This window comes from Typopeltis vanoorti, chromosome 5, assembly GCF_054136105.1.
Source record: "Typopeltis vanoorti isolate ZY-2024b chromosome 5, IOZ_Tvanoo_1.0, whole genome shotgun sequence".
Classification (NCBI taxonomy): domain Eukaryota; kingdom Metazoa; phylum Arthropoda; class Arachnida; order Uropygi; family Thelyphonidae; genus Typopeltis; species Typopeltis vanoorti.
The window spans coordinates 76,226,490-76,514,847 of record NC_143553.1 but is presented as its reverse complement, the minus strand read 5'-3'; the positions used below and the strand labels follow the sequence as shown (position 1 = coordinate 76,514,847).

The following is a 288,358-nucleotide window of genomic DNA, read 5'->3' as shown; positions in this document are numbered from 1 at the left end:
GTTATTGATAATGTTCAGCTTTATTGATATCTTATCATTCCTAGTTTGAAATTCAACAGATTGCACTTTGTGCATGTTTTAATTTAGCCAGGACATCTCTTTTGAAACCAATTGCATACAACTGATTCATGTCTGCTCCATGAAACTTCACCTTTTTACAGTTTCTTTGTTACAAAATCTTTCGGATTCCCTTTCCTGTTGGATCTTAGGGTCCCGCAGACATGCTTTCCTAGTAGTGTGTCCCTTCATTAGCGAGATAGAATTATAAAAGTTATCTGTGAATAGCATGTAGACTTTGTCCAAGTAGTCTTCCATCAATTCAAAGACTACATACATCTGAGGCATGGCCCATTTCAGTTGATATTTCGGTCTTGCCGCAATATATTTTGATTCTCAGCACCATTCCATCTGACTCGTACAATCTGACACCATACTTGTGTTTTTTGTTTTCATATACTGCTGGAAAAACAGTCTTCCATGCCAAAGTACCAACTCGTCCACAAACTTCTGTCTGGAACATATTTATCACACATTGTTTTATTGAAATGATTCAACACTGGTCTTATTTTCTAGTCTGTCATTGCTGTCTGGAAAATTATCAGCAAAATGTAGGAAAAGTAAAATCAGTTGAAATCGGTTATGGCTCATAATTGAACTCCAAAATAATTTTGTATAGAATATCGGTATTCCAATAATGTTCATTACTTGGAAGTGTGCAAGACCCCATATGTAGTAGTAGCAAACCAAGAAGAACCTTCATTTCTGCAGTGTCAACATCTTTCCAATGCGTTAATCGCGAGGTCCTTTGTCAGTGACCCCTGCTTTCCTATTTCTTGATTAGCATACAAGTTAGCCTGCATAACAAGGAGATTCAAAAATTCTTCTGTGAAGAAAAGATCCACAAGATTTTCAATGGTCAAATTTTGGGAGTCAAATTGCAAGCCACAATCCTCTAGAACAGTGTTTCTCAAACTTCAGATATCCGTGTACCCATTCTTAATTTTCATTATTACCAAGTACCCCATTATCAAAATAACAATAAATAATTAAAAAAAAATAAAATGTATTTCATCGAAAATGCCTATTTTATTTGAATTTAGATGTACATGTAAACAAAAAAATGATTTATTTTTAATAGAATAAAAGATACTATAAATCTGCATTTCCCAGATTTTTCCTACGAAGGAACACTTCACAAATCCTGAAATTTTCACAGAACACCTTGGTTATTTTGTAATGTATTAATAATGAATTAATTAATAATTATTGATACATTACAATATTAATAATTAATTATGGCATAATCATAAGGAGTATTAGTACACTTATGTATATGGTGTGACATTTTGACAAATATAAAATTACATTTCAATCATTTATCAATCACTGGACTAATGAAATTGTGTAGCGTATTGTAGTTTCCTCAGGACAACATCATTAAATTAATTTGTAGTGATCTTCATTGACATATCCCATTCTGATCACCAAAAATTTATAATATAAGTACGAGTGAATGCAGACTTTTTCTCCTGTGTGCTTGTAGTTTTCCCCTCCTTTTGTACATCCTAGAGATCTCTTTGTAGGCTAGAGATGGATGAATCACTGTCTGTTGCGTCACAAACACCTTCAATAAGAGATTTCTTAACACCAAAATTAAACAAAGTCCCTTGTCTCTTATTCATATTAAAATTTAAATCTGTAGGCCTATTATTTTAAAAAATCACGACACTACCGTTTTGAAACAAGCACTTTCATCCTACAATACGAACTTGCGAAGAAATTATTCTGTATTACTAGATTTGAGAACCGGATACAGACTATTTTATCTTTAATTACAGCGGAAAATTTTTTTTTATACTTCCTTGCTGATTGGTCACTAACATATGCAACACAGATTTTGGCTTAGATTTCGTTCAGTTTTGAGAACAGAGGATACACCCCCCATTGTTGTAATTGGTGCCTGCAATGATGTAATTGGATTTACATCATTGCAGGCAGTTTTTATGACCAGTCATAAACAGCGGGAATCCATTTCCCAAATTACTTCCGTGTTTAAAAATACACGGCTTGATCACTGACATCACGGAACACTTATTCACTTTCCACTGAACACAATTTGGGAAACCCTGCTATAAATAATAGCATATAAAGATAAAATTTATGATCATCATCATCAAATTCCTGCCATGTATCCTCAAAGGATATGATATGTACAGGATATGATAGTACTACATGAAAAATTTACATCATTACTAACTTCCATCATTACAATTTTCCTCCAAATCAGTCTGTTACTTGTCAAGACTCCAACATTACCAGATCTTATATTTCTATCGTCTAAGGCACTTTGTATTGTATCAATCCACCTATATCTTGGTCTTCCTCTGGGTCATTTTTCCAACCTGACAAAGAACACTTGTTTTGCTAATCTTTCCTCGCCCATTCTGTTTAAGTGACCATATCGCCTGAGATTAACTCTACTAACGCATTCCTGGATGCTGACAATGTCCAGTTCTTTCCTAATATCCTCATTTTTAATATGATATTGCCATTGATGGCATCTTTCTGAGGACTCTCATATCTGCAGTCTCTAGTCTTTGGTCAAGTGTTTAACTTCTGACCCAGCTCTCAGATCCATAAGTTAAAACTGGTTTGAACACTGTCTTGTATACAGCTAATTTAGTGTTCCGACTAATTTCTCTTATTCCATATGAATTTATTCAATTGACTGCCTACCATACCAGCTTTGTTGATTCAGTTGTCTATTTCCATATTTAATTTACCATCTTCACTAAAAATCATGCCTAAGTAACTGAAATGTTTTAATTGTTCCACAGGTTCTCCGTTCACAGCACAGTTGACATTTTCAACGATTTTACCTATTTTCATTGTCTTTGTCTTTTTATTGCTGACCTTCATGCCATATTTATATTACAACAGTTATTCAATTTAGTCAGGGAATCTTGCAAACTTGTAGCAGATTTATTTAGAAGTATAACATCGTTCACATAAAGCAAAGAGCTGACATTAATATCTTTAATTCTGATATCATGTTTAATACCACTTTCCTTCATAATGTGATCCATATAGATAATGAATAACAGAGGGGATAATGTACATCCTTGTATTGCTTGATATAATGCCCCATTGACACCATATAACTGTAGCGTATTGAATAGCTTCTCTCTTGGAACCTTGTCATAAGCCTTTTCCAGATCAACAAAACTAAAATACAGATCTTTGTTATATTCCCATGCTTTCTCAACTATTTGTTGTAAAGTGAAGATCTGATCCTGACAGCCTCTATTTGGCCTGAATCCAGCTTGTTCTTCACCAAGCTTTTCTTCCACAATTCTTCTCAACCGTTTCTCAAGTATACTGGCATAAATCTTGCCAGGAACACTCAGTAGGGAAATACCTCTGGAATTCTGACATTCATTTATATTTCTCTTTTTATATATGGGTACTATCAGAGCTCTACTCCAATGATCAGGAATTCGTCCCTCTGTCCAGGACTTCTGAACTATGCAGTACAGCCACTGTAAGACTTTTATACCACCATACTTCAGCATTTCTGGTCGAATATTATCTACTCCTGCAGCCTTTCCACATTTCAAGCCTTTGATGGCTTTTTCTACTTCAAGTATATATATGTATTCCTGACTGTATACCTGTTGAGTGTTTTTTACCACTGTAATAATAATAATTACTTCAAGGATATCTTTTTCTCCCGTTTTCATCTCAGCTTTATCATCTCTAACTCCTTTTACAGCACTCTTTCCTCCATTTCTAAGCTTTTTCAACAACCTCCAGAATGTCTTACCACCTTCTTGATATTTACTTTCTATGTTCTTGCGAAAGTCTTCCCATGTCTTTTGTTTAGCTTGTTTTACACAGTGTTTAGCTTTCTTACATTTGTCTCTGTATTCTCTAAGAGCACAAGCTGACTTATTTGGTTTGGAACTTTTGATATGCTTTCTTCTTTTCCTTCACTGCAAATTTAACTTCCTGTGTCCACCATGGAGATCTGATTTTTCTATCCTTGCACACAACCTCACCACATGCCTCTCTGGCTGAATCAATCAGGGTTTTCTTCAAGGCTTGCCACTAAATCTGCAAGGTTTGGTTCCTGTTCTCAAACTCTCGTTTTTTCTTCAATAATCTTTATGTATTTTTGTCTACAGTTCACATCTGAGAGCTGCTCAACTTTTATTCGCTTTAAAACTTTCTTACATATTTTTCTTTTCAATAAGAAATTCAATTTTATCCTGCTCAAGACTAAATAGTGATCACTTCCAATTTCAAATCCTTACACTCTGGTGTCCTGCATCAGGGAGAAGACATCACTATCGACAATAACATAGTCAATGAGACTTTTCTTATTCCTTGTCTCTTCTCTCCATGTGAATTTGTGCACATTTTTATGTTGGAACATGGTGTTAGTAATAACCAGTCCATGTCCTGAGCAGAAATTCAACAGGTATTTGCCATTATTATTAGCTTTGCTCTTTTCTGCAAATTTACCCAAACTATTTTTGTATGTCTGACAATCATTTCCTACTCTGCTATTTAGATCCCCAACAAGGACCAACTTTTCCTTTTTCACTGTGTCAGTTACTTTCTCTAAAGCATCAAAAAATTCCTCCACTTCCTTAGTAGAACCTTATGTGGGACCACAGGCACAAATAAGTCTCATTGTCCAATTCCCCATTCTGATATTTGCCACATCACTCTACTTGAGACTTCCTGCTATTCAAGGATTAGCCTCGTATTTTGTGTTGAATACTATGGCTACTCCTTCTTTTCCTTGATTGTCGTTGCCTGAATATAACATTTTGTATTTATTGCTCAGAAAGATCTCACCAGTTTTTGTCTTTTTTGTTTCAGTCACGCCTATTATGTCAATCTGGTACTTATCTAATTCCTCAGCTAGCTCCATTTCTTTGCCATTCAGGCTTCTGATGTTGATAGTACCGATCTTTAACTCTGGTGATATTGAATTGGGGTGTGCTTTCAGATTTGTTCCAGTAGCTGACTTTTCGCTGTTCGCCCTGGTTCCCTGGCGAAAAAACGTGGACCTTGTTTAATCGGGCGACGCCCCAGCCAGCATAAAATTTTGTCATGCTGTACCATCATTTTGTATGTTGGTTTAAGCCAATAAGAATACAATTTGGTCGGCTAAATCCCAAATTGCCAGCCCATCCTCGTTCATTCAGTAACCAGGTAGATACCCAACAGGGTGCACCACGAGAAGGTGAGGATTGGACATTAGGTCAGAAGCCCTGGTCAGTTCTCCGCATTCCTTTAAAGCTATCTGGAGGTCTCCTCTCAGTTATACAGCTTTGACCCTTAAGCACCTCTAAAAAATTATATAAAATTTATGAAGATACTATAAATTTTTACTTAATTTAAATAATTTATTATCAATGAGGGGAGGGAAATTTCTTATGGTTGGATAAAATTTTAGCAAATTTTGGCTCTGTAGTTGTTAATTTCAATTTCAGCTGCAGTTCAAGATCTATAATGTGGTTCCTCATCTTCGTCTCAATATCTACAAGGGCCAAAAATCCAACTGTGCACAGATATGAACTTGGAAATGGAAAAATGAACCTTAGAGCTTTATTTGTTAATTCAGAAAATTCATTCTTTATTTGTGGCCAAAATGATGAAAACATATTATTGTTGTATTTAATTTTTAGGAAACCATCAGAAGTTAGTTCTAAAAGTTGTTCTTCTATTGGTAACAGATCCTTTGGCATAGATTTGTTGATGTTGAAAGGGTATCTTATCCACTCAATATTGATGTCCAGTTCTGGGAAATAGTTTTTTAGATTCATTTGTAAGCTTTGTAAATGCTGCATGATAGTAATTTTCATATCATCATCAATCTGTTCATTTAAACTTATGAGCAATTCATGAAGTGATGGAAATGCATTAAATTCTCCATTACGAACCTGCTTTTGCCATAACTTCATCTTTACCAATGTGGCGTTCACTTTATCTTGGACATGAAATATAGAAATTTCTTTGTCTTGTAAAGACAAATTAAATTTATTTAATATAGTAAATATAGCTACCAGGTATGCTAATTGACTGGGCCATTTCTAATTATGTAAATGTTTTTTTTTTTTTCAATTCAAAATTTTCATCAAGAAAAACTTGTAGTTCATTCTAAAGTTCAAGAAGTTGTGTATGATTACTCCCATTTCTTTGCAAAGTTGAGAAAAAAGTCTGGCATTTAGAGGACTGCCTTAATATAATTTGATTTTTACAGCTTCATCCAGAACATTTTTTGGTTGTGTAGCCAAAGCCTCCATGTGTATGCAGCAGTGTGTTGACTTTGCATCTGGTGCAACAGCTCGAATTCTTGATGTAAACTTTTTTAGATCTGATCATGGATTTCACTCCGTCCATGCTTATACCAACATAATTTTTCCAATCAAGCCTGTTTTGATGCATAAATGTATTTATATTGTTGAATATTTCTTCTCCTGTTTCATGTTCTGGCAAGGATTGGCAAAATAAAAGGTCGTCATGAAGTTTTTGATTTTTTTCGTACCTAACGAACACTAGAAGATTTGCAAAATTTGTAATGTTGGTGGATTCATTGACCTGCAATGCATAATAATGACTCTTACGTGTATTGAATAACAATGTTTGTTTTATATTTTCAGTTATTTCAGTGATTCTTCGAAGAACAGTAAGATTTGAAAGGCAAATCTGATCAAAAGACCTTTTTGCATTATCTCTGATCATAATTTCTGCTATTATTTTTGCTGCAGGCTTGACCAGTTTCACCAATTGTTTCCGCCGCACCACTTTTTTCTATTAATAGTAACACAATATGAAGCTTCTAAAGCCTTCTTATTTTCACCTCCTGACACGATCAACATCATTTTTTGAGATTCTTTTAAATTTTTTAAAAGAATTTTCAAAATTTTATTTTGAAAATATTCTACGGGTTTGTCCTTGCATTCATTATGTTTCAATTCAAAATGGTGATTTAAATTAGATGGTTTCATGCATTCATTTTTTAAAGTTTCACTACAAATGACACAATGGAATAGGTTCCTCTTCATTTCCCACCCATGAAATCCACATTTCAAGTAATTCATATCCACTTACGAAGGTATTTCATCATCTTCCTAGTTGGTTCTTTAGAGATGTCAGGCGACACACTTAGCAATTTCATTTGATCCAGATGCAATATCAACGTTTTCTTGTTGCTTACTTGTATCTGCTATATTGCTCTCTTTTATGCTTTTTATAAATCCAGTCTTTAATTAATGATCCATACTTAAGAATTTGAAAGCTAAAAAAATTATATTTATTATAGATAGCTTCTGTACATTAAAGCAATTATATCACTGTAACAGTAGTACGAACCTATTAATCATTATTTTAGCTAACAACAAATTTGTAATATCATCAAATAATGAAGCATTGATTAATATTTGTTTAACTGTCTTAATGATTCATATAATTGCTTTTTTTTTTTTTTTATCAGTTACTATCATACTCTGTTCGCGTTGTTGCAGGCTTGCAATGTATATTCACATACGAAGCTGAACGAAGATTCACAAGTGATCGCCCGTGAATTTGCAAACTATTCAAATGAAGCAGTTATCGCAATTTGAGTAGGAGAATTCATACATAATATATGACTAATTGAGAAATATATATGCTTAAAATATTTTTTTAAAAAATAATGATTCCATGTGGTAATGATGTATAGCCGAAAATTGCCACGTACTCCCTGAAGACCTTTCACATTGGGGGGGGGGGGTACGCATACCACACTTTGAGAAACACTGCTCTAGAAAATCTTAATTGGGGTGGATCTTGCTCAGTTTGACACCAAGAAATAATTTCGTTAGTAGTTGTAGGTTGCTGCTGAATATCTTCATTTTCTTCGGATTCACTTTCAGTAGTATATTCGTCATTTCCATGTACTTGTATCAGATGGCTGATAATTTTCATTGACATCTGAAACATCCTGTAGGAAGTCCTCCCAATCTGATTTGCTCACATTTGCATAAATTTCTGATTCTCTTTCTGTTAGCTTTCTTTTTTCGTGACATGATGTGCATGCTGTCGTGCATGCATCTTGCATAAAACTGAATGATATCTAGACTGAATCTACGCTCTGCAAGAATCAACTGGTACGCACAAGCGGCCACATTGAAACAGTATGCAGTGATTAAGTAGAACCGGTAGAAGGAGCGATACAAGATAATTTGTAGTTGGTGTACAGAAGTACCACTTTCAGGACGGCAACTACGAGATAACTTGAGTGATCTTTTTTTTTTTTATTTAAAAAAAAAACTCATTTTGTCACAAAAAGCATCAAAAAATCAAAATTCCAAATTTTTCTATTGAATAAAGTAAAAGTAGTTTATAGACTGGCATCCAGGGTTGGAATTGATGCCCCCCCCCCCTCCCGTGGCAGTCAACGTGCTAAAGTGGTGCTTATCCTGGAATAAGACAACCTAAACTTATGGGCAGGTTCCATTGCTTTCATTCCAGATTTATGAAGGCTTAAAATTTCATGTTTCTCTTCTAATGTTATTGCTTTCCACTTTGGAATTCCACAAAGCATTTGTATTCTCAAATTCACTTTTCCTCATTTCAGACATTCTTCAGGGCACAATTATATACTTTAATTTAAATAATTTTAAATTAAACTCACAATGAATGAAGAGTGGGACAAACTACAACAGTTTCCTTCAACTGCAATCTGTAATAATTCCCTCTGCATTTCTGAAGTAATCCAGGCATGCAGCAGTTTTTTAAAGTCAGATATGCATCAAGTATTTTATGATGTAAAAATTTAGTTATTGGATATTAAAAAAAAATAACATGCCGATTCAGTAATGAAAAATTGCTCATGCTAGTTAATGTTTAATTCTGGATTGTATGATGTGGCCTGTCATTTGACAACCTGCAGTTGAGGTATACACATTCCAATTGCCTCATTTCTCCAGATATGCATTTCATACAGTAATAATCTATTTGTAAAGCAAGGATGTCTGTATACTGTCTCTCTACACGCGCACACACACACATATATCATCATCATCTTCCTTATACCCTCTTTTACCTTGCGGTGTCGAGGGTACATTGATCATCGGACCTCACTCCATTTACAGGATAAGGTGGTCAGCCTTATGCCCCGGTGTATCCTATGGCCTGTAGTGTTGAGTTCTCAAGGCCAGTTTGCCTGCTTTGTGGGATGAAAAACCCCAGAATAAATTGGGAAAAAAACCCTGCTGTCCACGCCGAAGACTGGCTAACTTGGCTATGGCTGAGGAAGATCCTTCAGCTCCTCACGTCACCGACGGGAATCGAACCTAGGACACTCCTTCCCCAGGCATATGGTTGCGAAGCACATAGCCACTAGGCTAACCGTGCGGACTTAACACACACACACACACACACACACACATATATATATATAGTTAATAACTTTACACCTGTTATATGTTTTCTTGTCATCGTGCCATTTTTAAAGATCTCTGATTATAGATGACAACTACCAAATTTCTCTCTAAAATATCAAGTATAAGTTTGAATAGAAGTAAACTTGAACAATTAGAGAAAATTATCATTAGTGTAGCCATTTATTTGTTTACACTAATTTCACATGTTTAGCAACCTTTCAGTTTTCAAGACTTCACGATCATTCTTCCCAATCAGAAGCAAAATGGCTGCCTGATTATCAGTGCATCTTATGCTATCACCAGATCCAGCACTTGCAAACCAACCCCAGGTCCTATCCATCACATGCTGATTCAGGTTATGATATCTTAGCTGCATCAATTCCATTTCCATCATCTGCACTCACTATGGTATTTGAAAGTACAATACCCTTTGCATTTTATTCCTGTAACTATATCATGTTCCATCAACCAAGTCCTTGCTATGTCATTGCAGAAAACTCCTCGCCTTATTCTTAATGCTTCTGGTATTGTAGGATCTCAGGTCTTGAATCTTAATGGAATGGTTGTTGCAATATTCCTTGGTCTGCAACTACCCAAGTATTTTTTTAATTGCCATCCCATTCAGATTTTGAGACACGAGAAAATTCATTTAGCATTCCTTGATCATTCACATTTCTTACGCTCGCTTGCATAAAGGGTGTCTGTCTGCACATGCATACACACACAAACATGCTCATCTACACCCTCTCCTAATTCCTGTTTTTGCACTTCATTTTCTCGGTGTGTGTAGTATCAGACATTTAACTTCAAAACCACTCAGGTGTAATCCTTAAGTCATAAGTTCAAAATTTTATCCAAAAAATTTACTCCTCACCATCCATTGTACACAATCTAAATGTTGATTCATTTGCAAATGAGAAAATTCAGTTTGCTCTTAGCAAACATTTATCAATTTTTAATTGGATGAACAGGGGCTTGAAACTGGTTTCATGTTTGTAAAAAATATTTGAAGATTATCAAAATTATAGATGTTGGTTGAGATTCACGTTTCTTTTTTAATCAAATGAAAGCACAGATTTTAAATCTGTGCATCAAGGGGTGAATTAAGGCTTTCGAAAAATTTTTTCTCCTCATTATATCTCGGTGTTAAGATTTTTAATCTCAGTCATGTGCATACTAAGCATATATTATTTTTTATGCGTGCTTAACAAGAAATGCAGAAAATGCTAGTTAGGATAATTGATTAATTTCTGAAACATCTAAAGCAAACGTTAAATATTGCTGCAGTATCAGTTGTTTAATTTTTGTCTTGCTGTTGATATCATATTAATGGTTTACTTCTTTTTGCTCATTTACCTGAAACTATTACCTTAGATGATTTTATTTCTTCATTAGTTGTCATTATTTTTTCAGGTGATGTATTACTCTAGCATATGTAGTTCAACAATCATAAGCATATTAATTTTTATTTTATTTTTTTATTATTATTATTATTGAACTTATATGTTACTGTCTTGGTGGCAAAAAGGCAGGACACTGATAATTACTGGATTTTTTATTTACTTAAATGGGAACTACAGGGGGATGCTGAAAATTTTATGCCTAAATGTAGCATACAGTCATTATCTAGTCAACAAGGAAGATCTTATCAGATTTGATGGCTGTAGGTTTAGTGGTGCAAATTTGTATGGTGGACAAACAAAGATTCATTATGTATATGTGTGTGTGTACACACACACACACACACACACGAGGGGATCTGGAAAGTTTTGATAAATACCTAGAACAAAAATGATATTAATGCAACTGATATAACCACAAGAAAGAACATATTTTATATATATATATAAGAAGACAAAAATGATTAATTTTTGTTCTAGGTGTTTATTAGAACTTTCCAGACCCCTCGTGTGTGCGTGTGCATGCGTGCACATATATATATATGATATAATGGATTTACTCAGCTGAGAGACATATTTTTTTAAAAAGATTAAATGACAAATGCCAGAGATAAAAGTAAAAATACTATTTTAATTAAGTAGATTGCACGACTAGATTAACATTTGAAGCTGTTCTGTATATCTCTTCATTGTTGGGCGTGCACAATGATGGTCTGAGGGATTATAGCTGAGGTTAGTGTTGAGATGTACTTGATTGAGGACGATTTCTTTGGATTCTATAATTCTTCTTTCCAGTTCATCATAGCATCGAAAGATATTTTCAGATTTCTCCCCTAAGACTGAATGAATGAAGTTTTCCCCATTAGCATCAGCAGAATTCAGGATATGGTTCCACAAAGCACTAGCTCTGGTTCTGCTGTATGTGACGTCTCTTTTATGTTCCTCGATGTAATTTGATGGATTTTTCCATCTCTCTGAAATAAGGCTTATTGCAGTTGCACCAAATTGGTAAATGCCTGGACATTTCAGTATGTTTTTGTTTAGGCCTACTGAGCAATGAATGAAGTTTCAGAAGAGGAGTGAAAGAAGTCCAGATGTTGTATTTTTTAAGAACTTAGGCTAATTTTGGTGAAATGGAACTGATATATGGTAGGGATATGTAGCCTTTTTCACTACTTCAGTATGGCGAGGAGGTGAATTAAAAAGTAACTTATTAAATGTTTGTTTTGAATAACTATTTTGCTGAAAGGTTGTAAGAAGAAATTGAAGTTCTTTGTTAATATCTTTACTGATAAGTGAGCAAGCATGTTTGCTTAGGGTAGAGATACTACCGAGTTTTTGTGCTGGATAGTGATGGGACTGTGCATGGAGATATTGGTGTGAGTTGGTTTCCTGTAAATAGAGATTTTTAATCTCTCAGAAATACGAGTATGTTTGACATCCAGGAATGGAAGAAAGCCATCAATCTCTAATTCTGCAGTAAAAGTAAATTGGATTTTTGGGTGTTGACTGTTGATATATGGTAGGGATATATCAACCGTATATTTAGAGATTCTGAACCATGACTCCAGATTAAGATGATGTCATCGATATATCTTTTCCACAATCTTGATTTTCAACAAAAAAGAGGAGATAGCTTTTTTCTTCAAAAGATTCCAAATATAAATTCGCCAGTATGGGCAATAACGGATTACCCATGGCTAAACCAAAGTTTTGTTTGTAAATAATGTCTTTAAACTGGAACTAGCCAGAATTAACATAATGGGTTAATAAAGACATAACTTTTTTTTTTTTTTTGATAATTTATCTTTTAACAGAATAAGAACTATTTCTGTGTGCACATTTGTGAACAGGGAAACATCCAAATTCATCATGATTTCGTCTTTTTGAATATTTGTTTTCTACACGTGAAACAAAATTAACAGAATTTATGATAAAGGTTGAGCCGAATAAGCACTTTAGGGATTTTGTTAAATACTTTGAGAGTTTATAAGTAGGTGAATCGTTGCCTTCTACAATTGGTTTCAGTGGAGTATTATCTTTATGGATTTTTGGTAATCCATATAATCTAGGGATTGACCCATTTATGCCGGAGGTTGAAATTTTTGAATTTGTGCATGAAATTCATATGTTATCTAGAAAAATTCAAGAAACAAGAATTTGAAGGAAAAAAATTATTTCATTCCATTTTTGAGTTATGTGGCGTTCCAAAAATGGAACACTAGGCAAAAACATTGCTATATTGTACACAATGTATAAAATCCTGTTTCTTGTCTCAGAAGGTGGTGATACTTGCTATTGAGTGTGATATTCAACTGAACACTTCACATGTAAGGCAACATCACATTTTTCATATTGAAAAGTGTTTTTATGACATTCAGCACAGCGTGTTTGCTTTCCCTGCTTGACTATCACATGATTCATGCCATCATAATGTGAGTCAATGTTACACCTCTGAGAATGTCTTCCTCTTTGGCCAGGTTCTGTAGGATGACCATGGCTCTCCAAATAATGACATGCCACACGTCGACGAAACTCCAGAAAATCCATTGGCTTCTCATCATATGCTTTATGCAGTTGCCAAGCATTTTGTAAGACCAATTTGAAGGGGAAAAAAAGAGGGCTTGAATACGATTTCTTTCCACGGATTGATGCATGACTTATCAATGTTTTCATCAGCTCTATCTACGCCTCCCATAAACTGGTTATACACTTTGATCATTTGGCTGCTGAACTTGGATCTTCTTTTTTGTTTCTGGGAATAACGATTGACAAGACACAAAGAATTGATACCAGCAACAGTGACAACACTGTTATCGTGCCATTTGCTGACAATATTGCCTTTGCCATCAATTCGATAATTGAATGTGCCTCTTTCTTTTTTCTTTAGATCATTATCTGATTCCAATGGAGCTTTGTCAACGTGATCTTTTCTCACTGTACCTGTTGCCTGATGTCCCATTGAACTGAGCTTATCAAGAAGTGCAATACTGGTTAAAAAAGTTGTCGAATACAAAATAGTATTGTCCAGGGTGTGCCTCAATAAACTGAAGGACAACTGATCTATCGGCACCGTATTCCTCATGTTTAGTATTTGGATTTTTACCCTGATACGGCTGAAATCAACAAATGTAGCCTAGACTGTTGCACCACACCAAAACTTATAGCCGAACCAAATAGGCTTCCCCCAAATAAGTTTGTTTGCACCCGTGATGACCAAAGTAAGGAACCATGGATTTATCAAAGCTGAAACATGTTTCATTTGGAACAAATTTCATACAACTCTCATTTAGTTTGCTTATGAGAGGTCGCAACTTGGAAAACTTGTCTATTGGGTCTAAATTTGCATTGTCAGCAACATGCAAATGAGAAAATATAGTTTCAAAATGGTTATGTCTCATGGCAGCACTAACGAGTACATTATGCACATCTGTTCTTTGCTCCCACTTAACCACTCAGAAAAATAATTCCCAGAAAACATTTGAATTTGGAATTAGTCAAGCCAAGATTTACACCCTTACTTACAGTGTATAAGTTGGAATACTTGACGATAAGTTCGACGACCTCGTCATCAAGAAAAAGTTCCACAATTTCAGTGAAGAAATTGTTTGGTAGTTGTGTAACTCTACCTGCTATGGGCTGTGCATTTAGACCAGCTTTTTTCCATTTGCGGACAATTTTTGTGAGTTTCTTTCTCTTTGATACAGGAGGTTGCTGCGTAGTAGAGGTAGATGCAACTTCATTGACAGGCGAGTCATCTTCAGGTATGTATGATGGATCATCTGGGTCAGACTCAGCATCAGAGCCATCTTGAATAAGATAAGCAAGTGCTCGCAGCAAAGAACCTGGCAGATTACTTATTGTTCCACCTTCATCTGAGTCCTCATCAGAACAGGTGCTGTAGCATTTTCAGGTGGTATCACTATGGCACTTGCTTCTATGCTATCATCTGTCTCTAACAGGTCAGTTATTTCATGTAAACTTACAGTTTGGGGGGCATCTTGAGACTTGTAAAATGGTTTCAACTAAAAAAGACAAAGGAAAAGTTAGTCCTAGTGGTACTGGTGTTCCAAAAATGAAACACAGAACATGTCAAACCTATAACTAATACAAGAATAATAACTTCTGTATTTTCTTTTTATAGCACAATAGCATAACTTGTAGAAAAGTAATAGAAAAAAAAATACAATTATAGGGTGTAATGCACTAAAGTTGTATTTACCTGTCTTCGGATGGTTCTTCAAAAACCTTTTTCAAAAATCAGATCACTTTTTGACAACATCCCTATATCTCAGTATCTGCAGCAGTGACTAACTCTGTGCAGTACGTGATAACATCTGCCCTTAGGAAGCAGACAGATGTGAAAAATCAGACCTCATTGACGACCTTGAGCAGTAGGATATAAATAACTCCCACATGACTACCATTCCAATAATGTAGCATGAGGCATAAATGGGTTAAAGGATGAGGTGAATGAAGAGAGAGTCAGATATTTCTAGGAAACTGTAGTTGTTCTAAGAAGGTTGTTTATATGGTTATGGAGTTCAAGTTGGATCTCTTTCAAGTATCTGTAATAATTGAATCATTTTGTTATTATAATCTTCAGCATTCAGGGTGATAATGGTGTTACCTTTATCTGCAGGAAGAATTGTTATATTTTTGTTTTGTTGCTTAATGTTCTACTGGAGAGATGTCTTCATGGGGGGTTTCGTATTGTTGATAATAAAAATAGATTCCATACAGAGTAAATTAGCTTCTTGAGTAGGAACGAAAGAGGTAGCCTTTTCAATTTTAGTAAGTAACAGCTCCTTTGGGATGGATTTTGGTGATATCACGAAATTAAAGCCTTTATTAAGAATATTCTTTTCTAGTTGTGCAATCTACTTAATAAAATAAAATAGTATTTTTACTTTTATCTCTCGGCTTTCAGTCATTTAATTAAAAAAAATATATATATATATATATTCATAGATATATATATTCATTTTTAATAATAAAGTGTTTTCATGTAAATATGTGACCATTTGTTTGAACATATAGATATAACTTCAAAAATACTTTGCATTTTTGAAAAATGTGTGGGGAATGTTTTTATGGCATTAGTTTTATTGGTAAGTTGAAAAATGCAATTGTATGGACTACTAGTAAACATTTCAGTGATATAACTGGCATATGTTCTGGTGTATACATTCTCATTCTAAAAAAAAAGTGATGTACTTAATAAGATCATTGATGACCTATCGATAGGACAATTAAGTGATTCTTAGCACTGTAACCTTTTGATATTTTTCTATGTATGGAATGAATTTGAAGCATTAAACAGATATACACACACTAATCAACTCTAGTATGGTGTACATTGCTAGGTATGACCTCACTATTAAAGACAGATGCTTAGTGCTTGATTGACTGTTATACATAGAAATCCTTACTTATCATTATCATCTTTTAATGTGTTGAGATGGATGCTACTTGTATGTGAAGCATATTTCATGCTTGATAATCATTATTCTAAGAAAGTTTTTTTGAAATTTCTTGTCATGAGGAAATAACACATTTAAACTATAAAGTTATTTTATTTACTTATAAGTTATAAAATTAAGTAATTTTATTCTACAAGGTGTTATTTAATATTTTTGACCAGATTAAAAAGTTTAAATATGTATTAGCCTGTACAGTTACTTTACTAGCCTGGTTGACCAAGTGGATAGTTTTTAATTTTCCAACCAATAGGCCATAGGTACGAATCTCATTGCCGGCACTGATGTTTGTAAATAAACATCATCTGTTGTGAGACCATCTTGCTATTGGAAGTCTGAAGTGATTTGAAAAGGTTCTATATTTGGTCTGTAAAGCAGAGTTTCTGGATTATATAATCCTTGGTCCACTTGCAGTGCTAATAGTTCAATAACTTTTCATGGGTGAGATACCCAGTCCCACTCAAAAAAAAAATCATATTACTTAGGCTTTATTTACTTATATCAAAACTGATATCCTCAACTAACAATGATATAATATTAAATAAAATATTTCAAAAGTATTCAGAAGCATCATCACTATTTCACTCTGTGCCTTTTTTTTTTTAAAGAGAAGTATGTACCTTGAAATAGCTGTCAACTTATGCATTTTTTTTTTTTTTTTTTTTCAAGTGTCAGTGTCTATTTAAGGCACTAATGTGTTAAAGATTCCCATCTTGCTCTGAGTAGAGCTGATAATTTACTCAAGGCCAGAAAGTCTGGGTATGTGTACTCCGAAAACCAGAAATGGGGTTTTATGTCACTTCAAACCCCTCAGTTACATAGTATTACATCAGGCAGTGAACTTTTTTTAGCACAAATTTTGTAATACTGCTACACACTTTTCACATTGTATATGTACTCAAAATGGGATAGGAAAAGAAATTATCTCCTTTCTTTTCTCTTGTTCTGAATCCAGAAGTTGTAGTAAAATGGTTGAAGTTTTTCTCTTTCATATAATAACATGAATGCATTCTAATACTCTATGTTCTGTTTCAGTCATTGACTGAAACTGTGATGTGATGGAAACATCTGAAAGTGGCAGGCCAAAATCTACAGAGGATCAGATGAATATGAATAATAAAATTTGATTGATAATAATTAAGCAGGGAGAAACATCTAGTGTTAATATATATGGTTAAAACCTTGTTATTTATTAAGTTAATGTAAATTGCTTGTAGTGAATTAAGTAAAAAAAAATTTGACTGTTGAAGAAAAGGGATCTTGGAAAATGCAAAATGTTTGAGCATAAAAATAAAACAAAGTGAACAACTTACAGTTAAATTATAGGTGGACTCTACGTCCACTTATAATTTTTGTCCAAATGATGTATTCAGCCTGTAGGCTAGAAAATATAAACCTTAGTCAAGTAGCAGCATAAAAATTCATAGAATAACTTTGAAGTTCTTTGTTAATATCTTTACTGAGAAGTGAGCGAGCATGTTTGCTTAGGGTAGTGATACATTAGTGTAATTGATATCCTGTGTATTCTCAGTAATTTCCCCTCCCTATTATCTGTGAAGGGGACAAAAATAGCACTTTATATTTATCCCAGAATCAGCAGATAACAGGTCCTTTGCTTTGTGTTGGAAAAATTTTAGCAGTACATATCTTCATTGTGATCCTGATGCATTGGCATTTACAGAATGTTCTTAAAGGGAGGGCTATTTTTTTTTTTTTTCCATTTCTGCTTTTAGTTGTCAGTATATGGAAATTCAGTATATAATGGCAAAATCCACAAATGTAATAATGATGTACGTGGGTGGTCTGAAAAGTTCTCGGCCTAACAATGAAAAAACGAATTTATAATTTCAAAATTATTTTTATTTTTATTTCATACCCCTCTACAGCTGCCATCACCACTTCATTGGAAGAGAAATGCTGACAACCTAGGAACAGCTTTAGTTTTGGGAAGAGAGAAGTCAGAGGGAGAAAAATCTGGGGAATAGGGTGGATGTTCCAACAATTAATAGTGCAGATCCCTTAATTTTCCCATTGCCAAAACACCTTTGTGGGCAGGTGCATTGTTCTGATGAAAGATGATTTTTTTCTTCTGCAAACCGGGTCTTTTCTCGCGAATTTTTCTGTCTAGTAAAAAGTTCCATCAGGTTAAAAGATCGGAATAATATTCCCTGGTTATTGTTTTATTTTCAAGATAATAAACAAAATGCCTTTAGCATCCCAAATAATGATGCCATGACCTTTCCTGCTGATGGAACCGACTTTGTCTTCTTTGGCACCAAACAACTGGCTTTTGTCCACCGTTTTTACTGCTGTTTGGATTCTGGTGTGTAATGGTGAATCCAAGTTTCATCCATAGTAATAAATCAACGCACAAAATCAGTTTTATTCTTGTTAAAACGCTCCAAGCACTGTTCAGAGATTTTCATGTGAGTGCGTTTTTGATCTGCTGTGAGTAAGCATGGCACCAATCTTGCGCAAAGCTTTTTCATTTGCCATTCTTCATGCAAAATACATCCTACACATTCTTTTGAAATGCCTATAGTCTCAGCAATTTCACGGACTTTGACCCCTCCAGTCATCCAATACCATATCGTGCACTTGATCAATGATTTCTGGTGTTGCACTTTTTGGATGTTCTTCACGTGGATCAACTTCAAGGCTGGTATGGCCATGTTTAAACTCTACAGCCCGTTTTTTAATTGTCGAAAATGAAGAAGTGTGTCCAAACTTTTATGAATTTCTTTTGACATTAAACCTTTTACAAAGAATTTTATAACTGCACGATACTCAGTTTTATCAATTTCAAGGGATACACACTTGTTTCAGACAGCTGTATATATAAAAAAAAAATACTTAATAGAATGACTTGCAATTTCACATGGATGCATATGACATGTACCAACTTAGAAAAAAAAAAAAATCTTGCCAATAGTGTTGCCATCTACGGGCAAGGCTGAGAACTTTTCAGACCACCCTTGTATATTGCTGTATTTGAGTTGGTAATCTTTCAGTAGAGAAATACATAAATTTGTGAGTGAGGTTCCATGAACCTCTGGGCTGTTGTCTTTTACTTGCTTAATGTAAACATAACTGCTAGTTGGAAGGAGCTTTTCAATAATAATTAGGAAGGTCAACACAGCCTTGTTTATTTTTATATTTCTATTGCATACAGAGAAGAAATGTTTATATATAAAATAAAATTGCGATTTTTTTTTTCTGATGAAAAAGTACAAAAATATTCATCAGAAATTCAAAAGTTTAATAGTAAACTGCAGCTGGAACATTGTTCATGAAGAAAAAAATATAGGAGGGTTGACCTAAAATCATCTAATGCCTTTTATTCCCTTATAGGAAGTAGGCGAGGCCTTTTAACCCTATCTAGCTTTTGGAGACTGAGTGGGCAGTTTGGTCTCCACTGGTAGCCAATCAAAGATATGCCAAGAAATTATATACTTTGTTTAATCCTTTATCCAAGTGTAAACAAACAAAGTTTGCGCGTGAAGTATTTTCACGATTGAACTACTTATATATAGAGGCTAATGACCACATCAGTTGCCTTAGTATTCCATAATGCAAAGCATCCTATTGCACATGTATAATACTGCATTATAGGAAGAGCCAGACTGGTTTTTGACCTTTATTGATGTCTCATCAGTGGAAGCCAGATCCAGAAGAGATACCAAGGTTGAAGTAACCAAGTGAAAAAACTCATCAAATATGGACGAATAGAAATGGCAAGCTTTGATCTGCCTGACTTGACAGTTTCTGTTGGAATGATTGATAATGTGATGTTCGAAAGTCGAACTAGAACTATAAAAATGTTTTCATTTTTTTAAAAAAAATTCTGTGTACAAACAGTTGTCATGTGTTTGTACAAAATGATACAGGAATATGATCCACTTCAGCTAAAAGCAAATAAACATGCTTGGAGCCTGTGTAGCTCAGTGGATGTGACGTTTGCATACCATGACACTTAACTGCACAAAGGAAGACTTTCGAATCTAATCGATTAGAGGAAATTTTTCTAAGCCTTTTTTCGACCGGTTCCCGAGTTAGTCGATCTCTAGCATGGGAAGTGGGTTTTTTCACCCGTAAACTCAAGAAAATCGAGTGTAGAACCCACATTATTTCAGACATTAAGGTTAGGGACCAAGATGGCAGCACTTGTTGAGCCATCTCTCTTCACTGTGTGTCGCTTAATTATTGATAGCCTTGGGCCAGCTATCTCTGATTGGCTGCTAGTGGAGATTGAACTGCCCATCAGTCTCCAAAAGTTAGATTGAGTGGGCAGTTCAATCTCCAAAAGTTAGGGCTAAACGGCCTCGCCTATTCCCTATATAGGAATAAGGTGTTAACTGATTTGATTTGTACTGCACTTGCCTTTTGTATAGTGAGCTGAATGAAGGTCACATAATGATGAAAATTACATGCATATTATCTTTTGATTGGACAAATCCCAAGGAAGAGAAGGCATTAATTGAATTCTGATGAAGGCTAAAGCTTACAGATATGGATTCTAAGTAAGTACTTTCATGATATGTGAGTTTTCATATGGTATAGGTATGCCACATTGTGTAAGTGTATGTGCCAAAATTAAGCAAATTAGCATCATTGGGAGAATATGCTATAACATATTGCAAGTGGGAAACTCAAATGATCCTTTCCAAGGTATTACAGTATATGCCACTTCTTCAAAGTACACACATGCATATGTTATTCATTTTGATACATATGATACTCATTTTGATAGAATTATATATGGAGACAATTACAATCTTAAGAATAATTACTTGAAATTCCTGATGTTTTATTAACTCGCTTATTTTGCTGAATTTTAAATTAGCATCATCAGAGCACAACACATCATGTATGAGTGATAGTGAGTAAATGAAACAATACAGTTGTAATGGACCAAAGATCAAAAGTCCCATTTTGGTGCCCTCTAATGTAAAAAAAATACAGCTAGGTGGGAGTTGCTCTTAAGATAACTACCAAATTTTAAGCAAATTAATGCAACCACATTTGTTCAGATTAGAATTCTTCATAGCCATGACTGACAAAAAAAAAAAAAATCTTTCAGATCAGTAATGACTTCTAAATAGCACATTAATTTTCTTCCATCTAATTCTGTGTGAAGGTGTGTCCAAAGCGTGGTTGACCAATTCGGACTTGCCATAATAAGGATAGCGATTGTATTTTTTATGTTCTTCCAGATGGATGTTAAGATCTTCCTGTCTGCCCATAGGCCAAGGTGCGTATATATACATGCTGTGTTGTGCTTTAATGATGCTGATTTGAAATTCAGCGAAATATAAGAATATCTTGTATAAAATAGTTTGTTTGGTGTTGCTAATACTGTTAAAAATAAGTCATGAATAACTGTCAACACCTAACATGCTCTTAGATTCCAGATCTTTCAACCTTCACATTGTTATAAGGTTATCATCTTGAGCACACACATATACAGAGAGGAATAACATTAGGTTCAGTGTCTGAATCATAATTATAACGAGGGATATTAACCTCCCTATCTTTACCTGTCAGTGTATTCAACATCCAAGTAATCATCTCAGCTATTTTGCCAACTTTGCAATATATCCTCTGAATTTCGAATCTCTCATCATCATCCTCAGATCCTAGCCTCATCGATTTCCTGTAAACTAGTATCATACGAAGCATGTAATATTTTCATCCCGAAGTATATATTTTACATTAAATTGCCAACCATTGTCCTTTTCCCACACTGCAAATTTCTTTAAATCATCCTGTAAGATATCTGTACCTTTATCAACTATTCCCCTCCCCAGTTTTTGCATCATCAGCAAAAGCTGAATAATTCCCCCTCAAATCTGCCGTACAAATTAAAGAGCAATGGAGCAAGTTACAGAGTTGGCACTCCGATAGTCAGCTTCATTTGCCTTTATTCCACTCCACCATACACCACCCTCTGATGTCTATCAACCACCCCCATTTGTTCCATCTTATATGTTTTCCATATGGTATTCTGCAAAATGCTTTTGCAAAGTCCAGCAGTATATCATGAATGGAGCCAGTTCCTTGATCCAATTCTGCTGTTACCTTGTGAATAAATGACTAATGTAGGACTTAACTTTTACCAAACCATGCTGTTTCTATACATATAGAGAATCATTCCTACATTCCTGCCCACCTCTGAATTATACTTTTAACCAACTTTTCCAATATTTTAACCACTCCAGAGATACTAATTGGTCTGAAGCTTTCAACTTGTATTTTGGAACCAACTTTATGTAGTTTGACGATCTTATTCTCTTTTCACTTGGTACTTGCAAGAGCTGAGACTTAGAATGTCAGAGGCCCTTCCAGTTCACTCATACATACATTTTTGTAGCATACGACCAGACACCTTCTACACTTATATTCACATTGATATTTTTGATTATACTGAGTACCTCCAGTTCTCATCAGTAAACAGAGATTCGCCACCTAGGTGATATACCCTTGCAAAAATAATCACTTACTAACCTCAACTATTGCTGTCACTTTCCTACCATCAGCCCTGAGCAAAGTTGTCTTTCCATAATCATTCTTTTATCTTCTATGTGGCAAAAAAACTTTTTTCGATTTACTTTGAATCTAATTTAGTCTTCCTTACTCTACTTGTCACCCTTCTTGCTTGTGCTTATATTGCTAATGAGCATGCTTACACTTTGTTTATATTCCTTCCATAATGCTTGTTTTATATTGCTATTCATCGATTTAATCTACTCAGTTTATCCTGATCCTAGGTATGCCTAATGACATGCATTCTTATGCCATGGCACTGCTCCATGTTCCATATCTTTTAATTTTAATATCATTTTTGTTCTAGGTGTTTATCAGAACGTTAGCTCCCCCGTTATAACCCTTCTGATCTATTTCCTCTATCTTCTCTGAAAATACAGTATCCGTTACATTCTATCCCCTTAACTACATTCCCTGACAGCCGGGTCTCGCTGATGCCAATAATGTTGAGCCAAGTTGAACTGACCAATGCCAAAAACTTTCTCGTTCTTCAAGCATTAATAATGTACCTACATTTTAACATTCCTTTGGGCCCACAATTAACCTTACATAATGTTTCCTGCCCAATTATATCAAAACCTGGGAAGTTGCACTCTCATACTTATCTATCCCTAAGGGTGGCTATTCAACACGGATATTTCTGCACTTACATTCTTTTTACGGGGGGTCTAGACACGTGCTTGATTGCTTCCCCTAAATATCTCATTTTCCCCGGTTTTACACTTCTCACTAAATAATTTATCCAAACATCTAACTCCAAAACCATTTAAGTGCTGTCCATCAGGCATATACAGGTCCTTACGTCTATCAAATTCACTCCACACATCTATGAACTGAACACCATTCCCCTTGTAAAATCTTATCATTGACTCATGGGTAATCATGGTCCTTGTTCTCAATTCCGTCCTGTCATACCTTCATTTTTGCTTCTAACTACTCTCATATCCTCTATTTCTCACCTTTCAAATTACTTGTGCTTGTCAAAACAATTCTTTCTTCTGCGAACTTCACTAACATCCATCTTCGCACCTGGGAAACGCTTTCGTCAATTTCTCATTAAGTATACTTATCATTGAATCCACATACTACCTCTTTTCTCCCAGTTTCTCGGTTGTTATGCTTTTCCCATTCACTCTTTCTTCCACTCCCTTCTACTGCATCACATGCCAATCGTTTTTCCACTCGCTAGAGCTCACGTTTTCTCCTTTAAAGGAATCCGCCCGCGTAAGCGTGCAATTTCCTTCTGCACCGTCATCTCATCAAATGATTACTTTTAGCCACTTCCTTCACACTTATTCGTATTTCGTGCGCTATCAATCGCTGCTTCAATCCAGACGTATATATCCTTAATATCGTTAGCAATAATGAAATATTTCCCAGAAACCTCGTACTACAAACCATTCTTGGTGATGATACATAAACACGCTACAACGCATTAAATCCTGCACATTAATATTCAACATCAATGTCTTGGTAGCCATTTTTTTTCTGTAGTTATTGGTGCCGTAAAGTAGAATCGATACCAGTTAGTACGTCTGCTTCACATAAATACTGTTACTGTTTGCACTCGATATCAGTTGGTACGTCTGCTTCACACGAAGTTTCAATATATATTAACCAAGGAAACAAACTACCGCTTTGTTTCTGATACTCCTAACATTCGTTTACAGACATAAATTATCTGCATGCTGTTTTGAATACACTTCTCTGTGGTCTACATGCCAGTTCAACAAATTGCATCTCTGTTCTTTTCATGTTCCTTACTTATGCAAACTTCGTTACACATGCTTGATAGATCCGAACTGCACGAACACAATAAAAAAAACCGGGTCCGGTTTCATTTAGCTATCATGCAACACCTGTTCATAGACGCGATCCCATTACTGTATGACACAAAAGCTTTGTCTACCTTTCCGTCCTGGAACTGTTTTCTTCTTTTAGACAACCTATTAATTCTGGCTCCCTCCAGGGCGCCATATTGACGCCATGCTTAGTGCAGATACCCGATCGACACAGATTCGTTGCAAACCAGGACCTTCAGTCCTCAAACCGTCCATCAATTCAAGCCTCCAAGCAACTGTATTACAGAGGACAGCAACAACTCCTGACAAATATTCAAACAATTGATGAATTTCAATACTGCTTCCATAAATTAAGGAACAAGAAAAAATAGCGATTATTCAAAGCCAGGCACATTGTGTAAAATTTAACGCTGTCAGCGTTATATCCGAATAGGCCAAGGAATAAAAGGAAGGCGCGAATATTGTTCTCAATAGCAGTGTTACTCAGATAAGTCAATTTTTGATAGTATTGGTGATATTCTTAAATGCTCAGATAAGTCATTTTTTGAAAGTATTGGCGATATTCTTAAATATAATTGGTTGTATTTTCTTTATATTTGACTGTTTAGTCGTGACCATTATCACGCGATATTTCAATGATTGCAATATCAATAATCAATAACAATTTTTCATGTGGCAGCGAGTTTGAAAACCATCTGGTGTGAGGTGGAGTATGACAAGATTAATACACGTTGGGGTGTTTTTATAGACCTGTTGGATCGGTTGCTGGTGACGAAGAAATGCATCACCAAATAAATACAATGGGTGTGAAAAGAATAGCCATAATGATGCACTTTAATTATCCAACCATTGAATAGATAGCTATGAAATCGTATGTGAAGAAAGAAACTGAATTTATTGAGCAGTTGCGAGTCAACTTCCACAAGCAGCATGTGACGGAAGGAACTCGAGGACAAAGGGTGTTAGATCTGATTAGATTGTATAGTGTAAGAAAAAAGGTTTCGGTTAAAGACGTAACTATTCTGCCTCCAGTTGGTGACAGTAATCATGTGGTACTCATTTGAAAAGTGGCTAAGTTTATGAATGTTCCATTCAGGAAAGACTGCATGCTGAACTACAAAGGAAATTATGACCACTTGAGGGGTATGCTGGGTTCTGTGCTATGATATCAGTTATTAGATGGGAAGTGTTTTAAAAAAAATACGTAAATGATGCGATATCAGAATGTGGCCATAGAGTTCGAAGAATAAACAGAGTAAGAAATAGATGTGTACTCTAATTAAGCAAGAGAATCGTTAGAAAATGAAGATATGGAAGGAATATTGCATGCATAAAGATGATGTCAGTTATGATAATTATATAAGCAGCAAACCAGAAGAGTCACAAGTGTACGAAAGCTAAGTCCGAGTATGAAAAGAGACTGGCTCTGCAAGTTAAAGACAATCCAAAAGAATTCTATCGTTATGCTGCAAGTGAAAGAAAAGAATGAATTTTAAAAAAATAACTACCGAATGCAGATGGTACGTGGGTGACTGATGCAGAAGTGATTGTTCAATTAATGAGCAACCATTTTGCTAAAAGCTATCAACGTGGTATATATATATATATATATATATATATATATATATATGCAACATTGAACTTACCGCTACCTCTTCACCATATGAGGAAACTCATGAATGAGAAGGAAGTACTAGCACTGTTGCACAAACTGAATAAAAATTCTGCAATACGAACTGATGGGATATCCGCATGAATGGTAAAAGTGTGTTCAATTGAACTGTCTATTCCCTTGACTAGGCTATATAATTTGGGTCTCAGAACAGGGAAGATTCCACAGGAGTGGAAAGAATGTATGATAATCCCATTTTGCAAGGGTTGGGCAAAGACTGACGTATCTAACTATCGACCAATTAGTATTTCAGGAGTTATGAAGATTTTGGAAAAGTTAATTAGGGCTCGCATTCACAAATGAGTTGACAGAAAATCTCTACTTTGCAATGAACAGCATGGGTTTACTAAAGGTCATGTTTTAGCAAAAGGGGAAATGATACAGCATGATGATTTTGGATTTTGTAAACCTTTTGACAGATTACAGCATGGAATACTGTTGCATAAATTGGAGAATATGGGTTTGGATTATAAAATATTGGCATGGATAAGAGGATGGCTGACTGACTGACATCAAAAAGTCGTATATGGGAGGTGTGAATCTGCAAGATTCGAGGTAACCAGTAGTGTGCCTCAAGGATCAGTCCTTTGTCCATTGTTATTCAATCTGTGTATTAATGATATTGGGAAGGATCTGACATGCGACATACAGCTATTTACCGATTATACAAAGATGGGAATGCTGATGAACTTGCAGAATGATTTGATTAGACTGGAATTGTGGGCATGTGAAAATGGCTGTCATTTCAATGTTAATAAATGTAAGGTAATTGTAATTCAGACATTAGATATCTATTTACTTAGGTGTAAATAGATATCTAATGTCATATATTATATTGGTGGGGTTATGCTAGAAGAAACTGATCTTGGAGTTTTGCTAGACAAGAAGTTGAAGTTCTATGGTCATAGCAAAAGCTGTAAATGCAACTCTGAGAATAAATAACTCAGAGAATGCTGAAACGAACCTTGACATGTAAAAATAAGGAAGTCATTTTGCCTCTTTATAAAGCCTTGATAAGACCTCACTTGGGCTATTTCGTTTAGTCCTGGTTTTCGTAGTGATTCTGATACAGTGGAGAAATGCCAAAGGAGAGTGTTAGAAATGATATCAGGATTGTGGAATACAGATTGAGAATTTGTAACCTGCAGACACTAGCAAACGTTCTGTTAAGGATGGATGAAGGTTAGGTTTTCTCTCATAGGGTAGTGCGTGATTGGATTGGATTTCCACTGGATGTATGTGCAAGCAGTGTGAATGAATTGAAGAATAAGTATGTTGCTGGTGTGTGTAATATGTGGCCTCCCTCGACGAGTCTGTCTCCCTGAAGGTCTCAGTGATAATCTCTCTGATTGTCACTGCTCTGCTATCCACCTCTGGTGTTCATGAGACCATGACCATGTGTACTGGCCCAACAATGCAGTGGTATCTGGAACGTCTTCAAATGTAATATGTTGATAATCTATAGCTCTTCTCTTGCAATTTTTTTGTATTTCTCTTTTCATGTAATGCACCCGATAATCTTCTAAATCCTAGAAATGAAATATTCTAAGATGAAACTAATCGTACTCTTTAATTAAATAAAAAAATAGTATTTCTATTTTTATTTCTCGACTTCCAGTCATATACATATATATATATATTTATATATATATATATTAAAGAATAAATTTTAAATGACTTTAAACCGAGATAAGATATTAAATTTAATGATAATGATACTAGTTTCAGCCTTCTTCAGGTATCCACTAAAGGTAGAACACAGTAAGAAATATTGAAAATACAATAAACTGAGAATTACAGGCAAAAAATGCAATACATAATTGACGCCAAAACGGTATACTTTTCAAGTAGTTCTATTTAACGCGCTATTGTTTGTGCTTGCAGTTTCTCGCGAACGCCAGTATTGAACAACTGCAGTATGATTATCAGGGATGTTATAACTAAAATTGCTGTTCAAATGTTCAGGATTTAGGAGGATTTCCCTTGACTCCATGATTTTTCTTTCAAACTCATCACTACAGCGAAAAATGTTTTCGGATTTATCCCAGCACACTGAATGACTCTGTAGCTTATCATGAGGATTGTTAGAGAAAAAACATGACTGGATGGCGCAGATGCATGTGACCTTTTGTAGGAGATGTCTCTCTTATGCTCCTCAATACGCAGTTCAACAGATTTGTTAGTTTGTCCAAAATAAGGAATATTACAATCGCACCATAACTAGTAAACACCTGGATATTTCAGGCTATGATGAGAAAGCTTCGGATGGCTTATAAGAGAACGGACTTTAGGGAGTGTAGTGAAAAACGTCCTGATGTTGTATTTTTTTAAGGACTTGAGCCAATTTATTGGAGACTGAACTAATGTAAGGTATTGAGATGCTACCTTTAAAAACAGCAGTTTCCGTAGTACGCTGCATAGGAGGATCCAGAAGAAATTTCTTAATTGTTTTTTCAGAATATCCATTTTGTTTAAAGATAAGAGAAAGTTGTTCAATTTCTTTTTGCAGTTCATCTGGTTCATTTAAAAGAGATCGTGCTCTGTGCCCTAAAGTAGAAATTGTTCCGAGCTTTTGTGGTGGAAAGTGATGAGATTGACAGTGCAGATATCTGTTAGTATGAGTTGGTTTTCGGTATATAGAGACTTTAAATCTATCAGAGCATCGAATAAGAATTACATCCAGGAAAGGAAGGCAGTTATTTCGTTCAATACTGTCGTTCACGAGAAACTGCAAGCACGCATGCAACACACAATAGTGCGTTAAATAGAACGACTTGAAAAGTACGTTTTTGCGTCAATTATGTATTGCATTTTTTGCCTGTAATTCTCAGTTTTTTGTATCTTCAATTTTTATTAGTGTTCTACCTTTAGTGGATACCTGAAGAAGGCTGTAAAAGGCTGAAACTAGTTGTATCATTATAATTAAATTTAATATCTTATCTCGGTTTAAAGTCATTTAAAATTTATTCTTTAAAATGTATCATTACAACCGAGTAGAAGCTCAGGAATACACAAACACACACACACACACACACACACACACATATATATATATATATACACACAAGGATCAACTGTGTGTGTGTATACACACACAGATACACAGTTGATTCTTGAACTGCGCGGATCCACTTATACGCGATTTGAATAAATATATTGGAAAAATATTTGGAGATTTGCCAAATTTGAAAACACTCGCAAGGTGAACTGCACAGCCTAGAAATATTATTATTATCCAGGCCTCCATGGAGTCAAAAGACTCATCGTGGGAGGTCCTTCCTAAGAACATAAAGTCTGTCAAGACTCATTGAGGGGAGGTTCCCCCTAAGAAACACAAAGTCTATCACACCACTCCTTAAACTCATTGACCGATCTCGCCCTCACCACTCTGTCACGCAATGCATTCCACGGCTCAACCACCCTCCATGCAAAGAAACCACTTCTCACCCTCTTGCTCACAGTTTCCTTTCGTAACTTCCAGGGATGGCCTCTTGTCATCACTCCTTCCCGCTGTTCAACCAAGTGAAAGAACTTCCCAGTGTCAACCCTGTAACCACCTCTCAACAGTTTAAAAGTTTCAATCATATCACCTCTCCTTCTTCTATCCGCCAAACTCTGCAGTCCACATTCCCTCAGCCGATTCTCATAACTATCCTTGTATAGTCCTGAGACCATCTTTGTAAGCCTAGAAATATCGAAAAAAAAATTTTTAAAGTTAGATATGCCATTAATACCTAAATATATACATGTAGATACTAGTCTATTTTATTATTTATTACCATAAAGTATACACAAATCTATTATAAAAAGTTAAAATGTATAACTTACGCACACAAACACTTACAGACCGTACATGGCCATTTGCAGTCGAGAGAAATCGCAACAAACGTAAAGATGCAGTGTTAAATTATAACTGCATAAAATCAACTGTTAATTAGCTAAATTAATTACTTAGCAGCATAAAATACGAATTTTATAACGATTCATCCATTAGTGTGTAGCAGTGTTTCTCAACCATCTTTCACGTGTGTCCCATTTTTTAATATTAGTTTTTATGGCCCCTCCCACCTTCCTCCTCGCAATTCTTGTGTTGAGAAACTGACAAAACCAGTGGCGGCTCGTGGGGTTGCTGCAACTTTCGAAATATACATACTTAGTGTATACGTGATTTATCCAAACACGTATACACTAAGTACAGTGTATACGTGTTTGGATAAAATATCAAAATTATGGTAAAAATTAAAAAAAAAAATTAAACATGAAAAAATATTGTTTATTATCGATAAAATTATACAGTTTGGTATGATTCAAAATTACTTAAAAATAAATAATTTTGTTTAGTATAATTCAAAATTACTTCAAAATAAAATCTATTCCTTTAATTGTAATTAAAGGAATGGATTTACAATTGAATCCGTTAATTGTAATGTCCAAATATTTAAAGAGACGGAGTAAACACAATAAGCACTACGAACACTCTACTACTGGTGCAAATTGTATATAAAACAATGGAACTGCGCGACGGACAGTGCCGCATTACGCTAGCAGCTCACTATGACGTGCATATGTTTACGCGCGTAGCAATATGACACTGTGGTAAATACAGTACTGCTAGCGTCCTTCGCCCGTCCCACGTGCTACAAGATGGATTTTTATTATTTTATACAAAATAAGAGAATTGTATAGGATTGTTGATAAAATTAAATATTACAAGCAAATATAAATAAATATATTTATTATATATTTATTAATATATAGCCAGCAAAGGTTGGTCGATTGGTAAAGCCTCTGCTACTAATGGCTCGCAAAAAAGTTAAGCAAGTTTGAGCGCGGGTAGTAGTTGGAAGGGTTCAATCGTTCGATGCTGTTGGCACACTCTCCCTCGACAAGTCTTTGGCCTCCCTGGAGGTGTCACATAATAATAATAATACATAGAGAAAAATTGGGGGTGATGCAGTTCCGCAGTGCCTATGCACGAGCCTACCCTGGTAACAGGTTTGCGATTTTGTAACAACTTGAAAGACCAATGAACAAACTTTGATTGCTAATTTAAAGTAGAAACACTTTTGCTGGTGCAGCTGATTTAGAGCGTTCAGGGCTCTGGTGATAATAATAAGGTTAAATTAATATGTTGATAGGTTTTTTTAAGTGTCAGTATAATTTAAGATCAAATGAAAACATTGGGAGGGGGAAATTTATGTCTGGCCTTGGTGAGTTTGCCAATAAGAAACAGTTTTTGTTGATTTATTATTATTTAATTGTCCTTACTCGTGTAAGGAAATATATTGACGCTTTCAAGTGGGTACATTGTTTTCAGTCTACTAAATAATTCTGAAGATATTACAAGGCCGTCATCTTACACCTTTTCGTAAATGATGTGCTAGTATTATATTTGACAAGAAATTATATACTTGTTTTTGAACATTCGAGATCAACTCTGACCAACATGATTAATTTGTTTCCACCTTAATCATGAAAATGATTAAGGTGGAAACATGATCATGAAAAGAAATAGCCAGGTGACCACATTGAACTGAGAGAAAGGGATAGGAAACTGCTGGGGAAAAAAAAAAAGAAAAAGGTTTTTTGAAAGAAAAAGGTTGTAGACTCAGAATTCACAGCTGTAAAGGTTTCTGTTGGATCCTTTCTTTTAGTGTTACATGGTGATCAGCATTCATTTTAGAAATTATGGACTTTACAATTGTGTTATAAATAACTCTTTTAATATCAAGATGTTTCGATCTTCATATTAAGATCATCTTCTGGAGCATATACAAATATACAGGACAAGCTAAGTTACATTACATACAGTAAGCTAGAGAAACAATGAATTGATCACAAGTTATTCCACTCGCATGACCTCTAGTGGGGAAAAAAATTAATTATTTATAAACTACATCAAGCTAAAGTCTATTTATGATAACATGAATAAACATTCTTCCTTACAGATAGTTTTCTTTCAGTAACAATGATGTCCTATTTTTAGCATTACAATTGTTATTTTTGATTTAGGATCCTGGATTTTCTACAGTTCTGTTTATAGTTGCTCTTAGAAAGGAAGGTTCAGTGGGTCGAATATATGCCTTCCATATGTTTGGATATTTTAGACCATCATTATTGTTCGGATTGGGGTGGTTGGTAATAATCTCACAGGCTTCCTTAAATATGCGTTCATACCATGTTTCAGTGTGGTGTAGACAACTAGTGCTTTTCCAGTCAATTCTATGTAAGGTGCTTAGGGCATGATCAGAAAGGCCAGCTTCACCATAATTATTATATTTAATGTGTCATTTATGTTCTTTTTGTCTGATAGGAACTGTGTGTCCTGTTTATCCTGTATATGGTATGTTACAGTTGCAATAAATACGGTATACTCCAGAGTGGGCCAGCAGAGGGAGTGGGTCTTCGGATGAGTTGAGTAAGCTTTTTAATTTTGCAGGAGGTTTAAAGGTGGCTTTGAGGTTGTATTTTTGTAGTATTCTGTTTATTTTATCTGGTGTCCCTTTATTGTAAGGAATGGTTGTAGTCTGGTTTGTCTTTGTTTTTTATTGAGGTCTTGTAGAGAATTTTGTTAATAGTGTTTTGGCTGTACCCATTTTTTTGAAAAGTATTGCTGATAACTTTAAATTCGTCTTTCAGTGCCTGTTCATTGGAGCAGATCTTCAGAGCCCTGTTTTTAAGAGTATTAATGACACCTAGTTTTTGTGTTGGGTGGTGGTAGGAGTTTCTGTGTATATATTGGCCAGTATGTGTCGGTTTCCGGTAAACAGTGAAGGAAAGATTGCCAGAAGGAAGATGTGTGACAAGTGTATCTAGAAATGGAAGTATGTTCTGTTTTTCAATCTCAATTGTGAACTGTTTGCGTTTGTGTTGTTTGTTTAGGTGGCTAAAGAATGTGTCTAGTGTCTGGCGGCCATGGGACCAGATCGCAAAAACATAGTCAATGTATCTAAGCCAGACTTTGGGTTTTAAAGGAGAGGAACCTAAAGCAAGTTGCTCAAATGTTCCATATAAAAGTTAGTGGGGGGGGGGGGAATAATGGCGAGCCCATGGCTGTGCCTTCTTTTTGTAGGTAGAAATCATTTTGCCATACAAAATAGCCAGAATGCAATACATGTGCAAAGAGCGGCACGATATTTGGAGGGAATTTGTTATGTAAAAGAAGGATTGTGTCATTGATTGGGACATTCGTAAACAGAGCAGACGTCAAAACTGACTAATAAATCATCTTTTTCTAATGTAATGTCTTTGATATGTTTATGAAGGGTTGTGTGTTTTTGATATAGGAGGGGAATGACCTACTAACTCCTTGAGTGTTGCCGCTAATTTCTTGGCTAAGTGATAATGTGTTTTCTTTGTGTATTTGTGTAGTTTATGTTGGACAATGAAACAGGGAAGGCTATATCCAACATTACAATGTTTGGGTTTGATTTTCATAGTGTAGGCTTCTTATGACAGAATAGTAGGCCATTAGAAAGTTGTAGTTTTCCAATTGGAGTGACAAATCATGATACACACTCTTCAAATCATATGAATCATGGTTGGATATGACAGCATTCAGAAAAACATTATTTGTGAGGATGCTTGGAAAAAAAGAATGCCAAACATTCGTCTTGATGTCCTAACTATTCTGTGTCGCCTTCTGTGGAAATACCCAGTTGGGTAGTAATGTGATAATGCATCATATCATATCATCTTGCAAGTGGTAACTTAGTTTCATGAAATGTGAAGAGTTAGAATGGCATTCGAGGACAACAACATTACCCAACCTTCCTATCCCAGGGTGCTTGTACATTCAGTAGAAAGTCTAACCAGGAGTTATATCTGTAAATGCAGTTAAAGATTGATTATCTAGGTTTATGGAATACTCATGTTTGTGTTTTGCAACATAGTGGCTCAGAAACCTTTTGAATCAACTTTTATTCTTATAACTTATTGAGAAACATTTCCACATTATCTGTCTGGGATAAATTTTGCCTGTTGCATTGTTTTGACATGATATATTTGGACAGTATTATTTCCTCATGGATCTTCATAGAGTCAGACTTGCAGGAAGCCCATATTAATCATTATCCACACAAAATCTACCACACTTCGCCTTGAATTCATTCGCTGATGAAGCACTGACAGCTACCTCTGGCAGTCCATCCCACCCAATAACCATCCTTCAAACAAAAAAGTCCAGTCCTTCTGCTCTTGCTAACCACTCTGTTACACAATTTCTAGAGTTCGTGATCCCTTGTTCTCTTGCTTCCTGCAATGTATTGAAGAAAAGTCATCTTTGTCAATTCTATGAAACCTTTAATAAATTATGTTTTTGTCATATTCTCACTTTTGCACACATCAGCTAGCCTTTCTATCTCTTCTCATAGGGAACAGTCCATAGATCTGTCACAATCTTAGGCATTATTCATTCTGGATCCATCGTTATACAGCCATTTAATCAAGGAATCCAGGCAACTAAATCTGTGCACTTTAATCCAGATGTGCCTTAAGATGAATTTAGCATCCCTGTTCGTAATTGTCAGTGAACTGTTTTGGTTTCCTTTGCTATATATCTTGTAAACTTCAGCTCCCTTCTACAGTCATTCCAAAATCCCTGGTCTAATCAGTTACCCACAATCAAGTTCTACCAGTCTGGTAAGCAGTTTGTGAAAAGTGAATTACCTTACACTTTTCCAGATGAAACTGGTAGTCATTTATTTATGAAAGTCAGTTTGGGGAGGAGAGATTTCAAAGTAGAAGGCAAATGATAATGAAATCGCTTTGTTAACTATTCCTTCTCACAGACTCCAGTCGTTGAACAGATCTCTCTCTCTTCTTTTCATTTAAGAATGTTTTTAATAAAGCAGCAGATTAGATTTTATATAAAATCCTACATCACTCAATCAATGAAGAATACTAAGTACCACTTTAGCATTGCATACAGAAATTCTCATTGTATTGTTCTTCCTAAGGTATTTCTTTCCCCTCCCCCTTCTCTTAAAAAAAGCTACAACTTCTTTTTGAACAGATGCACCATAAAAACTAAATGGAAGCAGAATGTTTTGTTTTGTCAACGAAGCAAGTATCGAATTGTTGCAAAAATTTTTTTTTTTTCATTATTTAAAAAAACAGAACAGATTGCTTCAATGAGGAGAGCCCTACTGAAGAATACATTTCTTCAAGTGATTGAAGATAAGATTTAATCATGGCCATCTGAAGATGAAAATGATCACAACATTGTGCTGTAATCATTTTAATTTTACTAAGTTTTCTACCAGAAATAGAATGTAGATTATTATTATTATTATGTGACACCTCCAGGGAGTCCAAAGACTCATTGAGGGAGGGCACCCACTCTACAAATCTTGGTCTCCACCACCAATTCTGTCTCAATCCACCAACTACAACAAACCACAACTACACTAACGCCATCTACTGCACACTACAACCACTAGTAATTTCACAAACAGTCACAAACATCCATGCCAAGGCAGGATTTGAACCTGCAGCTCTTTGGTTGGAGAGAAGATAGGTTAACCAAATATCCTATTTATTATGTCGGTTGTGTTTGTAAAAATTTTAGATACCATTGAATATTGTGTTAATTGTTTTTTATTTATTTATTTTTATATCCACCCACCCTACACATATGGGAGGTTGCAGAACACATAGCAGATTGATGCCATGTATCAACAGGAGTTAAGAGAGAGGGTACTATTGAGGTTTCTTTTTTTGAAGACATGGAGATGGTAGTCTTTGGGGTCTTAGTCTTAGATGGAATAAGCAATGAATGAGAGCAAGGTTTGGCGACTTTAGCAATTGAACCATACGTAGATGTTGGATAGGTGTTGCACATGCTATTGTTGGTTTAGCAGAAATTAGGGCAATGATAGATGTCATTTCTGCTGAACAGCACCCATGGAGGCATCTTTAAAAGATTGAAAATTGAACTGTTTACAAGACAACAACTGGAGAAGAATCTTTGAGAGAGGGATTATCATTTAGCCAAACTCATGCATCAAGAATTTTTAGAGAGGTATTTGGTATGCATACTCAGTGTTAGTGGCTGGACAGATAAAAGCAGCATCATCAATTTCCTGAATGTACCTCTAAGGAGTGTCCAGGTTACTATGACAGCACTACACAATTAAGTTTACATTATTATTAATCTCCTATCAACAATTTTTTTCCAAATCAATGTATTACTTGTGAGCACTTCAACATTGTCATATCTAACATTTCATGCTTCTAAGGCATTTCTGACTGAATTGATCCACATAGACCTTGGTCTTCATCTGAGTTTCTTTCCTACCATCTTGGCACCAAACACCTGTTTTGGTAACCTTTCCTCATCCACTCTATTTCAGTGGGCATACCACCTTAGATTAGCTATTCTGACAATTCGTGAATGTTAATAATGTCAAATTCCTTTCTACTATCTTCATGTTTAATATGATTCTGCCATTGATGCTATCAGTTCACTCCCCTAATTTTCTCAGAACCCTCATATCTGTGGTCTCTAGTCTTTGATCGAGTGCTTTATTTCTAACCCAACTCTCAGATCCATAACTTAAAACTGATTTGAACACTGTCTTATATACTGCTAGTTTTGTGTTTTGGTTCATTTCTCTCTTATTCCATATAATTTATTCAGCTGGCTACCCATCACATCACATCAGCTTTGCTTCTTCTGTTGTCTATTTCCGGATTTAACTTGCCATCTATGCTTTTGCTTATTTTCAATGTTTTGGTCTTTTTATTGCTGATTTTCATGCCAAATCTGTTACAGCTGTTATTCAATTTAGAAAATCCAGAAGACTTGTGCTAGATGCATTTAGGAGTACAACATCATTTGCATAAAGCAAAGAGCTAAGTTTGACCTCTCCAATTCTAATAGCAGGCCTAATACCACTTTCTTTCATAATGTGATCCATCTAGATGATGAATAAGAGTGGAGATAATGTGCATCTTCGTCTTACCCCTGATTGTACATCAAACCATCTTTCTGTATTTCCTTCAATTCTAATTGCTGACTGACAACTTAAATATAGACTATGTATTGCTCTGTATAATGTTCCATTCACACACTATATAATTGTAGTGTTTTGAAAACCTTTTTTCTGGGCACCTTGTCATATTCCCAAGATTTCTCAACTATTTGTCTTAAGCTGAAAATCTGATCTTCTTGTTCTTCTCCAAGTTTCTCTTTCACAATCTTTCTCAACTTCTTTTCAAGTATGCTTGCATAAATCTTGCCTGGAACAATTTAGTAGTGAAATTTCTTTGTAATTCTCACATTCAGCTTTATTCCCTTTTTTATAGATGGGTACTATGAGAGCTATACTCCAATCGTCAGGAATTCAACCTTCTGACCAGTCCCTCTGAATTATGTAGTGTAGCCACTGCAAAACATTTATACCTTCATACTTGAGCATTTCTGATCAAATATCTACTCCATCTGCCTTCCACATTTCAAGTTTTTTGACAGCTTTTTTTTACCTCAAGTATTGATATGCACTCCTCTTTGCATTCTTCTTGAAAATTTCCTAGTATGGTTCTGTCACTATTTGGTTCATTCAACAGTCCCTTTAACAATCATTAATTAAAAGTAACATCTTGAGCAAAAAAAAGTTAATTTTTTAAGGGGGGAGGGGAAGAATTGTATTTGGAGTGATGTATTTATGCCCAAAAAGGTAAGAATTAAGTATCAGTCCAAGATGTGAGACCATCTTGACTGCTTAGCTGGGTATTACCAAAGATATCTTTTACACCAGTGTTTAGGGCACTAGTGTAGAGGATCTTAAAGCTTGGGATGTTTGAGCCCTACATGGATTGTCTTATGAGTGGCCAAAATGGAAAGTGCTATTTCATCAAAACTGTGGATAGGGTATGAAATCAGTAAGAGAAAATCACTTATGTATATGAGAAAGAGGGTGGAGGGGATATGACAGACTCCTGAGGAATGCTTGCAGTAGAAATTTTTGAAGTGAAAAATTATCTACTGTTGTGTCGGAAAAAGAGCTGACTCACTATTTGTAAGCCATCTTGTTTCTGACCCAACACACAGTGACGATTAGACCTAAGGATAAGGACATGCTTATGCTTTCAGAGAAAGGGCTAAGAGAGTATTGTATATATGTTCACTCAGAAGTATATCAACCCGACTGAGATTGTTAATATTAAGTAAACTTAGGAAATCTGTATTTAGAATTGATAATGTCTGTGTAAAATAAGCAAAGGGAAATTGTGTCTCAGGACCGAAATTGCTATTATTAAATGTGCATAAGAGATCTATGTATTAGAACTATGTCAAAACAGTTCGGAGTTGGGGTGACCAATCGGCCGTGGCTAAGAGTATGACGTAGTCACCGAGAAAGGGCACTCGCATTTGTAATATAAGGTGCGGCGCGAGACTCAAACTCTCTCTCTCTTGTTTTCTGTTCCTGTGTTCCCGTCCAATCCTGGATAGCTATGGAAGCTTGTCGCCGGTGCCCAGCAACAATCTCCCGGTTGCTGTTGTACCGAGTCGAACAAAGCCACCAAAGGAATGAAGTCAGAATTCCAGTAAAGAGTTGTTGGTAAGCTATACCAACGTGAAGTCAGCGAAGGGCAACCTTTGAAGATAGTGGAAGTAAGTCGCTGATGCCACAGAAACACATGGTGAGAAAATACGGAATTCTTGCATATCGAAAGTGAAAGCGTGGAGGGAAGTCACGGAAACCGCATGAAAAGAACAAGATGGTAATGTACAATTTTTCATATTCATTATAATCGTAAAAGGAATAGGAACCAAGGATTTAAGGAGCTCCATACATTAACTTACCCATAGTGCCTAAAAGACTGCTTGGACTGATTTGTCTGTGTCAAATAAGCTGGTGCCACTCTAAGCTTGTGCTGAGAAAGGAACCTAACCCTGAACTATTTGTCAGGAAGAAGCTATATGATATAATGTTAGATATTAGCCTGAATTGTTTCATTATTCAGATATAGGATTGTTTCATTTAAACATAAGAATTGAAATTTTGGATATCTTAACCTAAAGATGGGGGGGAGTTCAGACTCTCTAGCATTGAAATTACTACTTAAAGTGTATCTATGCAAGTGTATATAATAAATGTATTTCTTTATATCAAAGTTCATGAGTCTGTTGTCTCTGAGATTGAATTACCACTTATAAAACTTTCAGACTTGTATGAGTGAAGGGGGAAGCAATTTATGTAAGAAAGAAAAAGGGGGGAGCCACGACTGCACATCACGTGATCCCTTTGTTGCTTAGCGTTATATATTTGTGTATCAGAATTTAGTTGCCGGCTGGTGCAGTCGTTCTAAACAAAATACAAATTTGTCGGCAATGAAATAATTGATATGCATGAGAGATAAATAATACATAGAATAATTTAACATAAGAAAAAAAAAGTAAAAGTGACATGAGGCAGGACATAACACTACCATTACATGCAGCTAATGACCTGAGAAAGATTAGTGAGCCAGTTATGAAGGATGGAAAGTGAACCATAAACTGGCAGTTTGCTGGACAGCCTATGCCAGATGCTATCAAATGCCTTAAAATTGCTCTCACCTTGGTACTCTCTGAAGTAATGAAGAATGTCATCAACAGTCAACTTCTTCATCACTTTGAAAACTGCCAGCATGGATTTTGGTACTCAAGATCCACAGCAAAACCTCACATATATCACTCATTTGGACATATTATTATTATTATTACTGACACCTCCAGGGAGTTCAAAGACTCATCAAGGGAGGACACCTACTGTACATCTGTTTCCACCACTCAATCCACCAACGACAACTCACCGCAACTACATGAACGCCATCTACCACCTGTTCCTACCACAAGTACTTCCACAGACAATCACAAACGTCCATACCCACGGTGGGATTCGAACCCCCAGCCTTTTGGTTGGAGAGCAGATACACTAACCGCTCAGCCAACCAGGCTGGCTATGCCAAGCCAAGTGAACAGCACAGGTATCTCTAAACCTTTCCTTGGCATATGTCCAAAGATGAGAAATATATGTGAGGTTTGCTGTGGATCTTGAATGCCAAAATCCATGCTGTCAGTTTTCCAAGTGATGAAGTTGAGTGTTGATGACATTCTTCATTACTTCAGAGAGTACCAAGGTGAGAGCAATTTTTCAATAGTTAGATGCAGACATTTATCTCTTTTTCTTTTGAAATAGGCTAAATATAATCTTACATGCTTTGGGATGGATGATATGCTGAGTATAATATGACATAATGAGGATAAAGGATAGGTGTTAGTTCAGAAGCACATTCTTAAGTACATTTACGGTGATAACATTAGGACCAGGAGCCTTTTTTGGTATCTATGTTTATTCAGTATTCTTCTGATGGCTTTCTGGCCATCAGTTGGATGTGATTTCCTTAGTCATTATTGCACTAGTTGGAAGAGTGATGCCACGAGGTCAGCATTGTCATTAGGTGTTATTGCAATTGCAAGGAATCAGAAAGCACAATTGCCATTTGGGCATGAGGATGAATTTCCTGCATTTAATTCTCTTAGTCTTGCACTACAATCAAGAAATAAGTTTACATCATTCTCTAAATTCTTCCCAAATATAAAAGTTGGTAGCTTGAAAGCCACAGCAAATGATAATGAAGTTTTTTCAGACAATCAAAAGACAAAGGAGGCTCTGTGTGTTCCATCATTATCTTTTGAGAAATAGATCATTTAGTAAACTTTCATGATGAATTTGTTTGTTTGTTTGTAATATAACTTTAAGAAAAAACATTTCTTTGTAGCATCAAACCCACTAAGGGTTAATAACCTATAGCATTTAGTACAGTGGTTAGACTGAGGGTATTTTACTCAAGAGAGCAAATATTGAACTTCTTATTTTTCAAACCATTTCTGGCATTCATTAATGGGTGTAGTAGCAGTCTCAACCTATGCAATAAAGATATAGCATAGCTTTCATATATACACATTTTTATGTTTTAGATTATATTACCGTCTTGATTGGATAATAAAAACATTACTGTAATACTTAAGTCTTTCTATACTTGGGGTTTTTGTATAACATATCTTTTTCTGTGTCATAGAAAACAGAAAAAAAGCCATTCAAAAGAATTGAGACTGATGTTGTATTCATGTGGCACATATTAAAATTTTAAATTATTATTTATGATAATCCTATCTAGAAAAGGTAAGAAACTTATGGTACATTATTATTTTGGATGAGGTAAGCATTTGATAAGTGCTTCTGTAGCTCATTTGGTATAGACAAGCCCTTTAGTTGGAAAGTTCTGGGTTTGAATCCTGTCTATGATGTGAGGAACCTTTATCAGGTCTTTTTAATCAAATGCTTAGTTAGCTAATCTCATACTGTTGTAGAGATTTTTTTTTCTTCCAGAAACTGAGGTTTTTCATTCCTCAGAACATAAATATCAGCCCCATGAACACACAGTTCTACAGCCACAAAATACTTACTCTTACGGGATGCAGAAGAGGAGTGTTGCAGCAACTGCATTAATTCATCGTGACACCCCTAATCAGGTGTCCCATCCTGTTCTAAGGGATGAATGTGTTGAAGAACAAGCATTTGATAGAGAGTCCTGTACTAGAGACTAGACAATCTTTTTCAGGTTATTCCAAGTCTAGTAAATAAATCGTTGTCTTATCCTATACCATGAAAACAATCTACTCCCACTAAAGACATCAGTAAATGTACATATACCACAGTGGGATTTAAGCTTCCTAGCCTTCTTGCACTTTATTGTAAACCCTTCTGTTACAATAAAGCACAAGAGAATTGGCAGGGCCACCAATGAAAGAGGGGGGGGTAGAAAGAGGGTCAGATAGTTTCATTGCATAAAAGAAGTGCCAATATACACTTAGCAGTTATAGACTTGGTATTATCTCAGGCATATTGGTTATGGTAGTAAAAAAGTTGGTTAAACCCAGCATGAATTCAGGAATGGATGGATAAACATGGCAGGGATGTACTACCCAGTGGGAGGGGGGGGGGGCAGAATGGCTTTCTGAAGGAAGAGCCTTGCCTTAGTAATTTAGTCACTTTCTGTAATCATGTATTACTGGACTTTATAAAGTAATTTGATGGGATGCTGTATGGAAATCCATTATATAAACTAGAACCAATGAGAATGCATATGATATGACCTGGATAAGACAAGTGGCTGACAGATATGAATTGCAGGAATAGTATATGGTGAAGCAGAATCAAGGAGAAGGCAAGTGACCAATAGTATATTTTATAGGACTCTGTGGTTGAGTACCCTGCTATTGCTACTGTTATACTTAATTGTCACTGATATTAGGAACGATTTGAAGAGGAATATCCAGTTTGCTGATAATGTTAAGTTGGGGAAGGCATACAAGATGATTAGATTTTTTTTTTTTTTTAATATTAGTACCACACATGATAGATTCGCAAAACCATATCAGTTCCATGCATGAACAACTGGTTAAGAAGAAAGAAAGAAATTACTGATTTATTTTTTTAAATTCTGGAAATTGTCCTTGAAGAAAATAGTGAAGACGAGTGTGCTGGAGAATAGAGGTAGATGGAATGAAAGATGAGGATAAGGCATTGGTTCAGTAGGTTTGAAGCTGGACTGTGAAATAGTTGTTGATCAGCAACTGCATGTGGAGAAATAATGAAAGTCATTTCAATAGAACATTTCTGAATATCTGTGGCAAAGGCGTAATGCAGAAATAAAACATCTGTAAGAAACTGATTAGAATGAGTCCATAAGAAAGAGAGAGAGGGGGGGAAGGAAGTGGGGAAGGTATCTGGATGACCTTTTTATACATAGCAACAACCATTTTTAAGTTTTTTGATGTACCACTATAACCCCAGCCTGATTAGCTAAGTGCTTGATGTATCCACTCTCTAGCTGACAGGTTTCAGTTCTGAATCAAAAACATGGATGTTTTTTTGAGACTCGAAATTGCTTACAAAGTTCCATGTTTGATCCCTAGAGTAGGGTTTCTGGATTATGTAAAAAATAAATACATTTTTTAAAAAATAATAACAAAAATCCTTAGCCTACCCACAGTACTAATGCAATATAGCTTTATAACCTTTTGTGAGTGAGAGTCACATAAAAAAAAAAAAATACTGTCTTGCAAGGGAAAAGATACCAAGTTTTGTGGAGATTGAGGAGGCAATGTATATGATGTGTTTGTACCAGGAAAGTGTAGAGGTTACTAGTCCAAGAAGAGAAATCTGATTTTGTCTGTTAATTTGGGCATCATCACAGTGTGTGTGTGTGTGGGGGGGGGAATTGAAGTGAGATCTTTCTTGGTAGAAGTGTTTTGGCATCACTGAAGTTGACAAACTGAGTTAGCTGATTAATATAGATGTGAAAGAGCGAGCCCTTTAAAATAGAATTGACATTGTGGACAAAAGATAACGGTTACCAGTTTAATGTGGCAAAGTGTAAGCATGCATGCTTTGATTACACTGCAAGAAATTGATAAGACAAGGGATTTGATGACAGACAGGGAGCTGAAATTCAGGATAGGGAGACATATTGCAAACATGGGCAAAATAGTTGACACTTCATGCAAAATGCACTGGTGAGTACAGACCAATCAATCTAAGAAGGGACTAGAAGTTTATAAAATCTATTGTAACTGTGGTGTTAGGTTGGACAAACGAGACATTCTAGAGAAATCCATCAAAAAGAACGTGAGAGATGTGGAGAAAAATGGAGCATATAAATCTGGATCAGCCTTTCACATCACTAATGAAAACCATTAAGTCCATTGGGAAATCACCAAAATACCGTACATAGAATTTAACAGTTATGTACACAGATTTAAAGAGGCTAGTTTATTCGTATTGGGTTCTCCCCATTCCTCGACCGTCTCTTAGGACTGGTTGAGCCCTCCTAGTGAGGGATGAAGTATATATGTATGACTGTAGATCTTGTGTGTTATTGGGCTGGTTTGCCTGTTCTGAGGGATGAAAAACTCGAGTTTCTGGGTGAAAAAAAACCCTCTACCTCCGTATGAGACCAGCTAACTCACCTTTAGTCAAAAGAGAATCAGATAAAGGTTCCTCACGTCACGGACGAAATCAAAACCAGATCTTTCCACCAAAGAGCTTTGTCTATACCGACTGAGCTATGGAGGCTAGTGAGATGATACAATGTCTGACCAGTGTAATAAAAAACCGATGCCTGATATTAAATCAACTCTGGGCAGCTTACATAGCAAATCTACTTATTGATGAATTAGGCTATGACACAAAATATGTTATAACCTGTAACAATGACCCAAGCTCATGATATCTCATTCCTACATTCACCATTTGTTGAATAAAAAAAGTGTGTTTGTTATTTATGAGGGGAGGCTGAAAAAGTTCTGATAAACACTTAGAACAAAAATGATATTAAAGCAACTGATATAATCACAAGAAAGAACATATCTTAAAACCCTTTAACCCCCATGTTTCATCAAATTGTAATAATTGTTCTTTTTCTTTTAGGATTATATAAGAAGACATGTCAGAGGGGCCATCATCAAGTTTTTCTTGCTGCAAGAAAAGCCCACAACTGAGATTCACCAAACTTCATGTGAGACTTTAGGAGACTGTGCCCCAGCATATGCAACAGTTGCCAGATGGGCGGCCAAGTTTTAAACTGGGCATCCTGAGACAATAGATGCTCTCAGCAAAGTGGGTTGTATGTTTGAATGTCAATCAAAAAAGAGAATGCATGCTCGTCTCAAGGGATTTGGGTTATTTTAAGAAATCAGGTGCAAATGTTTTGGCTCATATTGTGACTGCTGATGAAACATGGATTCATCACTACAACCCAGAGACCAAATAACAGTCAATGATGTGGAGACACAAGGGTTCTCCACAGCCAAAGAGGTTCCAAACCCAAAAGTTAGCAGGAAAGGTTCTTGCCATTGTCTGTTGGGATTATGGATGGTGTAATCCTTACCAAAAATAAAAATAAGGTGAAACTGTTACAACAGCTGTTTATTCAACATTTCTGAAGAAATTGAAGGAGGCTGAAGGAAAAATCCCACAGGAAACTGAGTAGAGGCATGATGTTTTTGCAGGATAATGCACCTTCTCACACTGCTCATGAAACCCAACTTGGGTTTTCATTATCTGCTTCACCTACCCTATTCACCAGACATGGCCCCATCTGACTATTTCCTATTCCTGAATTTAAAGAAACACTTCAGAGGAACAAACTTTACCACAGATGATGAAGTCATATCTGCAGCTGAGGACTGGTTTGTGCAAAGCAATCTCAGCAAGACAATTTCCTGGTTAAAAATTAAAATAAATGAAAAGAAGGAAGTTTTTCTAAATATGCGTGTATTGAAGACTGTATTATTACACTTACTATCAAATTTCAAGGACAATAAATTTTACACACGGTTTTATATAGAAATCTTTTAAGCTCTATCAGAAAAAAATATTTTTAGAAGAAATTATATAATCTGTCACAACTTGCAATATTTTACATCCAATTTTTGTCAAAAGATGCTTTGGTTTCTTTGCTGACAATTTGTCCAAGTTTTAGATGCAGTGCATTCCTCAGCTTAATTTCTTTATTCATCTGCCAGAGAGCAATTGTTTTTGATCTGTAAAGTAATAGCTTATCTGATATTCAAAATTCATGTTCATCAGCAGCTTTTTGACTAAGAGATTGTATTCCCTGTGCTAAATGTAACAGCTGCTTCCAACGATGACCCTGCAGTCGACTTGCAGCTTGAGAGCTGTGTATAAATTCTTCAACAGATATTTGCATTTCTTGAACTTTCTGCTTAAGTGTATCCATTTGTTCATCTTTTTCAACCAACTACAAATAAGTTGAAAAAATTCATTAAATATAGGTATTTATAGGTAAGTCATATACAAATATAAAACTCAATTTTATTATGGTAAAGAACCAAAAGTAAATATACTTAAATTTATTAATATAACAGATAGCATATGCTCATCTTGCATTGTTAAACCAATACAATTAAAATGTACTAATCACTAAATTATACACATATGATTTAAATGATAACTGTTACATTATTTTAATCTGCATTATGGATGTTTTATTTATTAATTTATTTTTAAGGAACTATAGATGGATTGAAAAAGTTGAAATGCAGTAAAATGTCTGCACTTCAATGTTATAAAAATATATCTTAAACTGAAACAACTTACAGAGTGAGTGTATAAAATTAATTTAATAATTGATTAAATCAAAATATACAACACTTGATATTTTACAAGATTTTACACTTCTGAACCTATGCTTTCAGATGGTCAAAACTATTAAGCTGTGATTGGCTTCTTTGTCAAGATGAATGTCAGCACTAATTCCCATATTCATGGTAATTTCATATCATCATCTTTATTTACAGTGTCTGGATGTTTCAGCACCTCAGCTGCTTTAAGAAAGAGTCTTTCAGATTGGAATTTCGATTTTTTTCTCTCCATATGTGTTAGGCTTAATGGCCAATTAATAGCATCATAAAAGCTTATGCTATGAGAAGGTGAGTATTATTATTATATGGGTCCCTCTATGGAGTCCATAGCCTTATCGCAAAAAAGCCATAAGCCACATTTCACCAAACACTAACCATAATTTTCTCTCCTTGGAACTCATTCACCAACAGAGCATTCACCACTCATCAAGCAAAAAATCTAATCTCATGCCAACAACACTCTTACTGAATTTCCAGGGATGATCTCTAGTTCTCTTCATACTAATCATGTGCTGAAAAATTTCTTCCATGTTATTACATGACACCTCCAGGGAGTCCAAGGACTCATCATGGGAGGGCACTCTATTCTACTCTAATAATAAAATAATAATAATAAGTTAATGCCTTTCTATTCACAATATAGGGAGTAGGCGAGGCCTTTAAACCCTATCTAGCTTTTGGAGACTGATTGGGCAGTTCAATCTCCACCGGTAGCAATCAAAGATAGCTGGCCCATGTCTATCATTAATTATACACAGCTACTGACAAAGAGACATGGAAAACAAGTGCTGCCATCTCTTGGTACCTAATCCTAACAGGATATGTTACTGTCTAAAATAATGTGGGTTCTACGATTGATTTTCTTGAGTTTATGGGATGAAAAAACCCTAGTTTCTGGAAGAAAAATCCGCTTGCCCGTGCCAGAGATCAACTAACTCAGGAACCAGTCGAAAAAAGGCTAAGAAAAAATTCCTCCAGTTGGCGACTGGACACGAACTCTAGGTCTAACTTAACTTTGTGCAGCCAAGCGCAGAGGATGCAAGCACCACTTGCATCCACTGAGCTACACAGTATTTTCTCTATTCTACTCTACTTTGCTAAATACATCTTTCATATTATTCCTATAAAATCCATTAAGTAATTTATATGTCCCATTCATATTTTCTCCTCTGTTTTGTTTACAGCCAATTTCTGTAAAACACATCTTCAATCTATCTTCATAAGGACATTCCATAGATCTACCATCTTGGTCACCAGCCTTTAGATCCTCTTCATCTCTTTCACATCCCAAAGAAACCCAGGTGGCTAGATTTGCAAATAATAATCCAGATAGAGCCTTATAAAGAGGTAGTTTATGTTCTTCAATAATCAGGTAATCTACGACTATTTTATTTTAGCCACTTTTTTTGCAATATGCCCTCTGAACTTTAACATAGTCCACCAGCAGCACTCAAAATTCCTAGCTTCATTAATTTCTTGCAGTCCAATTCAATCGCTGTAGTAGCACATAGTTGGGAATCTTTTCATCCCAAAATGCACAACCTTACACTTCACCACATTAGATTGAACAACTATTTTCCTTTTCCTATACTATCAGATCTCTGCATAATCTTTATTAACTATTGCTCTGTCCAGTTTTGCATCAGCAAACAACCTGAATATTTCCTCACAGATCATTTCCTACATCATTATCATTAATGAACAAATTAAACAGCAGTGATGGTGCAGTATCTTGTGGCACCACTGTTAGTCACACCTGCTGGACTCTGTTGTGCCGTAAACTACACTCTGTCTGTTCATTAGCTATCTTCTTTCCACATCACCAACTTCATATTCAAACTAATTTGCTCCAATTTATGAAATAGAGTTCCATGCAATATCTTGTAAAATGCCTTTACAAAGTCAAGCAGTATAATTGTGTAGCTATTCTCCTTTCCAACTCACCTGTTACTTTATTATAAAAAGCGAGTAAATTACTGATGCATGATCTATCCTTTCACAAAACTGCTGTTTCTCCATACACTATCCTATTACTATCTCTTCCTGAATGTTGTCCTTATCTTCTCCTTGGTCATCACTTCAGATATGCTGATTGGTGTCTAATTTGCTACTTCTGTCCTGTAGCCTCCTTTATCCAACAGAATTATTTTCCTCTCTTCCCACTCTCAAGAACTGTTGAAGTGCAAATTTACTAGCCAAAAAATTTATAATTCCCTAGCACATTCTCATAATACACAAGCTAATATTAATATCCTATGTAACTTTCCTTCATTTACCTCTGTTTACACATTAGTCTTTGTCATATCTGTTACTGCAAGTCCACCTGGTTGATAGTAGGTGGAGTTGCAGTTATTTTCCTTTCACTTGTTACATGCCAAAAGAACTCTTTGGGATTACCTTTAGCTTTCTCAGCCAATTTCTTATTTTGCTTTCTTTACCATACTAGTTACCTTTCTAGAATTCTTTATACTGTTCATGAGCTTTTCTTTCTTTTTTTTTCAACTCCTGTTTAATGATGCTGTTCAACCATTTAATTCTGATATGATCTCTCCTCCTGATTCTAGTCTGATACTACTTCCTTCACTTGCTCCCCCTTGACTATTTTTCCAATCTACTAATATCATTCCCCTGCAGCCATAGCACCTCCTGGGTCAAAAATGTATGATCACTCTGACCAACTGGTGGCAACCTTGGTTGCAGACAGATCCTCTGATGCAATTCAGATTCAGCACACACAATCTCCTAGCACCTTCCATCACATGCTGCCTTTTATTTTATCAGGTAATTATTCCTTGGTAGCTGGACAAATCCCATTTCTTTTTTTATCCTTCTAGTATGTGCCCTCATAGCTAAAGACTCCATAATAATTACTTGCTCTCTACTCTAACTAATTTGCCAGGGCAATACCATATCCATCCATTTTATCCCATTGGCTTCTATCTCACACTAGATAGCTGGTGTGGATAGAGGAGAGCTTATCCTATTTGTCTTTTATCTATCTCAGATGTTTAGAAATTCCCTCTGTAGGTTTTAAAATGGCACCTTTTACATAGGGCAGCCACAGTATCAGAAGACTCAAGGTTTTGTGGAAAGATGTTGGAGAGAGTGACCATATGGTTTTGACTTGGAAAATGAATAGACATGCAGGAGTATCAAAGAAATGGGAACGTATGTGGAATTATAAAGCAGGTGATTATAATAGTCTTAGACGTCAACTTGGGGAAGTTTTGTGGAGGGAGGAATTGGACGGCCGGGATATCATTAATGCTTGGGAAATTGTGAAGGAATATTTGTTGGCAGCAATGGTAAGCTGTATTCCACGAGTGAAGAAGAAGACACAATTTGGAGTAAAGTGGATGACAAACAATATTAAACAGGAAGAGATATAAGGAGATAGGTGAAGAGAAGATGCATGAAGAATATAAGACACAGGCCAAAAGAGTGACTAGTATGGTAAGGAAGGTGAAACTGGAATATGAGAAAAGCTATGTGGCCAGTAGGAGGAGAAATGACTGTGGAAGAATGACATTGTGGGATAAAAATGGGAATAGAGTGACTGATGCAGAGGACATAGTGGAATTGTTCAATGAACACTTTATTGGAGTATTTCATCCTGAAGGAGTCAATTTGAATACTAGAGGGATAGAGCAGGTTTGAGGTTTAGAGGTGCAGGAGGAGAGTGTGTTCCACATACTGAGTACTCTGGATGTCAGTAAAGCTGCAGGACTGGATGGTATTTCACCAAGAGTTTTGAGAGAATGTGCTAAGGAACTGATAGTGCCCTTGACCTGGCTTTTCAATGAAAGTCTGGCTGCGAGAAAGGTGCCCATGGAATGGAAGGAAGGTAAGATAGTGCCATTGCATAAATGTGGTAGTAGACTGGAAGTGTCTAATTATAGGCCAGTTTGTGTGTCATCAGTAGTTAGTAAGATCTTGGAAAAAGTAGTGAAGGACCATATACAGCATTGGGCAGATGAGGGTAATGTTATCAGTGAGAATCAACATGGATTTGTGAAGGGGCACTCTTGTTTAAGCAATATGCTAGCCTTTTATGATAAAGTTACAAGAACATTAGATGAGGGAAAGGCATATACTGCCATTTTCCTAGACTTAGCAAAGGCATTTGACAGGGTGCCACATGATAAGCTGATATTCAAGTTGCCGCACATGGGTCTGGATGTCAGATTGGTCAACAGAATTCAGGATTGGCTATCCGATAGTATTAGAGAGTTGTGTATGGTGGAGCAATATCAAAGAGGCAGAAGGTTACAAGTGGGGTTCCACAGGGCTCAGTACTGGGACCTATATTGTTTAACCTTTATATCAATGACATTGCCTATGGATTGCAAGGGAATATTCAGTTGTTTGTGGATGATGCGAAGCTGGGAAGGGTTATTAGTAATAGTGCAGATGTGGTAGCCCTGCAAGAGGATTTGTATAAGTTAGATAGATGGGCAAATGAATGGGGGTATCAGTTTAATGCAGCAAAATGTAAGGTCTTGAGGGTTGGGACACATCGATGGGACACTGCATACTCTATGGGAGGAGTTAAACTGGAGGAAGTAGGAGAGACAAGAGATCTGGGTTTGATGATTGATAGAAACCTGAAATTTAGAGGACATATTGCAAAGGTAGTGAAGGTAACGCAGAGGATTGCTGCAATAATGAGAAGGACACTGACCTGCAGAGATAAAATGGTTATCATTCCATTGTATAAGACTCTGATCAGACCACACTTAGACTATTGTTCTCAGATCTAGTCCCCAGGATTTGAAGGAAATAAATTAAGGGTACAAAGGCGGATAACAAAGATGTGTCGGGACTGTACAATGTTAGTTATGAGGATCGGCTGAGGGAGTGTGGACTGCAGAGTTTGGTGGATAGAAGAAGGAGAGGTGATATCTCTTTCTTTTAAGGTTACACGGTGATCAGCATTCATATTAATTAAATTAGGGAAACAAAACACACGTGTTAAAAAGATTATTTTACTGATTACAAATAAAATATTTTATTTTATTTTATTTTATTTATAATCAGTAAAATAATCTTTTTAACACGTGTGTTTTGTTTCCCTAATTTAATTAATATGAAGGAGAGGTGATATGATTGAGACTTTTAAACTGTTGAGAGGTGGTTACAGGATTGACACTGGGGAGTTTTTTCGCTTGGTTGAACAGCGGGAAGGAGTCATGACAAGGGGCCATCCCTGGAAGTTTCGAAAGGAAACTGTGAGAAAGAGGGTGAGGAGTGATTTCTTTGCATGGAGTTTAGCAGGTGGTTGAACCATGGAATGCAATGCCTGATGGAGTGGTGAGAGCGAGGACGGTCAATGCTTTTAAGGAGTGGTATGACAGACTGTGTTTCCTAGGAGGGACCTCCCTCGATGAGGCTTGATAGACTTGTGTTTCTTAGGGAGGACCTCCCATGATGAGTCTTTTGACTCCATGGAGGCCTGAATAATAATAATAATAATTCATTGTATAAGAGGTTTTTTTTTTTTTTTTTTTTTCTTTGTTGTTGTTAAAACTATTTTATTCAAAGATAGTGTGCTTAATTCTTAAATTGCTGTACTGGAGGTAGCAATTTCTTTGGTACTGTTTGCAAGTGTCATAATAATAATACCTGATTTTTTGTAAACTGTGTATGTGAGCAAGTTATTTGAGTTTAATTTTTGTAATAACCAACATAGCTATGGGATGGAAAATGTTAATTTGACAAGATATTTAAAGTGTCCATAAAACTATGTGGCCAGATGGTGTGGTCTTCCTGTAACATGTATATTTTAATTCTACAATAAAACTTATTTTATTATGAAGAGTCTATCTATAGTATTTATCAAATCATGAAACTAATTATATGGAAGTGAAATAAGGACAATGAAGAATAAACTTCAGAAATGTAACGTGCCATTTCTCAGAATGAAATTTTTGAGAACAGCAGGCCACATTAAACAAGATACAGAAATTTTACACACAGTAATTAATTATAGTTAAACCCATTATAAATAATGGGTTTAACATGTGGACAGAATATCCATTTGGAATCAGAGAAAAAAATCCTCAAAGAGATGGCATTGAGGCCACTGGGCCTAATATTATTAAAGGATGATGGCAACAAATAGCATAATTGTGTAGCCACAACAAATTTCTGCATCACTATGACTTCAACAGTAGTATCATTTTCTTTCCAAAGGATATGGATCTGGTATGCAAACGAAGGTCCACACAGACCACTAAAATAGATACGTGTTAGATCTGAAATAGGCGACTTCAAACTTTACTTGACGTCACCATTCCAGAATCTAACAATTAACATAAAAACATACTTGCATACTTATCTTTTAATGCAGCATAAATGTGTTTTTGCTTATAACAACTTCCTATATGATGAACTGTGAATTTTGTGAATTTTAAAGTTTTATATCTAAGTGTCTAACATGAACGTAAGTCAGAAAAAGGGGCAAAATAAGAGAGGAATTATTAATGAAATATTGTAGGTGAAAGAATGTGTACTATTCAATAACATAGGGCAAAGATCACCCTAAATACTGTAAGATCAGGGTAAGCACCTGCTGGCATCACATCTTAGAAGGCATCATGACGCATACGTTCCCCGAAACAAGAAGTCCTGTATGTTAATCGGTGAAGTCACCCAAACGGAGACCAATGGGTGAGACGATAAGATATCTCAAACTCGGAAAGGTGGTGCTCTAGGAGAGCGAATAAAACCCGCGACACGGAAGTAAATGACCCCTTTTTTTTCTTGTTCCTGAGTTTCTCTCCATGTGCTCTGAGAGTTCTTCGCGGTTCAGCTCTCATTTTTGAGGGCTGACTTACGATAGAGTTCGGTATGACACTGCAGTAGAGTTTTGACAAGACTAACCGCAGGCCGTGGTGAGAAGATCATCGACATAAAAATCTAAGCAGAAGGGTAGCGTCCAGCCCAGGCGAGCATGTGTAACCCACGTGGCGATAAGGTCGAGACAACCAGATTCAAAACAAAGAACGGCAGAAAACCGAAGAAAGAGAATAGATAAGTACTCTCACTTGTTCTAGCTCCTTTTTGAGAATTGACTAACATTTAAGAGAACGCAATCTGAAATTTGTATTAAAAGAAAGAGTGAAGAATTAAGATCTGTGTAAATGACTATGTTTTCTTGAAGCGAAAACTTTAAAGACTTTCAACCAGATAGAGATTCTGTCATGTTTATTCCGAGAGAGGTTATAAAATGTGTTAAAGTACCTTAATGTCCAAAATGAGTTGTAATCATAAATGTCATATGTATTGAGTTATTGAACTTACTGATATTTTGAAGTAAAGTACTAAAATGCTTTAGGACTGAGAGAGTGAATGAAAGGTAGGGGTTTAACATTAGATTTGATGATCAATTTAACTTGTATGGCATTACTAATTGAATTTAATAAATGTTCTGATTCTTTACTTATATGTGTTTCTGATCATGATGACTGACTCTGACCCTTCATAAAACATCGAACCTAAGAACGAGTGTGTGTGCAGGAATACCCCAATTGAAAGTAAGGGCACGACTGCAAATAAGAATAAAATTATGTCAGAGAGCCCAAGTTTCTGGAAATTAGATTTATATTGTTAGTAGCACCTGATATTCTATAATTAACCTAAAGGCAGAGTCTATCTCTAACTTTAAGGCTCAGGCTGGCGCAGTACAAAAATAAATTTGCCTGAGTGATCAGGATAATTTATAGAATTCAGGGAATGGGTAAACTTCTGGTGGCCCTTAAAGGTTAAGCTACGTAAGAAGGAGCATAAGAGAAGTGAGACATAAGGCTAAGCTTATTATTAATGTGGATCGCATAACAATGACGCAACCTACTTAACGTGGAGACACATAGAATTTGATATTGCGACTGTAATAATAAAGGCTAAAATTGAATGAGTTGTCCCGATATATCAATGAAAGATACAAGATACACATTATAGGAAAGAAGGGACGATGCAACACATGTATATATAATAATAATAAAATTTGGAAAATCAAAAATAGGAAAACTAAAACCAAACTATGACCATCTTAGTTTGATGATAATAAAAGGAAAGGGGGAGATGGTCAAAAACATAACACACTGTGATAAAATGAATTAATGGAATAAATCAAACAAAACAAACTTTTCATAAAAAAAAAATTATATATATTTTTCATTACCAGCTAATAAGCATCCAGTAAACAGGGTAGTGGTCTTACATTGGGCAATGAAAATTGTTTACCATCTAAGGAGTTTAAGAGATAATTATGAAAATCAAGTTATGAAAATTATGAAAATCTACGTTTGTTGGCTTAGTATGGTGTCTATTCTCTGACAAACATGCTGTAGATTCATGTCCTATTGTGACATAATTATCTCTTAAACTCCTTAGATGGTAAACAATTTTCATTGCCCAATGTAAGACCACTACCCTGTTTACTGGATGCTTGTAAAAAGAACATGTTTTGACCTCTACAGCAGGAGAAGTGAATTATCCAATCATTAGCTCACTCATGGTAATAAATGACAGGTTTACCTTTTGTAGATGATATTCACATTAAAACAAAAATATGGAGCAATATTATGGATGTAAAGCATGGATAATAGGAACAGCAGATAAAAGAAAACTAGAGGCACTAAAGATAAAGGGCTACAGACCTAAGGAGGAATGATCACTTTTGCAAAATTATTAATGAAAGAAAGGATAAACTAATTGGACATATTCTGAAACATAAAATTATAATAAAATCCATCACAGAGAGGAAATAAGGAAAAATATGATAGAGAAAGGCTCGTATATCAACCAGACCAAGAAAGATGTGAATGCAAATTCCTATAAGGAAATGAAAAGACCAGCTAGATTAGTCTATGATATGATCTGCATCACTACTAATCATAATATACATTATTTGATTCTGTATTTCTTAATTCAAACCAAGGTTCTAAGTAATGAATAAAAAAATATTATAGCAGTATATCTACAATTCTTTAGCTATAGTTCTACTTATGCCTACAACGATTCATAAATCTCAGAGAAAAAAATCCTAAAAGAGATGGCATTGAGGCCACTGGGCCTATTATTATTAAAGGATGATGCCAACAAATAGCATAATTGTGTAGCCACAACAAATCTCTGCATCACTATGACTTCAACAGTGGTATCATTTTCTTTCCAAAGGATATGGATCTGGTATGCAAACGGAAGTCCACACAGACCACTGAAATAGATAAAAGAAAACTAGAGGTACTAAAGATGGAGGGCTACAGACCTAAGGAGGAAATAAGGAAAAATCTGATAGAGAAAGGCTCGTATATCACCAGAACAAGAAAGATGTGAATGCAAATTCCTATAAGGAAATGAAAAGACCAGCTAGATTAGTCTATGATATGATCTGCATCACTACTAATCATAATATACATTATTTGATTCTGTATTTCTTAATTCAAACCAACGTTTTAAGTAACGAGTAAAAAATATTATAGCAGTATATCTACATTGCTTTAGCTATAGTTCTACTTATGACTACAATGATTCATAAATCTCAGAGAAAAAAAAATCCTCAAAGAGATGGCACTGAGGCCACTGGGCCACTGCCAGCCTGGCTGGCCGAGTGGTTAGCAAATCCCACCTTAGGCATGGATGTTTGATTGTCTGTGGAAATGCTAGTGGTGATGGTCAGCAGTAGATGACGTTCGTGTAATTGCAGTCGGTGGGTTGATTGAGTGGTGGAGACAGAGTAGGTACCCTCCCTCGATGAGTCTTTGGACTCCCTGGAGGTGTCAAATAATAATAATAAATAGGATGCTTCAAAAGAAAAAAAATCTAAAACATGCATCCAAAAGATTAGATGCATGTTTGGATGGCATTAGTCTAATATACTTATGATAAAAATGCATGTATATTCATTATTATTACTTCTGAACCTCCATGGAGTAAAGTGCATCACAGCCAAACTAAACAGACCACAATAAACCTTCCTTTGAAAAATTTAGCAATGGGTATTTTGCTGAATTTTCCGATTTAATTTGAGCATAGCATTCTTTAAACTCTAAAAAAGAAGCAGAATCCCTTAATATTATTCTTTATAAGAATGATAACAGACCTGCAAACAAAGCAGAATAAGTAATAATAATAATAATAATATATCATTCTCCTTACTTATTCTGCTTTGTTTGCAGGTCTGTTATCATTCTTATAGGGCACCTACTCTACAACTCTCTGTCTCCACCAACTACAACGAACTACATCATTGCCTCCACCAATGCCATCTACTGCCCATCATAATCACTAGTATTTTCACAGATAATCACAAATAATGTTCATTTGTGTTCGAATCTCCATGCCCACAGCGGGATTCGAACATTTAGTTTTTGTTGCTGCATATGTGAGAATTCAGTTACACAAGTATATGCTGAACAGTAACAACTTGAAAAATGCTCTGCTTTCTTGATAAATGTGGCTATTCGTCATACAAGTTGCTCCAATTCACTTACTGTTTCCATAAATGTGGTAACAGAAGGCTGTAATTCCTCATACCTGCCTTCTTCAATTGCTTTGGCATGGTTATCTTCCTTGCTGGTTTTCATAACAACATAGCTCTTTGAAATACAGAGCTATGTGAAATATTTTTGGTTCCTTTTATTTAATCCAATGATTCATAGTGAATTGCACTACTTTAAATGTAAATTAGTATTGGTGAAAATGAATATAAACAATGACAATAATGTCTAACAAGTGCATATACATACAGTTTCACTAATTCAGATATAAATTTCATCTGTAAGTGTGAAAATAAATGTTGACAATGACATCTAATAGGAATCAAAAAAGAACAGGAGACTGTATGAAAGCAAAGCTTTTTTTTTTTTTTTGTGACTCCCACCCATGCAAGGCTTATTTGAGAGTGGATTAGACAAGAAACACCGAAATTAGTACAAGAGAAGAGAATGTTGAAGATAAGAAGGGATACATCAGAAAAATTAGAGGAGCAATGCAGAAGTGTAATGAGGTGAAAAAAGCAGTCAGAATAGATAAGATGAAATGGTTAGAAGCCCAATGCAATAATATAGAACAGCGCTATGGAGAGCATAAAACTAGGGAGGTGTACAAAATGATTAGAACCATTAATAAAAGGTGGCAACCAAAATAGACCAAAATTAAAGATGAAAAAGGCAAAGTATTGATGAATAAAGATAAAACTGTACAGCGGTGGACAAGATACTGCAGTGAGTTATATGAAGAAAAACTAGATTTAGATAGTGTTGGGAAACTGATTGAAGAATTGAAGCAGATACCACCACCAGGTAATGAATATAATATGGACGTTTTAAGATGAGAGGAAGAAAGGAATTACAAGAGTCCTGGTAATGATAACATACTAGAGAAATGATTAAATATGGTGGCAAAAGTATGGTTACAGACAGTGGCGCACCCAGGGAGGGAGCCAAGGGGGGCCCCTGCCCCCACTCCCCAAAAAAAAGAAAGAAAAAGGAAATAAACACTAGAAAAATTTCCAAAAATCTTTTCCTAATTAAAATAAATTTTTTTATTTATGTTATGTCTTCTATTTCTATACTACTTATCATGTATTGGCGATCACTGCAGATGCTCAGTCATAGGTCGTATGCAATGCGTAGTGTGTATTCGTAAATCGTCTACGCAACTCGGTCCCCCCACTCCAAGATTAAATCTTGAGTGCTCCCCCCCCCCAAGATTAAATCCTGAGTGCACCACTGGTTACAGAAATGCACCAACTATGTAATATGGTATGGAAAGAAGGGAAAATGCCAGAGGAGTGGGTGAAATCAATATTAGTGACATTTATACAAGAAAGGAAATAAGCTAGAATGTAAAAATTATAGAACAATTGCTTTGACATGTCACCTTGGTAAGATGATGATGATGATATTGACAGAAAGATTGAGAACACAATTGGAAGCATACCTTGCAAACAAGCAAGCAGGGCTAAAGAAAGAAAGAACTACAATTCAATGGATTTTGACAATGCGGTTAATAGCAGAGAAAGATAGGAAAAAAACAAAAACATACATACAATAAAACCCCTTTTTTACACTTTCAGGGCACACTGATGGAAAAAAAGTATAAATAGCAAGAAAGTGTAAATAGCAGAAAATGTAAAAAAACATTAAAAAAAGGCTAAAAGATGACTTACTGCTAGTATGTGAGTCTACATACTAGATTACAAAATTAATAACTGAAAATAAATGAATTTACAATTACTTACATTTATCTATTTAAAAAAATCTTTAATTGTTGATTGTTTTTGCTTTTCGTTTTTTTTTTGACATAGCACCAGATTGCTTGACCTGTTTTTTACTATCGTGTTCAAAGTGGACACAGAGAGTCCGTCCAAGATCTTTTGCTAAATGCACACGTGTTCCGGCATGCCAATCTACACATTGCAGAATTGCCATCTTTTCTTCTCCATGGATTAGTAACATGGAAAGTCCACCACCGCAACTTGAAAGCATCTTTCACATGCTAAATTACGTAGCAGAAATTCTGCAATATCAATTCGTACTGTGATTGAAAAATCACGGTATCGCTCATCACTACATTACTGCTGCAAGCATGCAAGTCACCGTGATGACGGAAACGAAACTACAGCCGAAAGCAATGTCATCTGGGAACAGAAATGCACAGATTTCCACATAAATTGATTCGAAAATCAGTACTGCCACCTGAGAAAAAAACACAAATCATGGAAAATAATGTCCACATCAAGTTGTTAATAGCGGGAAAACAATATATCATAATAATAAGCCTTAAGACGGGACCAACAGAAAATGACGTAAATGGCAGGAAAACGTAAATTGCGGGAACGTAAAAATGGGGTTTTATATTAATAGCTATATTAAAATATGTGTATAAGAATGCAGTTGCAGCAGTTAGAATAGGTGATGATATGGGGTAATGGTTTAAAACAAGCAGAGGTACTAGACATGGAGACCCAATATCATGAAACATTTTCATTGCACATTTAGAAAGCGCAATGGATAAAATGAAGGAAGAGGTAGAACGAATATCAGTACCATGGGATAAGAATTAACAATCTACGATTTGCAGACGACATTGTCATTATTGAAGAAGACAAAAGAGAACTACAAAAAACATTGAATCTGTTAAATGAGGAAGGGAAGAGATTTGGGGTTTAATGGAAAAACAAAGACAATGATATTTGGTGAGAAGAACATGAAACAAAAGATACAAGTGGATGGAATTGATATAGAAAATGTAGAACAATTCACATATTTGGGAAGTAAAATGACACATGATTTGGACTGCAAAAAATAAATAAAGATCAGGATTGCAAAGGGAAGAACAAATCTGAAGGCCATGGATAACATCTGGAAAAGTAAAGTGATCAGCCTGCAAACAAAACTAAGAGTATTGGAAACATGCATCTTCAGGAGTGTACTGTATGGATGGCGAAACGTTGGCAATAAATAAGGAATCAAGAAAAAGAATTTTGGCATTTGAAAGAACTTGTTACAGAAGGATTCTAAGAATAGGATGGGTCCAAAAAAATCACAAATGAAGAACTGTATCGGAATATACAACTAAAGGAGAATCTAATGCAGAAGATTATACATTGGAAGCTGCAATTATTTGGACACATCTGCAGAATGAGTGAGGACTGGAAGATAAAGACGTTCATGTTTGGTATCATGGATGGTGTAAACAGAAGAGGCAGACCATACAGAGAATGGATAGATGACATAAAAGACTTGTGTGGAATGGGTTTACAGAAACTGTGACACTGTGCACTGGACAAAAAAAGGTGGAAGAGGATAGTGAAGGAGGCATCAGACACCAATGGGCAGTGAACCCATGGTTCATGATGATGATAATGATAATGATAGTATATTCGTACCATGGGCAGACTAAGGATTTTTTTTCCCCATTTCACTGATTTTATATCTGTATTTTTTTACTTATTTCTTGCATAGTTCCTGAAACCTTGCTCTAGAGACCAAATATGGAACTTTTTCAAGTCACTTCAGGCCCCCAGTAAGCATGGTAGTGGTCTCACACCTAGCAGTGTAATTCAACTCCCACCTGAAAACAATCATGACTAAAATTGAACTTTATAGAGGCATGTATATAATACTTCACTGTTATCCTCCTCATCAAATTTCTGAGATATACCTTTTTTTTGGGGGGGAGGGTACAGGACACTACGATACCACTACATAAAAAGTTTACATTTAAACTAGCTTCCTATTGACAACTTCCCTCCAAATTATTATTTAATGACACCTCCAAGGAGTCCAAAGACTCCTCGAGGGATGGCACCTACTCAATAACTCTGTCTCCATCACATAAATCATCCACATCTATTAGGACTGTAATACTGTCAGATCTTATATTTAATCTTCTAAGGTTCTTTTTTCTGTATCAATCCACCTATATATTGTTCTTCCTCTGGATCTTTTTTTTTTTTTTTATCATCCTGGTAACAAATACTTGTTTCATTAACCTCTGCTCTCACTCTGTTTAAGAGTCCATGCTTACTCTTACAACTCTCATATAGAAGCAGGCTTTCAAAAATGCTTGAAAACATATACAGCATTTATTGACCTCACAGCTGCATATGACACTGTGGAGGCAAGGCTTGCTTCATATAATACAATGCAAAAAGTTGTACTGTCTTCTTAACAACTGCCTCACCACTTGCACCTGCCAAGTTTTCACAAAGGATGTAGCAAGCCAGCCCAACAGATTGAATAATGGTCTCCCCCAAGCTCTGTTCTGGCCCTGCTCTTCAATATGTACATTACTCTACTGTCTCCAGAAAGTTCACCTATGCCAATGACTTGGCAACAGCAACTCAAGATCGATTATTAAAAGTGACAGAGGATATATTAACAAGAGATCTAGGTATGCGAATTACCTTTTTAGGAACTGGAGATTATGGCCAAACCTAAATAAAACAGAGGTGTCTAGTTTTCACCTCTATCATAAACAGGCCCATGAGAAACTCAGAATTGAGTTGAATGGTCAAATACTAAAGTACAACCCAAACCCTAAATAATCATATGTAAAAATAAGTCTCATTGTCAAATTCTTCATTTTGATGTTGCCCGCATCACTTCATATCAAGAACGTTATCTTTGTGTTTAGTTTTGAATACTAAAGCTTCTACTATAAATTCAAGATGCCAAGAAATTATTTTCTTGGTTTAATCCTGTATCCAAGTGTAAGCAAACAAAGTTTGAACATGAAGCAATTTCACAACTGGGCAACTTGTATAACCAAGTGGACAAACTTTCAACATCTATCTCTAATCCACAGTATTTTAGTAATAAGGTGTGACACCTTTTAGCTACTTGTATATGAAAATATGACTTCTGCATCACTATATCACTTCAATTTTGGTATCACTTCTGGGTCTGGCTCCCAATGATGAGACCTCAATAAAGGTCGAAACTGGTCTGGATAGTGACCCTTCCCATAATGCATAGCATTATACATGTCTCTAAGGATATGTGCTTTGCATTGTGGGATACTAAGGCAAGCAATATAAAGTCATTAGCCTCTATATATGAGTTGCCGAGTTATGAAGTTCATGCTCAAACAAGCTTTGCTTGCATATACTTGGATAAAGGATTAAACCAAGAATATAATTTCTTGGCATCTTTAATTTATAGTATAACCAGGCAGAAAAATTTTCAACATATAGCTTCTACTGCCTTTCCCTGATAATCATTGCCTGAATAATTTGTTACACAGAAGAATCTCAGCTTTGTAGTCTTTGTTTTGGTAAGATAACACCAATTGTATCAACCTGGTAGTTCCACTCCCTTTCTATTGATACTTCTTAAATTGATGGTGCCTGTCTTGAATTCTGCTGATGATGGGTTGGAGTTTATTATCTGACAGAACCTTCATTCTCATGTCATGGAAACCCAAATGTTTCAAAATGTTATTCCATGGAACAACATTTAGAAAACACTGTCCTATGCAATATTTCCTCTATATACCTGACAGGTTCCTTTAATCAATTTATGTCTCATTCATATTGCTTCTTCTATTCCTGTTTGCTAAGCTCTGCACAACACATTCCCTTAATGTGCCATCAAATTCAACAGTGTTTTTAGTTTGTATGATTTAAGAACCATAAATAATTCCAAAAAACATTAACTGTAACATCATGAAATCTGCAAGGCTTAATTATTAATTATTTATTAAAGGAAATCCAAAAGTGACCTGTTTTTTAAGAGTAGTCACTTGATCCTTTAAAATAATGCTGTCTCTTTGAAATTCTGTATTTTCTTGATCTCTTATCCTAAGCTTTTCTTCTTTTTGTTCCAATCTCTTTTCTAAAAGTACCAACCTTTGTTGTTCACGAGATTTTTGCCGCTGTTCTTCAGATACCTTTAAAAAAAGAAAATTGCCTTTATTCTCATAGGAACATGTATTTGTGCATATATCGTAAAATATATACTTTATTATTTAATAACAAGGCATTTTCTGGTAATGAATTTTCCAGAAGATAATTTAAAATTCCAATGCACATGTTACCAGAGGTCAGTTACATTTGATGCTGTAAACATATATGTTATACTTACAAGTTCAAAGCAACACAGAGTAACATAATAATAAAACACAATCAGATATGCTTCTCTTCATGCAGTTTGCATCATAATACTGTGAAGTGCTTCATGAATTGACTCTGTATAACCAAATTACATGTTTGTCAATTTCAGATTGTGTTAGTCATGTTATTTCACATGTACCAATTTTCATAGTTACTGCATTATATCTAAATGGCACTGAAAAGTCTGGTTGGTTGTATATGTCATGAAAAGATGAAAGAAGATATTTGAGTTTCAAGGTGTGACACCAAGTGGAAATCCATATATTATGTATAAAATACACAGACACACACACACACAGGAATAATAATTGCCATTTGAATTTTTCAAAACTAGTTTTCAACATGGATAATTTGTATGAAACTATTACAAGCTTAGGAAAAGAAGGAGTAGCCATAGCATTCAACACAAAATACGACGCTAATCTTCTTGAATGGCAGTCAGTCTCAAGTAGGGTAATGTGGGCAAATATAAGAATGGGGAACTGGACAATGAGACTTATTTGTGCCTATGGTCCCACAGAAGGTTCTACTAAGGTAGAAGTGGAGGAATTTTTTGAGGCTTTAGAAAAAGCAACTGACACAATGAAAAAAGAAAAGTTGGTCCTTGTTGGGGATCTAAATAGCAGAGTAGGAAATGATTGTGAGACATACAAAAATATTTTGGGAAAATTTGGAGAAAAGAGCAAAGTTAATAATAATGGCAAATATCTGTTGGATTTCTGCTCAGGACATGGACTGGTTATTACTAACACCATGTTCCAACATAAAAATGTGCACAAATTCACATTGAGAGAAGAGGCTAGGAATAAGAAAAGTCTCATTGACTATGTTATTGTTGATAATGATATTTTCTCCCTGGTGCAGGACACCAGAGTGTACAGAGGATTTGAAATTGGAAGTGATCACTATTTAGTCTTGAGCAGGATAAAACTGAATTTCATATTGAAAAGAATAACATGTAAGAAAGTTTTAAAGCGAATAAAAGTTGAGCAGCTCTCAGATGTGAACTGTAGACTAAAATACAGAAAGATTATTGAAGGGAAAATGAAAGAGTTTGAGAACAGGAATCAAACCTTGGAGATTCAGTGGCAAACTCTGAAGAAAACATTGATTGATTCTGCCAGAGAGGCATGTGGTGAGGTTATCTGTAAGGATAAAAAAATCAGAACTCCCTGGTGGACACAGGAAGTTAAAGTGGCAGTGAAGGAAAAGAAGAAAGCATACCAAAAATTCCTGTCAAATAAGTCAGCTTGTGCTCTTAGAGAATATAGAGACAAATGCAAGAATACTAAATACTGTGTAAAACTCATGGGAGGACTTTGGCAAGAATATAGAAAATAAATATCAAGAAGGTGGCAAAATATTCTGGAGGTTGTTGAAGAAGCTTAAGAATGGAGGAAAGAGTGCTGTAAAAGGAATTAGAGATGATAAAGGTGACATGAAAACGGGAGAAAAAGATATCCTTGAGGTATGGAGTAATTACTTTGAAAAACTGCTAAATGAAACAAGCAGTGATGACAGCACAGTGGTAAAAAACACTGTCCAGGCATGCAGTCAGGAATACATATCCATACTAGAAGTAGAAAAAGCCATCAAAGGCTTGAAATGTGGAAAGGCAGCAGAAGTAGATGATATTCGACCAGAAATGCTGAAGTATGGTGGTATAAGAGTCTTACAGTGGCTGCACTGCATAGTTTAGAAAGCCTGGACAGAGGGACGAATTCCCGATGACTGGAGTAGAGCTCTCATAGTACCCATATATAAAAAGGGAAATAAAACTGAATGTGAGAATTACAGAGGTATTTCGCTACTGAGTGTTCCTGGCAAGATCCATGCAAGTATACTTGAGAAATGGTTGAGAAGAATTGTGGAAGAAAAGCTTGGTGAAGAACAAGCTGGATTCAGGCCAAATAGAGGCTGTCAGGATCAGATCTTCACTTTATGACAAATAGTCAAGAAAGCATGGAATATAACAAAGATCTGTATTTAAGTTTTGTCGATTTGGAAAAGGCATATGACAAGGTGCCGAGAGAGAAGCTATTCAATACGCTGCAGTTATATGGTGTCAATGGGGCATTATATCAAGCAATACTTAGTCTTTATTTGAGTTGTAAGTCAGCAGTTAGAATTGAAGGAAGTACAGGAAGATGGTTTAATGTTAAATCTGGTGTGAGACAAGGATGTACATTATCCCCTCTGTTATTCATTATCTATATGGATCACATTATGAAGGAAAGTGGTATTAAACATGATATCAAAATTGGAGATGTTAATGTCAGCTCTTTGCTTTATGCAGATGATGTTATACTTCTAAATAAATCTGCTACAAGTCTGCAAGATTCTCTTACTAAATTGAATAGCTATTGTAATAGATATGGTATGAAGATCACAATAAAAAGACAAAGACATTGAAAACAGGCAGAATCATTGAAAATGTCAACTGTGTTGTGAATGGAGAACCTGTGGAACAGTAAAACATTTCAGCTATTTAGCCACGATTTTTACTGAAGATGGTAAATTAAATATAGAAATAGACAACAGAATCAGTAAAGCTGGTATGGTGGGAAGTCAATTGAATAAATGCATATGGAATAAGAGAGAAATTAGTCGGAACACTAAATTAGCTGTGTACAAGACAGTGTTCAAGCCAGTTTTAACTTATGGATCTGAGAGCTGGGTCAGAAGTAAAACACTTGACCAAAGACTAGAGACCACAGATATGAGAGTCCCAAGAAAGATTATAGGCGTGAACAGATGGCATCAATGGCAATATCATATTAAAAACGAGGAGATTAGGAAAGAACTTGACATTGTCAGCATCCAGGAACGCGTTAGCAGAGCTAATCTCAGGTGGTATGGTCACTTAAACAGAATGGGCGAGGAACGATTAGCAAAACAAGTGTTCTCTGCCAGGTTGGCAGCAAAACGGCCCAGAGGAAGACCAAGATGTAGGTGGATTGATACAGTACAAAGTGCTTTAGATGATAGAAATATAAGATCTGATAATGTTGAAGTCTTGACAAGTAACAGACTGATTTGGAGGAAAATTGTAGATAGGAAATTAATAATGATGTCGTTTTTTTCAAGTAGTACTATCATATCCTGTACACCCCTTGAGGGTACATGGCAGGAATTTGATGATGATGATGATGATATAGGCAGAAAAAAGGTTGGAGATTTCAGTGAATGCCAGCAATTTATTCTGATTAATTTATTCTTATGGATAGTCTTTGGATGCTTCTTAGAGAACCAGAGAGACAAGGATAGAGTAAAACAGGATACATATATTTCCCAACATATAATAATTGTTTCAGCGATGTATTCATTGAAAATGTTTGGATCAGAATCCCAATATGTAGAAGAACCATTGTTTTCCATAACTTAAATTTAAAAAAAAGCATATTACAGTGAGAGAAAACTGAATCTATTAACTAAAAATAATTAACAAAAGATATTTTGCTTTGAGTATCACAATGCACTGTCAGTGCAAGGGCTAAGATAACAATGTGAAATTCAAATATAGTTGATTATAGCTGCATGCTTAACAAAGGTAATCTTTAAAATGTGTATAATGGGTTAAAACTATAACAATATTAGAACAATATAATTTTTTTGTAATGCTTTTAAATGTTTTCTGTCTCACAATTCCTAAATAGTGTTGTAGTTTTAATTTAATGTATGTGAATTTGCGCTTGAAAGATAATCAATGTTTAGCACACAGCTTTCAGTTAAATTTCTCGTGGTTTGCTTAGTTCTTGCACTGACAACTCAAAGTGAAATATCTGTCAAGTATTCTCAGTTAAATGTTCAGTTCACTCACTCTAGTTTGTGTTTCTTTCTTTCTAAAGCTTGGGTCAGAAGGCTGAAAATAATATTCAATCAAGGAAATGTCAAATAGAAATCAAGATAAACCTTCTCAATATTCTTATAATGCCAAACAGCATTAGCAATAAGTTTGTTCTGAATTGTCTACGTACAGATCAATATGTATAGTATACTTAGAAGGATTACTGTGAAAAAGAGATCAAGAGTGTTTGGAGATTCATTAGTCATCTGGTGTCCTGGCAGGCATGTGAATAGTTTTAGATCATGGTAATAGCAAATGTCAGCATCTCTACCTGTTGGATCAATGTATTTGGAAAAGATGGCCACCTGAAGTCATTAGTATTAAAATCTTCAAGGAAGATGATTTCACTATTAGAAAATCATGATGATTTAAAAAAAATACTAGAATTAAGTTAGTTTAATGACTAAATGATGTTTGTATACAAAGATTTCATTGTATGTCTTGAATAGCATTATTGATTAAAAGAATAAAGAAGTAAACATTCTGAAGTAACATGACATGTTACTTCAGAATGTAACATGTCATGTTAAAAGTAACATGTGTTTAAACAATGTCTATCTTCTAGATGCCATGCATGTATGTGACTAAGCATGCACAGTAAAGAATCACCTCCTTTTGTCAGTTACCATCTTTAAGAGAACTCATGCATAATGCATTTCTGCAAATGGCTTGTATGTATTAAATTGCAAATATTTCTATGTATTAAAAAAGAGGAAATAAAAACATGTTCACAAGTTGAATATACTCAACTTGATACATATATTATTCCTCCACAGTATCATCAAGACTATTAACTAAAGTCCATGTTATGATTATAGCCATCTCTAGATGGCTATAATCATAACACGAAAAAAAATCATTGATAAGTTGAGGCATACTTCTTCTGTGCAGCAATATCTCTATTTAGTTTGCTACAATAGATCTGTTTTGCTTGCATGCAGCATAGTCTGTGGAAGGGGAGTATTTTTCATTATTAAGTGTCATTCCAATTGTCTTTAATTACAATAATTGTAGCCAAATATAGTACAAAGACCTGTAAAATATATCTGTACTGCATTTAGTAATAATTTAAGATATGCAGATGATACAACCCTCACAGATCTGGAGCATTTGATTCTATTGGTTGAGAGGGAAAGTAACAAAGTTGGGATTAATTTAAACATCAGCAAAACAAAAGTGATGGCTTCTGGCAATTTAAATAAATTTATTTTTATTTTATTCATGTGGGGTTCCCCCATTCCTCGACTACCCCTTAGGACTGGTTGGGCTGTCCTAATGAGGGATACTATACCCTATGACTGTAGCCTGTGTGTTCATGGGCCAGTTTGCCTGCTTGCAGGATGAAAAACTCCAGATAAACTGGGGGGGGGGGGACCTGCTGTCCATGCCCAAGACTGGCTAACTTGGCTATGGCTGAGAAAGATCCTTAAACTCCTCACATTATTGACGAGAATTGAACCTAGGACACTCCATCCCCAGGCATATGGTTTCAAAGCACGTAGCCACTAGGCTAACCGCATGGACAAATAAATTTATAATAGAGAGAGAGAGAGATAAAATAGGGATCGTTGAAAGTCATGATTTACTGGGGTCCAGAATTAGAAATGATGGTAAATTTTCTTCATCTTCTTTCACTACGCATTATTCCCACTTCCTATGCAGGGTCCGCATGTTACTTAGATGCGACTTCTTGTTAGTACTACTCCCAACCGACCTGTTGCCTGGTCTGCCGCTGGGGGGGGAATATATTTTTGACTGTAAGGTGTATGTTCACGGGGCCTGTTTGCCTGCTTGCGGGATGAAAAACACCAGATAAACTGGCAGAAAAAACTCTACTACCTGAGCCCAAGACCGGCTAACTTGACTATGCCTGAGGAAGATCCTCAAATTACTCACGTCTATGACGGGAATCGAACCTGGGGCACTCCTTCCCCAGGCATATGGTTGCGAAGCGCAGAGCCACTAGGCTAACCGCACGGTTAAATTATGGTAAATGTGAAGATGAAATAAAAAGAATAGTCATGGGGGGGGAAATGCAATGTTAAACCTGACAAAAATTATGAAAGATAAAGGTGCGAGTAAGATCACACAGGTTAGAATTGTCAAACAAATGGTATTTCCAATAGCAATGTATGGATATGAAAGCTGGATTATTACGAAGAAAGCCAGAAAGTGAATTGATTCATTTGAATTATGGGCATGGAGGAGACTATTAAGAATCCCACAGACTGCAAGAATGACCAATAAGGTTTTAGAGAGTATAAAGACAGACTACTCCTTGGGGGGGCGATGATCACTAAACAGAAGTTAATGTACTTTGGACATATTATGTGAGCAGATGAATCATTGGAAAAGGCAGTTTTGTTGGGGAAAATTGTTAGGGAATGAGAAGAAGAGGAAGACCATAAAAAAGTTGAATGGGCAACATCAAAAAACTTACCACATTGAACTCACAATTGCTGAAAGAAAGGACAAGAGGCTGAGTGAGATCACCTGAGTCAGAAATGACTGCATGGCACATAACATATATACATATAATGTATTTAGTTATACAATAAAACTACTTTTTTTTTTCTTGCTTCTGCAGTATAGTGTCTGCTGATGGAATGTTTTTTAAATTATCACAGTATAATTATTATTATTATTATTATTACATAATACCTCCAGGGAGTCCAAAGACTCATCGAGGGAGGACACCAACTCTACAACTCTCCATCTCCACCAACCCGCAACTACCTTCATTATCTACACCAATGCTATCTACTGCCGACTACCACCACTAGTATTTTCACAATCACAAACATCCATGCTCACAGTGGGATTCGAACCCACAGCCTTCTGGCTGGAGAGCGGATACGCTAATCACTTGGCCAACCAGGCATTCCAGTTTTTGGAAACAACAGATGTAGTCAAATTGATGTATTCCTGAATAAAAACAAATATGCCTATATATTATAAAAATTGGTTAAACTACAACAAAATACTAGCATATGTGAGATATCTATTATTGACAAGACAGAACAGCAGCTGACAAAAAAAGAGTATTGAATATAGGATTTACAAAACGGGAGATAATTCCAATGATGATTGGAAATTATTTATGTATCCTCGTACTGTGTAAAAAGTGGATACTAATCCTCCGTAAACAAAAGAAAATTCTTAGAAAACCAAGCGAAATATAAATAAAACAGAAAAATAAACATAAAAAGCACAACACATCTTACAAGATGATTTGTTGCTCCATCAACCTGTATTCCTGCCATACCTCGTTGTAACATTATTGTAAGCTCTGCAATTTTGAGATGATCTTGCCCATTTTTGATTAATTAAAATATAACTAATTTGTAATCTTGTTCCATTTAAGTGTTCCCAGGTCCATTTTGTGCAGATAATTGCTCTGTTAAGTGAGAAGATTATGTACATTGCATAGTTCAGTTAGACGATCACAACAATAGGTCATCCCTGGAAGTTGGATAAAAGTGCAGTCAGCAAAGGTGTGTGTGTGGACTAGATTTTTCACCTGGAGAGTGATGAATGAATGGAATGAGTCAGTTGTGAGTGCTTTGTTAATAGTTTCAAGGAGAGATACGATAGATATTATGCTGATAGTTTGGGTCTCCCACGCTGAGTCTTAGGACCCCCAAGGAGGTGCATGTGTAATAATAAAAGATATCCAAATAATAATAATAAAAGATAAAACAACATGGGATGTAATATTCCTTAACTTAAAAAAGATATCCATTTTCATCTGTTGTATTGTGGTGTGTGAAAGATTCTATAATTTTTGTGATTCCTGAAACATCTGATCCTATTTGTGCATTGAAATCTCTGCCTATGATGTGGAGATTGGGTGTTTGAACAAAGTCTAAGAGTTGATTATAGAACACATTCTTGGAGTTTTCATTTGAAGTCTTAGTGGGTGCATAGGTATAAGCTATCATTGCTTTTGGATTCGAGTTGAAAGTCATAGCCTGTCTCAGGAATGAGATGAGAAGTATGAAATATGAGATTAGGCAAATGGAGGAGATGAATGCAAGGCGAATCAGAGTAGGAGTGGGAGAGAGTTATGGGAATGATAGAAAACAAGAGAATAGAAACAGTAGAAGAGAGGAAATAAGAGAGAGTTATAAGAATGATAGAAGAGGAGAGAATAGAAGACAGGGAATGAGAGAGAGTTATGGGAATGATAGAAGAGGAGAGAATGGAAGCAGTCAGAGAGAGAGGGAATGAGAAGAATGTGAGGGAGAGCTGGAACCAGGGATAGAGTGATGCCAGGACAGCAGGTAAGTAGGGGAACACAGAGAAAAACGGTTAGAGGAGACAGAGAGTGAGGAATGCAGGTGAGCAGTCACAGAATGGAGTGGTAAGAGGTATGGAGACTTGATGATCCATGGTGTGCAAGATAGAATGCCAGAGGAGTGTTTGCCTGGAGGAATGATAGAAAGTATGGCTATAGCAATTAAGGCACGAATGACTTGAGAGGCAGTGTAAATTGGGTGATGAGAGATCTGAGATTCATGCTTGAGACTGTACAAAAGAAAACACAGAGAGGAAAGATTGTGTGTGTGTGTGTGTGTGTGTGTGTGTGTGTGTGTGTGTGTGTGTGTGTGTGTGTGTGTGCACTCGATTCACTTCTGCTCGATTCATTGCATACTCGATTGGAGGAGCTGTACTGGAGGAAGTAGGGGAGAGAAGAGATCTGGGATGATGATTGATAGAAAATTGAAATTCAGGGAACATATTGCAAAAGTTCTGAAAGTAACCCAGAGGATTGCTGCAATACTGAGAAGGACACTGATCTGCAAAGATAAAAGAGTTATCATTCCATTGTATACCCTGATCAGACCACACTTAGACTATTGTTTTCAAGTTTGGTCCCCAGGATTTGAAGGGGATAAATTAACTGTGGAAAGGGTACAGAGGCAGATAACAAAGATGGTTTCAGGACTGTACAATGTTAGTTATGAGGATCGGCTTAGGGAATGTGGATTGCAGAGTTTGGTAGATAGAAGAAGGAGAGGTGATATGATCGAGGAGTAGTTTCTTTGCATGGAGAGTGGTTGAACCATGGAATGCATTGCCTGGGATGGGATGGAGAGCAAGACAATGCATTCCATGCATTGTCTTGCTCTCACCACCGAGGAGTGGTGAGAGCAAGAACGGTCAATGAGTTCAAGGAGTGGTATGATAGACTTTGTGTTTCCTAGGAAAGACCTCCCACGATGAGTCTTTTGACTCCATGGAGGCTTGAATAATAATAATTATTATTATTATCTATTGGAGACAGATCCTTTTAATGATTAGGATTCTGATTCCTGAATTACCAGATTTATCTGCAGACGTATAGATGAAAGTCCATTTTGCAGTTTAATGTAACTTTATTCCATTCAAAATCTGTTCTCCACCTGGTTTCTTGGATGATGACTGCATCAAGGTTTGCTGACTTTGCTCTGGTGCAAAATTCATGAAATTTTCCACATTTCAAGAGGGTACCAACATTGTAAGTAAATATAGTGAGTGCATTTCTCCAGAGTTGATGTGTTGAGTGCCTACTTCTTCTGCTTTAGCTCGTGAGCTTCCTCGAAAGCTTTCACTAACAATCTTCATAACTTCTCTTTGAGAAATACAAATAGCAGTTGAACTAAATTATTTTTCTTTTGCAATCAGCAAAACTCCACATATCAGGTGATTGGCCCTGACATGCTTCACTAGCCATGTTAGCCTATTGAAAGTATACCCACCAGAAGGTGAGTATACTTTCAGTAGGCTAATATGGTTAAAACCCAAGCCATACCAACTTGCAGGTATGGCTTGGGTTTTAACCACACACACACATCCAATTTAAGATCCTGAAAATTAAAAGTTTTTACTTCTGTGACATATGTTACATAGGACATCAGGAGAAATCTGAATTTGGATGAAAGAACACAAGTCAGGCCTGGCTTTTCATACAACAAAGGGAAAACACAAATTAACTAGCAACTAGCAAAAATGCTATTAGTGTTCAATGGCTATATTCAAGAAAGGAAATTTCAAAGAACCCATAGAAATGATCTGGATGTTCAACTCATTGCAATAAACACCAAGGCATTGCCCTAAACCAGCCATGGCCCACCTTCATGAAACAACTTAATTTTAGAGAATTAAGCTAAACTTTCCAAATCAATAATGAAGTATGCATGTAGGTAACATGATGCTTATTTCTTTTTTTTAATGTTACATTCTGTTAACTTTCATGAGAATATAACACCTCTTGTGCAAACATTTTCTTGAAGAAGCACATTACTTTATAAGAGAAATTAGTTGAGTCAAAAATTATGGTAAGACTAGAAATCTTATTACCACAGAAACTTACTGATATCATTCTTCTGGCTTCTTACTTTTCCTCCAATTCTTGCATCAGTGATCTTGGTAAACATTTCCCAACAACTCCAAACATGAGATAATGAGATTCCTGCTAACAGGTTGGGAGTGCTTTGTCTGAGAAGGAGTTCAAGGAGAAGTATGATAGGTTAAAGTGTGAATAATGATTACAACTGGCCTCCCACTAAATAATAACTATCTGTTTTCTGCTAATGAGTAGCATATGGAAATTCAGTGATTCAAGGTGAAGATTAAAAGCACTATGAGAATGTCAGATTCTCAATCTGAAAAATGATTTAAAATTGTCTATATAGTTTTAGCTATTTCCTCAATGAAGCATGCTGAGACTTTCATATAGAAAGTAAATTCAGTAAGTGATGAAACTGTTGATATGCTTTTAGTAATTTGAAATGCTATAAGAGATAAAATGGAAAATTTGACACATAAATATAAATGAAGTATTAACAAAAAATGTAATTGCACTGAAACCTGTTGTAAAGTGTTTAGCTCCAATCAGTTCAAAATAGGACTGTTTTTTTAATCCTTGATGGACGTTATTGAATGGAGCATGTACCCTTGATTTTATTCATCGGTTTCCAAAAGAGAGTATCAGCACTTTAAATTCTCTGGTACCAAATATTTTATGTAACCAAGTTAACATCCAATGAATATTAGGCTTTATTAAGGAATAAACACCTAGAAAACACCTAAGTATGAAGCAAATAGAAAAAAATAATAATATTTAAAATAAACATATACCATTATTGTTTTACAAATGATCAATGCACAGCAATTCATATTGTGTGTGTTACTCAGACATTCACAATAACATTTTCCCAGATTTTGAGCATAGATAGGCTATCATTGAGATTGGGACAATAAAGAAGAATTTCAATAGTTTCTTTAAAAATATGTTTGAATTTGTAGATGCTTCTGTGTAGCAACCATCATTCCAAAGGACCCTGTGGATAGTATTACACAGGACTGCAATGGAAAAGTTGTCTGAGAAGTAATAATTGATTCTTATAGAATCCTTTCTTTCATGCTTAAACGGTGATCAGAATACATTATCATGTTAGAGCCAAACTTTAGTTTAATATAAACCAAAATGAACACTCGACGTGTCAACCTTCATATCAAGGTCATCATCTGGAGCATATATATATAAACACAGAGAAACAAGCTGCACTACAATCTATATGGTTTACTAAAGTTACTGACCAACTGTTACAACAATTATTGGCCTGACCTCTGGTGAAAAAAAAAAACCTTTACTACATCAAAGCTAGAGTCCTATTATTATTATTATTATCTATTAGGTTACAAAATTAAATTGGGCTGGAGAGCAACATGTTTATATATATATATATATATCATCATTAGTGTTCTGTCTCTTGACAGGTCCAATGATATAACTCAGCAGATTCTCTTCCCCCAATTTCCTGTCTCTTGCTTCCTCCTTCATTTCCTGATATCTTCTTGTTCCCATTATATCATCAAGCATCATTAGTTGCTTTCCTTCAATTTTCCCTTCTATCATTCTTTTCAGCAGGATGTCTCCTCTTAATACATGTCCTATCCAGTTATGCTTTCTTCTTCTTATGGTCTTTAGTAAATTCCTTTCTTCTTCTTCTTCATTGGTGATTTTTTCGGTCCACTTTATTTTCTCCGTAACCACATTTCAAATGCCTCCAACATTTTAGCTTCTTATTTATATATATATATATATATATACAAGTCCTATATATATATATATATATATATATACATATATAATATATATATATATATACATATATATATATACAAGTCCTAATATGTTTTTTAATTTTATAGGTGGTTTAAAAGTGGCATTAAGACTATAATGGTGTAGGATTCTATTGATTTTTTCTGATAACCCTTTAATGTATGGGATGACTATGGTTTTACTGTAATCTATATTCTTTTTTGATGAAGTTTTATTTATAACTTTATTAATAGTTATATATATATATATATATATATATATATATATATATATATATATATATATATATATATATATATAACTATGTGATTATACATATAAATTTCAACCAATTGGTATGGAATTGTTTCCAATAAAAGCTGAAAATTGCTCAAAGTCCTAAAGTATGCTAGATACTAAGTAGGTGCTGAATATGTGACATCCAAATTCTTGGAATTTTTATGCCACCATTATTATTGAGATTAGGGTGGTTAATCAGAATTTCACAGGCTTATTTAAATTTTCTTTCATACTAGGGTTTTGTATGATGTACAGAGCAGGTAATTTTCCAAACAATTTGGTGTAGGGTGTTGAGAGCGTGATCTGAGAGGCCTGCTTCACCAAAATTGTTATATTTGATGTGTCTTTTGTGTTCTTTTTTTACATATAGGGATTGTGCGTCCAATTTCACTAATATAAGGTAAGTTACAGGTGCAGTAGATGCAATAAACTTCAGGATGTGTCAATGGGAGGAGAGGATCCTTAGAGGAGTTGAATATGTTTTTTAATTTTATAGGTGGTTTAAAAGTGGCATTAAGACTATAATGGTGTAGGATTCTACTGATTTTTTCTGATAACCCTTTAATGTATGGGATGACTATGGTTTTACTGTAATCTATATTCTTTTTTGATGAAGTTTTATTTATAACTTTATTAATAGCATTTTTGTTATAGCCATTATTTATAAATGTGTTGCTAATAATCTTTAATTCTTGTTTAAGAGCTTGCTGATTAGAGTAAATTGTTATAGATCTGTTTTTAAGGGTGTTAATGAAGCCTAATTTTTGTGATGGGTGGTGATATGAGTTAGCATGTATATACTGGCCAGTATGTGTCGGTTTGAGGTAAACTGTGAAGGATAGACTGCCTGAGGGAAGACGCATGACCAGTCTATCCAGGAACGGGAGCGAGTTCTGATTTTCAATTTCGATAACAAATTGTATGCATTTATATTGTTTGTTCAGGTGGCTAAGGAATGTGTTTAACGTTTGTCGACCATGCGGCCAGATAACAAAAATATCGTCAATGTATCTAAGCCACACTGTAGGTTTTAGAGTAAAGGAATCAAGCACTTTGCTCAAAAGCTTCCATATAAAAGTTAGCAATTGGGGGGGGGGTAGTGGGGAGCCCATGGCTGTACCTTCTTTTTGTAGGTAAATTTATTTTGCCACATGAAGTAACCGGAACGTAGTACGTGGACAAAGAGGGCCGTAATGTCGGGCAGAAATTTGTTCTGTAGGAGAAGAATTGTGTCATCTTTATATATATATATATATAAATATATATATATATAAATATATAATATATATATATATATATTATATATATATATTATATATATACATATATATATTATATATATATATATATATATATATTATATATATACATATATATATTATATATATATATATATTATATATATTATATATATATATTATATATATACATATATATATTATATATATATATATATATATAAACATGTTGCTCTCCAGCCCAATTTAATTTTGTAACCTAATAGATAATAATAATAATAGGACTCTAACTCTGATGTAGTAAAGTTTTTTTTTCTTTTTCACCAGAGGTCAGGCCAATAATTGTTGTAATGGTTGGTCAGTAACTTTAGCAAACCATGTAGATTGTAGTGCAGCTTGTTTCTCTCTATATATATGTATGCTCCAGTTGATGACCTTGATATGAAGGTCGAAACATCGAGTTCATTTTGGTTTATATTAAACTAAAGTTTTGTTCTAGCACGGTAGTTGTCTCCATAATTTTCCATAATGATTTTTATAGAATTTTAGGTGCTGAGTTCAAAAAAAAATAGTAAAAAAATTCCATCACCCACCAATTTCACCCAATTTCTAATTTTATCATTAGTATTAGCAGTATTTGGATTAAAATTCGGCACATTGGTATTTATTTTCATTCTCCTTTATTTACAGCTAATTAGTTGTGTAAGTGCTTTTTTGAAGTGCCTTTTAATGGTAAATAAAGAAATTTCCATGAAACTTCTCATTCTTAAGATAGGAGAGGGAGGGAGGGAGGAATGCAGATAAAAGTGCGGCTGGCTCCACTTTGAATCTGATTCGCTGAGATCACGGATGACTTTCCTGTTGTCACAGACACTTACATTTTCTTGTGTGATTCTTTAGTTAAACTTTAGTCATTGACTACTAAGGTTATCGTATTTCTGAAAGTTTTCACCTGAACTTTTTTTTTTCACAGACCGATTTAAACGACTTGGTCAGAGATTTGGGTTTTCCTAAGAAATCTGCAGAACTTCCGGGCTCGAGACTAAACGAAAAGAATTTGTTAGCCCCTGGCACTTCTTTTTCATAGTTTAGATATAGAGAAATTAATTTTCTTCCTTACTTTTCAGAGGAGGGTGATTTAGTTTACTGTAGTGATATTCTTGGACTAATAAGCAAATTCAACATAAAATATGAAGTCATCGATTGGAGGTTGTTTATCGATTCCTCAAAAAGAAGCCTCAAAGCTGTGCTTCTCCATAATTACAATAAGTATGCTTCAGTACCAGTAGCACATTCCGTGCATTTGAAAGAATGATACGAAAATTTAGCCTCCATTCTCAATGATCATGGATGGACAGTTTGCGGTGATCATAAAGTCATATCTATGATTTTGGGACAACAAAGAGGATACACCAAATACTCATGCTTTTTGTGCGAGTGGGACAGCTGAGATGGAGAGCAACATTGGATCAAGAATGAATGGCCAGAAAGAGTCATTAGAACCTGGAAGTAAAAATATGTTACACAAAACTTTGGTTGCTCAGGAAAAAATCCTTTTACCCCTGCTTCACATAAAGCTGGGATTGATGAAGCAATTTGTCAAGGCTTTGTCGAATGAAGGAGAGTGTTTTAAATACATCTGCGCAAAATTTCTGGGATTATCTACAGCAAAATTGAAATAAGGTATTTTTATCATAAGTTTCTGGACATCAGGAAACTTATGAAGGATAAACTGTTTGAAGAAAAAATGGCAAGTTGAAAAAGAAGTGTGGGAAGCTTTGAAAGAGGTGGTGACCAGACTTTTATGAAATCACAAGGACTTCAACTATAAAATGATTGTGGAAGACATGCTACAGAAATTCAAGGATTTGAGATGCTCCATGAGCTTAAAAGTGCACTTTCTCAACTCTCATTTAGACTACTTTCTTGAAAATCTGGGAGCTGTCAGCGAAAGCAAGGAGAGTGATTCAACCAAGACATCAAGGTGATGGAAAAATGGTATCAGGGCAGGTGAAATGTCAACATGATGGGGGACTATTGCTGAACATTGCACAGAGATGACACAGGAAAAGAATTTCACAGAAAAAATTAAAAAGAAGCTTTGAAGGAAAAAGACACCACAAGGAAATATAAAGTATGTACTAAAGATTAATCTTTAATTATTTATTTAAAAAATTTTTTTTCCAATACTTATATTCCAAAAATGTTTATGGAAAATTTTAAATATTGTTATTTTACTTAATATAATGCGTTTTAAAGCTATTTTACTGCAATATTGAGATCCATGTTGTGAAAAATCCTTACATGATAGAGAAAAATGGAAGAGATATTTGAAATTAGCAGTTAAAAATAAATAGAAACAGTTAATAGTTTCCAGACAACTTTTCATGACTCGAATTTTGCAGGCATGTGTTATTAATACTATGTTCTATAAAGCGTAAATTATGATATTTCCATTTTGATGTAAGATTGGTGTTCAGAAATGCATTTTGCGATGAATGGCCAGTTTGTCTAAAGTAGGTTAAGTTGCATTTAAAAGAAATTCGATAGACTCCAGGTAACAGCAAGGAGTGCACCTTATTTTTTGGAGAAGATATAAGTAGACTGATTTAGTTGGTAGATTTTTATGTGCCTCCAAACTAAAAATTTCTTCAGAACACGAAAAACAAGTTCAGAAGTGTGTGTGTGTGTGTGTGTGTGTGTGTGTGTGTGTGTGTGTGTGTGTGTGTGTGTGTGTGTGTAAATCAGTGGCATCGCATGCCCATTTAGGTTGGGTGTGCTGTCATGTGGTTATGCAATCCCCCACTACAAAATTCACATCAATTTGACCATATGATTGCATTTTTATTGATATATAAAAGTTTTAGGAGTGCACTGCGCATCATCACTCATCTTAATTGGTCCAATGCAATTAATTGTAGGATAAATTTGAATACTTGCATTGGACTACTTAAGATGAGTGTTGATTTGCTATGCACTCTTAAAACTTTCTTACTTTCCATATTTAAAATTATATTAATTAATATAATTTTAAATATGGAAAGCATAAAAGTCAAATGAGCAATAGCTGTGCTTCATGTGTACACTCTTTATGCATGAAAGCACAAAGGGTTTACGTTTCGTGGTGAGATTAGATTATCATTGGCAAATACTACAGTGAGACACGGATAATTTGAATTTTGATATGATTCTTAAATACAGCCATATAATATGCACAGAAATTAGAAAAAGTAATCACTTGGGAAATTATTATTTTTTCAGATATAACCAAAGAAAGGCTGAAATAATTTATTTTATTTACTTATACACAAGTTCCAACCTCCTTCAACTATATTCATACAATATCTGCAAAAGCTCTGGCAGAAAATAGGTCATTCAGTAGTCTGCGAATACTGTTTTCCATTGTACATATGGGCAAGAAAGTTATAAATTATTTATAGAAAATCATATATTAAAAATATGTGCCTATATTGGTGTCCTAAACACATCAGTTCACAATTCATGCACGCAAAACATATGAAACTCAGCCGAGCAATGCTGTCTCAGCACACACCCTGCCTTGCCTTCTGGGTGGTTTAAAACCACTGGAACATTAAGAATTTAACCCACTATGCCATCTGTACACAGGACTCAAAGGTGTCCGTATTTGTGACCACACACCTCGGCTATTAACACAAATGTAATGTAATGTTTATGCATCAAAAAGTATCCTCTTCATGAAACATTAGCATGTTGTGTTTAATTTTAGGAATCATGCAGAGCCAGGAAATAATTAGGGGAGTCTTTAACAAGAAGAAATGCAAAAATATAATATTAGTGATACTATTATTCTGTGTGTGTGCACCGCATACCTTGCACACCTGGAATATATGCCCCTGATATATATATATATTATATATGGAAAGGAAATCCTGTGGGCATCATTCTTCTTGGCATTAGGAGGATAATGGCTGATGATTCTGTATGTTTTGGGGTTGTTATTGAGAAAGGAGGTTTCCTTAATAATATAATATAGTGGCCAGATATTTCTAGGCTTGAGTGCATAGTTATGGTTGTAACTGAGAATGTCAATAGTTTCTGCTTAGAGAATAAGAAAGATATTTACTGTTTACTATGGTGTTTTCTTGTGGTTGTGGAGGCTTAGAAGCAAGATACATTTCTTAATACACTGGCAAATTTGTTGATATGATGACTTTTTTTTTTTTTTTCTGAAGTGTTGGGAATGTCTGAGAGGATCACAAGAGGCAGTCATTCAGTGCTGAGGCGAGCGTCTCTTCTAGTGCACAAATATCTTCCTTGGTGTTAGTGAGTAGAGAGCATGTGGTATCAATCTGTTCATAAAGGAGGGCAGTGTCATTGCTCTTGTATATGCAAAGAACCTTTGGTCAGTCAGAGCAGTGCTTTCATTTTACCCAATTTGGGATGATATTTTTATGACAGTATTTTAAAAAGACTTGTTCATTTGCTGAAAAGCTTCAGTTTTAACTTGAGTGATGAGTCCTACATATAATTCAATCACTGTGAATTATGTCTATGTATAGAATGTCTGGTAGTCAGGCTTACATGTTAATTATTTATACCGGTATATTTTACTAGTTTTTTTTTTTTAAAAATGCTGTCAGGATAATATCATCATCATCCTGAATTGTGTAAAATTCAAGCATTGCTTTAGTTCACTTAAGGCTCTCTGCATATAAAAAAAGTTCACCAGCTTCTCTCTCTCCTATGTAAACAAATTGGTGCCATTCATGCTCTACTTGCTGACATCAAGGAAGCTATTTGTGCACTAGAAGAAGAGCTTGCTTTGATGCTAAATGTTGACTCCTGGAAATTCCTTCATATTCACATTGCAAACAATATCAGACTGGATGTAGCATCCAAACACAGGCAAAACTGCCAAAAATCATCTTCTCCCACAAGGAATTTGATGTGTTACTAGAACCTGAAGAGCAACAAAAGAATAATAGTTATATAAGTAGATAAAGGTAATGCCACTGTAGTTCTAACCTACTATGATTACACACATATACTGTATACCCATATATGTGAGACCCTTCGACACTTGTGCACGTCAGAAGAAGGAGAATCCATTCCGATAATAGGGTAATGAATCCGTCTTGTGGGATAAGTTGTTTATTATTACACGTCGGAGAATTAACTTTTCTTTTATGAACATTGTAGTTTTTAAAGTGTAACTATTTTGCTTGTATAACAGTTGGAAAATTTTATGTATAAAGCAGATGATTTCGTGTGTTGGTGAATTGGTCACCAACACACGAAATCATACATCCTTTATTTCTTTCTCCCCGTCAGGATGAAATGCCTATTCTTGGCAATCTGCAAGACTCAGTTCTGTGGGCTTAAAGTACTAACCTCTCTTCTTAAGGATCATTCCATGCATTCCATGTACCATGCTTTGGACCTTGATCCTACCAATACTGATCAAAATCTTTCACTCCTGGCTTGTAGAAATTACCAATAAATTAAAATAGTACAATTCCAGACCGTCCCCCATTCCCACCCGATACAACAACTCCACAAACAAAATGTTACATTACACTCAATTCTGGATAGCATTCACTCCATCTACAAATTAGTCAAAGTACTCTCCTGTTATATTGGCAATATCTCTTCATATATAAAAAATTCTGCCTACTAGTTGGTTTTCCCAAGTGCCAAAGCAGTTTCAAGAAAAGAATTCGGCATATCACAAATGGCTTGAAACCAAAATTCCAGCATCCCACTTAGCCTACAAAGGCAGCATGCAGTAGCTATAAAAAAGATCACCAGCCATTCCAAATCTGACTTTAAAAGGACCAAGTGCAACAAACTTGTCTCTCATTCAAATACAAATTAAATTATACTTGCCAAAAATTATATTCTTGTGTAATCCTTTACTCAAGTGTCAGCAAACAAAATTTGCATGTAAAGTATCTTCACAACTATGCTACTTGTATATAGAAGCTGGTGATTTCATATCAATTGCCTTAGTATCCCATAATGCAAAGCACACTTCTTTCTGGACATGTATTGTTATGCATTCTATTTTTTTGCTACTTGTACCTGGATGATATATGACTTCTGCATTAATTCAACCTTATTATCTTTCTGAGTCTGGTTCCCACTGATGAGACCTCAATAAATGCTGAAACCAGTCTGGGTAGTAACCCTTTCCATAATGCATATATGCTTTACATTATGGGATATTAAGGCAACTGATGTGGTCATCAGCAAATAAGTAGCCTGGTCATGAAGATACTTTGCGTGCAAACTTTGCTTGTAAAGGATTAAACAAGAATGTAATTTCTTCGTAAGTAGAAATTACATTCTTGTAATTTCTACTTACAGTTATAGAAAAACTTTCTATAACTCAAATGTCAGTTGGACCTTCCTACCAACACTGATCCCTCAACTTTGTGAGGGATCAGAAGCAACTTCTGTTCATTCATGTTTCCACCTTTTTCAAACCTGGATGGTACCATTATAACACCACTCAAAAACAAGGCTGAGCTTCCAGTCTCATTTTTCTCGAGCTCCTACAATGATGATCAAGGCTAAGCACAAAGTGTCCTCAGCATTCACAAAAACTGCATATTGCATACCTGCTTTTTCATCAGAAAGATGTTAAAAGAATTCTGAATAGCTTGGATACCCAGAAATCACCTGGTCATCTTGATGTCCCCCCCACCACCACCCTAACTGTGCTTAAAATTTGTGCTCCTGAACCATCATCCATTCTGTAACATCTTTACAATTTCTCATACTCAAGCATCTATCCTTTAGTGGAAACATGCTACATCTAACTGATCCCAAAGAAAGGGAATAAAAGTTAGTCATTTATGTATTGAAATGTCTCACAAATTAAAAATTTAAAAAAAATCAAATTTAAAGTTAAGACGTTAATAATATGGAATATTTTGTAAAGTTATTATTTAAATGTATGTGTCTTTTTGTATGTTGTGAGCATGACATTTTGAGATATTATTTTTATTTTTTGGATACTGAAATCATGTATCTATATAAAAGAAATTTAACCACCAAACAAGCTTTTATGTGTTTCTGCTTCAATATTACATGAATATATTGAAATAACATGGATATGAAGCTTACATTTTTGATATATTTTATCTTCATGACTGTTTGGGTTGGTTAAATTAGTTACAGCTTAATTGTCATTTTGTATGAGCTGCAAATTTGTTTGTTCTGTTTGTATCTAGACAAATGTTAAAAAGAAAAAAAAATTCATTATTATTATTATTATTATCCAGACCTCCATGGAGTCAAAAGACTCATCGTGGGAGGTCGTTTTTAGAAAACAAAGTTTATAATACCACTCCTTGAACCCATTGAACTCCTCGATTATATCACCTCTCCTTCTTCTCTCCACCAAACTCTGCAGTCCACATTCCCTTGGTCGATCCTCATAACTCATATTGTACAGTCCTGAAACCATCTTTGTTATCCGCCTCTGTACCCTTTCCACAGTCAATTTATCCCCTTCAAATCCTGGGGACCAAATCTAAGAACAATAGTCTAAGTGTGGTCTGATCAGGGTCTTATACAATGGAATGATAACTCTTTTATCTTTGCAGATCAGTGTCCTTCTCAGTATTGCAGCAATCCTCTGGGTTACTTTCACAACTTTTGCAATATGTTCCCTGAATTTCAGTTTTCTATCAATCATCACCCACAGATCTCTTGTCTCTCCTCCAATCAAGTATGCATCCTCCCATCGATGGATCCCAAACCTGAAGACTTTACATTTTGCTGCATTGAACCGACAACCCCATTCATTTGCCCATCTGTCTAGTTTATTCAAATCCTTTTGCAGGGCTGCCACATCTGCACTATTACTGATAACCCTTCCCAGTTTCACATCATCTGCAAACAACTGAATGTCCCCTTGCAATCCATTGACAATATCGTTGATATAAAGGTTGAACAATACAGGTCCCAGTGTAAAATCTCACGAGAAATTATTTTTTTAAGAGAATTTTCGCTAAAGATTTTCCAATTTTTTTGTCTGAAATTATAAGAAAAAAATGTGCTTAGTAAGTATTAAAAATATAAAAGAATAAATTACTGTTAGAATGCACCTGCACTTTAGACTTGTTTGTAAAACCTTAATATAAGTTAAGCCAGATTAGTGCCGAATACCACCTAAATCGTAAGGTCTGGCAGCCAGTGATGACATCAATTCCTTCATTGCTTCTGGCTAATCCTAGAATACTCCGAATTAAGAACAAAGGAATAAAAGAAAATAGAATAAAAGGCAATCTCATCGATGTACAATTCACTTTGTGACTCTCCTACAGGTATTTTCATGGGTAATTGTTCAGCCAAATTGACTGACACCATTCTTTCATTTTCCCCTCAAACCCATAAACACACAAGTAGTTGTTTGTCAATATCTATTCACTGACTATATCCAAGCATACCAAACCAATTTCTCATCCTCTTCTACAAAAATATCTTAGAGAATTTCCAAGGATCAGAAAGACTTCTTCTCCAGCATGATCACTTAGGTTATTATTGAAGTAGATGACAAAATGATGACGAATTGGAAATAAATTATACTGAGAAAATATAAAAGAACAAAACAATATAACAATCAGCATTATAAAAAATCATATATCTGATCATCTTCCCTTAAAATATCTGCCACTTTACATTAAAAGAAAACTAACATTTGAAAGTAACTGATATATTAACTTAAGTGGCAGTATAGGTGTAAAATTTTTAATGCCTTTATTGGTAATACAAGTTTTTTTCCAAAGTCCTTTATTTCATCTATATGAAGTTTAATGCTATTAAGTAGTATTAACTTAAACTGCATGTCAATAAAAATAGTGCAAAACTGGACTGGCACCTGGTGCTTAAGTTCATATCAGTTGCTTTTTTATATTTTTAACTTGTTATTCTCGTTTGGGAAAAGTGCAAATATATATATATATATTATATATATATATTGAGTTACTGAGTGAGCACTTTGCAAGAATATATCATCCAGGTGGTGACATTGCAGAAACGAATAAACCAGTAGATTATACGGGAATTGTGGTGAATGAAGTGGAGGTGAGTAGTCTATTGCATAACCTCAATGTCAATACATCTGTGGGGTTGGATGGTATACCAGCTCGTGTAGTATGAGAAGCAGCTAAAGAATTGTCAGTTCCCTTGACCATTTTGTTTAATTTGAGTCTCGGGTCTGGGTTAGTCCCGAGCGGGTGGAAGGAGGGGAAAATAGTTTCACTGCATAAAGATGGTTCCAAGACCGCTGTTGTAAATTACCGACCGATTAGCATATCAGGAATCATTGTCAAGGTCTTAGAGAAATTAGTCAAGAAAAGAATACAGGATTGGATAGATGAAAATGGGATATTGTATAGGGGACAACATAGTTTTGTGAAGGGTAGATCATGCCTCAGTAACTTGCTCACGTTTTATAACACAGTGACAGCTGAACTGGATAGGGTATTGGTTTACAGTGATACTACTGGACCTTGCCAAGGCCTTTGACAGGATACCACATGGAACCCTAACCAGTAAACTGGAGCAGATGGGGATAGATATAGGGTTGGTAAGATGGATAGGAGGGTGGTTGAAGGAGAGATACCAGAGAGTGGTTTATTCGGGAGTGGAGTCAAAAAGACGTCTTGTGACTAGTGGAGTGCCGCAGGGCTCTGTTCTTGGACCACTGCTTTTCAATTTGTTCATCAATGATATTGGAAAGGATTTGAGAGGAAGTGTTCACTTGTTTGCTGATGATGCAAAGTTGGGTAGAGCAATTGTGAGTGCACAGGATGTCAAAATTTTACAGGATGATTTGGATAGTTTGGAGGACTGGGCTAGGAAAAATGGATGTCAGTTTAATGTGGCAAAGTGTAAGGTTATGCACTTTGGGGTGAAAAGAATAGCAGCAGTACATCGCATAGGTGGAACCATACTCCAGGAGATTGATGAGGCCAGGGATTTGGGAGTGCTGGTGGATAGGAAGTTGAAGTTTAGGGGGAACATTGCAAAAGTAACTAAAACAGCTCACCAAATCACTTGGCTTATGAAAAATACTTTAACATGCAGAGAGAAGCAAGTTGTTGTTCCTCTGTATCGAGCCTTGATAAGACCCCATCTGGACTTCTGTGCCCAGTTATGGGCACCAGGGTTTCTTCATGATGGGGAGGAAGTGGAGAGGGTCCAGAGACGAGTGACCAAGATGATAGCAGGTCTGTGGAATGAACCTTATGAGAATAGGTTGAGGATTTGTGGGTTGCAGAAATTGGACGATAGGTGAAGGAGGGGTGATATGATTGAGACATTCAAATTACTGAAGGGTTTTTATAAGATTGATCCAGAAGATATTTTTGAAAATATGACTGGTGGTGGGAGGACTAGGGCCATGCATGGAAGCTGGGCAAGAGCATGGTTGACAAGGGTGTTAGAGCTAGGTTTTTTACTTGGAGAGTGGTGAATGAGTGGAATAAGCTTACAGAGTCTGTTGTGGGTGCTACAAACGTGAATGAGTTCAAGGCAAGATATGATAGATACTGTGTGAATGTTGAATAGTTGTTCCAGACATGATGTTAGGGCCTCCCTCGATGAGTCTGTCGACTCCTTGAAGTTTCCCGGAACAATAATAATAATAATAATAATAATATATATATATATATATATATTTTTTTTTTTTTTTTTTTTTTTTTTTTTTTGAGTGGGAGAGGATAAGAGATTTAAAAATGTCTACACACCTGAATCAGCAGCTGGGCATTTCTTTCTTTTTCCAGCTTTAAAGAATCTTGCAAACTTTCAAGTTCTGTTTGTAAGTGAACAGTCTGACTTCTGGTTTCTGAAATATCTTCTGTGAATTTGGAATGCAAAACTTCAAGTGATGCTCTTAACTCTTGCTCCTGTATGATGATAATTTCAATTTTCAATTTTTTTTTTTTTTTTGAAGTGCTTATAAATATCAGTCTATATTCAGCCTGATTAAACTTATATCTAAGTAATCCATTATGTAAACTTAACACTAGAAGATATCTTAAATTTAATGCTTTATGATCTTCCAAAAAAAAAATTGTATAAAATTGTATATTCACAATAGCCAGGACTGGTGCAATGCATGGCTGTCACACAATTCATCAAGGGAAAATTCTTCATCAGACAATTCATTGCAAGAAAATTGAAATAATATTGTAATGATAAACATATCCTTGAAAAACTAATGCAAAACAAGACATATTTTAGAAAATATAGTTTATTTCTTTCTGTATTTCTATATTTTTATTTAATTAGATTTTATTTCACTTTTTTATAATATTTGTATAAAGTGAAATATTTTGTATTTTACTGATCAGTGATTTCCCTAAATTTTGCAAGATTCTTTAAAGCTGGAAAAAGAAAGAAATGCCCAGCTGCTGATTCAGGTGTGTAGACATTTTTAAATCTCTTATCCTCTCCCACTCAAAAAAAAAAAAAAAGAAAAGAAAATATCCCATCTACAGACTCTGTAGATGGGATAATAATATTTTTAAAAAGTGTGATAGGGTGGTTAGGGAGCAAGAGCACCAAATTTAAGAATGTTTATTTACTTTTGTAACCTTTCACTATTTTTTTACATGCTTCCTATGGTTGAAATAAATATCCAAAAAAATGTTTAGTGGAACTAAACACTTTATTGCAGATATATTTCTATACTACTGAAGCAATTGATGTTTAGGTTCTAGAATATCTATCTTTGAGGATTTAATCCCAGAGGAGTGATTTTTTTTTATATTTTTATACTCGTTCTGGTTAATATCTTGTAATAAATTGTAAGTTCTGATAAATTGTTCTGGTTCAGAGCAAAAATTTCATTCTCCAAAAATAATGTTCCATCTCAAAAACACACAACCATGCACACACACACACACACACCTGTATATGTATGTATATATATATATATATATATATATATATATATATATATATATATATATATATATTTCTGAAGATATATTTCCAGGTCTGAGGAAAAAATTTCACTCTCATTTATTTCAACCATCAGAAGTGCATAGAAAAATAGTGAAGGGTTACAAATATAAATAAACACTCTTAAATTTGGTGCTCCTATTCCCTAACCATCCTATCACACTTTTAGTAAAATATTAATACCCAATCTACAGAGTCTGTAGTATCAAAGTAATAAGAAAAAAAAGATTAATATATTAGGAAATAAACAGAAATTATGGAATTTACTGATCAGTAAAATACAATATGTTAATTTCACTTTATACAGAATAAAAATATAAAAATGTGAAATAAAATCTAATTAAATAAATAATATATAAACTTATTTAAGTTAAGGGATATTACATCCCATACTGTTTCATAGCCAAATAAGAAACTCAATGAGTTTCAAGCCGAATATAGAAACTATATAAAGTTCGGTGAGTCCAAGCATAAGCAAATACCTGAATAGTGCAACATCTGACCCATTTGGTAGTGCTACACTGAGGCAACTCATAGTAAGGGTGGAGCAAGCTCCGATCACTATTCTTGGTATTTACCCATAATGTGAAACCCAGCTCCTAGGAGCTGTATTACTGTTCTACATTATGAGAGAAGGTCACTACCCAGACCGGTTTCAACCTTTATTGAGGTCTCATCAGTGAGTAGGTAGACTTAGTAATACCAAATTTGTAGCAAACAGAACTTACATACCCTACTATGAGAATAGCCAAGAAGGTGTCCTAATAAATTATTAATTATATGAAGAGATAACGGCTTCAATTCGGTGACATGAACTTATTTAAGTTAAGGGATATTACATCCCATATTTGGCATATTTGGCTTCATATCTGTCTATATTTGGCATGAAACTCAAAGAGTTTCATGCCAAATATAGAAACTATATGAAGTTCGGCAAATACCTGGATAGTGCAACATCTGACCCATTTGGTAGTGCTACACTGAGGCAACTCATAGTAAGGGTGGAGCAAGCTCCGATCACTATTCTTGGTATTTACTCATAATGTGAAACCCAGCTCCTAGGAGCTGTATTACTGTTCTACATATAATTAATAATATAGAAACTATATTTTCTAAAATATGTCTTGTTTTGCATTTTTGTATTAGTTTTTCATATATGTGTATAACTGTTGAAAGATTTTCCACTTGGTTATACTATAAATTAAAGATACCAAGAAATTATATACTTGGTTTAATCCTTTATCCAAGTGTAAGCAAACAAAGTTTGCACCTGAAGTATTTTCAGGACTGGAGCAACTCGTATATAGAAGCTAATGACTTCACATCACTTGCCTTAGTATCCCACAATGCAAAGCACATATCCTTATGGGTATGTATAATGCTATGCGTTATGGGAAGGGATGAGACCTCAATGAAGATCGAAACCGGTCTGGGTAGTGACCCTTCCCATAATGCATAGCATTATACATACCCATAAGGATATGTGCTTTGCATCATGGGATACTAAGGCAAGTGATGTAAAGTCATTAGCTTCTGTATACGAGTTGTCCCAGTCCTGAAAATACTTCAGGTGCAAACTTTGTTTGCTTACACTTGGATAAAGAATTAAACCAAGTATGTATATAATTTCTTGGTATCTTTAATTTATATGTGTATCATTACAATGTTATTTCAATTTTCTTGTGTTGAAATTATCCTTGCAAAGAATATTCTCCACTATGAATTGTATGTCAACGATTTTCCCCATGATGAACTGTCTATGATGAATTTTCTGTGAACTGCTAACCTTCCTAAAAATAAGCACTATTTACTCAACATTTTGTTACCTGAGATAGCAAAATATCCAGTTCTGGCCTTGGTGCATTTATAACCAATAAATTAAAGGAGATCAGTTTAAGACATTGGTTAAAAAGTCATTAATTATTTGAGCACTGGCAAGTTTGGCAAATGAAGAAGCAGAATGCAATGTACTTTATCATTGGCACAGGGATAAGATTTGAGGTTAGTGAGAAAAGGCAGAGATGAAGTACAGTGGTCTGAGATATACTGACAATTGCTTACAAATGTTCTTTTCCACTTTGTATTTCTGAAAAACAGTGTAATGTTATGATTATTAAAAACAACACGCAACTCCACAGTAATAACTTTAATTAATAAATAAGGTAGATATTTCGTACTAAAACTAATAGTACATCTTCAGTGTTACAAACAGATAGGAATAGAATACAAGTAACGAACATTCGGTGCATCACCTATTAAAATACAATGTTGTCACAAGCTAGGAAATGAAAGAAATTAATAAATAATTAATATTTAAGATAATTAGTTTTTTAATGATTACATAAAATAAAAGTCTCCCAGATCTTCGAGAGAGAGAGAGAGAGAGGCAATCATTTCGATTTAAATTCGGTCAGTGTAAAAAAGCTTCACAACTTTCTTTAAAGAGGCGTTCATATTTGAACCTGAATCTATGAAGGAGAATAGCTTTATCTCACTGGATATTATGGGTAATGGTAATACTGTGTTGTGCTAGACCAGACTTCTGAGGTTTGTTGTAATCAATATAATATTGATGTTCTTTAATTCTTTCTTCCACAGAACGGCCAGTTTGTCCAAAATAAGAAACATCGCATTCACAAGGAATTTGGTAAACACCAGCCAAAGACAGAGATCACAGTTTATCTTTTGTAGAAGGCAATAAGGAAGAAATTTTGTTGATAGGAATATAAGTGGGAATCAATTGGTACTTTTTTAAAATTCTACCTATAGGTTCTGAGATTCCTGGAATGTAGGGGATTGGAACTCTGCGAACTGCTGAAGAAACCTTAGGTATTGGAACATAAGATTCAATTATCTGTTGAATTTGATTAGGGTGGTAATTATTAGATACCATTAACTTTTTAATGATGGAAAGTTCTTGTTGTAAAATTTCTGGAGAAGAGGAAACTTTATGTGCCCTATTAATTAGAGATTTAAGAATGCCAAATTTTTGAGATGTATGGTGAGCATACTTTTTATGAATGTATCTGCCAGTAAATGTGGGCTTTCGAAAGACGCTTGTAGATAAGGTACCAGAAGAAGTTCAAGTAAGCAGGATGTCCAAAAATTATAAAGTACCAGAATTTTCCTTTTCCATGGTGAATTGGATACGAGGATGAAGGCTATTTATCTGTTGCAGAAAGATGGAAAGCTCATCTTCAGTATGTGACCAAATAGCAAAAACATCATCGACATAATGATACCAAAGAGATGGTTGAGGGTGCATAGTCTCTTTGAATTGTTTCAAAAAATAGTTAGCCAAAGGACTACACATGGCAGTACCTTCAAATTGTTTGTAGAACTTGTTTTTCCAACTAAAATAACCTGAATGGATAACAAATTTGAAAATTTTTGCGATATCTGGAGGGTAATCTTCATATAATAAATTGACTGTGTCGGCTAATGGGATATTGGTAAACAGAGAAACAATGTCAAAACTGACTAACAACTCAGACTCTTTGATTTTTATATCCTTGATTTTTTCCAGGAAATCTGTTGAATTTTTTATGTAGGATCTTGAATGTCCAGTGAGAGCACTTAGAATGAGACAAGACTTTTGCAATTCGGTAAGTAGGAGAATCAATGCAATTCACGATTGGTCGTACTGGATAGCCTTCTTTATGGATTTTTGGGAGACCATATAGACGGGGAGAAGTGTAATGTTATGAGTATTATTATTGACATAAGATTAGTTAATTTATTTTGTCAATGAAGTGTAAGAATTTCGAAAATGGATTCATTTTATTATGCATATATACAATGAAATCAAAATTAATATTTAAATTCTTTTAACATTCTTTTAAAATGTTATTTCACCATAACCTGAACAAAACTGACTTTTACTTGAAGCTAACTCTAGCAATTCAGCATAAAGAGTGGATTTTAGATGCTCTTTAATAATGAACAAGACTGATCCTATATGAATTAGAGGGCAGAGCAGTTTTTTATTATTTTGAAATGTTATCATATCCAAACTAAACACCAAAGTAGATTATCAGTATTACTTATTCAAGGAGTAACTATTAGAATGAATAATAGTTCTCAACACTAAACAGTCTAAGAAAAGCTGCTGTTACCTTTACGCCCCCAGGGACATATATAACAATGAAATAATACTGAAGAATCATAACACTACAATTTCTCCCTTTTAATCACTAGAGTGAAACAAATTTTAGCTTGAATGTGTTTATTTATTTATATTATTATAAGTAGTGAAAAATAATCTTATATCTTACATCAGTTAGTGAACTTTTTACTTCAGCAAGCTCTGCCTCAAGAGTAGAATTCCTCTTGATTAACATAGAATTATCTTCATTTAATCTGGTCCTTAACAACCTTTCATGTTCCATTGTCTGCTCAGACTTGCACAGCTTTTCAAGAACCTGTTGAAGTTCTTCCTGTAAATGTATTGATAAATTACTTTATTTGTATTGCAATAACTTTTAGCAACTGATGCTGACAATAAAAATTTCTATTAGACTTGAGAATATGAGTTTTGCTATTATCACTTACAGATATTTGCATCTGCACACTCATTTCTGACAACTTAGTTTCACTATGTTCTATCAAGTGCTTTTTAATAAACAAAGTAAAAATACTGGTGCTTTGGCACATACAGTACTGAAATATTTATTTCAATGAAATTTTATCTAATGAATACACATACCATCCACTGAATTAGAAACCTTTATGCAGATATACATAAAAGTCACTTAAGCAGCATACATAGAAAAATACTTGGTCACATGCATTACCACGTGTTCTAGGCAACTATTTAAGAATTCTTCTGGTCAGTAATCATATAGTGTTAATCACACTGGGAAAAACAAAGGATCTTTCCGAGTTCAATTAAGGACTTATTGTAGGTGCCTGTCTGGTTGGAGCCATAATTTTGAAAACAGCAGAGCTGACTGGTTTCTCAAAATATGAGATATCCTGGGTGTTTATTCAGCAGAAATATAACCTGCATTGCTTGCTTGTCTAAGGCAAAACTAGTCCTAAGACACTCTATCAGGGATGAGACTGATGGTCATCTGAGAAGGCTTGTACAGTCAAACAGAACTTCCTGTGTGCAACGATTGACCGAAGCATTTAACGAAGGCTGTTCCTATCTATATCTCACCAAACTATGTGCAGAGAACTGAAGAGAATCAGTATTGGTGGTCACATACCAATATGGAAATCACTGATTTTTGTAAAGAATGGAAAGTTCATCTACAGTGGTGTCAGGAGCAGCATGACTGGACACTGGAAGACTGGAAAAAATCACATTGTCCGACGTATCATGGTGCACCTTGTTCTGTACTAATGGCAGGCAGAGAGTTTGGTGGAAGCCCATGGAGCAATGAACCCAGCTTGCCTAGTAAACACAACTCAAGGTTCTAGAGGTGGTGTCATGGTGTGGGGCATGTTGGTATGGAATGGGTCCTCTGATATTGCTGGAAGGTCAGATGTTTTCCAAGGAATATCTGAATATTGTTGCCAATGAAGTCCATCCTGCAATGTTGATTTTTTTTATCCAGCAGGTGGTTGCTTCATGGACGACAATGCTACTGTCCATCGCACAAGAATTGTTTAGCAAGCATGACAGTGATTTCCACCATTTTCCTTAGCAACCACAAAGCCTAGATCTGAACCCTACTGAGAATATACAGGACATTGTTAGAAAACCAGATCAGGGAGCAAATTCCTCTTCCACTGAATCTCAGTCAGTTAAAGGACTGTCTGGTGAAGGCCTGGTATGCTGGTAAGCATAGATGCAATCCAACATCTTGTGGAATCTACACCAAAGTGCATATGTGCTGTAATTAGGGCTAAAGGCAGTGCAACATGGCATTAAATACAAGTTTCTAATTCAGTGGCTGGTATGTGTATTTGTTAGTCGAAATATCTATTTCAGCTGATATACACTATCTTTCAATTCATCTAATGAAATTTGACTGCATAACAAAATCACTATGAATGGAAAAGAATGGTGATTTTTCATGAAAAAACTCAGTCATGGGGTGTTCAGGTTACTATGACAGCACAACACGATTAAGTTTATATTATTAATCTCCTATCAACAATTTTCCTCCAAATCAATCTATTACTTTATTACTATGTGAGCACAGCAATATTATTATATCTAACATTTCATGCTTCTAAAGCATTTCTGACTGAATCACTTAAGGTAACCATTCTATTTAAGTGATAACACCTGACACATGCTTGAATGCTAATAATGTCACGTTCCTTTCTAATATCTTAATTTTTAATATGATTCTGCCATTGATGCCATCAGGTCACTCCCCTAATTTTTCCTCAAAACCCTCATATCTGTGGTCTCTTATCTTTGATCAAGTGCTTTATTTCTAACCCAACTCTCAGATGCATAGCTACTGGTTTAAACACTGTCTTGTATACTGCAAGTTTGGTGTTTTGGCTCATTTCTCTCTTATTTCATAAAAATTTATTCAGCTGGCTATCCACCAATAAGCTTTGCTTATTCTGTTGACTATTTCCAGATTTAACCTGCCATCTTCACTAAACGGTGCCTAAATGGCTGAAATATTTTGTGTGTTCTATAGGATTTACATGCAGAATGCAGCTGAAGTTTTATATACATGCTCCTGCCCATTTTCAATGTTTTGAACTTTTTATTGCTGATTTACATGCCAAATTTGTTACAGCTGTAATTCCATTTAGTTGGAGAATACTGGAGACTTCCACTAGATGCATTTAGGAGTACAATATCATCTATATCAAGCAAAGAGCTAAGCTTAACATCTCCAATTCTAATATCAGGCTTGATGCCACTTTCTTTCATAATGTGATCAATATAGATGATGAACAAAAGTGAGATAATGTGCATGTATGTCTTACCGCTGATTTTACATCAAACCATCTTTCTCTATTTTTTCCCTAACTGCTGAGTGACAACTTAAATATAGACTATGTATTGCTCTGTATAATGTTCCATTCACACCATATAATTGTAGTGTTTTGAAAAGCTTTTCTCTGGACACCTTGTCATATGTCTTTTCCATATCTATAAAACTTAAGTACAGATCCTTGTCATATTCCCATGATTTCTCAACTATTTATCTTAAAGTGAAAATCTAATCTTGACAACCTCTATTTGGCCTGAACACAGCTTGTTTTCCAAGTTTCTCTTTCACAATCTTTCTCAAACTTTTCAAGTATGTTTGCATAAATCTTAATTGGAATGCTTAGTAGAGAAATTTGTCTGTAATTCTCACCTTCAGCTTTATTCCCTTTTTTATAGAAAGGTACTATCAGAGCTGTACTCCAGTCAATGGAAAGCCAACCTTCTTACCAGGTCCTCTGAATTATGCAAAACTTTTATACCTCCATACTTAAGCATTTCTGGTCAAATTTCATCTACTTCAGCTGCCTTTCCATATCTCAAGTTTTTGACAGCTTTTTCTATCTCAAGTATTGATACATACTCCTCTTTGCATTCCTCTTAAATTTCCTACTACAGTTCTGTCACTGCTTAAGCTTCTTTGAAACAGTCTTTCAAAGTAATTACTCCACACACATCTAAGATATCCTTATCTTCAGTTTCTGTCACCTTTGTCATCTCTGATTCCTTTTACAGTACTCTTTCCTCCATTTCTAAGCTTCTTCAATAGCTTCCAGAACATTCCGCCTTCCTGATATTTATTTTCTATACTCTTACCAAAGTCTTCCCATTCTTTTAGGAATCTGCTGACTTATTTGCTAGGAACTTTTGTTATGCTTTCTTCTTTTCCAGGACTGCTTCTTTAACTTCTTGTATCCACCATGGTGTTCTTATTTGTCTATCCTTGCAGACCACTTCACCACATACCTCCCAAGCTGAATCAATCAATGTCTTCTTCAGAGCTTGCCACTGAGACTCCAAGGTTTGGTTCTTGTTTTCAATTTGTTTCATTTTTTTTCTTCAATAATGTTTCCATGTACTGTGTGAATGTGCAAGAGAACTGGCATTGCCTCTGATGAAGTTGTTCAGTTGAGGTCTCAGCTCTGGCAGGGTTCCAGGGGAGTGGAAAGAGGGTAAGATAGTTCCATTGAATAGAAGTGGCTCCACAACAGAGATAGAAAACTACAGCCCAATTAATATATCAGGAGTGGTAGACTTTGGTCGGAAATACCATGGTTCAATTCCTGTCAGTGACGTGGGGTCTGGTCAGTGACCAGACCTTTATCTCTCTCTCTCTCTTTCGATGAATGGTGAGTTAGCCGATTTCATACAGGTTTTTTCACCCAGAAAATCAAATTTTTCATCCTCCAGAACAGGCAAACTGGCCCCGTGAACACTGTAATCCATGTGTGCTCACGGTAATCCATGAATACGTCCTAGCCATATGTCAGTCCCAAACCTGGATAAAATTTAGGGGGAGGGGAATAACTACCTTGAATTTCACCAGGAATACTTTGTGGACAATGCCTACAAAGTCACCAAGGGTTGGAAAACAACTGAAAGGGAAAATCACCACCACCACAGTTAAGTATTGGAAAACTTGATTGAAGGTAAAATCCAACATTGGGTGGATAAGGATGTGATACTGCATAGTGGGAGGGAGGGGGGGGGAATGGTTTTGTAAAGGGTAGGTTCTGTCTTAGTAATTTGTTCACATTTTATAATAAAGTTGCAAAGGCATTTGACAGAATACCACATGGAAAACTATTGCACAAGTTGAAGCAAATGGGAATGGATATGAAACTAGTAGCATGGGTAGGGGGATGGCTGACAGACACACCAGAGTGTAGATATTGTGGAGTGGAATCTAGTAGATTGAGAGTGACTAGTGGAGTACCTCAAGGTTCTGTAATAGGGCTGCTACTCTTTAATTTGTATATCAATGATATAGGGAAAGATTTAAGAGGGGATATTCAGTTGTTTGCTGATGATGCAAAACTGGGAAGAGCAATAGTTGATAAAAGTGATGTATATATATCCTGCAGGATGATTTAAATAAATTGGCATTGTGGGCAAAGCAAAGGATAATGATTGTCAACTGAATGTTACAAAATGTAAGGTTATGCACCTCGGGTTGAAAAGATTGCATATGGTACATCATGTTGATGGTACTAGATTGCAAGAAATTGATGAGGCTAGGCACTGGGGATAATGGTGGACAGAGAATTGAAGTTCAGAGGATATATTACAAAAGCTGGTAAAATGGCTCAAAGTAAAGATGCTAACAAGTAAAGATAGGGAAGTTATTATAATATCTCTTAATAAGGCTATGATTTGGTTGCATCTTGACAACTATGCACAGATTTGGTCACCTTGGGTTCTTGAGGTTTTAGAGAAGATTCAGAGACAAGTCACTAAGTTGATGACAGGTCCATGAAATGCTCCCTATGAGGATAGGTTGAAGGTTTGTGGATTACAAAGTTTAGCTGATTGGTGGAAAAAAAAGGAACATGATAGAAACTCTTAAGATATTAAAAGGGATTTATAAAACTGATGCAAAGAAAATGTTTGAATATATAACTAATAGCGAACTAGGGGGCCATCTGTGGAAGTTGTGTAAGAGTGTGGTCAATAGGTGTGTGATTTTTTGTAGAGTTATGAGTTAAGGAGAGGTATGATAGAGTTGCATGTATAATAGTTAGTTGGAATCTCCCACAATGAGTCTACAGACTCCATGGAGATACTGTATAATAATAATGATGTTAAAGGTACAATTTTTAAGAGGACTGAAATATCTGGATTCTGATGAGTGGAAACAAATTATCTATTTCCCGATTAAAAAAGTTTGCATTACAAAAATTCATATAACAAACATCACTTCATGGAATCAATTAATTTCATTATGCAAAGGTCACTATTTGTAAGTGGCAGATTATTTTTGTTACCTCTTGTGAAACCATCTCTTTGCTCGATGATGGAAGTTTTTTCACTTGGCTATGCTATCAATTATATATTTGGTTTAATCCTTTATCCAAGTGTAAGCAAACAAAGTTTGCGCTTGAAGTATTTTCAGGACTGGGGCAACTCGTGGCAAATATATAATTATATATATATATATATAATTATATATTTGGTTTAATCCTTTATCCAAGTGTAAACAAACAAAGTTTGCGCTTGAAGTATTTTCAGGACTGTGGCAACTCGTGGCAAAGGTGGTAAGAGTTCTCATCACTTGCCTTAGTATCTCATAATGCAAAGCACATCTCCTTGCAGACATGTATAATGCTATGCATTAAGGGAAGGGTCACTACCCAGACCGGTTTCGACCTTTATTGAGGTGCTGTTTAAGTAAAGACCTCTAAAAATTAGGTGGTCCCTCAGACCACTCTCTACAAGTGACCAAAGGACCATCTAACTCAGCAGTGGCTCTACTCAGTGACAGGTTCGCCCCACCACCAAGCAGAGCCATAATCTCAGCGGTGGCCTCACTCAGAGACAGGCAAAAACCTACCCCCAAGTAGGTTTTTGCCTGTCACTGAGCTTCTCACATCTCAGGGAAAGCAACCACTTCTACACAAAAGCACATCAGTGGGAGCCAGACCCAGAGGTGATCATACTAAGGTGGAAGTAATCGAGAAGTCATATTTCCATATACCAGTTGCCAGAGGGTGTCACACCTTATTATTCAAATTCTCTGGATTAGAGATAAGTTGATGGAAGTTTTTTCACTTGGCTATGCTACCAGTTATATATTTGGTTTAATCCTTTATCCAAGTGTAAGCAAACAAAGTTTGCGTCTGAAATATTTTCAGGACTGGGGCAACTCATGGCAAAGGTGGTCCATATGGTTATAAATTATATGTAGTTAGGTAAATTATACTGTAAATTATAGTTAGGAAACCTGGCCGGCCAGTCTGTACATACAATAGTCTCTTCTTGAAGATATTGGTCCACGGTCTTTGGCCCACCTTGATTCTTTGCAGAGCCTAGAAATCTGATTTAAGTACTTTGGCTATACCTTCAGAGACATCTTTAATAAAAAGAATGGTAACATGATGGACCACTCTGTATCACCATCATGATCAGAGACAGATGACAAGGAAACTATGACTATCAGTGATTTTGTTGACACATGATTCAATGATGTAAGATATCCATTGTGTTAATATTTGGTATGTTAATTGTGTCTCTAAAGGTACAGCCAAACTACTTAAAATCAGTTGGCCTACAGGTGTCCTTTTTCCCTTTCAACTAGATTTCTATTTTTCTAGGCTGTGTAAAGGATAAACTTTCACCTTTGGCCATCCTGCAATGTATCAAATTCTGCCAGTGCGAATTATCATATTTTGGCAAAACAGGTAGCTCAGCAGCTGTGCATCGTGATGAACATCTGGCTACATTAAATTCCATGAGCTGGAACAATTGAGAATTGCAAAAGACGCTATCTCCACCACCAGACATCAAATCCTTTAAAGAAAATTAAGGTTCTCCATAAAAATAATCATCTCATAGAATGCTTATATAAAGATAGTTGTGAAAGCTTGTTACCTCATCTAAATTTAAATAGAAGTGATGGACTAAAATTATCCCTTTTATGGGAAATAGTTCTTCACAAGTTCTGGAATTAAGTTTTTCATTTTATTTTTTAATTAATTTTTTTTTTTTAAAACTAATATCTCTTGTTAAAGTTATTTTATTAGAACCTTAATGTATTTAGATCATGTCACTCTGTATCATGTATGACTAGTTCATGTGTTTTCATTGTTGAATCAAAGTTTCTGTTCTAGTTGTTTAATTTGAAAGTCATACTGAAGATGCCCTTGATAATGGAGTGAAAATTCTATGCTAATAAAAATTATGTAAATAAAAGTCTTATGTTTAAATAATTATTTACCGAGGACTCATCAGTGGGAGCAAGACCCAGAAAGATACCAAAACTGAAATAATACAGAAGTCATATATTTTCCATGTTCAAGTAGCAAGCATAAGAAATGAAAAATATAAGTAAAAAGAAAAAAAAGGCATCACTTAAGGGTAAAAGGTAGATAACTGGGAGAACATCTCCACATAGTCTTTTAAGGAAATGACCAGGGCCTTTTGGCCTAATTCCCAATCCTCACAGTGTAGTGGTGCACCGTGTTAGTAGGCATCTATCCAGATAGTGAATGAACAAGGATGAGATGGCAATTATGGATTTGGCCAATCAAAAATTGTATTCTTATTGGCTATAACCAACATAAAATGATGGTACAACATGATAGAATTTCAGTGGCTGGGATGTTGCCAGGTTAAACAAAGTTCTTGCTGTTTTCATAAGGGAATCAGGATAAACAGTGACAAGTCAGCTACTGTAATACACCCCAACTCAACATTTAGCATAGTTTTAGATTGGCATCACTGACATAAAAAGCATCAAAAGAAAAGAAATGGAACTAGCAGAAGAATTAGATAAGTACTAGATCAACATAATAGATATAACAAAAAAAAAAAAGAAAAAAGAAAACAATAACAGGCAAGATTCTTCTAAGCAACAAATAATGAAGAAGGAGTGGCTATGGTATTCAAGACAAAATATGAAGATAATCCATCTTGAATGGTATGCAATATCAAGTGATGTGGTAAAATAGAATGGGAAATTGGACAATGAGACCTATTTTAAACTACTATCCCACAGAAGTTCCTGCTAAGAAAGAAGCAGAGGAATTTTTCAATGCATCAGAGAAGGAAGTTAATACAAATAAAAAAGGAAACATTGGTCTTTATGAGAGATCTAAACAGCAAAATGGGAAATTACTACTAGACATAAATATTTTGGGAAAATTCAAACAAAAGAGCAGAGCTAATAATAATAATGGTAAGCACTTCCTACATTTCTGTTTCAGACATGGACTAGTCATTGCTTACACCACGTTCCACCAACATAAAGAAGCACACAAATTTGCAGGGAGGATAGACACAAGAAATAAAAAAAGTATCATTTACTATGTTACTGTTGATATCTTCAGAACAAGAGAGTATACACAGGATCTGAAATAGGTAGTGACCACCATTTAGTTTTGAGCAGGATAAAACTGAATACCATATTGAAATAAGAAGTGTGTAAGGAAATTGTAAAGAAAATTAAAATTCAGCAGCTTTTAGAGTTGAACTATAAACTCAAACACACAAATATTCAAAAAAAAAAAAAAGTTTGAAAACAAGAACCAAACCATGGAGATTCAGTAACAGACCCTGAAGAAAACATTGACTGATTCCATCAGAAAAACTTATGGTGAGGTTGTCTGCCATGATAGAAAAATCATAACTCCACAGTGGATTGAGGAAGTTAAAAAGGTAGTCAAGGAAAAGTTAGAAATGGAGAAAAGGGAACATTACTAGTGACTATAAAGTGACATGAAAACTGAAGATATTCTAATGTCTGGAGTAATTACTTTGAAAGACTGCTGAATGAAAGAAGCAGTGACAACAGGATTGTAGAAAACATTCAAGAGGAATGCAACCAGGAATACAAATCAATACTTGAGCTAGAAAAAAAACATCAAACACTTGATATATGGAAAATAACTGTAGTAGATGATATTCAACCAGAAATGTTCAAATATGAAGATATATACAGTGGCTACTCTGCATAATCCAGAAAGCCTGCTCAGAGAGCATCAAATTCCAGGTGATTAGTGTAGAGCTCTCATAGTATCCATCTGTAAAAAGGAAAATAAAAATTAGCATGAGAATTACAGAGGAGTTTCCCTACCAAGAGTTCCTTGTAAGATTTATGCAAGCAAGCATACTTGAAAAAAGGCTAAGAAAAAATATGATAAGGAAACCTGGAAAAGAACAAGCTGTTCAAGCCCAAATTGATGTCACAATCATTTCACTCTAAGACAAATAGTTTAGAAATCATGGGAACAAAATAGGGATCTGTATTTGAGTTTTGTATTTAAATCTCAAAAAAATGCATGTGACAAGGTGCTAAGAAAAATGCTGTTCAAAATGCTAAAATTATATGGTGTAAATGGGACATTATATCAAGCAATGTAGTCTATATTGAGTTGTAAGTCAGCAATTAGAATTGAAGGAGGTACAGGAAAAGGGTTTGATATTAAATCAGGTATGAGACAATGGTGTGCATTATCTTCACTGTTATCATCATATACTCATATATGGATCACAGTATGAAGGAAAGTGGCATTAAACCTGACATCAAAATTGAAGATAAACAACAAATTACATTACTACTTTAATGAAGGTACAGATATTTTGTACTGAAAATAACAGTATCTGAAATATCTGTACTTTCATTAAAGTTAATTACTGTGGTTATCGTGTAATTTGTTGTTTATAGTTATGCCACAGGTACCTTTAAAAGATAAAACTTGGAGATGTTAATCTCAGCTCTTTACTTTATGCTGTTGTTGTTATACTCCATAAATCCAGCACAAGTCTGAAGAATTCCCTAACTAAATTATATAACTGCTGTAATAAATTTGGTATAAAAAAAGCAGCAACACTGAGAAAACACATTAGCTACATATAGAACATGTAAAATACTTCAACTATTTAGGCACAATTTTTAGTGAAAATTAAAGATTAAATACAGAAATAAACCAACAGAATTAGAGAATCTAACAGCATGGTAGAAAGCCAACTGAATCAGTTTATATGGAATAAGGAAGAAATTAATCAAACACTGCACTTGCTGAATACAAGACAGTGTCAAAATGAATTTTAACTTATGGAGCCAAGAAATGGGTTAGAAATAAACCACTTTATCAAAGACTGGAGACCACATATATGAGAGCTCTGAGAAAGATTAGGGGAGTGAACAGATAGCATCAAATGGCAGAATCATACTAAAATGAAGATAAGAGGGTATGCTGAAAAGTAGTGATAATCACCATGAAGGAATTGAGATAGAACCATGTAACTTATACATTATACTACATGTTCCCCACGAAGTGTTATACATTTCTTATAATGCTGCTGCCACTTACAATTCTCTGAGGAAAAAAGTCTTTCCCTTATTTCATAAACCAGTCCTCAGCTGCAGATATGACTTCATCATCTGTGGTAAATTTGTTCTTTTGAAGTGTTTCTTTAAATTTGGGAATAGGAAATAGTCAGATGGGGCCAGGTCTGACAAATAGGGTGGGTGAGGCTGACATCGAAAGCCCAAGTCTGTTGTATTGTACTGTCTGCTGTGTCTCATAATCAGTGTGAACAGGTGTCAGACATGCCTCTGCTCAGTTTCCCATGGCATTTTTCTTTCAGATCCTTCAGAACTGTTGAATAAACTGCTGCTGTAACAGTCTCAACTTTTATCAGGTACTTGGTAAGGATGGCGTTGGTGTAGTTGGGGTTAGTCGTAGTTGGTGGAATGAGTGGTGGAGACAGAGAGTTGTAGAGTAGGGTGTCCTTCCTCGATGAGTATTTGGACTCCCTGGGAGTGTCATGTAATAATAATAATAATAATATCCTAAAAGACAATAGTAAGAATAACCTTCCTTGCTGACTTTTGGATTTGAAACTTCTTTGGCCATGGGGAAACTTAGTGTCTCCACTCCAATAACTGTTGTTTGGTCTATGGGTCAAAGTGATAAAGCCATTTCATCAACAGCCATAATACAAGCCAAACCTTTTGTACCGATTTCGTAAACTAACCAAAATCCCTTGAGATGACAGCACACGTTCTGTCCTTTGGTCAGCATTCAAACATTTGGAGACCTACTTCACTGAGAGCTTTTGCATGTCCAGATGTTGATTGATAATGACCCCAACTCATTCTCTGGATATCCTCAGAGTCTTTGCAATGTTTTTGGCTGGTATTCATCTATCAGCAAGAATTATGACATGCACTGCATAGATTTTTTCAGGTGTTATTGCTCTGGAAGGTCTTTCTAACCTGGAGACATTTGTTGTCTCAGGATGCCCAGTTTTAAATTTGGTCATCCATCTGGCAACTGTTGGATATGCTGGGTCACAGTCCCTTACTATCTCACACAAAGTTTCATTAATCTCAGTTACGTACTTTCCTTGCAGCACAAAGAACTTGATGATGGCCCACACCTCTGTGTCTTGAAATTTCTTCAAAACCTCTGACATGTTTTCTTATATATCCTAAAAGAAAAAGAATAAATTCTTACAATTTGATGAAACATGGGGGTTAAAGGGTTTTATGCTATGTTCTTTCTTGTGGTATATCAGTTGCTTTTAATATCAGTTTTATGTATTTTTTATATTAATATCATTAAAATTTTAAGCACCTCCATTTCTTCAACCTCTATTTCACATCAGTCAATGTCTTATCTGGCATTGCAATATCACTACCTAGATGATACCCCTGTATAAACATGAGGAATAGACAGATTTTATAGACACATGAGAATGGCCCATTGGAAGGTGAGGAGAATTAGAAAGAGAGTTCATGGAATTAACCTTAGAGAATGTGACAGAGGGAGATGTTTTGACAAATGGCCTTGATCAACTGTGTGAGTATAGGATGCATGGATAAAGAAAGAAGGAGAGGCATTGAGAAATGCAATGGAAGGCATAAAGTCTGAAATGAGGAGAATGTTTGGAGAGATTAAGACTTGAGAGGTTAAGCAGTGCAAAAAAAGAGTCAGTGTTACACCCTGATACCTTAAGAATGTAGAATTCCCAGTTATCATGGTGTAACATGAAGAGAAAATTAAATAAAACCCCTGTATAAGAGCTAATACATAAATTACTTAAAGAAAGAAAAATATTCTTGCATCCAAGTAAAATATATAACAAAAAGTGTTTGTTGAACTAAATAATAAAAGAAGGAATATATTACAGCTGTGATAAAAAAAAATTTAGCTAAGTAAAACAGAAAGGATTAGTCATAAGAAACTGTATGTGAGAGGCTAGAGATTAAAATATTAAGTAAATTCATAGAAAAATTTTGGAAGGGGGATTAATTTAGAGGCTAGCAAAAGAAAACAACAGACTATCGCTCAGGGTCTGTTGGATTCTGATTATGTAGAAATTAGAATAAATGTTATTTGATTCAGAATCCAACATGATTTTCCGTCACAAGAACTATATTTGTAAATATTATTTAATGTAAATAACATAAATTATAATTGATATCATATAACTGCCTTAATTATATCAAGTTTTTAATTATTTAATCAAAAGAAAGTGTTAATGATAAAGAGGTTCTGTATTAAATATTATTAAGTTATTTTATTTATTGTTATGTCAATATTATAAGAACTTGTATTTGTAATTTAACTACGCACTTATTGAAATGCAAATATTCTATTTATTCTTTTTTGTGAAAGTTTAACGTTATGTAATAACTGAATGTAGTTGTATAGCCTAACGTAACATTCGCGAGAATGTTTACGTTTATCGGTTGTCATAGAGACGCGTGAAATAAACGAGCGCGAGTGAAGGGAGCGTGGGCGAAAAAAGAAAAAAAATATATATACGTAGTAGTAGAGTCAGAACGGAATTTTGGAAGTAAAAAGTAGCAAGGGGATAAACTAGAGAAGTAGAAGTAAATAAAAGGTTCTTAGGGTAGGAGTTAAGTGGATAATTTTTATAAGTGAGCAAGGAAGAACGTAACGAATTTTATAGTTAGCTGAAATTGAAATCAGCAGTAGTAATAGAAGGAAATTTAAAGCTACAATCGGATAAAGTAAAAAGCTGAACATTCAAGGAAGAATTCTGAATAAACCCAGCTGATCTAGTATTGCAGCTTATTTCCGATTTGCCCTAAAGAGAACCTCAGAGTGTTTTAATTAATTTATGAGTGGTAATAACGATAGTTGAAGTGCCCTAATTGATGTCAAGAATTCTGAAGCGTAATTGATAGTGCTTTAAGTATAACTGCGGATAAGTTTTGTAAATGTGTTTTTATTCTTTAAGTGTGATAAGTGAATTCCAGAAGTTTGCTCACAACATAATAGATGTTCTAGGAACCATTTCCGGTAAGGTCTATCATAGTGAATTGTTAACTTTAACTGTGGAAACCCTTCGTGATTGAGAGTTGGAGATAGGAATTGCTTGAAAGATTATTTTCAGCTATTAGATCCTGTAATATTTTGAACTTATAGCATGACTGAAAAATGTGTGAAAACTAATTAGATTGGATGTTCTATTATATTCATTTAAGTGTAAAAACTTTATAATCCAGAAGCTAAAAAGATGTATGTGAAGACTTGGAAGATTGTGCTAATGTAATTGACTTGACTTAATGTTTGACTTATTTCTATGTTTAAAATTAGAAGTAAAATTCATGTAAGTGTTGTATGACCTATATTAAATGCTTTATTTGTTAACCTAACTGTTGTATTTGCCTGAAATTCTTTTTACTGCACCGTTCACAAAAATTCGAATCTTGCGGGAATCCCAAGTGGAAAATAAAATACCTCGGCTAGAATGAATGAAAAGACTGCTAACTAATTTTGAATTGATCCTACTAATTCATATAGACTTATCTAAGAATAGAGTGGCGCAGTATAATAGAAATTTCTCTACCCTTAGATCAGTGATTAATTTGCAATTAGTTTTCCTTTATTTTATGAAAGTGACTTTTAGCAAGATGGCGGATTCGAACGTCAAGAGAACACGTCACGACAGGGTCAATTCCTGGATTGAGACATCATCACGTGTCAGTCGCGTGCTCGCTGACCACAGGATGTTTGGCAGAAAACACCACCCTAATTGGTCGGTGAAGTCGAATCCAGTAAGGGGCAGAGAAAAGAAATTAAAGAAGGTGCTGGTAGGAATCAAGGTATAAAAGGGTTAGACCCCCCCAACGAGACTTTTTCCCGGATAGTTTCTTCACGAGCTCCTTTGTATAGGTTTTCACGCGGTTTTCCTGAGTGGCGAGGTTGGAGTTATATCTCCGTCCGACACAACATGGGAACAAGTAGTGAGCGGGATTTCGATTCCGTATTTCCTATGGTAAGAAACGAGGAATGCCATTTAGCTAAAGGAAAGAAAGTATTATCTATGTGTTTCATCATCCAGTGACAACTATGAAAAAAGGAAATCTGTAAAGAAGTCGGTGTCCACATGGTGAGTTTCACGGCCATGGTATAGATGATTCTAAAGTGTGTTCTTAATTCAAGTACGAAAAGTAAAGATCGCATAAGCACAGTTTAATGCCAAAAAAACTTAGGAGTGACCGATTATAGGCAAGATCATACCAGGATAGTTCAATCGGAAAAAGGTAGAGGCCAATATAGAAAACTCAAGAGAAAAAGGTACTGTAATAATCTCGTGTTAACTGAAAATCGTCTGTAATTGTAATCATTATTCTATTACTGAACTGTTGAAGAGACTAAGGAAATTTATACTAGGACTTTAGTATATGACTGATTATAATGAAAATATGCTTGTTGATATTAATATTATATAAATAATTATGTGTCCTGAGATTTATGCATGTGTATTGTAACTTATAGGAAAACTTTAAATGTCAAAGTTATGTGTTCACACAGTGAAAGGATAATTTAATCTACATAGTTTTAGATAGCTAAATAGAGTGAGTTGATCACATATGTCCAGGTGCTACAGCATATAGCGTATTCAGACTAATATAGGGTTAACTAATGTGTTAATTAGATCTGGGATTATACATATGATTGTATGAGTTGAATTTGTTATGGCGGCATGATCGCAATACCCATATAGGATCATAGCCAAATTACTTGTGATAAGCTAATGTTATTTTGTAAATGTTTTCTTAATATTGAATTGAATTATATTAGAAATTGAATTGTACCATACTAATGAGTTTAATAAACCTTTGTTCATTGATAAAACAGTTGTCTGAAATTGCTGCCCAATGCACCACTTGAAAACGTACAAACCTAATCACGCGGGAGGGGAGAATATTTAAATGAGTAACGAGATAAAGTGTCACGACTGCAATATTGTTTCACATTCAGACATATTTTAGTAATTGCTCCTTGTTTTTGTATTTAATATCTCAAACTAAATGTCCCAAAAGGCACAGTATAATATAAATATTAGGGACACTAAGGGGAGAAATAGCTTAAATATTTGTATTTTGGGACGATATCTCGTACATAGATAAAAGTTGAATATAGATAAGCAGAATTTCACTAGATAGAATAATAATCATAAATTGGGACACAACATCAGCGAGGGTACAACAGGCTAATGAAAGTTTTGCAACAAGATGAGTTCCTAAGGAGGATAAGACAGTGACATTACATAAGGGCAGTGGTAGAATGGAAGCATCAAACTATAGACCAGTTTGGAGTTCTGTGATTGTTTAATTTTGAAAAAAGTAAGAACTTATATAGAGAACTGGTTTGTTTTAAGATAAAGAAATGGGAAGATGAGAACAATATCATTTATGAAGGACAGATTTGTTAAGGGGTGTTCTTGTTGTAGTAATCTGGTCACCTTTTATAATAGAGTAACAAGAGCAATGAATGAGAGCAAGGCATATATATATATATATATACTACCCATTTTTTTTAGATTTTTCAAAAGCATTGGACAGAGTGCCATGTGACAAGTTAGTGTTTAAATTGCACCATATGGATATGAATATCAGGTTAGTTAGTGGATTGAATTGATAACTGGCTTTCTGACAGATATCAGAGTTGTATATGGGGGCAGTAGTATCATGGAATAGGAAGGTTACAAGTGGAGTTCCATAGGATTCAATACTGGGACTATTACTGTTCAATCTTTATGTCAATGATATTATCACTGGACTACAAGGAAATGTTCAGTTGTTTGCAAATGATGTGAAGCTTGGGAGTGTTTATTACTAATAGTGTTGATGTTATGGCTCCTCAGGAGAATTTGAATAAGTTGGAAAGGAGGGGGAAATGAACAAAGATGTCAATTTAGCAGTTAAATGTAAGGTTTTGAAATTTGGGATCCACAAATGGGAGATGCATACTCTTGACAGAGCTATAACGGAAGAATTGGAAGAAGCAAAGGATCTTTAAGGCAATGGTTGATAGAATAAAGTACTGAGGAAGTGTTGCAAAGGCTGTGAATACAACAAGGATTGCTGCAGTATCAAGGAAGATGTTGATCAGCAGAGATAGACCATTCTATAAAGCCTTGATAAAGCCACATCTGGATTGTGTGGTATTTCAGGGGCATTTACTAGATTGGCACTGGGAGTTATCATATAGTAGAATGTGCACAAAGTTTGTTAGAGAATAATTATGTTTAGGAGTTTCAGCAGTTTACATAATTAGTGAAATTCCTCTAGAAATAAGTAATTACTGAAAGATTTTACTGATAAAACTTGTTTATATAGAAAAAAAATTCTCTCGACATCAGGAATAAACTATAAGCGTCAGCGAATCTATTCGACTGCAAAAACAGAGGGTGAAAGAGATGATAATAGTGGCAGGAACGAATGATTTGAAAGAGGACAAAATGGAAATGATAGAGGATGTGAGGGAGTTGTTTGAGGTAGCAAAAGAGAAGAGTGAGAGAGTTAGGATGGTGAGTATCTTACCGCGGTATGACAGCGAAGTGTTTAGAAGGAGGGCCATAATTGCCAATGACTTTATGCGTGGGTTATGCATGGAGAGTGGTGTGGAATTTGTGGATGTGTGGAATGAGTTCGATGGGCGAAAGGACTTATATAAGATGGATGGGTTACATTTGAATGGAGTTGGTGTACGGAGACTTGAAAGAGCGTTGATGAATGATGTGGAAGTGGATGTACAGACTCAGGGAAACTAGATTTATTAAGAGGGGGGGGAGTAGATATGCAGACTTTAGGGGGGGCAGTTAAGTGTATGAATGAGTATATTACGCCCGGGCGAGTACGACGGACAACAAATCTGAATGGGATAATTAGTATAAGGAATCAAAGTAGGGATGGGACAAATGGGCTTCTGCGATTCATGTACACTAATGCCAGGAGTATTAGGAACAAGAAGGAAGAGTTTTGGGCCATGGTTGGCACTTCCAGGCCACAGGTTGTCGGTATTAGTGAAACATGGCTGACAGAGGATGATAAAGCTAGTGGGATTGAATGCGATGGGTATAGCGTGTTCAGGAGTGACAGGGTGAATAAAAAGGGGGGAGGAGTGTTATTGATGATAGCTGATGAGCTTCAGCCAAGGAGTATAGAATTTGAACTGCAGGATGGGGAAAAAAGCACATTTGAGGCTGTTTGGTGTGAGATACAATCTAGCAGAACAAAATATACAATTGGGTGCTGCTATAGACCGGGTGATGGAGTGGATGGTGGGAATAGTATGCATAAGCAAATAGAAGAAATGAATGGAAGGAGGGTAATTATTATGGGTGATTTCAATTATGGTAACATTGACTGGAAAGAGGAGAGGGCACATGGGAGGAAGGAATTGGATTTTATGCAGTTATTAAGGGACAACTATCTACGGCAACATGTATTGGAAAATACCAGGGGGCAGAGAGTGCTGGACCTAGTAATTGCAACTGAGAATGTAGCTGTAACGAACATGACCATGTTGCCACCAATTGGTGAGAGTGACCATAAGGTCATGACTTGGGAGGTGGCTAAAGGAGTCGAATTTACAATTAAGACAGGGTATATGTGGAATTACCGGGCTGGTAAGTATGACAAGCTTAGGTGTGTGCTTGGCTCAATGCCATGGCATGTAAAACTGCAAGGGCTGGATGTTGATGGTGCATGGGAGGTGGTTAAGAACTGTTTGCAGGAGGCAATGGTTGATTGTATACCAAGAGTCCGAATAATAAATCAGGTAGGGGTTAAATGGATGAATAACACTATTAAGCTTGAGCTGCAAAAAAAGAAACAATTGTGGAGGGAATTTAAGGAGAAGGGTGACCATCAGGTGCATGAACAGTATAAAGCTCAGGCCAGGATGGTAACAAGGGTGGTAAGAAAAGCAAAAGCAGATTACGAAAGGAAATTGGCCATGCAGGCTAAAGAGAATCCCAAACAGTTTTTTCAATATGTTGCAAGTAAAAGGAAAAATGCTCATGGTAGAATGATCTTAAAAAATGCTGAGGGTAGGGAGGTAACTGAATCAGTCGATGTTGTGGAATTACTGAGCGAGCACTTTGCAAGAGTATATCATCCAGGTGGTGGTGGCTTTGCGGAAATGGAGGAACCAACAGCTTATACTGGAATTGTGATGAATGAGGTAGAGGTAACTAGTCTATTACAGAACCTCAATGTCAATACATCTGTGGGATTGGATGGTATACCAGCTCGTGTCGTACGTGAAGCGGCCAAAGAATTGTCAGTGCCCTTGACCATTATGTTTAATTTGAGCCTCAGGACTGGGTCAGTCCCAAGGGGGTGGAAAGAGGGGAAAATAGTTCCACTGCACAAAGGTGGTTCCAAGGCTGCTGTTGAAAATTACCGGCCAATCAGCATAACAGGAATCATTATCAAGGTCTTAGAGAAAATAGTCAAGAGGAAAATACAAGATTGGATAGAAGAAAATGGGATACTGTATCGGGGACAGCATGGTTTTGTGAAGGGTAGGTCATGCCTCAGTAACTTGCTCACGTATTATAACACAGTGACGGCTGAACTGGATAAGGGTAATGGGTTTACAGTGATTCTGCTGGACCTTGCTAAGGCCTTTGACAGGATACCACATGGAATTCTAATCAGTAAATTGCAGCATATGGGAATGGACATAGGGTTGGGGAGATGGATAGGAGGGTGGTTGACGGAGAGATATCAGAGAGTGGTTTACTCAGGAGTAGAGTCCACTAGACGGCCTGTGACTAGTGGTGTACCACAAGGATCTGTTCTTGGACCACTGCTGTTTAATTTGTTCATAAATGATATAGGAAAGGATCTGAGAGGAACAGTTCATTTGTTTGCGGATGATGCGAAGTTGGGTAGGGCAATAGTGAATGCAGATGACGTCAAAATTTTGCAGGATGATTTGGATAGATTGGAGGTCTGGGCTAGGGAGAATGGATGTCAATTTAATGTGGCAAAATGTAAGGTTATGCATTTTGGGGTGAAAAGATGGGAGGCAGTTTACTGCATTGGTGGAACCGTGCTCCAGGAAATTGATGAGGCACGAGATTTAGGAGTGTTGGTGGATAAGGAATTGAAATTTAGGGGACACATTGCAAAAGTGGCCAAATCAGCTCATCAAATCACTTGGTTGCTGAAGAATACGTTGACAAGCAGAGACAAGCAGGTTATTGTTCCTCTGTATCGAGCCTTGATAAGACCTCATCTCGACTACTGTGCTCAGATTTGGTCACCTAGGTTTCTTCTTGATGGGGAGGAGGTGGAGAGGATCCAGAGGCGAGTGACCAAGATGATAGCAGGTCTGTGGAATGAACCGTATGAGAACAGGTTGAGGATTTGTGGGTTGCAAAAATTGGTTGATAGGCGGAGGAGGGGAGATATGATTGAGACATTCAAATTACTGAAGGGTTTCTATAAAATTAATTCAGAAGATATTTTTGAGAACAGGGCTGGTTGTGGGAGGACTAGGGGACATCCATGGAAACTGGGCAAAAGTGTGGTTAGTAAAGGTGTTAGAGCTGGGTTCTTTACTTTTAGAGTAGTGAATGAGTGGAATGCACTCCCTGAGTCTGTGGTGGATGCTGTGACAGTGAATGAGTTTAAGGCGAGGTATGATAGATACTGTATGAATGTCGAATAGTTGTGATGAAAATGATTTGGGGCCTCCCTCGATGAGTCTAATGACTCCCTGGAGTTGCCCGTAATAATAATAATAATAATAATAATAAGTTTTACCAGCCTTGAATATGCTATAATAGTGAGTTCTGATATAACCTTGTTGTTTAAATCATATTTTCTCTCTCATTAAGCAGCAATTACTCCTGGATTACACCAAAAAGTTTTTATTTATTTATTTTATGCAAATTTCAATCACAAAGGGCTGCAAAGTGAATTTGTTATGAGTGGGCTAAGATTAGATAATGAATGTGTACCATTTCGAGTCTCTAGATGTCAAACAAGATATGAATTCCCTCACTCCCCAAAACAACTTGGGGTCTCTGAGATGCAGGGCAATAGTCAATTAGGTAACAAATATCATTACCCACTTACTCCATATAAACAACAGTGGAACTGCACAACGGACAGTGCTGCATTACGCTAATAGCTCGCATCTCACTATGACATGCATATGCTTGCGTGCGTCGCAATATGGCACTGTGGTAAACACAGTGCTGCTAGCATCCTTCGCCTTCCTAAGTGCTACAAGATGGATTTTTATTATTTTTTTATACAAAATAAGAGAATTATATAGGATTGTTGATGATAAAATTAAATATTACAAGCAAATATAAATAAATTACTAAATATATTTATGTATCGAGAAAAACTGGGGATGCTGCAGTTCTGCAGTGCCTATGCATGAGCTGCCCTTGCACAACAATATCCAAATCCATAGCCTATTGGTTGGAGAGTGGGTACTCTATTCACTTGGATAATGTTGACTAATGTTTATTAATGTCTTGTAGTCGGGTTATTTTCGTAAGGATAATATATATGTGTTGAACAACAGCATTACTATGGGTTTATGGGATTACACACACATGCTATTTTTATATCAAACATTTTGAAAAAAAAAAAATGGCCTTGAATACAGCTACCCTAAAACTTAGAATTTAGCTACACTGTGTAAACAACATTGCTGCAGTTTTATTTATACGCTGATGTCCAAAACCTAAGGAAAAACACTATTTCTGAAGATTACATCCACAAATTCAGATGAATCAGGTTGTGGCCACTTTTGTATAACCGACGACTTCGAGTAGAAAGTGAATACCCATTTGAATGTTCCAAGGGGGTCATGTGGTAGCACTCAACTTGATAGAAAGCAAAAGGCTGTGCTAAGTGAACTGTGTTTGAAGGAAGCTCTTTTCATGAAGGAATAAATTTGCAAACTTGGATGTCTTGTAATGTCTCAAGGACATCATCCAGGTGATTTAATGTAGGAAAGAATTATTGGAAAGCTTGAAGAAGGCCACAGCATTACTGATATTGCCAGAGAGTTTGGCATCTCACATAGCATTGTATCCAGGGTCTGGGCAGCAATTCAAACCAATGGAATGTGTTCCAGACATTTGCTAAGAGGTCACCCTCGCTCTTAACCATGGAGCATGAAATCAGATTATTGCTTATAACAAAACATAATCAAACACCACAGCAAGTCAGCTTGCAAGTAGGCTCCATTCAATCACAGGCAAGTGGATATCTCGACACACTGTGGCAAAATGTCTGTGAAAAGTAGGTCTATAGTCTGCATCCCATTATCCACAGCTCACCACAGAGTATGTTTTCAGTAGTGTTGTATCCATAAAAATTGGACAAGACACCAATGGGCTAATGTATCCTTTACAGATGAAAGTCGTTATAGTCTTTCCTCCAATTCTATGTGATACTTGATCTAGTGTGAAAGTGGTACTGCTTACCATTCCAAGAATGTTCTTGAAAGGGTTGGATATGGCAGTGTTTGGGCCATGGTGTGGGAAGGCATTATGCTTAATGGACACACTGAACTACAAGTGCTGGAAAAGGAACCATGACTGGTGAACGATATTGCAATGAAGTTCTTCAACATAATAACTCTATCTGCACAGTTAGAGCACTGTAACTGTGCAGATAGTTACCTGATTCTTCAATTATTATTATTACACAGGTATCTAAATGGAATCAGAAGACCTTATATGAGGGATTACTGTATAATTTATTAACCTTCTATGCTGTTTTTCCAGCAGTAGTAGTAATGTTTAAAAAACTAATTTTTAAATTGTAAAACATGTGATAAGAAGTTCACTTTAATAATAACATAATGGTTATAGAATTTCTGTGCTAAGTTTATTACCAGTCTTCACACTATATATACATCAACTGACTGAAAAACAAGATATAATCCTCCACTCCATTATAATTTAATGCATCCTTAACACAGATATCATATTTATCATTTTTTTTTTTTTTTTTTTTCAAAGACTGATTCACTATTTTTAAAATTGCTTTTTTCCCCCCTTGAACATGCAATAAATAACAAAATGGTTCCAAGCATCAGAAAATATCTAGGCCAGTACATATGTGTTAAGATAATTCTTAATTTTAGAATGAAGCTGCAAGTGAATTTTTCTGTTCATTGATAATGCTTCACTTTTATTTAAGACTTTGAAGACTAACTTCACATACCTTAAGTTGCTTGAGAGAGGTTTCTTTCTGACATGCAGCCATTGTTTCATTCTTTATCTGTTTTGTGTTAAGTTCTTTCTGCTGAGCTTCTATGGTCTGCTTGTGTTTCTGAATAGCATCATTACTGTATGATAGCTAAATGATAAAATAATGATAATAATCATATGCAGTAGCACTTGGAGTAGGTATATAGCAGATGAATAAGTCATTGCTTTAACTATCAGTTATTCTTTATATCTTAAAATATATAATAACATACAAAAATGAATCACCAGTAAGAGTAGTAAGATCTAGCAATATCGAAACACAACATTTTGTACAACTATTGTTTTTCTAAGTTTTTTTTTTTTCTTATTCACACATAATGGGTTGCTAGTAATTTTTCTATTATTATTATTTTCTCAGTTATCTCCATGGAGTTAAAGATTCATTGTGCAAGGCTTGCACTAATCATTATTCACACAATATTTATCATACTTCTCCTCAAACTCATTCCCCAATGAAGCACTCACAACCACCTCTGCCAACCCATTCAACTTCCTCTGAGCAAAAAATCTAATCCTAATGCTCTTGCTAATCATACTATTACACATTCCAGGGATGATCCCCTTCTTTTTTCTTTCCTGACAGGTACTGAAAAAAAAGCCTGTGTTATCAATCCTAAAAAATCCCTTTAAGAAACTCACATGTTTCTATCATGTTCCATGTGTTAAGGTTCCATGTACTGGGAGAAACTCTTGTTAGAGGCTTAATGAAACAACACTAAAAAAGGATTAAAAATGTTATTTAATTCTTCCAATATTTCATCTCAGTCACAGAGACATCATCAGGGACTACAATATAAGATTTGGAACACACACACACACGAAGGCAACACAAAACTAAGTGAAACACGTGGACAAAAAACTAAAGGCCTAACTAGGTGGTGGCAACCTCTGTGAGCACCTGTGAAAAGTTTTTTACTTTGGGTATAATATATATTAAAGATACCAAGTAAGCAAACAGACAAGTAAGTCAAGTTTGCGCCTGAACGTGGTTCAAGACTTATGTTGGTGGTGCAACACCAAGGCAACTCGTGGTAAAGATGGATTAAGTTCTGATCACTTTCCTTAGTATTTCCCATAAATGTAAAACACATCTCCTAGGAGATGTATGATGTTATACATTATGGGTGGGGGTTACTACCCAGACTGGTTTCAACCTTTATTGAGGTCTCATCAGTGAGTAGGCAGACCCTGAAATGCCAAGGTTTAAGTAATCCAGAGCTTATCAATTTTACCTATGCAAGTTGCCACAAGGTGCTTTGACCTTATTAATTAAGAATCTCCGGATGAGAGAAAGATGTGAAAAGTTTTTTACCTTGGGTATAATATATGTTAAAGATAGCAAGTAATTTTATAACCTTGGTTTTAATCCTTTTTCCCATGCAAGCAAACAGACAAGTAAGTCAAGTTTGCGCCTGAACGTGGTTCAAGACTTATGGTGGTGTAACACCAAGGCAACTCTTGGTGGTGTAACACCTTTCACATCTTTCTCTCATCCAGAGATTCTTAATTAATAAGGTCAAAACACCTTGTGCCAACTTGCATAGGTAAAATTGATAAGCTCTGTATTACTTAGCTTGGCATTTCAGGGTCTGCCTACTCACTGATGAGACCTCAATAAAGGTTGAAACCGGTCTGGGTAGTGACCCCCACCCATAATGTATAACATCATGCATCTCCTAGGAGATGTGTTTTACATTTATGGAAAATACTAAAGAAAGTGATCAGAACTTAATCCATCTTTACCACGAGTTGCCTCGGTGTTGCACCACCACCATAAGTCTTGAACCATGTTCAGGCAAAAACTTGACTTACTTGTCTATTTGCTTATATATATTATATATGTTAACAGATATATATATATAATACATATAGCATATACATATAATATATATAACACAACATATATAATATATGTTATATATAATATAACATATATTAAACCCAAGGTAAAAAACTTTTCACTTCTTTCTCTCATCTAGAGATTCTTAATTAATAAGGTCAAAGCACCTTGTGCCAACTTCCATAGGTAAAATTAATAAGCTCTGTATTACTTAAACCTTGGCATTTCAGGGTCTGCCTTCTCACTGATGAGACCTCAATAAAGGTTGAAACCGGTCTGGGTAGTGACCCCCCACCCATAATGTATAACATCATACATCTCCTAGGAGATGTGTTTTACATTTATGGGAAATACTAAGGAAAATGATCAGAACTTAATCCATCTTTACCATGAGTTACTTGGTGTTGCACCACCACCACCACAAGTCTTGAATCACATTCTGGTGCTAAATTGACTTACTTGTCTGTTTGCTTACTTGGGAAAAAGGATTAAAACCAAGGTTATATCTGTGAGCACCTGTTGCTGGCTTAGGATGTAAACTGGAATCTTGAAATATTAGTGTTTCTCATATATTGGAAAGCTTAATGCAACCATATTTATTTAGATTAGGCTAAATTTTGAGAGCAGCTGCAGATTCCAAAAATAGTCTTTCTCTTCTAAATTTACTACTATGGAGCACAGTGGTCTTTTTCCAATTGACTGTATGTAAAGTATGGTCTGCAAGGCCCGACAGACCACAGTCATAACTGCAGATGTACTTTTTGTGTTCTTCCATGCGGATATTGGCTGGTTATAGCATCAGAAGAGCTGATAATAACTAAGATGACATCTCTCCCACCAGTTGGAGAGAGAGAGAGAATGACCATGTAGGTTTGACTTGGAAGATGAATAGACATGCAGGAGTATCAAAGAAAAGGGAATATATGTGGAATTATAAGACAGGTGATTATAACCGTCATAGATATCAACTTGGGCAATTCCATGGAGGGTGGAATTGGGGGGCCAGGATATCATTAGTGCTCGGGAAATTGTGAAGGAATATTTGTTAGCAGAAATAGTAAGCTGTATTCTATGAGTGAAGAAGCAGACACAATTTGGTGTAAAGTGGATGACAATATCAAACAGCAACTGCAGGTGAAAAAGAGGTTATGGAAGAGATATAAGGAGAGGGGTGGAGAGCAGATGCATGAACAATATAAGACGCAGGCCAAGGGAGTGACTAGTATGGTGAGGAAGGCAAAACTGGAATATGAGAAGAGATTGGCACTATGATCCAAAGAAAATCCTAAGGAATTTTTTAGCTATGTGGCCAACAGGAGTAGAAACGATTGTGGAAGTATGACACTACAGAATAAAAATGGGAATAGAGTGACTGATGCAGAGGACATAGTGGAGTTGTTCAATGAGCACTTTATTGGAGTATTTCATCCTGGAGAAGAAGGTTTTAATACTAGAGGGATAGGGCAGGTTCAGGGTTTAGAGGTGCAAGAGGAGAGTGTGTGTGTTCCAAATACTGAGTACTCTGGATGTCAGTAAAGCTGTGGGACTAGATAGTATTTTACCACGGGTTTTGAGAGAATGTGCTAAAGAACTGACAGCTCCGTTGACCTGGCTCTTGAATAAAAGTCTGGCTGAGGGAAAGATACCCAAGGAATGGAAGGAAGATAAGATAGTGCCGTTACATAAAGTGGTAGCAGACTGGAAGTGTCTAATTATAGGCCAGTTTGTGTCATCAGTAGTAGTTAAGGTCTTGGAGAAATTAGTGAGGGACTATATGGCAGATGAGGGTAATGTTATCTGTGAGAATCAACATGGATTTGTTAAGGAGTGCTCTTGCTTCAGTAATATGATTAGCTTTTATAATAAAGTGACAAGAGCAGTTGATGAGGGAAAGGCATATACAGTACTGCCATTTTTGGGGATTTTGCAAAGGCATTTGACATGGTGCCACTTGATAAGCTGATATTTAAGTTGCAGCACATGGGTTTAAATGTCGGGTTAGTCAACCGGATTCAGGATTAGCTGTCTGATATGTATCAGAGACTTGTGTATGGTGGGGCAATATCAAGGAATCAGAAGGGTACAAGTGGGTTTCCACAGGGCTCAATACTAGGACCTGTATTGTTAAACCTTTATATTAATGACATTGTCAATGGATTGCAAGGGTATGTTCAGTTGTTTGCTGATGATGTGAAGCTGGGAAGGGTTATGAGTAATAGTGCAGATGTGGCAGCCCTGCAAGAGGATTTGAATAAACTAGACAGATGGGTAAATGAATTGGGGTATCGATTTAATGCAGCAAAATGTAAAGTCTTGAAGTTTGGGATCCATCAATGGGGGGGGGCTACATACTCGATTGCAGTAGCTGTACCGGACAAAGTGGGGGGGGGGGGGGTGATGATCGATAGAAAACTGAAATTCAGGGAGTATATTGCAAAGGTGGTGAAGGTAACCCAGAGGATTGCTGCAATACTGAGAAGGACACTGACTTGCAGAGGTAGAAGAGTTATCATTCCGTTGTATAAGATCCTGATCGTCCGTGCGGTTAGCCTAGTGACTTTGCGCTTCGCAACCATATGCCTAGGGAAGGAGTGTCCCAGGTTCGATTCCCATCATAGACGTGAGGAATTTGAGGATCTTCCTCAGGCATAGCCAAGTTAGCTGGTCTTGGGCATGGGCAGTAGGTTTTTTCTGCCAGTTTATCTGGTGTTTTTCATCCCACAAGCAGGCAAACCGGCCCCGTGAACATACACCTCTACAGTCAAAAATATATTCCCCCCCCCAGCAGCAGACCAGGCGACAGGTCGGTTGGGAGTAGTACTAACAAGAAGTCGCATCTAAGTAACACCAGACCCTGCATTGGAAGCGGGAATAATGCGTATTGAAAGAAGAAGAAGACCCTGATCAGTCCACACTTAGAATTGTTCTGGGTATTTTGAGATCAAATAGAGAACACATCATCAACATTTCTTAACTAGATAGAAGATTTGAGAGGGGCCAAGTAAAGAGCTTGTTTATCAAAATATTCCATAAAAAAATTGACAAGGGGAGAACCCCATAGAGGTACCCTCTATCTGTTTAAAAACTTTGTGCTTCCAAGAGAAATATCCAGATTGGATAGCAAAGGAAAAGAGATCAGCAATATCAGGAGGAAACACTTTTTTTTTATAAGTGATAATCACAGGTGTCATTTAAGAGAATATTGGTGAACAGTGAGGTGATATCAAAGCTAACTAAAATATCTCTATTATTTAATGTTAAATTCTCAATGGAAGTTTTAAAATGGATGAATTAACTGTGGAAAGGCTATAGAGGTGGATAACAAAGATGGTTTTCAGGACTGTATAATATCAGTTATGAGGATCGGCTGAGGGAATGTGGACTGCAGAGTTCGGTGGATAGAAGGAGAGGTGATATGATCGGAGTTCTTTCGTTTGGTGGAACAGTGGGAAGGAGTGATGACAAGGGGACATCCCTGGAAGTTACGAAAGGAAGCTGTGAGGGCGGTTGAAGGTCCTAAGAAGGACCTTCCCACGATAAGTCTCTTGACTCCATGGAGGCCTGAATAATAATCTTCCTCTCTGTCCACAGTAGGCCAACCTTGCAAGAACAGGGCACTTTTTATATTCCAGGCAGAGAGAGAGAGAGGAGAGAGATGATCTTTAGTAGAATATATGAGAGCAGCAAGTTTTTGGTGGGGATTGAAAGCTGTATAGTATTTCTTTAAGATTCTTGCTAGTTTTTCTAAAGTGCCTCAGACATATGAGATGATGATAGCATTACTAAAATCTTTCTGAATAGAAGGTTGAGAATTGGGAGAAGGATTAGTTATTTTTTTGATACTGTGAGAACTGTGGCCATTAGATAAAAAAGTGTGGTGTATATGATTGAGTTCTGCTGCAAGAGAGGTCTTGTTGAAACAAAGATTATAGACTCTTTAGGTTAGTGTTTTAATGACACCATATTGTTGACACGGTGAAAGGATGATGGGAAAGTTTGTGAATGTATCTGTCTATGTGAGCAGCCTTCCTGTATACTAAAGAGGACACGTTACCATTTGGTAAGTGTGCTTACCAAGGTGTCTAGAAAGGCTAAACTATTATTAGTTTCTTTTTCCATGGTAAACCAGATTCTAGGATGAATACTATTGAGGTTAGACAGGAAGGAATCTAATATGTCTGTGTATTGAGATCAAATGGAGAACACATCATCAACATTTCTTAACAAGACAGAAGATTTGAGAGGAGCCAAGTAAAGAGCTTGTTTTTCAAAATATTCAAAAAAAAATTGACAAGGGGAGAACCCATAGAGGTACCCTCTATCTGTTTAAAAACTTTGTGCTTCCAAGAGAAATATCCAGATTGGATAGCAAAGGAAAAGAGATCAGCAATATCAGGAGGAAACACTTTTTTTTTATAAGTGATAATCACAGGTGTCATTTAAGAGAATATTGGTGAACAGTGAGGTGATATCAAAGCTAACTAAAATATCTCTAGTATTTAACGTTAAATTCTCAATGGTAGTTTTAAAATAGATAGAGTTTTTATATAGGAAGTGGTATACCAGTGAGGGGGAATAAGAGCACTTGCTAACTGTTATGCTAATGTATATAGCATAGGGAATCTGTAGCATTTACTATGGGGCTTATGAAGGAATTGGATTTGTGTATCTTTGGTAATCCATATATCCGAGAGGGACAAGAACTGAAGATTTTTTGTGATTTCAGGAGGTGAGGAAGAAACTTTTTTGAGCAGACTTTTCAATTTTTTGATATGAGATTTGGTGGAATCGTAATCGAAAAGTCTTTATGTGGAGCAGTCTCTGAGAATGATGTCCATTTTTCTACTGTAATCACTGGAATTAAGAATAACGGAAGCACTCTCCTTATCTGCTCTGGTGATGACTATGCTGCTTTCTTTGCATAGTTGCTTGAGGGCACTGAATTGGAAAAAAGACAGAATTCCTTCAGGAGGCTAATATTGAAAAAGAATGCTGGCTATGTCAAGCTTAATGTTAAGCTTGACATAGCCAGCATTCTTTGTGAGAGCCACTGGATACCATAAGCAGAGTGTTGCTTATTGATATCAGTGATAGCACAACCTACTGCTCGAAGAATCTCTTGCATATCACACACTACAAATCTCTGAAGGTTTCTTTCATTTGGGAACAAGTCAAAGTTGCAAGGACATATCCAGTGATATGGAGGATGTTCCAATCCTTCCTATTGCCACCTATTCAACATCTTTATCACTAATTGTGACACATGACAGTGCATTGTTGTGCAACAAACAAGGTGCAAAACTTGTGAAAAAATGTGCTTTCTCCTTAATGCTGGATGCAAATGGTACTCCAGAAATCACTGATGGTACTGTGTGTTAGGTTTGCCATTAGGGCACAGTATGATGAAGAATGACACCTTGAACGTTGAAGTTTTTTCAGATGAGGATGATCCTGAATGGCACCATTCATTGGATTGTTTCTAAGTTCAGGCTCATAAATCCTTGTCCAAGTTTCATCAATGGCTACAATACAATTCAGGAATGCGTCCCTTTCATTTTCATATCGTTCCAGATGGAGGCCAGCAACCATGTACCTGTGCTATTTTTGTCTGTCAAGTGATGTGGAACCCAACAAGATGAAATTTTACACATACTGAGCCTCTCTTTTAGGATGTGCCAAACACTTTGGTGGTTTATCCCAGTTTCCTAGGCCAACTGATGTACAGTTCATCAGAGATCAACTGCGAGGGGGGTTCCCAAACAAGCTAAGCATGTTCATCTGAAATGTTGGGTCATCCTGCATGCTGATCATCATCCAGGTGATCTCGCCCCAAACAAAATGCACTGACCCATCTTGTGACAATCTGTGGAGATTTTATGGAATGGACCCATGTTACAATCAAGATGACAATGCCCCATGCCACAAAGCTGCAGCTATTATGAAATGGTATGAAGAGGTGGATGTTAAATGACTGCCCTGGCCTGTGCAGAGTCCTGGATTTTTCAAAATGTTAATGGCCTGATTGATACCTGTACCATTGCAACAGTGCGTTTGGGGACATAGGCTGATTATCACATCACTCACTGCCATTAAGTTACAATATTGAGTGAACCACTTATAGAACTCAACTCATAGTGCAAAATCAGTTGGGCCAAGTGCATGAACCTTTTGATACCAGAAGGGGTAGAGCTGACTGGCATGGAGAACCCATCAGGTGCTGGAGTGAGGAACACCCATGGCATGTGCAATGCCACGGGTACTCAGAGAAGGGTTTCCCTCCACCTAACGTAGCACCTCATCATTGAAGTCTGGGGTATGGTGAGTCCTTGGGGATCCGTAGTCATGCCAGTTGGAATCAAAGGAACTTGTTTCCTGTAACTGTTAATTCATGTTGGCAAACAGGATGTGCAATGGAGTTGGATGATGTGGGAAATGCTGTGCATACAACTGATGGGCAGTCCTTCCATTACATTGAGCTTTGCAGTACATTAACATCATGTTGATAGTCAGCATTTGTGTAATTTGCCATTGTGCATTAATCAACCTGATCTCCCCCTGAACCCCCGCATACCTTAGAAGTTTGTAATGAGTATTCTGAAACACTCTGTATATATATACTTATTTTATTATATATATATATATATATGTATGTATGTATGTATATACACATCATAAAAATTACAGATATTCTTGGGAATACAACATAAGCAACATCTTCCTATTCCCCCCCCCACACACACACACCCCTGGTCTGCAAAATAAAAGCTGAAAAACTTCACATTTTCTTACCTTTGACTGGTCTGGAATATGCAAAAAGACATTCAGACATTCAAAAAGAAATTAAAGCTGCTCTGCATCAATCTCAAACAAATACAGTAGGATATTATCATCATTAGGGAGAGGATTTTTATGGTTTTAGCATGAACTCAACCTGAGAGGTGATACAGACTGTTGATTGTTAAGGACTTGACCAAATCAAGTCTATTTGTTTTCTAATCACCTATTTGTTGTGGTTGAGTTCATGATAAAATTATGTGAACATCCTTTCCCTAATCACCATAAACTACTGGTTGATGTTAATGGCCTGATCCATAATTGTGGCTGAACTCATGTCAGCACAGACCCAGGAACATTTCCGACCTGTACCATTGCAATGGTGTGATTGGGGACATGGGCTGATTATCAAAACCTGATCTCCTCTGACCCCCATACATACCTTAGAAGTTTATAATGGGTATTATGAAACACCCTGTATATATATATACTTATTTCATTATATACAGGTAACCCTTGTATAACATGGATGTTAGGTTCCATAAAAATGGCTCATTATATAAATCGTGTTATGCAAGAATAAGATCACATAGAAAAAGTAGTGTGATTTTTTTTTAATTATATAAACAACAATGACATATCCAATAAAAATATATTTTTATTTAATTCAGGTAATTCATGTAAGTTAAGAAAACATAAACTATAAAACAAAGCACTTTATTGGAGTATTTCATCCTGGAGGAGGTTTTCATACTAGAGGAATAGGGCAGGTTCAGGGTTTAGAGGTGCAAGAGGAGAGTGTATGTCCCAAATACTGAGTACTCTGGATACTAGTAAAGCTGTTGGACTGGATGGAATTTCACCATGGGTTTTGAGAAATGTGCTAAAGAACTGACAGCTTCATTGACCTGGCCTTTCAATAAAAGTCTGGCTGCAGGAAAGGTACCCAGGGAATGGAAGGAAGATAAGATAGTGCCGTTACATAAAGTGGTAGCAGACTGGAAGTGTCTAATTATAGGCCTGTTTGTGTGTCATCAGTAGTTGTTAATGTCTTGGAGAAATTAGTGAGGGACTATATACAGCATTTGGCAGATGAGGGTAATATTATCTGTGAGAATATGCTTTAGTAATATGACTGTCTTTTATAATAAAGTGACAAGAGCAGTTGATGAGGGAATGGCACATACTGCAAATTTTTTGGATTTTGCAAAGACGTTTGACAGGGTGCCACATGATAAGCTGATATTTAAGTTGCAGCACATGGGTTTAAATGTCGGGTTAGTCAAATGGATTCAGGATTGGCTGACTGATAGGTATCGGAGAGTTGTGTATGGTGGGGCAATATCAAGGAAGCAGAAGGTTACAAGTGGGGGGTTCCACAGGGCTCAGTACTGGGACCTATATTGTTCAACCTTTAAATCAATGATATTGTCAATGGATTGCAAGGGGAAATTCAGTTGTTTGCGGATGATGTGAAGCTGGGAAGGGTTATCAGTAATAGTGCAGATGTGGCAGCCCTGCAAGAGGATTTAAATAAACTAGACACATGGACAAATGAATGGGGGTTTCAGTTCAATGCAGCAAAATGTAAAGTGTTGAGGTTTGGGATCCATCGATGGGAGGCTGCATACTCGATTGGAGGAGCTGTACTGGAGGAGGTAGGGTAGACAAGAGATCTGGGGGGGGTGATGACTGATAGAAAACTGAAATTCAGGAAGCATATTGCAAAGGTGGTGAGGGTAACTCAGAGGATTGCTGCAATACTGAGAAGGATGCTAACCTGCAGAGATAAAAGAGTTATCATTCCGTTATATAAGGCCCTGATCAGACCACACTTAGACTATTGATCTCAGATTTGGTCCCCCAGGATTTGAAGGGGATAAATTGACTGTGAAAAGGGTACAGAGGCAGATAACAAAGATGGTTTCAGGACTGTACAATATGAGTTATGAGGATTGACTGAGGGAATGTGGACTGCAGAGTTTGGTGGAGAGAAGAAGGAGAGGTGATCGAGACTTTTAAACTGTTGAGAGGCAGTTATAGGATAGACATTGGAGAGTTCTTTCACTTGATGGAACGGCGGGAAGGAGCAATGACAAGGGGGCCCATCCCTGGAAGTTACAAAAGGAGGCTGTGCACAAGAGGATGAGGAGTGGTTTCTTTGCATGGATGGTGGTTGGCCCTTGGAATGCATTGCCTGAGAGAGTGGTTGGAGCGGGAACGGTCAATGGGTTCAAGGAGTGGTATGATAAACTTTGTTTCATAAAAACGACCTCCCATGATGAGTCTTTTGACTCCATGGAGGCCTGGATAATAATAATAAAATACATAGTATCAAATTATAAAAATTACAAATTGTATGTAAATTTCATTGCACATGATGCATAAGCGTTTTAGGCAAAATAAAATAAATTGCATATTTTAATCGTCATCACGTTCTTCAAAAATAACATTTTGTAGATGTTCTTTATTTACAAGTAGCTGGAATTTGTCATCACTTGAAATATCTTGGACATGATTTGTGTAATTCTCATTGCATATTTCAGCTGGTTTAGTTATTAAGAAGTCAGTAATAAGACCTTGCTTACCACTATGCTGCAATTTTTTTATTAAGTTCATAATATGGAGCTAAACAAATATCCAATTGTCTCGTGAATTTTCTGGAGTGCTCCACTGAGCGATAATGATCCCTCAATTGAGGGATCATCAACTCTCGCCAAGTCCAATCCTTCTGCTAATTTCTTTAAACTGAATTCTTTAACAGATTCATCACAATCAGAATCTTCGGCAGAACATTCCCTGCCATTTGGTTTGACGTCATCTATTAATTGTACAAGTTCCTCTTCATTTAAATCTGTTTCCCCCATCAATTAATTCTCTAATTTCGTTTTCAACGATATGGCAAAAGCCCTCTCCACCAAAAATGTGCGACGTTTTATACGATTTAGCTTGGCATACACTGGAGGTACGAAATTTTATTTCAGAACGGCTTCAGGACATATTTTTTTCTTGGACATTGGGGAATTTTTTCGTTTGGTGGAACAGCAGGAAGGTGTGATGAAAAGGGGCCATCCCTGGAAGTTACGAAAGGACGCTGTGAGCAAAAAAAAAAAAAAAAATCAGCTAACGCCTTTTTATTCCTGTATACGGGAGTAGGCGAGGCCATTTAGCCCTATCTAACTTTTTGGAGACTGAGTGGGCAGTTCAATCTCCACTGGTACCCAATCAGAGACAGATGGCCCAAGGCTATCACTAATTAAGCGGTATGCAGTGAAGAGAGATGGCTCAAATGTGCCGCCATCTCATGGTCCCTAACCCTAACACAATATTTTTTTTTTTATGTCTGAAATAATGTGGGTTCTACGGTCAATTTTCTTGAGTTTACAGGATGAAAAACCCGAGTTTCCGGGAGGAAAAACTTGCTTGCCCGTGCCAGAGATCGACTAACTCGGGAACCGGTCGAAAAAAGGCTTAGAAAAATTTCCTCTAGTCGCCGACTAAACTCGAAACCAAGCCTTCCTTCGTGCGGCCAAGCGCGGTGGTGTGCAAATGCCACATCCACTGAGCTACACAGGCTCTCTACACAGGAAGCTGTGAGCAAGAGGGTGTAATTTTTGTAGAGGGTTGTAATTCTTTAATGGACAGAGAAATAATTTTCACACAATTCAATATTGAAAACTCTTTCCACGCTTGAGGCAGAGCCATGTTTGGATTAGATTCCATTTTTTCAAAAATTAATTGGAATGTTCGACGAATATAATATGACTTAAATGTTGATATTATTCTTTGGTCAAGTGGTTGAATAAGTAAGTGGTATTAGGTGGAAAAAAAGTTATTTTAATATTCGGAGGGCTTAAATTTGTTGGGCAGCCTGGTGCATTATCTAAAATTAGTCGATATTCTTTTTCTTTATGTAACTTTCTACGTCAGGTACAAGACACTTGAAAAACCAATTTTCAAACATGCTAGCTGTAACTCATGCCTTTTTTGTTGGCCTGCCAATAAACAGGTAGGGTTGACTTGTTGAGCCTTTCATAGCACGAGGATTTGAGGATCAGTTAATAAACATTGGTTTTGTCATGTAATCACCTGATACATTACTATAAAAGCAATTCTATCTTTGGAAACTTTGAATCCAGGAGGAGCTGATCTTTCATTTTTCGAAATATAGGTGCATTTTGGCATTTTTTTCCCCAATATAACATGGATTCATCTGCATTGAACACCTGGTCTGCATTATAATCACCTTCTTCAATAATTTTTAAAAGCTCTCCTGGGTATTTCCAAGCAGCTTCTACATCTGCTGATACTCCCTGGATTATAAGATTATGCAAAGAAAACCACTTTTTAAACTTTTAGACCCAACCCTTATGGGCACAAAATCCATGCTGAGCGCTTTCTTCTGAAGAATCTTGATCAAGTTCTTTTAAATGTTTATAAACTTTGAGAGCTTTTTGTTCAATAAGATTTCCATCCAAAGGACTTTTCAGTGCAATCTTCTATCCAAATCATTAGAGATTTCACCATTTTTTTCCATTAGAATATCATATTAGAATACACGAGCAACATGCCTTGCACTTACCATTGACCCAGCAATAACACTTTCTCGGATTTTATGTTCATTTTGATTGAGTGTTCGAATTGTTGACTCATTTAAATTCAAAGTCCTTGCAATAACTCCTGATTTTTCTCCATTTTTCAATCGCTCCAAGATTTTAATTTTTTCTTTGAGAGAAATGAATTTTCTTTTTAATTTGATTTTTCCCTTTCATTGAAGTTTCAGTGGCCACTACTATAAAAATAAATTTTTACAAAAAAAGCATTACATATTAATTATGAATGTAACTCACCAGAAAATAAAGTGCTCAGCTTGAGATTAACACACTTATGATTTTTAATGTGCTTTCCTGGCAGAAAACAAAAACAATTTTCAACAATAAACACTTTATATGGTTAACAATTGATATACATGCATACTAAAGGGTATTTTCCCTAATATAAATTCGCTACTTATAACTACATGCGCAACAATAAACAATTTATACAGTAAACAATTGATGCAACACAAAAAAAAAAAAAATATGTACATGCGTGCTAAAGGATATTTTCCCTAATATAAATTTATTACTTATAACTAGATGCGCGATACAGGAAGACACAAATTTAACGAAAATAAAATTTGATTTTTAAGTCTCGCAGTGAAAAATATATGAAAGTAAAGGGTTACTACAATTTGTAGATGTGTTACATCAAAACTGTGTTGTATAAGTACCATGTTATACGAGAGTTACCTGTATATATACTAAAAATTACAGATATTCTCGGGAAAGCAACATAAGCAACATCTTCTTAAATCAAAAATCAGCTAACGCCTTTTTATTCCCGTATACAGGAGTAGGCGAGGCCATTTAGCCCTATCTAACTTTTGGAGACTAAGTGGGCAGTTCAATCTCCACTGGTACCAATCGGAGATAGATGGCCCAAGGCTATCACTAATTAAGCGGTACACAGTGAAGAGAGACGGCTCAAATGTGCCGCCATCTCGTGGTCCCTAACCTTAACACAATATATTTAATGTCTGAAAATAATGTGGGTTCTACGGTCGATTTTCTTGAGTTTACGGAACGAAAAACCCAAGTTTCCGGGAGGAAAAACCCGTTTGCCCGTGCCAGAAATCGACTAACTCGGGAACCGGTCGAAAAAAGGCTTAGAAAAATTTCCTCTAGTCGGCGACTAGATTTGAACCACCAAATCCTTTCTTCGTGCAGTCAAGCGCTGTAGAGTGCAAACGCCACTTCTACTGAGCTACACAGGCTCTAACATCTTCTTATTCTCCACATATTCCTGATCTGCAAAAGGAAGTAGAAAAACCTTTGAATGCTATGGAATACTGCAAAAGCCATTCAAAAAAGAACTTAAAGCTGCTCTGCATCAATCTCAAACAAATACAGTAGGTCCAGATGGCACCCAATTATGAGACAGTAAAACATTTCTCTCCATCTTCTAGAGGTTAAATGTGCCTCTAAAAACAGAATTTGCTCAGAGAATCAATCTGATTCCTGACAATAAGCAATTTATCAATGCCTTTCCAAAGTCATATAGGAAAAAAAATAAATAAATAAATAAAAATAAAAAATTCAATCCAAAAGCTCTGACTAGCTATATGTACAAAATCTTGAAAAACAGTCAAGTTGTTGTCTTTTTTTTATTTCTGGAAAGAAAAAACTTGGGTTTCCCCCCAAGACAAGATTTGGTTCTGTAAAAATCATTCTATGCTAGACAAAATTTACCAGCCTGATTCTTTGAGCAGATAGTGTACCTGTTCTCCAACCAAGAGACAGTGAGCTCAAATTTCATCATGAGTGTGAAAATTTGTGAATGTTTTTAAGTGATAGGTGTATTTAATTGCACAGTGTTTGACCACCCTGCTCAGTGTGGTTTAAAGTTTAATGCTTGGTCTGTAGAACAAGGTTTCAGATTATGTAACCGTCAGCTAGCCCATGGTAGTAATACTTATGTAATACAGGTTTACAGCATTCCATGGGTGGATTCACATAAAAAAATTCTTAATATTGCAATAATTCTGTTATATAACAAAATTATGAAGTAAAATGTTTTAAAATTATTCTGCTAGTTTCTTATGCACCTCTGGCATACTTCATCAGAAATAAAGATATTTTTAATTTGGAAACATAGTAGTAGAATAAGTTTTAATACAAACTGACATTGACACAAGTGTTGTTCTGCCAATATCAGTTTATGGTACACTATGGTAAACTGCATAATGCTTATCATAACCTAGTTATGAATATCTTAGGTCCTTTACATAGTATGACCAGAGTTGATTTAGCATCAAATATTGATTTTTTTAAACTGTGGTGGGCATCATGTCATTTGAGGTTTCTTGAACACTTACAAATATAGCTATTAAATTCAATATATGGAAGTCTTGTCAGTTCCAAAATCACCTGATGTTTAAGGGCTTTTATGACACCTTGCTTATTGAGCAGGGCAACAGTGAGAAGTAGCATGTAAATATCTGCCAATGTTGAATTTTTATTTACTTATTAGTATACTGAGAAAGCTAGTCTGTTTTGTTCAATAACAGAGACTGGCACCTCCAGAAAAGGAAGTTTTCTGTTTCCTTCACTTTCCTCTATGAAATGGATTTTAGGCATTCAAGAAGTTGTTAAAAACTATTGAGTATTTCTGTGAATCCCAGCCAGACAAGGAAAATAATATCGTTGACATAATTTTTATAGCCATGTTTTTGGCTTTGTGTAGTATTTCTCAATGGCTATCTTTTAGATTTCCTAGGGGGGGGGGTGAAACTGATGCTCTTGATGCCAAACTGTTTTTTTTTTTGCACATATAACAGTATTCAAATCTACAAACAAAAAGAGGGTCTATTTTCCTGATGAAATACACCATACTACATAAAAAACTAGTAGAATAAATTCTTTTATAGTTATATTATAGTTATGCCAGTTCTGTTTAATAGGAGTGGTTATAAATTAAGGGGATAAAAATCCCTTATTATTTTACGGCCAGTATGCGAAATTCTAAGATCGAAAACTACGATCTAAGAGTTTCATGCTGAAGAACTATCGACGAATCCAAGCGTAAGTGACCACCTGGTAGTACAACACCAAGGCAACTCGAAGCAAAGGTGGAGCAAGCTCCCTCACTATCCTTATTCGTATAGCGAAGGTATGTAAGTTCTTTTTCACTTAAACTTTGATATATCGTTCAGGTCTAGCTACTCATTGATGAGACCTCAAAAAAGGTTGAAACCGGTCTTGGTAGTGACCTTTCCTCATAATGTAAAGCAGTATTACATCTCCTAGGAGCTGTGTGGAAGGAGCTTGCTCCACCTTTGCTTCGAGTTGCCTTGGTGTTGTACTACCAGGTGGTCACTTACGCTTGGATTCGCCAATAGTTCTTCGGCATGAAACTCTTAGATCGTAGTTTTCAATCTTAGAGTTTCACATACTGGCTGTAAAATAATAAGGGTTTTTTATTCCCTTAATTTAATTAACTTTGTCAGAAAAATAGCCATTTGGCTTTTCATCTTAGGAGTGGTTATAATTCGATGTTATGCCAGTGTTCCAATGTTATGTGTAATAAACATTATACATGTTCTGAAAACAACACATATCCTTATTAATCTACTGTCTGGATATTCTTATTTGTTGACCTTGGTTGTTGGACTAGTTGTATTGCTAGATATTTGGAAAATATATTTTTGTGTAGTGTTTTGGTTCCATGTACCGAAGAGTTTCCATAATGCGGTCCATTAAACTTAATTAGCTGTATCTATTGAAAACTCTCTCATTGATGGTCTTCTCTTTGGACAATGGTATAATGTTCTGAATATAAGCAGCAGCTCTGTTTAGCCACGTGGAATTCTGTAGATGTTCAGATAGAAAGAATGGTCTGGTTTTTGAACTGGAGATAATTTTAAAAAAAAGTACTAAGTTTCCTAATAAGTATGCAGTTGTAATTCTGCATTAATTTTATAAAACGTTTTTTACTCTTTCAGGAATACCTGTTTTGTTAGTAGGAAAAGGGAAGAAAGGTGTTTAGAGTTGTATGGTGTATAATGTTTTTGATTTCATCTCTACTAGAAAGGAATATTTTTTACTATCTGTGTTAGTTCATTGTACACCACTGGAACAAACAGATCTCTGCTTTACTGGTGAAGATTTTAATAATCACACATTTTGGAAGAATGATGTGGGAAATGTGATGTATGTATTATGTATTTGTTTTCCTTCAGGTTTTCTAGTGATTCATGTATCTAGAAATGGTTAAACAGGTTATTTATTATTATTATTATTATTTTCTTTTTGTTACCAAATACAGTTGCCAAAATAACAGCTTCCCACCTTCATGACTCCACCAGTCACCAACACACTTTAACAATGTGAATTCATTAAACCCTAACAAAGCAAGATATATTTGTTATAATGAGAAACTACTTAATAATGAATTAACCTCCCTAGAAAAATATTCCTTCCAATAGCTATACCCAACATAAAAATCATAAACATTGTGTAATTTCTCTCAGATTCTTCTGCTCCTCCCCAGGAAGTAGAAATTACAGTCATGCCATCATGATACTATATACAAATCAACTCAGAAAATGAAAAAAAAATACATTCAAACTACAATCTTCATACTAGGAAACTAGCATTCTTTATATGCTCTCCCTAAGACTCCCGTGTACTACCTGAGCATTGTTCTGTACAGCTGCAATCTGTTCTTGCAATCAGGACATTCTACCACTGTCCAGAGAGAACATCAAGGAGAGAATTTTCTATGGAACAAGTCCTAAAAATTTTCCCTATGTAAAGTGAAAAAAGGTCACTACACAAAAAACAGATTCAAGATTGTGACTCATTAAATGAAGACGTTCATTTAATGAGTCACAGTATTAACAAACTAATGTAGATCTCTAACCCAAACAAATAGGATTGTTATAAGCTGCTAAAAATTTGGGAAATGCTACTACTCTGTCCCAACTGTGCCTGATCAACCCAACATGCATGAACATTCAGAGGCTGTCTTAATGGAAAGTAGCAATTTTCAGATCACATAAGCTATAAAGTATATATTCATGTAACAGAGAAGAAATACTTGATTTAATCAAACACAGTTTATCATAATCCTACCAATGTTATCTTCCATTAAATCAACATCATATCTGGTTGTCTTATTAACATCAAGGTTACTTAATGTTAATAAGACTTAACACTTTGTATAACTTTCAGGGTTTCAGTTCAAAGACTCGCTAGTCAGGATTTCAGTGAGGCTTTGAACTGAAACCCTGTCACTAGCATCAAATAACATATGGCAGTCAAATGCTCATTAAAACAATTCCACTATAGCTTTCACTGACAACCATTTCCAAAGTCATTCTTCTGTAATCATTTTTAATTCTACTTGCCACAAAACTAAATAATTATACTATGAAATTTTTCTACCAGCTTGGATAAATATTACTCATTCTGTGCTTCTCCTTTCTTCCTACACTTCTGTAACTCATTTCTTCCTATAACATGATTCCCTTATGTTCCAGTTCCATTTTTAATATTTTAAATCTCTGCTAATATTAAAAATTGATATTAAGTTACTCATTTTTTTTTATATATTTTTTTTATTTTTTATTTTATGTGGTTCCTACTCATGAATGGTTGTTTGCACACCTACAGTACATTTGTACTATGGGTGGGCTAATTATATTTTTTCAATTTTTAAAAATTAATTTTATTTTTTTTTTCTTTTAATTTTATTTTTATATAGTCTGGAAACCATGCTCTAGAGACTAAACATGGAATTTTTTAAGCCACTTCAGGCCTCCAATAAGCAGGGCACTAGTCTCGCACTGGGCGGTGAAATTCAATTCCCACCTAAAGGGCAATCACAAACATCCATACCTGCAGTAGCATTTGAACCCACAACCAGTTGGTTGGAGAGCAGATACACTAATTGCAACATACTCAAACAGCAATAATTATATACATTCAACTCTCACAGTACTGTTGTTTATTTATTTTTTTATGGAGTTCTCATTCACAAAAGATGTTTTTGGTAAACCTATAGTGCAGTTGTACATGAACTTTCTGTTCTATTCTTGTATTAATTTTATAATTTTTTTTCAAGCCAATTCAGGCTCACACTGGGTGATGAAATTCATCCCCTACCTAAAGATAATCACAAACATCCAAGTCCATGATGGGATTCAAACCCATAGAATGTTGGTTGGAGAGTGAATACACTAATCACTTAGCTGTCCAAGCAGTTAATGTATTTGAAATTTGAAAAGGCAAAGGTCATTTCCCTATGGCTGTGATCTTTGTTGGTGTTGTAGGACTGGAATTATTGATAGTCGAGTTTTAGTGGAAAGAGAGAAGAAAAAAGTGGACTGTCGACAATGGAAAGAGCTCAGGATAAATGGATCATCTGTAATAGCATAGCTAACTCTCATTATTGCAAATAACAAGCAGCTTATTATAGTGGACGGTTTGCTATAACAAATTTATTTCAACGTAGCCCTGTATCTTTTCAGTAGTCTGTTACAGGAGAGATTCCTATAGCAATTCACTATGACAAACTACAACAATTCACTCATTATAACACTGTACCATAACAGAGGCATTTATACCCTCTGTCCAAAAAGAAACCGAACTTTTCGAAAATAGAAGAAACTAGTGGCTCCACCTGTTGTATCTTTTTGTTGTCAAAAAGCAGCAACCTTCATTAGTGTTATGTCAACTGTTTATGACATTTGTTTCAATAGAAGCCGAACTATAGTGCCAAGAGTGGCAGTGTGGTTTGACAAACGGTCAGAAAATGAGTTTCAAAACAGAGAACTACGATTGACTTTTGTTAACCTTGGTAAAAGTTTTACCGAAATGCATCAAATGCTTCAAAAAGCATACGGTGATGAATGCTTATCTCGTGCTCAAGTTTATGAATGGTTTAAGCAATTTCAAAGCAGTTGTGAGAGATGCTTGAGGATGATGAAAAGCACGCTGTCCAAAAACTGGACTGAGCGAAGTTAAAATCCAAAAAGTGCATGATTTCATCAACGAAAACCTGACATCGTCCATGAAATTGATTGAAGATGAATTGGGGATTCCAAAATCAACTGTGCACAACATTTTGACCAAGAGTTTGGTCCTTCATAAATTGAATTCGCGATTTATTCCCCACAAGTTGACCAACGACCAAAAATGTATCGAATTTAACATTGCAAGCACCTCATTAAAACCGCTCATAAGGACTCAAACTTCATTGAAATGATTGTTACTGGTGACGAAATGTGGTGTTTTGAGTATGAGCCAGAAACAAAGCACCAGAGTGCTGGAGACCACCAGAAGAGGGCATCCGAAAAAAAGTCACTTGGAAAAGTCAAAAGTAAAGATAATGCTGATTTGTTTCCATAATTCCAAGGGCATTATCCACAAAGAATTCATTCCACCTGGCCAATAGTGAGTTTTAGCTTGAAGTTCTGAAGCAATTGATAGCGGGAATTCATGCGTACAGCATGAATAACGTGATGCAGGCATCTGGTCACTTTTACAAGATAATGAACCATCTCATCGTTCGAATATTGTGAGACAATTTTTGAGCAAAAACCAAGTTTGTCTGTTGGATCACTCAACGTATTCACCTGATTTAGCACCCTGTGACTTCTTTCTCTTCTCCCAACGTCGTTTGCCAATGAAAGGAAAGCGCTACGACACCATTGAAAACATTCAAGCGGCAGTAACCACGACCCTCAACAGTATCCCAAAAACCGATATAAAAAAACTCATTTAACAAATTAATTGACCGTGACAAATGCTGTATCGAAGCTGAGGGAGATTATATTGATTGAAATAAATGATTTGAATAATTATGATTGGCCTGTGTTTTATTTTCTATAAAATTTGGTTTATTTCTAAAGTTTGGTTTCTTTTTGTATTTTATAGCAGAGTAGGAAGTGATTGTCAGACACACAAAAATGTTTGGGGAAAATTTGGAGAAAAGACCAAAGCTAATAATAATGGCAAATACCTGTTGGATTTCTGCTCAGGACATGGACTGGTTATTGCTAACACCATGTTCCAACATAAAAATGTGCACAAATTCACATGGAGAGAAGAGGCAAGGAATTAAAAAAAAATCTCATTGACTATGTTATTGTTGATAGTGATGTTTTCTCCCTGGTGCAGGACACCAGAGTGTACAGAGGATTTGAAATTGAAAGTGATCACTATCTAGTCTTGAGCAGGATAAAATTGAATTTCGTATTGAAAAGAATGACGTGTAAGAAAGTTTTAAAGTGAATAAAAGTTGAGCAGCTCTCAGATGTGAACTGTAGACTAAAATACACAAAGATTATTGAAGGGAAAATGAAAGAGTTTGAGAACAGGAACCACACCTTGGAGATTCAGTGGCACACCTTAAAGAAAACCCTGATTGATTCAGCCAGAGAGGCATGTGGTGAAGTTGTCTGCAAGGATAGAAAAATCAGAACTCCATGGTGGACACAGGAAATTAAAGAGGCAGTGAAGGAAAAGAAGAAAGCATATCAAAAGTTCCTGGCAAATAAGTCAGCTTGTGCTCTTAGAGAATACAGAGACAAAAGTAAGAAAACTAAACAGTGTGTAAAACTAGCTAAACAAAAGTCATGGGAGGACTTTGGCAAGAACATAGAAAATAAATATCAAGAAGGTGGCAAAATATTCTGGAGGTTGTTGAAGAAGCTTAGGAGGAAAGAGTGCTGTAAAAGGAGTTACAGATGATAAAGGTGAAATGAAAATGGGAGAAAAAGATATCCTTGAAGTATGGAGTAATTATTTTGAAAATTTGCTAAATGAAACAAGCAGTGATGACAGCACAGTGATGAAAAACACTGACCAGGCATGCAGTCAGAAATACATATCCATACTTGAAGTAGAAAAAGCCATCAAAGATTTGAAGTGTGGAAAGGCAGCAGGAGTAGATGATATTCAACCAGAAATGCTGAAATATGGTGGTATAAGAGTCTTACAGTGGCTGCACTGCATAGTTCAGAAAGCCTGGACAGAGGGACGAATTCCCGATGATTGGAGTAAAGCTCTCATAGTACCCATATATAAAAAGGGAAATAAAACTGAATGTGAGAATTACAGAGGTATTTCTCTACTGAGTGTTCCTGGCAAGATCTATGCAAGTATACTTGAGAAATGGTTGAGAAGATTTGTGGAAGAAAAGCATGGGAATATAACAAAGATCTGTATTTAAGTTTTCTTGATTTGGAAAAGGCATATGACAAAGTGCCAAGAGAGAAGCTATTCAATACGCTACAGCTATATGGTATCAATGGGGCATTATATCAAGCAATACTTAGTCTTTATTTGAGTTGTAAGTCAGCAGTTAGAATTGAAGGAAGTACAGGAAGATGGTTTAATGTTAAATCTGGTGTGAGACAAGGATGTACATTATCCCCTCTGTTATTCATTATCTATCTAAAGAAAGTGGTATTAAACATGATATCAAAATTGGAGATGTTAATGTCAGCTCTTTGCTTTATGCAGATGATGTTATACTTCTAAATAAATCCGCTACAAGTCTGCAAGATTCTCTGACTAAATTGAATAACTGTTGTAATAGATATGGTATGAAGGTCAGCAATAAAAAGACAAAGACAATGAAAATAGGCAGAATCATTGAAAATGTCAACTGTGTTGTGAATGGAGAACCTGTGGAACAAGTAAAACATTTTAGCTACTTACTCACGATTTTTAGTGAAGATCATCATCATCATCATCAAATTCCTGCCATGTACCCTCAAGGGGTTTACAGATATGATAGTACTACATGAAAAAAATTACATCATTATTAATTTCCTATCTACAATTTTCCTCCAAATCAGTCTGTTACTTGTCAACACTCCAATATTATCAGATCTTATATTTCTATCGTCTAAAGCACTTTGTACCGTATCAATCCACTTATACCTTGGTCTCCCTCTCGGTCGTTTTCCTGCCAACCTAGCAGAGAACACTTGTTTTGCTAATCTTTCCTCGCCCATTCTGTTTAAGTGACCATACCACCTGAGATTAGCTCTGCTAACGCATTCCTGGATGCTGACAATATCAAGTTCTTTCCTAATATCCTCGTTTTTAATATGATACTGCCATTGATGCCATCTGTTCATGCCTATAATTTTTCTCAGGACTCTCATATCTGAGGTCTCTAGTCTTTGGTCAAGTGTTTTACTTCTGACCCAGCTCTCAGATCCATAAGTTAAAACTGGTTTGAACACTGTCTTGTATACAGCTAATTTAGTGTTCCGACTAATTTCTCTCTTATTCTATATGAATTTATTCAATTGACTTCCCACCATACCAGCTTTGCTGATTCTGTTGTCTATTTCTATATTTAATTTACCACCTTCAGTAAAAATTGTGCCTAAATAGCTGAAATGTTTTACTTGTTCCACAGGTTCTCCATTCACAACACAGTTGACATTTTCAATGATTCTGCCTATTTTCATTGTCTTTTTATTGCTGACCTTCATACCATATCTATTACAAGAGCTATTCAATTTAGTCAGAGAATCTTTCAGACTTGTAGCGGATTTATTTAGAAGTATAACATCATCTGCATAAAGCAAAGAGCTGACGTTAATATCTCCAATTTTGATATCATGTTTAATACCACTTTCCTTCATAATGTGATCCATATAGATAATGAATAATAGAGGGGATAATGTACATCCTTGTCTCACACCAGATTTAACATTAAACCATTTTCCCGTACTTCCTTCAATTCTAACTGCTGACTTACAACTCAAATAAAGACTAAGTATTGCTTGATATAATGTCCCATTGACACCACATAACTGCAACGTATTGAATAGCTTCTCTCTTGAAACCTTGTCATATGCCTTTTCCAGATCGACAAAACTTAAATACAGATCTCTGTTATATTCCCATGCTTTCTCGACTATTTGTCGTAAAGTGAAGATCTGATCCTGACAGCCTCTATTTGGCCTGAATCCAGCTTGTTCTTCACCAAGCTTTTCTTCCACAATTCTTCTCAACCGTTTCTCAAGTATATTTGCATAGATCTTGCCAGGAACACTCAGTAGGGAAATACCTCTGTAATTCTCACATGCAGTTTTATTTCCCTTTTTATATATGGGTACTATGAAAGCTCTACTCCAGTCATCGGGAATTCGTCCCTCTGACCAGGCTTTCTGAACTATGCAGTGCAGCCACTGTAAGACTCTTATACCACTATACTTCAGCATTTCTGGTCGAATATCATCTACTCCTGCCTTTCCACATTTCAAGCCTTTGATGGCTTTTTCTACTTCAAGTATGGATATGTATTCCTGACTGCATGCCTTGTCAGTGTTTTTTACCACTGTGCTGTCATCACTGCTTGTTTCATTTAGCAGTTTTTCAAAGTAATTACTCCATACTTCAAGGATATATTTTTCTAACGTTTTCATGTCACCTTTATCATCTCTAATTCCTTTTATAGCACTCTTTCCTCCATTCTTAAGCTTCTTCAACAACCTCGAGAATATTTTGCCACCTTCTTGATATTTATTTTCTATATTCTTGCCAAAGTCCTCCCATGACTTTTGTTTGGCTAATTTTACACAGTGTTTAGCATTCTTGCATTTGTCTCTATATTCTCTAAGAGCACAAGCTGACTTATTTGACAGGAACTTTTGGTATGCTTTCTTCTTTTCCTTCACTGCCTCTTTAACCTCCTGTGTCCACCAGGGAGTTCTGATTTTTTTATCCTTACAAACAACCTCACCACATGCCTCTTTGACAGAATCAATCAATGTTTTCTTTAGAGTTTGCCACTGAATCTCCAAGGTTTGATTCCTGTTCTCAAACTCTTTCATTTTTCCTTCAATAATCTTTGTGTATTTTAGTCTACAGTTCACATCTGAGAGCTGCTCAACTTTTATTCGCTTTAAAACTTTCTTACATGTTATTCTTTTCAATATGAAATTCAATTTTATCCTGCTCAAGACTAAATAGTGATCACTTCCAATTTCAAATCCTCTGTACACTCTGGTGTCCTGCACCAGGGAGAAAATATCATTATCAACAATAACATAATCAATGAGACTTTTCTTATTCCTAGCCTCTTCTCTCCATGTGAATTTGTGCACATTTTTATGTTGGAACATGGTGTTAGTAATAACCAGTCCATGTCCTGAGCAGAAATCCAACAGGTATTTGCCATTATTATTAGCTTTGCTCTTTTCTCCAAATTTTCCCAAAATATTTTTGTATGTCTCACAATCATTTCCTACTCTGCTATTTAGATCCCCAACAAGGACAACTTTTCATTTTTCATTGTGTCAGTTGCTTTTTCTAAAGCCTCAAAAAATTCCTCCACTTCTGCCTTAGTAGAACCTTCTGTGGGATCATAGGCACAAATAAGTCTCATTGTCCAGTTCCCCATTCTCATATTTGCCCACATTACTCTACTTGAGACTGACTGCCATTCAAGAAGATTAGCCTCGTATTTTGTGTTGAATACTATGGCTACTCCTTTTTTTCCTTGATTGTCATTGCCTGAATATAACATATTGTATTTATTGCTCAGAAAGATCTCACCATTTTGGTCTTTTTTGTTTCAGTCACCCCTATTATGTCGATCTGGTACTTATCTAATTCCTCAGCTAGCTCCATTTCTTTGCCATTCAGGCTTATTACGTTGATAGTACCGATCTTTAACTCTGGTGATGTTGAGTTGGGGTTTATTTTCAGATTTGTTCCAGTAGCTGACTTATCGCTGTTCGCCCTGGTTCCCTGGCGAAAACAACGGGGGCCTTGTTTAACCAGGCAACGCCCCAGCCGGCATGAAATTTTGTCATGTTGTACCATCATTCTATATTTTGGTTTAACCAATAAGAATACAATTTGGTCCGCTGAATATGGTAAATTAAATATGGGAATAGACAACAGAATTAACAAAGCTGGTATGGTAGCTAGTAAATTGAATAAATTCATGTGGAATAAGGGAGAAATTAGTCGGAACACTAAATTAGCTGTATACAAGACAGTGTTCAAACCAGTTTTAACTTATGGATCTGAGAGCTGGGTCAGAAGTAAAACACTTGACCAAACACTAGAGACCGCAGTTGCGAGAATTCAGAGAAAGATTATGGGTGTGAACAGATGGCATCAATGGCAATATCATATTAAAAACAAAAATATTACGAAAGAACTTGACATTGTCAGCATCCAGGAATGCGTTAGCAGAGCTAATCTCAGGTGGTATGGTCACTTAAACAGAATGGGCGAGGAAAGATTAGCAAAACAAGTGTTCTCTGCCAAGTTGGCAAGAAAATGACCCAGAAGAATACCAAGATATAGGTGGATTGATACGATACAAAGTGCCTTAGACGATAGAAATATAAGATCTGGTAATGTTGGAGTCTTGACAACTAACAGACTGATTTGGAGTAAAATTGTAGATAGGAAGTTAGTAATGATGTGAATTTTTCATGTAGTACTATCATATCCTGTACACCCCCTTGAGGGTACATGGCAGGAATTTGATGATGGTTTCTTTTTGGACAGAGGGTGTACTATGAAAAACTACCAGATGGTTCTAATGGAACTCATAGGATAATGTTTTAGATAATAACTTAGCAACATTTAAATGTTGTTGCCAATTCTTCTGCCTTCTTTCTGAATGCTCATAACATATTGAGTGAAATATATAGTAATAATAAAATCTATTTAGTTTTCTCTTACATGTGTGAAGTGATTATTTAAAACATTATACTACGTCTAACATGTATGTCTCTATTAAAAGTCTAGAAACTCATAGGTATAATGCTATTATAAATGGTATTCAATATAGCAAAATATCCACTATAACAAACTATTTCTGCCGTCCCTATGAATTTACTGTAACAGCAAAATTTTTAATAACTGATGTATTTTTCATAGCACATGGTTTAATTTGAAACTGCAAAGGTCATTTACCTATGGCTGTGATCTTTGTTGTAGTAGGATTGGACCATTGTTAGTTGAGTTTTAGCAGGAAGGAGAATGAAAAAAAGGGAAAGTGGGCTTTTGACAATGGAAAGAGCTCAGGAAAACTGGATCATCTCTTTTTGTTAACATCTTTTGGTTGAAGTCAACAAAGAAAGTTCACTTTCTCTGTGACAAGTATAATAAAAAGCTAAAAGATATCTATTATTTGTTTTGTTCTGTGGCAGAGGAATTTTAAACTGATATTAAATAATGATTTCGAATATATAGTATTAACAGAATAATAATAACTACAAGCTACAATAACAATGATGCCATTTTTTTTTCTGCAAACAAATTAAGAAAATAATAACTAAAACACTTTTTTTGAATGTTAGTCAAGTGGGTTTTAATTTATTGTCCTACATGCTTTGCTGATTTTTGCTATCGGCATCTTCAGGGAATACAATTGGTAAGCTATATGAAGGTAACAGACTAGGTTTTAACTGACAGTTCTAATTCATACAAAATTAGTATTGTGCGAGACAATGCGCATGTCTCGGGAACATGATTTATTTGTTACAAGACATAATGTAATTGGCATGAAAGTTCATTTCTTTGATGTTTAGTGATCTGATTAAAGTTTTCCAAATTTCCGGTAGGATTAGACCTTGATTCTTATTTAGGTTTCCTGTTGAACAGGCGACCGTAGCAGCCTCCTTGAAGGTCCTGGAATGGTAGTTCTCTTCTATATAGGGCATATGACTCTTATCCCACTCAATGAGATGGTTGGTAGAGGCAAGTAGCAAGAAAGGCCTGAAATATCTTGTCTGTTGTTTCTGACATATCCTATGTGTTCTTTCTGTCTCATTTCGTTTCGAAGCTTCTAGTGGTCTGACCAACGTAACTAACACCACAGGAGCAAGGTATATTATATACTCCAGAGTACTTGTAGAACGGATGAGGGGCTTTCGGTGATCTTAAAAATTTCCAAATAGTATTGACTGGCTTGAATGCTACTCTAATATTGTGTGGTTTTAGAAGGATAGCCAATTTTTTGGAAATATTGCTGACAAATGGAATAGTTTGTCAGCATTATAGTACTGATGTATTGAGTGTCATCACATTGTCTTTGTGGTATATCCGAAATGAGTATATTGTTGAGAGTCTTTTAGGATAACCATTTAAGGATAGTTCTCTGGATATTGTAGTTAATTCTTTTTGTAAGTCATCTTGGTCTGTTGTGTAATAAGCATATGGATAATGCCAAGTTTCTGCGATATATGATGAGACGAGTTGAAATGGAGGTAACATCCAGTATTCATAGGTTTTCTATACACAGACAGGTTGATACTGTTATTGGTTTGTTTTTATATTAGGATGTCTAGAAATGGAAGTTTTTCATCTTTTTCAATTTCTAATGTGAATTTGATGGTATGGTGAAATTATTGATTTGGTTGAGATAAGCCATTAGTTCTTCTTTTGTATGATTCCAAATGATAAAGATGTCATCAACATATCTGTACCAAGTTTTTGGTTTTGGAGTAATTTGGGATAAGATTTTATCCTCTAGGTCGTCCATGAATAAGTCAGCACAAGAAGGAGAGACGGGGCTACCCATGGCTAATCCGGTAAGTTGTTTGTAGACTGCTTTTTGCCTTTTAGTTATTATATATTTCTTTTAGTTATCATATAAGTAGTCAAGGAAGAAAATCACTATGAATTGAGAAAATGTTTTTTGTCTCCACACACAAACTAAATGTTATATGTATATATTTAAGTTTGAGAAAAACAAATTATACTGATATAATAGGCAAGAAATTATATTATTGTTTTAATCCTTTACCTATGTGTGTAAGCAAACAAAAGTTGACACATAAAGCATATTTGCAGCCAGGCTATTTATGGAGGCAGTTGACTTCACATCACTTTTCCTTAGTATACCATAATGCACAATACTTTTCTTTTAAGATGTGTATATTGCTATGCATTATGAGATTTGCACCATAAGAGTACATGGTAAGAGTTACTCTGACAGACCTCAATAAAGGTCAAAACCAGTCTACTCATTAGTGCTATGTGTGGGAAAGAGATAAAATAAAAAAGGAACCTAGTGATATTTTTAGAAGTTGGAGGATGTAGTCTTTTTTTTGGGGGTGGGGTGATGCTACATGAGGAAGACTGTTTCAAAGAGGAATGAAAGAGACAGAGAAGTTGGTTTCATGAGTTTAAGTGTTGGACTGTAAATGGATGTCAACAACCATCTAATTGCACTTTTATAGGCTTAGATAAAGTGAAGGAATGATAAAAGTTAATTCAGTAAAACAACACTCACAAAGTACCCGAAAAGGCAGAAACAGAATCTCTATGAGAAATTGAATAAAGTGAGTTAGAATGAAAGAGGAGATCATCAATTAATCAGATTGCCTTTTCTGGACTGCATCGAGAATTTTTAGAGAATTTCTGGTGCATTATCCAAATGTGAAAAAATTCTAATCGGGTTGATTTGTGATTTATATTGGGTTAATTTTGTTTGGTTGATATTACAGCTGAAGTTGCAAGACCAATTAGTGTAATACTTCTAAAGAGAAGCAGTGCCTTGAGTGGGGAGAGGGGGTGGGAAGGGGGTGGGAAGGCTAGAGGTGTATGTCAATTCAAGAAGAGAAAATCTGATGTTGTCCAGGGATTTAAGCATTATCAAAGGTAAGGGGAAGAGAAGTAGGATCTTTCTTGTGAGAAAGAATATAGTACTGTGTTTGCTTTGTTAGATGAAGCTGATGAGGATGTCCTTATGTACCACTGAAGAATGGAAAGAAAAATCAGTGTTTAAAGCAGTGGTTATAGAGATCTTAAAGACTAGAATGTTGGAGTCTACAAGATTTGTAAAATGAAGAGGGGAAGAAAGAGTATTATCAGAATAACTATAGATAGGACTTGAGGTCAGTGAGAAAAAGTCATTTATATATATATGAGGAAGAGGGTGAGTGGAGCACTATAGAACTTCCAGACAGATTTTGATGAATTTCAATATTCTGCATCATTATTAAAAATTAGAGTTAATTTCAGTTTTGGTTTTGACAAACAATTTAAAGTATATTAGTACATATGCACATCAAATCTTACTTTACCAAATGTTGAACCATTTCAATATGAATTACGAAAACTTTTAGACAAAATGCACCTTTGTTTTTGTTTTGTTTTCTTTTTTGTGGTCCTAAAATCATTTGTCTCCTTATTATTTTAATTTTCTGCAATACAACTACTAACATAAAACTCCAGTCTACCAAATAAGTGTGAATAGCTAATCTGCCACTGTCGGAAAAGAATAAAAAGAAGCAAAATGTCGTTACTATGATTTCTGATTCTGTAATTTATTGCTTTGTCTATAACAATATTAAGGGAAACAGTCTTACCTGTCTGATGATAATGTTTAATCTACATATCTTGTAGGAGTAGTATGAAACATATAACTGCATTTGTGAATTACTGTACTTGTTTATACACCTGAAGTCATCTTTGGTGCTGCAATATACACACACAATACATCAACAGTTCTGCAGGTTAAGATCTGAAACATGCACTAATTCTTGATTTGTCAATTTCTGTTCTATAACAGCAAGCTTAACCAATATAGCTTTGACAAGTATTGGATATTCCAATTTATTAATTTCCAAAGTTATGATTTCTTTTATTCCTTGAAAATAAATAATATATTTCCTCCTTTAAGAAAAAAATAAATAAATAAAAAAAAAAGAAGTACTATAGTTACAAGAATTAAAATGAAGAGAAACATATTTAATGTGCTTATACTTCTAGTTAATAGCGTAGTTAGTTAATTAGTTAGTTCTAGATAATAGCGCATCTCATGCTGCATCGGCTGTCACGCAGAATAGTCAGAGCCGCGTTCAGGGCTTAGGCAGAGGGCCCTGTTCGAGAAGTATATTACAGCCTCCATCAAGAGTTAGTGATATCGTGAATGAGCAACACAGAATGTATAAGATTAATCTTAGAAAGGAATTTTACATAGGCACATGGAATGTCCAGGGTTTATAGATGGGTACTCTTGAGATTGTCTGTAAAGAGATGGATTGGTATAAAATTGACATCTTGGGAATTACATACACCAGATGGAATGGAGAAGGTCACTTCAAAAGACAGGATGGTAAGCTAGTTATTTACTCAGGTGGTGACTCAAAACATCATGGGGTAGCTGTGATACTGAAGAAGACAGCTCAGGCAAGAAGCCTTCTTGGTTATAACCCCATTAATGATAGGATACTCTCCATTAGACTTAAGGCTCAGCCTACCAATGTATCAATTGTGGTAGTTTATGCACCCCACACAGATAGACCTGAAGAAGAGAGTGAAGAATTTTATGAAAACTTACAAACTGTTTTGGACTGCCTACCAAGGAGAGACATACTGTACATCTTAGGAGACTTAAATGCAAAAGTGGGAAAGAGTATGAGAGTCACGCTGGTGTGTGGCATGTTTGGTCTGGGTGAACGTAACACCCATGGTGAAAGACTGTTGGAATTTTACCCGTGCTAACAGATTAGTTATTACCAATACCTGCTTCCAGAAACATCCACAAGACCTATACTTGGACATCTAACATTGATAGGTCAAGGCACCAGATTGATTACATCCTGGCTCTCCAGCGGTGGAAGACAAGCATCTCTGATGTGCATACTTGTCCTGGAGCAGACTGTGGTATAGACCATCAGCTGGTATGAGCCAAAGTAAGACTAAGACTCCGAAAACTTCCAGGTCAGGCACATTCCACTAGATTGGATGTTAGAGTAATTCCTAGTGGGTTCACAGAAGAAACATCAACTCGGTTGGATGATTTTTTGGAGACCAATGAGGAAATCTCACCAGAAATGCTTTGGAAAGGAGTCAAAATGATAATACAGGATACAGCAAAGACATATCTTGGCCCAATAAGAAAACCAAGAGCCCCATGGATATCAGATTCAACATGGGAACTAATCAAAAGAAGGCGGTTGGAAAAACAAAAAGACACAGGGACCGAAGAATACAAGAGATTACATAGAGAAATCAGAAGAGCCATCAAGCAGGACAAGGAAAAGTTCTATACTGATAAATGTGAAGAAAGATAGTTCCAGATGAGAAGGCATAATTATAAAAGGATGTTTTATTTAGTTTGTGACTTAAAGCACAAGTTTAAGCCTAAATTGAATGTCATCAAAGACAGGAATGGATCATTACTAACAGAAGAGTTGGAAATCAAAAACAGATGGAAAGAATACAGTGAGGAACTGTACAGCATAGTGGATAAAGAAAATGTGGAGTCCTCTCACCAAGAAAATTTTGATTTGCAACCTCCTCCACTTAGGCACGAAGTTGAAAGAGCAGTTAAGCAGCTCAACAGCAATAAGGCCCCATGTGCAGATGAAATCCCAGCAGAGTTAATTAAGGCCACAGGGGATGGAGGGATAAGAGTGTTTCATAGATTGATTACAAGGATATGGGAGACAGGATCATGGCCTAGAGGCTAGAAGAAGTCAGTTTTCATACCACTACACAAGAAAGGTGATATGAAGGCATGCAAGAATTATAGAACTATTAGTTTGATATCTCATGCAAGCAAAATTTTATTAAAGATCATGCTAAATAGGATTGAGGCCAAAGTTGAGGCAGAGATGCCAGAGGAACAAGCAGGTTTTAGGAAAGGTAGGGGCACCAGAGATCAGATCCTTTGCCTTAGACAGATCATAGAAAAATATAAAGAATTCAGACTCCCTCTGGTAATGTGTTTCTTAGACTACTCTAAAGCTTTTGACTGTGTGGAACATGTGAATTGTGGGAAGTAATGAAAAGAATAGGTTTTCCTCAACACACTATCAGGTTGATAGCCAACTTGTATAAGGAACAAGAAGCCACAGTAAGAACAGGCGTTGGATTGTCTGACTGGCTTCAAGTTGGAAAAGGAGTTAGACAAGGATTGTTTACTTTCTCCTCACTTGTTTAGTTTATATGCAGAGGACATCATGCATGAAGCATTGGATGAGCTCAGGACAGGAATTAGGATAGGAGGTAGATTGATCAGTAATCTGAGGTATGCTGATGATACAGAACTCCTTTGTAATGACATGGAAGAACTAGGACTAATTCTTAACAAAGTAAACAAGATCAGTTATAACAGAGGACTTCAACTCAATTCTAGCAAGACAAAGATCATGGTTCTCAAAGGAAAAACAAACAGAGAAGCTCTTGAGAAACAAGTGTACCTTAATGGAGAAAGAATTGAGGAAGTCAGCAAGTTTGAATACCTGGGATCCATTATTAATGTGAAGAATTGCTGTTCAGAAGATGTCCGAAAAAGGTTAGAAATGGCTAAAACAGCAGTCAGAGACCTGTCTAAAATCTGGAAGGATGGATCTACCTCCATGGGAACAAAGTTGAGGATTTTAGATGCAGTTGTTTTTCCAACAGCAACTTATGGATGCGAGACTTGGAACCTAAAGAAGTCAGATAAGAAACAGATATCTGCTTTTGAGATGTGGTGTTACAGAAGGCTGTTGAGGATATCATATACTGAAAGGCATACAAATGAATGGGTGTTAGAAAAGATTAGTAGAACTTTAAGGCTCCTTATGGATATTGACAGAAGAAAGTTAAAATATTTTGGACACATAGAAAGGATGGAAGGAGGACTTCTCAGAACAGTAATATAAGGTAAAGTTCCTGGAAAAAGAGGCAGGGGGTAGACCATCAATGAGATGGATGGATGGCGTGTGTGGAGTGACTGATCTTCAGAGAGTTGAGACTGCCAGAAAAGCAAACAACAGGACTACATGGCGAGGCCTAGTGTGGAACATCACTGAGCATCAGTGTGACCATACGGCATCTGTAGATGCCCAGTGAACATAGAGAGAGAGAGATACTTCTAGTTCTGCAAAATGGATCAACTTTTCCCTGGTCTGACAGTTTCTCATTCTTCAATCATCTCTAACATTGTAACATGGTAAGAGCACATTAAGAGTATAGTGAATTTAACATTTTCAGCCACTGATATTTAGCATGAAACATAGTATATTAGTAATAGTGCAGATGTGGCAGCCCTGCAAGAGGATTTGAATAAACTAGACAGATGGGCAAATGAATGAGGATCAGTTTAATGCAGCAAAATATAAAGTCTTGAAGTTTGGGATACATTGATGGCAGGCTGCTTACTCGATTGGAGGAGATGTACTGGAGGAAGTGGGGGGAGATGAGAAATTTGGGGGTGATGATTGATAGAAAACTGAAATTCAGAGAACATATTGCAAAGATGGTGAAGGTAACCCAGAGGATTGCTGCAATACTGAGAAGGACGCTGACCTACAGAGATAAAAGAGTTATCGTTCCATTGTATCACACTAAAGATAACTGCAGTTATATCATGATCCAAAATACAGTCATATTTCACCTTACGACTCTTTGCTTTATGATGATCTACTCATAAGATACTTTTCATTATGACAGATGTTGCATTCACTCATATGACAGTTTTAGTGATATGATGCTGCACTAAATAAACTGATATGTATTCGTGAACCCATTTTTTAATGACATCATGACTCTCTACATCTTCCTTTCTTTCTTTCTCTCTTTCTTGGTGTTTTGCTGTTAATTATAAACTGTTTAGAACTATTATTTTATTTTAGTGTTGTTAATAATAGCAGATAAAATTCAAAGAGATTACTGTTACCTCCAGTAAAAAGAAGACACACAAACCTATTACATTAGTTACTAAGATTAAAATTATTAAATTTAGTGACAATGGTGCATATAGTGTATCACTGGGAGAGGCCCTGGCTATGCTAGTTAATGCTATGGTCATCCACAAACATGACAATCTTATAGTTAAAATGGAAAAACTTTTAATGGTGTAGATTGATGACCAAAATGGTTGACATATTTCTTTAACCCAAGCTATTTGGAATAACTTTTTCACTTGTGAAAATTATTCTAAATTTTTTGCTTGCATTGTGTGTAAATGATGTAAACAAATGCTTTATTTATGTCATTTACATGCATATATTACTGCTTAAAAACATTATTAAACATTACTTGGATCTGTAAGTTAAAAAAAAAAAGTAGTGATTTGGTATACACTGAAATTTGCTACACAATGGTGGTCTGGAACCTAACATGTCATATGATTGGAATATGCCTTTGGTATTTCCGTAAGTTAACTGACACACATAAACCACAGTAATGAATTTTTTTTTTAATCAAACATAAAAACATCTTTAGTGTGGATTTAAAATTTAAATTAGCATCTGCAAGTGAAAAAAAAGTAGTGATTGATTGGCTATACAATGAAATTCACTACACAATGGTGGTGGACTGGAACCTAACGTGTCATATGATTGAGTGATTTGGTATACACTGAAATTTGCTACACAATGGTGGTCTGGAACCTAACATGTCATATGATTGGAATATGCCTTTGGTATTTCCATAAGTTAACTGACACACATAAACTGACTTTTTTTTTAATCAAAACATAAAAACATCTTTAGTGTGGATTGAAAACAATAACAGAAATCTGAATATAACTAAAAAGTGAACTAAACTTTTTCTAATAGTCAAAGTTATCTTTTGCATTGACTGATGCCCATAGCTTCAACTGACTTCCATTTTCCAGTTTTAGAGACCTAACTGAAAGAGATGTTAAAGACATAGACCATTTCATACACTCTTCAGTGCTCTCCCAATAAATAATTCTTACAAATATTCTGCACTGGGTAATTCACATCCTAACTTAGTACAAGTTTTCTCTCTTAGAGGACACTTTCCATTATTACTACTTTCAACCTAGTATCCTCTGTTACTACAATGATGAATCATCTTATCATTGTAGTAACAGAGATATTATGAAATCAATATATATATATATATATATATTGATTTCATCCAAACAAAGGCTTGATCCAACACATCTCTGTTCCAATCATATTGCCAAAATTCACACTAAAATGAGGTCTTCAATCCTCATGCCACTCAAAAATTCTGGCTCAACATTCAAACTCTCATTCTTCAACAGGTGCATCAAACCAGGTCATAAAAAATGCAGCTTATAACACCTAATCTTATAACTAAAACCATTCATTTTGCATTATGTTATACTTCTAAATAAATCTGCTACAAGTTTGCAAGATTCCCTGACTAAATTGAATAACTGTTGTAATAGATATGGTATGAATAATAATAATAATGAAGGTCAGCATTAAAAAGACAAAGACAATGAAAGTAGGTAGAATTGTTGAAAATGTCAACTGTATTTTGTGAAAGGGGAACCTGTGGAACAAGTAAAACATTTCAGCTACTTATGCACGATTTTTACTGAAGATGGTAAATTAAATATGGAAATAGAAAACAGAATCAACAAAACTGGTATGGTAGTCAGTAAATTGAATAAATTCATATGGAATAAGAGAGAAATTAGTCAGAACACTAAATTAGCTGTATACAAGACAGTGTTCAAACCAGTTTTAACTTATGGATCTGAGAGCTGGGTCAGAAGTAAAACACTTGACCAAAGACTAGAGACCGCAGATATGAGAGTCCTGAGAAAGATTAGGGGCGTGAACAGATGGCATCAATGGCAATATCATATTAAAAACATATTAAGATAGGATATTAGGAAAGAACTTGACATTGTCAGCATCCAGGAATGTGTTAGCAGAGCTAATCTCAGGTAGTATGGTCACTTAAACAGAATGGGCGAGGAAAGATTAGCAAAACAAGTTCTCTGCCAGGTTGGCAGAAAAACGACCCAGAAGAAGACCAAGATATAGGTGGATTGATATGGTACAAAGTGCCTTAGATGAAAGAAATATGAGATGTGATAATGTTGGAGTCTTGACAAATAACAGACTGATTTGGAGGTAAATTGTAGATAAGAAGTTAGTAATGATGTGAATTTTCATGTAGTACTATCATATCCTATACACCCTTTGAGGGTACATGTCAGGAATTTGATGATGATGATGATGAAGAAAACTGTTCTCAGTTCGAATCTAGTCAATGACCAAAGGAATCATTTCTAAGCCTTTCTTAAACTGGTTCCCGAGTTAGTTGATTCCAGGAACTGGCAAGCAGGTTATTTCCTCCAGGAAACTCAGGGTTTTTGTCCCATAAACCCAAGAAAATCGACCATAGATCCCACACTATTTCAGATAATAAATATAATGTGGTAGAGACCATGAGATGGCAGCAATAGCTTGCTATCTCTTCACTGGATGCTGTTCATAATTAGTGATAGCATTGGGCCAGCGATCTCTGTTTGGCTACCAGTGGAGAGTGAATTACCCTTTCCGCTCAACTCAGTCACCAAAGTTAGATAAAGCCAAAATGGCCTTGACCACTCCCGATAAGGGAATAAAAGGCATTAGCAGATTATTAATTTATTTTATAGAAAAGATATCTCAGCCTCTTTGGCTAAGATAAGAGTGTAATATCTGTTATCATCAGCTTAATATCTGTGGAACACAAGATATTAAACAAATTTTTGGAAGTCGAAGAAGTACTTGAGATTTGCTCCATTTTGGTCGTAAAATATACAACCTGAGTGCCATTGGGATATTGCTTCTCAGTGTGTGTGTGTGTGTGTGTGTGTGTGTGAGAGAGAGAGAGAGAGAGAGAGAGCGTGTGTGTGTGTGCATGTGCACGCTAGGTTGAAATATAAAATGTATTTTTTATTGTGGGTTGATAGTCAGAAAAGTCTGCAAGACACTGATCTAGACCAGAGCTTCTTAATTGTGGGTCGTGATCCTAAATGGGGTTGCGAAAAATTTGGCAACAGTAAAAGGTTTCGAATGCAAAACGAACAAAAATTAATTTAAAATCAAATGCATAATGAATCTGAAGTGTTTCTGGCAGCACTCGCCTGTGTTGCACTACTTCACTGCAGCCTTGGTTCTGAACACACAACATGCGAATTTTGCACTGAGCATGCCATCATGTCATGCAATGCCAATGAACGCTGCCATAAACACCTCGGCTCAGATTTGAGACTATCTATCTATCCCAATGGCTTTAACAGGCCTTTAAGGCCCACAACCTTCCAAGCATGCTTGGATTTCGTAACCGAAATACGAGGATAGAATGGTCACTCCTATGCCTCAAGGTATTCTTGGCTGTATCCCTGTGTGTTCACGGGGCCGGTTTGCCTGCTTGCGGGATGAAAAACACCAGATAAACTGGCGGAAAAAACCCTACTGCCCGCGCCCAAGACCGGCTAACTTGGCTATGGCTGAGGAAGATCCTTCAGCTCCTCACGTCTCCGACGAGAATCGAACCTAGGACACTCCTTCCCCAGGCATATGATTGCGAAGCGCAAAGCCACTAGGCTAACCGCGCGGACTCAGATTTGAGACTACTATATTGTAATTCTTTATGTAAATGGTAAAATTACATGCATACCAAAGAATTGTTTTAAAATAAATTTCTTTATGATATATTATCAGTAAAACGTTTAATTTGTATACCTATTTTTATACCTATATACCCGCGGTTGCAAAAAAATTTCTCAGCGGAAAAGGGGTCGCATGCGGGAAAAGTTTAAGAAGCTCTGGTCTAGACAGTACAGCCACTGAAATTTATGAAGTGATGACAGATTTTTGTAACTATACGGATTATGGATTTAAGTGAATGAATTTAGTGCTCATAATTTTACAGGTTACAACTAGATGGAAAAAAGAGCAACATTAACATAACAAATATTACATTAGCACACACACATTGAGTCTGAGACTTGCATACAAAATGTTGCTGATGTGCATGTGGGCTGGCAAAAATTAGAGGGAACATTGCTCTCCAGCCAAAAGAGAGAGAGAGGTCAGTAAAATAAAAAAAAAAAACTAAAAATTTTAAGTCTCTGCTTTCCTACTGTATATGATTTCTCAACATGTCTCTTCCCTTTCCATACACTTTCTCCACCAAAGTTGACAAAATAGTTCAAAGGATTACTTGGATGTTGAAAAACATCCAAGTAATCTAATCAACCAGTAGAGATAGAGAGATTATTATCCCCTCTTTATAAGACTATGATTTTGATCTATTTTGAACACTGTGCATGAATTTGTTCATGTGGATTGCTTGGTGATCAGGAAGTGGTGAGAATTCAGAGATGAGTGACCAAGCTGGTGACAGGTCTGTAGACTGCTCCCTATAAGGATGGGTTGAAAGTGTGTGGGTTGTAAAGTTTAGTTGATAGGCAGAAAGCAAAGGACATGATAGAAATTTAAGTTATTAAAAAGGTGTTCTATAATACTGACACAAAAGATATTTGACAAATAGAGAGAGAGAGAGAGATGGGTCAACCCTGGAAACTGTGTAACAGTGTGGTTAGTAAGGATGTACCGACTAGATATTTTGCTTGAAGAGTGGTGAGTGAATGAGTGGGTGAGTGACATGAATTGCCAGAATTAGTAGATAAGTATTGTATTATAGGTATTGTGTGCATAAAGGTTAGTGTGGGATGCTTGTTATGAGTCTTCTAACATTATGGATATACCATATAATAATAATAATTATAAGTTATCATAGCAAAAATCTTCAGGTTGTTTTCAGAACCATTTTCTCATCTCTGCTGTGGCCTGTTCATCATTTTATTATTATTATTATTATTACTACCCCAAGTCCTTTTTTGCACTCAAGGCAAATTCAATTCAAGAACTACTGAAGAGATAAGGTTTGAAGTTGTGGAACATCTTCCCTATAACAAAGACTTAGCTCCATCGGCTAAGACTTTGCTTAGCTAAATTATATGGTTATATTCTAAATTGACACCATATTTACCATATTTCAATTATATCTATTTTAAAATTAATTAATACCTCAAAGCAGAGTTGAGAAAATGGTTCCAAAAATAATGTGAAACTAAGGTCATGTTACTATACATGGTGGAAAATGAATTGAAATGGAGGGAAATTATATTAAAAAATAGTGTATGAAAAATCATCATCATCATCATATGTATCAAGGATTTAGGCCTAGTATGGCCTTAGAAGTCATCGTTGAATCGTTTAAGAGGACGTCCTAGTTTTTTTTTTCCTAATGGCTTGTACTTTAAGACTTGTTTTGGTAATCTTTCTGTTTTCATTCTTTGAACGTGTTCCATCCATCTATGTTAATATTTTTTAATTTTTTCAATTACTGGTTCTTGGTTTAATTCTTTCATAATATCTTCGTTTCTTTTGTGATCAATTAGGGTATACTTTGCAGTTTTTCTCATAAACTTCATTTCTGCTGTTGTTAATCTTTGTTTGTCTTTTTGTTTTATTGTCCAGATTTTGCTTCCATACATTAAGACCGGTAGGGCTAATGTATTGTATACTTTTAGCCTGGTTTGTTTTTGAACTAGGTTTGGTTTAAATATAGAGTTAATTACTCCTGTTATTTTTAAATATTTTGCAATTTTTATGTTTATATCTTTTTCATTTTCATAAGTGATCATACATCCTAGGTAGTTAAATGAATTCACCTGTTCTAAGATCTTGTTATCTAATACTATTTTAGTTCTTGCTGGATCTTGTCCTTTAAAGGCCATAGTTTTTGATTTTTCCATTGATATTATCATACCATAATCTTTGGATATCTCACTTAGATTTAAAATAGCTTTCTGTAAGTTATCTTCAGAATTTGTAATTATTATTTGGTCGTCTGCAAAGAGGAGAGTGTTTAAGTTAACTGTAGGTGAAAGTTTAATTCCTTGATGTAAATTTTTACTCCATTTTATTATTATTTCATTTAAGTAGATATTAAAAAGAGTTGCTGAGAGGGGACATCCCTGTCGGACCCCTAGGTTTATCTCTCTTGTATATGATAGCTCATGATTTAATCTTATTTGTATTTGATTATTTTCATATATACTTGTGACAGCTTTTAGGATATTATTTGGTATTTGTCTTTCTTTTAATATGTTAAATAATATGTTTCTTTTAACTTTGTCAAATGCTTTTTCAAAGTCAATAAATGCAATATGTGTTTCTAAATTATATTCTCTTCTTTTCTCTATTATTAATTTTAGGCAGAAGGCTGGGTCTATACATGATCGTCCTTTTCTAAATCCATTTTGTACCTCTAGAATAAAGTTTTCGGAATATTTCATTAGTTTGTTATTTAAGATTCTGCTGTATATTTTGTAACATGAATTTAGTATACTGATACCTCTATAGTTTTTAGGGTCATCTCTATTACCTTTCTTAAAGATAGGAATCACAATTGCTTTTTTCCATTCTATTGGGGGGATACCAGTTGAGTAAATTTTATTTAAAAATAATAAGAGTCTTCCTTTGAATCTTGTTCCTGCGTATTTATATAATTCTGAACCTAGCTTATCTTCGCCAGGTGATTTTCAGTTTCTTGTTTCTTTCAGGCTGATTTCTAATTCTTCTTCAGTTATTTCCTTTTCATTTTTGTTAATTGTTTACCAGTTGTCTTTTTTAAAATATTTGTCTGTCCACAGTTCTGTGTAGTAATTTAGAAATTCTTCTAATTTCAATTCAGTGTTTAATTTTATGTTTTCTTTGGTATCTGCATTTAGGTGTTTCAAAATCTTATATACATTGGGTCTTATTTTATATAAATCATGTTCTAAATAGAAACAAATTTATCCCATGATTCTCTATGTCTTTTTCTGACTTCTCTTTTAGCTATGGCTCTTATTCTTTTATATTCTATTTCATCTTCTAATCTTTTACTGCTTAACCATGTGTGATAGGCTTCTTTTTTCTTTTCGATTATTTCTTTGATTGTATCATCCAGATCTTCAGTTTTTTTCTTTTATTGAATTTTTTGGTCTTTCCTAAGCTTTCATTTGCTGCTGCATTTAGTATCGTTTTTATATTAAGCCATTCTATTTCTATTTCTTCATTTTGTTTTATTTTATCTAGATACTGGTTAATTCTTTGTTCATATAGCCATTGTACATTTGTGTCATTCAATAGTCTAGTTTTATAAACAAATGTTTCAATTTTTCTTTCTGTTCTTGTTACTTGTAGCCATTTAGGTGGTAATCTTAATTTTATTTTAACAAGGAAGTGGTCACTGCTTATTTCATATCCTCTGTGAACTCTAACATCTAGTGAAAATTTTGATGTCTTTTCATTTAATATGAAGTAATCTAATATTGATTTCCATCCTCTTGCTGCCCAAGTATATTTATGTATGTCTTTATGTTTATAGAAGGAATTCATTAATTTTAGGTTAATATAAACTACAAAGTCAATCAATTTTTTACCATTTCTGTTTAGAGTGTGTTCTCCATGTATTCCTATATTATTATTAATTTTCGTGTTTCCAATTCTTGCATTTAAGTCTCCTGCTAAAATTATGTAATCATTTTTATTTATTTTATTATATATGTTTTGTAGCTGATTATAAAAATCAATATTATCCTGTTCTCTTCCTTCTTCTGGGGCATATAAACCAATTATTGTTAAATAGCCTCTATCTATTTTTATTCTAACTTCTATTATTCTTTCATTCCATAATTTATAATGTTTCAACTGTTTTGAAAGGGAGTTATGAATCCAAATCATGACTCCTGCTTGTGCTCTTTGGTCTCTGTCGACTCCACTGTATATCACATTAAAATTTTCAGTTCTCATAGTTCCTTTTAATTTCTTTTTTGTTTCAGTGATTACTGCTATTTTAAAATTTCTTTCATTTAATAACTGGTCTAATTATATTTCTTTATATGATATTCCTCTTACATTCCAGTTTGCTATGTGTATTATATTTTGTCGTTTCCATTTTCGTTTTCCCTTTTCCATTCCAGGGTCATTTCCCATAGATTCAATCAGATTATATTTTTCTGTCAGCTTACAAGTATGGTTATGTTCTCCATGTCAGGGGACTAGCCTGACGATGGAATAGTTCAGTGGTAGGGCTGCTACCTTAAGGCTTCTGAACTCGCCTTCTTCCGAATTTAAACGCATAGGAGGAATAGGGTATATTGAAGGGGAAAGGGTAGATTATAGAAGAAATATAGTAAGGTTTATAGAGAGGACATAGTTGTAAGGCCAGAAATGAAAAGACCCCCATGGCCCTCGAGTACTCTAATAGCACAAGGGTCATAAAGTAAGAAGAGTTGGCTGATAAGGCCTTATAGGAAAGATTAAAGTAAGTGGGTCTTCCTCAAAGTAGAAGAAGGAGAGGATAGATCCAGCTAGGGGTCCATGGGAGTGCCGCTTCCCTTACAATCAAGATGCTTGCCCCTTATGGCCCTGTTGGTCCATGAGTCCTTATTCAGTATATTCGGACCACCCCACCATATATATATATATATATATATACACACACACGCACGTGCATGTACACACACACGCATGGTGGACTCTCCTATCCGCCACCCAGGGGACGCGCTCTCTTGGGGTTACAGGGTCCCCTGAGAGGTGTATGAAAAATGTAGTAAAGATTTTAAACCATCTTTTTATTTTGTATGCATAACAGCTAATCGAGGACCAGAAACCACTGATTGAGAATTCTGCCAATGCTATCTATTTGCTCTTCCTAATTTTGTTCAGAAAATTAGGGGAGCAAACAGATAATAATGGAAGAACAGAACTACATGAAAAATAAAAATACTAGAAGGAACTTGATGTTAGTAGAATTCAAAAAAAAAAAAAAAAAAAAAAAACTGATCTAATCTGGCTATTGAATCATAATGGGAGATAAAAATATTAACAATGTTTTGAATTCAATATCTCAGCATAAACATCAGGAGAAAGAAAAAATTTAGATGGAGTGATTTGATTTGGAGCATTGACATAAATATAAAAGCTAATCAAAGACATTAAAAAATGGAAGTAAGAGGAAACTAATAATGGAATTTTGTATTAGATTATCATAGTTTCTTGTGTTCCTCTTCTTGACTGTACATTTCAGGAAACAATGAAGATGATATTAACTACATTATAAAAATGTCAGCATTTTCTATATTACAGCATCAAGAGGGAGAAGAATAAGCTGATTCTGCTAGATTAAGATCAAATGCAATTATTATTATGTTCGTGTCTAACACAATTAAATAAAATAGGCAAATATTTTGAATTGTCAGTTATGTCACTGACATTTTAAGGTCTTAAACATTTCTGTTTATGAAAATGAAATAATTTTATGGTCAGTAACATTTTATGGAAATATCATACCTAAAGTTCAATGGAAAGGTCAGGATCAACAAAATTCTTTAGTTTTCATTCAGTATAATCATCGGCACAAAAATGTGCAGTCTAATCTAGCTCACTGGAAAATTATGTCTGTTTTGCAAACAATTCAAAAAAATACCCCCAAAAAAGGTTAACATTTAACATTATTTAAATTAAGGGGATATTAAATCCCACATTGTTTTAAAACCGAATAAGAAACTCAAAGATCGGAATTAAAGAGTTTCATGCCGAATATAGTAACTATAAAAGTATCGGCAACTATTAGTGTAAGCTAAATTTAATTTAATCCTTAATTTAAATAATGTTTACATCACCGAAATGAAACCTATTGGCTCTTTATTTTAAATAACATTTATTTTAAATAACATGAACTTTATTTTAAATAACAGTTCATGACTATTTATTTCAAAAAAATACCTGATATAAATAAATTTATTTAAAATGAATAACCCCACAAAAATAATTTCTTCATGAACAGTTTTATTTTATTTATTTTTTTTAATGTATGTAAGTGTCCTTAATAATGCAATATTTCTAATAATCTATTAATTAACTGCTGGTTTAGTGAACCTGGCTAAAGTGAAAAATCTGTGCATCCATCCAAATTTTATATGTTATTAAACCTTTATCAAAAATTTATTAGCCTACTAATTTTTTGTGTGTTATATGCTTCCCCTTCCACTGACACACAAGAGATTTTTTTGCAAACCTATAGTACATTCACACTCTATTTTTATTAATTTTATATATATCTTTTTATATTTATTTATTTTTAACTTGGTCTGGAAACCCTGCTCTAGAGACCAAACATGGAACTTTTCAAGCCACTTCATGCCTGCAATAAGCACGTTCCAATTAAAAAAAAAAATGAATATTACTTACTTCTTAAGAAAGAAATAATTTTACCTCTTGTTTAAAATTTTCTACTTGAACCATCAATTCAGATATTTGATCCTGCAGCAGATCCTCACTATGCATTGAATTAGTTAGTGATTTTTCAAGTTCAGTCACTCTTTCTTCTAATTCATCTCTTTCTTTCTTTAGTGCTACTATTTCATCCAAGCAGGCACTCTTCTGATTTTTCTGAAAAACTGCAAATTTGAATTTTTGATATATAATATGGAAAACAGTATTAAAATATTATATGAAAATAATAATATTCACTCATTAATACCATAACAAACAATTTCTGCAAGAAATTCTCTGCAATACATTTAACAAAATATCAAAATTTTAAAAACTTAATAAATGCCAGCCTGGTTGGCCGAGTGGTTAGTATATATCCGCTCTCCAGCCAAAAGGCTGAAGGGTTCGAATCCTGCTGTGGGCATGGATGTTTGTGATGGTGGTGGTAGATGTCATTGGCGTAATTGCAGTTCATTGTAGTTGGTGGAATGAGTGAGTGGTGGAGACGAAGTTGTAGAGTAGGTACCCTCCCTCAATTATTATAATTATGTGACACCTCCAGGGAGACCAAAGACTCATCGAGGGAGGGTACCTACTCTACAACTACAACCTACTCTACATGATATATGTAATGACTGCTGAATATTAAAAGAAAATGAAGAATAAAAAATAAGGAAGCAAAAATAATTTTTTTATTTAAGTTATTCCTTGGGTCTATCTGGATAAGCCTTTGAAATTCCATACTTGGAATCTTTAGAAAACTCTGTGAGCCTTCTCAATTTTTAGGTCAATCGGGAGACAAAATCTGGCAAAACTAAGTGGAAAATCAAAAATGGTTCTAAATGAAATTGTGATAATGAATGTGGTTATAGAGAAAACTGCTATTATGAAACACAGCTATTTTATGATTATATCCAACTATTTAATTCTTCTTCTTCTTCTACAGCTTCTCCCACTTAAGTGGGGTCACTGTTTGTTATGAGTCTCCTCCACACCTTCCTGTCTTGGGCTGTCACCACATCCAAGTTCTTCATCTTCAAGTCCTCTTCTACCAGCTTCCTCCATCTCTTCTTTGGCCGCCCACGCTTCCGCCTTCCTTGCACATCCATCTGCATGACCCTTCTTCCCACATATTCGTCCTCCCTCCTCATCACATGACCAAACCATCTCAACCTTGCCTCCTGTATTTTCGCTCCTAAGTTCGTAACTTTCACTGTTCCCCTGACATAGTCATTTCTCAGATGATCCTTTCTGGTCACAGCGCACATCCACCTAAGCATTCTCATCTCTGCTACTTCCATCCTGCTGATGTTATTTATTTATTTATTTATATCCAACTATTTAATTACTTGTTGTAAATTACAGAAATACAAAATGGTTGCAAAAAAATTAAATAAATAAATAAAATAAAAAATATATATATAATCTATATAAAATTAAGAATGCATTTGGTTCTGAACTACTACCTCTCAATAAAAATCCATATTGTGATATTAAGTGGGACTGTGACAACCTTTATAGGGTTTAAGTAATATCTATGAAACATTATTCACAAAAAAAAAAGAATTTTGTTCTATCAATTACAACAAACCTTGATTACTTATTTTTTTTAATGAATGTGGGAATGATGAAGTAGAAAACCATGAAAACATCAAAATTTAGAAATATTAGCCATGCCTTTGACAAAATGGATATGTATTTTAAAAAATACTAATATTAGAAATGATAATATTTATCTTAAAAATTTTATCCTTCAAAATACCGTCACAAGATGGTAAACCACATACATCTTCATCTTTCCTGGAATAAAAAGGAAAAAAAATGGTAACTCATGCACATAATTCTTCATGTTTGTTGTTTGGATTTGCATATAAAGGTGACTGCCACAGTGCACTGTTTGGAAGTCTTGTCTAATAGTGTTATAGCTCCATCACAATTTAAATATCCATTTTAAAAATACACAGCTATCTAACAGAAAACTACAAGAAATAAGTAACTGCACTGCACATCTCATTTGTAGGTAATCTACTGAGAATTAAGCTACCTATGCTGTTGAGAGCCCACACACCTTTAATTAGTGTGGATATTTCAGTTAATGAGAATGCTCCAGCATGTGTGTTGCATAATTTCTGCTCACCTCTCGCTGTTCATCATCACAGACTTTGCATAAGGAATCACATTACTCTCTATTAATATATGACTAGTCAATGCATGCTTTGATGAACAAGCTGCTCATCTTATCTGATTTACACACACTATGAATGTCTTGATATTTGTAACAGTTCATGACTATTTATTTCAAAAAAATACTTGATATAAATAAATTTATTTAAAATGAATAACCCCACAAAAATAATTTCTTTATTAATTTCCTGGTCATGTATGGGTGTGGTGCATACTAGTACATCCTGAATAGATGCCCCCCCCTAGCTGTTCTGTAGTTTCTAAGTTAAAGTTAACAGCGATTTTTATAGGTATGATAGTCCACTTTCAGATATTCATATAACAAATGTGTGTTTTCTTTATCATTCAGCATTCTTTTATTTTCCCCTCCAAATAACACAATACCAGTTGATAAAATCTGACATCCAGTTGTCAAACCTAAAAAAAATATGAAGATATCTTAAGCAATCTCAGTGCTTCTTACTCTATGCAATTTCAGCCATCACTAATAATGGCAACAGCAATAATGTCAGGTAAAGCTGTTAAAAAAAAATTTTAAATAAAAAAATGACAGGCAAAGGAAAACAGTAATTCCCCTTTCCACATATTCAGCTGATTTTTGCAACTTAGTCTGCATCCTTAGTCTGCAAGGGGTACTTAAGGGTCCAAGCTGTATAACTGAGAGGAGACCTCCACATAGTTGTTAAAGGAATACAGAGACCTGACCAGAGTTTCTGACCGAATGTCCAATCCTCACCTTCTCGTGGTGCACTCTGTTAGGTACCAACCTGGATAATGAATGAACAAGAATTGGCTGGGATTTAGCTGACCAAATTGTATTCTTATTAGCTTAAACCACAAATAAAATGATGGAACAATATGACAGAATTTCATGACGGCTGGGGCATCCCATTGTTTTCACCATGGAACCAGGGCAAATAGCGAAGTCAGCTACCAAACAAATCCTGAAACACACTCCAACTCAACATCATCAGAGTTCAAGATTGGTACTATCAACATAAAAAGCCTGAATGGCAAAGAAATGAAGATGGCTGAGGAACTGGATAAGTACCAGACTGACATAACAGGGATGACTGAAACTGGTGAAATCTTTCTAAGCAATAAATACAAAATGTTATATTCAGGTAATAACAATCACAGAAAAGAAGGTGCAGCTATAGTATTCAACACTAAATATGAGGCTAATCTTGAATAGCAGGCAATATCAAGTAGAGTGATGTGGGCAAATATCAGAATGGGGAACTGGACAATGAGACTTATTTGTAAAACCTTCCGTGAGACCTATGGTCCCACGGAAGGTTTTACTAAGGTAGAAGTCAAGGAATTTTTTGAGGCTTTAGAGAAAGCAACTGACACAATGAAAAAGAAAAGTAGGTCCTTGTTGGGGATCAAAATAGCAGAGAAGGAAATGATTGCCAGACATACAGAAATGTTTTGGGAAAATTTGGAGAAGAGAGCAAAGCTAATAATAATGGCAAATACCTGTTGGATTATAATAAATTTAGTTTAATCCTTTATCCAAGCATGAGCAAACAAAGTTTGCGCCTAAAAGTATCTTCAGGACTGGGGTAAGGTGATACAACACCAGGACAACTCGTTGCAAAGGTGGAGCAAGATACCAACACTCCTGTCTCAGTATCTCCTTTAATGCAAAACACATCTCCTTGCGGATATGTCTAATGTTATGCATTAAGGGAAGGGCCACTACCCAGACTAGTTTCGACCTTTATTGAGGTCTCTTCAGTGGGAGCCAGGCCCAAGCTGAGATACCAGACAGAAGCATTCTCAGGTCATCTCCACCTATAGGAGTTGCCAAATGGTGTGCCACCCTTTTTTAATAAATTACTCTGGATTTAGAGAAAGATTTAGAGGGAGTGGCCCTTCCCTTAATGCATAACATTAGACATATCTGCAAGGAGATGTGTTTTGCATTAAAGGAGATACTGAGACAGGAGTGTTGGTATCTTGCTCCACCTTTGCAACGAGTTGCCCTGGTGTTGTATCACCTTACCCCAGTCCTGAAGATACTTTCAGGCGCAAACTTTGTTTGCTCACGCTTGGATAAAGGATTAAACTAAATTTATTATACTCTAACCAAGTGAAAAATAAACTTTCAACATCTTTCTCTAAATCCAGAGTAATTTATTAAAAAAGGGTGGCACACCATTTGGCAATTCCTATAGGTGGAGATGACCTGCGAATGCTTCTGCCTGGTATCTCAGCTTGGGCCTGGCTCCCACTGAAGAGACCGATAGAATTCTATAGATCTATCTGGGAATTTGCATTGGCAGCGTTAATAAACATCTTTAACGAATTCCTCACTTCGGGAAACATCCCCGAGGAATTCGTTAAGAGCCACACCATCTTTATCCCCAAGAAAGACCGAGATCGGACTTTGTCGAATAACTGGCGTCCAATCTCCCTAACCAACGTAGACTACAAGATTTTTGCAAAAATTATCTGCACGCGCCTTAAGGGTGGTATCGAAAAAATAATAACAAGCTCACAGGTCTACGGGATCCCTGGTAGATCTATGGAATTCAATCTCTTTTTGTTAAGGGACTTGATCAAACTGGCCAAAGAGAAAAAATACCCCCTGGCACTTCTCTCCACCGACCTGGAGAAAGCGTTTGACAGCATCAACCACAGGTACTTGCAGAACATCTTACAAAAAACAGGCGTGGGCCCGAGACTTCGGCGTACAATTAAAAACATGTATGCGGAAGCCACGACCCAACTATCTATTAATGGGTTTCTAACAGAACCAATCCGCATAAAGAGAGGGGTTAGGCAAGGCTGCCCACTAAGCCCCCTCCTCTTCTCCCTAGTATTAGAACCCCTAATCAAAAGAATTGATAACACCCCCGCAATTAACGGTATTCCACTGCCCCAAGGCTCCAGACAATGCAAAATAGTGGCATATGCAGACGATGTAGTGGCTACACTCAGAGACTCTGAGTCCATCTATATCTATCTGCACACGCTGCAAAAATTCAGCATAGTCTTCGCGTTAACGCACAAAAAACCAAAATCAAAAGTTTCAGAAATTTCCATAGCACTGGACTTCCCTACGGTTTAACGCTACAGACACAGCCCCTAACTATACTAGGCGTGCCCTTTTCAGACACCCTAGCACTACCAATCCAAAAATTGCAGGAGACAAGCAGGGAAAGGATAAGGCTGTTCAAACCAACCTTCTTCTCCTTTTATTGCAGAGCGACAGTAATAAAAACAATCGTCACCCCAATGCTGATGCACACTGTCAATATCACAGGCATCACACTGGCACAAGAAAATAAGTTATCAAAAGAACTCCTGGATTTCTTCTGGAATGGGAGAAAACGAGAAGTAAGGAAAGAATACCTACAACTCAAACAGGAAGAAGGGGGTTATGCTCTGCCCGATCACAAAAGCTTACTACAAGCAAACACGTTCAAAACCGTACGGAAGGCCTTAAACTCCAACCACATTTCTGGCCTACTAATTAGATATTTTATAGGACTTTTCCTCCCCCTCTTTGGGATCACGGACTATGCTGGACCATGCGCAAGGGGGGTGCCCAAGTGGTACCGTACAGTAGTGAAATCGATCACAACACTCAGAGACAGAGGAATAGCAATCCTCACACACAAACCCAAAGCAGTATACTGGGATTTCTTCCAGCTTTCCAGGCGTGATACACCCAATCTTAGTACAAATAATGAAATTCTCTTCAGAAACATCAAAAATAGCTGGGGACAGCCTTTTCATCGGGATCTAGCCTGGAGAATAGCCTACGGGCGGCTCCCGGTGAAACAGGTGAAATCCTGGTATGCACCTAACCCGTGCGACCCATTCTGCGATGTCTGCCGGGACGTGGAAACGGTGGACCACTTCTTTTATTTTTGCCCAACGCATCTGGCGGAGACTCAGCACAGCATTGGGAATCCCCATGCTGACAGTAGAGGAGGTTGTACGACTACAATTCCCGCCACCAGTCCAAAAAACCCAAAAGTTCGCTATCTTCCTAATCAATGTACTAAAATATCACATCTGGAAAGTACGGAAAAAATCCCAGGTACGAGACGCAAATTTAATGTATGCAAGAATAAGAAAAGGTTTCTTTTTCTACTTACCCAAATTTCTTGCACAAGAAAGGCACTTACTAGGAGACTTTAAATTTGTGAATCAATACTGCAAACCACCGACAATATGCTTTCTTATACAGGGACGCATCAGGCCCTGTATATCTCTTTAGAACCCAAAAAAACCCACCATCCCCCCCCCACCCCAGGAAAAAGAATAACCACTCTGTCTCCCCTAGCCACAAAGCTTTCGCTGGCACGGTTTCTTTACTCCAAACAAGGGGGGGAGAGCTGAGAACCCGGGCGGCGAAGGCTTACTGCGAGGCGGTGCCGCTCCTCGTGAGCGGCATCTCCCAGGCCAGTCTCTTCCCCATTCTAAGTCCCAGTGGTACCAGGTATACAAGTTCCTCAGTAAGTTCCTATTCATTCCTACTTACCGGACCTTAAGTCCTGTTATTTTAGATTTAAAATAAATATTTAAATAAGTCCTATTATTTACAGCTTCTTTTAAAAAAAAAAAAAAAAAATATTTACCTGGAATAAAAATAAGGATATTATATCTAGTAACATAAAAAGAACCTCCATTAATACTGGAGTAAATCATTACTTTAGATAAAATAATATGTGAACTATAGACAAAAGTCTATGTTTAACCTTTTTCTGAACAGGTAAATTGAGATTATATGTTACAGACCAATTAGCCAATAAGGCTAAACAGGTTGACTGAGGCCTCTTTTTAACTCCTACTATCCTACTCTATCTTATATCATACTCCTCTTTTACTGTCTGCTGATCCTCAGCATGCTTTATTCTCCAAAGGCCAATGATGAGAGACATGAACTCCCATTCTACCTCAATAAAGGTCGAAACTAGTCTGGGTAGTGGCCCTTCCCTTAATGCATAACATTAGACATATCCGCAAGGAGATGTGTTTTGCATTAAAGGAGATACTGAGACAGGAGTGCTGGTAGCTTGCTTCACCTTTGCAACGAGTTGTCCTGGTGTTGTATCACCTTACCCCAGTCCTGAAGATACTTTCAGGCTTGGATAAAGGATTAAACTAAATTTATTATACTCTAACCAAGTGAAAAATAAACTTTCAACACCTGTTGGATTTCTGCTCAGGACATGGACTGGTTATTACTAACACCATGTTTCAACATAAAAATGTGCACAAATTCACATTGAGAGAAGAGGAAAGTAATAAGAAAAGTCTCATTGACTATGTTATTGTTGATAGTGATGTTTTCTCCCTGGTACAGGACACCAGAGTGTACAGAGAATTTGAAATTGGAAGTGATCACTATTTAGTCTTGAGCAGGATAAAATTGAATTTCATATTGAAAAGAAGAACATGTAAGAAAGTTTTAAAGTGAATAAAAGTTGAGCAGCTCTCCGATGAGAACTGTAGACTAAAATACATAAACATGATTCAAAAAAAAATGAAGGAGTTTCAGAACAGGAACTAAACCTTGGAGATTCAGTGGCAAGCCCCAAAGAAAATATTGACTGATTCAGCTAGAGAAGCATATGATAAGGTTGAAGTTGTCTGCAAGGATAGAAAAATCAGAACTCCATGGTGGACACAGAAAGTTAAAGAGGCAGTGAAGGAAAAGAAGAAAGCATATCAAAAGTTCCTGGCAAATAAGTCAGCTTGTGCTCTTAGAGAATACAGAGACAAATGTAGGAAAGCTAAATACTGTGTAAAACTAGCTAAACAAAAGTCATGGGAAGACTTTGGCAAGAATATAAAAAATAAATATCAAGAAGCCAGTAAAATATTCTGGAGGCTGTTGAAAAAGTTCAGAAATGGAGTACTGTAAAATGAATTAGAGATGATAAAGGTGACATGAAAATTGGAGAAAAAGATATCCTTGAAGTATGGAGTAATTACTTCGAAAAATTGCTAAATGAAACAAATAGTGAGAGTACAATAGCAAAAAACACTCAACAGGCATGCAATCAGGATTACCTATCCATACTTGAAGTAGAAAAACCAATCAAAAGACTGAAATGTGGAAAGGCAGTGAAAGTAGATGATATTCAACCAGAAATGCTCAAGTATGAAGGCATAAAAGTCTTGCAGTGGATGCACTGCATAGTTCAGAAGGCCTGGACAGAGGAACGAATTCCAGATGATTGGAGTAGAGGTTTCATAGTACCCATATACAAAAAGGGAAATAAAACTAATGTGAGAATTACACAGGTATTTCCCTACTGAGTGCTCCTGATAAGATTTATGCAAGTATACCTGAGAAACAGTTAAGAAGGATTGTGGAAAGGAAGCTTGGTGAAGAACAAGCTGGATTCAGGCCAAATAGAGACTGTCAGGCTCAGATTCTCACTTTACAACAAATAATGAGAAATCATGGGAATATAACAAAGATGTATATATAAGTTTTTTTTGACCTACAAAGGCATATGACAAGGTGCCAAATGAAAAGCAAATTCAAAACACTACAGTTATATGGTGTCAAAGGGACATTATATCAAGCGATACTTAGTCTCTATTTGGGATGAAAGAAGTATAGGAAGGTAGTTTGATATTAAATCTGGTGTTAGGCAAGGATGTACATTATCCCCTCTGTTATTCAACATTATGAAGGAAAGTGGTATTAAACCTGATATCAAATTTGAGATGTTAATTTCAGCTATTTATGCAGATGATGTTATACTTTTAAACAAATCCAGTACAAGTTTGCAAGATTTCCTGACTAAATTCAATAACCGTTGTAATAGATATGGTATGGTATGAAAATCAGCAATAACAAGACAAAGACAACGAAAATAGGCAGAAACATTGAAAATATCAACTGCATCGTGAATACCTACAGAACAAGTAAAACATTTCAGCTACTTGGGCACAATTTTCAGTGAAGACGGTATATTAAATATGGAAATAGACAATAGAATCAACAAAGCTGGTATGGTAGGAAGTCAACTTAATTATTACTATTATTATTATTACTACATGACACCTCCAGGGAGTCCAAAGACTCATCGAGGGAGGGCACCTACTCTACAACTCTCTGTCTCCACCACTCAATCCACCAACTATAACTAACTACAACTACACCAACACATCTACCACCCACCATCACACCACCAATAGTATTTTCACAGACAATCACAAACACCCATGTCCATGATGGGATTCGAACCCACAGCCTTTTGGCAGGAGATGGATACCCTAATCACTCAGCCAACCAGGCCGGCTTATTATTATTATTATTATTATTATCATCCCAAGACCTCATGGAGTCAAAAACTCATCTAGGAGGTCCTTTTGTAACACACACACAGCTCATCATACCTCACCTTAAACACACTCAAATTCTCTGCAGACACCACACTCTCAGGCAAGGCATTCCAATCATTCACAATTCTGCATGCAAAACAACCTGCTTCTCACTCCCCTTCTAACAATCTCCCTTATACAGCTTCCAGGGAAGACCTCTGGTTCCCCCCTAATCTCCCACCATTTTCAGTAAAACCTCTCTAACATTGATCCTATAACAACCCCTCACTAACTTGTGGGTCTCTATCATATCAATTCTTTTCCTCCTATCCACCAGACTCTGTAAATTGCATATTCTCAACCTTTCCTCAGATTTGACATTCCAGAGATCATAACCTACCTTAGTTGGTCGCCTCTAGACCCTTTCCAACATCTCTTTGTCCTTTTGAAAACCCGGTGACAAAATCTGTACACAATAGTCCATGTGTTGCCTAATCAAAGCCTCACACAATGGAAAAAGCATCTCCATACTTCTACAAGTCAGTGTCATCTGGATCTTTCCCAGAATTCTTTGTGTTATCCTCACAATTTTGGCAATGTGCCCCCTAAATTTCAGATCCTTATCCACTATCACCCCAAGATCTCTTATTTTGTCCACCTCCAACAATATATCGCCACCAAGCATAAATTCTACAACCAATCTTAGTTTCCCAAATTTTCCCAAACCTTACATTTTGCAACATTGAACTCTCATCCCCATTCCTGTGCCCATTCACTCAATTTATTCAAGTCTTCTTGTAAGGCCACAACATTCTCCACTACTCTTCATGGTTCGTCCCAACTTTGCATCATCTGCAAACAATTGAATATTCCATCCAAATCTTTGCCAATATCATTAACAGGTTAAACAGCAATGGCCCTAAAACAGACCCTTCAGGCACACCACTAGTGACTTTCCTCTTCCAGGATATTGCTTCCCCATACACAACTTGTTGATATCTATCAGATAGCTAGTCTCCGATCCAATGCACTAATCTAATATCCAACCCCATTCCCTCTAGTTTGTCTATCAGCTTATCATGCAGTAATCTATAAAAAGCCTTTGCAAAATCTAAGTATAATACTGTGTATCCCACTCCTCTGTCCAAGGAAGCCATCGCCTTATTGTAATAAGTAAGTAAATTACTAAAACCTGACCTCCCTTTAGCAAATCCATGCTGTCCATCAAAGATAATACCATTGTTGTCAACCCAATTCTGAATCCTAATTCTCACCAGCTTCTCCAACAACTTAACCACAACACCTGACACACAAATGTGTAGAAAGTGGCATAAGTTAGCCAGTTCAGCAGCAAGAGCATTGGCATTGGAACAGATTGCTCTCGCTCTGTGGGTTAACATTTTTAAGATACCATACTGTTGAGAAGGGTGATGGTGTGATTGTCTGTGTAAATATCTCCCTGTATGTGTGGGTGTTCTAAAAACTGAGAATGATAAGGAACCATCTGGAATTGAAGACATGTGATTAGTGTATCCACGAAGAGCAGACAGTTATTGGCTTCCAGTTTCATTCTAAAGTGGATTTTTGGATGTTGGCTATTTAAATGTGCTAAGAATGTATCTAATGTGCCTGGGCCATGTGGCTAAATAGCAAGCACATTGTCAACATAGCATACCCAAAGTGTTGGTTTGAGAGTGGCTGTATTGATAACTAGTTTTTCCAGGTGTTCTATGTAGAAGTTGGCTAGGGGGGGAGAGAAAGGGGGGGAAAGGGGGAGCCCGTAGTTGTCCCATCTAATTGTTTGTATATTTTCCCTTTTCATGTGAAATATCCTGCATGGAAAGGGAAAATATACAAACAATTAGATGGGACAACTATGGGCTCCCCCCCCCTCTTTCTCTCCCTCCACCCAACTTCTATATACACCTGGAAAAACTAGCTATCAATACAGCCACTCTCAAACCAACACTTTGGCTATGCTATGTTGACGATGTACTTGCTATTTGGCACATGGCCCAGGCACAGTGGATACATTCTTAGTGCATTTAAATAGCCAACATCCAAAAATCCACTTTACAATGGAACTGGAAGCTAATAACTGTTTGCCCTTCCTGGATACACTAATCACAGGTCTTCCAGATGGTTCCTTCTCATTCTCAGGTTTTAGAAAGCCCACACAGACAGGGAAGTATTTACACAAACAATCACACCATCACCCTTCTCAACAGCATGGTATCTTAAAAACGCAAACCCACAGAGCAAGAGCAATCTGTTCCAATGACAATGTTCTTGCTGCTGAACTGGCTCACTTACACCATACCTTCTTGGCCAATGGCTATAATCCCCATAAGATAAACAAAATACTAAATGCTCCTAAGAAACCCCTCCCACTATCCACCACAGAGAACTACAACAAAACAGTCACCATCCCATACATTAAAGGCACATCGGAAAAGATATCTAGAATTCTCAATAAACATCAACTATGCACTATATTCAGACCATGTGTCAAATTAGCAACTCTCATCCGCTCACTCAAGGACAGCATCCCTCCTTTATCCCATCCAGGAGTCTACGAAGTACCCTGCTCATGTGATCAAGCTTACTATGGTCAAACAGGAAGAACTGTGGATCTGCATCATTGAACATAAAAAATACATCTGATACAAAAAGATACAAAAGATACTATGGCAAGTCGGGTCTAGCAGACTATGCTTTGGATACCCCTGCACACAAGATCAACTGGAAGAAAACAAAAGTATTACACAGAAGCTTTTACAAGTCAGAGAGAGAGATTGTTCTCAGAAGCAACAGAAGTCATGAAACATACTCCAAATCTCAACAAATATGGCTAAGATTTGGGAGACAGTCATCTTAAGACATAACTAGTACCTGCTTTCTCTTTCTCTCTGTGTGTGTTTTTTTTTTAGATAGAGGGTGCCTAATTAGGACTTTAGTCTTTGTGTTGTTGTTACAACTTTGTTAAACTAGTCCCTTTGTTACACCATGTTGTTGTAGTCTCACGTACTGTGACAAAATGTGTTTTTGTGCTCTAAAGATGCTGGCTATAACACCAACGAAATATCAGCAATAAGTCAATAAATAATTATTTACTTATAATTCTGTATTCTGATATATACTGTCAAAATTAAACAACCTGACACACAGATAGGCCTATAATTTGATGTTTGAGTTCTATCATCTCCCTTATAAAGTGATACAATCTTGCTCACCTTTCACTCCTTTGGAACTCGACCCAGTGCAAGACTCATATTAAAAAATATATCAGGGCAGACATAAACTCCCTGGCACATTACTTCAAAATACATGGTGATATATTATCAAGTCCCACAGCCTTATTAACATCAAGTTTGCTGAATTCCCCATACACCTCTTCGTCACTTACAGTCAGTTACATGAACTGCTCTCAATCTCTCCAAGATGTGGTTAAGTTGTTGGAGAAGCTTGTGAGAACTAGGATCCAGAGTTGGGTTGACAACAATGGTATTATCTTTTGATGGACAGCATGGATTTGCTAAAGGGAGGTCATGTTTTAGTAATTTACTTACTTATTACAATAAAGTGACTGCTTCCTTGGACAGAGGAGAAGGATACACAGTAATATACTTGGATTTTGCAAAGACTTTTGATAGAATACCTCATGATAAGTTGACAGTCAAACTAGAGCAGCTGGTGTTGGATATTAGACTAGTGCACTGGATTGGAGACTGACTATCTGATAGGTATCAACAAGTTGTGTATGGGGGGGGGGGGGGCGATATCCAGGAAAAGGAAAGTCGCTAGTGGAGTGCCTCATGGTCTGTTTTAAGGCCATTACTGTTTAACTTGTATATTAATCATATTAGTGAAGATTTGGATGAAGTTATTCAGTTGTTTGCAAGTGATGCAAAGTTGGGATGAACCATGAAGAGGAGTGAAGATGTTGTGGCCTTACAAGAAGACTTGAATAAATTGAGTGATTGGGAATGGGGATGTGAGTTTAATGTTGCAAAATGTAAGGCTTTAAAATTTGGAAAACAAAATTGGGATGCAGAATTTATGCTTGGTGAAGATATATTGTTGGAGGTGGAGGAAATAAGAGATCTGCAAGTGATAGTGGATAAGGATCTGAAATTTGGGGGACACATAGCCAAAATTGTGAAGACAACACAAAGGCTTCTGGGAATGATGCAGAAGACACTGACGTGTAGAAGTAGGGAGATTCTTGTTCCGTTGTATAAGGCTTTAATTAGGCCACACATGGACTACTGTGCCCAGATTTGGTCACCTGGTTTTCGGAAGGATTAAGAGATGTTGGAAAGGGTCAAAAGGTGACTGACTAAGGTAGTTTTTGACCTCTGGAATGTCGAGTATGAAGAAAGATTGAGAAGATGTAATTTGCAGAGTCTGGTGGACAGGAGGAAGAGGGGAGTTGTTATAGGATTAATGCTGGAGAAGTTCTACATAAAATAGTGGGAGATGGGGGGGAACCAGAGGTCATCCCTGGGAACTGTATAAAGAGGGCACGAGTAGGGGAGTAAGAGGCAGGTTTTTTCATGCAGTGTTATGAATGATTGGAATGCCTTGGCTGAGAGTGTGGTGTCTGCAAGGAGTTTGAGTGTGTTTAAGATACAGTATGATGAGCTGTGTGTGTGTGATAAAAGGACCTCCCAGATGAGTCTTTGACTCTATGAGGTCTTGGAGTAATAATAATAATAATGATAATAATAATATGTCACATTCACAAGAATGAAAGACCTTTATGAACTGCTCATTTAGTATCCTCACTATATCTTCTGCAGCAGTTGTCCTTATACCATTTTCTCCAATGAATGTCATTTTTCCATAATTGTTCGTTTTTTTTGTTGGCTACATATCACAAGAATAAAACACTTGACCAAACACTAGAGACCACAGATATGAGAGTCCTGAGAAAGATTAGGGGCATGAACAGATGGCATCAATGGCAATATCATATTAAAAATGAGGATATTAGGAAAGAACATGACATTCTTAGCATCCAGGAATGTGTTAGCAGAGCTAATCTCAGGTGGTATGGTCACTTAAACAGAATGGGAAAGGAATGATTAGCAAAACAAGTGTTCTCTGCCAGGTTGGCAGGAAAAAGACCCAGAGAAAGACCAAGATATAGGTGGATTGATACAGTAAAAAGTGCCTTAGAACCCTGTTCTTCAACCTGTGGTTTGTGGACCGGCACCAGTCTGTGGAAATTTCCTGGTGGTCTGCCAAAGATCCCCCCCCCCCCCAATCATGTAGTAGCTACATGATTTGGGCACTACATTGTTGTAGGGCGAGTGTGACGCTGGATGCTACAAATAGCGCCCGAAGTATAGGCGGAGTGCACAACCGTCGAATGCCAGTATTGCGTCAGCTCACCTGTTGACAACGTGTCGCAAAAATTCTTATTTTATCGCGCTCATCCGTATTGTTTTCTAATACTGTGTTGTGGTATTTTGGAAAACAAGTTATTTCTTTCGTAAAATTTGAAACCCTACAAAATGGAGACAAAAAAAGTCAAACAGAAAAACCATTTAACCTTCTTTAGTAGAGGCAAGGACAATATTCAGGAGAAAAGTAGTGATGGTACCGAAAGTATGCCAAGTACTAGTGCTTCAAGTTTAGAAGAAGCAAAGAAAAAGAAATACGTTGATACTTCGGAATGTGCAAAACAAACCAAAAAAGAAAAGGAAACTTTGTTAGGTGTTTTGACAAAGACTATTTAAAGCTTGGTTTCATTGTAGCCCCTGGCAATGAACTATCGCCACAGCCTTTGTGTGTAGTATGTTTCAAAATTCTGTCAAATGATGCTATGAAACCTTCCAAACTTGCTTGTCATTTGCATTCGAAGCATAGAGATTTTATTGATAAGCTACTGGACTTTTTTCAAAGATTACGTGACCAGACGAAAAGTCAGAAAAGCGAAATATAAATGATGATGACTAGTGACAAGTCACTGCTTCGAGCGTCTTATTTGGTTGTTCTTCGTAAAACAAAAAAACCGTTTACTATTGGTGAGGAGTTAGTAAAGCCTTGCCTCTTAGATATCATACGAGAAATTTTGGGTCCTCATGCCACTAAAAAACCGGAGGCAATATCGCTTTCGGACACCACCATTCAGAGGAGAATTATTGACATGGCCACCAAATTTGAAATGTTTCGGGAATCAACTTGATGTGAGTAACCATGCTATCCTATTTTGCTTCGTGAGGTATAGTGAAGATGAAAACTTAAGGGAAGAACTTCTTTGTTGCCTTGACTTACCTGGACGGACCACTAGTTCAGAGATGTTTAATGCTCTTGACGGGTATTTTCAAGCGCAGGGACTGGAGCAAATGCATCGGAGTGTGTACGGACAGTGCTATGAGCATGACTGGATGTCACTCAGGAGTAATTGCGAAAATAAAGGAAATCGCACACCCAAAAGTTTTGTCCACTCACTGTATGATCAACCAGGAACACCTAGCTGCAAAGAAGCTTTCTACTGAACTAAACACTGTGATGAATGACGCAGTGATGCATTAATGAAATTTGTAGTCGAGATATCAACTCCAGGCTGTTCATGACACTGTGTAAGAGTATGGACTCACACCACCAACATCTCCTTCTCCATGCAGAAGTGAGGTGGTTATCGAGAGGAAGGGTTCTTGCACGCCTTTTCGAACTGAGGGAAGAAGTAAAGCAGTTTCTGCAAGAGCGAAAATCTGACCTAGTAGAGCCTTTGTTGAATGAGGAATGGATGGCTAAGCTTGCATATATGGTGGAGATATTTAGCAACTTAACGAATTTAATATTTCTCTTCAGGGGTCTTGTACAAATATTTTTACTCTGCGAAATAAAATGGATGCATTCAAAAAGAAGCTAGCTCTTTGGGATAGTCACGTACAAAAGGAAGATATAGAAATGTTTCTACTTTTGGGAGAATTTTTGATTGCTGATGATGTCAACAAGAAAGTCATAATCAACATAATAAGTCAACATTTAAGGGTGTCAGCTAAAAACTTTAATAAATTATTTCCCTGAAAATGAGGATCCTCATAAAGGTAACCTCTGGATTAACAATCCCTTCTTGGAAGATATACAATCATGCGCACTTGATCCTTGTGAAAAAGAAAAGCTGATCGAGTTGTCTTCTGATGTCACTCTGGTGTCCAGACATAAAATGCAATCATTGTCTTAATATTGGATAATACTCAAAAAGGAATATCCATCTCTGAGTTATAAAGCTATCAAATTGTTGGTCGTTTTTTTTGACTTCCTATTTGTGTGAAAAGACTTTTTCAGGCCATGTCAGTAATAAAAACCAAACAGAGAAATCAAATGGATGTTATTGCAGCACTTCATCTCTCAGAAACAATGTACCAGCCACGTATATCAAATTTTCTAACCTCTAAACAGCAGCAGATATCGCACTTGCTAAAAATTGTAATTTTATAACATTGGATTTAATAAATAAAATAATATCTACATTGATTTATGTTTCTGTCATAGCCATTAGCCAGTCCGCAAAATATTTCTCCTATTTTCCCCAGTTAGCAGGTGTAAAAAGGTTGAAGAATGCTGCCTTAGAAGACAGAAATATAAAATCTGGAGTCTTGACAGATAACAAATTGGAGGAAAATTGTTGATAGGAAGCAGAGGCGTAGCTAGGGGAGGGCAGAAGGGGCGGTCCACCCTGGGTGGCACTTTGCATTTAAGAAATCTTGCCATACTGTCTATAGAACAACAACTGAGTGATGAAATAGACTTCAACAATGTAATCGACAATTTTGCCAATGGAAAAGCAAAAAAAAAAATAACATTTTAGAATATTGGAATTAAAGTTTTACTTCAAAAATAAACATAGTATTTTAATTTATTTCCATATATGTCATTTTGACTTTTTGTAGTATTTTTGGTGTGTAATGAGAGAGAGGTGACAAACTCAGAGACTGCCCTGGGTGGCAAAAGTTCTAGCTATGGCACTGATAGGAAGTTAGTAATGATTTAAGTTCTTCATGTAGTACTATCATAATCAATATCCTGTACATCCCTTGAGGGTACGTGTCAGGAATTTGATGATGAGTTTACATCCTTGGTTGGGCTACTTAAACTAAACTAGTTACACTATGCTTCCACGTTATAGCATAGTGAAATCTATATTTACCTGAAAGAATCAATTACAAACATGATATAACTCTTTCAGTATAGAGAATACTCACAGGAACTACAGTATAGTTTGTTTATATCGAAAGGGATGCAGAAGGGAGAATCTTGACAATAGATTGGAAATACTGCGGATGTGTAATAAGATTTCTAAATGTTTATGCTCCATCTAATGGAACAGTTGGAGTTGGAATCTTCAAGGAATTGGAGCCATATTTATACGGTACCCACTACATCTTGGAAACATATCAGCTGAATACAATATTAGCAAAACAGAACAGATTCAACACACTCAATTTGTGTGAAAGAGAACCAGATGAACTATGGGAAGAGATTAAAGATATAATTAAAACAGAAGCAAACAAGAATATTCCAACAGTTTGTAAGAAGAAGAAGAAGTCCAAATAGCTGTCAGAAGATGCCATCAAAACTGCTCAGGAAAGGAGGAAAATGAAGGCCACAGGAAATTTGCAGGAAGTACGGCATTTGAATGCAGAGTTTCAACAACAAGCCAGAAGAGACAAGGGAAAATACTTTAACCAGGAATGCAAACAAATAGAAGACCAAAACAAGAAAGGAAAAACAAGAGATCTTTTCAAAAAGATCAGAGAACTAATAGGGAAGTTTAGTGCCAAGGTGACAATATTGAAAAGTAAACACAAAGGATATCTTAGATGTAGACATCAAAGAAAGATGGCAACAGTATACAGAAGCCCTTTACAGAAAGGACTCCAAAATTACTGAGACATATGAAGAGCAGAATTATACATAGGAGCCAGTGCCACTGGAGAGTGAAGTGAGGTGAGCATTGCAACAGCTATCCAGTAAGAAGGCACCAGGAGGAGATGGAATACCTATTGAGCTGCTCAAAGTCCTTCTCCTCAAAGGGAGAAGAGTCAGTTAAAATTTTAACAGCTCTATGTCAGAGAATTTGGATCACAACTACATGGCCTAGGGAATGGAAAAAATCAGTTTATATACCTTTATTGAAGAAAGACAATGCAAGAGAGTGCAAAAATTACAGAACTATAGCACTGATTTCTCATGCAAGTAAAGTCTTACTTAAGATCATTCAGAAAAGACTGAAACCATTCATGAAGAGAGAAATGCCAGATGAACAGGCAGGATTTCGAAAAGGCAGAGGAACAAGAGATCAAATCACCAATGTGAGATGGATAATAGAAAGAACACAGGAATATAAAAGAATGTCTACCTTTGTTTCCTTGACTATAGCAAGGCTTTTGACTCTGTAGATCATGTGAAATTGTGGAATGTGTTAAGAATAATGGGAGTACCAGAGCATTTCATTATCCTTCTGAGGAATCTTTATTATGAACAAGAAGCTACTGTCCAAACAGATCTTGGAGAAACTGAGTATTCCACAATAGGTAAAGGGGTGAGACAAGGATGTATTTTATCTCCGTACCTGTTTAACTTGTACAGAGAATACATTTTAAGAATGGCAGGGCTGGAGGAGTCTTCAGTTGGAATTAAAATTGGTGGAAGAAATATTAATAATTTGAGGAATGCAGATGACCACCTTGCTAGCAGAATGCAAAGATTTGGAGGAACTTATTATGAAAGTTAAAGAAGAAAGTGCTAAATATGGTCTTAAACTTAACCTCAAAAAGACAAAAGTTATGGCAACATGTGAACTTAATTATTTTGAAGTAGATGGGAAGAAAATGGAAGCAGTTAACAGTTTTGTGCTAGGATCCCAACTTGATCAAGATGGTTATTGTACTGAAGAAGTTAGAAGAAGATTATTACTCGGAAAAAACTTTAAATATATCTTTAAAGCTAAAGATATTAGCCTCGCAACAAAAATCAGAATCGTGAAAGCAATGGTATTCCCTATGGTACTGTATGAATGTGAAAGTTGGACCCTGAGAAAGAGTGAAAGAAGGAAGATAGATGCATTTGAATTATGGGTTTGGAGATGCTTACTAAGAATACCATGGACTGCAAGCAAACCAATAAATCATTGATAGACAGAATAAAGCCAAATTGCTCCCTCGAAGCTATGATCATCAAGCAAAAATTGTCATACTTTGGACATATTATACGAGCAAATGACAGTCTGGAGAAGATGATGATGCTTGCTAAAGTTGATAGAAGCAGGAGAAAAGGAAGACCAAGAATTAGATGGGTGGAAGGAGTTAAAGAAGCAACTGGAGTGCACTTGAAAATTCTGAAAGACATGGTCAGGGACAGATCGGAATGGAGAGTGTATGTTTGTGGGATCACCAGGAGTCGAAAACGACTTGATGGAACACAACACACACACACACAAACACTACATCATAGCAATTGGAGACTGGAATTGTACTGAAAACCCCACATTAAGTCACCACAGGAGTGGAAAAGTGGGATATGCATAGGTTAAAAAATGTCTTGACAATGCTCAACTAGTAGACATATGGAGGATTCGCAATCCTAATCTCCAGGCTTACACATACATGAATCAAGGTATTGGTACTCGTATTAATCGAATTTATATCTCTTCTTCCTTTATAAATAGGATAATTCAGATAAAACATCTTGACATCAACATGTCAGATCATAATCCAGTTCTATCTAAGTTCCACTGCATGGGAAAAGTAGAGATCTGTTCCAGACCATGGAGACCTCCACTAAATTTTCCATTGATCTTTTAACCAAATTCCAAACCCTCTGTTCAATTTGGAATAATGTTACCTGGAATTGGCATTAAAATTCAAACAAGCAGTAAAACAGAATATGATAGAATGGGGAAAGGAACAGGCTCTCCTCAAAAGGAAAAAGTTGAAAGTATAAAGAGAGAAGCTGGTTCGTAACAAACCAAAGCAACGGTATAGCAAACATCATTAGAAACATTAACATAGAGATAGAAGTGGAAAGACAGAATTTTTAAGATAAGAACGCAGCAGCACCTAGCAGACAGCCCTTCAGCTGCCTTCTTCAATAGACAATTTACTAAATTTTGCAAAGAAAGGAAAATCACTCAAATCTGCATTTATGGAGAAGACATGTCCACCACTCAAGACATTCTTGAATCCTTTCAAAAACATTACAAAAATCTGTTTGAAGACAATAGTACTGTTGGAAATTATAACTCTTGGAACATTAATCGCTTTCCTGTACATATACAAGACTGGATTGACAGACCCATTACAGCATCTTAAATTACCACAGTCTAGGGATAGAACTTTATGGTGAGGCCTGGAATTTTATTCTTGCCATTCTAGTTATACTATTCAATTCCTTTCTCTCATCAGGACACATACCAAGTGAATTTGTAGGCAGCCATACTTTTCTCATTCCAAAACCTAATAGAGATCACACCTTAATCAGCAGCTGGAGACCTATTTCTCTATCTAATACTGACTACAAGATATTTTTCCACATTATCAATAATGTGGAAAAATAAGATGGGAATGAGATACATAATTAAAAGCACACAGGTGTATGGAATACCAGGTCGAGCAGTAGAATTTAATCTATTTCTGTTATGCGATCTAATCTGCTTAGTTAACACAAAAAAGCAGTCGATGGCAGTGCTATCAGCAGACCTTACTCAAGCATTTGATAATGTCCAGCATCCCTTTCTATTCCACATCCTCCAGCAAACCAGTGTAAGTAAAAAGCTGCTATCCGTTATCAAAGGCACCTATGCCAATTCAACTACTGGCTTCCTAGTTAATGGGTTCCTGTCAGACCCAGTCAAAATTCAAAAAGGAGTAAAGCAGGCTGCCCTCTTAGTCCATTGCTCTTTGCATTGGTTCTTTAACCATTCTTACAGGAAGTCGACAATACACATGCTGTGTGAGGAATAACAGTTCCTTCAACTATGAAGGAAAATAAGATATTAGCATATGCCAATGATGTAGTGGGCACTGTGAAGGATAATGATTCCATATATATCTTTTTTGGTATTTTGGAAAAATTCAGCAAGATCAGTGGATTAACTACTAATGCAGACAAGACAAAATTAAAAGTTTTTGGAAAGTGGGATCTTGGAGACATTCCTTTTGGACTAACCCCCTAAGAGAGAACCCCTCATTATACTTGGAATTCCGTTCTCCATTTACCCTATATTACCAGTCCAAGAACTTATATACAAGAACCTAGAAACATTAGAAGATTGGAAAACAGGGCCACTTTCCTTTTCTTGTAAAGCCATAGTACTCAAAACCATAATCTTTCCTGCTCAGTTGTACATAATGAATATTACAGACATCACAGAAGCTGAAGAAAAACAATTATGTAGTAAGCCTGTGCAATGTTTTTGGTCTAGCCGATACCAAGAAGTTAAAAAGGAATTTTTTCAACTATCAAAGAAGCATGGAGGATTGGGCTTCCAGTTTTAAAATTCTGCTATTAAACAATACATCAAAAATCCATAAAATATTGCACTAATCACATATGTGCAGACTTTCTCCAGTGCTAGCTAGGTTTTCATCTTCCCCTGTTTGGAGTTAATGATTATAAAGGTCCAAAAGCTGAGATTGTTCCTGAATACTACAACACTGCTTAACTTTAAGACTGCTAAAACACTCTGGTATTGACATTCTTTCCATTAAAACAAGTAAAATTTGGTATAAAAAAATCTTTAATCTTTTTTGCCGCAAAATTCCACAGTACTGACAACAATACTTTGTTTCACAATTTGTGAGAGTTCCAAGGATAACCTAACATGAGGGATCTTGCTTGGAGAATTGCATATTGCCGCCCTCTAGTCAACACCATCAAATGGAGGTATTTCAACATCGGAGATCCAATCTGTGACATCTGTTACCAATTGGAAACAGTAGAACATGCATTCTACAGCTTCCCTCTTGCCCTGTATATTTGGAACAGATTATGTAATGTATTGGGCATTCCATTATTTACAACAGAACAGGTTATTTTTTTGCAATATCAACCACCTGTAAGCAATGGGAAGAGAATTTTGATTTTTATGATTAATGAATTAAAATATAATTTATGGAAGTTAGAAAGAAACATGGATTTGAAAATGAGCAGTATGACATCCAAATGCTTTATAATACTGTATTGTGGAAATTTTATTATTCAATAAGACGATTTTTATATTTAGAAAGAAGCATTCTAGGAGATATCAAATTTATGACTAGATAGTATATAGACCACCCACATTATGCAATATTCACCAGAGGGAGATAAAATTATGTCTATTCTTGCTATGAGAGGTTTTTTTAGTTCCATCTTCTTTATTCAATGTGGTCTTATAGTCAATTGCAAGGATGACTGAAGAGAAATCCCAGGCAGAGAAGGCCAATGCAAGGCACTTAACTCAGATGGGGCTAACTACCTGGGTATCAGTCAACCTTGCACTTTAGTTTCAATTAGTCTTTTGGTTGTTCATCTATATGAGATTGGTGAAAAAGGAAAACTAATAGCCTTTGGCTATATGATGATATAAAAGAACCTAGGCCTTTTCTCTATCTCTCATGCTATCCATCTGTCTTTTTCCTAATACTATCCGGCTCTTGCACCCCCATACTAACTACTCTAGGCCTATGATGAGCACCCCTTTACTTTTTCACCTCAATAAAAGTCAAAACTGGTCTGGGTAGTGACCCTTCCCATAATGCATAGCATTATACATGTCTATAAGGATATGTGCTTTGCATTATGAGATACTAAGGCAAGCCTCTATATACGAGTTGCCCCAGTCCTGAAAATTATTATTATTATTCAAGCCTCCATGGAGTCAAAAGACTCACTGCGGGAGGTCCTTCCTAGGAAACACAAAGTCTATCAAGATTCATCGTGGGTGTCCACTTCATAAAGGAGGTGATAGAACTCAAGCATCAAATTATAGGCCTATCTGTGTGTCAGGAGATGTAGTTAAGTTGTTGAAGAAGCTTGTGAGAACTAGGATCCAGAATTGGGTTGACAACAATGGTACTATCTTTGATGGACAGCATGGATTTGCTAAAGGGAGGTCATGTTTTAGTAATCTACTTACTTATTACAATAAGCTGACTGCTTCCATGGTCAGAGGAGAAGGATACACAGTAATATACTTATATTTTGCAAAGGCTTTTGATAGATTACCGCATGATAAGTTGATAGTCAAACTGGAGTGTATGGGGTTGAATATTAGATTGTGCACTGGACTGGAGACTGGCTATCTGATAGGTATCAACAAGTTATGTATAGGGGAGCAACATCCAGGAAAAGGAAAGTTACTAGTGTATGGTATAAAGACAGGGCCTCAGGGGTCTGTTTTAGGGACATTGCTGTTCAACTTGTATATTATTAATAATATTGGGGAAGATTTGGATGGGGATATTCAGTTCTTTGCAGATGATGCAAAGTTGGGACGAACCATGAAGAGTAGAGAGGATGCTGTGGCCTTACAAGAAGACTTGTATAAATTGAGTGATTGGGCATGGGAATGGGGATGTGAGTTTAATGTTGCAAAATATAAGGCTTTAAAATTTGGAAAACAAAATTGGGATGCAGAATTTATGCTTGGTGAAGATATATTGTTGGAGGTGGAGGAAATAAGAGATCTGCGAGTGATAGTGGATAAGGATCTGAAATTTGGGGGACACATAGCCAAAATTGTGAAGACAACACAAAGGCTTCTGGGAATGATGCAGAAGACACTGACGTGTAGAAATAGGGAGATTCTTGTTCCGTTGTATAAGGCTTTAATTAGGCCACATGTGGACTATTGTGCCCAGATTTGGTCACCGGGTTTTCAGAAGGATGAAGAGATGTTGGAAAGGGTCCAAAGGCGACTGACTAAGGTAGTTTCTGACCTCTGGAATGTTGAGTATGAGGAAAGATTGAGAAGATGTAATTTGCATAGTCTGGTGGACAGGAGGAAGAGGGGAGATATGATAGAGACCTACAAGTTATTAAGCGGTTGTTATAGGATTAATGCTGGAGAGATTCTACAGAAAATAGTGGGAGATCAGGGGAGAACCAGAGGTTCATCCCTGGAGGCTGTATAAGGCGGGTGTGAGTAGAGGAGTGAGAAGCAAGTTTTTTTCATGTTGTGAATGATTGGAATGCCTTGCCTGAGAGTGTGTCTGCAGAGAATTTGAGTGTGTTTAAAGCACAGTACGATGAGCTGTTTGTTTGATAAAAGGACCTCCTGGATGAGTCTTTGACTCCACTGGGTCTTGGGTAATAATAATGATAATAATAATAAATGCCACAAAGGAATGAAAATCCAATATTCAGTAGACAAAGTTAAGAATTTTACATACTTGGGAGCCAACATTGATGCTGAAGAAGGAGCTGACTGAAATATAATGCAAAAGATTGATAAACGCAAATACTGCTTTCAGAAAATTTAATAACATATGGAAATCATCGAAATATCATAATATAACAAAAATAAATATCTTCAACAGCAATGTTGAGGCCATATTATTATTATTATATGGATCAGAGATGTGGAAACTTCCAAAAAATAGTAAACTAAATAGAATAAATGAATCTTCTTTCACTACGCATTATTCCCGCTTCCTATGCAGGGTCTGCATGTTACTTAGGTGCGACTTCTTGTTAGTACTGCTCCCAACCAACCTGTCGGCTAGTCTGCTCCTGGGGGGGGGGGGATATATTTTTGACTGTAGCAGCGTATGTTCACGGGGACTGGTTTGCCTGCTTGCGGAATGAAAAACGCCAGATAAACTGGTAGAAAAAACCCTACTGCCTGCGCCCAAGACCGGCTAACTTGGCTATGCCTGAGGAAGATCCTCACGTGTTCAACAGGAATTGAACCTGGGACACTCCTTCCCCGGGCATATGGTTGCGAAGCGCAAAGTCACTAGGCTAACTGCACAGACAAATAGAATAAATGAATAAGGACATGAAATTTCAAATAACTATTCTCATGTTCTGACTCTTCATTAGTAGTCAAGAGTGGGTTTCATTGTTGTTGTAAGCAAAAGGCTAACAGACTTCCAAATCTTTGGCAGTTCATCAGACTCTTGCCCCTTTAAAAGAAACTACCAGCTACTTATTATTATAACTAGAGAGCATAAATCTAATAGACAAGCTTAGGTGTTGAACATTATTCATAACTTATTTTAAAAGTACTGCAACACGAAATGAAAACTAAATTATAAAAAGATATTTATTAATTGGTCTGTATTTTGCTAGATTTCAAACTAGCATCTTCAGAGCAAAACATGTTACAATTTACACATGCAACAATGAGTAAGTGAAATAATTCAAATTGTAATGGAAAAAAAGATCTAAAGTTCTTTATTTATGTTGTTATACCATTAAATTAAGTTATGAGTCAGAATATCAGAATACTTGCTTGTGTTGTGTTCTTATGTAATTATGCATTCTGTGCCTTTGTGATCACATTGTGATTAACCTTGAAAATGCCTCAGTTACTCTAGGCAAAATTTGAATGAAATATTTGCTTTTTTTATATATACTGTGCTATGATATGCTATCAAAACTGTTATGGTGATACAAGAAATTGATGACCTGAGAAATGTGGGGGTTGAATCAGTGTTACAGAACATACTAATAAATAAGACATAAGGAGGTTATGATACCTCTTTTGTAAAGCTTTGATATAACCACATCTGGACTATTGTGCACAGATTTTTCTTGTTTTTTATTTTTTATTTTTTTTTAGAGATGGAAAAGTGGTAGAGAGGATCCAGGAGTCTGTAGGCTATAAAATTTGGCTGATAGGTCAAAAAGACAGGATATGATATAAACATAAGTTACTAACAGCATTTTATAGAACAGATTCAGAAGAAATTTTCCAATACATGACAAAGGAAGAGAACAAGAGGTTATCCCTTGTTCTCTCTCTTTGAAAGTAGTGAGTAGCAAGCTATGATGAGGACTAGATTTGTTTGCAGTGGTGAATGTGTGGAATAGGTCACTAGAGATGGTTGTGAGTGTTCTGTCAGTGAATAAATTTAAGGAGAGATATAATAGACATTGTATGAATAACGGTTAGTAGTCGCAATGAGTTTTTTGATTCTTTGTGGATGTGTGGTTAATAATAACAATACAGTATATCTGTGAGTGAGTGAGAGAGAGAGATTCATCCACTCATTTACTGATGACAGTTCAATATTTGACTTTTGCACAGCTGTTAAAGACATCACATGTATGTGTTGTCAGAAACAAGTATTATCTGTCATATTATCTATAAAAATGTATATTAAATCTGTATTTTGTTTATAAATGTGTTAGTTACTTACTATAGTAACAATAACAGTTAATGTTAATGGGGAATCAGCATTATTTGTAATAACAAATAATGCTGATTCCCCATTGATAATTTTTGATATATTTCACATGATATGTAAATGTTTCAATGTTTAATTACACATCACATTATTAAAACCAGAAATATAATTATCAGTATTCAATGAAATCTTTCTATTTTTTATTTAATTTTATTTTTTTAGTTACCTTCACTTTCACGAAGTTCGTATAAAATTCTTTCCTTTTCAGAATTCACAATATCTAGTGCAGTCTGTGTTCGCTTCAGATCCACTTTAAGATTTTGAATTTCTTTTTGAGAATCCTATATTTTTGGAAACATAGTTATTAAACACACGTTAAATATAATAAAATTTGAAAATATAATTGTAAAATTGAAATAAAAAGAACGTACTATTTTTTTGTATTGGTGATGTACTTGCACTGACCAACTGATAAAAAATAATCCTTAGCAGATTTCTGTAAATGTCTTTATAACTATTTATTTGCAATACTCTGCAGAACAATCATAGAATGCCCTCTTAATTCACACAATGTTTATCACACCTCTTCTTAAACTCATTCACTGATGATGAACTCATCACCTTTACTATGAGTTCATTCCATTCCTACACTACTCACCATTAAAAAACCTCTATGTCTTCAGCTCTTTCCAGCCAATGTCTTCTTTCTCAACATATAGGGAAGATGCTTTCTTACCACATGCTATATGCTGAAAAATACTCTGCATCAATGTGAGAAAATCTCTTTATAATTTCCATGTCTCAATCATATTTTCTTTTCTGTCTTAATTGATCTATCTTCATAATCGGTATTTAACAGTCTCAAAAAGTCCCAAAAATATCTTAATTACATGCTTCTAAACCTTTTCTCTAAATTTATTTTCTCATTTTAAAAGAACACAGAAACCAAATGCAAGCACCACGATCTAGATGGGGGTTGCATCAGGGCCTTGTAAAGCAAAAGAAAAAAGAAAAACATTTCACACATAATTAAGCATTATGGATTACTTTCACATAGAGATAAAAGCAATCCATTAGATCTATTTAAATTAAGACAATGTAGAAAAGCATCAGAGCTTTTCTTATACAGCCTTTCCATAAGGAAAGACTGTTCTTGTGAAGGACTAAGTCTTCCAGAGAAAACCAGATACATCGAGTGATATCATGTCCTTCAAGTCTATATTCTTTGCAATGAACAGCAGCAGATCTTCTAGAATTGAACAAAATCAGATAAACCACATGTGTTAAAGTTTAAGAGAAACTTATGTTAAAAGTTTAATGGAGTGAAACAGCGTTAGGAAAGGATTATTAAAAATAGCATTTAATTCTTCCAATATTTCATCTCTGTTACAGAGACATCATCAGGGAGTACAAAAATGAGACTTAACACACGCAGAAAGGCAGCACAAAACTTGGTCACCTGTCTTCCTAATGGTAACCCGTCCTTTTCAGTATATAGGAAACCTACTCACACAGGCAGATACATTCACAAACTTTCCCAACACTCCCTCCACTTTCAACAATATGGTGTCATTAAAACATTAACTCATAGATCTTATAACCTTTGTTCCAATGAGACCTCTCTTGCAGCAGAACTCAATCATGCACACCACACTTTTTTATCTAACGGCTACAGTTACCACAGTATAAAAAAAAAATAATCAATTCTTTCCCCAACCATGACCTTCTCTTCAGAAAGATTTTAATAATGCTATCACCATCCCTTTGTCCAAGGTACATCAGAAAAAATATCCAGAATCTTAAAGAAATGCAATCTCTGCACCACTTTCTAGCCTCATTTAAAACTAGCTATCCTTATCTGCTCCACTAAAGACAAATTCCCTCCTCTCTCAGTTCTAAGTGTATACAGAGTTCCTTGTTCCTGCAAGTTGGCCTATTATGGACAGACACGAAGATCAGCTACCATCTGCATGGATGAACATCAAAAATACATCTGCAGTCATGACTATAGTCAATCTGGCCTTGAAGACCATGCTTTGGATACAGCTCACAGAATCAATTGGAAAAAGACTATCATGCTCCATCACAGTAAATTTAGAAGAGAAATACTTTTTAGAACAGCTGCTGCTCTTAAAATTTAGCTGGAATAAATGATTGTAGAAATCTTTCCAAAATATGGGAAATACTAATTCTTTGAGATCCCGGTTACATCCTAGTCTGCTGACATGTGTCCATAGTAGGAAGGCACCTCACTAGTTAGGACTCTTTCATTCACATGTTTCACTTAGTTTTTGTGCTGCTTTTTTGTGTGTTATAAGTCTCATTTTGTACTCCCTGACAATGTCTCTGTAACTGAGATGAAAATACTAGAAGAATCAAATGCTATTTTTAATCCTTTCCTATTGCTGTTTCACTTCATTAAACTTTTAACATAAGATAAACCACAGGTGTAAGTGATCTGATAAATATGAATGCAATGGGGAAGTGTATCCTTTGAGGAGTTAAAATAAGGTGCTGGCTGATCTCTAACAGGTGAAGATGGAGAACAAGATCTGTATTTGTTTATAATCATGTTGATTAAAGTATTAGCAAACTGATCAGATGGGAGAGGAAATTTTATATGCTCTATTTCTTGTTGCCCACTTCTTCTCATATCTATTCACTTTTCTGTTCTCTCAGCTATATTAGATACCATAATTCATCTGCCCATATTGTATAAATCATACAAGCCATTTTAAAGCATTTGGTTCTGACTGAGCTAGTCTCAAACTGTTCTTGGGTGGTCTCTTGCTGAAATTGCTCCAGATATTTCATAATAAATAAAATCAAAGCATCTTATTTTGGCTTGCTTAGCTGAGTGGAGAGCAGGTATGCTCCTAACCAACAAATTGTGGGTTCAAATCCCACCAAGGATATGAATGTTTGTGAGTGACTTTAATTGGTGGATGAATGCCATAATTTAGTAAGACTACTACTCTGCTTATGGAGCCCTAAAGTGACTGGAAATAGTTCTATATTTGGTCTCTAAAGCAGATTATCCTAAACCTGAGCTTGCTTAATACTGACATCACTCATGAATTGGGCAGGAATCACATAAAAATATATTTCATTTTTTTAAAGACATACTCTTATCTATTAATTGATAATTCAATTTTCAAGGAAATACTTTTAACTATTTGAAGGAAATGGTTTACTAGAAAAATCCATCAATAAAGCATGGAGACAGAAAATGATTAAAGAAAGAAGATTTTTTTTCTACTGTTTAAGTTGAATAACTTATTACAAATTTGCAAATGATTATTTTTTCCTTAGTCAAAATTTTGCAACAGCTATTGTGAGTTGAGGAATTTACTGACATTTAACCTCATCTTAGCAGCTAGCAGTTTTCCATTTGTTTGTTTATTTGTGTTTGTGTGGAACAACCTCAGTTGCAGAAACAAACAAAAAAAAATCTCTATTACTATCTGAGACTACCAAACTTAGTCATCCCAGAAAGAGGCATAATAATAACATTCCTCTTGTCACTAGATTTGAACTTGGGTTTCTTTCCGGGCAAATGATGTGCGGTATAACCACTCTGCCACAAGGTGTAAAATCATGAAATCTAACTCTTATTTTAGCTCCATAAAGCAAGATCATATAATATGATTAGTTTAGATGTTGTTTCCTAAACTAATCATAATATGATTATTTACCTCTACGAGTTGTCAAAAAGGTGTGACACCTTTTGGCAACTCATATAGGTAAATATGACTTATCCATTACTTCCACTCGTATAGGTAAATATGACTTCTCCATTACTTCCACCTTGGTATCACCACCACTGGGTCTGGCTCCCACTGATGAGACCTTAATAAAGGTCAAAACCGGTCTGGGTAGTGGCCCTTCTCTTAATGTATAGCATTATACATGTTTGCAAGGAGATGTGCTTTGCATTATGGGAGATACTAAAGGAACTGATGAGAACTTATACCACCTTTACCACGAGTTGCCCTAGTCCTGAAGATACTTCAGGTGCAAACTTTGTTTGCTTACACTTGGATAAAGGATTAAACTAAATATATCATTTATAGTCTAACCAAGTGAAAAAACTTCCAACAATACAATTTTGATTTTAATCAGATCATGTAGCAGCAAAATTGAAAAAAAAAAAGGCCACAATACATAAGTCAAAAAATGGACTGAAATTTCATAAACCACAGAGCAATGATAGCTCTCACAACAACAGAAATACTGACAATTGAAAATATTAACTCTAAATGATTTCAAACTGTACTGCAGTCTGCTAACATGATGGAAATTTGATTACAGACATATGTTGTAATATGCTAATTTTCAGTCAAAAGTTTATGATTTGGTAATGAAAAAAATAAAATGAACCATAACCGGATTGTTTTTATTAGCATAATTTGAAAAGATAATAATAATTTCACTCTGCTTGGGTGGAATTTAATGAAATTTTCTATTTATATTTTAAAAATTCCATTAAAATTTGCAGCCTTTTTAATTTTGGTTTGAAGTCTAACCATGGCAAAATAAAAAGATGCATACAGAGTGAATGTTGCGATAATACTAGATGTAACTATATTAAGAATTCTATTACAAACACATCACTACTTTATGATTTTCTTGCCAGTTTGACGGTTTGTCTGGTAGATCAGAGAGATTTTGCTTGATTAAGGGCATAGAATTATTTTTAATAAAACTTTCATATTTCTCTCTAACTGTATTATTCTCCCCCCTTTTTCTCTCTCTCTCTCTCTCTCTCAAGTTTATTCTAAATAAAGACCCGATGAGATATATTGCATAAAATTGTGGGATTCCACTGCTAAACTTCCTAGAAAACATATTTGATAAACTACATATTTATTTTTATGAATTGTAACAGAGTAATCTAATAATACTTTACCACAAGCTTCTTCACCATCTTCTCTGCTTCACTAACCATTTTAGGATGACTTTTACTGGAATCCTCTAAGTGAGATCTCTTGATTGGAATTTAGGTAAATAATTCAACCCTAATTTGTAGTTATACATATAATCTTAGATGTACAGAAATTTCCAATAATTTAAACCATACACTAAAAAATTACTTTTCTGAATTCAATCACAGATTTGTATAATATATTATTTAAGTGCAACATTTAATTTAATTATTATACTTATTTTTAAGATATTACTTAATATTTACTAGTAAACAAGTGTACGTGGCTCACACTCTTGCTTACTGGGAGAGAACATGAGTGCCAGTAAGCAAGGAAATGCATGTGGAATGAATGCAGTTTACAAAATGCAACTCTTAAGAATAGAGTTGATAAAGATGAGAAATGAGATGAAACATATGCAACGTGAAATTACATTATTAGTGGCTATACATGGAAGGCTACAAAATAATCAACTAAAAGGTAGCCACGAAAAGAGATAATGAAGGATTACTTGACAAGCAAGATATTTGGTGATAAAGGGATGGGCCAAGGTCAGATGTGAAGAAAGTAATTCATCTAAAAATGAGTTAATATATTTGTTTACAACTGCCAAAAGTATCAGAAATAAAGTGAACAATGCATTAACTGCTTGATCTACCTAAAAATAGTTGCTATAAACAAAACATGGTCAAATGAGGATAATGTACTGGATGGAATTTGTTCACCAAGACAGGAAAGATGTGGTAGTGGTGGTGGGGAGGGGGGAATAACCTGTCAGATGACAGCAGGGTGACTGAAACTTTGAATATAAGGAATAAATGAGCACAGAGAATTGCTTATATATTTGTTCAGTTACCAAATAACTGCAGCTACACAAGGTGGATATACAAAGAAGAAATAGTGGAAGTGGTTTGAGATATTTAGTCAGATGTTGCTATAGGACCATAAATGTGGAAGATCTAGCTAATTATGCAGATAGCAGTTCATTTGAGGCAATCAAATCTGGTATGAGATTAGGGCCAACAGGACAAAATATACAGCTGGTTGTTGCTACACACCAGGAATGTCAGAGATGAAGTGTGATATGCATCAGCAATTCAGCACAATGTGTGCAAATAAAGTAATTATTATGGGGGGCTTCAACTAAGGAGACATAGATTGGAAGTTCACATGGCAGGAAGGAAATTAAATTAATACACCAGGATACGAGAGTGGCAGATCTGATCACACAATCAGAAGATCTGTTCATAATCAAGGTGGCTGCATTGTCTCCAATGTGGCCACCATCTTGACTGGAAGGTTGTGCAACATGGAATTTTGGAATTTTCAGTTATGGATTATATGTGGAACTACAATGTAAGTGATTATGACAAGCTCAGGAGTAAGCTTGAAGCAGTGCCATGACATAAAAATCTTCTAAGGGAAGGATGATAGCCGTGTAACAGATAGTCAAGGAGTATCTGCAGGAAGCAATATCAGACTGTATGCCAATGTCTGGAAGATAAATCAGGTAGGAATTAGATGAATGAGTAGCATTATCAGGGCCGTCTTAATAAGTTTGAGCATCCTGGGCTAAAAAAATTTGGTACCTTTATATTGGATTGAACAATAATTAAATAATACATATAATTAATTAAATAACTTTCATTGCAAAAAATTTTATTTTAAAATATATCAACATTACACATTTTTATTTAATTCAACAATATTTATAATATTGTTGAATTAAAATTCAGCATACTCAGTTCTTAAGTGCCCTAGGATCAATGGTGCCCCTGGGCTATAGCCAATTTAGCCCAATGGATAAGGAGGCCCTGATCATTATGCAGGTGTTGCAGAAAAAGAAAATGATGTGGATGGTATAAAGAGAAAAGTGATCAAGCAAACTCATGAGTAGTACAGAGTTCAGGCAAAAAAAGGTGACCTGCATAGTAAGGAAGGCAAAAGCAGATTATGAGAAGAAATTAACTGAATAGGCCAAAGAAAATCTCAAAGAGTTCTTTTACTATGTGGCAAATAAAAGGAAGATAACTATGGAAGAATAACTTTAGTAAGTGCTGATGGTATCAAGGTGATAGAAGCAGACAACATAGTTGAGTTACTCAGTTAATCATCCAAATGAGAATACTGAGTTGATAGATGTGACAGGAACTGATGTTGGATTAGAGGTTGATGAAGTAAAAATACTTAGGATATTGTTAAATTTTTTATATTGGTTTTAATTCACAAAACAAGAATAATAAGAAAATAAATAATATTTATTTACTCATCTGTTGATATTTTGCTGATGTTGCTTATAGAGATGCTGGATATAAGATGCTATATCCAGCATCTTCAGAGCACAAAAAAGTTTGTCACAGTACACAAACAGCAAAAACTAATTAATTATTGCTGTTCATGTACTGTGAATACTGCTGTTTGGGAATTAGAACTAAAGTCCTAATTGACATCATCTATTGCTAGATAAGAAAGAGAGAGTTTAACAAGTATTAATTTGATCTTAAAATTATTGTCTCCCAGATTTTTGGTATGTTACTATACTTGTTGAGGTTTCAGAAATGTGTTTGAAGCTGTTAGTGATTCCAAAAACAGCCTCTTTGACTTATAATGACTTCTGTTTTCTTATATCTGATCCTGTGTGAAGGGTTATCCAATGAATGGTCTTCTAGTTCTGAAGACCATTCACTGGATGGCACCAAACGTATATTTTTAATTTTTTTTATTTTTTTTGTTCGCGAAGGCAGATGTCAACAGATATTCCTCTCTGTCCATAGTAAACCTGGTTACAAGTGGGACACTTCACACATTCCTAAATGTGATAAAGGAGGGGAGAGAGAGAGAGAGAGAGAAATAGTTTGTCCTTAGGTGCATGGATGAGGGTTGCCAGTTTAATATATGGTTTAAATGTAGTGAGAAACTGATAATTATTAAGTGCTCTGGATATCTTTTCAGTTTGTTCCCTGAATGTATGGGATAATAACAATTTTTGCTGTCAAAAATTGTTATTATCCCATATTAGGCAAGTAAGGGGATTTAGTGTGTGTGTGGGGGGGGGGTATTTAGTGTTTTTTCAATTTTTGGAGATTATAGCCATTGGCTAAAAAAAGGAATGTCAAAGGTAGGTGAGTTCAGTGATAAGAGCATTATCATTGGAACAGATAGCTCTGTGAGTTAGTGTTTTTTTAGGATACCATATTGTTGATCTGGATAGTGATTGCTTGTGTAAATATCTTCCAGTATGTGTTGATTTTCTAAAAATAGAAAAAGATAATTATTATTATTATTATTATTATTATTCAGGCCTCCATGGAGTCAAAAGACTCATCGTGGGAGGTCCTTCCTAAGAACATAAAGTCTGTCAAGACTCAGTGAGGGGAGATCCCCCCTAAGAAACACAAAGTCTATCATACCACCCCTTAAACTCATTGACCGTTCTCGCTCTCACCACTCCATCAGGCAATGCATTCCATGGTTCAACCACCCTCCACGCAAAGAAACCACTCCTCACCCTCTTGCTCACAGTTTCCTTTCGTAACTTCCAGAAACCATTTGGAAGACATGTGATTAGTGTATCTAGGAAGGGCAACAATTATTAGTTTCCATTGTTTAAGGGGTTGGCAATTTAAATGTATCTAATGTGCCTGAATCATGTGGCCAGATATTAAACACATCATCAGCATAGTGCAGCCAAACCACTGTTTTGAGACTAGCTGTGCTTGTGGTTCTCTAAATGTTCTCTGTAGAAATTGGCCAAGGGTAGGGGGGGGTGAGTCCATAGCTGTCCCATCTAGTTGTTGGCATATTTTTTCTTTACAAGTGAAATAACCAGTGTGTAATGGAAATTTGAATAATTCAAATATGTCTGGGAGAAAATGTGAACTTTGAGAAATCATGTGGGATGTGAGAACTATAATTTTTACTTGAAGAGTGGTAAATGAGTGGAATGAGTTGCCAGATTGGTTGCAAGTACTTTTGTCTGTCAATGAGTTCAAGGAGAGAGATAAATAGATATTGTCTATATGACAGATATAGAACTTTCAGACTCCATGGAGATGCCCGAGAAATAATAACAATAATAAATTTTCTTACTCCACATAAATTTATATGCAGTTCGCTACCCACCCTACTAGACTTTCTTATTCTATTTCCATATTTAATTTGTCATCTTTTTTGTCTTTTTTATTTTCATACCAAATCTGTTATGACAATTATTCAATTTAGTTAGTCCTGAAGGCATGTACTTGATTTAGTCAGACATATATATAACATCATCTGCATAAAGTAAAGTGCTGGGTTTAATCTTCAGTATCAGTTTTAATACATTTTCCTTCATTAATACAATTCATATAAATGATGAACAGTAGTAGAGAGAGATGGCAGACTTACACCTGATTTTACATCATATCATCTTCCTGTAATTCATTTCAAAGTGCATGTAGACTTACAACTTAAGTATAAGCTATGTGTGCTCTGTATTATCTCCCATTTACATCATATATAGGAAATACATGAACAACATTATATGATCTTTAGCATGTAATGTTGAACAGCTCTTCTCTTTGCATCTTATCATATACCTTTTCCAGATCTAGAAAATTTAAATCTTTGTTACATTTCCAGGATTTTGCAACTATTTGACATAAATTAAAATTATGGTTCTGACAATTCATATTTGCCCTGAATCCAGCTTGTTCTTCCACAAGTTTCTCTTTCATATTTTTTTCTCAGCCTGTATACTTGTACACTCTCTGTCCAAAAAGAAACCGAACTTTTGATAGAAAATAAAACACGGACCAATTATAATTATTCAAATCATTTATTTCAATCAATATACTCTCCCTCAGCTTCGATACAGCATTTGGCACAGTCAATTAATTTGTTAAATAAGTTTTTTAAATTGGTTTTTGGGATACTGTTGAGGGTCATGGTTACTGCGGCTTGAACATTTTCAATGGTGTCATATCACTTTCCTTTCATAGGCAAATGAAGTCGAGGGACGAGAAAGAAGTCACAGGGTGTTAAATCAGGTGAATACAGTGAGTGATCCAACACACAAACTTGGTTTTTGCTCAAAAACTGTCTCACAATGTTCAAACAATGAAATGGTGCATTATCGTGCAAAATTGACCAGTTACCTGCATCATGATATTCATGTTGTACGCGATGAATTCTCACTATCAATTCCTTCAAAACTTCGAGATAAAACTCACCATTGACCATTTGGACAGGTGGAATGAATTCTTTTGGATAATGCCCTTGGAATCGTAGAAACAAATCAGCATTGTATTTCCATTTGACTTCTCCAAGCGACTTTTTTTCAGATGCCCCTCTTCTGCTGGTCTCCACTCAGCACTCTGGTGCTTTGTTTCGGACTCACATAGTCAAAGCACCATGTTTCGTCACTAGTAACAATCGTTTCAAGGAAGTTTGAGTCTTTACGAGCGCTTTTAATGAGGTCATCGCAGTGTTCAATTCGATACATTTTTTGGTTGTCAGTCAACTTTGGGGAACAAATCGCAAATTCAATTTACGAAGGCCCAAACTCTCAGTCAAAATGTTGTGCATAGTTGATTTTGGATTCCCCCCAATTCATCTTCAATCAATCTCATGGATGATTTTAGGTTTTCTTTGATGAAATCACGCACTTTTTGGATGTTGACTTCGCTCAGTCCAGTTTTTGGATGGCCCGGCTTTTCGTCATCCTCAAGCATCTCACGACCACTTTGAAATCACTTAATCCACTCATAAACTTGAGTATGGGATAAGCATTCATCACTGTATGCTTTTTGAAGCATTTGATGCGTTTCAGTAAAACTTTTACCAAGTTTAACACAAAAGTCAATTGCAGCTATCTGTTTGAAACTCATTTTCTGACCGTTCGTCAAAACACACTGTCATCACTCTTGGCACTATAACTCGGCTTCTAATGAAACAAATGTCATAAACAGTTGATACAACACTAATGAAGGTTGCCGCTTTCGACAACAAAAAGATACAACAGGCGGCACCACTAGTTTCTTCTATTTTCGAAAAGTTCAGTTTCTTTTTGGATAGAGAGTGTATATATCACAGCCAGGGCCGGATTAAAACCCATAGAGGCCCTAAGCACCTAAAAGATTTTGGTGCCCCATATATATGTAATTCAAAATAGAAACAATAATAAACCATAAAATAAATTTTTATTTTTCAAAATGAAACAAAACTTATAGTAAGATGGAAAATAATGTTTATTTTTGTATACTTCAACTTTATTTAGATGTGAAAAGTTTTCTCCTACTTTTTTTAATTGCAAAGTCTTTGATCAGATCCTCAAAATTAATCTTACGTAACACATCTCCTTCTATACTTAGTAGAGATAAGGCATTCAAACTGCCTTGTTGCATAGTTGTTCTGATGGGATTTTTAATATACCTCAACTGAGAAAATGAATGCTCAGCGATTTGTGGCCATTAATGTTAAAAATATACGAAAGGCAATGTCTACATTTGGAAAGGCACACTCAATATTGTCTTCTACAATTATTTTATAAAGTTCAGCATGATTGAATCTTGTTTTTACATTTTTTGTTGCACTGAACTTATGGCGCACATATGAGTGAAACTGCTGAAGCTCAGCTGAGAAATTAGTGTTCAAGTCCTCTGGGTAAGCATCAATCAGCTTTTGACAACACTGAAAATATCTTTCAATTTCAGTAGATGATGAAGTCACTGAAGTAGCATTATGTGGCAAGTCACTTAGAAAAGAAAATCTCTCTGATATTTCTTTGTATCTCTCCTCGTCTTCTCATCTCAGTTTCAAGTTTGTCAACAATTGTGTAAAAGGTGGTGATACTAAATTTATCTCTGGCATTCAGATATACTGGAGCATCTCCGTCATTGGGTATCTTCTTTCTGATACATTTGCAAGTTTGAGCTGCCTTGTAATCAACATCTGGTAGCACTTCATTTTCATATCTTTCAAATTCATTTCGTGAAGTACACAATTGGTCAGCTAATGATCCACACAGATCTGCACATGTTTTTAAGTTGACATCCTGATTCTGTAGAACTTGGTTTACTCTATGAAAATTTTGCAAAATCTCATCCCAAAAATTCAACATAAAAACGAATTCTAGCTCTAGCATCTTATTTACAATATTATCTGCTTCTCTTCTAGTGTCTTCTTTTTGTGACTGGTCTTCAGCTATACAGTCTAACGCTTCTAAAATTTGAAGGAAAGATTTCAAAATTGCTGCTGTTGCCATAACATGTTCCTCCCATCTGGTATCAGAGAGAGATTTTAGGACATTTTCATTTCCAATAGAACCTTCAAGAATTGTCCATCAGCTGTTTAGGCTGAAAAAAAAAGGTATAGAGCAACCGCACTGTAGAGAAGAAATTAACCGCCTCTTGACAGCAGTCAACAGTACTTCGGCCTACCAAATTTAGTGAATGAGCTGCACAGGGCACATATATAGCAAACTTGTTTGCTTCTAAAATTTTTTTGCTGTATCCCCTCATGATGCCCAGACATGTTAGCAGTGTTGTCATAAGACTGACCCGTACATTTTGAAAAGTTTAGCTGACAAACTTTACAAAATGTAGGGGTCAGTCTTATGACAACACTGCTAACATGTATGGGCATCATGAGGGGATGCAGCAAAAAATTTTAGAAGCAAACAAGTTGGAAAAACAAATTCAGGACTGCAACACCTGATTTGCCATTTCCTCACTGGTATGGCTTTTCATTTCCAGAAAGGTTAAAAAGCGTTCAATAGGCTGTCCATCTTTTAAGCACCTAAGTACAACACTTAACTGGTCGATATGTGACAGATCTGGTGTTGAATCAACTGACAAACTAAAAAACCAGAAGATTTTACTTCATCAACAATAAGCACGTGGACCTTTTGAACCATCAGTTGAATGAATTCCTCACAGGTGGCTTTGGACAGATAAGAAGGATTTCATTTGCCACAATTTCCATATTTCGCAATGTGACCTGCTAAAAATGGATCAAACTGACTTATGAGCTCAAGCAGCCCTAAAAAGTTCCTATTTTGCAATGATCCAAATCTTTCTTCTGTTCCTCGAAAAGCCAAGCCATGTTCAACTAAAGTAATGACACGCCTCAGGACATGTTCCCAGTAATCACACTCTTCCTGAATTTGTTTTTCCAACTGCTGTCCCAACCCTACACCTTGTCTGCAAGTTAAGTATGTTAGCATAGAGTCTCGGTGAGTAGTGCTTTTTTCATGTTGATCAATTACAATAGTATTTCACCAGTCACTGAACCCTTCTTTTGTAACAGAATGTGAGAAATTTTTAGGAGCAAACAGTTTACAAACAAAACAATAAACTGATCCCATTGATGGTGAATACAATAGCCATTCTCTCTTGTATTCCTCAACATCGGCTTTTGTCCCAACAAAAAGTTTCTGCAAACAGTATCTTACTGGTTTGTCACTACTGAAATGTCGGTAAGACTTGTCAAATGGCCCATTGTGATGTTGACAGTCACTGGGTCGAAAAGCAGTCCAATAACCCCCGTCATCAGCAGAGAAATCAAGCCACAACCCTGGATCATTTGCTATATTTACTTCATCTTTTGCAGACTGAATCATTTCACCACCATCACCATGGCCCACTAAACTTTCATTTTCAGCAATTATTTCAACCTCAGAATGTTTTGTAAAGCAACTTGCATCAACATTTGCAGTAGAGATATCAAGAGAATTTACAGATAAAGTGAGGTCAGTAGTGAGACATGTGCTAGATGAACTTGCTTGTGACACCTTGATAATTCCAACATCATCATATTTTGATTTTGAAGTGATCAAAGTGGTATTTGTGTCCACTTCTGATGACGGAGATTGGCTCTGATCAGGAATTGGTATATAATGTTGTGGAACTCGTGCGAAGAAATCAGTCAGCTTTGCAGTCTTGGAATCTAATACCAAAGTCTCCTCTTGTTTCTTTTTTTTGATAGTTTTTGCTTCTGTGCACCACTTAACTGAACATGTTTCATCTTGGTTCTTGTGATCTGTTAAATACAGAAATAAAAAGATTATTTTGTTGAATATTAGGTGGCAATCAACACAGTTACACATATCACAGGCAAAATCATATGAACAATTTAATTTTCGGCTCACAGCTGAATCGTGTGCTTTAATTAACTCTTATTTTACCAGAGTCGCACTTCTGCAACAGCTAGGCCTTTTACCGGAGGCATGTTTCTGAGACAACCACGTGATTTGTTTTATAATTGCTTCTGGAGTCTTTTATAAGACATAATTTATTAAAACAAGACCTAAAACAGACAGGAAAATAAAAAATAAAATGGTTATGTTAATTATAAAAAATTACCTCATTTGACACAATGGTAGTTGCCAGAAAGCGAAATGAGCAATAATATGGTGTAAACGAACCATCATGCACGTGGTTAGAGTTTTATTAGGCCTTCTACACGTCATTATTTATTGAAACAAAGTAGGTAACAGTAAGAAAAGATAAAAACAATGAAAAACTAATTAAAAGTTAATTTAAGTTAAATTCGTCATCTAACTAAAGCAGAAATTCTGTGGTACCCCCCCCTTTCCATGATGCCCTAAGCACATGCTTATTTTGCTTAATGCTTAATCCAGCCCTGATCACAGCTGCAATATTTAGTGGGGAAATCCCTCAAGTGATGGGATAAAGAGGAGCAGGAGTTTAAGCAGGAAGGCAGATGTGAAATAGAAGTCAACAGGAAGAATTATATAGTGAGTTGTTGTTATAAGCCAGAGAGCATGAAGGAAGATATGGAAGGCATGCATTGGTAAATTGGCAAAATGATGCACTTTATAATAATTATAGGGGAGGATTTAACTATGAGGATAGAGACTGGAAGGAGGAAAGGTCACATGGAAGGAAGGAAGGAAATAGAATTAATGCAGTTCTTAAGAGATAATTACCTGAAACAGAATGTGATAAAGAGGATAGTTTAAGAGCAATAGACTAGTGAGAGCATAAAAGGATTTGTCCTAACCAAGGTAGTTTATTTTGTCTTCAACTAGGAGACAAAATAACATAAGGCATGCCACTTGTTCACCTTGAAAGTAATCATTAAGTTACTCAAGTATTTCTTCTGTTGCCTCCCTACCATAATCATTCATTCATGAAAGTTATCCTTCTATATTCAGTCTTCTTCTTATATATTCTCCACAATTTTCTTTTTTTAAAGTTTTTGTGGAGGGTATATAAGAATATTGACTACAGAAGAATAATTCTGATGAATACTGATGATAGGGAGGCAACAGAAGCAGAAAAAACAGTTGAGTACTGAGTGACTGCTTTGCAAGGTTGTATCATCCAGGTGAAGAAGTGAGGGACAACTGATGTGAGACTAAAGGTAGAATAGTAGATGCTTAGGATACTGCAGAATCTTAATGTGAATATGGATATAGGATTAGATGAAATGTTAGCCAATATTACAAGAATGTGCAAAGTTACTGGCAATGCCTCTGACTACGTTGTTCAATTTAAGGCAAGGTCCCAAGAAAGTGGAAAGAATGCAAAATAGTTAAAGGAGATTCCAAGACAGAGGTAACAAATTATAGACTATCAGTATCTTTAGAGTGGTCGTTAAGATAATGGAGAAGTTTCTGGTCAAAAAACAGAATTTCACCTAAGGGTGAATGGAAATATGATGATTTTCTGAAGAATAGGTCTTGCCTGAATAATTTATTCACTTTTTTAAAATAAAGGAAAGTGCTACACTACGATACTTCCAGGTATGTTAAATGTCCTTGTAAAATGATATTTTGCAAAGGCATTTAACAGAATACCACATGGAAATCTAATATGTGAATTGGAACAAATGGGGGAGGATATGGAGCCTTGTTTAATATTCAATATCAGGTTTAATATATTTTCCTTCATTAATACGATTCATATAAATGATGAACAGCAGTAGAGAGAGAGATGACAGACTTACACCTGATTTTATATCAAATCATCAGGATCATCAGGTGTACAGGATTTTATGATAGTACCACATGAAAAGTTACATCATTACTAACTTCTTCCTATCAACAACTTTCCTCCAGATTATCCTGTTATCTGTCCTAATCCTGTAGCTTCCTCTCTTTGAGGGTTGCAGCTGATTGCTAGGGATATAATGACACAAGGTGGCTTCCCATTGCCTTCCTTCCTTGCCATAAGTATTTATGACTGTAGCTGTGTGTGTGTGTTCACAGGACCGTTTACCTGTTTTGAGGGATGAAAAACCCAAGTTACTGGGAGAAAAAACCTCCACCTCCATATGAGACTGGTTAAACTCACCTTTAGTCTAAAGAGACCAGGTAAAGGTTCCTCATGTCACAAACAAGAATCGAACCCAGATCTTTCTGACCAAAGGGCTTCATCTATACTGGATTGGCTACGGAGGCTCTGTCATCTGTCAGCATTCCAATATTATCAGATCTTATATTTTTGTCTTCCAAGGCACTTTTTACTGTGTCAATACAATACAGAATTCACCTACATCTGGGTCTTTTTTTTGCAAAAGGTATTTTTCTTGACAAAGAACACTTGATTAGCCAATCTTTCCTTTTCTATTCTATTTAAGTGGCCATACCACCTGAGATTAGCTCTGCCACATTCCTGAATGTTAATAATGTCAAATTCTTTCCTAATAGCCTCATGTTTAATATGATATTGCCATTGATGCCCTCTGTTCAGTCCCCCTAATCTTTCTCAAAACTCCCACATCTGTGGTCTCCAGTCTTTAATCAATGGTTTTATTTCTAACCCAGCTATCAGATCCTTACGTAAAAACTAGTTTGAACATTGTCTTGTATACAGCTAGATTAGTGTTTTGACTAATCTCTCTCCCTCTCTCTCTCTCTCATTCCAAATAAATTTATTCAGTTGACTTCCTACCATAAAAGCTTTGTGAATTCTGCTATTTCCAAATTTAATTTGCCATCTTCAATAAAAATTGTGCCCAAATAGCTAATATATTTTACTTGTTCCATAGGTTCTTTATTCAAGATGTAATTGATGTTTTCAATGTTTCTGCCTATTGTCCTTGTCTTTTTTTAATGCTGATTTTCATACCAAATTGAATTTCAGCAGTTATTCAATTTGGTCAGAAAATCCTGCAGACTTGTCCTAGATTTATTTAGGAGTAAAACATCATCTGCACAAAATAAAAAACTGAGACCAACATCTCCAATCTTGATATCACGTTTAATAATGCTTTCCTTCATAATGTTATCCATATAGATGACGAATAACAATGGAGATAATGTACACTGCACAACTGAATTAACATCACACTCTTCCTGTACCTCCTTTAATTCTAACTGCTGATTTACAACTCAAATAGAGACTATGTATTACTTGATATAATGTCTCATTTACACCATATAATTGGAATATTTTAAAAGCTTTCTTGTCATATGCCTTTTCCAGATCTACAAAACTTAAATACAGATCCTTGTTATATTCCCATGATTTCTCAACTATTTGTCTTAAAGTGAAAACCTGATTCTGACAACCTCTGTTTGGCCTGAACCCAGCTTGTTCTTCTCCAAGCTTCGCCTCCACAATTTTTCTTAGCCATTTCTCAAGATACTTGCATAAATCTTATCAGGAACACTCAGTAGAGAAATTCCTCTATAATTCTCACATTCAGCTTTATTCCTTTTTTTTTTTTTTATTTTACAGATGGATGCTATGAGCACTCTACTCTGAATTATATGGCATAGCCATTATAACACTTTTATATCTCCATATTTTAGCATTTCTGATCGCATATCATCTACTCCAGCTGTCTTACCACATTTCAGGTTTGTGATAGCGTTTTCTACTTCAAGTACAGATATATATTTCAGATGGAATTCCTGTTGGGCATCTTCTACCATCATGCTGTCTCTGGTCATTTCATTCAGCAATCTTTCAAAGTAATTACTGCATACATCAAGACTATCTTCATTCTCAGTTTTCAAGTTCCCTTTATTATCTATAATTCCACAGTACTCTTTTCTTCATTTCTGAGCGTTTTCAATAGCCTCCAGAATATTTTACCACCTTCCTGATATATATTTTCTATGTTCTTACCAAAGTCCTCCCATGACTTTTGTTTAGCTAATTTTACTTTTTTTCTCAATATTTCCTAAGACCACAAGGTGACTTACTTGCCAGGAACTTTTGATATGTTTTCTTTTTTTACTTCACACTGCATCTTTAACTTCCTGTGTCCACCATTTTTCTCTTTGAAGATTACCTCACGACATGCCACTCTAGCTGAATCAATCAAAGCTTTCTTTAGGGCTTGCCACTGCATCTCCAAGGTTTAGTTCTTGTTTTCAAACTCTTTCAGTTTTTCATGAATAATGTTTGTGTATTTGAGTCTACAGTTCACATCTGATAGCTATTCAATTTTGATTCATTTCAAACTTTTTTACACACCCTTCTTTTCAATAAAGTTCAATTTTATTCTGCTCAACACTAAATGGTGATCATTTCTTATTTCAAATTCTCTGTATACTCTTGTGTCCTGAAAACCACTGGGAAAACATTGCTATCAATAATAACATATCCAATGAGACTTTTCATATTCCTTGCATCTTCTCTCCATGTTAATTTGTGCACATTTTTATTTTGGAACATGGTGTTAGTAATAACTAGTCGATGTCCTGAGCAGAAATCTAGGAGGTACTCACCATTATTATTAGCTGCTAATCTTTTCACCCCAAAATGCATAACCTTACACTTTGCCATATTAAATTGACATCGATTTTCCTTAGACCAGTCCTCCAAACTATCCAAATATGCTTGCAAAATTTTGATATCCTGTGCACTCACTACTGCTCTACCCAACTTTGCATCATCAGCAAACAAGTGAAGACTTCCTCTCAGATCCTTTCCTATATCGTTAATGAACAAATTGAAAAGCAGTGATACAAGAACAGAACCCTGTGGCACACCACTAGTCACAGACCGTCTTTTGGACTCTACTCCTGAATAAACCACTCTCTGATATCACTCCATCAACCACCCTCCTATCCATCTCACCAACCCTATATCCATCCCCATATGCTGCAGTTTGCTGATTAGAATTCCATATGGTATCCTGTGAAAGGCCTTAGCAAAGTCCTGTAGAATCACTCTAAACCCATTACCCTTATCCAGTTCAGCCGTCACTGTGTTATAAAACATGAGCAAGTTACTGAGGCATGATCTACCCTTCACAAAACCATGTTGTCCCCCCATACAGTATCCCATTTTCATCTATCCAATCCTGTATTTTTCTCTTGACTAATTTCTCCAAGACCTTAACAATGATTCCTGATATACTAATCAGTCAGTAATTTACAACCGCAGTCTTGGAACCTCCTTTATGCAGAGGAACTATTTTCCCCTCTTTCCACCCCCTCGGGACTAACCCAGCCCCTAGACTCAAATTAAACAAAATGGTAAAGGGCACTGACAATTCTTTAGTCGTTTCATGTACGACTATTGTTGTAAATTTGTTTAAATTTTGTAAATTTGTTGTAAAAAAAGTTGACAAGACTGCTGTTGTAAATTACTGACCGATTAGTATATCAGGAATCATTGTCAAAGTCTTGGAGAAATTAGTCAAGAGAAAAATACAGGATTGGATAGATGAAAATGGGATACTGTATGGGGGACAACATGGTTTTGTCAAGGGTAGATCATGCCTCAGTAACTTGCTCATGTTTTATAACACAGTGATGGCTGAACTGGATAAGGGTAATGGGTTTACAGTGATTCCACAGGACCTTCCTAAGGCCTTTGACAGAATACCATATGGAATTCTAATCAGTAAACTGCAGCATTCTGATCACGAACAGAACCCTGCGGCACACCACTAGTCACAGACCATCTTTTAGACTCTACTCCTGAATAAACCACTCTTTGATATCACTCCATCAACCACCCTCCTATCCATCCCCATATGCTGCAGTTTACTGATTAGAATTCCATATGGTGGTATCCTGTCAAAGGCCTTAGCAAGGTCCTGTAGAATCACTGTAAACCTATTACCCTTATCCAGTTCAGCCGTCACTGTGTTATAAAACATGAGCAAGTTACTGAGGCATGATCTACCCTTCACAAAACCATGTTGTCCCCCATACAGTATCCCATTTTCATCTATCCAATCCTGTATTTTTCTCTTGAATAATTTCTCCAAGACCTTGACAATGATTCCTGATATGCTAATCGGTCGGTAATTTACAACAGCAGTCTTGGAACCTCCTTTATGCAGTGGAACTATTTTCCCCTCTTTCCACCCCCTTGGGACTAACCCAGCCCCAAGACTCAAATTAAACAAAATGGTCAAGGGCACTGACAATACAATTCTTTAGCCGCTTCACGTACGACACAAACTGGTATACCATCCAATCCCACAGATGTATTGACATTGAAGTTTTGTAATAGACTATTCACTTCCACTTCATTCACCACAATTCCCGTATAATCTATTGGTTCATTCATTCCTGCAATGTCACCACCTGGATGATATACTCTTGCAAAGTGCTCACTCAGTAATTCAACTATATCAACTGATTCGGTTACCTCTCTACCATCGGCATTCTTTAAAATCATTCTGCCATATACATTTTTTCTTTTACTTGCAACATATCGAAAAAAACTTCGGGATTCTCTTTAGCCTGCATGGCTAATGTTCTTTAATAATCCGTTTTTGCTTTTCTTACTACACTCGTATTAGAAAAACCTTACCTCTTTTTATCTTCTTTGTTTTGGTAACACCTATTATGTCCATCTGGTATTTATCCAATTCTTCTGCTAGTTCCATTTCTTTTCCATTGATTCCTCTTATGTTGATGGTGCCAATCTTGATCTCTGCTGATGTTGTATTGGGGTTTGGATTTCTTTATATCAAATCATCTTCCTATAATTCAAACTGACAACTTAAGTATAAGCTATATACACTCTGTATTATCTCCCCTTTACATCATATATGGAAGATACATGAACAGGAGGTGCTGACAGATAGGCTTCAAAGAGTAGTGTGTTTGGCATTGTAGAATCCAGGAGAAGGAGGTAGGTGAGTAGTTGCACCATACAGCTTTGTACTTAGACCACTGTTGTTTGCTGATGATGATAAAACTCAATAGGGCATCAGTTAATAAAGATGATGTAGAGATGATTGTAGGATGATTTAAAAAGACTAACAGTGGGAACAACAAAGGGTTATTGCTGCAGCTAATGTGGCAAAATGGAAAGTTATGCACTTTATGATGAAAAGATTACTAATTGTGTACTATACTGACAGAACTAGACTCCATAAGGGATATAGACTGGTTGACGGCTGGCAAACTACATGAAGCTAAGGATCTGGGGGGGGGGGAAGGAGTTGATGTTCGAATGTTGAAGAACCCAGTTAACAGCAGAGATGAGGAGGTTATTATTCCTCTCAATAAGGCTTTGAGATATGCACAAAAGTCCAGATTTGATCACCTGGGTTCTTGGGAATGAGAAAGTGGCAGAAAGTCAAGTGACTGATCAAGACAGTGATACATCTGTGGAATGCTCCCTATGAAGATGGAATGAAGATTTGCAGGGTTACAAAAATTGGGTGATAGGCAAAAAAGAAGAATATGACATAACTTACTAAGGGTTATATGAAGGAATTATACAGAAGTCTGGTTAAGAAGGGCATAAGAACAAAACGTTTTTCTTGGAGAGTAGCAATGAGCAGCACGGAATGTCAGAGGTGATGAATCTAATCTTTAAAGGTACCTGTGGCATGACTATAAACAATAAATTACACGATAACTACAGTAATTAACATTAATGAAATGAAAGTACAGATATTTTGTAATGAAAATACCAGTACATCATCAGTGCACAGAAACAAGCAAATCAAAGAAACGGGAATGCAAGGTACATAAAGCAGTCAGTGGTTTACCAATTAAAAACTGTTGCTGTGTGCCAGAAATTAATATTAAATGAAATTTATTACTTTCATTTCATTAAAGTTAATTACTGGTTATCGTGTAATTTATTGTTTAGCAGTGATGATTGCATTGTCAGTTAACAAGTTCAAGAAATATAATGTGTTGTGTGAATAACAGTTAAGTGTGAGCCTCCTACAATGAGGCTTCAGATTTCATGGAGATTATCTTATTATAATGATAATTTTCACATCTATCATAAATGTCATATACAATATCTTATTCCTGTAACTTTACTGTAAGAATTAAATGGTGTGATGACGGTTGTCCTTTCTTAAAAACAAGATTTAAACATAATATTCAAAACAAAGGATATAAATAACCAATTTCATGTTCTAGTAGATAAACCTGCTGCTGCAGATTTTCGATGTAATCAGTCTGCACTTCTGCCACTTGCTGCACCGGCTGCTGAGTTTTTTTCTTTCTATGTTAATTGTGAACAGAAAAAAAAAGCAGGATAATCACATTAATGATAACTAAATTACCTTGTCTTGCTAAATAACTTACACACACACAAAACACAGACTACATCACTCTAATAGACAACCTAAGTTGTTGAACATTATTCATAACTTATTTTAACAGTATTACAACACCTCCCCCTTTAGCTAAGTTTGACATGGAATGCTTTGAAACAAAATACTCACAACAGCTGCATACGAGCCTTAGTGTGGTTACCTTTGTTGATGATGTGTTTGCCATTTGGCCTCATGGACACGATAAACACAAAAGCACCACCACTACCTTAGATTCTTTTGTTACCTACCTCAACAGTCAATACCTCAAAATCCACTTCATAGTAGAAAAAGAATCTAATAACTGTTTGCCTTTTCTTGACACATTTGTCACCTAGCTTTCAAATGGTTCACTATCTTTTTCCATTTATAGAAAACCAACACACACAGGAAGATATCCACACAGAAGTCACATCATCATCATCCAGCCCAACAGTATGGTATTCTTAAAACACTAACACCGAGTGATAGGGCTATTTGTTCTAATGATATAGCTCTTCCCACTAAACTTAATATCTTTGCCATACTTTCCTGACCAATGGCTACAGCTCATAAAAAATAGATAAAATACTACATGCCCTCTTACTTACCCCTCCTAAAACATACAAGAACAAAACACCACTATTCCAATTCCCCATGTCTGAGGTACATCTGAAAAAGATAGCCAAACTAATCAAATATAACCTTCACACGACATTCAAACCAGATGTTAAATTAGACTCTGATCTGTTCTCTTAAGGAGAGCAGATCTATCTCCTGAGCTCTAAATTCCCTGACATATCCTGGAGTGTATGAAGTTCAATGTGACTGTGACTATGGACAGACGGGAAGATTTGTTCGTATCCACCTTCGAGAACATACTTTATAGAAGTCATTGCAGGTCAGAAAGATTATTTTTAGAGTTAGTCATGACTATGAAGCATTTTCCTAACCTGAACAAGTATGGTTGCATTAATTTGCTAAAAATTTCAGAGAATGTTATCTTAAGATCAACTCCCACATAGCTATAATACTTCTTTTCTACAACATTAGAGGGTGCCAAATTAAGACTTTCGATATTTTATCCATTACAGTTTGAATTGTTTCACTTACTCATTGTTACATGTTAACTGTAACAAGTGGTTTGAAATCCAGTGAGATATAAGTAAGTTAATAAACATACTTTTTTTTATAATTTCATCATCATCATCAAATTCCTGCCATGTACCCTCAAGGGGTGTACAGGATATGATAGTACTACATGAAAAAAATTACATCATTACTAACTTCCTATCTACAATTTTCCTCCAAATCAGTCTGTTACTTGTCAAGACTCCAACATTATCAGATATATTTCTATCATCTAAGGCACTTTGTGCCATATCAATCCACCTATATCTTGGTCTTCCTCTGGGTCATATTGCTGCCAACCTGGCAGAGAACACTTGTTTTGCTAATCTTTCTTTGCCCATTCTGTTTAAGTGACCATACCACCTGAGATTAGCTCTGCTAATGCATTCCTGGATGCTGACAATGTCAAGTTCTTTCCTAATATCCTCGTTTTTAAAATGATATGCCATTGATGCCATCTGTTCACGCCTATAATCTTTCTCAGGACTCTCATATCAGCGGTCTCTAGTGTTTGGTCAAGTGTTTTACTTCTGACCCAGCTCTCAGATCCATAAGTTAAAACTGGTTTGAACACTGTCTTGTATACAGCTAATTTAGTGTTCCGACTAATTTCTCTCTTATTCCATATGAATTTATTCAATTGACTTCCTACCATACCAGCTTTGTTGATTCTGTTTTCTATTTCAATATTTAATTTACCATCTTCAGTAAAAATCGTGCCTAAGTAGCTGAAATGTTTTACTTGTTCCACAGGTTCTTCATTCACAACACAGTTGACACTTTCAATGATTCTGCCTATTTTCATTGTCTTTGTCTTTTTATTGCTAACCTTCATACCATATCTATGACAACAGCTATTCAATTTAGTCAGAGAATCTTGCAAACTTGTAGCAGATTTATTTAGAAGTATAACATCGTCCGCATAAAGCAAAGAGCTGACATTAACATCTCCAATTCTGATATCATGTTTAATACCACTTTCCTTCATAATGTGATCCATATAGATAATGAATAACAGAGGGGATAATGTACATCCTTATCTCACACCAGATTTAACATTAAACCATCTTCCTGTACTTCCTTCAATTCTAACTGCTGACTTACAACTCAGATAAAGACTAAGTATTGCTTGATATAATGCCCCATTCATACAATATAGCTGTAGCGTATTGAATAGCTTCTGTCTTGGCACCGTGTCATATGCCTTTTCCAGACTGACAAAACTTAAATACAGATCTCTGTTATATTCCCATGCTTTCTCGACTATTTGTCGTTAAGTGAAGATCTGATCCTGACACTCTATTTGGCCCGAATCCAGCTTGTTCTTCACCAAGCTTTCCTTCCACAATTCTTCTCAACCGTTTCTCAAGTATACTTGCATAGATCTTGCCAGGAACACTCAGTAGGGAAATACCTCTGTAATTCTCACATTCAGTTTTATTTCCCTTTTTATATATGGGTACTATGAGAGCTCTACTCCAATCATCAGGAATTCGTCCCTCTATCCAGGCTTTCTGAACTATGCCGTGCAGCCACTGCAAGACTCTTGTACCACCATACTTCAGCATTTCTGGTTGAATATCATCTACTAATGCTGCCTTTCCACATTTCAAGCCTTTGATGGCTTTTTCTACTTCAAGTATGGATATGTATTCCTGACTGCACGCCTGGTCAATGTTTTTTACCATTGTGCTGTCATCACTGCTTGTTTCATTTAGCAGTTTTTCAAAGTAATTACTCCATACTTTAAGGATATCTTTTTCTCCCGTTTTCATGTCACCTTTATCATCTCTAATTCCTTTTACAGCACTCTTTCCTTCATTTCTGAGCATCTTCAACAACCTCCAGAATATTTTGCCACCTACTTGATATTTATTTTCTTTATTCTTACCCAAAGTCCACCCATGACTTTTGTTTAGCTAGTTTTACACAGTGTTTAGCATTCTTGCATTTGTCTCTGTACTCTCTAAGAGCACAAGCTGACTTATTTGACAGGAACTTTTGATATACTTTCTTCTTTTCCTTCACTGCCTCTTTACCTTCCTGTGTCCACCACAGGGAGTTCTGATTTTTTTATCCTTGCAGACAACCTCACCACATGCCTCTCTGGAAGAATCAATCAATGTTTTCTTCAGAGTTTGCCACTGAATCTCCAAGGTTCGATTCCTGTTCTCAAACTCTTTCATTTTCCCTTCAATAATCTTTGTGTATTTTAGTCTACAGTTCACATCTGAGAGCTGCTCAACTTTTATTCGCTTTAAAACTTTCTTACATGTTATTCTTTTTAATATGAAATTCAATTTTATGCTGCTCAAGACTAAATAGTGATCACTTCCAATTTCCAATCCTCTGTACACTCTGGTGTCCTGCACCAGAGAGAAAACATCACCATCAACAATAACATAGTCAATGAGAATTTTCTTATTCCTTGCCTCTTCTCTCAATGTGAATTTGTGCACATTTTTATGTTGGAACATGGTGTTAGTAATAACCAGTCCATGTCCTGAGCAGAAATCCAACAGATATTTGCCATTATTATTAGCTTTGCTCTTTTCTCCAAATTTTCCCAAAATATTTTTGTACGTCTCACAATCATTTCCTACTCTGCTATTTAGATCTGCAACAAGGACCAACTTTTCCTTTTTCATTGTGTCAGTTGCTTTTTCTAAAGCCTCAAAAAATTCCTCCACTTCTACTTTAGTAGACCCTTCTGTGGGACCACAGGCACAAATAAGTCTCATTGTCCAGTTCCCCATTCTGATATTTGCCCACATTACTCTACTTGAGACTGACTGCCATTCAAGAAGATTAGCCTTGTATTTTGTGTTGAATACTATGGCTACTCCTTCTCTTCCTTGATTGTCATTGCCTGAATATAACATTTTGTATTTATTGCTCAGAAAGATCTCACCAGTTTTTGTCTTTTTTGTTTCAGTCACCCCTATTATGTCGATCTGGTACTTATCTAATTCCTCAGCTAGCTCCATTTCTTTGCCATTCAGAATTCTTATGTTGATAGTACCGATCTTTAACTCTGGTGATGTTGAGTTGGGGTTTATTTTCAGATTTGTTCCAGTAGCTAACTTTTCGCTGTTCGCCCTGGCAAAAACAACGGGGGCCTTGTTTAACCGGACGACGCCCCAGCCAGCATGAAATTTTGTCATGTCGTACCATCATTTTTTATTTTGGTTTAACCAATAAGAATAAAATTTGGTCGGCTAAAGTATCCAAGTAGATACCCAACAGGGTGCACCACGAGAAGGTGAGGATTGGACATTAGGTCAGAAGCCCTGGTCGGTTCTCCGCATTCCTTTAAAGGCTATGTGGAGGTCTCCTCTCAGTTAGGTATTGTAATACCAGTAAAATAATTATTATTTTTACGGCTATTTTGCCTGCTTTTGCTTAAAAAAAGAAGGGGGAGAGGGGCACTCCTAAACAAAAGCAAGCAAAATAGCAGTAAAAATAATAGTTTTTAAGAGGAGTAACATGGGAGTTTTCCCAGAAATAATACCAAGTAAAATAAGTTAACTACATCAAAATTATATGAGGCAGGTTCCAAAAGTTTCCGGCCTGACATAGAAAATTCACACTAATTTTAAAATGCTGTGCATGACAGATAGAACCATCTATTTAGTGTATCAGTTTCAACTTTCTACCTGCGTCATTTAATTGGAGGCACTCATATGTCAAACACATGGCATGCTAAATGGCTGTAATGTTAAAAATTGAGTACTGTGCTGTGATAAAGTTTTTTACCAAAGAAAGGCTTTCTCCAAATGCTACAAACAGTGATTGGATGATGTTTATGGGGAAGCGTTTCCTTCATATTCCACCATGAAGGAACGGGCTAAACAGTTTCACCTAGGAAGAGAGTATCAAAGATGATCCTAGTGAAGGTTGGCCTGTGGAAATGATGCCTGAGAAAAATGTTTCCCATATTGAGGAGGAACTGCTCAATGACAAACAGCTGTAGCTCAAAGAAATCTACGCAAGGTTGGGGCTTTCTATAACATCAGTCTTTCACATCATTCATGAAAAGCTTCACATGATGAAGGTGAGTGCCCTGACTTCTCTCTTCAATTCAGAAGGAACATTGTGTGACCTGTTCCCACAAGTTTTTAGAGCTTTGTCAAGAGAATCAGAGAGAAGTGCTAGAATCCATTGTCACCAGTGATGAAACAATAGTCCTTTATTATGATCCTCTTTCCAAAAGGGAATCCTATGGAGTGGCACAAGCCAGGCAAAGCACCACCAAGAAAAGCCAAGGTCACTCAGTCAACCAAGATCGTGGCAACAATTTTTTGGGATTGCCTGGGAATTCTCTTGATTGACTTCAAGGAAAGGAATACCACCGTGAATGCAGAATATTATGCTTCACTTCTGCACAAACTGCATGACACCATAAAGGAGAAGAGACGAAGGATGCTGAGTGATGGTGTTCGCCTGCTTCATGACAATGCTCCAGTCCATGCGGCTATTGTTGCAAAATCTGCAGTGAAGGACTGCGGCTTCCAGGAGATAGCCCAGATCTAGCACCCAGTGACTACTACCTCTTCTGGAAAGTGAAGAAAGACCTTCAAGGAAGAAAATTTTCAGATGACAATGACGTGAAAGATGCAGTTTTAGGCCATTTTGCAGAAAAAAGTATGGACAGATAAAAGTAGAGATGGATAAAAAATCAAAACAACTTCTAACTGTCTTCCTAAACGGGAAGTTCTCAAAGTGGCCAGTGAGTTAAAATACCTAGGAGTAACAACAGATGAAAAATTTACCTTCAGCAAGCACATCTCATATGTTGACAAAAAAAGCTTACTAATAGTAAACCCTCTACCTAAGCCGGCAAGAATAAAGTGAGGATTAGGCCAACGAGTACTGAAAGCGCTGAAAATAATATATACTGAGGCTACTACCATTGATATCTTATGCTGCACCTTCCTAGAAACATACAGAGAAAATCAAAGAATAAAATCAAAGAAAAACTGACAACAAAAGCTAAACAGAGTTCAATGCCCTATAGCCATATGAATAATTAAAGGACACAGGACAATATTTTTCGAGGTAGCTTGCATTACTGCTGGTCTAACACCGATCTGCCTGAAAATACAAGAATTCTCTCTTATATATATGAAGTCACTTCTGGAAGATATAACGGAAATTCTAACACTGATCGAAATTGCTATGAACGTCTGCTTCACTACAGCAAGTGGTCTCACCCAGCAAAGAAAACATATATTAAGGAGAAGGAAAGCTCTGAAAGTGACAATTTCTATATATGTAGGCTGTTCAATAAGTAATAAGACTATATTTATACAGAAAACAGATTACCTTTAATCATCATCATTTACATGGTCTTTTTCGAAGTAACTACCGTGAGACTCGATGCATTTGTCCCAACATTGCGTCCACTTCTTAAACACATGTGAGAGTCCGATTTTTGAGAGTTCTTTCAAAACCGCCTATGCAGCTTTTACACATGCTTTGTTGCTTTCGAAATGGCAGCCTCTTAGTGGTTTCTTGAGCTGAGGAAACAGCCAGAAATCGTACGGTGTGAGATCAGGACTGCATGGAGGGTGTGGTAGGATATCTGTGTTGTTCTTCTGCAAAACATCCACTACACAACCAGCAATATGTGGCTTTGCATTATCATGGCGCAATAAGAAGCCATTCTTCAGCAAGGGACGCTTCCTTTTCACGTGGTTGATGATAATTGCTGCTGTGTTGATCACTGTCTCTGTGATGGATGTTGAAGGTCTTCCCTCATGTTCAAAATCTTCCACATTTTGCCTTCCTTCCTTAAAAGTTTTATGCCAGTGAAAAACACTTGCCCTCGACATTGTTTCATCATAGAAAGCTTCACGTATCATGTTAAAAGTGTCCGATGCCGATTTTTGCAAACGCACACAAAATTTAATCGCATAACGCTGTTCCGAGGACGCTTCCATTTCGAAGACTGGTCGCACCTCATAGGCGCGACTCATGAGCACTTGCGTTTAGTCACGTGACACTCTGGCACATCAGCCTGTATACACCAGAAAGAAATGTTGCTATACAGATAGCAACATTTCTTTATTCCACAGAAATTAATATTGTGATGAGTGGTTTCGCCACAGTAAAATTAGTCTTATTACTTATTGAACAGCCCACATACATACACACACACACACACACACACACACACACACACACAAACACTGACAGAAGAAAAGCCAAAGGGAATGTCAATTGTTCTTTCATTGCGTATAACAGACAGTCCATTATGAAAGAACACTGTTCTAGACTGCATTCCCCTCTGTTCCAACAACCAAGCAGAAATAGTTCATTTGTTTACATATCTCCGGGAATTAGAATTTAAAACCTCTCATCAAAAGAGAGCAACAATTTACAGTGACAGTAGAAGCACTATAGACGGCATTAAAAACCAGAACAACCATATAGCATTAACAGAACAGACGAGAAATCTGGTTTGGAATCTCACTCTAGAGGGATGGAAAATCAAGTTCTGCTGGGTGAAGGCAAATAATGGGGTAGCAGGAAACGAGAAAGCAGATCGGTTGGCTAAAGAAACAGCTATAAACGAACTGCTAGAAACAAGTTACCAAAAGTACTCGAAATCTGCTATAAGAACACTTGTTGAAGAAATAAGCTTAAACTTTGGGAAGAAGAATGGAAATCATCAAAGAATGGATTAACAACAAAAGAATTCTTACCAAGTATCAGAAGCAGACACCAACTGAAAAAATAGGCCATCTCTTCAGGTTTAACCATACTACTAACGGGACATGCAAAATTAAGACACTACACACACAGATTCCATATCCTGGAATCCCCATCATGCATTTGTTGTTCACACCATCATGCATTTGTTGTTCACACCATCATGCATTTGTTGTGCACACCATCAACAGACTGTCGATCACATACTTTATGAGTGTCAGCTACTGGACTTCATCTGGATGCCCCTAATATAACACATCATTACTTCTGGAGACAAGTGGCCAGTGTCAAAACAAAGACTTATCCAAAAGTATTACTCAGAATTAATTAATTTTGGCAACAAGATCAACTTCCAGTCATTATAATGTAACATAAATTGCTTATATTGTGTGAATTATATAGTCCACATATATGTATATATAAAAATATAAATATAAATATGAATGTAAAGGTCGGAATAAGTACATATAGATATAAAAATATACATATAAATTGAATATTGATGCAAAAATATAATTATAAACTAATCAGCACTTGGAAGTGACATGTAATATATGCATTGTATGCAATGGAGCATATAGGAATAAAGTGCCTCCTGGTAGGGTTACTATTGAGAGGAAAACGCAAAAACACACAAACATACACAAATTGCATATTTGAATAATTTTTTAAACTGGGATTTTCACTTTTATTATTATTATTATGACTTGACACCTCTAAGAAGTCCAAGGACTCACTGCAGGAGGGCACTCTACTCCACTCTGCTATACACATCACACATCTTAATTCTCCCACTGACAACCATCAACACCATCTACTGCCCATCACCACCAACAATAGCATTTTTTTTTCTGTAAACTGCACATGTTCTCATTGTCAATTTGCTGTACAGAAAGAAAACCTATGTTCCTGAGAAAAAACCCTGCTACCTCCATATGAAATCAGCTAACTCACCTTCAATTGAAAACCTCCATATAAAGATTCCACTTGTCACAACAAGAATTGAACTTGGGTCTTTTCCAATCAAAAGACACAATGTTCTGTTGTTCTTTCAATTGCACTAATGGGGCACTTTCTTACTCTTCACTCTTGCTTCTTCCACAAGTACTTCATTATCCTCTCTCATACTGTATGATAAATAATCACCAAACAAATAATTTGTTAATTATATGAAGAGCCAAAGGCTTCAATTTGGCGACCTAAACTTATTTAAGTTAAGGGATATTACATCCCATATTGTTTCATAGCCGAATAAGAAACTCAAAGAGTTTCATGCCGAATATAGTAAATATATAAAGTTCGGCGAGTCCAAGCGTAAGCAAATACCTGAATAGTGTTACAACTGACCCTTTGGGGAGTGCAACACTGAGGCAACTCATGGTAAGGGTGGAGCAAGATCCAATCACTATTCTTGAAGCCTTTGGCTCTTCATATAATTAATAATTTATTAGGACACCTTCTTGGCAATTCTCATAATAGGGTATATATAAGTTCTGTTTGCTACAAACTTGGTATTTCTAGTCTACCTACTTACTGATGAGACCTCAATAAAGGTTGAAACCAGTCTGGGTAGTGACCTTCTCTCACTCATAGTAAAACAGTAATACAGCTCCTAGGAGCTGCGTTTCACATTATGGGGAAATATCAAGAAGAGTGATCGGAGCTTGCTCCACCCTTACCACGAGTTGACTCTGTGTTGCACTCCCTGAAGGGTCAGTTGTAACACTATCCAAGTATTTGCTTACGCTTGGACTCGCCGAACTTTATACATTTACTATATTTGGCATGAAACTCTTTGAGTTTCTTATTCGGCTATGAAACAATATGGGATGTAATATCCCTTAACTTAAATAATTTGTTCCTACCAAATCTACCATCTTCTTAATTAAAATGAAAAGCCAAACGCCTAGTTTTCTGGCAACTTAATAGTTATTAAATGGATAAAAATCCTATGTTTTTATATAGCCAGTAAGTGAAACTCAAGATCGAGAACTACGATCTATGAGTTTCAATGCCAAAAAACTATCGGCGAAGGCAATTCGAAGCAAAGGTGGAGCAAGTATCCATCACTATTCTTGATATTCTCTCATAATGTAAAACACAGCTCCTAGGAGATGTAATACTGTCATTACATTATGAGAAGCGGTCACTACCCAGACCGGTTTCAACCTTTTTTGAGGTATCATCAGTGAGCAGGTAGACCTGGAAGATATCAAAGCTTAGTGAAAAGAACTTACATACCTTCACTATACGAATGCCATAAAGGTGTGCTTATATTTTGTAATTAAAATGAAAAGCCAACGGCTAGTTTTCTGGCAACTTAATAGTTATTAAATGGATAAAAATCCTATGTTTTTATATAGCCAGTAAGTGAAACTCAAGATCGAGAACTACGATCTATGAGTTTCAATGCCGAAAAACTATCGGCGAAGGCAATTCGAAGCAACGGTGGAGCAAGATCCCTCACGCTATTCTTGATATTCACTTACTGGCTATATAAAAACATAGGATTTTTATCCATTTAATAACTATTAAGTTGCCAGAAAACTAGCCGTTTGGCTTTTCATTTTAATTAAAAATATAAGCACACCTTTATGGTATTCGTATAGTGAAGGTATGTAAGTTCTTTTCACTAAGCTTTCCACTAAGCCATGTTGCCACCTATTAGTGAGAGTGATCATAAGGTCTTGACCTGGGAGGTGGCTAAAGGTGTGGAATTTTTGATTAAGACAGGGTATATGTGGAATTACCGTGCTGGCAAGTATGACAAGCTTAGGAGATTGCTTGGATCAGTGCCATGGCATGTACAACTGCAAGGGCTGGACGTCAATAGAGCATGGGAAGTGGTCAAGGAGCATTTACAGGAGGTTATCGCTGATTGTATACCCAGGGTCCAAATAGTAAAACAAGTAGGGGTTAAATGGATGAATAACACCATTAAGCTTGAGCTGCAAAAAAAGAAACAACTGTGGAGGGAATTTAAAGAAAGGGGTGACCTGCAGGCACACGAACGGTATAAAGTGCAGGCCAGAAAGGTAACGAGTGTGGTAAAAAAAGCAAAAGTGAATTATGAAAGGAAACTAGCTTTGCAAGCAAAAGAGAATCCCAAACAGTTCTTTCAGTATGCTGCAGGCAAGAAAAAAACTGTACACGGCAAAATGATTTTAAGGAATGACGATGGTAAGGAGGTCACTGAATTAGTCGATATAGTGGAGTTACTGAACGCGCACTTTGCAAAAGCATATCATCCAGGTGGTGACATTGAAAAAATGAAGGAACCATTAGTTTATACGGGAATAGTGATGAATGAAGTGGAGGTGACTAGTCTATTACAGAACCTTAATGTGAACACATCTGTGGGATTGGATGGTATACCGGCACAGGTCTTGCGTGAAGCGGCTAAGGAATTATCAGTGCCCTTGACCATGTTGTTTAATCTGAGTCTCAGGTCTGGTTTAGTCCCGAAGGTGTGGAAAGAGGGGAAAATAGTTTCACTGCATAAAGGAGGATCCAAGACTACGGTTGCAAATTACCGAACGATCAGCATATCAGGAGTCGTTGTCAAGGTCTTGGAGAAAGTAGTCAAGGGAAAAATACAGGAATGGATTGATGAAAATGAGATACTGTACAGGGGACAGCATGGCTTTGTGAAGGGTAGATCATGCATCAGTAACTTGCTCAAGTTTTATAACAAGGTGACGGCTGAACTGGATAAGGGAAATGGGTTTACAGTGATACTGCTGGACCTGGCAAAGGTGTTTGACAGGATACCACATGGAATACTAATCCGTAAACTACAACATACGGGAATGGATATAGGGTTGGTGAGATGGATAGGTGGTTGGTTGATGGAGAGATATCAAAGAGTAGTTTATTCTGGAGTAGAGTCCAAAAGACGGCCTGTGACTAGTGGTGTGCTGCAGGGTTCTGTTCTTGGACCATTGCTCTTTAATCTGTTCATTAACGATATAGGGAAGGATCTAAGTCGAACAATTCATTTGTTCGCTGCTGATGCAAAGTTGGGTAGGGCAATAGTGAATGCAGAAGATGTCAAAGTCTTGCAGGATGACTTAGATAGATTGGAGTTCTGGGCTAAGGAGAATGGATGTCAATTTAATGTGACAAAATGTAAGGTTATGCATTTTGGGGTGAAAAGATTAGCAGCAGTATACCACATTGGTGGAACTGTACTCCAAGAGATTGATGATGCCAGGGACTTGGGAGTGTTGGTGGATAGGGAGATGAAGTTTAGGGGGCACATTGCAAAAGTAGCTAAATCAGCTCATCAACTCACTTGGTTGTTGAAAAATACCTTGACAAGCAGAGACAAGCAAGTTATTGTACCTCTGTACCGAGCCTTGATAAGACCTCATCTCGACTACTGTGCCCAGATTTGGTCACCTCGGTTCCTTCTTGATGGGGAGGACGTGGAGAGGATCCAGAGGCGAGTGACTAAGATGATAACAGGTCTATGGAATGAACCATATGAGAACAGGTTAAAGATTTGTGGGTTGCAGAAACTAGTTGATAGGCAGAAAAGGGGAGATATGATTGAGACATTCACATTGCTAAAGGGATTCTATAGGATTAGTTCAGATGATATTTTTGAGATCAGGACTGGTGGTGGGAGAACTAGGGGACACCTATGGAAGCTGGGCAAGAGTGTGGTTAGCAGGGGTGTTAGAGCTGGGTTCTTTACTTTTAGAGTGGTAAATGAGTGGAATAAGCTGCCAGAGTCTGTTGTGGGTGCTATGACGGTGAACGACTTCAAGGCAAGGTACGATAGATACTGTGAGAATGTAATCGCATAGTTGTGTGGACATGATGTTTAGGGCCTCCCTCGATGAGTCTAAGGACTCCTGGAGTCGGCCGAAATAATAATAATAATAATATCTTCCAGGTCTACCTACTCACTGATGAGACCTCAAAAAAGGTTGAAACCGGTCTGGGTAGTGACCTCTTCTCATAATGTAATGACAGTATTACATCTCCTAGGAGCTGTGTTTTACATTATGAGAGAATATCAAGAATAGTGATGGATACTTGCTCCACCTTTGCTTCGATTTGCCTTCGCCGATAGTTTTTCAGCATTGAAACTCATAGATCGTAGTTCTCGATCTTGAGTTTCACTTACTGGCTATATAAAAACATAGGATTTTTATCCATTTAATAACTATTAAGTTGCCAGAAAACTAGCCGTTTGGCTTTTCATTTTAATTACAAAATATAAGCACACCTTTATGGCATTCGTATAGTGAAGGTGTGTAAGTTCTTTTCACTAAGCTTTGATATCTTCCAGGTCTACCTACTCATTGATGAGACCTCAAAAAAGGTTGAAACTGGTCTGGGTAGTGACCTCTTCTCATAACGTAATGACAGTATTACATCTCCTAGGAGCTGTGTTTTACATTATGAGAGAATATCAAGAATAGTGAGGGATACTTGCTCCACCTTTGCTTCGAATTGCCTTCGCCGATAGTTTTTCGGCATTGAAACTCATAGATCGTAGTTCTCGATCTTGAGTTTCACTTACTGGCTATATAAAAACATAGGATTTTTATCCATTTAACTACCATCTTCTTTTTCTCTTTTCTCTTCTACTTTTCATTTACATTCATGAATTTTTTTTATTTATTGGACCTGGAAAATTGATGCAGTCTGTGGAATGTTGCCTATAAGGATAGATTAAGGGTGTGTGAATTACAGAAGTTGGTTGATAAGAGAAAAAGAAGGGAAATGATAAAAACATTTAAGGTGCTTAAAGGGTTTTATAGGATAGATACAGGGAAAATGTTTCAGCACTTGGCTAGAGACCAGAAAAAGGAGTCATCCCTAGAAGTTGAATAAAGGTGTGTTTAGTAAGGGATGTGAGAACTAGATTTTTGTTTGGAGAGAGTGGTGAATGAATGGAGTGGGTTGCCAGAGTCAGTTGTTAGTTCTTTGTCTGTTAATGGGTTCAAGGAAAGGTATGATAGATTGTGTGGATAGTTTGGGTCTCCTGCAACGAGTCTTTAGACTCCATGGAGGTTCCTGTACAATAATAATAATAATAATAAACCCAGTCATCAACTGCATTTTTTGTAATTGAATCTCCATACCATATCATTTCCTTCTTCTGATAATCGATTTTACTTATCTGATTTTGTTTACACAATTTCTTACCTGATTCTGTCCTTTTTTTTTGTTTCTCCTTTTGTTGCTCACCATTCATGTTCTTCTGATACCACTCTAACTGATTTTCAAATTTTCCCAATTTCCTCATCATTCGTCTAATGATTTCCTTCAGTCTAAATATTTTCAAAGTTAATTTGTACTCGATATCTTCATTAGTTTCCAAAATAGCAAGATTATGTTCACTGGAGCAAGCCACATTATTAAGAATTTCACTAACATTCCTCTTTGTTGCTGCTAGATTATTCTCATGAGGTTTTTGGCACATTTTACAGTACTACTTTTATATTACAGTATTCCAACAAAATATCAGGAAATATATCAAATATTATAAATACACAAAAATTAGTAGTAATATTACTATAAAAACTAATTATTCTAAGAAAATAAAGCAATAAAAATTACTAATTTCATAGAAGCGTTAAATATATCACCTGTTTACTATATAGCATCCATTATTATAATTATTATTCATTATATAGATCCAGCACATGAAAGGTTGCTAAACCAAAAGTATATCAGTGCCATGTATGAACATAAGTAGCAAGTAATGCTACTTTTTGATTTAAAATTGCTATTAAGAACTAATATTCATATGGATTAATGTATCAGGTTAATGTAACAGAGTTTTATTTTTTTAAATATTTTTTATGTTGCATAGCATAAAAAAAATAAAACTTAAAATAGACTTGATACTGGATAAAGCATACAAATGCTGAAAGATGTGGACTGAACATATTAAAAGAACAGACAGTTCATGAACCCAACACTGCCAGTTAGAAGACATAAAAGTCAAGAATGATGAAGGAAAAGAATGGAATGAGACCAGAACAGACAGGCCATTGGGCACAAATCCTGAAAGGATAATGATGCATTACTAGTATTTTATGAGCAAAAAGGGAGAGAGAAAGAGAGAGAGAAAATAATCCAACCTCAACACAGTGCTAATCAGAGAATGTGTCCTAGCCTTAAGAAGTAACTTAAGCCTTAAGAAGTGACATCAAAGAATAGTACACAGTGGAGCAGAATTGATGCGCACTAAGTGAATACAATAAACAATAGAAATAATTAAGCAAGATTTTCCTGTAGTTAATAAAGTTATATAGAAATCCTGCATGATGATATATAAAGACTGACAGTGTGGGCAATGGTTGCCAGATCAATATGGCAAAGTGTAATTATGAACTTTAGACCAAAAAAAGTTATAAGTTATGTATTATATTGATGGGGGACTGTTCTGCAAGAAACTGATAAGGCTATGGATTTGAAGTTCAGAGAACATATTGCAAAAGTGGGCTTTGAAATATAAAAAATAACTTTCAGTAGTAGTAGGTTTATGATAAACTTTGATGTCAATATGATAAATCAATTTAGTAAGTTAAATTCAGAAAACTGATCATAAGCAACAAAAATTATTACTAAAGTGAATGGCTTTGATATTATTATTATTATTACCCCAAGACCTCATGGAGTCAAAGACTCATCTGGGAGGTCCTTTAATCACACACACACACACACACACACACACACACACACACACACACACACACACACACACACACACACACACACACACACACAGCTCATTGTACCGTGTCTTAAACACAGTCAAACTCCTTGCAGACACCACACTCTCAGGCGAGGCATTCCAATCATTCACAACTCTGCATGAAAAAAAACCTGCCTCTCACTCCCCTACTCACACTCTCTTTATACAGTTTCCAGGGATGACCCTCAGGTTCTCCCCCCCCCCCATCTCCCACTATTTTCTGTAGAATTTCTCCAGCATTCATCCTATAACAACCCCTTAACAACATGTAGGTCTCTACATTTTTTCTCCTCCTCTTCCTCCTGCCAACCAGACTCTGCAAATTACATTTTCTCAATCTTTCCTCGTACTCGATATTCTAGAGGTCAGAAACTACCTTAGTCAGTCACCTTTCGACCCTTTCCAACATCTCTTCATCCCTCTGAAAACCAGGTAACCAAATTTGGGCACAATAGTCCATGTGTGGCCTAATCAAAGCCTTATACAATGGAACAAGAATCTCCCTACTTCTACATGTCAGTGTCCTCTGCATCATTCCCAGAAGCCTTTGTATTGTCTTCACAATTTTGGTTATGTGTCCCCTAAATTTCAGATCCTTATCCACTATCACCCCCAGATCTCTTATTTCCTCCACCTCCAACAATATATCCTCACCAAGCATAAATTCTGCATCCCATCTTTGTTTTCCAAATTTTAAAACCTTATATTTTGCAATATTGAACTCACATCCCCATTTCCTGCCCAATCACTCAATTTATTCAAGTCTTCTTGTAAGGCCAAAACATCTTCATTACTCTTCATGGTTCGTCCCAACTTTGCATCATCTGCAAACAACTGAATATCTCCATCCAAATCTTCACTAATATCATTAATATACAAGTTAAACAGTAATGGCCCTAAAACAGACCCATGAGATATTCCACTAGTGACTTTCCTTTTCCTGGATATCGCTCCCCCCATACACAACTTGTTGATACCTATCAAATAGCCAGTCTCCAATCCAATGCACTAATCTAATATCCAATTCCATTTGCTCTAGTTTGACTGTCAACTTATCATGAGGTACACTATCAAAAGCCTTTGCGAAATCCAAGTATATTACTGTGTATCCTTCTCCTCTGTCCAAGGAAGCAGTCACTTTATTGTAATAAGTAAGTAGATTACTAAAACATGATCTCCCTTTAGCAAATTCATTCTGTCCATCAAAGATAATACAATTGTTATCAACCCACATCTGGATCCTAGTTCTCACAATCTTCTCCAACAACTTAACCACAATACCTGACACACAGATAGGCCTATAGTTTGATGCTTGAGTTTGATCACCTCCTTTATGAAGTGGCACAATCTTGCCCTCCTTTCACTCCTTAGGAACTTGACCGAGTGCAAGGCTCATAAGGTAGGTGTCAACTCCCCTGGCACATTCCTTCAGAATACGTGGTGATATATTATCAAGTCCCACAGCTTTATTAATATCCAGTTTACTCAATTCCCCATACACCTCTTTCTCACTTACAGTCAGTCTCTCCGCTCCATGAAGTCACATTCACAAGATTGAAAGACCTTTATGAACTGCTCATTAAGAGTCTCCACCACACATTCCACAACAGCTGTCTTTATACCATTTTCTCCAATCAATGTCATCCCTCCATAATCATTCTTTCTTTTGCTGGCTACATATCGAAAGAACTCCTTAGGATTCTTTTTGGCTTCATTAGCTAACTGCTGTTCATACCTCTCTTTAGCTACCCTCACCAATCAAGTCACCCTCCTTTCCTGGTTATTGTAGACCTCATGGAATTGGTTATTTCCACTTCTCTTATGCTGCCCTCACAATGCCCTTTTTCTCTATATCGCATACTTAATTTCTTTATTCATCCATCTCAAACCTACCTTATTTAACTTTCTCACCCTTGGAATACATTTAGACATTGCATCTACTAGATAGTTTTTGAAAATCCCCCAAGCTGCATTCATCTCTTTTCCAGCTAACTCCTCATTCCAGGCTGCACCCACAAGCTGTCTCCTGAGCTCTTCATAATCATCCCCCCCTTGTAATTCCACATATACCCTTTTCTCGCAGACCTCCTCACACTGTTGGCAACCATATCGATTACCATGCACAGAAATCTCCACAAAAGCTTCCATTTTTGGTTGCTTGGTGATGAGGAAGTGGCACAGACAATCTAGAGGGAGCCAACCTGAAGTCTGTTGGTTTTAAAATTTAGTTAACAGGCAGAAAAAGATGAGGTATGATCAAATTATATTAAAGGAATTTTATAAGATATATGTGGAAGAAATTTTTCAATGCATGACAGGAGGAGGAGCAAAAAGAAGGATCACCTTTGGAAGTTATATAAGGGTCTAATTAGCAAGGATGTGAAGACTGGATTTTTCACAGAACAGGTTGCCAGAGGTGATTCGTAATCTGATAGACACTGTGTGGATGGTAAGTATGATCCTGCCACAGTGAGTCTTTCAGACTCTATATATCTGGAAATATCCAGATCATAATAGTGACACGTTCTTTGAGCTATTTTTCCGATATATCTACAAGACTGTTTTTATAATATATCTCAAACATATCAATAATTTCTATTCACAAATACCATTCATCAAATATGTATATAATGACATAATTATAAGCATTTTCCATTTTTTACTAACCTTGTAGAAGGATGACGATCGAAATTTAATGAAATATTTCTTACAGGAACAGGTGCAGTAGTTGGTCTTGCAGGTGGACGCCCTTTCATATCTATAAAAAGATATTAAAAATTATAAAAGGTTCAATTTTTTTAACTGTTTTATGATTATGTAATTTTTTTCAGTCACATCAAAAAGTGAAAGCGCATTTACATATTATTTATACTATTCTCATTTATTTCTAGTCAAAAGGGCAATGTTATTTTATATCTAAAATACAGTGAATGAATAGGTTGGTTTGCAATTTATATGCATCACTTTGGAGATCCAAAGACTCAGAATGGATAATTGAGCAGTGCAATATAATTTCAAAAACAGGACAATATTGTGAAATGAGTAATCAGGCTAAATGAAAATTTAGAGTTGGGAGGTGTCATATGATACATAAATAAATAATACCTTAAGCGGGAGTTGCTGAAAAAGTTGTGGGGAGTATCATGAATGAGATAGTAAGGTAGCTAGTGAATTAGGAGCAAGATGCAAAAGATGGTGGAACAGTAGAAGAATGAATGAAAAATAGTAAAGAAGCTGGAATGAAAGATATGGACACAAAATGAGGTTATTAGAAAAGAATTGATAAGGCTGAGGAATGAATCGAGGCATATGTAGAGTGAGAGGATATGTAGTTTAGTTCGAAGTATAAGAAGGAAGGCACCGGTGACAGACAAGTCAAAGATGAATGATTGATTCATCTTTGACTTGTGGTGGGAAGCAGTGTAGTGTTGTATGGGTACTCTATGGTGAAAGATGTGAAAATGGAGTAGGTTTCAAAAGTATTTCTGAGAGGAGCAATGATAGGAAGAGTGACTGAGGCTGTGGAGAAGAAAGGAAATGTAAAGGAATTGACTGTGTTGGTTGGCAAATGATTTGTGAGAAAGTGTTAATGAGCTCACACAGGATTTGGAAGTGTTGCTAAAGACAGTGAAGCAGAAGAGTGCAAGACAGAGAACTGTGAGTGTGTTGACAAGGTATGACAGTAGAGAGCAAAGGAGAAGAGGACTGATTATGAATGGCATTATAGTTAGAAAGTGTAGGAAGAAAGAACTTGAGTATGTGGATGCATGGGATAAATTTGAAGGCAGGAGAGAGAGAGAGAGAGAGAGAGAACACTGTTTGTTTCAGACAGTCTGCATTTGAGTGAGAGTGGTAGTGTGAAGACAGGTAGACTGTTAATGAGAGGAGGAGAGCATGTAGCCTGTCAGGAAAATGAAAACTAGATGATGGGACTGTGGGTATAAGAGACTAGAAGCCGTGTGGTGTGAGATAATGGACAAAGAAATACAGGGATGGTAGCTGCAGAGTCAAAAGACTCGGATGATGGGGTAAGGAACAGTGGAAAGGAAAGACTAGGGGGGAAGCTACTGTGCTTATACACCAATGCAAGGAGTATTAGGAATAAGGCTGCACACTTTGTGGCTTAATATAGTTAGTCAGTCCACAAATCATTGGTGTTAGTAAACACAGTTAACAGAGGATGACATACTTACAGGAATAGAATGGAGATTATAGCATTTTTCGAAAAGACAGAAAAGATAAAGAGGTGGTGGGTCTCAATGCAGAACTCGAAGAAAGCAGTAACAATAATGGCTTTGAGGCCATTTGGTGTGAGGTTGAGGTCAGCACAAATTCAGATATTTAGTGGGATTTTGCTCGAGGCCAGGAAATGTAGAGGGAGATGATTCAGAAAAGTTCAGAGAGAGATGAGAATGGTGAGCAACAGGAGGATGTGATAATAATGGGCGACTTTAACAATGGCAGTATTGAACAGAAGCAGAAAATATCATGTGTAAGGAGGTTGAATACCTGGAGCTACCCAGAGACAACTATCTTATGCAGCATTTTGTTGAGGCAACGCATAGAACTCAAGCGTTAGACAATAATATTTTCTCATACAGTGATAATAAAAGATGTTAACACAATGCCACAATTGGGGAGAGTGATCATGTGGTTTTGACATAAGGAGAGGTCAGGCAGGTGGAAACAAGTTTCACAGAATAAGAGAGCTGTTGGAATTCTTGGTCCATAATCGATTACTTATGGTAATATCATATTACATTCCTTAGGTCTGGAGGATAAATAAATTAGGAGTAACATGGATGAATCATGAAATCATGCAGGAGCTTCTGATAAAGAGAATGCTATGGAGGTGATATAAAGAACAGGATACCCCTCAGCATGAGAAATATAATGTGCAGGCTAGGAAGATGACAAGTATAGTAAGGAAAGAGAAATTCGCATATAAAAGAGACTGGATTTTAGATTTGAAGCAGTAAAGCAAAATTCTAAGAGAATTCTACAGTTATGTTGCCAGTAGAGGAAAGGGTGAATATGAAAAATGGAACATGAGTCACATTGCTAAAGGTATAGTGAAAATGTTCAACAAGTATTTCATAGTGTATTTCATGTTGGCAGAAGGGTTAAGACTGGTGTTGAATAGCAATAGGAAGGATGACAGAAGACTGATGGTTCAAGAATAGGAAGTATTAAGTAACCTTGATGTTCATAAGACTGGATTAGATATCACCATGGGTGCTATGGGAATGTGCAAAAGAGCTAGCAGTGCCCTAGATTTGGTTGTTCAACAGGAGAAAGAAGGAAATAGTGCCACTGCATAAGGAAGAATTCAAGTCAGTAGTGTCAAACTATAGGTATATCAAGGGTAGTGATGAAGGTGTTAGAAAGACTGCTTAGAGACAAAATACAATTCTAAATTGATGAGAATGGAAATTTTCAAGAGAGCAGCATGGATTTGTTAAGGAGAGATCATGCTTTAGTAACTTGGTTACATTTTATAACAGGGCAACTAGTGTATTGTGCAGAGAATATGCTTATACCATGATTTATCTGGATTTTGCTAAAGCATTTGATTGAGTAGCACATGATAAACTACTGTTGAAATTAAGCAGAAAAGTGATGGATAGTCATTTGGTAACTTGTTTAGAGGATAGTTGACTGATAGGAGCCAGCAAGGAGGTGAATGGAGACGCAGTGTCTCAAAAAAGGAAGACGATGAGTGGAGTACCAAAGAGTTCTGTTCTGGGACCCCTTGTTGATTAACTTATATATCAATGATATAGCTCACATTGTAAAAGGAGATATTCAGTTGTTTGCTGTTGATGCTAAATTAGGAAGAGCAATGTCAGGAAGTTCTGATGTGCTGGCTGAATAATGAGGATGTCATTTCAATGTTGCAAAGTGTAAAGTTATGCAGTTTGGCCAGAGAAGATGGCATGAGGTTTACCATATTGGAAGAACTTTACTTCAGGAGGTGAAGGTGGCAAAGATCTGGAGATCTTAGTGGATAGGGAACTGAAGTTCAGGGGACATGTTGTGAAAGTTATACCCAAAAAATTACTGCTACAATGTGAAGAATGATGACATGTGGATAAGGAGATAGTTCCATATAAAGCAGTAATTAGGCCTCATTTGAATTTCTTGTATAGATCTGGTCACCTGGCTACATCTGAGACCAGAAACACTGGAGAGAGAGCGAGTGCAGAGCTGAATAACTAAGACTGTCTCAGGACTCTGGAATATTGAATATAAGGACAAATCAAGGGAATGTGGTCTTCAGAGTTTGGCTGACAGAAAGAGGAAGGGTGATATGACTGAGATGTATAAGTTGGTGAAAGGAGCCTATCAAGCACATAGATATAGGGGAATTGCTGCATATAATGGATGATACAATATAAAGAAGCCATCTCTGGGAACTGTACAAAGGCCATTTGAGTAAGGAAGTGAAAAGCAGAATTTCTGTTTGGCAGGTGGTTAATAATGCACTGAATGTATTCAAAGAAAGTATGATAGTTAATGTGGTCTGCGAGTGTTAAACCTGTGATGAATCTTCAGACCACATAGAGGTTCAGAAGTAATGCTAAATTCTATCTAAACAGGAAGCTGAATGGCAAGTTCATGAGCAGTATATGCAAGAGGTGTACAGTAGAAAGACAAAAGCAAAATATGAGAGGAAGCTAGCCACGTAGGCCAAAGAAAATCCCAGAGTTCTTTCACTATGTGGCAAATAAAAGGAAAAATGACCATGGAAGGATAATTTTAATAAGTACTGATGGTAAAGAGACAACAGAACTAGATAAAAAACCTCAGCTACTGCATGGTCATTTTGTAAGTGCATACCATCCAGGTGGACATAATGAAGTGCCAGATGTGATATTGATGTGAGAATAGAGGTAGCTAAATCACAAGCACTTAGGATATTGCAGGACCTTATTGCAAATACAGCATGGAATTAGATTTGATATCAGCCCATGTATATTGAGAATGTGCAAGGGCAATGTTATTGACAGCTTCTCTGACCAAACTGTTTAAGTCTCAGCTCTGGGGAAAGTGAGTGCCAAGGGAGTGGATGGACAGGGGAAAAAATAGTTTCACTGCATAGAGGAAGATGGCGCTCTAACATAGAATTCGGGAATGGGTAGACAGGAATATAATATATGGAGGGACAGTATGATTTTGTGAATGGTATGTCTTGCTTAAGTAATTTGCTCACTGTATAGTAGCCATATCCTTTATAATAAAGATTATGTCTATACAGTGATACTTCAGGAATTCGCCAAGTTCCACGTAACATACTATAGAATGCAAATTTGTATTTGGTATGCCACTTGAAACTGTGTACATAGGGAAAAAATGGGGTTGGATGTGAAGCTGCTAACATCTCATACCTGATATATAGACATCAAGAGGTAGTATATGGGGAAAATTAATTCAGGAGAAGATGGATTACTAGTGGTGTACTGCTATTTAATTTGCACATCAATGATATAGGAAATGATTTAAAGGGAAATATCCAATATGTTGACAATGCAAAACTGAGAGCAATAGTTGCTGATGATGACATAGAGATACTGAAGGATCATTTAAACAGGCTGGCAGTATGAGCAAAAGAAAATGGCTCCCAGTTGAATGTGGCAGAATGAGGTCATGCACTTTGGGATGAAGAGATCATAAGTTGTGTACATATTTAATGTATAACGACAAGGCAGCCAGGATGCCCACAAGGTGCATTTGGCATCATCTTATGAAACTAATATATTACTACTGGTTGTAATGTACTTTTGTCTGTAAATTGCATGTGTTTTACTGATCAGTTTTCCTGGATGTAGGATGAATAACCCTACCACCACATGAGACTGGCTAACTCACCTTCATGTCCCTAGACTGGATTCGAAGAGCAGGTCTTTCCAACCAAAGAGTTGTCTTTGTCTATACTTTGTCTAAACTACTGACTGAGCTATGGAGTTTCAAGCTGTGTACTAAACTGAAGGAAGTAGATGGCGTTGGTGTAGATGATGAACATAGTTGAGTGGTGGTGGTGACGGAGAGTTGTGGAGTAGGTGCCCTCCCTCGATGAGTCCTTAGCCTCCCTGGAGGTGCTATGTAATAATAATAATAATAAGTAGACTGCAAGAAATTGATGAGGTCAGGGATTTGATTCAATTGGGGGCAAAGATTTGAAGTTTGGAGGGGAGATATTTCTTGACAAGGAATTACCTCGATGTTGAGAAACACTGTCAAGCAGGGTTATGGATTATTATTTCAAAAAAAAAACAGTGATGTGTCGATCACTGAAGTATTAACCAACTGCTCTCACCTCAGCTATTTAAAGTAATATGGAGAAGGTCATCAGCAGTATTCTTTTCAACACTTGGAGTCAACTACATGCCATCAAACACATGCCATACATCCACAACAGTTTGTGGATGTATGGCATGTGTTTGAGGAAAGAAGGGAATTATACAGGTGTGGCAAGTTGCATTTGAATGGCTTTGGAGTGAGTGCACTGGAGAAAGTGTTGCTAGATGGAAGTACATGTGTGATGCATGCAAGAGATCAGAAGTAAGAGATGAAGTGAAAAATCAGGAGAATGGTATTGAAGAGACATGGTGTTTGGCAGTGGAAACAGTAGTAGTGTGAGAGGTGAAGAGAGAACGGAAATGCAAGAGGAACAGGGAAACAAAGGGAGCCTGGGTGGATAGGAGAAGAGGCATAGGGAGAGTGTATGTTGAAAGTGGCAGTGTGTGTGTGTGTGTGTGTGTGTGTTAGGAGTATAATGCGATGCGCATGGGAAAGTTGAGACTGAGTGGATATATGTGGTATGTGGTGATAAAGGTGTGATTGGGCAAGAGCAGGTGTAGTGGGGAAATCACAACCAACAAGTGGCTTGAATAAGACTGGCAAGTGACCTAAAAATGAACTACTGTGTTTGTTTACAAATGCCAGAAGTATCAGAAATAAGGCAGACGAAATGGTTTCATTGATTGAATTTATTTAACCCAAAATCACTGGAATAAGTGAGACATGGTTGAATACAGATGATATTCTAACGGAAATAGAAATGGAAGGATACAGTATTTTTCACAAGGATAGAAAGGACAAGAAGGAAGGGGGAGCACTGCTGATGATAGTAGGGGAATTATGTCCACATAAGGTAGACATGAAAGAGGGAAATAGTGGCAATGGTTATGAGGCAGTGTGGTGTAAAATGGAGGTTGACAGGAAGACATATTTAGTTGGATGTTGCTATAGGTCAGGGAATGTGAAGGATGGTGATGAAGAAATGTATAAAAAACTTGGATTAGTGAACAAAGGAAGGGTAATTATTATGGGTGATTTTAATTTTGATGGTATAGATTGGAATGAGGAGATAGCATTTGGGAATAAGGATAATGAATTTCTCAAGTTCTTAAGAGATAACTATCTCAGGCAGCATGCAAAGGAGGACATGCAGGATCAAGAGTTTTAGATCTGATCATTTCATCAGAGGATGTAATTGTGAAAGAGTTTCACACAAAGTTTTGAACTTTTGCAGTTAATTCTAAAATACAGTCTCGAGAATTATTTCCAAATATTGTAATACTACTGTGAATTTTCCTCACAATTGCTGTAAGCGTTGCTAGTTGTGAGAGGAGTTTATCTAAATAAAATTGATTAAGAATTACCTACATTACTATGAAATAAACTTCGCCAATATCATCAATGATTTTGCTAACAGAAAAGCAAGAAAAATAACATTTTAGAATGTTGAAATGAAAGTTTTACTTCAAAAATAAACATAGAGTTTTAATTTATTTCTCTATATGTTGTTTTGACTTTTTGTAGTATTTTTGGTGTGTATTGAGAGGGGAGGAAAAAGCTCTAGCTATACCACTGGGTTGAGCGGTAAGGAAATAAATGCTACATGGGAACTGACAAAGAAATACATAACAGCATCAATGTGTGAATGTATTCCAAAGACCAAAAGGTTGAATAAGGTTGGTGTAAAATGGATGAATGACGGTCTGGAAGAAGAAGAAGGTACTTTGGAGACAGTACAGAGTGAATAGCAGTAATAATCAATTACATGAATAGTGTAAAGAACAAGCCAGGAGAGTGACTCAGTAAGGAAAACAAAAGTGCAGTATGAGCAGAATTAGCAAATCAGGCAAAGAAAAATCCTCGAGTTTTTTAGATATGTAACAAGTAGAAGAAAGAATGATCGTGGTAAGATGATGTTAATGGGTGAAAATGGTAGAATGGTAACTGCTGCAGAAGACATTGTTGAGGTATTCAGTGATCATTTTATAAGGGTGTTTCATCCTGATCAGAGTGGAATCATGAGGATCTTAAGTGCAGAGGACATAGGAGATGAGGGCTTAATAGTGAGTGAGCAGGAGGTATTTGAGGAAATAAATACTCTTGATGTAATTGAAATAAACCCAGTGTCTCCTAGAATAATCACAGCCAAACTTCAAGCAAAAGAAAAAGGTCAAACAATTAAAATAATCGAAATATATGCACTAGACAGTAACCATTCAGAGGAAGAAATAGAAAATTTCTATGAAGAACTACAACAGGAAATAGATAATCCCAAAAATAGAGAACTCATGATAGTGATGGGAGATTTTAATGCTAAAATAGGACAGTTCACAGCAGACAAAAAAGATGTGATGGGGAAATTTGGATACGGAGAGCTTAACGACAGAGGAGAACAATTACTCCACTTCTGTAAAGCAAAAGATCTAATGATTACAAACACATTGTTCTATCAACGCCCTAGTAATAAATATACATGGACATCCCCAGATGGTAATATAAAGAACTGCATAGACTATATCATCATAAACAAACAATGGAAAAGATCAGTAAATAATTTACGAACATTAAGAAGTTTTGATTTTGACACTAACCACGAAATATTAACTGCCAAAGTGAAGATAAAATTCAACAGGAAAAACAATATCAGAAAAGAAGAAAACATCAACCTACGAAAACTAAAAGATAGCTCAAGCAGAAGTCGATTTTTAGAACAGATGTGCTTGAAATTAAAACCCTCCATCTTCCAGAACAGTGGAAAATACTAGGAAGAAGGAAAAGAAACAGTGTTATCAATTGCAAAAGACACTCTAGGTTCTAAACCAAAAATAAACAAACAGTGGATAACCCAAGAAATCATAGCTACCATAGAAGAGAAAAGAGAGGCCAAGATACTTGTAAACCAACAAAACAATGAAGAGAATAGAGAAAAATACAGAGCACTAAAAAATAAAGTTGATAACCTATGCAAAAAAGCCAAAGAAAAATGGTTAGAAGAAAAAGCTAAGAAATGCCAAGAAGCATACCAATAAAACAACCTAAAAGTCTTCCATGATACTGTAAGAGAAATTACAAAGGAATTCTCAGCAAAAGCAGTAACAATGATAAACAACAAGATGACTGAAACCGGGAATATTGAATATATAAGAAAAATCTGGTCAAACCATTTTAAGACTATCTTCCGCCAAGGAAACAAAACTACAATGCCAACAATAGAAGAAAATAATGATCACCCAAAAATTTTACAAGAAGAAGTTAGATACGCAATAAAACAGATGAAAAACAATAAAGCACCAGGCATTGATACTATCCCTACTGAACTGTGGTCATATGGAGGCAGCATATCAATAGAATATTTAACAACCCTATTCAATAAAATACTACAAACAGGAGAGATCCCAGATGACTGGAGAACTGGAAAGATCATCCCAATATACAAGAAAGGAGACAAAAGAGACTGCAGAAATTACAGACCAATCAATTTACTCCCTCACACCTATAAAATATTCATAAGAATTATACAAAATAGATTAAAAAACACCTATGAAGAAATGATAGGCATAGAACAAGTTGGTTTCCGAGGAAACTATTCAACAGTAGACCAAATTTTCACATTGCACCAGCTAGCAGAGCTCAGCTGGGAAGACCATAAAGAACTATATTGTTGTTTTGTGGACTTTAAACAAGCTTTCGATAACATCAACAGAGAAATCCTTCTTAAAATTCTACTAGAAAAAGCAATAGACAAATATATAATACAGTTTCTGATAAAATATTACTCTAAGACAAATGCAATAATTAAAAAGGACACACTCACAACAGAACCCATAGAGATCCAAAAAGGAATAATGCAAGGATGCCCATTATCCCCATGCCTATTCAACATATATCTAGAAGTTGTAAAGAAGGCAATAGACAATGAGTCTGGAATCAATGTCAATGGTTTAAACATAAATAATATCAAATATGCAGATAATCTTGTCCTTCTTGCAAGAACTCCAAATGAACTACAAAAGTTGATCAACAACCTAACGAAACCTGTAAAACATATGACATGACAATAAATATACTAAAGACAAAAGTGATGAAAATGGGGAGAAACAGGACTACCATCTCAGCCACTCTAAACGGAGAACAAATAGAACAAGTAGACAACTTCATATACCTTGGATCAAAACTAACAGAAACAATAGATGAACTCAAAACAATCAAACACAGAACAGCGATAGGATGGACCACTGTGGGAAAATTACAGAAAATCTGGAAAACAAACACGATATCTAAGGAAGCCAAAATCAAATTATATGAAGCAATAATTTTACCAACAGTCATCTATGGAGCAGAAGCATAGACAGTTAAAAAAAGAGAGGAGAAAAAACTGCTGGCATTTGAAATGAAATGCTTAAGAAAAATAAATAGAACAAGTTAGATAGAAAAGAAAACAAACATCAGTCAGACAAGAACTATTGTATAAAAAGACGATAATAGAAAAAATTAGAAAACAACAACTGAGATGGCTTGGACACACTGTATGCATGGATGCAGAAAGACTTCCTAAAGTCCTAATCAATACTTTTCCAACTGAAAAAAGAAGACCCGGAAGACCAAGAATTACCTGGCTGAAATTAATAAAGAACATCTTGGGATGCAGAACATATAAGGAATGTTTTCGAACAGCAAGGAATATAGAGAAGACTGGAAGATCCTGCTCAAGAGAAGACGCAACCCATCTTAGACAGAAGAGAAGAAGAAGGATGTCAACATGGTGATAGGATTTGATGACATATCACCAAATATCTTAAGAGAATTGGCAGTAGTATTGACATGCCTGTTTCATAAGAATCTTAAAACAGAACAGGTTCCAAGGGATTGGAAAGAAGGTCAAATTGTTCCACTGCATAAAGGTGTTAATAAGACTGTGGCTTCAAATTACAGGCCAATCTGTATATTTGAAGTTGTGGTGAGGGTACTAGAGAGATTGATGAGAAGTAGGATACAAAAATGGGTTGATAACAGCAGTATTCTCTGTGGTTATCAGGATGGGTTTGTTAAAGAGAGATTATTTTTTACTAACTTACTTATGTACTATAACATTGGACAGAAGAGATGCATATACAGTGGTGTACTTGGATTTTGCAAAAGATTTTGATAGACTGCTACATAACAAGTTGTTAAATGAATTGAAACAGATGGGATTGAATAATAGACTTCCGAGTTGGATCAGTGACTGGCTGTCAGATAGGTATCAGAAAGTTGTATATGGGGGGTGCAGTATCTCAAAAGAGGAAGGTCACTAGTGGTGTACTGAGGGATCAATTTTGGAACTACTGTTGTTCAATTTGTATGTTAATGATATCGGGTTGGGTGATATGCAGCTGTTTGCAGATGATGCAAAATTGGGGAGAGCAATGCAGAGTCAAGCAGATGTTATGGCCTCACAGGAGGACTTGAATAGACTGCACGAATGGGTAGGTAAGTGGAACTGTCAGATTTTTCATAGAATGGGAGACAGGGGTAGAACAAGAAGCCATCACTGGAAACTGTATAAGGAGGGGGTGTGAGCAGAGGAGTGAGGAGTAGGTTCTTTGCATAGATAATAACTGGGGAGTGGAATGCATTGCCTGAGTGTGTATGAATGTAAACAGATTGAATCAGTTTATGGCACAGTTGAATGAGCATTGTGTGCAATAGTGTGTACCTACCACGATGAGGCTCTGACTCCATGGAGGTTAGATTTTAATAATAACTAATAACTGATTACCAATATAGATTCTACCAACCAAGACCTGAAGCAGATTTTCTTGCCTCTGGATAAGTACTATGGTAAGATTTGGAGAAATTTACACTGTTGCACTTAATGTTTTCTAGACATTTCATAATTTCTAGAAATTTGGCATTGAGGGCTTCCCAGCAAACTGCCACCTTAAAATTTGACTTACACCCCCCCCAACCCTGGTAACTGGATTTTCAGTTTTCTCTTGGATTGTTAACTTCAAATTATGGTGTCAGGTATTCTCTGTTCAGATTTTTCTCTAATGCAGATGTTCCTCAGGGCTCTATTATTTCCCCCATCCTCTTCATCATATACCATCAATCTCCTCTCACTGATTTATGACTTCTCTCATATATTATGATTACCTGTAATCACCCAGACCATTAGGAACATTGACAGGACAGAACTAAATTTCAAAGGGAAAACAGAAGTGGTTTACAGAGATTGTTGAAGCCAGTGCTAATTTACCATTAACGGAAATGCTATTTAAAAATCTCTGATATATCAGGCAGCCTACTTGTGTTCTTCATTTTAGTGTAAGATTACTATCTTGCTTTTTTGCAAGGCCTGAAATGGTCTTGAAAAAAAAATACCATCTTTGGTCTCTAGAGAAGGATCCCTGGATTGTATAATTCTTAGCTCACCAATGGTACTAATGTAATACAGGTTTACAGCCTTTTGTGAATAGGTTGTCATTTAAAAAAAAAAAAAAAAAAAAAAACAGTAGAGGAATATATTATGACTCAAGAGATCCAAACATATCCAGGACTGTTCTATTACTGACACTAAGCTTAGCATGACAACATACAGATATAATTTTGCTGTTTTAAAATGGATGCTTCTGTAATACAATTCTTGCCTTTTTGATATTGCAGAATAGCACTAATAAACTGGACACAGGACTTCAAACATGTTTCTAGATAGACAGGACTATTTCTTCACTATAACTCATGTATAATTAAGAAAGTTAAGTAGCTAAAGTGATTCGAGGCCTGTGTGTCAGAATACCACATATTATTTGGTATTTGTTAAACAATCTTAGCTGTGTTTTTCTGGATAATTTCTTTACTCATTAATTTAAAACTAGAAGCCGTATATAGACTGTAATTTCCATTTTACATTCTTAGAATACTTACTAATGTAGTGTGTACTACACTGGTATTTTAATGTATGATTCAGTATACACACGTGATGTCAAAAGCAAAAAAGAACACATGGATTTAAACATTTCTTTCTGCAAAGTAAAGCTGCTTAACACTTTGTGAATAATCAGTACTCCATAAATTTTTATAGCAATTTCTTCTTTTTTTTTTTTTTTTCCATTATGCTAGTGAAATGAAATATGCAGGTGTCTTTAATGCACATCTTTTTTATATATTCATTCATTCATCCATCTTACAGTTCCTTACATCCATCTATCAGTTATACTTGGCTTTCATAACCATAAGTCTAATAGGATAAGGCAGTTAGTCTTATGTCTATAAGTAAATTATTTATCTGTAGAAAGGTTTTTTTTTTTTTTATAAGTCACAAAGAGTATATTATACTTGACAAGATATTATATTCTTAATTTTTCACTTTATCTGCATGTGAGGTATCTTCATGGCTAATCTACTTGTATATAGAGGCTGGCAACTTCACATTAATTGCCTCACATAATGCAAAGCTCATTTCCTTCTGCACTGCATTAGGGCCACTACCCAAGTGACCCTTCCTATAATGCATAGCAGTATATATGTCCAAAAGGAAGTGTTCTGTGCATTATGGAATACTAACAAAATTTATGTGAAGTCAACACCCTCTCAAGTAGATTAGTCATGATGATGCATCATGTGCAAAGCTCATTTACTTGGATAAAGGATTAAGACAAGAATATACTTTCTTGTCAAGTATAAATATATATATTTTTTTTTTTTTTTTTTAATGTGAACTGTGTATGTTTTCCTGCCCAATATATCTTACTGCAGGATGAAAAACTGGTTTTTCATCCTGCATATGAAATCCTTCCCCTTCCATATGAGACCAACCAAGCCAAATTAATTTGAAAAGTACTTATATTCTTTATGATTTAGACCTTGGTAAATGTATTGAAATACATTATGTTTAATAACTCACTTCAAGATACTATATAAATGTTACAATATTGAAAGTATAACTTGAGTTTAAAAGGTGGCTCAAGATGCTATAGAAATCATTCATTTCTCAGTCTTAAGATACAGATGTTCGTTCTGCTACATAACATACATACACAGCATCCACTTTCTGATCAAGTATAAAATGTCTGTGCTACAAATCTAATTTCTGAATGTGTACACAGCTTGCTCCACAATTGCCCCAAGTATCCTTCACATTGCACTACTCGAAATGTACGACCTGAAGAACTAAATTTTTGCCTTTTATTTTAGGATTTCATTTTTGTCATTTTGGATTTCAAGAGCATATTTTTGTTGGAATTATTCTTTTGACAAACTGCAAGCGGTGCTATAACCAGAACCACAAATCAATTATTACACATACAGATCAGCTAGAAATGCGAACTTCAGGGAATGACGAGTGAAGATTTTGGACGAGAGTGTCACTATAAACCCTAGTTTCAGCGAAGTTTGCTGAAACCAGTGGTTTCCATCAATTAATGAAGTGCATTACCTCTTTATTCTGTCTTCGATTTGAAATTGATTTCAGCAATAAAAGGAATCATGACTATTAAAAATCCAAACAAGAATTCATGACGTTTATAAATATAAATAAGCTCCAACAATAAAACAAAATAATTAAAAAAATGTTTGCAGTTATATTTACTTATATTTCTTTTTATTTTCTTCACCCAATGCAACCCTTCTTTCTAGAAATCACAATTTTTTAACCGACTACCATGCATACGTAATGTTACCATAGTAACTAAACATATCTTAGCATTACTTTATTGATGCTAAAATATGTTCACTCGTTGCCATGATCAAATTTTATTTAATAACGAAGAAGAGGCAAACATATATAGCATATCATTTTTATTTAAAGACATTTTGACTTTCAAATTACGCACCAAAACCCCCTAAAAGCAAGATTCCTCCCACCCCCGCAAAAAAAAACAACGACTATCCTCTTCTTAATATTCTGAATAATAATAATATTGTTATTATTATCGTTTTCATGGAGTGCAAAGTCTGACTGTCACTTCCTCGTGGTGCCCTCTGGATGATCTAACGACAGCAGAATTTCTTCTTTTTCCCGCCATGAAGACAAAGTTCAGTGATCATACTTATGCTATCGCGTACGGGGAAGCCGACGCGACTCTTGATTTGGAAAAGATGTCAGAGTTGAGAAATAAGCAAATCATTCCACCCATTACAAAAAATATTAATATCATCCAATGTAATTTAAATTTAAAGATTAATTTAAAGATCAGGATTGCAAAGGGAAGAACAAATCTGAAGGCCATGGATAACATCTGGAAAAGTAAAGTGATCAGTCTGCAAACAAAACTAAGAGTATTGGAAACATGCATCTTCAGCGGTGTACTGTACGGATCTGAAACATGGGTAATAAATAAGGAATCAAGAAAAAGAATGTTGTCATTTGAAAGAACTTGTTACAGGAACATTCTAAGAATAGGATGGGTACAGAAAATCACCAATGAAGAGCTCCATCAGAAGATACAACCAAAACAGAATCTAATGCAGAAGATTATAAAACGGAAGCTGCAATTATTTGGACACATCTGTAGAATGAGTGAGGACTGGAAGATAAAGACATTTATGTCTGGTAATTTGGATGGTTTAAACAGAAGAGGTAGACCATACAGAGAATGGATAGACGATATAAAAGACTGGTGTGGAATGGGTGTACAAACACTGTGACACTGTGCACTGGACAAAGAAAGGTGGAAGAAGATAGTATCAGACATCAATGGGAAGTGAGCCCATGATTCGTGATGATGATGATGAATGTAATTTAAATGGCATCGTTACACCAGCAAGCAAAGAAAAACTAAATGAACTATCACTACTAGCTGACAAACATGATGCTGATATTTTTTGCATCCAGGAAACCAAACCTCAACAAACCAACAGACTAAACATTAAAAACTATGAAATCATAAGACAAGATAGGCCTATGGACCAAAATGGAGGAGGGCTTCTGACACTAATCCAAAACTTGTCATATAAAGTTGTTGAGTTAGACATAGTATCAGAAGGAACTGAAATACAAGGAATCCAAATACTGGAACCAAGTAAAATGCCATTAAACATATTCAATTGTTATCATCCTCCTGACAAACCTAGACCAAATCTTTCCAACCTATTCCCTCTCATTGAAGAATGATCCATTATCTTAGGAGACATGAATAGCAATCACCTATTATGGGGTTCTAAGGAAATAAACCCAAGAGGAGAAAACCTGAGTAATTTCTTAGATGAAACAGGACTAATAACTCTGAACATTGGAGAACCTACTTATCTCTCTCATTCTTATGGTACAAAAGATGCCCTAGATATCACTGGTGTCTCCTGATCTTCACAACAAAGCTATTTGGTCTGTTTTGGAACCAGTAGGAAGCGACCATACTCCAATTTTAATCAATCTGAACCCAAAAATGACTAGACCCACCCAAAATAGAAAATATCATTGGAACTTCCACAAGTCAAATTGGGAGAAATACAACGATGAAGTAAGTAAAATGCTGAAAGATCACACATACCATGATTACTTAGACAAAGACTATATAACTTGGAAGAATACTATCCTAAATGCAGCAAAGAAAAGTACACCGAAGGGCTACAGGAGAAAAGTTATTTCAACCTACACAAAGGTTCACCAGGAACTTTCTAGTAAAATAACTAAACGAAATGAATTATTTAACATCTTAAAAATTGGAAGCCCTCCAGAAACCCGGTTCGAGTACAACTAGATAAATGCTGAAATTAAACAAAAATATAATATCTTACAAAGAACTAGGTGGCAAGAATATTGCCACAACTTAAATCCAAACACTTCAGATACCAAACTTTGGAAACTGACTGCTAATTTACAAAGAGACCTACCAAAGGCAAGTGAGACTAACACGCTGAAAGATCCAGATGGAAATATCAAAATTGGATATGGGGAGATCGCAAATATCTTGGCCTTTCATTTTCAAAATATAAGCAAACTAGAGATGAATACTAGGAAAGACCATCAAATATCCAAACAGGCTCGACAGCAGAAAAATGCTGCAAACTCCCCAAAACATCAAAACAAACTATTCTGGGATCCATTTACAATCTCTGAATTGGGAGATTCCTTGGAGAGACTAGATATAAATAAATCATGTGGACCAGATAACATACAAGGAATTATGATCAAACATTTTCCTTCCCTAGTCCTAGATTGGCTACTTCGCCTATACAACAATAGCCTAAAACAAGGAAAAGTTCCAAAAGAGTGGAAGACAGCCACAATCAATCTTAAAGCCTAACAAACCTCAAGACCAACCAGGAAGTTATAGGCCAATTTCACTGACTTCAATTCCAGGCAAATTAATGGAAAAAATGATACTCCAACGCTTGAATTACTATCTAAACAAAAATAATATACTACCACATTTTCAGGTTTTCTTTATAAGAAATCACTCAACAACTGATCAACTTTTCTATTTAACCCAGACAATTCAAGATAACTTCCAGACCAAACCTATCAAATCCACCATTGCAGCTTTTATAGATTTTAGCAATGCCTTTGACAAGCTGTGGAAGCAGAAACTCTTTTCCAAACTTTGTCATATTGGAATAGAAGGGAAAGTTCTTAACTGGATCTTTGACTTTCTAAGAAATAAAACAATTCGGGTTAAAATAAATAATACCTTTTCAAGAAAGTGAAAATAAGACAGGGACTCCCACAGGGTAGCATTTTGATCCCACTCCTTTTTTCCATTTACTTAAATAACTTAGATAAAGATATAAATAAAGACACAAAGATAGCTATGTTGCTGATGATTTCGTCCTATTCTCAGCTCACAACAACCTAAAAACAGCAGAAGGCCACTTAAACAAAGCCATTGAAAGTTTATCTACATACTGTGAAAACCAAAAAATCAAAATTAACCATACTAAATCTGAAATCTGTGTTTTTACTATTAATAACCACCTCAGAAAGTGGAGACCAAAGATTAAGCTAAACAGTGAACTGATTACATTTAATGAAAACCCCAAATACCTTGGAGTTACTCTGGATCCTTCGCTAAGCTTCAATAAACATATCAACAATGTTGCGGTCAGAGCAAAAAAAAGACTAAATATCACGAAAAGTATCTCAGGTAAAGAGTGGGGAGCCGATGCTAAAAACCTTAAAAGTCACATATACCTCCATTATCCATCCCAGAATGGAATATGCTTCACCTATCTGGATGCAAACATCACAAAATCCAGTTTAGACAAGCTTATAAAAATTCAGAAGAATGCAGCTCAAATCATATGTGGACTAATACAACTCCTGGAAAAATAGCTGAATTCGAATCCAACCTTGTTCCTTTAAAAATTAGGTGGCAAGAAAATGTTACCAAATTTGTAGAAAAAAGAGTCAACCTTGCACATCATAGAACAAGTGAACTTTTTAAGAACTGGAAACCAACAAACAGAATAAAGAAAAAATCAACAATGCACGAAATCATAGAAAATAAAATTCCCTTGGATTGTTTAAATAAAATAGCCGACTACCCAGCATTTCCTCCAAATCAAGACAGGAAAAATATAGTTATGAACTCTGAAATAGGGAAACATGAGAAAAAAAGCCTAGAAAACCCTGAAATCTTGATCATTAGCCCTTTCAAAAATAATGAAATATGGACCTGACTCAATAAAGATCTACACAGATGGCTCCAAAAATCCAAATGGCAATTCTGGGAGTGGAGTACTCATCTATGGCTCTCATAGCATAGAACTAAAAACAACTAACAGTATTGGATGCAAATCATACCATACAGAATTAATAGCAATTAACACAGCACTGCAATATTTGGACAAATAAAACCCGAAGGAGTTTATATTTTTCACAGATTCCTTAGCAGCCCTTCAAGCAATTAAGAACTGCTACACTAGCCATCAAGAAATACTTAGAGACATAGCAAAAATATAAACAAACTACATAAAGATTCCGAAATAATCTTCCAATGGATCCCATCCCATGTGGGATTAAACGGAAACGAAACTGCAGATAAAGTAGCAAAAATGGCCGCAACATCAAGTGATATCACAGATTTCGATCTTTTTAAAGCCACCCAAAAAGAAAACATAAAAAGAACAATTCTTCAGGACATGACTCACCACTGGTACTTAGCAGAAAATCCAGGAGCTGCCATCAACTCCAAGTTTAATCGCAGTGCCACTACCATGATCTCTTGCCTCAAGATCGGCCACACAAGACCAGTCAAGTTTAGCAATGGCATAAAAGTCTTCCCCACCTGCAAAATCTGTAACATCGAGGAAGCATCACCAATGCATTTGCTAAACTGTATGAACATTTCCAAATGTGAACTCTATAACAACCCGGAAAATGTGCTGTATAAAATACATGAACTTGACCTCTATGATCTGGTGTAATAATACCATGGGATAATTAAAAAAAAATCCTTTTCATGGGGACACCTTGTCGTGATAGAGGGGCTTGCACGCTCTGAGGATGCAAGGGCTATGCTGGAGGTAGCGTAGCTACCTGCTGGCCTCCCAAACTAGGCATGCCTTAGCAGAGGAGCCAAATTAAATGTACCACACTCCCCCACTCCCATTTTAAATGGAGAATAGAAGAAAGAAGTTATCTCTACCGAACTGGTCGTCGCCCGGGTCAACAAGGACCGCGTTTGGTGCTATAGTTCTTGAGCATCAGGCAATGAATGATCTACAGGGATCAGACTCTTTTGCTGGGCAACCAGGACAAAGAAATGACATGCGACTGGAAGAAGAAGAAAAATTAAAACGAAAGAAATGGACTCTATCTGAAAACAAGATGATTATGCAAGTTTATTATTATTACTATTATTATTATACAGGTACACAGACATCTCCACGAAATGTGAACTCATTCGCGACAGGCGTGCCCTGACCATTTTTCACACAATGCTTATCAGACTTCCCCTTATTCCCCATTCATTGACAAAGCACTAAGTCGAATTAGAATACCAGTTTAAATCATTTACAACTCTCCAAGTCCAAGCAGAAATGTACTTTTCATATCTTCATTAACTACAGTTTCCAGAGATAATCCTTGTTCGGTTCCTTTCTGTCATGTATTAAAACATTTCTTCTGTATCAATTCTATGAAACCAATTTAGCAACTTGTATGTTTCTAATATATGTATAAGTTGATGTCAGACTGGCTGGCTAGCTAAGTTTCGTTTCGTTTATTATTTTATTTTTTATTTTTATTTTTTTTAGATTTACGGTCGAAGCAACTCAGGCTATGAGGCCAGTGTATTATTTATGTATGCTAATTGTGTGTGTGTTCTAATGGCCGGTTTGCAGTGCCGGATTAAACCATGTGGAGGCCCCTAGGTCGAATCTCGGGATTTCACCTAACTGAGAGCAGTCAGAAAATGAGCTTTTAAGACACAAACTGTAATTATTATTATTATTATTATTATTATTATTATTATTATTATTATAAAAACCTCCATGGAGTCAAAGACTCATCGTGTGAGGTCCACTGTTATACACGCAGTTTATCATACTCTGCCTTAAATATAATCATCAGGTAATGTAAACCTGATGTCTATGGTTTATGTACTTTAAGTTGTTAAAGTACATAAACCATATGCATACATTACATTAATACAGCATTTTCTCTATCGATTCTTTAATGTAAAGTTTTCGTTTCTTTGAGTATGATTCATTTTTTCTATCTTTTGGAAACAATTTAAGAAAGCTTAATTGGAATTTTTTTTCAAGATCAAATCAATATTATGTGGGGACCAGTCTCTGTCTATTTGGTAATCTGGCACTGCGGTTTGCCTGTTCTGAGGGACGTAAAAACCCGAGTTTCTCCTTTTTTTTCTCCTTTGGTTTTTTTTTTTTAAAAAACCCAAAGGAGAAAAAACCTCTACTATCGTATGAGACGCTATAAGTAATCAACATGTCTGTCTTGTGATCAAACCATAAGATCGAATCCTATGGTGAACATATGTAAAACCTCTAACCTGTTTACTGAAGACCTGAAGTGACTTGAAAAAGTTCTATATTTGATACCTAAAACATAATTTCCAGATTATCTTACCTAAGCCGATTTATGGTGGCAATGTTATTTCTAACAACCATTAGTGGGTCGGTTATATACTGTATATGTATCAATCCCATCCACATACAAAGGGACAATAACTTATTAGTCCATGTGTTAATGTCTATTTTCCCCCTTTTCTTACAGTGCCTCAGTAACGCAGTTAAAATAATAATAATAATAAACGAGATTTCACTCTTCGATTAAGTCTGATTCTGGTCACGACAATGGGAACCAGTATATGGGCTTTTCCAACTGATAATGAATTAGAAGATTCCATACGGAGTTTTTTTTTTTCTTAACCTGCAAACAGTATCGATCAAAGAATACACATAGTTAATAGACAAAACACGCTGTATAGTGGTGGTATCATGGTGGATTGTGTAGGGTCCTGGTGGCTGGTGTTGTGTAGTGTAGCATTCTGCGATAATTCCTGCATAAAGGCTTTATGTAATAATAATAATAATATGGCTTCTGAACATGAACATCTTATACACTATCATCTCCATTGTATCCATAAACCAGTTTCTTACTGCTTGGTTCCATCGGCGTCATAAACATCTTGCACTCTTAATCCAAGAGTACATAGCCTTGCACTTTCTTACAGTGATCTAGCATGAGCATTATCTTTTACTCATATTGTTCGTCTATTTCATTTGTTCTGAATCTTCACGACAGCTTTTTTTCAGCTTATCCGTCAATTTCAGCTTCACGTCAGCTTATATATAATATATTATATATATTATATATACAGTATATTCTTTGATCGATACTGTTTGCAGGTTAAAAAAAACCTGCAAACAGTATCGATCAAATATATATATATATATATATATATATATATATATATATATATATATATATATATATATATATATATATATATATATATATATATATATATATAAAGAATAAACCACTAACGCTGTTCATTTCCTATAAGGAGTAGGCGAGGCCATTTTAGCCCTATGTAACTTTTGGAGACAGGAGACAATTCGATCTCCACCGTTAGCTCATCAGAAATAGCTGACCAAAGACTATCAAGTGGGGCCGCCATCTCGTGGCCCTAATCCTAATATGTATTATGTGCCTGAAATAGTGTGGGTTATACAGAAGATTTTCTCGAATTTAAGGAACGAACTCAGATCGGTTTTCTTCGTGCGGCCTAGCGCTATGGAAGCAAACGTCACTTCGACAGAACTGCACAGGCTTTCCCAAATAAATAAACACTGGTTATTTTCCTCAAATAATTCCTGATATCTTTGTTGGATAAATTGAATAACAGGGGTCAGAGAACATAGCCTTGTGGTCCTGTTACCCTTTCATCCGTGTTATGAGCTTCTTATTTAACCTTGTTTGATCCAATTTATGCAATAGGGTTATGTGCAATATCCTCTCAAATGTCTTTGCAAAGTTTAACAGCATTATCCTGTAGCCATTTCATTCAAATCGCTTATAATTTAATTCTGAAAAATGAATTAGTTAATAAGCCATGATTTATCTTTTAAAACATTGCCCTGTCCCCAATACTTTCCAATATTGCAATCTACCAATTTCAATATTCAGTTGTTCATGAACTTTTTCAGTACCTTAACCAACTTTTCAGAGATATTGATTGGTTATAATTTGTAACCTCTCTGTTCGACAAATATGGGGTTTCTTATCACCTGTTCTCTCTTTCCAGGGTGCTGCAACTTAAATCAAACAGTTTGGTTAGGGAGTGCCATTCTGCTTCATTTTCTTAAGCACTTAATACTTGATATATTAAGTATTAATTAATTTCTTTAATAAAAAATCAGCTTATGCCTTTTTATTCCCGTATAGGGAGTAGAGGAAGCCGTTTTAGCCCTATCTAACCTTCGGAGACTGAGTAGGCAGCTCAATCTCTCTGGCAGCCAATAAAAGATAGCTGGCCCAAGGCTATCACTAATTAAGCAGCACGCAGTGAAGAGGCGGCTCAACAAGTGCCGCCATCTCTTTGTCCTTAACCCTAACACAATATATTTTTAATGTCTGAAAATAGTGCTTACGGGACGAAACAACCGAGTTTCCGGGAGAAAAAACCCACTTACCCGTGCCAGAAATCGACTAACTCGGGAACCAGTCGAAAAAAGGCTTAGAAAAAATTCCTCTAGCCAATGACTAGATTTGAAACCAAGTCTTCCTTCGTGCAGTCACGTGTGCAAACGCCACACCCGTTTATATGTAGTGAAGATGGTGGTCATGATGGTCTTGCTCAATACATAATAATTAACTTAGGTGCAAGCACACCCTTCCATTACGGGGCATACAACAGGAAGCAGTTCTTTGGGGTACCTAATAGATGGTATACAGGGAGAAAACTCGGCAGGCTTCACAACAGCTGTTGAAGTACTCCTGCTGCTTACCCCCCCCCCCCTCCCCCGACTGTTCATGGTAAGAGTTCAAGTACAGAGTAGAGGTAGAGCTACACTTGAGGTCTGGATGCTCCCAGTTCTCTAAATTTTGACATCACTACACATGAAAAATGCCACAATAAATAACACTGACACTGCAATTTAAAAAAAAAAATTCTCCCACCAAAGCCAGCAATCACAAAAAATTATCAAAAATATCACAGAATAAATATAAATGTACCAAAAAAAACTACTTCTGCATTGACTTCATAAATCCTTAGGATCAAGATAAGGATTAATGATGCACACTATTATTTGTATGCACCTAAATCTCATCTTATTCTTCAATGAACTTCATCTACCATCCACTACATTTCTTTATTATCCTAACTACAGTCAGTCTACACGATCCTGTCTATAAAAATGGCAGAACATGTGCATCTATTAGATTGGATGTCAGATTCATGCCAGAGAATCCTTCTTATGTGAAGGATTAGCATTAGCACATTTCTTTGCCTCACCGTGCTGATTTATCTTGTTGCCTTTACTGGCCCTACCACTAATGACCAGACTGACTTCTTTGATTATTTATTTCTAAAAGATGATTTCTAGTATAATTACCCAAACAGTGAGTTCATTTTCCTTTGAGACTTCAAGGTGCACAATACAAATTGACTTCCTTTCTTTAATTTCACAGATCAAACTGCAGAAGAATTATTTACTGTCAATCATGACCTAATGCAAATTGTTCTTCTCTTGACCAGAATACTGGATAATCCTGATCATTCTCCTAATGCCTCGGAACACTCCTTACTCATCTTTCCCTCTAAATAAATATTTCTCGAAGCAACTCTGATCATATTATGTAGGTTTTTTTTTTTTTTTCCTCCCTATGGATTGGCCAACCACTCTTATCTTCTTGTCTTGGGCCTACAATGCCAAATCGTGTCCGGACAATTCATCGCGGGGACAATTCATTGCGGGGACAGTTCATCGCAGGGACAAATCATCATTGGTAAAATTCATCGCAGGGAAAATTCATCACAGAAAAATTCATCGGGCGAACTATTGTTCGCTGAAAAAATTCGCTGAAAATGTTATTCGCTAGAAAATTGAAATGATATTGCATTGATACCGATATATGAAAAGTAAATGCACTGCAAGATAAATTTCACAAAATGTAATTTTACTATGTATCTATGTATTAGTCCGCGCGGTTAGCTGAGTGGCTGGTTGCTTCACAATCATATGCCTGGGAAAGGAGTCTCCTGAGTTCGATTTCCGTCGCTGACATGAGGAGCTTAGGATCTTTCTCAGACATAGCCAAGTTAACCGGTCTTGGGCGAGGATTGCAGGGTTTTTCTCCCTAGTTTATATTGGATTGTTCCTCCCCCCCCCCAAGCAGGCAAACCGGCCTTGAGAACGTAACGCTTCTACAGGCATAGGCCAACCACCTTATCCTCGTATAATCTGTTGTTATAAGGAATAGAAACCCTCGACATCGTAAAGGTAAAAGAGGGATAAATCTATGTATTATTTATTTAGATTTTCATAATATTTTTTATTCTTATACAGTGAAAGTAATATTTTATTGATTGGCGAGTTTCTTGATTTCTGTTTCATCTTAAAATGGTATAAATATTCTTTCTTAATTTGATACTACAAATTCTGTTGATGAAATATTAATATTTATAAAATTATAACTGCAACCGTTATACGAAGATAAGGTGGTTGGCCCTAAGCCTCCCAGTATATCCTATGTCTGTAGAAGTTATCTTCTCAGAGCCGGTTTGCTGTTTGCTTGATTGCTTGCTGGAGAAAAAAACCCCACATGAACTGGAAAGAAAAACAGTGCAGTCCTCGCCTAAGACCGCTAACTTGGCTATGTCTGAAAAATGTCCTATACTCCTCACGTCAGCGACGGGAATCGAACCCAGGGCAGTCCTTCCCCAGGTATATGGTTGTTAAGTAACCAGTCACTCGGCTAACGGGGCGGACTAATACATAGATACATAATAAAATTATATTTTGTGAAATTTATCTTGCATTTATTTAATTTTTAAATATCGGTATCACTGCAATTCATTTCAGTTTTCTAGCAAATAACATTTTCAGCGATCAATAGTTCGCGCGATAAATTTTTCTGTGATGATTTTTCCTTGTGATGAATTTTCCTCGCGATAAATTGTCCCCGCGACGAATTGTCAATGCGAAGAATTGTCCACTCGATGAATTTTCCGCGGTGAATTTTCCGTGAACCCTTACTATTATTATTATTATTATTATTATTATTATTATTATTATTATTATTATTACTATCATTATTATTACACGGGCAACTCCATGGAGTATGAAGACTCATTTCAGGAGACGTATGATAGATTCACAAAATCTATCATACGTCTCCATGAAACGATTAACAGGAAAAGCATTCACACAATTGACTTCGGCAACCCATTCAACTCATTCACAACTATCCAAACAAATAACCTAGTCCCCCACACTCCTAATAATCACACCTTTATTCAACTTCTGGCGATGATCCCTTGTTCTGGTCTTTCTATCCAAGTGCTTAATATTTCCCCTGCATGAATCCTATATAACCCTTTAAGCAACTTAAATGCTTCTCTCTTATCACTTCTTTTTCTCCTATCAACCAACTTCTCCAAAACACACACCTTAAATCTATCCTCATAGGGAACATTCCATAAGCCACTCACCATCTTGGTCGCTCGACTCTGAATCCTCTCCAGCGCTTCCTCATTCCCAGGGAACCACACTTGAGCACAGTAATCCAGACGTGGGTGTATCAAGACCTTATAAAAAAGAATAACAACTTTCTCATCTCTACTTGTTAATATGTTCTTTAATAGCCAAGTAATTTTATGGGCTACATTAGCAATATGTCCTCTAAACTTTAACTCTCCGCCTATCACCACCCCCTAAATCTTCAGCTTTATCTATTTCTTGGAGTACAGTGGCATCAATGTGATACACATCTATTTTTCCCAAAATGCATAACTTTACATTGCTCTACATTAAACTGATATCCATTATCTTTTGCCCATATTGACATCCTATTTAATGCACGCTCTCCACATCACCTTGATTAACTATTACACCATCTAATCTCGAATCATTAGCAATCAACTGAATATTTTCTTTCAGGTTATTTCCTATATCATTTATGTACAAATTAAACAGTACTGATCCAGCACTGAACGTTGTGGCACACCACAAGTCACCTGTTTTCGCTTGGATTCTGGCACTTTTTGGATATCTGCCCAGGAGCCACCCTTATATACACTTAACCAGTGTCATATCCTGTGTCGCACCCGGGGGAGGGGGCAAAGGGGCCTCTCCCTCAAAAGAAGGAAAAAAAATCTAGAAAATTTTCCAAAAATCTTTACCTAATTAAAATTCATTTTTTTTTATTTATGTTGTGTCGTGTCTTCTATTTGTATACTACTTATGAATTAGCGGCCACATAAGGTGGGAATGCCCTATAGTTCTCGGGAATCACGGCCGCTGTGGACGCAAGGCGAACGAAGTAGTGCACGGGAGGACCGAGCGCTACTTCGTTTACCCGAGCCGAGCCAGAGGATCACAGGTATCATGTTTTGGCGATCACTGCAGATTCTCAGTCATAGATCGTATGGAATGTGTAGTGTGCATTCTCAAATCGTCTACTCAACTCGGCCATCTCCCAAGATTAAATCTTGAGTGCTCGCCCAACAACCAAATTTAAATCCTGAGTGCACCACTGGTCGTATCCATCCCCATTTGTTCTAATTTGACAGAATACCGCATACTATTAGCAAATTATAGCCCAATCAGTATCTCAGGTGTGGTGGAAAAAGTACTAGAATAATTGATCAAAAAGAGAATTCAAGAATGTGTAAATAAAAATATGATACTGTGTGAGGATCAACATGGCTTTGTGATGGGTCGGTCATGCCCTAGTAATTTACTAACTTTTTATAATAGAGTAACAGCTGAGTTGGGAAAAGGAAATGGGTACACAATGATTCTGTTGGATTTTACAAATATATTTGACAGAATACCACATAATCCAACAGAATCATTGTGTACCCATTTCCTTTTTCCAACTCAGCTGTTACTCTATTATAAAAAGTTAGTAAATTACTAGGGCATGACCGACCCATCACAAAGCCATGTTGATCCTCACACAGTATCATATTTTTATTTACACATTCTTGAATTCTCTTTTTGACCAATTTTTCTAGTACTTTTACCACCACACACCTGAGATACTGATTGGTCTATAATTTGTTACTGCAATCTTAGAGCCTCTCTTATGCAAGAGAATTATTTTGTCCTCTTTCCACTCCCTTGGAACTCTATCAGAGCTGAGACTCGAATTAAACAGCCTGGTCAGAGGCATTGCCAGTTCCCTTGCACATTTTCGCAAAAGCCAGCTGATATCCCATGTAATCTCACAGCTGTATTTACATTGAGATTCTACGATATACTAGGAACCTCCAATTCATCCACCTCTCTTCCTACATATGTGTCTGTTGCATATGTTAAAGCAGTAACCTCATTAGGATGATATATCCTTGTAAAGTGGTCACTCAGTAACTCAACTATTTTATCTGCTTCTGTATCCACGTGACCATCATCGCTCATTAAGGTTAATCTAGCCATTCTTCCGCTAGCTTGCCACATAAGAATGGAACTCTTTGGGATTTCCTTTGGCCTTCTTGGCTAGATTCTTCTCATAATCTGATTTTGCCTTCCTTGCCATGCTGGTCACCTTTCTCTTTATATACCCACCACAGCATTTTCTTCTCCTGAAGCTCGTGTTTAAGAAGCCTAAATCTGTGCCATGGCATAAAACACTGTGGGATAAGGATGTAGTAGTGCATGGGATATAACTAATCCATCTAACTCCTACCCGATTATCCCTCTTTACTCTGTGTATACAATTTAATACTACTTCCTCTAGATAACCCCTAACTATATCCCATGCACTACTAACATCCTTATCCCACAGTGTTTTATGCCATGGCACAGATTTAGGCTTCTTCCTAAGCTTGTCATAATCATCTGCCTTGTAGTTCCACATATACCCCATCAAAAGACTATTTCTTACCTGAACGATTTCTAACACTTCATATATCTGCATAATTCATAAAACACTTCATAAATACATAACCAATGTATTTATTTACAAGATTTCTAAACCATAAATATGTTTTTCTTTTAACACGTAAACAGAACAACCGCAGAATTTTGGAGGAGCAATATACAGTATAATAAATATTGGAGAAGAAGTCTTTTATCGAACTTCCTTTCCCAAAGACACTAGGCAGCACTTTTTTGATACGAACTGTTTGGAAATTCGAAGACAACCAGGCTCAACTTCACCATTGCAAAGTGTTTTCCCATAGCGTGATAGATATGAAACAATACTCCCTGAAGTGTACTATTTTTATATGTATCCATGTATGTGTGTGTGTTTTGCAGTCGATTTATTGAGTTACGGGATTAAAAATCAAGCTTCTTCCCCTAGAAAAGACAACATAGGGAAAAACACTTGCACCGCCGAAGTTGAACTAGCTCTGGCATCGGCTTAAAAAAAAAAGCTTCACAAAAAAATTTATTTTTTTAATTGGTGAATAGATAGGTTTGATTATTATAGATTCCACTGTAAGATGATAGAATCTATAATAGTAAAATAATAGAACCTGTAAAACTTATTACAGGTTCTATTATTTCCTTGCAGAGCTAGTGTCGGTAGTTGTTATATGACTAAACAGAAATGGGAAAGGAAATGCACACATGCGATAAAAGGCCAGTTTATTATTGAGGCATACCTAACTGCATGCTATGTTATCGTGAAATTTGAACAGCATCCATTTCGGACATAATGATTCCTGCAATTCTACTGATTTTCAGCAGTCGAAAGATATGCAATGTGGTTGAATGAGATGACTAGCAGTAGGAGTATCCTGTTAAGATAAAAGCACTGTTAATACAACCATTCCAAATGACGTGTCCTAGGTATGGTCGCTAATCCTGCTGGAAGTGTCATGAAATGTAAAATGAATGGTCATTCGAAATGGAGCACATCGTCGATTATGATTCAGAGTTGAGTAAATTAAAGTGAAATGTCTCTCTTTATGGATTCAGAGAATCAAAGGAATAAAACAAGGATTAAAATTAACACATGCTCTGCATCATCACTTCACCACTATTTTTGGAAAGATAATGGGTCCTTAACTTTATGTACTATCGTCTAATTTGCCTTCCATATAAAATAACATGAAAAAGAATTCATCACTCCAAGAAACCTTTCACCGCTTCTCTGGTGCACAATGCTAATATTACTTTTCGTTCTTTTACCCATAGCTGATTATTTTTGCTGGGCAGGAGGTATCCTCAGTTTTTCCATATCCTATTCAATACAGTGTTCAAATAAATCTACCTCCTCTCACCGCACGTCCCCACCCTATATTTCTATGGATGAACCTATGATGAATCATACAAATAATGACAGAGATATTGCGACAAAAACAATTCTATGCCAAACACCAATAAAAATAAAAAAAATAATAAAAATAAAAAAAACCCAGTCGAATCCAATCACAATATACAAAACATGTCCGAATTTTCTGTATCAAAATACACTTTCACGCCCATTTTACGAACATCCGTGGCATTAACATCAACATAAATTACTTTTAGCATCTTGCAGTCATCTAGATCAGGTCCTGCTTTCCAGAGAAACCCAAAATGCAGATATATTCACTGCCTGTCCTCTGTAGTGCATAAATTACATACATTACGATTCTTTTCCCTACAAGGGTTTGTGAGATATAATATTGATAGCCATAGAATGGCTCATTTAAAATCCCCTGCTTTTGACCTCCTCTAGCTTAAAGTTTCCTTGCCCAATTTTGGTGTGGACAAAAGATTAGAGAGAGAAATTGGAACCTACTGATGTGTGCACTGTTTGAACAGGAGGTCACAGTTTTGAAGAAGAAAACATGAAGATCACGTCTCTCCCTATCACCACACACCTACATTCACAGAGAGAGAGAGAGCTCTCACTGGTGTTGTACTTCCCAAGTGATTACTTACACTTGGGCTCGCCGATAGTTTTTTCGGCATGAAACTCTAGGATTCGATGGATTTCGATCCGAGTTTCGTACCTGGCATACAATAATACGGGATTTACCATCTTCCTTAAACTTTATTTATACTGCAGTTGGAAGCCTTACTTCGAACAGCAGCTTTGTTTTTCCGTTTTCACGTGGTTAACTACATCTGACCGACCACCATGGGAAATTTACAGTTATATAAAGTACATTCCACATTTTCATCTACACCTTTAATGGAAGGAAATTCTCTTCTATTATCATTAATACTGCACTTACGTTTAGGCATTACATGAGTAGAAAAACGATAAAAATTATAATATGCAAAGTATTGAGTATTGATCAAGTAAGACACTGTACTGTTATAACAGAAGCATGGGAAAAAAGAACACGCCTTTAGTTACTATTAGTTATTATTTATAATACTAATGATTATTATTATATTAGTATTATTTATAATACTAATGATTATTATTATAAATAATAAATAATTAAAATAAAATTTATTATCATCAACATTGTAATAGAAATTGGTACTAAAAACGAGATAAAATCCGTTTATTCATTTTTTCTTGAAGGATACTTAAAAAAGCGGGACTTTTGGAATTAACTCGGGACATTTTTATAAAAAACAGGACTGTCCCAGAAAAAATAGGATGAATGGGAACCTATTATAGCTTTACCTCTGAAAATGCTAACAACAATGAACTAATATCACAAACACTATTCAAACCTTTTTGGCTTTTCAAGAAAGTGACTAGCTGCTAAAAAGTTGGAGCATTATTAGAAGTACTGTTAACGCTTTACTCCTAATCATACTCGAGATTTCGATTAGATTGAGTATATTTTGAGACCTGGCGAGTAGTTGCAGACTGGACAAAGTAGCTTTATAATTAATAAAAAATAACTTTCTGAAATATCTTTTTAGCTTTATAAAATACTGACGGAGAACCAATGATCAGTTTATGGAACTACTATTGACTTATTGAGATATAATTAAAAAATGAGAAGGGATGTCTTGGGCGAGTGCAATGTTTTGCATTGAGAGTAGAATTTTGCAATCTCTCTCTTTCTCTCTCACATGGATCGACAATTATGCAAAACCCTACTGACCACGCAAAACATTTACTTGCTCAATTACATGTTCCAAATAAGTCAATAGGAGTACCACAAAAAAATTAATAACGCTATACTGTGGTTAGAGAAATTATTTAAGAAAAACCAACTAACGCATTTTATTCCCTTTTGTGGAGCAGGGGAAGCCGTTTAGCCCTATCTAACTTTTGGAGATTGAGTGGGCAATCCAATCTCCACTGGTAGCTAGAGATAGCTGGCCCAAGGCTATCACTAATTAAAGCGGTCAGCAGAAGAACCCGGTGAGAAGATGGTTCAACAATTGCCGTCATATCATGTTTCCTAACCCTAACATAATATTTTTAATGTCTGAAATAGCATGGGTTCTACGGTAGATTTTCTTGAGTTCACGAGACGAAAGACCCGCCTCGTAAACCCGCTTGCCCATATTAGAGATGGACTACTCGGGACCAGTCGAAAACAAGGCTTTCCTTTAATCAGCGACTAGCACAGAACTAATATTGCTCTCTCTTTGGGCGGTATAGTGTTGGGGAGTGCAGACACCGCTTCCACCGACCTAATTATATTTTGCTGATTTGGCATCCAATCGTCGGCAGATGCGGAATGAACTACATCTAATGCTTCCAAATTCCAGTAGATGTGGAGTGGGCGGGCGTATTTGTTGAGCACTATATATATACACCTTCAACTTCGATTCAGAATCATGCTAAAGAATGACACCAAGTAAGCTATACAGACTTCTCAACTGAAAGTGGGTTAACCAGTCTCATAGGGGGAGGGGGAGATATGGAAGTGTGTAACCTCCAGAAAACTTGGGTTTTTCACCATGCAAACAGGTGAACTGAAGAACCCAAACTATTAGCAGACAACACACTGTTCCTATAATCTCAGCTGCAATCCCCAAAATAAACATTAACCTCTTAACGTACCAATTAAAAATCAGAAAGCGGTCGTTTTACTGTCAATTTTTTGGGCGAGGGTAATTTGCTGGATCAAATTCATCATTATTTGAAAAATAATGATGAATTGAATTTTGGTTTCACATATAAATACAACTGAATATAGATGCTAGACAATCTTGTGCCTATTTCCTTTCAGCCGAGAAAAGTTGCCAACGGCGTGTATCAGCTATTTCGTTTGCATTTGCACAAATTCATCATTATTTTTCAAATAATGATGAATTTGTGATATAGCTGATACACGCCGTTGGCAACTTTTCTCGGCTGAAAGGAAATAGGCACAAGATTGTCTAGCATCTATATTCAGTTGTATTTATATGTGAAACCAAAATTCAAAATCAATTTTGGTGCGATAAACAAAAGACGTGTCACACAGGTCTTTGTATGTTAAGGGATTAAGCAAGATGGAATATACATTTTCAACCACTGAGAAATTGTCAAGTACCACTGTCAAGTACCCGTAAACAAACATACAGATGGAATGAAATGCTTACATGTGGCAAAAGTGGCCTGCAATACACAGCCTACCAGATCTGAATAGTATCTGTGAATAACAAGTTCGACGACTCTAACTCCTCTTAATCACGTCTGTTAAGATGGCTAGATCTTAATTTTGCTCAGCAGGAACAATCTCACCAATTGTGTCATCTGAAGAAAATAGCCAAAATGGTGACAAAGAGTTGAACACTGACTATATAAAAGGAGTATAATAAATTTAGTTTATTCCATTATCGAAGTGTAAGCAAACAATGTTTGCACCTGACGTATCTTCAGGACTCAGGCAACTCGTGGTAAAGGTGGGCTAAGCTCTCATCAGTTGTCTTAGTATCTCCCATAATGCAAAGCACATCTCTTTGCACACATGTATAAGGCAAGGGCCACTATCCAGACCAGTTTCGACCTTTATTGAGGTCTTGACAGTGGGAGCCAGACCCAGAGGTGGTGATACTAAGGTGGAAGTAATGAAGGTCATATTTACCTATACGAGTTGCAAAAAGATGTCTCACCTTATTATTAAATTACTCTGGATTAGAGAAAGTGTTGGAAGTTTTTCTCACTTAGACTATAATAAATTTAGTTTAATCCTTTACCCAAGTGTAAGCAAACAAAGTTTGCATTTGCACCTGAAGTATCTTCAGGACTGAGGCAAATCGTGGTAAAGGTGGACTAAGATCTCTTCACTTGTCTTGGTATCTACCATAGTGCAAAGCACATCTCCTTGTGGACATGTATAATGCTATGCATTAAGGGAAGAGCCACTACCCAGACCGGTTTTGACCTTTATTGAGGTCTTGTCAGTGGGAGCCATTCCCAGAGGTGGTTATACTAAGGTGGAAGCAATGGAGAAGTCATATTTACCTATACAAGTTGCCAAAAGGTTCTCACCTTATTATTAAATTACTCTGGATTAGAGAAAGATGTTGGAAGTTTTCTTCACTTGGTTAGACTATAATAAATTCAGGTTAATCCTTTATCGAAGTGTAAGCAAACAAAGTTTGTGTCTGAAGTATCTTCAGGACTGAGGCAACTTGTGAAATTAAACTAAATTTATTATGGGAGATACTTAGACAAGTGATGAGAACTTAGTTCATCTTTACCACGAGTTGCCTCAGTCCTAAAGATACTTCAGGCATAAACGTAGTTTGCTTACACTTGAATAAAGGATTAAACCAAATTTATTATAGTCTAACCAAGTGCAAAAACTTCCAACATCTTTCTCTAATTCAGAATAATTTAATAATAAGGTTAGACAGCTATTGGCAACTCGTATAGCTAAATATGACTTCTCCATTATCTCCACCTCTGGGTCTGACTCCCACTGATGAGACCTCAATCAAGATTGAAACCGGTCTGGGTAGTGGCCCATCCCTTAACACATGGCATTATACATGTCTGCAAGGAAATGTGCTTTGGATTATGGGAGATACTAAGACAACTGATGAGAGCTTAGTCCACCTTTACCAGGCATTGCCTCAGTCCTGAAGATACTTCAGGCACAAACTTTTTTGCTTACACTTGGATAAAGGATTAAACTAAATTTATTATATCTAACCAAGTGAAAAAACTTCCAACATCTTTTTCTAATCCAGAGTAATTTAATAATAAGGTGAGACACTTTTTGGCAACAGGGTGCTTAAGGGTCAAAGCTGTATAACTGAGAGGAGACCTCCACATACCCTTTAAAAGAATGCGGAGAACCGACCAGGGTTTCTGACCTAATGTCCAATCCTCACCTTCTCGTGGTACACCCTGTTGGGTATCTACTTGAATACTGAACGAACGAGGATGGGCTGGCAATTTGGAATTTTGCCGACCAAATTGTATTCTTATTGGTTAAACCAATATAAAAAATTATATTACAACATGACAAAATTTCATCACGTTTGGGGCATCGCCCGGTTAAACAAGGTCCCCGTTGTTTTCGCTAGAGAACCAGGGCAAACAACGAAAAGTCAGCTACTGAAACAAATCTAAAAACACACCCCAACTCAACATCACCAGAGTTAAAGATCGGTACTATCGACATAAAAAGACTGAATGGCAAAGAAATGGAGCTAGCTGAGGAATTAGATAAGTACCAGATCGACATAATAGGGGTGACTGAAACAAAAAAGACAAAAACTGGTGAGCTCTTTCTGAGTAATAAATACAAAAAATGTTGTATTCAGGCAAAGACCATCAAGGAAAAGAAGGAGTAGCCATAGTATTCAACACAAAATACGAGGCTAATCTTCTTGAATGGCAGTCAGTCTCAAGTAGAGTGACTTGGACAAATATGAGAATGGGGAACTGGACAATGAGACTAATTTGTGCCTATGGTCCCACAGAAGGTTCTACTAAGGTAGAACTGGAGGAATTTTTTGAGGCTTTAGAAAAAGCAACTGACACAATTAAAAATGAAAAGTGGGTCCTTGTTGGGGATCTAAATAGCAGAGTAGGAAATGAGTGTGAGACATACAAAAATATTTTGGGAAAATTTGGAGAAAAGAACAAAGCTAATAATAATGGCAAATATCTGTTGGATTTCTGCTCAGGACATGAACTGGTTATTACTAACGCCATGTTCCAACATAAACATGTGCACAAATTCACAATGAGAAAAGAGGCAAAGAATAAGAAAAGTCTCATTGATTATGTTATTGTTGATATTGATGTTTTCTCGCTGGTTCAGGACACCAGGGTGTACAGAGGATTTGAAATTGGAAGTGATCACCATTTAGTCTTGTGCAGAATAAAATTGAATTTCACATTGAAAAGAATAACATGTAAGAAAGTTTTAAAGTGAATAAGTTGAGCAGCTCTCAGATGTGAACTGTAGACTAAAATACACAAAGATTATTGAAGAAAAAATGAAAAAGTTTGAGAACAGGAATCAAACCTTGGAGATTCAGTGGCAAGCCTTGAAGAAAGCCTTGATTGATTCAGCTAGAGAGGCATGTAGTGAAGTTGTCTGCAAGAATAGAAAAATTAGAACTCCTTCTGTACACAGGAAGTTAAAGAGGCAGTGAAGGAAAAGAAGAAAGCATATCAAAAGTTCCTGGCAAATAAGTCAGCTTATGCTCTTAGAGAATACAGAGACAAATGCAAGAATGCTAAACACTGTGTAAAACTAGCTAAACAAAAGTCATGGGAGGACTTTGGCAAGAATATAGAAAATAAATATCAAGAAGGTGGCAAAATATTCTGGAGGTTTTTGAAGAAGCTTAGGAATGGAAGCAAGAGGGCAGTAAAAGGAGTTAGAGATGATAAAGGTGAAATGTAAGGGGAGAAAAAGATATCCTTGAAATATGGAGTAATTACTTTGAAAAACTGCTAAATGAAACAAGTAATGCTGACAGCACTGTGGTAAAAAACATTGACCAGGCATGCAGTCAGGAATACATATCCATACTTGAAGTATAAAAAGCCATCAAAGGCTTGAAATGTGGAAAGGCAGCAGGAGTAGATGATATTCAACCAAAAATGCTGAAATATGGTGGTATAAGAGTCTTACAGTGGCTGCACTGCATAGTTCAGAAAGTCTGGACAGAGGGACGAATTCCCGATGATTGAAGTAGAGCACTCATAGTACCCATATATAAAAACGGAAATAAAACTGAATGTGAGAATTACAGAGGTATTTCCCTACTGAGTATTCCTGGCAAGATCTATGCAAGTATACTTGAGAAACGGTTGAGAAGAATTGTGGAAGAAAAGATTGGTGAAGAACAAGCTGGATTCAGGCCAAATAGAGGCTGTCAGGATCAGATCTTCACTTTACGACAAATAGTGGAGAAAGCATGGGAATATAACAAAGATTTGTATTTAAGTTTTGTCAATCTGGAAAAGGCATATGACATGGTGCCAAGAGAGAAGCTATTCAATACGCTACAGCTATATTTAGTCTTTATTTGAGTTGTAAGTCAGCAGTTAGAATTGAAGGAAGTACTGGAAGATGGTTTAATGTTAAATCTGGTGTGAGATAAGGATGTACATTATCCCCTCTGTTATTCATTATCTATATGGATCACATTATGAAGGAAAGTGGTATTAAACATGATATCAAAATTGGAGATGTTAATGTCAGCTCTTTGCTTTATGCGGATGATGTTATACTTCTAAATAAATCCGCTACAAATCTGCAAGATTCTTTGACTAAATTGAATAACTGTTGTAATAGATATGGTATGAAGGTCAGCAATAAAAAGATAAAGACAATGAAAATAGGCAGAATCATTGAAAATGTCAACTGAGTTGTGAATGGAGAACCTGTGGAACAAGTAAAACATTTCAGCTACTTTAGGCACGATTTTTACTGAAGATGGTAAATTAAATATGGAAATAGAAAACAGAATCAACAAAGCTGGTATGGTAGGTAGTAAATTGAATAAATTTATATGGAATAAGAGAGAAAATAGTTCGGAACACTAAATTAGCTGTATAAAAGACAGTGTTCAAACCAGTTTTAACTTATGGATCTGAGAGCTGGATCAGAAGTAAAACACTTGACCAAAGACTAGAGACCTCAGATATGAGAGTCCTGAGAAAGATTATAGGCGTGAACAGATGGCATCAATGGCAATATCATATTAAAAACGAGGATATTAGGAAAGAACTTGACATTGTCAGCATCCAGGAATGCATTAGCAGAGCTAATCTCAGGTGGTATGGTCGCTTAAACAGAATGGGCGAAGAAAGATGAGCAAAACAAGTGTTCTCTGCTAGGTCGGCAGCAAAACGACCCAGAGGAAGACCAAGATATAGGTGAATTGATACGGTACAAAGTGCCTTAGACGATAGAAATATAAGATCTGATAATGTTGGAGTCTTGTCAAGTAACAGACTGATTTGGAGTTAAATTGTAGATAGGAAGGTAGTAATGATGTAATTTTTTTTCACCTAGTACTATCATATCCTGTACACCCCTTGAGGGTACATGGCAGGAATTTGATGATGACCTTTTGGCAACTCGTATAGGTAAATATGACATCTCCATTACTTCCACCTTAGTATCACAACCTCTGGGTCTGCCTCCCACTGACGAGGCTTCAATAAAGATCAAAAATGGTCTGAGTAGTGGCCCTTCCCTTAATGCATAGCATTATACAAGTCTGCAAGGAGATGTTCTTTGCATTATGGGAGATACTTAGACAACTGATGAGAGCTTAGTCCACCTTTACCATGAGTTGCCTCAGTCCTGAAGGTACTTCAGGTGTAAACTTTGTTTGCTTACACTTGGATAAAGGATTAAACTAAATTCATTATATTATAGTCTAACCAAGTGAAAAAAAACTTCCAACATATAAAAGGAGTAATGCATGTGTGAAAAGTGAAAGATTACTAATTTCTATCTTAGAAACCAGAATACAAACACTGCACAAGTCACAATCGCATTTTGAATTGTTCATCAAAAAAATCAGAATCAGCGAATGCCTTTTATTCCCCCCCCCCACGCCATAGGCAGTAGGCGAAGCTGTTTCAGCCCTAATGTTTTGGAGAATTAGGGGTTGGGGGGGGGGTCAATCTCCACAGGTAAATTAAAAGTATAATGAATCAGAGACAGCTGGCCAAAAATATCACTAATCATATACGGCACCAGTGAAGAGATGCGTCTGACAAGTGCCGTCATCTTGTGGTCCCTAATCCCAACACTATGTTTTACTGTCTGTAAATAGTTTGGGGTTCTACGATTGATTTCATTTAGTTTACGGGAGAAAAAAAAATCATTTCATTGTGCCAGAGAATGACTAACTCGGGAACCAATTTAAAAGCTTAGTAAAAGTTCCACTAGTTGGCACCTAGAATTGAACTTTTTTCGGGCAGTCTAGTGACCGAAGAAATGCCACTTTCACTGAACTACACAGGCACACATGTTAAGAGAAAAAGACTTATTCAATAAAATAAATAGCGAGGATATATATATATATATATATATATATATAAATATATAATTATTATTATTATGTGACACCTCCAAGGAGTCCAAACACTCATTGAGGGAGGGCACCTACTCTATAACGCTGTTTCTATTACTTAATCCAATCCACCAACTATAACAAACCGCCACTACCATCATCTACACCAACCCCATCTACTGCCACCACCACCACTATTTTTTGTGTGTAAATTGCATGTGGGCAATTTACACACAAAAATTTACAAAAGATTTGCGCAAATCTTTTGTGCAAATCTCAAGGCTGATTTGTCTGTATGTGGGATGAAACACCTGCATTTCAGGGAGAAAATGCCCTGTTAACTTGCCTTCAAATGAAAAAAACCCATATAAAGTTCCTCTCGTCACAATGAGAATCAAACTCAGGTCTTTTCCAATCATAGGGCACAACATACCATCGTTCTTCCAATTGTGCTATGGAGGCGGCAATACATAATATGCATTAATATTTAAAATTAATGTATAACTATTTAGAATACGTACAATATTGTGTGAAATAGACAATAATAATGAGGATGTTCTTCATGCTTAGAACCAAATGTTATTTCTGAAAAAAAAAAAAAACTATTAAAGTTTATTTTAAAACTTTAATTTTGTAAATTAAAAAATAATATGTTTGTGGACCATTCAAGTAATTTTCAAAGGCTATTCTGGAAGGCAGTCCACCAATTGCTGTGTATGGGGGGGGGGGGGCAGGTTTGAGCAAAAAAAAAAAAAAGACACAGAAGAATACTAAATAACTTGAACACTAAGTTATCTGGTCTCAAACTATCAAAAAAGGAGAGAAATATCTGACATCCAACTACTAACTAATCACATCACCTCAATGCTCTCCAGAATAATGAAGGAAGTCATCAAAAGTCAACTTGTCTATATGTGGAGACCCATCTGTTAATCTGTGACCACTAATATAGATTTCAGCAGTTCAGATCCAGAACTGATCTCTTTGCCCACGTCACTCACCACTGGGTCACATGCCATGAAAAAGTTTGGAAAAACTTGCTATTATTCCTGATATTGCCAGAGCTTTTTATTATATATGATATTGAGGCTTGCTAATCAAATTGCCATTAATCCATATACTTGCCACCTTCTATAACTGAGTAGCTAGTTTTAACTCTAGTTGTATGTCATAGTGGATGGCTCCTCTCATCAAGCTTTTTCCACAAATACAGGAGTGCCTCAGGGTTCTGTTCTATCACCTACCCTCTTTCTTCTCCACATAAATGGCATACTTGCACTTATCACTAATCCTATTTGTAGGTTTGTTGATAATAGTACTCTATTCATCATCCTACTCATTATATGTGTGTGTGTGTGCGTGCATGCACGTGTATATACACATACAATAGTTTCCATAAAATATGGAACAAAGAAAAACATCCCAATAACTCAAAAACTGTGTGATGAATTTTAATGTAATTCAGTACAAAGCAGTGTAATATCAGATGAGAAAGAAATATACATAAAAATTGTAAATAAATTGTTTAATTCAGTAACAAATGGGTACATGAAGAAAATCATTAAAAACAAGATGTCAAAATGACATTATGAAATAGAGCCTCAATAAGGAATGTGATCAACTTTCACAGCAATAGAATGCTCACAACAATGATTCATACTGTTTATAATGGGGTCCAGGATTTCAGTTGGTAATAACAATTGCTCCTACAAACTTTTTAAGGTTTGCGGAGGGGGTTTAAGAACAGCACCATGTCTATCTGGAGTATCCCAGACTTGCTCAACAGGATTAAGATCAGGAAACCTGATTTGGCCAGTTCATATATATGGTAGTCTATTCTTAATAATATTGGTTCACAAGCTACTTATTTTTGACTATTGTCTTTATGTATCCATTTTTTACTTAATTATATTATAAACACACACACATCGATCCAGTACACAATAAGTAGAAGAACCTATAACATATCAGTGTGTGGAGTAAATGTAAGGGTGGTGAAAGTTTGTTGACATTTTTATTTTATTTTTCTTCTTATTTTTATTTATTTTTTTGAAGAGTTGAAGGATGTGGTTATTTAGGAAAACTTCCTCATGAAGTTTTCTCAAAGAAAACTGGAAGAACCTTCTAGAAGAAGGCTGTTCCAGAAGACAGAGGCAGAGGATGAGAAGCAGATTCTTTGTATTTGCAGATATGCTTAAATGGTATGAATAAATGAGTGGTTGCTCTTGTTTTAACAGGTCACAGAAAGTGGAGGAATGATGGCTACCAATTCAGGAATGATGACCATGAAAATACCTGTGAACAGTTTGTCTGTGAGATAGAGGTTGAAATGAGTCTGGATCCTTTATAAGATGAAGTGCTTTCCTCTGGACAGCATCAAGAATTTTTAGGAAATTCTTACGTGCACTACGCAAAACATTTGAGCATTCTAAGCATAGGATGATTTGGAATTTGTAGATAGTAGCAGGGTGTGTGAAAAAAATACCATCATGAACAGAAGAGAATGCCTAGCTTTTTTAGAGGGTGAGGAAGCTAATGATTTGTGTTTATGCCAGGAGAGAGATAGACTGAAAGTAAATCAGTTGAGATCCCTTTTGCAAGAGAAAAGGAAAGACTGCGTTTTGGTGGCATTGGAGGTGACAAGACTGTCCCTGCCCTATTAAAGGATGTGATGCAGATCAGTGTTTAAGGTACTCATTGCAAATGATCTTGAAGTTTGAGATGTCTGGGCAATGCAGAGTTTGTTGAATGAGTAGGATGATGAATAGTATTAGGAAAGCTGCAAATAAGATCAGTGGTGATTGGGGGAAGGTCATTTATATATAGAAGAAAGAAGGAAGGTGATAGAACGGAACCCTGAGGCACTCTGTACAAGCAACAAAGCTTGAAGCTATCAACCATGATACAGTGAGCAATTGGAGACAAAGCTGGCTACTCAATTATAGAGGATGACAAGTAGACTGAATAATGGCAATTTTGTTAGCAGGCCTCAATACACATACAATCAAAAACTGTGGAAATATCAGCCCTTTTCATGGATCTAGACTGTTTGAATCCATACTGGTAGTCACAGATTAACAGATGGGGCTCCACGTATGGAGAAGTTGACTTTTGATGATATCCTATGTTATTTTGAAGAGGCTTGAGGTGATGTGATTAACTGGTAGGTTGAATAGCACATATTTCTCTCTTTTTTGAATAGGTTGAGAGCAGAAGACTCAAAGTTCAAGTTGTTAAGCATTCTTTTCATATCAAAAAATCACACATCTCACATGCTGTTTCTGGTATGGTAGGAGGAAATTTTTCTTGGTTATCTACGCAAGTTTGAAGAAAATGATGCCAAGCAAGCTTTATCTTTAGGTGGTATAAGAATGGTGCCATATGGATGAAAGAGACAGAAGTTGCATCTGAAGCCTTTGCAAAGGCATCAGAAGGCAAGGCTTCTATTTGAACATAAGCAGTTTTTAATGGTATGTGTTAATGAAGCTAGATTTCAATTTACTGATGACTGTTTTACATTTATGCATGTCTCAGCATAGGCTGAGTATAACTATAGCGAGCTGAGTGTTTTTCTTTGGCTACTTTGGTACACCTTTTATTATTATTATTACGGGTAACTCCAAGGAGTCGATAGACTCATCAAGGGAGGCCCTAACATCATGTCAAGAACAATTATTCGACATTCACACATTATCTATCATACCTCGCCTTGAACTCATTCACAGTCATGGCAGCTTATTCAACTCATAAAAACCTAGCTCTAACACCCTTGCTAACACTCTTGGCAAGCTTCCATGCATGGCCCCTAGTCCTCCCATCACCAGTCCTATTCTCAAAAATATCTTCTGAATTAATCTCATAGAAACACTTCATTAATTTGAATGTCTCAATCATATTACCCCCTTTTTCTGCCTATCAACCAATTTCTGCAACCCAGAAATCTTCAACCTGTTCTCATAAGGTTCATTCCATAGACCTGCTATCATCTTGGTCACCCGTCTCTGGATCCTCTCCATCTCCTCCCATTCAAGATGAAACCCTGGCACCCATATCTGGGCAATATGGGTGCACAGTAGTCTACATGGGGTCTTATCAAGGCTTGATACAGAGGAACAATAACCTGTTTATCTCTGTTTGTTAAAGTATTTTTCAGCAACCAAGTGGTTTGATGAGCTGATTAAGCTACTTTTGCGATGTGCCCCCTAAACTTCAACTCCCTATCCGCCAACACTCCCAAATCCCTGGCCTTGTCAATCTCCTGGAGTATGGTTCAACCAATGTGATATACTGCTGCTAATCTTTTCACCCCAAAATGCATAACCTTACACTTTGCCACATTAAATTGACATCCATTCTCCTTAGCCCAGTCCTCCAAACTATCCAAATCATCCTGCAAAATTTTGACATCCTGTGCACTCACTATTGCTCTATCCAACTTTGCATCATCAGCAAACAAATTAACACTTCCTCTCAGATCCTTTCCTATATCGTTAATAAACAAATTAAATAGCAGTGGTCAAAAAACGGAACCCTGTGGCATGCCACTAGTCAGAGGCCATCTTTTGGACTTTACTCCTGAATAAACCACTCTCTGATATCTCTCCATCAACCACCCTCCTATCCATCTCACCAACCCTATATCCATCCACATATGCTGCAGTTTACTGATCAGAATTCCATGTGGTATCCTGTCAAAGGCCTTAGCAAGGTCCAGTAGAATCACGGTAAACCCATTACCCTTATCCAGTTCAGCTGTCACTATGTTATAAAACGTGATCAAGTTACTGAGACATGATCTACCCTTCACAAAACCATGCTGTACCCCACAGAGTATCTCATTTTCATCTATCCAATCCTATATTTTCCTCTTGACTATTTTCTCCAAGACCTTGATGATTTCTGATATACTGATCGGTCGGTAATTTACAACAGCAGTCTTGGAACCTCCTTTATGCAGTGGAACTATTTTTCCCTCTTTCCACCCACTTGGGACTAACCCAGACCAGAGACTCAAATTAAACAAAATGGTCAAGGGCACTGACAATTCTTTAGCCTCTTCACGTACAACATGAGCTGGTATACCATCCAATCCCACAGATGTATTGACATTGAGGTTTTGTAATAGACTATTCACCTCCACTTCATTCACCACAATTCCCATATAAGCTATTGGTTCATTCATTCCTGCAATGTCACCACCTGGATGATATACTCTTGCAAAGTGCTTGCTCAGTAATTCCACTATATCAACTGATTCGGTTACCTCCCTACCATCGGCATTCTTTAAAATCATTCTGCCATATACATTTTTTCTTTTAATTGCAACAAATCGAAGAAAAAACTGTTCGGGATTCTCTTTAGCCTGCATGGCTAATGTTCTTTCATAATCCGCTTTTTCTTTTCTTACCACACTCGTTACCCTTCTGGCCTGCACTTTATACCGTTCATGCGCCTGCCGGTCACCTTTCTCCTTATATTCCCTCCACAGTTGTTTCTTTTTTTGCAGCTTAATGGTGTTATTCATCCATTTAACCCCTACTTGATTTATTATTCAGACTCTAGGTACCTTCTGTTGAACCAATGGTCGGAAAGTGGATGAGAATTCTAGATAGAATTGGGAATGAAGGCTTTCATATCTGATAATTTCAACAGTGCAGACAATGACCCACTCACAGCAGCAATAATCTGACCATGGAAAAGAAGAGCAAAGTTGGGAGGTCATCCCACATAGTACCTTTGTGGTGACAATGGATAAGAGGCTGGGGTTGAAGAAAAGGTGTCCTGTTAAAGGAAACTTGCACAAGATGTTATCTGAGTTACTGAGAGGAGAGGTAACCTGTCCAGTGCATTTGGACAGGTTACAGGCAAAAACTTCTGCATATCATCCAACTTGGTCAGTGTTGTAATAGGTAGGTAGCTAGGAATATTAAGATCATCTAGGAATAAATTTCACTTTTCTATGCTGAGTATTCTCTGGCCAGTGCTGATTCTTACAAAGGAACAAATACCAGCCATGTGTTTGTGTAATTTGGACACAGAAGATGGACTGGGGTTGATTAGCTACTATTTGGGTTTCTGGTAAGAGTGGATTTGGTTTAGATGACTAAGTAATGATGTATCTTATTTTTATTGGTGTTTGTCAGATATTGTTAAAAGTGAATATGAAAGCATGTTTTTTTTTTTTTTCAAAACTTAACTACCACTGTAGAAATCCATTGGTCTACAGTTTGATGCTTCCATTTTCTTTTCAGATCTTTTAGTTTCTTTCTGTCTTTTTACATTATAATACACTTCTTCTTCTTCTTCCTCTACGCATTTATCCCGCTTCCAATGTAGGGTCCGTGTGTTATATTTTTGATGCAACTTTTTTGTTAGTACAACCCCCAACCGGCCTGTCGCCAAGCCTGCTGCTGGGTGAGTGTGTGTGGGGGGGAGGATGTATTTTTTTGATTGTAGCAGTGTGTGTTCACAGGGCCGGTTTGCCTGTTTGTGGGAGGAAAAACCCTGCTGTCCACACCCAAGACCGGCTAACTTGGCTATGGCTGAGAAAAATCCTTAAGCTCCTCACGTCGTAGACAGGAATCGAACCCAGGCCACTCCTCCTCCATGCATATACAGGGTGTTCGGGATAAATTTGACAGTTTCGTAAGGAAAAAGAAAATCTTCTTTGTATCTATTAAATTTAATGAATTGACAAAAAAACATTACAGGCAGAGTTAATTACAATACTATCAACAAGATTTACTCAAAATAACCACCATTAGCATCGATCACAGCTTCAATTCTGCTTCGGAACCTCGAACAAGCTGATGCTACAGTCTCCCTGGGAAGGGCCGCAAAAACTGTTTTAATTTTATCCATTAACTGGGCTTTTGTATTACTGGAAGTGCGATTGGTGTCTTTTTCAACTGCGCCCCATACAAAATAATCCATGGGGTTAAGGTCTGGGGAGTTTGGAGGCCAAACATTTGGACTGGTGAAGTCGTAGAAATTTTCAGACAACCATTTTTGACTTTTCCCAGAGGTGTGGCAAGGGGCCGAATCCTGCTGCCATATATACGGCCTACCATTGCCTACCCTTGTTATCCAGGGCTTGACTACAGTTAGCAACTCCACGAACAAAGCCCGAATTCCAATGCCAGGGTTCTTCAACACCTGTTCCTGCAGATTTGCGAGGAATTCTGCTGTACGAACGCAATCAGATCGTCTGCTAGGGATCTTTCTTCTTGCTACATCCTCGTAGTCACCATTGCAAGTCTCTAGTTCATGCCTGATTGTTTTTACTGTATTCAGGGAGCATTGGGCAGCAGTCGTAATATCCTTATTTTGATGGCGGGCACGAATCATCATGATACAAGTTATTCTCTTCCATGATTCAGGTGGGTTCCAGCTATCCATCCTTTCTGACATCTTGTATGTGAATGAAGAAGGGTCCAAACTTTTAAATGAAGAGAAGTGTGTGTTAATACATGTAGCTTACGGAAAAATATAATTAATTATAAAAATATCAAATTTATCCCGAACACCCTGTAGTTGCGAAGCGCATAGTCACTAGGCTAACTGCACGGACTTTGAGTAATTGAACTCATCTGTGGTATGAGTTAGGTTTTCTGTGCTCACTTTAGGTAATTAGTGTATTATAATGTATATTATAACATTATAATACACTAATTACCTAAAGTGAGCACAGAAAACCCTAACTCACACCACAGATAAGTTTGATTACTCGAAATGTTCTGAACTTTTTTCGTTGTTGTTTTTCATTTTGTTAAAACATTTTTCTATAAGTTCCTGCATACTTGTGCATTATTACTAGAAAGCATTATTAAATACAGATAAAATCCTTTTAATAAAACTTTGATACATTCATCAGAAAATTAACAACATCAAAGAATTTTGTAATCTTAATTTGTTCTTGAGTACACTTTAAATCACCTCTCACCTTTAACTTTGATGTAGTAAAATAATTCTTTTAGAAATTTCAATTTTCATCTTCAGTTTTAAGATATTGAATTACTGACAATTTTTTCATATATTTTTTTAATCAGGAGATCATCCTTAAATGATATCACACTCTTGGAAAAAAGAAAATGCTACACTACATGGAGAGGGAAGAATGATGTTAAGTCATACAGTCTCTTCTTACAGTATGTAAGAATTTCTGATTAAAAGCATAGTAACTAACAGTAACTTAAAAAAAAAAATTAAAACAATAAATATTGCTGCACACACAGAATTCAGTTGAATTAACTTACAGTAATTATAGAACTTATAAAAATAAAATACCATACATTTTTGTGGATTTAAAATCAAAACAAAGGAGTAACAGTTTGCTTTTATAGTTTATGCATAACATGGTGTGTGTGTGTGTGTGTGTATATGTGTGAGAGAGAGAGAGTCTGCCCTGAAAAGTATCATCATTTTGTTAACTCCCAGTTTAAATCGAAGTCTAATTTAAAATAATTCATTAAAAACACTATAAAAATCCCTTGTAATTTAATATATTACTGTTAATCAATACCATGTGGTAACTGTAGAGCATGTGAAGGAAGAGTGCAACCTCGATATTTTGCATTTTTTGTGTGTGTGTGAGAGAGTCTCCCCTGAAAAGTAACATCATTTTTTAATCCTAGTTTAAATCAAAGTCGAATTCAAAATAATTCACTAAAAACTATAAAAATCCTTTGTAATTTAATATACTATTGTTAATCAATACCATGTGGTAACTGTGGAACATGTGAGGGAAGAATGCAACCTCGATATTTTGCAACTTCTCCTGCAGCATAAATTCCACACTGAACTGCACATTCTATATCTTTACCTTGAGCATGCATAGCCAAAAAACCACCAACAAATGCATCACCACAGCCAATTGTATCTACAATTTCTTTTACTGCAGGAACTGAATATGATTTTACATTTTCTGATTCTGCTACAATAACAGGATCTGGACCCTGAGTTATAACAACAATGCGTGAATGCCGTTTTTCATGTGGTAGTGATGCAATATATTTTGCAATACTTTCTGCATCATCAGTATTTCCATCCAGTTTTTGAACAAAGGATTTTGCCTCCAAGACATTCCCTATTACTATATCAGCATAATCTATGCATTGTTTTAATGGCTCTGAGTGTAACTGACAAATATACTCACCTGATAAATTTGTTGCAAATATTTTATTATGTTCACTGGCTAATTTTGCTGCATGAAATAGGCACTTTGAATTACTAGATAATAAGAAACCCTCTGCATATATTATCTTAGTTGTTTCGATAGACTTTTTTACTTCTTCATTTAAAAAGTTTACATCCAATAATGAGGCAGCTCCCAATCTTGCACATAATGTCCTACGCCCATCAGCTGTTACCAGACCTGCAGTAATCCCTGTTGGAATTGAATGATGTTGATAAAGGGCCTTTACACCAGATGATGTAATCTTTTCAGTGAGCAATTTTGAATTATCATCCTGACCAATAGAACCAATGAAAACAACAGTTTCCTTTCCACAATCTTGTAAGATCCACTGTGCTACTCGTGCAGAATTTTGGGCTGAACCACCAGGAGTTATCACTGGAGAAAGCTCCATCAGTTCATTAAAAAGATCAGAATGTTGTTCTGTGGCTTCAATAACCTCATCAGCTTTCAGGTGATATTTTGTTAGCAAATCATCATTACAGGATGCTGAGATATCAAGGAGGGCATTGCCTAAAAATATCACCATTTCGGTCATTCTGTAAGAAGAAAGAGAACTGAAAATGGAAAATTCTATTTAAAGTAAATCAACAAACAAATTCTTATTATTAAATACTAGCTAATAAATAATTGTGTACATACACAGAAGATTTAGTTTATTCAAAATTCCTATTTGTTTTTTCAAAAATTATGCATGGATGACCAGATCTCCATTTTTTAGTTAGTCTTAGCATCCTGACATTCTCCTTTTATAGCAATTCTATCCACGAAAGATTATAAACTTATAAACCTATTGCACATTTAGATCTGTTCATGATTCATTACCACATTAAAATGTAGAGAAATTAATATTATTATTTGTATTTACCGAATTTGCTCCAGCTTTTATACTGAATATTATATTTTCAGTAAAATATGATAAATTTAGTTTAATCCTTTATCCAAGTGTGAGCAAACAAAGTTTGCGCCTGAAAGTATCTTCAGGACTGGGGTAAGGTGGTACAACACCAGGACAACTCCTTGCAAAGGTGGAGCAAGATACCAACACACAGTATCTCCTATAATGCAAAACACATCTCCTTGCGGATAAACTTTCAACAGTAAAATATGAATATAAAATATGGAGTATTAATGTTCCATATCAAAAATCATATCTCACTAAAAGAACACATCCATATTTTTAAATATTAACTGACATTGAAGTGATATGGCAATTGGCAAATCACTCCTTTCATCATATATGCAAACTTAAAATTTTCAAAAAAAAAAAAAAAGAAAAAAAAGTACACATCATGAAAGTGGGAAAATGTTTTGGAGACTACTTTAAAAACCTTAGCAATGGAGGAAAGAGTACCGCAAAAGGCAGGGCCGTTGCCAGATTAGATTGTGCCCTGAAGCAAACAATTAAATATCATCCCTGATAGATTATAAGACAAAAATATAAGAAAATCTCCAATTACTATTTTGTTTTTATTACAAGAGAAACATTAATGCAAAACAGTTATATAATAATATTAATTAAATGTTTGCTCTACGGGGATATCGCACAATAAAACTGTTTTCAAACCCTTCTAAATTTAAATTATAAACTATATCCACATCTGTCGATATAGTTGCTAGACCAACCAATCTTTATTGGGTCATTGCTCTTCGCAAATAATTTTTAATCAGTTAAAGCATGGAAAAATTTCTTTCCACACTTGCTACGCTAACAGGAATTCTTAACAATATCCTTAGGGCAGTGGTTACGTTGGGATAAATTTTTACAAGATTTTGGTTTTATATATATACAGGGTGTTCGGGATAAATTTGACATATTTATAATTAATTATATTTTTCCGTAAGCTACATGTATTAACACACACTTCTCTTCATTTAAAAGTTTGGACCCTTCTTCATTCACATACAAGATGTCAGAAAGGATGGATAGCTGGAACCCACCTGAATCATGGAAGAGAATAACTTGTATCATGATGATTCGTGCCCGCCATCAAAATAAGGATATTACGACTGCTGCCCAATGCTCCCTGAATACAGTAAAAACAATCAGGCATGAACTAGAGACTTGCAATGGTGACTACGAGGATGTAGCAAGAAGAAAGATCCCTAGCAGACGATCTGATTGCGTTCGTACAGCAGAATTCCTCGCAAATCTGCAGGAACAGGTGTTGAAGAACCCTGGCATTGGAATTCGGGCTTTGTTCGTGGAGTTGCTAACTGTAGTCAAGCCCTGGATAACAAGGGTAGGCAATGGTAGGCCGTATATATGGCAGCAGGATTCGGCCCCTTGCCACACCTCTGGGAAAAGTCAAAAATGGTTGTCTGAAAATTTCTACGACTTCACCAGTCCAAATGTTTGGCCTCCAAACTCCCCAGACCTTAACCCCATGGATTATTTTGTATGGGGCGCAGTTGAAAAAGACACCAATCGCACTTCCAGTAATACAAAAGCCCAGTTAATGGATAAAATTAAAACAGTTTTTGCGGCCCTTCCCAGGGAGACTGTAGCATCAGCTTGTTCGAGGTTCCGAAGCAGAATTGAAGCTGTGATCGATGCTAATGGTGGTTATTTTGAGTAAATCTTGTTGATAGTATTGTAATTAACTCTGCCTGTAATGTTTTTTTGTCAATTCATTAAATTTAATAGATACAAAGAAGATTTTCTTTTTCCTTACGAAACTGTCAAATTTATCCCGAACACCCTGTATATATATATATATATATATATGTGTATGATAAAATTTGTCCCTAGCTATGCGCTTCGCAATCATATGCCTGAGAAAAGAGTGTGTCCTGGGTTCAATTCCCGTTGCTGATGTGAGGAGCTTAAGGATCTTTCTCAGACATAGCCAAGTTAGCCAGTCTTGGGCATGGAGAGCAGGGTTTTTCTCCCCAGTTTATATGGGGTTTTTCCTCCTGCAAGCAGGCAAACCAGCCCCGTGAAAACACGAGATACAGCCACAGGATATACCGGGAGGCATAGGGCTAGTCACCTTATCCTCGGAATGGGTACGACTTAGAAGAGTTCAAGTCAGCTCTGTAACAGGCCAGTAAGGCATAATATGTAGTAAGAAGAAGAAGATAGAACGTGATTCATTACCACATTAAAATGTAGAGAAATTAATGTAATTATTTGTAGTTACTGAATTTGCTCCAGCTTTTATAACGAATACTATATTTTCAGTAAAATATGGAATATTAACGTTCCATATCAAAAATCATGTCTCACTAAAAGAACACATCCATATTTTTAAATATTAACTGACATTGAAGTGATATGGCAATTGGCAAATCACTCCTTTCATCACATATGCAAACTGCATTCAATTGGTGAGGACCACTTTTCTCTTATATTATTTTTGAGAGAATTTATAATTCTTCAAATAAATCTATTGCATCTACATCAGATGTTGTAAAATATATGATATTTTATATATTTATGTACCATAAGATGTACCATAATATGGCGCCTACTGCAATATAGCAGAATGAGCACCCTTATTAAGCGGTGCTGTGAGGCAGACTGCCTTTATGCTATACCCTGTCACTGGTACTGACAAAAGGAATCAAAGATCGCATATATGACTGAAGATAAGTTATATTATGGATAAACTGAGATATTGTAAAACTCGATGTAGCTTGGAAATACCAAAGCGTATTTCCAAGCTACTTTGTATAATAGCTCTATATGCCCTCATATAGAGCTATTATACAAAGTTCCGGTGGCAAAGCATTGCCTTTGTTTTTGACATTCTAAAATATTGTTAAAGGATTAACTGTATTTACTCCTTTAACAATATTTTAGAATGTCAAAAACAAAGGCAATGCTTTGCCACCGGAACTTTGTATAATAGCTCTATATGAGGGCATAAGAAAGTTGTTTATGATTTTAGTGTATGAGAAAGTTGCTTACGAGCTCTGCGCATAAACACCTTCAAAGTCAGTACCTGAGAGATCTGAAAAGTTCAGACAAGTTTCCACTGCCCAACAAGATACGATCAAAGGAATGCACAGAGGAGAAGAAAGAACGGGTTGGCCTTAAAGGAAGATCAAGGAGTCGTGCCGTATACTTCGAGGGTTACAACCTTTCGTGCAAGGTCCCGGAGAAGATGTAATAAAAAGGGACTGAACCTAACATCGAGAGGAGTCAGTTGGCAGCAGTTACAGTCATTGGAACTGTAACTGCTGCCAACTGACTGTAACTGCTGCCAACTGACTGCAGTTACAGTCATTGGAGGCAGCAGTTAGAGCTATCAGTCAGCAGTCAAGGAGCCAATTGTCGGCAAGTAGAGGCAGAAGTATCGGAGTAGGGTCCAGAGGACCGGACGTTACAGCGAACCCATGCCAGAAGAGAAAATTGGGAATGACGAGAGAACAGCCGATGTAAATACCCAAAGCAGTTTTGCTCGGAAGCCGCAGGAGATCAACCTCTTGCCAGAGTTATTCGAGTACCACAGGTTGCAGTCCACAGCCTGCCAATTCCGGACGAGGTACTGCTGATGCAAGACACTCCTTCAGGCCTAAAACTTGAGATGAAAGAAAAGCCATAAAGACTTTAATGCAAGACTTTTGATTGAATGTGCGATACAGAGCTTCTGTAAGTTTGTTCTATTTTTTTTTTGTACATTTCCTTTTATAATCTAGGAGATATGTTATAGATGGACTGATAAGAATTAGCTTAATAGTAATCAGAAGTGTCCATAAGAGAGTCATTTGGAATGGTAATGATTGGCATAAGATTTGTGAAATAACTTGGCATAGTTAACTAACCTCTTAATGAGTAAATCAGTTTTCAATAATTTGATTTAATAAGCAGAGAAGTAATTGGGTAATTGTATTGTAGAGTTAATTAGTATTGAAAAGGGAAAGTTTCTTTATGCTGAAAGTCTAACGGATAGGTAGAGAGAGTAATCTCCCTATCGTTTAATTAATGTAAATAAATGTGTTTTATTTATGTCAATAGAGTGCTGCCTGATTCTTTAAATTATAATGCACTGTTCCTAAATAAACTCAGACTTGTCAGCAGGAAATAACTGAGGCATATCAAGCATAGTTGAAGTACTTGAGAAACCATGACTGTTTACATAAACTTATTTGAAGGAATTTATGCTAGTGAGAGAGAGAGATCTACCGGACGCATTACTGAGTCTTATGCCGATATAGAAACACTGGTGGTGCAGTCTTAACAAATAAATTTTCCAGTGTTCATAGGCATACAACTAGTAAACATGAAAGGTGGACAAACATAATACGAAAATAAGTAAGAGAGGTTAAGAAAGCAAAAGCGCACTGCTAATTAGAATAAAGATATTACAATAATGCATTAGACATTAATCGTTACTAAGGAGCAGTAACCAAACAGGCTTATAAGTAGTAATAAATAGCAACAGTTTAGAATATCACTACATGATGCATCACTCTAATTTAAGTCAAATTAATGGCCTATTGTTTAGATTAGAATGATAGATGACAGCCTATTAAAGAGTGAGCAATTCTGATTCTCAGTAATTATAATTAATGTTTTTTAAACATACATTATATCTTTAATATTGTTACAGTTAATTAGCTGTTATCCTTTCAGTATGTGGCCCTTATTAGGAATGGTTACTGAGTGTTGTAAGTTTGGCTTTGCTTTAAATTTGCATAATTTATAATCCACTTATGACTAGATGGATAATTCCAATCCAATCCAAAATATCTGGTTCATATAATAAATAATAAATGAGCCTCCATAGCTCAGTCAGTATAGACAAAGTCCTTTGGTTAGAAAGACCCGGGGTTCAATTCCTGTCAGTGATGTGAGGAACCTTTATCTGGTCTCTTTCAACTAAAGGTGAGTTAACCGGTCTCATAATGAGGTCGAGGGTTTTTCTCCCAGTAACTCGGGTTTTTCATCCCCCAAAACAGGCCAACTGGTCCCATGAACACACACGGCTACAATCATAAATATACTACAGCAAGGAAGGAAACTACCTTGCTCATAAACATCTCCCTAGTATGGTGGCATATAGCTACCCTAACAAACCGTATGGATGAGGGAATAGGATAGGATTGGTAATAAGTAAACATTGTTTCATTCTCTTGTGTTTGGGTGTTGATGTTAATATTATCTATGCCACAAGTGCCTCTGAATTACATAATCACTACTGGAGAGGTAGAATAAAAGCCTCCAGAAATCTCAAAAAAAAAGCTGGAGCAGATGCCATTTAACCAAAAATGCTGAAATATAGCAGTATAAAGGTTTTACAGATTAATCCCAAAGACCTGATCAGAATAGAGCTCTCATCATACTAATTCATAAAAGGGAATAAAACTAAATGTGAGAATTATAAATTACCTATAGAATGTACCATCAAAGATTTATGCAAGCATACATGAGAAAATGCTAAAAAGAATTGTTGGCCAACTGGTTAGCATACCTGCTCTCCAACCAACAGGTTGCAAGGTTGAATCCCACTATGGTCATGGATGTTTGTGAATGTCTATATGTCTATAGGTAGGAAATGGATTTCATTGTCTCGTGTGAGACCACTGCACCATTTACTGGAGATCTGTAGTGGCTTGAAAATGTTCCATGTTTGGTCACCATTTCCAAACCTGGTAAAAAAATAAATTGAAAATACAAAAAAAGATATAAACTCCATAAAAATAGAAAAAAAATCTTAAACCGACCAATGGCATGAATGTACTATAGATTTATATAAGCCTTTTGTGGAAGGAAGCTTTACAAAAATAAAAAAAAATAAAATAAATAAAAAAGCTGAATTCAAGCGACATTCTGCCTGGTTGGCTGAATGAATACTGCTTTTGTTATCTTCAGCCAATGGATGACAGGTGTAGGTTGTAGCTGGTGGAATATGATGCTCCCAAGTCAATGCAACTGTGTCTGGGTGAAATGGCTGTGAGAAGGGAACTGACACAGTTTGAAAGAGGCTTTGCGATAGGATGCCATGTTGCAAGCCTATCTGTTTGGCAAATTGTTGACAAATTGGGTCATCCAAGGTCAACAATCAGTGATACCATACTGAGATGGAAGAGCAGGGAGTCAACTGCAAGTGCTACCTACAGTGGACAACCCGCCACACTCACCAAGCATGACTGTAGGATGCCACGAAGGATAATATGTAAAAACTGCCATTCATTGGCTGATAGATTGAATGTGGAGTTCTGGACATTGACTGGAACATGAATGTGCACAAAAACATTAAGAACCAATGCTCCCAACATCAGTTTCCATGGTAGAATTGCAATATGCAAGCTCCACATTACCCAAACCAATGCAGCATCATCTTCAGTGGTACAAAGAATGTGTACAGTGAAACGTGAAGCTTGGAAAGCAGTGTTATGAAGTGCCAAATCACACTATACGCTCTACCAAGTAGATGAACAGTGGATGATTGGTGAACGTCTCTTACCAGAGTGCATAACCCCAATTATGAAATTTAGAGGTGGCAGCATCCTGTTTTTTCTGTTTGTGGTGCCACAAACATTGAACTTCAAGAGGTATCTGAACATTCTGGCTAATGCAATGCTTTGTAATCTGTGGTATTTCTATGGAACTGATTATTGTCTTTTTCAGCAAGACAATGCACCATGTCATAAGGCTGCTGATGTAAATGCATGATTTGTGGACACAAACATCACCACACTTGACTGATATCCACAAAGTCCTGATCCCAACCCTACTGAACATCTGGGGGATGAATTAGAGCATTGGGTGAGGTCAAGAGATGCCTGACCCACAACAACTCAGGACCTCATTATATGCCTACAGGAAGAATGGTCCAAAATTCCCATTGACAACTATTGTATGCTTGCGGAAAGTATGACCTGTAGGATTGCTGCAGTCATCGCAGTGAAAGAAGGTCCTACATCTTATTGAGGTGGGTGCTATGGCTGTTTTTTCCTCACACTATGGTTGTCTTCTTTCCAAACAGCATGTATGTGTCGCCTCCGTAGTGCAATTGGAAGAACAACGGTACATTGCGCCCTTCGATTGGAATAGGCCTAGGTTCGATTCTCATCGCGACGGGAGGAATCTTTATCTGGACGATTTCAATCGAAGGTGAGTTAGCCGATCTCATACGGAGATAGCAGGGTTTTTTCTCTCGGAAACTCGGGTTTTTCATCCCGCATACAGACAAATCAGCCCTTCAGAACACACGCAATTTACAGACAAAAAAATACTAGTTGTGGTGGGCGATAGATGGCGTTGATGGAGATGATTAGTAGTAGAAGTTCGATGTAGTGGTTGAGAGTTGTAGGCATCCTCCCGCGATGAGTCTTCAGACTCCTTGGAGGTGTCAGGAATAATAATAATAATAATAATATATATATATATATAAAATACTTCTTTGTCATTAACTATGATGCACACTTGACACACCGAGGATATGCTTATACCAACTTCCTATTCAAGGACTCCACTCTCTGAGTGGAGAAATTTTAAAACTCAACCAGTGACCAAAGCATAATAGATCTAAATGGCTCATCATATCCTCGAAAAGGCAAATATTTCCTTCACAAAAGGATCATATGTTAACAATACTTCATGCAGTTATACCTATGTTATGTGTGGCATAGTTTTTTTTTTTTTAATAGCTTAGATGACAGCTAAAATTGTAAACTTATCTCAGATCAACACTGTGGATAGATAGTTTTATACCATGTGGTGAAATTCATCTACCACCATTATTCCCTTTCTAATATACCCTCATCTCCATGAAAACCGGTGACCAAGCTGGCCTAAGATCTTATACAATGGATCCATAACCTCTTTATTTCTGTTCCTTCTCACCATTACCACAATCTGATGTGATGATTTCAGAATGTGACCAGGAGCTTCAAGTCCCTATCCACTATCATTTCCAGATCTCTCAATTCCTCCTTCAAAGTTTCTTCACAAAATGCATATTTTATGTTGCTCCCACCACAAAAGGTTATTTGCAAATCCATAGTACATTTTGTGTCGTGAGTGGGCTAAGGATTTTTTTTTTTCTATTTCCATCAATTTTATACATATATTTTTTGTATTTTTTAAATTTATTATTTACAAATCTGGAAACCTTGCTATAGAAACCCAAAAAAACTTTTTCAAAAGCAGAGTTTCCAGACTTAAATAATAAATTTAAAAAATACAAAAAATATATTTTTTCCTAGTTTCTCATATTTTTCATATTTTCCATACAGAAGGTGATGATGTGCTAAAGGATGGGTATCATTAAATTAGCTGGTGAATATAACTTCAATTTCAGAAAAAGTGTTAGGTGTGACTGCCTTAGACCCATGAACAAAAGAAAAAAAAAATGAAAGGAACTTTCCATGCCCATTAAAGTGACCCGTAACATACTAGTGAACACATCAGATTTAAGTGGTGACTTGACACCACTCCTTGACTATGTATGCAAGTCCAGCCCAACTTTAACTTCATCCATTGGGAACAAGGCCATCAAAAGAAAATGTCAAACCAATGACAATTGCTGCAATATTAACTACAAAAGAAGAATACTTGTGTGGAAGCCAAGTGCTACTACTAGCCACTGTGAAAACCAGAATATAGGCAGTGCATAGGAAATGTGTATGTGATCCAAGTGGTCAACAACAAAACCAAAGAAACTTCCAAATCCACTTCATAAATATATGCAGTCTCATTTCCAACATCAACAGTTTTCACTTCCACCTCCAGTCTTCAAAATCCCACTAACTCTTCCTGGCAGAAAATCAAATTTCAACCTCCTCAAGCAGTATTCATCTCAGGTTTCCTAAACACTCTAGCTCTTTTCAACTCCAGAGTAGTGTCTTTACATATGTTCACTCTGACATAACATGCCAGAGTGAACTAATGTAGAATAACATGCCAGAGTGAACTAATGTAGAATCACCTAGAGAGCATCTAATGTAGAATCACCCAACTGATTCTTTGGCTGAAAATTCCTCTATCCTATTCAAATTCATCTGCTGTCTCTATCGCTTTCCTAATGTCACCAACCATTCCGAACTCTATGACTCCTTGAATGTCAGTTTTTTGCCAGTTCCACTTTCCCAAAAGCAAAGTTGTTTTCCTTGGAGATTTTAATATTTGCAACACCAACTGATTTTCCTCCTCCAGTTGCAGAGACCAAGCAGGTGGGGATACTTACACAAATTGTTCACATGCCTAAATACTAGATAATTTCAACCACTCCCCTAACATCCCAGATCTCTTCATCTGTGACCTTTTCAAGTACACTATAAATGTTGTATGTCCTCTGGGTAATTCAGATTATAATTAGTGCATATCTCCTATCCCATGGAATAACACTCACAAAGCCGCTCTCTATAAAGAGTTGCTTGGCATTATAACAATGCCAAGTGGGACAACCTTCATAACTTTATGTCTCATTCCCTTGGTTGGAATACTGTCTTTCACTTTCCAACTGAAACGTATGCATTGAAAATTTCACCAAAGTAATCCAAAAAGTGCTCCATGGCTCTGTACAATAGTGAACAAATTATTTGAACAAGCCAAATTTGTATCAATGTTTTGGTTTTTTGTTTCAGTTCACAATAATGGTTTTGGTTTACTATTTTCAGCTTTAGTTCACCATTTTGGTTGAGTACTGCATGTTTCAACTGTCTCTATAATGTTTATTAATAGTGCAAACAAGTTGACATTCATAGTGTTTTATTCATTTTGTGTAGCCATAAAATGGATACATCTGCAAGAAAGCATTTGAAAATATGTACTCTTTCTCAGCACATATCTAAGACTAAAAGACAAATGACCAATTAGTGTGGTGTTGTTTTAGGTACTGTTAATGTGATTTTAAAGAGGTTTAGGGAGACAGGTACCTTTTCTTCTGATAGAAAAGGAAAATGCAGGAGAAAAAAGAACTACACTTACTCAAGATCATTTAATAGTTAGGAAAAGCAAAATGAATCCAAGATGGTCTGCTGTAGACTTAAATAGAAACTTGGCAGCTAGTGGGATTAATGTTTCTGACATGACAGTCTGTCAAAGTTCTGTTGGAAGATAAGTTCTTTGTCTCTTTGAATTTGTGGGACCACTCTTTTCTCCAATATTTTTATGTATTGGTCACTTTTCATACAATCAACAGGCACAAGTGATACTAGACAATCAGGTGTAAAACAACCCCAGAACATCTTTTTAAGCTGGATGTTTAAGAGCTTGTTGAAGGTGGGCAGAAGAAGTCTCCTCAGTCACTAATTTGCAAACATAAGGTACTAACTCTCCTTGGACAAAGAAATGACCTTCTTCCACTTCAACAGTTCAATCTTTATACACTTATGCCCACCTTGAAGGTGAATTATCTGATCTCATATGGAGGTAGCAGGGTCCCCCCCCCCTGGAAACGCAGGTGTTTCATCCCACATACAAATCAGCCATAAGAACACACACAATTTATAGACAATATATACTAGTAGTATTGGTGGGCAGTAGATGGCACTGTGTTCGTGGCTGGTGATAGTAGTGTCATGTAGTTGGAGGTTCGAGGATAAGTAAGAAAGTAAGTTGGAGGATAAGTAAAAGGGACAGCGAATTGTTGTGTGCCCTTCCTGTGATGAGTCCCTGGACTCCTTGAAGATTATTATTATTATTCAGGCCTCCATGGAGTCAAAAGACTCATTGAGGGAGGTCCTTCCTAGGAAACACAAAGTCTATCATACCACTCCTTAAATGCATTGACCGTTCTCGGCCTCACCACTTCATCAGGCAATGCATTCCATGGCTCAACCACCCTCCATGCAAAGAAACCACTCCTCACCCTCTTTCTCAGGTTTGACATTTGACAGGGTGCCACATGATAAGCTGATATTTAAGTTGCAGCACATGGGTCTGAATGTCAGATTGGTCAACTGGATTCAGGATTGGCTGTCCGATGTGACATCATAATGATAATGCTGAGATTCATTAAGGCTCTGTTCTTTTACCCATCCTCTTTCTTCTGTGTATCAATAATTTACTCCAGTTGACTGCCAACAATACACAATTTCACTTACAGAAGTACATTGAACTCTTCATTTGACAAACCATGCACTACACAAATCACCACAATTTACAGAGCATCAACCTCCACTATTCTCATCTGATTTCCAAGCCATTCTCGAATTTGGTTCAAATATCCTTCTAAATTTACATGCTAGAAAAACACAA

The 288,358-nt window shown here is 36.1% G+C and overlaps 2 protein-coding genes, 1 non-coding gene and 1 pseudogene across 9 annotated transcripts in view; 1 reads left to right on the top strand and 3 right to left on the bottom strand.

Moving 5' to 3' along the window:
• Positions 1–24,682: 24,682 nt before the first annotated feature.
• LOC150106555 (signal recognition particle RNA) lies at positions 24,683–24,972 on the bottom strand. Its single transcript, XR_016548389.1, has one exon.
• Positions 24,973–45,644: 20,672 nt separating this feature from the next.
• On the bottom strand, positions 45,645–242,806 carry LOC150106553 (uncharacterized). 2 transcript variants are annotated; one of them, XM_090392527.1, is made up of 11 exons: positions 242,623–242,801; positions 228,420–228,510; positions 210,010–210,117; positions 192,712–192,790; positions 188,029–188,143; positions 160,966–161,150; positions 115,716–115,850; positions 92,889–93,050; positions 87,396–87,554; positions 62,789–62,956; positions 45,645–46,152 (listed from the first exon to the last, which is right to left on the bottom strand). In XM_090392527.1, exons 2-11 carry the CDS (start codon positions 228,506–228,508, stop codon positions 45,961–45,963), a joined length of 1,392 nt encoding a protein of 463 aa, XP_090248653.1. In that variant the 5' UTR covers positions 228,509–228,510; positions 242,623–242,801; the 3' UTR covers positions 45,645–45,960. The 2 variants fall into 2 exon arrangements, with proteins under 2 accessions (XP_090248653.1, XP_090248654.1); XM_090392528.1 differs by lacking the exon at positions 62,789–62,956 and having other exon boundaries at positions 242,623–242,806.
• LOC150106554 (U2 spliceosomal RNA) lies at positions 153,308–153,479 on the top strand (annotated as a pseudogene).
• A 32,035-nt stretch (positions 242,807–274,841) lies between the features above and the next one.
• LOC150106552 (uncharacterized) overlaps positions 274,842–288,358 on the bottom strand; it is a 54,752-nt gene continuing 41,235 nt past the window's right edge. For 4 of the 6 annotated variants that reach the window (XM_090393198.1, XM_090393195.1, XM_090393196.1 and 1 more), the window contains one exon: positions 274,842–276,743. In XM_090393198.1, coding sequence (XP_090249324.1) covers positions 275,717–276,742 — 1,026 coding nt within the window. In that variant the 5' untranslated portion in view covers position 276,743 and the 3' untranslated portion in view covers positions 274,842–275,716. Of the gene's footprint in view, positions 276,762–288,358 lie in introns of all 6 variants that reach the window. The other 2 variants (XM_090393199.1, XM_090393197.1) reach the window with 1 other exon arrangement.

Coding starts and splice junctions, on each gene's coding strand:
- LOC150106553 (XM_090392527.1), bottom strand. CDS start 228,508: ATGAAAGGGCGTCCACCTGCAAGACCAACTACTGCACCTGTTCCTGTA. Junction 192,791..210,009: donor GAACATGAAATTGGTTATTT/ATATCCTTTGTT, acceptor AATTCCAATCAA/GAGATCTCACTTAGAGGATT. Junction 62,957..87,395: donor ATGCCCAGCTGCTGATTCAG/GTGTGTAGACAT, acceptor CTTTTTTTAAAG/GTATCTGAAGAACAGCGGCA.